The sequence below is a fragment of the Papio anubis genome, chromosome 5 (genome assembly GCF_008728515.1).
Source record: "Papio anubis isolate 15944 chromosome 5, Panubis1.0, whole genome shotgun sequence".
In the NCBI taxonomy this organism is placed as follows: Eukaryota; Metazoa; Chordata; class Mammalia; order Primates; family Cercopithecidae; genus Papio; species Papio anubis.
The window spans coordinates 133950579-134157428 of NC_044980.1; the positions used below are offsets into that span (position 1 = coordinate 133950579).

A 206850-nucleotide genomic window follows, 5' to 3' on the forward strand; every position below is an offset into this window, starting at 1 on the left:
CCGGGCGTGGTGGCGGGTGCCTGTAGTCCCAGCTACTTGGGAGGCTGAGGCAGGAGAATGGCATGAACCCGCAAGGTGGAGCTTGCAGTGAGCCAAGATCACGCCATTGCACTCCAGCCTGGGTGACAGAGTGAGACTCCATCTCAAAAAAAAAAAAAAAAAGAAAAAGAAAAATAGTACAAAACCAATGCTGATATTGAAAATATCTGCAGATGTTGAAAAACCAGATAGTGAAATTCTAGTTATAAGTGACAATCATGGGTATTCTTTTTTTTTTTTTGAGATGGAGTCTCGCTGTCACCCAGGTTGGAGCACAGTGGCGCGATCTTGGCTCACTGCAATATCCGCCTCCTGGGTTCAAGCAATTCTCCCGTCTCAGCCTCCTCAGTAGCTGGGACTACAGGTGCCTGCCACCACAGCTGGCTAATTTTTGTATTTTTAGTAGAGATGGGGTTTCACCTTGTTGGTCAGGCTGGTCTTGACGTCCTGACCTCAGGCAATCCACCTGCCTTGGCCTCCAAAGTGCTGGGATTACAGGCGTGACCTCCGTGCCCAGTTGGGTATTCTTTTACAAGTATAAAGACATCTATTAAAATGAGTATAAGGCTATTGCCTGACATGAGTTTTCAGTTAAGGGGTACCTGAAACTTCCACATGAGAATATGTTGTCTGCAAACTAGAATTTGAAAAGCAATGCTTATTTTTCCCTAGATATTAAAATTAGAACAAAAAGAGACACCACCATGTAGCTGATCTTACAGAACAATTTAGAAAAGGAAGAGCAAGTCTTTCATTATCTCACTGTGATCACCAGAGGTGAAACAGTGAGAGAAGCCCACATACCCATAACTAAAGATAAATGTAAATGACAGTGTCCCAGTATGCCTCAGTTCCATTAAACAAAGCTATTTGGAGGAAAATATTACATTGGAAACCATACTGCATAACACCAAGGCCAGGAATCAGTACAAGAACATTAATACCTTCAATGAATTGTCAGGCATAAAACCACAAATAACAGAGACAGATTCCCTGAGGTCAAGTTCTATGAAATACATTTGACTATACAGTTTGACTTGGAGAAAACAGAGCCAAGCATATACTGTAACACTGCCCAAGCTAATAGGCAATCTTAACCAATTAAAACCATTTCCCTGATTCCAACTAACCAAAATGATGCTGCTTCTATTTTAAGCACATATCCTCCAGAACACATATATTAGAAAATAGTGGCAAAGAACCTTCCAACTTTTTAATGAAGACCACTGCACTTGACATGGCACCTGACTTGATGAAATATATAAATCACACGCTTCTTAAGAATTAGATTGAATGGCCAGATAGAGTTACCAGAGAAAATAAGGGTTGAGCTGGGCCTTCAGTGACCAAAAGCTATCTATGAGAACATCTGGTGACTATTCCAAGAAAAGAGAACTGTAAGTGCTAAACTGTAGTAGGAAAGAGCTGAGTAAATCTGTTTATGCTGCAGATAAATTTGAAGCAAACTGTTTCTGCTGTAACCTAATTTATAAGCTTTCATTTAGAAATTTTTTTCCCATCTGAATTTGGTTGAAAATGATCTCCAAAATTTCTTAAATTTGAAATCAATTACATTTAGAATAGTTGTTTCCCTATAAACATTTTTTCTAACATTTCAGTCACTCTTTATTTAGTATCTGTTATGGTCCATACCCTAATGGGTTGTAATAATGGTAAATTTACTTCTGTGTTTACTTACTATGTTCCAGGCATTGTTCTAAATAAGTTATTTATATGATTCAGCAGCCAACAGCCAACAGCCCAATAACCCTATGAGGTAGGTAGTATTATTGCCTCCACTTTGGAGATGAGAAAATTGAGGTAAACAGATTGCTACCTATGCAAGGTCACACAACTAACAGGTAACTGAGCTAGTATACAAACCATGCATGACATGTGTTGATGTTAAACTTTTGATCTCTCTACTATTCTTTAGTAAGTTTACAGTCACTAATGAAGCAAAATATCTCAGTAAATTTAAAGCCAAGCAGGAGACATGAACAAAGGTAATTTACACTTTAGTTATAACAGATACTCATCCCAGTAGACCATGGAGTGCATGAGTTTATAGACACTAAATGCTTCGTTCATCACTGTATATCCAGTAGCTTGTAGTTTGGCACAGACACAGACACACACACACACACACACCCACAAAATGTTTGTCAAATACTTAAGAGAGGGAAGCACAAAGTACAAAGTCATAATAGGGTGCTTAACCTAGAGGGAGAAAGGGGTCAGGAAAGCCCTGCTGAAGTGACACTTAGGTTGAGACCTGAGGGTTAAGTAGGACTCAGACAAAGGGTAAACTCATCTAGGTGGAGTGAACAGCTTGTTACAATGATCTATGGCCCAGAAGTGGGAGAATGAGTAAGTTCCTTGAAAAAAATGTAGGTTCAGAGTGGATTGACCATATACTGAATGAATGTGGAGCTGAGGCTGAAAAGGTAAGTGGAGCACTCATAATCTTGTGCATCTTTTTGTGAAATATAAACCGAGCCCTGAGAGCAATAAGATGTCACTGAAGGGTTGTCAGCGTGGTAGTAACACAATCAAATATGTCTCAGAAAAATCACTTTGGTGGCAGTGAAAACTAAATTGGATGGTAAAGATATTGCCATTTGATAGATGATAATGGTTTGAAATAGGACAGTGGCTGTAAGGATGAAGCAGAGTGAGTGAAGAGCTTCTTAAGAAGTAAAATCAGAAGTAGCGAGGGAAAGGGAGAAATGTAAAGTTATGGCTCTCGTGTCCAGCTTCCACAGTTGGGATGTGTGGTGTGCCATTTATTTTTACTGAAACCCAAAAGGAAAAGCAAATTTTCAAGGAAGAGGAAGAGTTCCATTTTGAACCTGTATTTTTTTTGAGATGGAGTTTTGCTCTGTTGCCGAGGCAGGAGTACAGTAGCACGAGCTCAGCTCACTGCAACATCCACCTCCCAGTTTCAAACTATTCTCCTGCCTTACCCTCCCGAGTAGCTGGGATTACAGGTGCCCACAACCATGCCCAGCTAATTTTTTTTTTGTATTTTTAAGAGATGGGTTTCGCCATGTTGGCGAGGCTGGTCTTGAACTCCTGACCTCAGGTGATCTGCCCGCCTCAGCCTCCCAAGGTGTTGGGATTATAGGCATGAGCCACTGCACCCAGCCATTTTGAATATTTAGACTTGAGTTTCCTGAGATACTTTCAAGTATTTTTCTAGTACACATCTGGCTAAACTAAATCTGAAGCACAGAAGAATCAAAGTTGGAAATGTGGATTTTAGAATCCATTTAGAACTCATAACTGAAACAGGAATAGTGAGATCAATATACTATTTTGTTATTGTATCCAGAATCTTTCCTTTCTGTTATTGATGGAACTGCCACTATTGGTGAGATCTTGGTAAGAATAAACTACTTGATAAATGATCCACTGTAAAGCCAGATATGGTGGGAGCTTTTCAGGTGTCAATCTTCTAAGTGTAGCAAAATACCTAGATTACCAAAACAGGAAATTTTGTCACCTAGCATCCTAAACTGTTTTTTTGTTGTTGTTGTTTAATATATATTATTCGGAAACCTCAAGACATAATACAAAACCTAGATATTGAGGGAAATCTTGCTTAAGCTTACATATTCTGTGTTAAAATCTTAGTCACGGCCAGGCACGGTGGCTCATGCCTGTAATCCTAGCACTTGCAGAAGCTGAGGCGGGTGGATCACAAGGTCAAGAGATCAAGGCCATCCTGGCCAACATGCTGAAACCCCATTTCTACTAAAAATACAAAAATTAGCTGGGCGTGGTAGCGCATGCCTGTAGTCCCAGCTACTCGGGAGGCTGAGACAGGAGAATCGCTTGAACCTGGAAGGCAGAGGTTGCAGTGAGTCAAGATAATACCATTGTACTCCACAGCAAGAATCCATCTTAAAAAAAAAAAAAAAACAACAAACTTATAAAAACGTTTTCAGTTAAAAGATAAATTAGCTGACCAGGCGCGGTGGCTCATGCCTGTAATCCCACCACTCTGGGAGGCCGAGGCAGGCAGATCACGAGGTCAGGAGATCAAGACCATCCTGGCTAACGTAGTGAAAACCCCGTCTCTACTAAAAAACACAAAAAATTAGCTGGGCATAGTGGTGGGCGCCTGTAGTCCCAGCTACTCAGGAGGCTCAGGCAGGAGAGTGGTGTGAACCCAGGAGGCGGAGCTTGCAGTGAGCCAAGATTGCACCACTGCACTCCAGCCTGGGCAACAGACCGAGACTATCTCAAAAAAAAAAAAAAAAAAAAAAAAAAGATAAACTAGCCTTCTGAAGCCTGCAAATGTCAGCATATATAATTGTAGACCTGAGGACTAGGTAACTGATTTTTTTTAAAAAAACATTTTAATATAGTTTCCTGTCAGATACAAGTAAAAGGGACTTTAGGCTGGGTGTGGTGGCTCAGGCCTGTAATCCCACCAATTCGGGAGGCCAAAGCGGGCGGATCACCTGAGGTCATGAGTTCAAGACCAGCCTGACCAACATGGTGAAACCCTGAGTCTACTGAAAATATAAAACTAGCCAGGTGTGGTGGCGCATGCCTGTAATTCCAGCTACTCAAGAGGCTGAGGCAGGAAAATGGCTTGAACCCAGGAGGCAGAGGTTGCAGTGAGCCAAGATCACACCATTGCACTCTAGCCTGGGCAACAAGAGCAAAACTTTGTCCTTAAAAAAAAAAAAAAAAAGGCCGGGTGTGGTGGCTCACGCCTGTAATCCCAGCACTTTGAGAGGTCGAGGCAGGTGGATCATGAGTTCAGGAGAGTGAGATCATCCTGGCTAACACAGTGAAACCCCGTCTCTACTAAAAATACAAAAAAATTAGCTGGGCGTGGTGGCGGACGCCTGTAGTCCCTACTCAGGAGGCTGAGGCAGGAGAATGGTGTGAACCCAGGAAGCGGAGCTTGCAGTGAGCTGAGATCGTGCCACTGCACTCCAGCCTGGGCGACAGAGCCAGACTCCATCTCAAAAAAAAAAAAAAAAAAAAAAAAAGGACTTCATTTTCAAACCCAAGCTTCTCATAAACCAACCTGTCAGAAACAAATTGCATACAACTCTGCCTCTTTTATCAGTAACTGATTTTTTAAAAATAGCTCATGTTGTGAGGCATTAGATTATCTTTAAAGCATGAGAAATTTGGTACCGACTTACTTTATGAGCAATTTTGATGAAATGACATTGATAAATGACCTCAGTTCTCAGATTATTAATTATAAGAACTCAACTGAAGAAAAATAGAAATAAAATCTTAATCCAAACCAATGGAATGATTCATTGGACTGCACTTGATAACCACTGCTTTGTTTCCAACATTTTGTGCAGGTAGATTTAGTAAGCTTTTTAAAAAAGGCACGAAGGCCTTCATCTACAAAAATTCGGGTAGTTTAAGAAAGCTCTGTATCTAATGTTTCCCAGCTTTCAAGTAGATCAGATAGAACTGGAATCTTAGTATGATGCAAACATGACAATTCCCAATTTCTTTACCCCTGCTGTGTTGCTTTTTTTCATAAACCCAACTGCCTCTACCTGCAGAACTGGATCAAATTTCTTAGTCACTAAACTCCACCATGAAACCACCTCAAAAGGGACCTGACTCCCACCAACCATGAAAGAACAAGATACACTACAAAGTGAAAAACAGATGCTTTTATTTATTGTATTGGAAACAACTTAATAAAATTTGCATCTCTACATACGGGAAACTGCTTTGAGTAACTGGGAAAACAGCTATTGCATGGGAAAACATATGCAAACTAGCATCACTGTCTCTAGACTAGGTTCTTCTTATTGATCTCATGTCATCATAAGGCAGCAACAGCAGCTTCTAGAAAATGGAGAAACAGCAAAGTCCTGCAGTGGAGCTATAATTAAGGTTGAACCATACATTCCACTAATCCTGCAACTTTCCTACTATCATTTTTCTGCCTATACAATCCTGCTTCTTATAGGATGAACACCTAGAAAAACAATGTAAATCTGCTGAAAAACAAAACTACAAACAAATGAAAGAACTTAACAGAACACACAGCATTAGAGGGACTAGGAAGTGCAAGGTGTTAATATCCAGTACAAGTAATAAAGCCAAGAATTTTCTAATGCTGACCAGTCTGAACACTGAAATTAAGAATCAGTTCTTTTTACTTCTCTAGGAGTGATTCTAGCTCTTCTTGCAAAGAGCTGAGTTGCTCCTTTTCTCGGTCTTCCTTTTGTTTGAGCTCATCCAGTACAGCCTGAAATCTGTTCTTGAGAGCCAGATTTTCCACTTTCATGATGAGATCCTCTTGTCGTTTTGCCCTGTCCTGGGTCTCTTGGAGCTTGCCTTTCATGTTGTCAATCTGCTTCTGAATTCCCATAACCAGCTGATTGGTTCCCTCATTTTCCTGGTGCTGTTCATCTGATTCATTTAGCTTGTCCTGTAGTTGTCTCTCCAGATCTTCCTCAGTGTCAATGATGTTTATATCTTCTTCATCTTGATGCTGGGTCTCATCTTCATCCTCACTGCTGCTGCTGAGGTCATTGAATATCTCCCGAAGCTCATCATGTTCTAATGAGTCATGGCCCTGCCTGTGACCAGACATTCCTGGAGAAGAGATATCCAGGCCTTGATTTTCTGCCTCCTTTGTTTCATCTTCAGCAATTATTTCCCACCGAGTACTAACAGCTTCAGCATCTGTACTCAGCAATCGTTTCACTTCTTTTTCCACATCTGGAGATTCAATATATTTCTTCTTTGCTGTCTTCCGGAACCTTCTCTTCCTGACATTCTTCAGAGGCAGAGTAATTCCGTGGTTCCAGATAAACTTTTTCTCTTTGTCCTTATCCTTTTTCTTGCTTGCTTTAGGATCAGTGCTAGCAACTGGCTCCTCCACAGGTGGATAGAGATCACCATCAACTGTGGATACAAGCATCTGACAGATATCAGCTGTCTTGTAAAAGGTTTTCTTATCAATGGTTTTCAAGCTTTCCATAACACAGGGCAGGTCTACCAATTTTGAGGCCAATGGAACACGGTCCACTCTGACGATTCCATGACGCCCATCAGGATGTAACTCAATTGTCAGTCTGTCCTTGAGGTTGACATGACCAGACTGTACTGCCCTTCTCACAGTAGAGGCATATTCTGGAGGCAGACGTAAGATAAACTGGCTCTCCAGTTCGTGAGGAGCATCATCTTTGCTTTTACTCATTTTTATTTCTTTGTGACTCACTTCTCCAATAAATGATGGTTACCGTAAAAAGTTCCAGCTACTGCAATAGTTTAAAACACCAGTTCGCTATGAATTGAAATATTTTAATTACAAGAAGTTCTCTGTAGATCAGCAGCTTAGCGTCTATTTTGCCTTCGTTTTTATTTAAGCTCCAAGTCTTTTCTCTAAATATGCTGTGACCAAATACCAGTCGTTAACACAAAGGCTTATTCACAGACTTAAGTTCATTAAATCAGATGCAATGCCAAGTCCCAACCTCTAGGTGCCGCTGCCCGACAACGCGGAGACAGCTACCTAGCTAGGAAGCAGGAAAGCAAATGGCGGCTCCCGCGGAACGGTTTTCGGCCCAGAAAGGCCAGCAGAGATACTCTCAATTTACAAACTCTCCCGGAACAGACACTCAAAACATCAGGGCTCAGTGAGCTCTCTTCGCCTCGGGTACTTACAATCCAGTGACGATTATAAGTTCAGTTTCACCGGGCCGGAGCGAAGGGAAGAGGAGGCCGCAAGGAGCAAAGCGGGAGGCAGCCGAGCGTCTCCTTGTCGTTTCCTTAATTCTTCCTGCCGCTTGGCAGAGTGATCCACTATCGATTACTGATGAAAGCCCAGGATGGGCAACGCGAAATCTTGCCGAGAGGCGCAGCTCGGAGAACCAGACCCGGCACCTCGCCGGCCCTCCGTTCGACCGCTTGCCCAGAGAAAACGGAAGTGCTACGTCACGACGCGGGGCGGGAGGTGGATGTGAGTGACAGCCCCTCCGGCCGGAAGGGCGGAGCCCCGGCGCGCGCAGGCGCAATAGCGCAATTACGCTGCCCAGCGTGAAACTCATCTTTTCGCGAGAACTTGCTTTTCTGGGATGAAAATGATAGTGTTTTCGAAGAGCTGTTGGTTTCAAACTATTTAGAGCTTGGAAGTTACAAGAAAGACACGGATTCGTCCCCCGCTAAGCCAGCACTTTTAAGGGATCGCTGTGGGGCCGGATGGCTTCTAGACTTCCGGGTGATTCCGGGAGATGGGGGACGCCTGGCAGTAAGCGTCTTTGCTTCTGGAAACATCTCGGATGCTTCCTAGGGTCTAGCCAATCTGGTGCCAATACAAGAATGTGTAGCTACTATACAATGGATTTTAAAGAACCCAAATCAATGGAGTGAGGAGGACATGGAGCTCACTATATAATTCTAAACCTCTCTATGTTTGTTTGTTTGTTTGTTTGTTTTGGAAATGGAGTCTAGGCTGTCACCCAGGCTTGAGTGTAGTGGCACAATATTGGCTCACTGCAGTCTGCACCTCCAGGGTTCAAGCGATTCTCCTACCTCAGCCTCTTGAGTAGCTGGGATTACAGGCACCTTCCACTACCCCAGCTAAGTTTTGTATTTTTAGTAGAGAAGGGGTTTCACCATTTTGGCCAGGCTGGTCTCGAACTCCTGACCTGAGGTGATTTGCCTGTCTTGGCCTCCCAAAGTACTGGGATTATAGGTGTGAGCCACCGTGCCTGGCCCAAAGTCTATATTTTGTTTAATATAATTCCCTGTAGGGGAATTGTGCCTCTGGGTTTCCTTCTGTTCTGTAATACTCCTGAGGAAACAAGGGTGATTCCTTTTTATATGCTTGATTTAGATGTAAATGTAAACAGAGAAGAAAGTGTTCTTCAGCAAGCACAGGTTCATTTTGGACAGAATTGTCTGATAGACTGAGCATCTGGTTAAAGTAGACATAATTGAAGTATTGTTTCCTGCTTCTCAAGTACAAGTAATTTTAAATACTTTGACATTTTTTTTAACTCCACCTCTACTATTTTGCTGTTTTGTGCTTGTCTTTTCTTTGGAGGGTCAGGTATTCATCAACACATATTTTTAGTTTTTGACATAACTGGGTAACAGTTGGTACTTATTTCTATTTATTTCCATTTATTTTTAAAATATCTGGTAGAGCATCAAGGCCATTAACATTTAATTTCTATCCTCTAAAATATTACCAATTGCCCCTAAATTTAAGAGAATTCTCTTAAGATGTAATTAACATTTCCAAAATTCACTTTATTCCTGTATGATTGAAAGCTCCATGATAGTGATCTTTTTCTATCCTGGTCATTGTGTCCCAGTGCCTAGTACCAGAACATGGGAGATACACAAAAAATATTTGCTAATTGAATGAAAAAATTGATCTATCTAGAAAGATCATAGTCTTAAATCCTGTAGTGATTTGTGAGAGAAAATACATTCTTTGTCACTTTAAAATGAGGTAGAGCCACTTTACATACATTTCCTCTCTAGTCAAGGACAATGCTAATTGTTATGAGGTGGGGAGGTTTGCTAATAGTGTGTGTGAATGTGGTTTAGCTAGAATGAGATACTGTGGTGGGAGGAAATTAAAATGACCTGAGGTTAGTTTGGTTCTTAATGTTAATTTTAAAAGAGAAAGTATGCCCTTCCAGATAACTGTAAATTATTTCTCTTTGCTTATAATGTGTTGAAGAATGTTAGCTGACTTACCTATACCTCTTTTTCAAAGATAAAGCTTTTTCTACTACAGGCATGAGCCACCTCGCCTGGCCATGTTTTATTTAGCCATATAAAATGTGAAGTAATTATACTTGAAAATAATCCAAATATTACTCAGCATCTTCCCTATGAGTTTTATGATGCTCAAATATTCTTATCATAGAAGTTAACTTGAAATAAATTGTATCCAATTTTTCATTTTCCAAAATTACTATATATTTTAGTTTCTAAACCTTTTTTTACATGGAATATTGCCAGACATAGTTAAAAGGATTAACTAAGGTTTTCTTAATGTATCTAACTCCTTCAGTCCTAAAATATATTTTCTGCTTTTGAGTTTAACACATTTTCTATATGTTGTTTTTAGGAGAGGAAATTATATTGACCCTAAATATTTTTTAAAATTGGGTTTATCAGTAAACATTAAGATAATCTGCTGGGTGCAGTGGCTCATGCCTGTAATCCCAGCACTTTGGGAGGCCAAGGCAGGTGGATTGCCTGAGGTCAGGAATTCAAGACCAGCCTCTCCAACATGGTGAAACCCCATCTCTACTAAAAATATTTTTAAAAATTAGCCAGGCTTGGCAGCAGGCACCTGTAATCCCAGCTACTCGGGAGACTGAGGCAGGAGAATTGCTTGAACCCGGGAAGCAAAGGTTGTAGTGAGCCAAGATTGTGCCATTGCACCCCAGCCTGGGCAACACTGGAGCAAAACTCCATCTCAAAAAAAAAAAAAAAAAAAGATAATGTGATGTGGCAGACCTCTGCCTATCACTAAGGCCTAAGGCCTCTGCCACATCACATTATCTTAATGTCTACTGATAAATCCCCAGTTTTTTTTTTTTAAAAAAATTCCATTAGACATTCAGAAAAACTCTGAATTGATGAATTACACTCCTGTGGTTGTTCCATGGAATATCTGTGATAGTAGTGAACAAAAGATTTGGGGAGAGCAATAAATTCCCCGGTGTGGTAACAAGTCCTCCAAAGGCTTCCTGCCTGTCATTAAGGAGTGTGGCAATCAGGTTACTAATAATGTGTATGTTTGAAAATTCCATTTAATACACTTTCTAGTTCCTTAAAGGGCTCCAAAGTATAAGCAGCCTTTTAATACACTTTTTAGTTCTTTAAAGGGCTGCTTATACTTTGGAGGTTAAATTATGGGTGATGGGAGAAATCCTGCTTATATTTAGGAGGTAGAAAATTATAGGGGTGAGGAAATAGCAAATACCACAGAAAAGCCAACTTACATATTGCTATATCACCATATATTTTAAAGGTAAAAAGGCTAACTAAAAATATATAGCAGTTCCTGTATCTAGTAGGATGTTTTCTATAGGAAAAACATTAAAATCTAATTTACACTGGTTTAAACGGTAAGAAAATCTATGATCCCAAAAAACAGGTAGTCCAGCGCAGCTTTGTCCAATGGAAATATAATGTGGGCCACAGATGGTGAGCCATAGATGTGATTTTAGATTATCTGGTAGCCACATTCAAATAGCAAAAAGAAACAGGTGAAACTTCAATAATTTTAATCCAGTATATCTAAGATATAATTGCAACATATTTTTACAATAATGTAAATATATTAATAATACATTTTACATTCTTGTTTTGTACTAAATCTTCAACACCTAGTGTGTGTTTTGCACTTACAGCACATCTCAGTTTGGACTAGCTGCATTTCAAGTTCTCAGGGACCACATGTGGTTGGTTGTTACTCTAGTGGACAGGCAGGTCTAGAAGTTTCAGTGCCTCTAGGCCAGATACAATCATGGTATAGCACAAATTGTTTTTTCTTCCTAATTTTGAAGAATAAGCACTTATTTATACTTTTTCTATTATTGTTTCAGCTCTGCTTTCCTCTCCTTGTAGAATTCCAAAGGCTGCAGTCACAAGATACCAGCCAGCAGCAATAACTGGAGAACTTTCTTCCTTGTCCGTGACAAGAGAGTCACTCTCCCCAAGCAGTCTTTCAATCCAATTGGACCAACTTAGGCCATGTTCCTATTCTTGGCTCATTAATACTCACTAGGGAAATACCCTAAGCCTGTGTTTCTGAAAATGGGGAGAGGTGAAGAGACATTTGGTAATGTCTGGAGATATTTATGGTTGTCACAACTGTGGGGGGTGGGTCCTACTGGTATCTAGTACATAGAGGCCAGGGATACTGCTGAACATTCTACAAGGCACAGAACAGCTCCCCACCACAAAGAATTATATGGCTCAAAATAGTACCAAGGTTGAGAAACCCTGCTTATTATTTTAAGTCTGTATTCCTAACTAAGCACTGTCAAGAGGATGAGATTATCATTATTAGATTAAACTTATCAGAACCTACTACAGCTCTGAATAGGTTCTGCTTCCCTAGGTACATGAAGGGTGAAAACCTAAACTAAAAGGAAGTGTTACAAGAGGAAAAAGGGCATGAACAACCAATAGTATCCATAAATGAGCTGATTATTTTTGTAATTACAAAAGTATATATCTATTTTTAAAGTATGGATAAGCATCGAATGTAAATTCTTTATATCAGTAGTTACATAATGCAGTTACTCAATTTTACGTTTTTATCAGTATTTTCCACCTTTTATAGTGAAATTTTCTCCTTTAATATATTGAATTTACAGTGAATTTTTTATAATAATTTTTTACAGTGGATAATTTCTTGAGTAGCCATTTTCATGAAAAATAAGTTTCAATAGTGTGTCATCTTGAAAAGAAAACATCAAGAGGGAAAAATTTGTAAGAATTCTTAGTCGAATTTTAATGAATTTTAGTATGGGTGCGGTGGCTCACGCCTGTCATCCCAGCACTTTGGGAGGCCGAGGCGGACGAATTACCTGAGGTCAGGAGTTCGAGACCATCCTGGCCAACATGGCAAAACCCCGTTTCTACTAAAAATACAAAAATTAGTCGAGCATCGTGGCATGTAGCTGTAGTCCTAGCTACTCGGGAGCCTGAGGCAGGAGAATTGTTTGAACCCTTGAGGCGGAGGTTGCAGTGAGCCGTAATCACGCCACTGCACTCCAGCCTAGGTGACAAAGCAAGACTCTGTCTCAAAAAAAAAAAAAAATAAGAATTTTAATAAAACGTTTGCATTAAATTTTGTGAAATGATGATTTTGTTAATATTTTATCAAAAATAATGATTTGCACCCTTCTTAGTAAAGCAGCTGGTATTTTAAAATATGTCTTGAGAAAAAAGCCGATACAGTCTCTTGTGAGGACCTTGAAAACTAACCTGCTAGGGATATCATACTGGGCCTCTGGGTGCCGCTGTCCGCCAATCCGTGGCTGGAGGGAAACAAAGCAATCCACTGACGCAGCAGTCCCTGCAGGCTTTTTAGAAACACTATAGGAGAGGACTCTGCCTGCTGTCTCTCTCGCAGTCTGCTCCAGATATCTTGGTCAAGAATCTCACGATGTCTCGTGACCCAGAGTGAGGAGCTGCCTTTTATTCCTGAGCATCGCAGGGAGCAGGAAGCAGGGAGCAACAGTAGAGAGAGGTATTCGGATCTGAGTACCAGCAAGAAGAAGAAACAGAGGAAGAAGTCCCCCATAAGGAAGGTGTGAGGAGTGCAGGAATCGCTGTTTCCCTGCCTGAGGTCTTTATTCTACGTAGCTGATACGCTGTAAGATTCTGGAAGAGAAGGCTAGGGATTGAAAGGTTGGTAATCTCTCAGAAGATCTGTGTCTCGGTGATGGGAAAAACTACGGGTAAGTGCTGAGAAGCCTCTCTTTACATACAGCTGGAGAATGAGCCAGAGAGGAGCTTGAGAATGACAGGATAGATCTAGCAGTTATGCCCAAGGAAGACCCTCGGCCATTTGAATTTGAAGGTACTGAAAAATCATATAAATGTTTTTCATACAAACGTATGCATCTTGGATATAAATAAAATGGCTTTTAGCACACGTTTTGGAAATTCTGGAAAACATCTTAATAAGAGGAACTTTTACTCTTAAGCCTGCAGTAGATTTTGAACACTGGCAGTAACTCTGTACAAATATATCAGATTAATTTTAATAGCCATCTCCTCTTCCCCTAGAAGTAAAGGAGAGTACTACAGCAGTATGTACTCTGAATTGCTGCTATTGAAGAATCCCTGAGCCTGTGCAGTGGGGCACTCCTGTGGTCCCTGTTACTCAGGAGGCTGAGGCAGGAGGATTGCTTGATGCCAGCTAGAGGCTGCAGTGCGCTATGAGCACAACTGTGAATAGCCACTGCATTCCAGCCTCAGTAACATAGCCAGACCCCATCTCTTAGAAAAGAAAAGAAAAGAAAAGAGAAAAGAAAAGAAAAAAAAGAAACCCTGAACCAGAGGAGCAGAGCTGCCACCATTTAGTGATGGGGAGGGGGCAGAACAGCTCAGGGCAAGACACAGGCCTTGGATGCCAATGCCAGTCATCAGATATTGAGCAATGTGTAAGTGGGGTTAGCCTGCAGGAGAACATGCCCACCACCTCCTCCTCTTCATTCTTCAGGTGATCCCCAATGACCTAGACAATATCTTCAATATAGAGTTCTCCTGATCTTTCTACACAATTTTACAGGGCATACAGAATATATTTCCTGTCCAATAATGACAGAAATACTTGATTCTGAAGAGTAACAGTTACAGCATGGAATATAAGACTGGAGGCAGTTTGAGGGCCCACTTCAGAGTCCTGGTTGAAATGAATGCAGTCAGTGCAGGTGACTTTCAGTTCGGCGTCTAGTCCTATCAGAGGTAAGAACTGTGGTTGCCCTAACCAAAACAATAGGACTAAGAGACCTTAAATGAAAGATGAAAATTATTATAGAGAGAAATGATCATACTGGCAAACAATTCACCTCCAAGAATTATGATGTAATTCTTTGTCAGCTACTCATAGATGGAATTCTAAACTGGTAGCAGACCCTGAAGGACAATGTCACCATCAGAACCACCAACAAGGACAAACTGTCCCTCTCCTGCATCACCCTGCATATCATCGGCATCCACAAAAATGCTCATTCTTCAACAAGCCTCCTATTTCTTTTGGGTGACTGGGAACACTACCCAGAACCTCCATCACATACTTTAGCACTTCCCACCCTGACTTAGGGTCATATGCCTCCTGTTTCTTCTTGACCAGTGACCTGCCACTGTGGGCACTGTCATTCTGCATGTCAGTGAGTGCAAAGTGCTGTGGTGTTCATGCAGACTATCTTTGAGCTGACTCTGCGGGCCAGTGACCAGGGTTCAGCTTGCTCAGTGTCATCCTGAACTTGCATGTGATGGTGGATGACCATTGCGAAAATGCAAGGACACTACGCCAGGAGTTACAGCCAGGTGGGGCCCTCTTTGATGCTGCACCACTCACAATGCAACCGAGCTATCCCATCACCAAAGTGGACACCAGCTGGGGCACAAAGGCTGACTGTCCTATCGTGCTTCAGGTCAGCTAATGTGGCTCTTCAAACTAGGGATGTGCACGAGCTAGATGCGTGCTGTGTCACTGTGGGTAACAGAGATGCAACCTACCAAGGTTTGTTGGTCACCATGGTCAATGGTGAATCATCACGTTGTACCTGGTTGCTGCTCACAGTTTGCAGGAGTTGCTGCCAGACCTCAGCAATCACCCAGCACCCAACAGCAGGCAACAGACAGCACCCAACAGCTGTAGTTTAACCTGGGATGGCCTTTGCCTTGATCTCCATGCTATTTCTCCTCAGTGTGACTCTGGCCATCTTTCTGAACCTGCAATGACCTCTATAGCCCCATTGCCTGGGGCTGCTTTCAGCCAGATCTCTGGTGCAAGCCTGGATATGGAGTTGTCTCCAACTTAAAGGAAGGAAATTTGCCGTGTTCCTACAACGTATGTGTGGCCTTAGATATTTTTAAAATCTTAATGTCTTTAAATTAACTCAAGAAACAGCTTTCAACCAGATATTCTCTGCAGTGCCAGCTATGAAGCTTTGTTTTGTTTTGTTTTTGTTTTTGTAGAAACGGGGTTCACTATGTTGATCAAGCTGGTCTCAAACTCCTGGCCTCAAGTGATCTGCCCACCTTGGCCTCCTAAAGTGCTGGGATTGCAGGCATGAGCCACTGTGCCTGGCCAGCAATGAAGCTTTAAATGTTACATTTGATTCAAATGTATTTGTGTGATATTTTAACATTTTTATTTTATACTTATCATCCTTTTATAAATCACTCCTGCGTGTTTTTGGTTGCTGAGAGTAGGGAGCCCTACAGGTTTACTTGCTAGTTCTTATGTATATTTTAATTTGCCTCATTAGCTCACAGTTTCTTTGGGGAAAAGTTTGTGCCTATTAATGTGTATTCTGGAAAGTTACGTTCTCTGTTAAAGAGTTCCTTCCTTGCAGTATCAAAGGTGATTTATTGCATCTTTAAATTTCTACTCTTTGGCTCCATATACTTGTCTTTGAGAAGCTGAGAAACTGTAGATTTAGTTATATAAGAACTAAAATTCTCTTTCCAAAAACTATTCTTGAGACCTTTCGTTGTTTTCTTTCTTTCCTTATTTTTAACTTTTCTCAGTCATGGTGTCATTGGGTTGGTTTGCTCAATTTGTTCCTGAAGATATCAGACTCTGGAGTGCGGATAGCATGCTTCTCTAACTTTGGGGTAAAGATAAGTAAGTCACTCTAAGCCTGAGACATTTTAATTAGTAACCCTTTGCTAATACTGCAGTCATTAAAAGAAAGAAGGCCACATCCTCATCTTAACTGGTTAAAAAGTACTGTTAGGAGAAAACCAACCTTCTCTTGGAGAAAATATTAAGCACAATTACAGGGGAATACATATTATAAGAGACAATCTAAAAATAAAGATGAGACCATTTTTCTTTTCAGCTGTGAAGAATAATATCATAGACTTTGACTCTGAAATTTGAAATCTAAATTATACATTCATGTGACTTTTCAATGAAATTCCAAGAGCCCAGTTTTATTTTTTTTCCAAATGTATTACCTTTGGGTGAATCTTAAGAATTTTTTAAAACCTACATAATGCAAAGACACTTCAAAAAAAGAAGAGGAAAAATAAGGATATGGTTAAACCATGCCCTTCAAAATCCCAAGGTTTCTGATAAATATTCAAATCGTAATGGGAAGGAAATGGGATGGTACAATTTTTTAAAGTCTAGCTTATATTCTAAAAGATTATCTTTCCCTCCAAGACTTTTCATCCTCTAGTCAAAGGAGAGCTGCTCTATGTGGCCTGGGAAATTATCAAGTGGTCAAGCTTTACTACAGAAAAAGTGGAGAGATGATTTTGTCCTCATTGTGATGTTAGGTTTTTACTATCATTCCCTGAATAGCAAACAAGGAAAGCAGATAGCATGAAAATACTAAGATTCTCCTGTATATTTCAATTTGGTGACATTTAGGCACATTTAAGGAAGTGAACATATAGTTTCTCCTTTTCATACATATATTGTAGAAATGATTTCCTTGACAATAGACTAAAACTTAAGAAAATATTAAGTTAATGAGAAAGTTTTAAGTATTTTCTAGGAATGCAGTAACTGGTTAGGACTCTGGGTGCCGCTGTTCACTAATCTGGTAGATACAGGCAGTACACACACTTCAGGAGGAGGGGGGAAAAGAAAGCTCTTGTGCCTCTTAGAACCTCCATAACGGCCAGATTGAAAACAGACTGTCCAAGACTGCCTAAATCCTACTTCTGGATGACTCCCCACTCAGAATTCTCCTGAAAATTGGGTTAATTTCAGCTCAGAAAAGCAGAAACGATACCCTTGGTACTGGACTGGAAGAAAACTACGAAGTGAGAGAGCCATGAAGATTCAGAAAAAGCTGACCGGCTGCAGCAGGCTGATGCTTCTGTGTCTTTCTCTGGAGCTGCTGTTGGAAGCTGGGGCTGGGAATATTCACTACTCAGTGCCGGAAGAGACAGACAAAGGTTCCTTCGTGGGCAACATTGCCAAGGACCTAGGGCTACAACCCCAGGAGCTGGCAGATCGCGGAGTCCGCATCGTCTCCAGAGGTAGGATGCCGCTTTTCGCTCTGAATCCTAGAAGTGGCAGCTTGATCACCGCGGGCAGGATAGACCGGGAAGAGCTCTGCGCTCAGCGCATGCCATGTCTCGTGAGTTTTAATATCCTTGTTGAGGATAAAATGAAGCTTTTCCCTGTTGAAGTAGAAATAATTGATATTAATGACAACACTCCCCAATTCCAGTTAGAGGAACTGGAGTTTAAAATGAATGAAATAACCACTCCAGGTACCAGAATCTCATTGCCATTTGGACAAGACCTTGATGTGGGTGTGAACTCACTCCAGAGCTACCAACTCAGTTCTAACCCTCATTTCTCCCTGGATGTGCAACAGGGAGCCGATGGGCCCCAACATCCAGAGATGGTGCTGCGGAGTCCCCTAGACAGAGAAGAAGAAGCTGTCCACCACCTCATCCTCACAGCTTCTGATGGGGGTGACCCAGTCCGTTCAGGGACCCTCAGAATTTACATTCAGGTGGTGGATGCAAATGACAATCCTCCAGCATTTACTCAGGCACAATACCATATGAATGTCCCCGAAAACGTGCCACTGGGCACTCGACTGCTCATGGTAAATGCCACCGACCCTGATGAGGGATCTAATGGGAAAGTAATGTACTCCTTTCACAATGTAGACCACAGAGTGGCCCAAATATTTCATTTAGATTCTTACACAGGAGAAATATCAAATAAAGAACCACTAGATTTCGAAGAATACAAAATTTATTCAATGGAAGTTCAAGCCCAGGATGGTGCGGGGCTCATGACTAGAGCTAAGGTACTGATCAAAGTTTTGGATGTAAATGACAATGCCCCAGAAGTGACCATCACCTCTGTCACCACTGCAGTTCCAGAAAACTTTCCTCCTGGGACCATAATTGCTCTTATCAGTGTGCATGACCAGGACTCAGGAGACAATGGCTACACCACATGTTTCATTCCTGGAAATTTACCCTTTAAATTGGAAAAGTTAGTTGATAATTATTACCGTTTAGTGACTGAAAGAACACTGGACAGAGAACTTATCTCTGGGTACAACATCACAGTAACAGCAACAGACCAAGGAACTCCAGCTCTATCTACTGAAACTCACATTTCACTGCTAGTGACAGATATCAATGACAACTCCCCAGTCTTCCATCAGGACTCCTACTCTGCCTACATTCCCGAAAATAACCCCAGAGGAGCCTCCATCTTCTCTGTGAGGGCCCACGACTCGGACAGCAATGAGAATGCACAAATCGCTTACTCCCTAATAGAGGACACCATCCAGGGAGCACCCCTATCTGCCTACGTCTCCATCAACTCCGACACTGGGGTCCTGTAGAGGCCATGATCCTTCGGTCACGCAGCAGTTCCGACTTTGCAACTGAAAGTGATGGCGAGCCAGTGGGGACCCGGGCCAGCAGCAACGCACGCTGAAACTGCCTCGTGCTGGACCAGAACGACAACGCGCTCCGAGATCCTGTACCCCGCCATCCCCACAGATGGTTCCACAGGAGTGGAGCTAGCGCCCCGCTCCGCAGAGCCCGGCTACCTGGTGACCAAGGTGGTGGCAGTGGACAGAGACTCGGGCCAGAACGCTTGGCTATCCTACTGCCTGCTCAAGGCTAACCGACTCTTTCAAGGGCCACGGGCGAGGTGCACGGCGCGAGCCCTGCTGGACAGAGACGCCAAGCAGGAGCCTCGTGGTGGCCGGGCCCAGGACCACTGCCCAGCTCCCTTCTCCGCCACTGTCACGCTTTCACCGTGGGCTGTGGCAGACAGAATCCCGACATCCTGGTCGACGGCAGCCTGGAGCCTCCGCCAAACCCAACGATTCGACTTCACCCTGTGTACCTGGTGGTGGCGTGTGGCCGCGTCTCTCTCATAGCCTTCCTGGCCTTTGTCATCGCATGCCGCTTCAGGCTTCGGGCGCTGGCACAAAGTCACCAAGCTGCAGGCTTGGAGTATGCTTAGTGCCCGCTCGCGACTTTGTGGGCTGGACGGCCCGGGCTTTCCTGCAGACCTATTCCCACGAGGTTCTCACTGGCGGACTCTCATGAAGAGCCACCTGATTTTCCCCTCTCTCAGCCCAACTATGCGGATACCATATCAGCCAGGAGAGCTGTGAGAAAAAGGATTTTCTATCAGCACCCCAGTCTTTACTTGAAGACAAAAAGGAACCGTTTTCTCAGGTAAACTTTTGTGATGAATGTATAAGCTATCTAGAGAAAAATAATTCTTGATTTAACTTACTTGCATTCACTCTTTACTACAGATAGTTCTTCTAACCCATGTATCTTTATGGCTTTTTATTACAAGTCCTGGAAAATCACGATTAAGTGAGTCTACACGTTCATATGCAGGTATATTTATAATTGTTCTTGCATTGAAAAGGAGACTGTGATCATAATGTAGGTGGTTGGGTTGAAGGTATGTGTGAGATGCCATCTCTGTCTGGAAGGAGCACTGTATTAGAAACAGGGTGATTTAGCTTCTAACATTTTCTTACTTGCCTCTGGGTTAAAGGGTTTGATTAGAAAAGGCTCATCAATATTTAAATGTCTAATACTATTTTCAAATTTTCTTGTTATAAATACCTGCTAATTTACCCCGGAATTTAATGTAGACATCATCTGTCAGGACACTGTGATATTTTATTTGGGGACATTTGAAGAGGTGAAGATTGTCTAAAGTAGTATTTTTAATTGTGTTCATATAAGATTATAGGGATCTATATAAACCGCAATTTTAAATTATTGTTGAATATTTTAGCCCTTTATTCTATCTTTATTATCAGATTTTTTTTAGTTTTGAGACAGGGTCTTGCTGGAGTGCAGTGGCGTGATCATGGCTCACTGCAGCCACTACCTCCTGGGCTTAAGTGATCCTCCCACCTCAGCCTCCCAAAGTGCTGATATTACAGATGTGAGCAGTGGTGCCTGTACTGAAGAATACATCTATTTAAGTAATTTATGAAGTAACAAAGTGAACAACAGAAAATTTATCGTGCAACTTGAGAAATAGCTTTGAAGCCTCCTGACTTATACATTATACCTGTAATGAAATCAACTAACAAAAATCAAGTATACATCCTACTTTAATGTGTGTTAACTTTTCAGAAGAAAAAAAAAGCATAGTCGGGGAGTAAGTCCATGCTTTTTTATATTTACTCTGCTCCAATAAAATACAGAGATACATAAAATATAAGAGGAAAGCAAAAGCAAAGTGGTTAGCTGGTCTGAAGCCATGTGAGTTATAGTCTTGGACTTAAAAGAAGAAATTGAAGGTTAGGAAACTGCCTCCAGCAATGTAATAGGGACAGAAGTGCTTCAGACTAGATAAATGACCTGGACCAGGCTTACTGCCTGAATCCAAAACAAGCAATGAGGCCCTTCAGCTGATTAAAAAGGAAGAGAAAGATGCATGAACATGCTGCCTAGCTGGGCGCAGTGGCTCACGTCTGTATTTCCAACAATTTGAGAGGCTGAGGCGGAAAGATCCCTGGAGCCCTGGAGTTCAAGACCAGCCGGACACGGTGGCCTGCAACTGTAGTCCCAGCTACGCGGGGCGGGGCGAGGCGGGGCGAGGCGGGGCGAGGCGGGGCGAGGCGGGGCGAGGCGGGGCGGGGCGGGGCGAGGCGGGGCGGGGCGGGCCGGCGCAGGTGCTGACGTGGCGGGATCGCTTGAGCCCAGGAAGTCAAGGCTTCAGCGAACCGCGATGGCGCCACTGCACTCCAGCCTGGGCAACAGAGCCACACCATGTTAAATAAGTAAATAAATAAATGAATAAAAATAGAAGCTGCCGCCCAATTCCTGTGGTTATAGCTTTCTTGGTAAGCTGTGTAGACCAAGAGAAAGAGACAGACACGGATGCTGGATAGAGACAGCGAACACCAAGTATCTCTCATGTGAGCTGTGGTATCCAGAATATCACTGCTGGGTATCATTAAAGCGTCATTAAGAGACCCAGTTATGGCCTGGGACCTGAGGTCAGATAGAAATTATTTATTTCAAAACCATTATAAATGAGCACTGAACCCAGGAGGGAAGGAGACAGGGACATAGTGTAGAAAAGAAAAACAAACTAAAACTGAAAATAAACAGAGCTCTTCCACTAAAAATAAATATACAAACCAAAATTTCAAAACACACATGTCTCGTAGAATTTATTGTTGCTAGTAAGAAACTTTCAACAAACTATTATCTTTTAAGGTAATCTCTGTTTTTTCTCTGATAACCATTGAAGACTTTCTCTCATTCTTGCTGTGTGTCTGTTGCATTTTTATTTTTATTTTTTGCTTGGTACCAAGAGTATACTCTCAATTGATAGCTAAGTTATCTCAGTTCTGGACTTTCTCAGCTCTTATAGTCATAACTTTTTTCTGTGTATATACAAGTGAGCTACATTTACCTATTAAAGGACAAATATTACAAAATTAGTTGATTTTTAAAATCCATATTCTAATAATACATATACTTAAAAATACACTGAAACAGTAAAACTAAATATATATGTATGCACACACAAAAAGAAAGCAGTCATGTTAATATTAATATAACAACAAAGTTGTATTTAAGGTAACAAACACAAAATGTGATTTTAAAAAATGAACTGATTATAGTTGTAAAAAGAACAGATGATCAAAAGAATATAAAAATATGAGCTTCTATTACCAAAAAATGTAGCTTAGAAAATACCAGAATATTTTAACATAATTCCATAAGAAATAATAGACCCTACAGGGAGAAAGTTCGTTAATATACAGAAGATCTAAACAACATAATTTATAAGGTTGATCTATTAGGATTCTAATAGATCTGTTCTACACACAACAAATATGGAATAGTCATCCTTGAACAGATAGACAATCTACAAGTTTATTATCTAGTCATTACAAAAAAGGGTTCAGCGAATTCCAAAGTACCAATAATATACTTGCCTTACAACACATACTTAAATCACAAAGCAAACATTTAAAAATAGAAAAGGGGGAAAAAGTTTGGATATTTACATCCACACCCTTAAATAACTCTTGGATTTCAAAAATCACAATGACAATGACAACTACTCAGAAGAGAAGGATTTAAATATTATTTATTAAAAATTGTGAGATGCAGCTAAAACTAATTAGGAGTAAGTTTATAGACAAATGCAATAATTTTTTTAAAAAAACAAACAAAATTCCTTTTTTTTTTTTTTGTTGAGACGGAGTCTCGCTCTGTCGCCCAGGCTGGAGTGCAGTGGCCAGATCTCAGCTCACTGCAAGCTCCGCCTCCCAGGTTCACGCCATTCTCCTGCCTCAGCCTCCCAAGTAACTGGGACTACAGGCGCCTGCCACCTCACCCGGCTAGTTTTTTGTGTTTTTTTAGTAGAGACAGGGTTTCACTGTGTTAGCCAGGATGGTCTCAATCTCCTGACCTCGTGATTCGCCCGTCTCAGCCTCCCAAAGTGCTGGGATTACAGGCTTGAGCCACCCCGCCCGGCCAAAATTCTTTAAAATACATGAATTTAGCTTGCCATTTAAGAAGATAAAAAACATATAATGAGTATATACTAAAATAAAATGATGCAAAAAATAACAAAGAGATACATTTTTGAAATGCAACCATGGAAGAATTCTGAGGATGAAGTAACAGAAGCAGACAAAAAATGTTATAGTAAAACCAGTGGGGAGAAAATGAAAATTCTGTCAAGTCTAATGTTAGGACTCATTTAAGAGAGCCAGGCACAATGGCATATCTATAATCCCAGCTATTGAGTAGGCTGAGGCAGTAGGATTGCTTGAGCCCAGGAGTTTGAATCCAGCCTGGGCAGTATAACAAGACCCAACCTGTATAAAACAAAACAAACACAAACACAAAAATAAAAATTAAAAAACCAAAGCAAGATATACCATAGTAACTCTACAAGAAAACATGGTTGGTATCAATTATTTCCAATACATTTTTCTTCAGTCTTCTAAGAGGAATGGATGAAAGTAAAAATGAGAAAATTTCAACAAGGAAGGAGTCAAAAGGCAAACAGACTAAAGGGTCACCAGAAATGGGCAATTCCACTTATACCACTTACAAAAATTAATTCAAAATGGATCAAAGAAGCAATATTCAGAAGCAATAAAACCCTTTTAGCTATTACGTGTAAGAACTAAAACTATGCAACTCTCAGAAGAAAACAGGAGGAAACCTTCATAACATTGATTTTGGCAATGATTTCTTGGATATGACACCAAAAGCACAAGCAACAAAAGAAAAAAAAAGCTATACTGGACTTTATCACAATTAAAAACTATGTGCAGCAAAGAACAATATCAATAGAGTGAAAACGCAGCCCACAGAATGAGAGAAAATGTTTCCAAATCATATATCTAAGAATGGATATCCAGAATAAAGAACTCCCATAATTCAACAACAAAACCTCCCAAACAATTGGATGTTAAAATGAGCAAAGGACTTGAATAGACATTTCTCCAAAGATGATATACAAATGGCCAAAACCACATGAAAAGATGTTCAACATCACTAGTCATATGTTCAACATCACTAGTCATTAGGGAAATGCAAATCAAAACCGTAATGAGATACTACTTCACATTCGTTAGAATTGCTGTCATAAAAGAAAAGAAAATAAGTGTTAACAAGAATATGGAGAAATTGGAATTCTTGTGCATTGCTGGTGAATATAAAATGATACAACTGCTGTGGAAAATGGTATGGTGATTCCTCAAAAATTTAAACATAGGATTACCATATAATCCAGCAATTCCACTCTGGTTATTACCCAAAAGAATTGAAAGTAGGGACTTCAACAGATATTTGTACACCTATGTTTATGGCAGCATTAGTCACAATAGTTGAAAAGTGGAAGTAACCCAAGTGTCCATTGACAGATGAATGGGTAAACAAAAAGTGGTTCACAAATACAATGGACTATTATTCAGCCTTAAAAAGGAAGGGAATTCTGTTACATGCTACAATATGGACGAACTTCAAAGACATGTTGTCAAGTGAAATAAACCTGTCAAAAAATGACAAATATGGTACAATTCCTCATATATGAAGTTCCTAGATTAGTCAAACTCATAGAGCAAAAGGTAGAATGGTAGCTGCCAGGGACTGGGTGAAAGGCAATGGGGAGTTACTATTTAATAAGTACAGAGTTTCAGTTGGGGAGGATGAAAAAGCTCTGGAGGTGGATAGTGGTAATGATCACACCAGAATGTAATTTGAATGTACTTAATGTCACAGAATTGTATGCTTGACAATGGTCAAAATGATAAAGATAAAACAGGAGTAAGAAGACATCCACTGCATTGTATTTTACACCCTTGGAAAATGAATATCAGAAAAAGAACTTGACAACCTCAAACAATTTTGAGTGACTGATTCCAAAATCCCCTTCCAACTCTAGCTTTATCAAATAGATCTGCTTTCCATTTCTGTAATGTTCCATGCTGTCTCTCACCTTCAAGCATTTATTCTGAGGTTCTAGAACAATTCTTCAGCCTTTTTCTTGATTCAATCCTACTTTTTAGGATTCAGCTTCAATCATGCCCTCAAAAAGACTTTTCTGACTCCAAATCTAGACTGGATACCCTTCCCAGGTATTTCTCCATCACCCAGTGTTTCCTACCTCATATCATGGCAATTACACTCTCTTCACTTTATTCTATTACACTCTCATTACTCTATTACACTCTCTTTACTTTCTTATGTCCTCCTCCAACCTTCATGCTTGAGACCAGGGCCTGTGTTTATCATGTTCACCATTTCTATCTCCAGCCCCAGTCATGCAAAGTGGGAGGCACATGTACCCAACTAAGTGTCTGATGATTCAATAATTTAAAGGCAGATTTTGAAGGTAAATGCTAAGCCATCAACCACAAAAGTTCAAAATATATAACCTTAGAAGAAAATGTAGCTAACGTTTCTTAATTGATCTTACTGCTTCTGATTATACAATAAGAGATGGAAGATGTTTGTAGCAAGAGCAGTGGTGGCATTGATTAATGCCTTGAGCAGTCAATAATACTTTCCTAGCAACTATTATCAAGGTCATGTTCATTTATACCAGTCTTATTAATCCTGATAAAAAAGATTCCTGTTTTGAAAGATCTAATTCTACGGTATCTTAGAGCTGTAAGATTCTTTAAAGCACCTTGAAAGTCAACAAAGGCAAACAAACAAGAAGTAACTTAAGTTTTCCCGAGCAGGTGCAGAAATTATTTAGGCCTCTGAGCGTCGCTGTTGACCACCTAAGGAGTAAAAAGCAGCAAAGCCAACCAATCCAGCCACACGCCTCCCACAGCACAACAGGCTGGAGGTTTGGCCCTAAAGCTTCAGGGCACCAAAGAAATTCAGTCGAACAGCCCACCATTTGTCTCCATAGGGACCTGGGTCCTGTGAATGCTGGTCATCTCACAGCCTGAGGAATAAAGATTGGAATCCGCACTGAATGCTGGAAGTTGACTCGGAGAAAACTGCGACAGGAAGGAAATGGCGGCTCTGCAAAAGTTGCCACACTGCAGAAAACTGGTCCTGCTGTGCTTCCTTTTGGCGACCCTGTGGGAGGCCAGGGCTGGGCAGATTCGCTATTCTGTGCCAGAAGAGATCGACAGAGGCTCCTTCGTAGGCAACATCGCCAAGGACTTGGGTTTGGAGCCCCTGGCACTGGCAGAGCGGGGAGTCCGCATCGTCTCCAGAGGTAGGACCCAGCTCTTTGCTCTGAACCCGCGAAGCGGCAGCTTGGTCACTGCGAGCAGGATAGACCGGGAGGAGCTCTGCGCTCAGAGCGCACCGTGTCTGTTGAATTTTAACATCCTGCTGGAGGACAAATTGACTATTTATTCAGTAGAGGTGGAAATAACAGATATTAACGATAATGCCCCTCGCTTTGGAGTAGAGGAACTGGAGCTAAAAATCAGTGAAACCACTACGCCAGGATTCCGGATTCCTCTTAAGAATGCGCATGATGCGGACGTAGGTGAGAACGCCCTTCAGAAGTATGCACTCAACCTAAATGATCACTTCTCCCTGGACGTGCGAAGCGGAGTTGATGGGAACAAGTACCCAGAACTGGTGCTGGAGCGCGCTCTGGACCGCGAGGAAGAGGCTGTTCACCACCTCGTTCTCGTGGCTTCTGATGGGGGTGACCCAGTGCTATCTGGCACCTCCCGCATCTGCGTGAAGGTCCTGGATGTGAACGACAACGCGCCTGTTTTTACACAGCCCGAGTACCGCATAAGCGTTCCCGAGAATACGCCCGTGGACACCCGGATACTCACGGTGACCGCCACTGACGCAGATGAGGGCTACAACGCTCAAGTGGCATATTTTCTAGAGAAAAGCCCTGGAGAAACCTCAGAGGTATTTGAGCTTAAGTCAACATCTGGAGATCTGACAATCATAAAAGATCTAGATTATGAGGATGCTACATTCCATGAAATTGATATTGAAGCTCAGGATGGTCCGGGCCTTCTAACCAGAACGAAGGTTATCATTACGGTTCTGGACGTGAATGACAATGCCCCAGAATTTTACATAACATCTGCTACTAGCTCAGTTTCTGAAGACTCTCCTCCAGGAACCGTAATTGGGCTTTTTAATGTACATGATAGAGACTCTGGGCAGAATGCATTCATCACCTGTTCACTCCCTGAGAATCTTCCCTTTAAGTTAGAAAAGTCAGTGGACAATTACTACCGACTGGTTACAACCAGAGCCCTTGACAGGGAACAGTTTTCCTTTTACAACATCACTCTAACCGCTAAAGATGGAGGGAACCCCTCCCTGTCCACGGATGCTCACGTTTTGCTCCAGGTGGCAGACATCAACGACAACGCACCCGCCTTCTCCCGCACATCCTACTCCGCCTACATTCCTGAAAACAACCCCAGAGGAGCCTCTGTCTTCTCAGTGACGGCCCATGACCCCGACAGCAACGACAATGCTCATCTAACTTACTCTTTCGCGGAGGACACTGTTCAGGGGGCACCCTTATCCTCTTACATCTCTATCAACTCTGACACTGGAGTCCTCTATGCACTGCGCTCCTTTGATTACGAGCAGTTTCGAGACTTGCAACTGTGGGTGATGGCGCGGGACAGCGGGAACCCTCCACTCAGCAGCAACGTGTCGCTGAACCTGTTCGTGCTGGACCAGAACGACAACGCGCCCGAGATCCTGTACCCCGCCATCCCCACAGAGATGGTTCCACCGGCGGAGCTGGCTCTCAAGCCCAAGCAGAGCCCTCGCCACCTGGTGACCAAGGTGGTGGCGGTGGACAGAGACTCACAGAACGCCTGGCTGTCTTACCACCTGCTCAAGGCCAGCGAGCCAGGACTCTTCAAGGTGGGCTGCACACGGGCGGTGAGGGCGCATCAGCGCAGCCCCGCCGGACAGAGACGCCAGAGCTCCTCGCAGGCCGGGCCCAGACCACGCCAGCCCTCTCTCCGCCACTGTCACGCCACGCCGGGCAGACAGGATCCCCCGACATCCTGGCCGATCTGGGCAGCCTCGAGCCCTCCGCCAAACCCAACGATTCGGACCTCACTCTGTACCTGGTGGTGGCGGCTGGGCGGCTCCCTGCGCCCTGGCCTTTGTCATCGTGCTGCTGGAGCCAGGCTGCTGGCACAAGTCACGCCTGATGCAGGCTTCAGGAGGCAGCTTGAGGCATGCCCAGCTCGCGACTTTGTGGCGGAATGGGGTGCGGGCTTTCCTGGGTAGACCTATTCCCACGAGGTCTCTCACTGGCGGACTCATGGAAGAGTCACCTTGACCTTCCCCTGAGCCCAACTACGCTGACACGCTCATCAGCCAGGAGAGCTGTGAGAAAAAGGATTTTTTATCAGCACCTCAATCTCTACTCGAAGATGAAAGGGAAGAAACGTCTTCTCAGGTAATCTATCTTTTCACAACATCCGTACAAGCTAGTTTGCTGAAGTAATTCACTTACTTGTTTACTATATCTGTTTTGTTCCCCGTATTTCCTTGAGGGCAGAGTCAAGTTGTAGGAAGTGAGTCTTGGTGAATTATTTCTTGGTAGGTCTTAGTGTTCACAGGCTGTAAGAGGAAGAAGAGACACGAGAATCGTTGTGCAATGAATGTAAACCAGGAGTTAATAGATGATTATCCAAAGAGCACTGCATTGAGTAACTAGGGTATCTGGTCTCTTACACTTTCTTCTTCACCCCTGGGCAAATCATCTCATCCACCCGGATCAACAATTTTTTCTTTGTTAAAAATATAAAGATTGGAGTTTATGTTTGCTCAAGTCCTTTCTTCTTTTAAAATATGACTTTTACTTTATATTTGAATCTGTATATGAACAGGGAAACACCTTAGTCAGCTAATTCTTTCTCATTCAGTCTTAATATATTTCTCTCAGTTTGACAGCAAAATTGTTTTCCTTAACTTGCATGCCCTTCCCTGTTAAAAATATGGAAATTTAGAAATATACATTCCTTACAGTGTTTCCGGAAGTTATGTCATATTATTTTGGCTTAGTTTTAAAAATCACATTAGTCTCTAAGCTATGTGCTTCTTGAAGAAGTGACTGACTTATCATCTGCTCTGTAATAAAGTTGTAGGGTAGTAATAAACAGGTTTCTCCTTTTTTTATCTTTCTCATATGTGGGAACCATATTGCCTTTTAATCTTTAAAATAATATATATCCTCAATATAGTTTTGCTTAAAGAAAAGATACAAAAGATTCATATCATACAATTGTCCAGAACCATCTTTTGTATACATCTCTCTTCTCAAGGTTTCTACTCACAGTAGCTGCTGGAAATGTTCCCAATCCCTCACCCAATCCCAATGCCCCTCTGAACAATTTTCTTTTCCCATTCCTCTTCCTATGTTGGCTTTTAGTATGTTGGTTATGTATTTAATAACAGAGAACAATAAACACACTAATGTTCTATGTAAATGGCATAATTTTTAATTTTTATTTGGAAATTATCATGTACCAATTGAGCCTTTTATTGAATGACACCGTATCTCTCAAAGTGCTGTGATTCTTTATGTTGCATCTTTTCTGAGACAATGTGTTGTTTTGGTTACTATTACATAATTCTCTATGAGTAAAATTGGAACTCACTGTGGCATAATATGTCACAATATCTTTACTTGTAAGTGAATAATAAAGTATAAACAGGATAATTAAAGCAGTTATTTTTAGTGTGTGTAGTAACTCCACAAGAATAAATGCCTTATGCATAGATATGTCATGCATCATGATTGAAATGACAAATATATGTGTTTATATTTTTGTGCTTGGAAACTTATAGAGAAAGAGATTCTGGAACATAAAAGCTTATTTCTACTGGTTTTAGTAGTGGGTTTTGAAAAAACATCCTTATAGTCTAGATTTAAACAAAGCGAACTTCTTTCAGTACCCTGAGGGGCTGTGATTTCTCTCTCACATCTAGGCATTGTCATGCTGTTCTCTCCCACATCCAGGCCTTTTCACTGATCCACTCCTCTCATGTTTCCTGGGAAAGCCTTTGCTAACCTTAAAGGCCCAATTGAAGGCCCCCCTAACCCGCTTGGCTTTTCCCACTATGGTAATTATCTCAGTACGCTACAATTCCCTGTGTGCTTTTATATCCTTATAATCTCTGTGAAGGAAGTGACTGTGTCTATATTGTTCACCTTAAATCCCTAAACATATTGTCTGACACCTAATTATGTATTTGTTTAATGAATATTAAATAACAACAAATATTGAAACTAAGTTATCAGGTCACCAAGAACAAACTTAAAGAAATATAATGTATAAACATGGCTGATATTTCTGTGTGCTTCTTTTCTTCTTTTCCTTCTCTCAGCTCTTAGAGAGTTAAAAGTATAGACAGGGAAAGGTGAAAGATATCAAATAACCCTGATAAATGTAGTAAGTATAACAACAAACACATTATCAAGATTCAGTGGTTGAAGAACAAGTGGTGGTCATGTCTTTTAATAGTTGTGTTGGTCCTTAGGGCCAGTTCTTTATTACTGTGTGTTTCTTAAACTGAACAGTTCAAAACAGTTAACTCCACTATGTCTGAAGCAATATTGGTGGCATTAAGATTAGTGCATGGATTCCCAAGAAAGATAACTTGAGGCCACACTGTTTAACATATATCAATTCAATTATGTTCAATCAACACTAGTCCTCTTATCTCTGACAAGAAGGATTTCAGGTCTTGGATAACTCAAAAATAATCATGTTTGTCTGAGAGGATGCAGTAAACGGTTAGGCCTCTTAGTGTCGCTGTTGACCACTCAAGAAGGAGAACGCAGCTGGAGAACTAGTCCACCATTTCCTTGCTCCTGCAATGCAAAGAACCAGCAAATTAGACTCAGAAAATCCGAGGCGGCTGCCAACCTCACCTCTTAGTCAACGAGCGGTTTGACCTGTGAATTAGGCCCGTAAAATACTTCGTTTCTTGAGAAAATAAGATTGGAGTCCGTCGTGGGAAACTGGAACCGAATTCAGAGAAAGCTATTCCCCGAAAAGGAAATGACCAAATGCCTGAGTTTCCGAAATGGCAGAGGACTGGCCCTGCTGTGCGCGCTTCTGGGGACACTGTGTGAAACAGGATCCGGTCAGATCCGCTACTCGGTGTCTGAGGAGCAAGATAAAGGTTCCTTCGTGGGCAACATCGCTAAAGACCTGGGGTTAGAGCCCCGGGAGCTGGCTGAGCGCGGAGTCCGCATCGTCTCCAGAGGTAGGACGCAGCTTTTCTCTCTGAATCCGCGAAGCGGCAGCTTGGTCACCGCGGAGAGGATAGACCGGGAGGAGCTCTGCGCTCAGATCCCGCTGTGTCTGGTAAAATTTAACATCCTTGTTGAGGATAAATTGAAAATTTTTGAAGTAGAAATAGAAATTAAAGATATTAATGATAATGCTCCTAATTTCCCAACAGAGGAATTGGAAATAAAAATTGGTGAACTAACGGTTCCTGGAACCCGATTTCCACTTAAAACTGCTTTTGACCCAGATGTAGGCATGAACTCCCTGCAGAACTACAAGCTTAGCCCTAATGACTACTTCTCCCTGGCTGTGAATAGCGTCTCTGAGGGGGCCAAGTATCCAGAGCTGGTGCTGGAGCAGGCCCTGGACCGTGAGAAAAAAGAAATTCACCAGCTTGTCCTGGTTGCCTCTGATGGTGGCGACCCTGTCCACTCTGGCAACTTGCACATCCAAGTGATAGTCCTGGATGCAAATGACAACCCACCAATGTTTACTCAGTCTGAGTACCGTGTAAGTGTTTGGGAGAACGTGCCTGTGGGTACCCGACTGCTCACAGTGAATGCTACTGACCCTGATGAGGGATTCAACGCTCAAGTGTCTTATATTCTAGATAAAATGCCTGGGAAAATCGCTGAGATTTTCCATCTCAACTCAGTGAGTGGAGAAGTATCAATATTAAAAAATCTAGATTATGAGGATGCCATGTTCTATGAAATTAAAATTGAAGTACAGGATGGACCAGGTCTTCTTTCAAGAGCCAAGATTCTACTCACGGTTCTGGATGTGAATGACAATGCTCCAGAAATTACAATTACGTCTCTCACAGGCTCAGTCCCAGAAGAGGGCACCGTTGGAAGAGAAATTGCTCTTATCGATGTGCATGACCGAGATTCTGGGCAGAATGGGCAGGTTGCAGTTTTTGTCCTGGGAAATCTGCCATTTAAATTAGAAAAATCAATAGACCAATATTACCGCTTAGTGACGGCCACATCCCTAGACCGCGAACAAATGTCAGAATATAACATCAGTCTGAGAGCCTCAGATGGGGGAAGCCCGCCACTGTCCACAGAAACTCACATCATCTTGAATGTGATTGACATCAATGACAACCCACCCACCTTCCCTCACTTATCCTACTCCGCCTACATTCCAGAAAACAACCCCAGAGGAGCCTCCATCTTCTCAGTGACGGCCCAGGACCCAGATAGCAACGACAACGCCCACATCACTTATGCATTGACCGAGGACACCCTCCAGGGGGCGCCCCTGTCCTCCTACGTCTCCATCAACTCCAACACTGGCGTCCTATATGCGCTGCGATCCTTCGACTACGAGCAATTTAGAGACTTGAAACTACTGGTGACAGCCAGCGACAGCGGGAACCCTCCACTCAGCAGCAACGTGTCGCTGAACCTGTTCGTGCTGGACCAGAACGACAATGCGCCCGAGATCCTGTACCCCGCCATCCCCACAGATGGTTCCACCTGAGCTGGCCGCCCGCGCAGAGCCCGCTACCTGGTGACCAAGGTGGTGGCGGTGGATTGTGAGACCGGGCCAGAACGCTTGGCTGTCTTACCACCTGCTCAAGGCCAGCGAGCCAGGACTTTCATGTGGGGCTGCACGGCTTAGGTGAAGCAGCACGGGCGCGAGCCCTCACACAGAGGACGCCAGCAGAGCCCTTCGTGGTGGCTGTCCAGGACCACGGCCAGCTCTCTCCGCCACTGTCACGCTTCACCGTGGCCGCGGGCAGACAGGATCCCCCGACATCCTGGCCGGATCTGGCAGCTTCCTGAGCCCTCCGCCAAACCCAATCCATTCGACCTCACTCTGTACCTGAGGGTGGCGGTGGCTGCGGTCTCCTGCGCTCTTCCTGGCTCACACCGTGGCTGCTGGCTTCAGCTCGGGCGGCTGGCACAAGCTCACGCTCCGCTGCAGGCTTCGAGGGCGGCTTAGCGAGCCGCAAGTCTGCCTCGCGACTTTGTGGGCGTGGACGGGTTCGGGCTTCTGCAGACTCCATTCCCACGAGGTCTCACTCACTTGACTCGCCATGAAGAGCCACCTGATTTTCCCCCAGCCCAACTATGCGGACACGCTCATCAGCCAGGAGAGCTGTGAGAAAAGCGAGCCTCTTCTGGTAACTCAGGATTTACTTGAAACGAAAGGAGATTCCAACCTACTTCAGGTGAGTTTATTTATTTCTTTGAATATTATGAAGAACAATTATGAGAATGTGGTTATTATAAAGCTTTAACACATGTGTATTTGAGAAATAAAGCCATGAGGTTGTCATTAGTCCTTTGGCTAAATATTTGTCCCCCTTTCTTTCTGGGCCTATAGTAGGACTGCACTCCCTGGTCTGATTATGGTTGAGTGGGCTTAGGGAAACAATAATACATTGTGAGTGGAGGTAAAGTGTGTCACTTCCTAGAGGAATCTGCAATTGTGAGAATTTTCGATCTCTAAGTTACTATTTGAAATTGTGACTGCTCCTTCTACCTGGGTCCTTGAGTAACTATGATGAGAGAACCACAACACTGGTCTGTATACCTGTGATAAATAGGCCTTTTTCATTTTAAATTCCTGTGCTTTGGAGTTTGTCATTCCAGCCTATATAGCCTATCCTGATACATACAAGTAAAAATATATATGAATAAAATATATTTTATATGCCCATGAAATTAAATTATGTTTAACTCCTTCCAAGACAGATGAAAAAGTAGAGGCTGATCAAATGGTTTTACCTATAATGCCTGTTATGTATGCCTAAAGTATATGCTTATGTGTATATTCATATTTCAACATTTTGCCTGAGGGTGGAAAGTTCACCTACCTAAACTATTATGAGCCTTGGAGTGGTATTTCTTGCCCTTGAGAAGGATATTAAAAATAAGTAAGGGAATATGTCTCAGCCTCTGTGGCGGATTTCCAGACCGTCTCTTCCAACAATGGAATAGAAGTCCCTTCTTTTGTCATGTTCTACAACTTTCTTCATCCAGAAATTGTTGGCTTATTCTGCAATTTATGAAATTATTTTCACTCATGAAATCATGTAAGAGAGTCATCCAAAATTAGACCAAAATATATTTTATTAGAACCCAAACGAAAGAATAGATTCCTCCCTCAATATATTAGGAAAAGACACATTTAAATGTATGAGACAACAGGGCCAGAACACAAAAGCTGTAAGCAGAGTAAGGTGTATTCTCACTCAAACATGCAAATATATCACAGAATTTAAAAGGCCCATAGCCAGGGGAGGACTTCTGAGCCTAGGACTTCGAGACCTACTTGGGCAACATAGTATGATCCTGTCTCAAAAGAAAAAGGCGTGTAACTTTTAACGTATCATTTTTAGAAAAAAAAAAGTTTATAGTATCAGTATCACTTTCCCTGTAAGGAGAAAAAAAAGTTAATTAGCTAGTGTCAGGGGGGATTTGTATGCTCAAAGAGAATTTCTAAGAATTCTATATGAAATATAGCCTACATATGTGTCATGAAAATACACTGAGAATATGGAACCCACACAATTCCACCTACTTGTACAGGTGATGGAAGATCTCGGACATCCCATTTTCACTAAAAAGGGTTTATTTTTATTTTTTTGAAGAATGGGCAAGAATCCATTGCAACAGAAAGGGAGGAGAAGTTCATAATAAAAGGAACAGAAAGTATAAAGGCATGATGCAAGGAAACAAGTGAAAAGGTATCTTAAGAAAACAGATAATAGGCTGTTTCAACTGGAGTATGAGTATGGGTGAGCACTGCAAAATAGCAGAATAAATTGTTGAGTTGGATCTCATTTGGTAATGCATTTGAAATAAAGGGATTTGCTTTGAACCAAGACGAGTTCTAAGCCTGGAACTACAGAATAAGTTGCAGAATTGGGTGTCTAAGAACTCTGAATACATCTCCAATATTTACCAGTGGTCAAGTCAAACTCATTTTGCTCATTGATGGTTTAAGTTGGCTGGAGCTGAGAATTGGCATTATAAAGAATGTTTTTGAGACAGAGTCTTGCTCTGTCACCCAGGATGGACTTCAGTGGCATGATCTCAGCTCACTGCAAACTCTACCTCCTGGATTAAGCGATTCTCCTGCCTCAACCTCCCAAGTAGCTGGGGTTACAGTACCTGCCACCATGCCCAGCTAATTTTTATTTTTTTAGTAGAAACGGCTTGCACCATGTTGGCTAGGCTGGTCTTAAACTCCTGACCTCATGTGTTCTTCCCATGTTGGCCTCCCAAAGTGCTGGGATCACAGGTCGCTGCACACAGCCTAGAGTATTTCATATACATTCATTTAAAAAAGAAACACTGGTTTCATAAAACAAATATACATTATATGAAATTCCACTTCATAAAAGCATGTGTGTGTACCCCAATACTAAATTTGCCCTTTTAACAAAATATCAGACTTTGCCCTACTTAACTGGAAATATTATCTATATTTTATAAAGAAGAGAAATATATTAACATAATCGTAAGGCTGTGATTTCCTCTTTTTTGCAAAAACTATCTTTGAAAAGTATTACTGACTTGATAACATATATATGGAGAGATTTAAAATACTAGATAAGGAAACTTATTCCAATGAATTTACAGAAAGGTAGGTATTTTAGTCCCCTAAAAAATAAATAAAAATTATCAATTCACTTATATGGATACAGCAGTCATACCAGAGTTTATAAATATAGTGAAATCACTGAAGATTTTTTTTGCCCCCAAAACTGAAAAAAATGACTGTGTGCCTTGTGAATTTTTTAAATGAAAAAAGAATACAAAATGATGAAGACCCTTATGTGATGATGACAAACTAGAAAATTGAAATGTAAAGGGGGAAATATGAGTATTTGGTTCCTTCCAGCAAATTAAAGACAGAGTACATAGATTCAAGAGGTTGCGCTTTGAGGATAAACAGCTGGGCACTGTGCAGTTTTCCAAGACAGCCTCTGGGCGCCGCTGTCGACCAAAAGGAAGTGAAGGCGTCTCAATTCTGCAGGAGCGTCAGGCAGGGTGCCTTCCTGCCTTGTCCGGTGCACTGAGGACGGACGCTGCCCCTGTTCACCCTCGAGCGCCTAACTGATAAGTCTTACGCTCAAATTACAGAAGTCCAGGGTGCTGTCATTGCTTTTTAAAAAAACATCCCAGAGAAAAGAAGCTCCGCGGAGAGTTCCTGAAATGCAGAGAGTCAGAGAAGCCGAAACGATGAAAAGTCAGGTACTGTTTCCCTTTCTGCTGTCTTTGTTCTGCGGGGCCATCTCCCAGCAGATCCGATACACGATTCCAGAGGAGCTAGCCAACGGCTCACGGGTGGGGAACCTTGCTAAGGATCTGGGGCTCAGTGTCCAGGAGTTGCCAACTCGAAAACTGCGGGTTAGTGCAGAGGATTATTTCAACGTTAGTTTGGAGAGCGGGGATTTGTTAGTGAACGGTAGGATAGATCGAGAGAAGATTTGCGGAAGGAAACTTGAGTGTGCACTAGAATTCGAAACGGTCTCTGAAAACCCAATGAATGTTTTCCACGTGGTTGTTGTAATCCAAGATATTAATGACAATGCACCACGTTTCGTTGCAAAAGGCATTAACTTAGAAATTTGTGAGTCAGCCTTACCCGGGGTAAAATTCTCTCTGGATTCTGCGCAAGATGCAGATGTGGACGGCAATTCACTGAATATATATACCATCAACCCCAATCAATACTTCTCTCTGTCAACGAAGGAAAGTCCTGATGGAAGTAAATATCCGGAATTACTGCTGGAAAAACCTCTAGACAGGGAACATCAGAGCTCTCATCGCTTAATCCTGACTGCCATGGATGGCGGGGACCCGCCTCTAAGCGGCACCACTAACATCTGGATCCGAGTCACCGATGCCAATGATAATGCTCCCATGTTTAGCCAGGATGTATACAGGGTTAGCCTCCAAGAAAACGTGCCGTGGGGAACCTCCGTGCTGAGGGTGATGGCCACAGACCAGGATGAGGGCATTAATGCAGAGATCACCTATGCCTTCCTCAACTCCCCAATAAGTACCAGCCTCTTCAATCTCAATCCAAATACCGGCGACATCACAACCAATGGCACATTGGACTTTGAAGAAACAAGTAGATATGTGTTGGGTGTAGAAGCCAAGGATGGAGGAGTACACACAGCTCACTGCAATGTTCAAATAGAAATCGTTGATGAGAATGACAATGCCCCTGAGGTGACATTCATGTCCTTCTCTAACCAGATTCCAGAGGATTCAGACCTTGGAACTGTAATAGCCCTCATAAAAGTGCGAGACAAGGATTCTGGGCAAAATGGCATGGTGACATGCTATATTCAGGAAGAAGTTCCTTTCAAATTAGAATCCACCTCGAAGAATTTTTACAAGATGGTGATTGGTGGAGCCCTAAACCGGGAGCAGACAGCAGACTACAACGTCACAATTATAGCCACCGACAAGGGCAAACCATCCCTTTCCTCCAGGACAAGCATCACCCTGCACATCTCCGACATCAACGACAATGCACCTGTTTTCCATCAGGCCTCCTACGTGGTCCATGTGGCTGAGAACAACCCACCTGGAGCCTCTATTGCACAAGTGAGCGCCTCCGACCCGGATTTGGGACCCAACGGCAGCGTCTCCTACTCTATTCTGGCCAGTGACCTGGAGCCGCAGGAGCTGTTGTACTATGTGTCCGTGAGCGCGCAGAGCGGGGTGGTGTTCGCGCAGCGCGCCTTCGACCACGAGCAGTTGCGCGCCTTCGAGCTCACACTGCAGGCCTGCGACCAGGGCTCCCCCGCGCTCAGCGCCAACGTGAGCCTGCGAGTGTTGGTGGGCGACCTCAATGACAATGCGCCGCGGGTGCTGTACCCCGCGCTGGGGTCTGATGGCTCTGCACTTTTCGATATGGTGCCACGCGCCGCAGAGCCTGGCTACCTGGTGACCAAGGTGGTGGCGGTGGACGCAGACTCGGGACACAACGCTTGGCTGTCCTACCACGTGCTGCAGGCCAGCGAGCCCGGGCTCTTCAGCCTGGGGCTGCGCACGGGTGAGGTGCGCACAGCGCGTGCCTTGGGCGAGAGGGACGCGGCCCGCCAGCGCCTGCTGGTCGCTGTGCGTGATGGAGGACAGCCGCCACTCTCCGCCACCGCCACGCTGCACCTAATCTTCGCGGATAGCCTGCAAGAGGTATTGCCAGACCTTAGCGACCGCCCTGAGCCCTCTGACCCCCAGACGGAACTGCAGTTTTACCTGATGGTGGCCTTGGCCTTGATCTCAGTGCTCTTTCTCCTCGCGGTAATTCTGGCGATCGCCCTGCGCCTGCGACGTTCCTCCAGCCTCAACACTGAGGGCTATTTTCAAACGGGTCTCTGCTCCAAGTCTGGGCCAGGGGTTCCTCCCAACCACAGCGAGGGGACTTTGCCCTATTCCTACAATCTATGTGTTGCCTCTCATTCTGCAAAGACAGAGTTCAATTTTCTCAACCTGACACCTGAAATGACTCCCCCTCAGGATCTGCTGTGTGATGATCCTTCTATGATTGTATGTGCCAGTAATGAAGATCACAAAGTCGCTTATGACCCTTCTTTGTCTTCGCACGTGAGTTTCTGCAAATCTAGTTAAATTTTATATATTGCGGCCGGGAGCGGTGGCTCAAGCCTGTAATCCCAGCACTTAACCAGGCTGAGGCAGGTGGATCACTTGAGGTCAGGAGTTTGAGACCAGCATAGCCAAGATGGTAAAACCCCGTCTACTAGAAATACAAAAATTATTTGGGTGTGGTAGCACGTGCCTGTAGTCCCAGTTACTCCGGAAGCTGAGACAGGAGGATCGCTTGAACCCGGGGGGTGGAGATTGTAGTGAGCCAAGAGTGTGCCACTGCACTCCAGCCTGGGTGACAGGAGGGAAACCCTGTCTTAAAAAAATAATAATATATATATATATATATATATATATATATATATATATTACATTTTCTTCTCATTGGTGCATAAGTAATTTTGATTTTCTTTCATTGTTCTAGTGATAGTATCTACTGGGGGAGGGGGTATTGGATAGATGGAGATTGCTTTCTTGATTGCTCAGTAGTCTTGGCAATTTAATTTTCAATCTTTACTGTTGGCATTTCTGTATGGTTGGCAAATATTGCTAAAGAGACCTGTTTCCTAGATGTTAACACTCTTAATAATAGCAGTGCCTTTTCTTAATTGGTATGCGATACTTGATATTTTCAAGTCATCTTATTCTTAGCTCTTTATAAATATATTTAGAGTTCTTCCCACCAAAGTTAAAGTTTATGTTCATCTTCATCAATTACATTCTAGTTTGTCTTTTTGCAGCAGCATGTGTATTTAACACAGCCTTCCAATTATTAAGACTCTTAACACTTTATCTCATCACAAGTAGCAAATATTGTCCAATTTTACATTTGCATCACTAACTTTGGGTCAATATTATTCCCACTGTATAATTTCAGTCAATGATATTTCATAATTTTTAACCATTCCTAAATGATTTATTTTTATGCTCTTTCTATTTTGTCTCTATTAAAACAAGGAATGTGATGAACATTTGGGTTTATAAAGCATTTTCCATACTTCTTGTTTCTTTAGTATAGATTTCTGAGGAATTAGTTAAATCTATAAACATGTTGAGTTTTTTTAATGCATACTGTCAAATTTATTTCCAAACATCTTATTTCACTTCTCAATCATCCGGAGTTTGTGCAGTCTTTGAGGATTGTGAAAAACACCTTTAATCTACTCTCTCAAAGTCTGAGGTTTTAAAATTCTGTATAGCTAATGCACTTTTGTATGAGTCATTTCTATTGCTACTTGTTAAGTGAGGAATAAACTTAAGAACTGATGTACTGCTTTATCTCAAATTTTCTCAGATTAGTAAATTACTGTAAGTATTCATAAGCAAGAAAGCGATGGCACGTGCAATGATAATCCATGTTCAGCTACCAAAACATTTCATTTTACTGGCTATTTCTAAAGTGAAAGCTAAAGTAAAGTTAGAAATTGTAGTAAAATAATACTGAATGTGTCATGTGAAAAAATTACTAAACTATTATCTGCACTTTATAGTTCTTCAGTCTAACTTTTCTTTTTATTTCTTTTTTATTTTTAAGATCAGAGTTATTTATCCATTGTTTTAGGCTTTGCATTTGAACCGGTCATTCATGAAACATTGAAAGGCTTCATAAAAAAGTTACTACTCTATGAAAGGTATTGTTCTAAAGATTGAGAACACATTGTAAACAAGATAGTCATATGCATAGCTTGTGGCCAAGAATGTATTGTATACAAAATTAAGGAGCAAATTCTCTTCCCAAACCTATTATTGTATTTGTCACTCTCATTCGTACAGGGGTAAGGCTAACTCTTGAACAGTAGGTGGGTTTTTTGCAAATGAATTGAAGCATTGCCCCAGGTTCTAGAGGGTCAACTCAAGTAAGGAAACTTGTTACTGCATAAATTGGGACTAAAGCCGAACCTCCAAGTTCCTGTCCCACTGTCTTTTCACTTATCGTCTCCTCCATTTTTCAAGTCCACCTTTCTCTTTAGGAGAGATAAGTATGTCCCTCACACAGTACACAGTACTGAGAATGGGCTGTGGGGATGAACAAGATGAAAACTGAAAAGATGGAGAACACATTCTTAGAAAAAAAAGTCATATTTTCTCTAAGAAAATAAATAACTTTATAAAGTTTATTGTACAGGAAGATTTGGATCATTCTTGAATTTTCGTTGCAAATCAAAAACAGGAATTTGAGTTTTATTATCTTGGGAGAAATAGGAATAGAAACGTGTATAAAAAGTAAACTTTTTTTACCAAGAATAAATTGCAGTAACAGGTTTAGACTCTGGGTGTCGCTGTTCACCAATCGGGGGAAAAGACAAACCAGAAATTTAATCAGAATCACAAGATTGCTGCAGCACAAAGCACTGGCTCTGGAGCTTTATGAAAGCTTCAAGCGGAAGCCCTGAGAGCTCCGGCTGTGAATGCACTTTATTTTGGACCCAGAATATCCTGGGGCTCCTCAGGCCTCGACAGAGGGAAAACCAAAGCACAGGCGACTCCGCGGCGGGGTTGTAATGGCGGCGCCTCCTGCTAGCCCAGACCGCACCCGGCTGCTCCAAATCTGCCTTCTCCTGGGGGTTCTGGGGGAAATTAGGGCCGAACAGATCCGCTACTCGGTGTTTGAGGAGCAGGAAGAAGGCTCAGTGGTGGGCAACATCGCCAAGGACCTGGGGTTGGCGCCCCGGGAGCTGGTGGAGCGCGGAGTCCGCATCGTCTCCAGAGGTAGGACGCAGCTTTTCGCCCTGAACCCGCGCAGCGGCAGTTTGGTCACCGCGGGTAGGATAGACCGGGAGGAGCTCTGCGACAGATCTCCAAACTGTGTGACAATACTGGAGATTCTCCTAGAAGATACAGTGAAGATTTTGCGGGTAGAGGTGGAAATAATCGATGTTAATGATAACCCACCCAGTTTTGGGACAGAACAGAGGGAAATAAAAGTTGCTGAAAATGAAAATCCTGGGACAAGATTTCCTCTTCCTGAAGCTTTTGATCCGGATGTAGGGGTAAACTGCCTGCAGGGTTACCAGCTCAACTCAAACGGTTACTTTTCCCTGGACGTGCAAAGCGGGGCCGATGGGATTAAGTACCCAGAGCTGGTGCTGGAACGTGCTCTAGATCGCGAGGAAGAGGCGGTTCACCACCTCGTTCTCACCGCCTTCGACGGAGGTGACCCAGTTCGCTCTGGCACTGCCAGGATTCTCATAATACTTGTGGATACCAACGATAATGCTCCCCTGTTCACTCAGCCCAAGTACCACGTAAGTGTTCGTGAGAACGTTCCTGTAGGCACTCGGCTACTCACCGTAAAAGCCACTGATCCAGATGAAGGAGCCAATGGAGACGTGACGTATTCTTTCCGGAAAGTAAGAGACAAAATATCACAGCTATTTCAGTTAAATTCTCTGAGTGGGGATATAACAATATTGGGGGATCTAGATTATGAGGACTCTGGATTCTATGACATAGATGTAGAAGCCCATGATGGGCCTGGTCTCCGGGCTAGAAGCAAGGTACTGGTGACAGTTCTGGATGAAAATGACAACGCACCAGAAGTCACAGTTACATCTCTCACCAGCTCAGTCCAGGAAACTTCTTCCCCGGGTACAGTAATTGCACTTTTCAACGTGCATGACAGTGACTCAGGAGGAAATGGCCTAGTCACATGTTCTATTCCAGATAATCTGCCATTCACACTTGAAAAGACCTATGAAAATTATTATCGGTTGTTGACACACAGAACACTGGACAGGGAAGAAGTCTCAGAATATAACATCACTGTAACTGCAACTGACCAGGGAATTCCTCCACTGTCTACAGAAACTCATATTTCACTGCAGGTGATGGACATCAATGACAACCCACCCACTTTCCCTCATGCTTCCTACTCTGCCTACATTCCTGAAAACAACCCCAGAGGAGCCTCCATCTTATCTATGACTGCTCAAGACCCTGACAGTGGTGACAATGCCCTAATCACTTACTCCCTGGCCGAAGACACCTTCCAGGATGCACCCCTGTCCTCCTATGTCTCCATCAACTCCAATACTGGGATCCTATATGCACTTCGCTCCTTCGACTATGAGCAGCTTAGAGACCTGCAGCTACTGGTGACAGCCAGTGACAGTGGAGACCCTCCACTCAGCAGCAATGTGTCAGTGAGCCTCTTTGTGCTGGACCAGAACGACAATGTCCCTGAGATCCTGTACCCTACCTTCCCTACAGATGGCTCCACTGGTGTGGAGCTGGCACCCCGCTCCGCAGATTCCGGCTACCTGGTGACCAAAGTGGTGGCAGTGGACAGAGACTCAGGCCAGAATGCCTGGCTGTCCTACCGCCTACTCAAGGCCAGCGAGCCGGGACTATTTGCAGTGGGGCTGCACACAGGCGAGGTGCGCACTGCACGGGCCCTGCTGGACAGAGATGCGCTCAAGCAGAGCCTTGTAGTGGTCGTCCAGGACCATGGCCAGCCCCCTCTCTCGGCCACCGTCACACTCACTGTGGCTGTGGCCAACAGCATCCCAGATGTCCTGGCTGACTTGGGCAGCCTCAAGCCTTCAGCAGACCCAGACGACTCGGGCCTCACACTCTATCTCGTGGTGGCAGTGGCCGCTGTCTCCTGCGTCTTCCTGGCTTTTGTCACGGTGCTGCTAGCACTCAAGCTGAGACGCTGGCACAAGTCACGCCTGCTTCACGCTGAAGGCAGCAGGTTGGCAGGTGTGCCTGCCTCGCACTTTGTGGGCGTGGACGGGGTTCGGGCTTTCCTGCAGACCTACTCCCACGAGGTCTCCCTCACCGCGGACTCGAGGAAGAGTCATCTGATCTTCCCCCAGCCCAACTATGCAGACACGCTCATCAGCCAGGAGAGCTGTGAGAAAAGCGAGCCTCTTCTGATAACTCAGGATTTACTTGAAACAAAAGGAGACCTTAATCTTCAGGTGAGTCAATCTTATAATAGATCATACCACACTGAAATATATAGACAAAGAGTTGTGTAAATGTCTCCTATTACATATGTAATATATCAAATAAAGGTGCCTCTTTTAATATTTTATTGCTGTAAAGAGAACTGGTGGATGACCCTTCAGTAATGACCAACAGTCTTTACTACACAAAAATGTTTATTATCCTTTTTGGTCTTCATTCAGTTGTAGTTTCAGCCAGAATTTTCTAATTTTACAACTCTAAACCACCTCATTTCCTTAAATGTCCTTTTCTGTGCTGGGTGCGGTGGCTCACACCTGTAATCCTAGCACTTTGGGAGTGTGAGGAGGGTGGATTGCCTGAGCTCAGGAGTTTGACACCAGTCCAGGCAACATGGTGAAACCCAGTCTCTACTAAAATACAAAAAGTTAGCCAGGCGTGGTGGTGCACGCCTGTAGTCCCAGCTACCCTGGAGGCTGAGACATGAGAATTGCTGGAACCTGGGAGGCAGAGGTTGCAATGAGCTGAGATCATGCCACTGTACTCCAGCCTGGGTGACAGAGCAAGCCTCTGTCTCCAAGAAGTAAAATAAAATAAAGTAAAATAAAATAAAGAATAAATTTCCTTTTCCTTTAGGTGTTACTGCAAAGATACAAGAGACCTGTGAAATAGAAGGCAATTGTGTGAATTCACGTTTACAATATTCTTTCTCATGAAGTTATTATTGGATCTGGACTGAGGATTTTTTAATTTCCTATTTTTACACTGTACCATGCTTTACTTGAAGTTTACTTTTCCTTCCTTGAAAGGGTATTTTGCATTATAATAGGCAACATCAATTTAAGAATACTGGCAACTTATGAGTTTAACTTTTAGATATAACTTTAACAGGATATTTTCTCAATGAACTGTTACATTTCAAGTATTTTCTTGTTGCTGTTCTGAGATGCACCAGCGGTGACTATACGTGATTCCTTTGGTGCACTCCTGTGATTATGAGAAATATTTCAAAGTTAATTTCACTCATATTTAAGTAGATTCTAGAAGTAACTTTAATAATTTTTAAATTGCCTATCATGACATCACTATTGAGACTTTCTTGATTTCTTTTGTTGTTGTTGTTGTTGAAAAGAGATATATATATATATATATTTATTTTTATATATATATATTTAGAATTAGGCAGCTGGACTCAGTTTAGATGATCCCAATTTTGTTGGCAACATCCAAAGCATCATAATCAGGAGCCAGTCAAACATATGCCTTTTTCTCTCCATCAGGCCGAATCAGGGTGTTGACCTTGACCACATCAATGTCATAGAGCTTCTTCACAGCCTGTTTAATCTGGTGCTTGTTGGCTTTAACATCCACAATGAACACAAGTGTGTTGTTGTCTTCTATCTTCTTCATAGTAGACTCAGTGGTCAGCGGTAACTTGATGATAGCATAGTGGTCAAGCTTGTTTCTCCTCGGGGCGCTCTTCCGAGGATATTTGGGCTGTCTCTGGAGTCACAGTGTCTTGAGCCGCCGGAAGGTGGGTGACGTGCGGGTCTTCTTTTTTTTGTGGCTGTGGACACCTTTCAACACTGCCTTCTTGGCCTTTAAAGCCTTCGCTTTGGCTTCGGCTTTAGGAGGGACAGGAGCTTCCTTCTTTGCTTTTGGTGCCATCTTGTGAAAAGGCGAGACTTTCTTGATTTCTAAGGAAAAATATAAGTTTTTGGAGTCTTTTCTCTTTTCATCATGTGAGCCTCTTTCAAGGGTTGAGTTACTTGGGTTCTGGACTGATATGATTTATGCTGCTTAGTAAGTTGGCCTCATCCCTATTGCTACAAATTGCTATCAGATATTTCTGTCACCATGTGGCTCTGGGATTATTTTATATGTGGGAAAATATTTTGTGTGTAGGGGATATACAACACTTTTGTTCTTTGTGCTTTCATTTAGTTCTGTGAGTTAATTCAAAATTCATGAATGCATATGCTTACACAAATTAGTGTAATTTGATAACTGGAAGTTGTAGTGATAGACTGTGGAATATGCCTCAATTTGATTTACAAAGGAGAGTTTTAGTTTCTACATGGTTTTGTATTCATAGAAACATGTGGTGCAATATGTAGAGTAAGCTGGAATATGATATGCAGTTACCTGGGTTGGTAAGCAGAAAGCAGAAATAACAAATGAATGTTGAGAGACAACTCACATCTGAGGAGAGATTGTTTAAAGTAATTAAGCCATAAAATATAATTTGGAAATGCTCAATTGGCCTGAAACTGTGTCAAGCATATTCAGGTGTTGGCATTAGGAATATATTCCAGAATGAGAGTGCCATACGTTTTAAAGGCCTAGGAAAGCAGTAGATAATTTATAACCTAAAATCAAATTTTTTTAAAAATGTGTTTTTGTTAGAATGGGCAGTGAGTTTCTTTTAGTAAATAACAATGTTGATTAAACAAATTGTTGTATATTCATATTATGGACTACTAGATAACTATATTATGGGCCACTAGATAACTATAAAAATAAATGGGAAAGCTCTCTGTGTACTGATATGATCTTTAAGATATAACAAATATAAAAGCAATGTGAAGAACATGGTATGTTGTATGCTTACATTTGTGTAAAGAAGGAGACAGAATATTTATAAAAATCCGTTGCACTATGTAAAACATATCTCCAGAAGGATACCCAAGAAACGTTAACACTCATTTCCCCTGTGAAAGCAATTCTCCTCATCTAAAGCAGGGATGAATGCACCTTTTGAATTTGGAACTATATGAATATTTCGCATATTTAAAAACAAATGAAGACTTTATAAATTAAAAAAAAAGAAGAAGAAGAAAAGAAAAATGTTCTTAGCAAACATTTACAAGCCGTTGGTGCAGTTTCCTGAGAAAACCTCTGAGCGTCGCTGTCGGTCAAAAGAACGAAGAGAAGATCCAGAGAAGCTTTTGGGAGCCTCTTAGAAGGGAACTTCCTGCACAAACCAACCACGCAGAGGAGGCCAGTGTAGATTCGGAAACAGAAAACAAAAGCAGAAAAGTGACCTGAGCCCGGATTCTGCCATCCTCGGAAGGCTTATTCCTCCTATGGGCAAAGGAGCACAGGGAGCCCGAGGGAGACAGAAGATGAAGGCTAGCGCAGGGAGATACGGGCTGGTGTGGTGGCTGCAGGTACTGTTGCCCTTCCTGTTGTCTTTGTTCCCCGGGGCTCTCTCAGACCAGATCCGCTATTCAATTCCAGAGGAGCTGGCCAAAAACTCTGTCGTAGGAAACCTCGCCAAGGATCTGGGGCTCAGCGTCCGGGACTTGCCTGCCCGGAAGCTGCGGGTTAGCGCAGAGAGGGAATATTTCACAGTAAACCCAGAAAGCGGGGACTTACTTGTGGGTGACAAAATAGACCGAGAGCAGATATGCGGGAAGCAGCCTCTGTGTGTTCTGGATTTCGATACTGTCGCTGAAAACCCACTAAATATTTTCCACATAGCAGTAATTGTGCAGGATATAAATGATAATACCCCACTATTCAAACAGAGTAAGATTCATTTAAAAATTGGCGAATCCACTAAGCCAGGTACAACATTTCCACTTGACCCAGCCCTGGATTCAGATGTTGGTCCTAATTCACTACAAAGATACCACCTTAATGACAACGAGTACTTTGATCTCGCTGAGAAACAGACTCCAGATGGACGTAAATATCCTGAGCTGATTCTAAAACATTCTCTGGACAGAGAAGAGCATAGTTTCCATCAACTGGTCCTCACAGCTGTGGATGGCGGAGACCCACCTCAAAGCGGCACGACCCAAATCCGAATCCAAGTCACGGATGCCAATGATAACCCTCCGGTGTTCAGCCAGGATGTGTACAGGGTCACCCTGAGGGAGGACGTGCCCCCGGGCTTCTTTGTGCTTCAAGTGACGGCCACTGACCAGGATGAAGGCATAAACGCGGAGATCACCTACTCCTTTCATAATGTGGACGAACAAGTCAAACGCTTTTTCAACTTAAATGAAAAAACAGGAGAAATCACGACAAAGGATGATTTGGATTTTGAGATTGCAAGTAGTTACACTCTGAGTATTGAAGCAAAAGATCCTGGAGATCTAGCAGCCCACTGCAGTATCCAAGTTGAAATTCTTGATGAGAATGATTGTGCACCTGAAGTTATTGTGACTTCAGTATTTACTCCCCTACCAGAGGATTCGCCACCAGGAACGGTCATCGCCTTGATAAAAACGAGAGACAGAGACTCTGGAGAAAATGGAGAAGTTTACTGCCAAGTGTTGGGAAATGCCAAGTTTATTTTGAAATCTTCCTCAAAGAACTATTACAAACTAATAACAGACGGCGCCCTGGACCGGGAGGAGATCCCAGAATACAATCTCACCATCACAGCCACCGACGGGGGCAAGCCGCCTCTCTCCTCCAGCATAATTGTCACCCTGCACATCTCCGACGTCAACGATAATGCCCCACTTTTCCAACAGACTTGCTACATGGTTCACGTGGCAGAGAACAATCCTCCTGGCGCCTCTATCGCTCAAATCAGTGCCTCTGACCCTGACTTGGGCCCCAATGGCCAAGTTTCCTACTCCATCGTAGCGAGCGACCTGGAGCCGCGGGAGATTTTATCCTACGTGTCCGTGAGCGCGCAGAGCGGGGTGGTGTTCGCGCAGCGCGCCTTCGATCATGAGCAGCTGCGCGCCTTCGAACTCACACTGCAGGCCACCGACCAGGGCTCACCTGCGCTCAGCGCCAACGTGAGCCTCCGCGTGTTAGTGGGCGACCTCAATGACAATGTGCCACTGGTGTTGTACCCCGCGCTGGGGCCCGATGGCTCCGCCCTCTTCGATATGGTGCCACGCGCAGCAGAGCCCGGCTACCTGGTGACCAAGGTGGTGGCGGTGGACGCAGACTCGGGACACAACGCTTGGCTGTCCTACCACGTGCTGCAGGCCAGCGAGCCCGGGCTCTTCAGCCTGGGGCTGCGCACGGGTGAGGTGCGCACAGCGCGTGCCTTGGGCGAGAGGGACGCGGCCCGCCAGCGCCTGCTGGTCGCTGTGCGTGATGGAGGACAGCCGCCACTCTCCGCCACCGCCACGCTGCACCTAATCTTCGCGGATAGCCTGCAAGAGGTATTGCCAGACCTTAGCGACCGCCCTGAGCCCTCTGACCCCCAGACGGAACTGCAGTTTTACCTGGTGGTGGCCTTGGCCTTGATCTCAGTGCTCTTCCTCTTCGCGGTGATTCTGGCAATCTCCCTGCGCCTGCGACGCTCTTCCAGTTCAGACGCTTGGGGCTGCTTTCAGTCTAGTCAGTACTCCAAGCCTGGACCTGGGGTTCTCCCCAATTACAGTGAGGGAACATTGCCCTTTTCCTACAACCTGTGTGTTGCCTCACAATCAGCCAAGACAGAGTTTAATTTTCTGAACGTAACCCCGGAATTGGTTCCCTCACAAGATCTCCTCTGTGACAATGCCTCTTGGGAACAAAATACAAATCATGCAGACGCTGGGGTCCCTTTTGCCTCAGATACTATTTTAAAGGTGAGCTTTAATTAATTTATTTTCACTTCTGGTTTTATTGTTTCACCTAATTTGGGTAGGAAGTTCCATTGCAATTTCTTTGTCTGTGAGTTAGATTTGGTCAATGTTGTGCCTTAATTATCTTAATCTTATTTAACTTAATTTTAAGTGTTTTCTCTCTGAAGTGTGAGATTTATTTAGCAATAATTGCAAACCTTTATCACATGAGATACTGCACTGTATTTCTTTTTCTTCCTCGTCTTTGCTTCTCTCTGAAGATTTGTTACGATTGGGACTTTAGGCAATTACTTTCACCTTCAGGCTCTTTATTATTCAAATTTTTGTTTTACTTCCTCTTAGCATCATAGTACTTCAGAGTAAAGAGAGTCTTCATTTTAGTAGTTTTTGGAAATTGGGAACCAAAGATGAAAGACTTTTACATAATGGCATGGCTTGTTAATTGCAGGGCATGGGTAGGACATTGTCCCATTGACTTGAAGACCCACACTGGGTAAGCTAAGTGTCTTGGAATCACAAGCATATTTCTAAAGGATAGGCAATGTTTGAGGTCTGAGGTGTCTGCTATAAAGAGTGCATTTAACAAATGTGAGAAATCATTCTCTAACATGCATTTTAACAAATTGCTCTTGAGAAAAATTACACATTGAGAAAAATCTTACAACCTATGTTCACATCATTTTCTACCAAATATTACTCAAATCTTTGCTTTTGAATTTCCTAATTATATAGAATTTTTATTTTCTTAGTTTTCTATGAAAGTGTCATTAAACAAAATGACTTTCTGAAATGTTCATTTTTTTCAATCAAGAGGTTTTTCTATTTCTGTTGTCATATAAAGATGATAGCACTAAATAACTGTCTCAACATAGAAAGGCCACTCAGTACTGCTCAATAAGTATCTGGTCATGCTTTCCTGCATAGATGATGAAATAAAGCCCCACCCTCCACAGTTGCTATACTGATTGTCATTGGAACTACAAATATTTGAACATGATAATAGAAAAATGTAAAAATGCTTAGTTAACCCTACTCTAACACTGTCTGAGATAGTGGAGAAACTTTCTCAAAGTCCTCACAAGTAATAAAGATCTGTATTTCTTCTGCATATGACAGCTAATATAACTTACATAAATCAGTAGTCCTGTTTGGAAAGGTGCATTGAGAATTGGGTTTGTTTCCTTGGCATTCTTATGTGCAAATAAGCACGTTTTCCTAAATGCATCCTAATAAAGAGATGAAATCTTGAATTCTACAAAGGTAAGAATTTGAATGTCCTAATTTAAAGGACTAAACATAGGTAAGAAGTAAATAAAGGACATAGGCTCCCCCAGTGACACATTAAATAAAATTTTTGTAAGGTATTGGAATCTAATAATATTGATCTCAGTAATTGTGGAAGTCTTGCTATTTCAGAATTAAAGCTGAATTAACAGTCATAGACAATGTTACACAGTTAAACATTAAGGATATGGCAACATTATTAGAAATAAAATTACAACTAAACTTAGGAGAAATAAAAATGGAATTTGGTGCAGTCACTGGTTAGGACTCTGAGCGTCGCTGTTGACCAAAGTGGGAAAGGAGCTGCAGCAGAGGCGACCCGACTCTGCTCCCTCCATACTAAACACACAAACCAGACAAGCTCCTACGAAAAGCCAACGCTCCACGCCCATTTTCGTCGGGGAATATGTACCCATCGGCTTTAGATAAATAAGGAAACAGCAGGCTGAACCAGAACTAAGAGAAAATTGGGCAGAGAGAAGGCAATGGCGAGTCCACCGAGGCGCTGGGCCTGCGGAGAGCTGCTGCTGCCCTTCATGCTCCTGGGGACGCTGTGCCAACCGGGATCCGGGCAGATCAGCTACTCGATGCCGGAGGAGCTGGACAAAGGCTCCTTCGTCGGCAACATCGCCAAGGACCTTGGGCTGGAGCCCCGGGAGCTGGCGGAGCACGGAGTCCGCATCGTCTCCAGAGGTAGGACGCAGCTTTTCGCTCTGAACCCGCGAAGCGGCAGCTTGGTCACCGCGGGCAGGATAGACCGGGAGGAGCTCTGCGCTCAGAGCCCGCTGTGTGTGGTGAACTTTAACATCTTAGTTGAGAACAAAATGAAAATTATTGTAGTAGAAGTAGAAATAATCGATATTAATGATAACTTCCCGCGTTTCCGGGATGAGGAGTTAAAAGTCAAAGTTAATGAAAATGCGGCTGCAGGGACACGTTTAGTGCTTCCCTTCGCGCGGGATGCAGATGTGGGTGTGAACTCCCTCCGGAGTTATCAGCTCAGCTCCAATCTGCACTTCTCTCTGGATGTGGTAAGCGGAACTGATGGACAAAAGTATCCGGAGCTGGTGTTGGAACAGCCCCTAGACCGCGAGAAAGAGACTGTTCACGACCTCCTCCTCACAGCTTTAGATGGCGGAGACCCGGTACTCTCCGGCACCACGCACATCCGTATTACAGTACTCGACGCAAACGACAATGCACCCCTGTTCACGCCATCCGAGTACAGCGTGAGTGTTCCGGAGAACATACCTGTGGGCACTCGGCTGCTCACGCTAACCGCCACGGATCCAGATGAGGGAATAAACGGGAAATTGACCTACTCTTTTCGCAATGAAGAAGACAAAATTTCGGAGACTTTCCATCTTGATTCCAACCTGGGGGAAATCTCAACTCTACAACCGCTGGACTATGAAGAATCCAGATTCTACCTCATGGAAGTGGTAGCTCAGGATGGAGGCGCTCTTCTTGCCAGCGCTAAGGTGGTGGTCACAGTACAGGACGTGAATGACAATGCCCCCGAAGTGATCCTCACCTCTCTGACCAGTTCCCTCTCTGAAGACTGTCTTCCAGGAACTGTAATCGCGCTGTTTAGTGTACATGATGGTGATTCTGGAGAAAATGGTGAGATTGCATGCTCTATTCCTAGGAACTTGCCTTTTAAACTGGAGAAGTCAGTTGATAATTACTATCACCTATTAACAACTAGAAACCTGGACAGAGAAGAGACTTCAGATTATAATATCACTTTAACCGTCATTGACCATGGAACCCCGCCCCTCTCTGCAGAAAACCACATCCCCTTGAAAGTAGCAGACGTCAATGACAACCCACCCAATTTCCCTCAAGCCTCCTATTCCACCTCTCTCCCAGAAAACAACCCCAGAGGTGTCTCTATCTTCTCTGTGACAGCCCATGACCCCGACAGCGGCGACAATGCTCGAGTCACCTACTCCCTGGCTGAAGACACATTTCAGGGGGCGCCCTTGTCCTCCTATGTCTCCATTAACTCTGACACCGGTGTCCTGTATGCGCTGAGATCCTTCGATTATGAGCAGTTGAGAGACCTACAGTTGTGGGTGACAGCCAGCGACAATGGGAACCCTCCACTTAGCAGCAACGTGTCACTGAGCCTGTTTGTGCTGGACCAGAACGACAATGCGCCCGAGATCCTGTACCCCACCCTCCCCACAGACGGTTCCACGGGCGTGGAGCTGGCGCCCCGCTCCGCAGAACCTGGCTACCTGGTGACCAAGGTGGTAGCGGTGGACAAAGATTCAGGCCAGAATGCCTGGCTATCCTACCGTCTGCTTAAGGCCAGCGAGCCGGGACTCTTTGCGGTTGGGCTGCACACAGGCGAAGTGCGGACAGCGCGGACCCTGCTGGACAGAGACGCACTCAAGCAGAGCCTCATAGTGGCCGTGGAAGACCATGGCCAGCCCCCTCTGTCAGCCACCGTCACAGTCACGGTGGCCGTGGCAGACAGGATCCCTGACATCCTTGCTGACCTTGGCAGTATGAAGACCCCCATTGACCCTGAGGATTTGGATCTCACATTCTATCTTGTGGTGGCAGTGGCTGCAGTCTCCTGCGTCTTCTTGGCCTTTGTCATTGTGCTGCTGGCGCTCAGACTGAGGCGCTGGCACAAGTCACGCCTGCTTCAGGCTGAAGGCAGCAGGTTGGCGAGTGTGCCCGCCTCGCACTTTGTGGGCATGGATGGGGTTCCGGCTTTCCTGCAGACCTATTCCCACAAGGTCTCCCTCACCGCAGACTCGAGGAAGAGTCACCTGATCTTTCCCCAGCCCAACTATGCAGACACGCTCCTTAGTGAAGAGAGCTGTGAAAAAAGCGAGCCTCTTCTGATGTCTGATAAGGTAGATGCAAACAAAGAAGAACGGCGAGTTCAGGTTAGTTTTCTCTTTCGGTAAGGATGACCAGAACATTTTTGTTTGTTTCTTTTTTCATTTATCTGTCATATTCAAAATCAGCTAGTTATGCAAATAGTGGAATATTATTTGCTCTATTGGAGATTAATTTTTTTCAATTCACTCTTTCTCCATTTGTTTTCAAATTCTGTTTTGGGAAGTCTAGCTGATATCTGTAGACTTAAGTGAAACAAATACTTTAAAGGAAAGTGGTTAAATATAATCATTTTACCCAAATATTTTGCTATATTGGAACTGCAGTTCTATTAATAGCAGAGATGTTTTATTAATTCAAATTGTTATATGTATTGTTCTCTTTTGAGTGTCTGCGTAGACACCGTTAGTGTACGTGTTTTGGAAAGGATAATGTGTTGGATTGATATTTTAGTCTACCTGCAATTTGTTTAAGGAAATAATTTACAGTATTTACATAAATCAGTGGAAAGGTACAGAGAACTTCTGCATCATAAATATCAGAAAAGTAGATTAAATTTATAGTGATGATAACATGTAGCATTCTAAAGTCTGGAAAGTTTGTGTTAAGCCATGTAATTATTGGATATGTGGGCTTGTTGAGAGAAGAAATCAGGGTAAAGGAACCTTAAAGTTGGGCTTTGTTCTGTGATGTAAAGCCTCCAAAGAGTTACATACTGCTGCATTCAATAGATGTAAATATGTCACATACCTGGCATCTTCTGTTGTAGACAAACCCTTTACTTATTAAAATCAGCACCTACTGAAATGTTAGCTTTTCTTTAAGTGTAGGTGCAATTCTTCTTTATTACTTGAGTCTAAGGTTGTATTTGAAAAAAGAATTCAATTTAAGGATGGTTCAAAATTTTAAATTTCATATCTAAGGGATGTGTTCATCTTAAATTAATAGATGTGCCTTAATGAAATACTGGTCTAAGTGCCTCAAATTCCAGGAGGATGTGTTATGTAATGAAAGGACTACTAGATTTCCATTCTGCATCTGATTTGCTGAAGATGATTTTCAGATGCTTCTTATTAAAATATTCTTAATCCTTCAAATTTTGTACTTTTAACACCTTGAGCATCAGCTTCAAATAATGACTAAATAAGGGGAAAAGGTAATAAAATATTACAAATGGGATAGTAAGCTACATTACTCAACCACATGAAAGGTTAATTGACACATTAAAGAACCTAAGATCACTTGATTTTTATTTTTTAAACATTATTAAAGAGCAGTCAATTATACACACACACACACACACACACATATACACACATACACACACACAAACACACATACGTACACACACGGACATTCTGACCAAAATGTAAAATGTACAAACTCACTGAATAGTGAATGCATTCAAAGAGTAACAAGAGAATCTATAGAATAGGTGTGACATCATTCACTCCTATGTGAAAACTTGCTTTTCCATTTTTTTTTTAAAGAAAATGTTATATGCTTCTCAGAGTAGGGTGTTTGGAAAAAAAGTAAAGGTTATAGATTTGGGTACACTTCCTCTGAGTTAACTTTTTTGTGCAATGGAAAAATATCTTTAAACCCTCTATAAACTACTAGCAGACTTTATAAAGTGCTTGATCCATACATTCTGAATGTACGTACTATATATACCATATACTTTTAAATATCTGAGTATTTAGTTTTATATGTGTTCTGAAGAATAATTTTTCATACTAATTGAAGTGTTCATACAATGAACACTTGGCATTGTGTGGGAAGGCCCTTGCTTTGGAATGTTTTGGAGCAAAGTCTTGAGTCAGTTATGTTTTTGATGTTTGTATAAAGGTGACAATGGGTGGCTGTCCAGAATTCTGGATATCATGACTAGTTTAAGATGCTATAATGCTTTTCCACTATAAGGTAAATTCAGTGTGGAACTCATTGCTTATTGCTGCACTGGTTTTAGAATAACAATACATTATGTAGGCTAAAGATAATTTCTTTAAGAACATTTTCTGGTTTGGAAATGTAATTAAAACTATAAGACACCTGTGAGAAACATGGAAAATGGCATGTTATTGACCAGGGAAAAGTGTAAATAACAAAAGGTTGGTATGATCAGATGGTAAACTGGGGACCAAGGAAAAGTGGACAGGAAGATTACTTACATAATTAAATAATATAATTATAAGGACTCACAATTCACTCCCCAATCCTAATAAACACATCATTGTCAGGCTACTTGAGAAGAAGCAGTACGGTTCAGAACAATTGTGATGTAGTATGAAAAAACGTCTTCTGTGAAAGTTTTTCATCTGTGGTTCATGCCTTATAATCCCAGCACTTTGGGAGGCTGAGGTGGGAGGATTGCTTAAAGCCAGGTGTTGACGCCCAGCCTGGGCAACATAGTGAGACCCCACCTCTACAGAAAAAAGAAAAAATTTCAATCATACTTATTTAATTAAAAGTAGACACTTGGTAACAAAGGAAAAGAGACCCTCTTGCTTCTTGCTATACTTCTATTTTATAAGGTCAATCATTTCCTCATTACCTGTAACTTCTTTTGGGGCGAAATAATAAAGATAAAAGAGAAGAAAGTGAAACATAGGATGAAACTAAAAGCTATGAGATTATAACTTTTAGAAGTTAGAAGAAAAGGAAATAGAATGCAATAACAATACACGTGAAGCTGATATTTCAAGCATCTTTATACTGCGTCTTCTGCCATCACCAAAAATAGCTTTCATTCGTATGATTTTTCTATGTATCATTTTATTTGGTCCTCATTTCTACTAAAGTAAGCAGAGAAGATGTTATTATGACCATTTTATGAAAATAGAAACTAAAAAACATGACGGGATTGAGCAAGATTATCTCTGCCCTTTGACAAGTAAAAGGTACTTGATTTGGATGGATGAAGCTCAAATTAAAAGAAATAACAGACTAAAGATATAGTAAATATATTTAATGTTTTTTAAAAGTTCTTTTAAAATGAGAAGAAAGTATCACTATCAGTACACTGCCGATTTTTCTCCTAACTGGCTCCTTATTTGGAGAGGATTTAGTCACCACTGCTGCAGTTCTGCATCGGAGGCGCTGGGTGCCGGTCTTGGCTAGTGCTGTGCAAAGTATTGACTCCTCCCGCCGCAGCCAACTTGGAAGAAAAGTGTACTCTCTATCCGGCTTCCTGCAGCGGAGACACCCATCAGAGAACCGAAGCACCAAGACAAAACAAATAGTTGGTTCTGCTCAGAGAGGTCTTGGGATTATTTAAAGATCTCCTCTCCTCGGATTTAGAAAGGCAAAGGCGCGGAGAGGGGGATGGGAAATAGCTCCGGATGGAGCGGCCCAGCAGAGCGGAGGCGAATGCTGTTTCTCTTCCTGCTCTCTTTGTTAGGCCAGGGGCTCTCCCAACCGATCCGCTACGCTATTCCCGAGGAGCTGGACGGAATAGCGGAGGAGGCTCCCTGGTAGGGAACCTCGCCAAGGACCTGGGTTTTGGCGTAGGGGATTTACCTACTCGGAACCTGCGGGTTATTGCAGAGAAGAAATTCTTTACCGTGCGCCCCGAAAATGGGGACTTATTTGTGAGCGACCGTATAGACCAAGAGGAGATTTGTGGCAAGAAGTCAACGTGTGTTCTGGAATTTGAAATGGTTGCTGAAAAGCCTTTAAACTTTTTTCATGTAACCGTGCTGATCCAGGATATTAACGACAACCCACCGACCGTTAGCGAAAATATCACTGAGCTGGAAATCAGCGAACTGGCGATCACTGGAGCCACCTTTGCCTTGGAATCTGCTCAGGATCCTGATGTAGGTGTCAATTCGCTGCAGGAGTACTACCTCAGCCCTGATCCGCACTTCTTTTTAATTCAGAAGGAGAACCTGGATGGCAGTAGGTACCCAGAACTAGTACTGAAAGCACCCCTGGACAGGGAAGAGCAGCCGCATCACCACCTGGTCCTCGCAGCTGTGGATGGGGGCGAGCCCTCCAGAAGCTGTACCACCCAGATCAGGGTAATTGTCGCAGACGCAAATGATAACCCCCCAGTATTTACTCAGGACATGTACAGGGTCGGTGTTGCAGAGAACCTGCCCACTGGCTCCTTGGTATTAAAAGTGATGGCCACTGACTTGGATGAGGGCGTTAATGCTGAGATCATCTATGCCTTCATCAGTATTGGTAAGGCAGTGAGGCAATTGTTCAAGCTGGACAGTAAAACGGGGGAACTCACCACTGTTGGAGAACTGGACTTTCAAGAGAGTGATAGCTACACAATTGGGGTGGAAACAAAGGATGGTGGACATCACACTACATATTGTAAAGTACAGATAGATATTTCAGATGAAAATGACAATGCCCTGGAGATAACCCTGGCTTCTGAATCCCAACATATACAAGAAGATGCTGAGCTGGGGACTGCTATTGCCCTGATCAAAACACATGATCTAGATTCTGGATTTAATGGAGAAATCCTATGCCAACTAAAAGGAAAGTTTCCCTTTAAAATCGTTCAAGATACCAAAAACACATACAGGTTGGTGACAGATGGAGCCCTGGACCGGGAGCAGATCCCAGAATACAATGTGACGATCACAGCTACCGACAAAGGCAATCCACCGCTCTCCTCCAGCAAGACCATCACTCTGCACATCCTTAATGTCAACGACAACGTTCCAGTTTTCCACCAGGCCTCCTACACGGTGCATGTAGCTGAGAACAACCCGCCTGGAGCCTCCATTGCTCATGTTAGCGCCTCGGATCCCGACTTGGGACCTAACGGCCTTGTCTACTACTACATCGTGGCCAGTGACCTGGAGCCGCGGGAGCTGTCGTCCTACGTGTCCGTGAGCCCGCAGAGCGGGGTGGTGTTCGTGCAGCGAGCCTTCGACCACGAGCAGCTGCACGCCTTTGAGCTCACGCTGCAGGCCCGCGACCAGGGCTCGCCGGCGCTCAGCGCCAACGTGAGCCTGCGGGTGTTGGTGGGCGACCGCAACGACAATGCACCGCGGGTGCTGTACCCAGCTCTGGGGCCCGACCGCTCTGCGCTCTTCGATATGGTGCCGCACGCTGCAGAGCCTGGCTACCTGGTGACCAAGGTGGTGGCGGTGGACGCAGACTCGGGACCCAACGCCTGGCTGTCCTACCACATTCAGCAGCCTAGCGAGCCCGGGCTGCTCAGCCTGGGGCTGCGCACCGGTGAGGTGCGCACGGCGCGTACCTTGGGCGACAGGGAGGCCGCCCGCCAGCGCCTGCTGGTCACTGTTTGTGATGGAAGACAGCCGCCTCTTTCAGCCACCGTCACGCCGCACCTAATCTTCGCAGATAGCTTGCCAGAGATACAACCTGACCTTAGCGACCGTCCCACTCCCTCTGACCTTCAGGCAGTACTAGTTTCACCTAGTAGTGGCGTTGGCCTTGATCTCAGTGCTCTTCCTCCTCGCGGTGATTCTGGCCATCGCCCTGCGCCTGCGACGCTCTTCCAGACCCGCCACTGAGGGCTACTTTCAGCCTGGTCTCTACTCCAAGACTGTACCTGGAGTTCTCCCCAACTACAGTGAAAGGACTTTGCTTTATTCCTACAGTCTGTGTGCTGCCTCACATTCCTCAAACACCGAGTTTAAATTTCTCAATATAAAGGCTGAAGATGCTGCACCACAAGATCTGCTATGTGGTGAAGCGTCTTGGTTTGAAAGTAATGACAATCCAAAAATGCCTTCTAATTCAGGCAATTTGCAACAGGTGAGTTTCTTCAAACCTTTCCTTCCATAAATATAATTGGGTTTCAATTCATTGATTTAGAGATAAAATGTTTACAGATTAAATATTTCCTGATTACATTATTTTATTGATTTTCTGGGTGTGGAGTAGGGTGCCTAGGAAATTCTTTGTAGAATTTCCTGTAGAATATCTGTATGGCAGTTGTTCTTTCATAGAAAGCCTCCTTTTGATAGTCTTGAAATTTTTGTTAATCCTAATACACTATAATCTGAAACATTTTTAATACAGTATTGTCTCACACTGTCATTTTCAGACATATCTATCCAGAATTAGACACAAATCTGCACAATTAAGTGGTTTACTTAGTTTTAATGCAGTCAATCCTAAAATATATTAAACATAATGTATATCTTAAGACATTTTTAATGTAACCTATATATAATATTTTTACTTCTCTTTGCATGTTTTTTAAAGTATACACAGATGTTGCCTGTGTCAGGGCAGTTTTTAATTTCTATGCTAATCAAAAGAAATAATGGATCTCAAATGGCAACTCTTGTATTGGGTACTATAGTGAATTGGTTCAAAATGTGTTTGTGTAGCATATGCCTGTAGTCCCAGCTACTCGGGAGGCTGAGGTGGGAGGATCCCTTGACCCCAGAAGGTTGCGGCTGCAATGATCTATAATTGTGCCCCTGCACTCTAGCCTGGGAGACAGAGAGAGAGTTTGTCTCAAAAAAATGTGTTTGTGGTTGTTGGTACCCTTATTGAAAGTGAGACTAGTGTAAATGATGGTGAAATATGATAATTCAAAATTTACAGAAGATTGTAATATTATTTCTGTTCCCCAAGATCCTAAGAGATATTTTCATAAAAATGAATGGTAAACATCAGAGAACATTTAAAATTATTCAGAATAATCTCTTGCACTCTTCTAAATGCTTCATTGTCTTGGGAAGGGAAATATTATGAGTGTCATCTATGCAGATTTAGCAGAAATAAAAGCCTCTGTATGATAGTTTCACAAAACGATGCAGTATTAAGTTAGGACTCTGAGCGTCGCTGTTCACTAACCCGGGCAAGAAAATCAACGGAAACTTGAGTTACATCCTCCAACCACAAAGCAAATCAGACAGGAAAGCAGGAAAGCTGTGCGGAAATTCTGACCTGAAACGCTTCGCATCCGGTCTCTGCTTTTTGAAGGAACTTCACCGCTATTTCTGAGAAGAGCAAAAGTGATGAAAACCTGTTTTTCCTCTTCTTAATCCCAGAGAAGTCTCTAATAAGCCAGTAATGGCGCCTCTGCAGAGGCGTCCGCTGCGCAGCGAGCAGGTCCTGCTCCTCACGCTCCTGGGGACGCTGTGGGGGGCCGCGGCAGCGCAGATCCGCTACTCTATTCCCGAGGAGCTGGAGAAAGGCTCCTTCGTAGGCAACATCGCCAAAGACCTGGAACTGGAGCCCCGGGAGCTGGCGGAGCATGGAGTCCGCATCGTCTTCAGAGGTAGGACGCAGCTTTTCTCTCTGAACCCGCGAAGCGGCAGCTTGGTCACCGCGGGTAGGATAGACCGGGAGGAGCTCTGTGCTCAGAGCCCGCGGTGTCTGGTGAGTTTTAACATCCTTGTCGAGGATAAACTGAATCTTTATCCCGTGGAAGTGGAAATAGTGGACATTAATGACAATACACCCCAATTCTTAAAAGAAGAATTGGAAGTGAAAATTCTCGAAAATGCAGCTCCATCCTCTCGTTTTCCACTAACGGAGGTCTATGACCCTGATGTGGGAATAAACTCCCTTCAGGGCTTTAAGCTCAGTGGTAATAGTCACTTCTCAGTGGACGTGCAAAGCGAAGGCCATGGGCCCAAGTACCCGGAGCTGGTGCTGGAGGGCACCCTGGACCGGGAAGGAGAAGCCGTTTACCACCTGGTCCTTACTGCCATGGATGGCGGTGACCCTGTCCGCTCAAGCGTTGCCCGAATTCTGGTAACAGTTGTAGATGTAAATGACAACGCTCCAGTGTTTACTCAGCCTGTCTACCGTATAAGTGTTCCTGAAAACCTGCCAGTAGGCACACCAGTGTTGGCAGTAAATGCCACCGACCAGGATGAAGGAGTCCACGGGGAAGTAACTTATTACTTTGTGAAGATTACAGAAAAGATCTCACAAATTTTCTGTTTGAATGTTTTGACTGGAGAAATTTCAACTTCTGCAAATCTAGACTATGAGGAATCGAGATTTTATGAGCTGGGTGTTGAAGCCCGGGATCAGCCAGGTCTTCGAGACAGAGCGAAAGTCTTAATAACTATCTTGGATGTCAATGATAATGTACCAGAAGTGGTTGTTACATCTGGAAGCAGAACAATTGCTGAAAGTGCACCTCCAGGAACAGTCATCGCTCTTTTTCAAGTGTTCGATCGAGACTCTGGCCTGAATGGCCTGGTAACCTGTTCCATCCCGAGAAGTCTCCCATTTGAATTGGAAAAGTCAGTTAGCAATTATTATCGATTAGTGACAAATGCAGCTCTAGACCGGGAAGAGGTATCCTTATACAACATTACTGTGACAGCCACGGACAAAGGAACACCACCTCTGTCAACAGAAACAATCATCTCCCTAAATGTGGCAGACACCAACGACAACCCGCCCACCTTCCCCCACTCATCCTACTCAGTCTATGTCCTTGAAAACAACCCCAGGGGCGCCTCCATCTTCTCTGTGAATGCACTGGACCCTGATATGGACCAGAACGCCCGAGTCTCCTACTCACTGGCAGAAGACACCCTCCAGGGGGCGCCCCTGTCCTCCTACGTGTCCATCAACTCTGACACTGGGATTCTGTACACCCTGCGCTCCTTCGACTATGAGCAGTTGAGAGACCTACAGCTGTGGGTGACAGCCAGCGACAGCGGGGACCCGCCTCTTAGCAGCAACGTGTCACTGAGCCTGTTTGTGCTGGACCAGAATGACAATGCGCCCGAGATCCTGTATCCTGCCATCCCCACAGACGGTTCCACCGGCGTGGAGCTGGCGCCCCGCTCCGCAGAGCCTGGCTACCTGGTGACCAAGGTGGTGGCGGTGGACAGAGACTCGGGCCAGAACGCCTGGCTGTCCTACCGCCTGCTCAAGGCCAGCGAACCGGGACTCTTCGCGGTGGGGCTGCACACGGGCGAGGTGCGCACGGCTCGGGCCCTGCTGGACAGAGACGCGCTCAAGCAGAGCCTCGTGGTGGCCGTCCAGGACCACGGCCAGCCCCCTCTCTCCGCCACTGTCACGCTCACCGTGGCTGTGGCCGACAGCATCCCGGAAATCCTGGCCGACCTGGGCAGCCTGGAGCCCTCCGACGGTTCTCACAACTCTGACCTCACGCTGTACCTGGTGGTGGCGGTGGCCGTGGTCTCCTGCGTCTTCTTGGCCTTCGTCATCGTGCTGCTGGCGCTCAGGCTTCGGCGCTGGCACAAGTCACGCCGGCTGCAGGCTTTGGGAGGTGGCTTGGCAAGCATGCCCGGCTCACACTTTGTGGGCGTAGACGGGGTTCGGGCTTTCCTGCAGACCTATTCCCACGAGGTCTCACTCACTGCAGACTCGCGGAAGAGTCATCTGATCTTCCCCCAGCCCAACTATGCGGACACGCTCATCAGCCAGGAGAGCTGTGAGAAAAGCGAGTCTCTTCTCACAACTCAGGATTTACTTGAAACGAAAGGAGACTCCAGGCGACTTCAGGTGAGTTTCTTTCCAGGCGGAAGCGGAAGAGTAATCTGATCTTCCCGCCACCCAGCTATTTAGACACACTCATCAGCCAGGATGGCTGTAAGAGAAGTGAACCTCTTTTGGTACAGGAAGATTCGTGATTTTGTAAAGTGGAAGACTCCCTTGTTCAGGTGAGGGAATTGTTTTTATTGGTTGGCATGAAAATTAAAGATTATCTTTGATTAGTGCTTAATTTTCTTAGTCCTTTGCAGGGAATCACATAATTCTAATGTTTTTCTTTTATATCAAAAGAATGTTCTGAAGTCTTAATTTTGTGGGGGGAAAATAATGCATGTCCTAGTTTTTCTTTACCTTTCTCTTCTTGGCAAACTATTTGTGTCTTGGATTGAGTACATCTCGTTTCTTAGGTTTTTTCCTATTATGTGACATTTGTAAGTTTCTTTCTTTTTCTAATGTGGGGAAAAATAATCTTAATTTAGGTCAGTGTTATCAAGATCTTGGTTTTAGCTAGCATGGTGGCTCACACCTGTAATCCCACCTCTTCAGGAGGCTGAGACGGGAGGACCCCTTGAGGCCAGGAGTTTGAGACCAGCCTAGGCAACATAGCACCACTCTGTCTCTACCAAAAAGAAAAAAAAAATTAGCCAGATGTGTGGTGTACACCTGTAGTCCCAGCTACTCGAGAAGCTCTGATAGGAGGATTGCTTAAGTCCAGGGGTTTGAGGCTGCAGTGAGATATAATTGTGTCATTGCACCCTAGCCTGGGAGACAGAATGAGTCTCTCCCTCTCTCTCTTTCAAAAAAAAAAAAGATTTTGTTTTTTTCGGTGTTACTTAATAATTGTAAATGACGGAGGTTCATACAAGAGATCTTTCACCTTTACTACTTAGGAATCAAAAATTATTTTTAAAAAGATAAGAATCGTTGGTAACTGCAGCAGGGAGCACCTGATCTTTGGCGTTAAAAGACTTGAATAACATTCCTGTAACTATCTGTCATTTACTTGGGCCAGTTACAATCGCCATTATCTTCCAACTAAAATTAAGACTTAAAAGACTTCCCTTATTAGAGATGGGATGTCCCTCTGTTGCCCAGTCTAGAGTAAAAATCCACTTCTAACTGCTGCTCATAGAGTGTGTATCCAGGGCAACTTAAATCTATGTTCCTGGGATGCAATCCTAAAGCTTGGCCCAAATAAGCTCTACTTATATTATTTTTTAAAACAAGACTTTCCTTATCTATCTGACTCAAATTCTAAGAAAATAATTTTATAACTTTTTTTTAAACTATAAAGCAGCATAGTGAACAAGTATTTGTTGACATCACCGTTATTATAATTATTCGGTTGTTAAGAAATAACTAAGCACCCGATGCTGTGTGCCTACTACGATGTCTTTTGCATACTGTGTGCCTGATAGTATTTAAGAGTGAAAATGACTGGGTGCAGTGGCTCACACCTGTAATCCCAACACTTTAGGAGGCCGCGGTGGGGGGCTCACAAAGTCAGGAGTTCAAGACCAGCGTGACCAACATGGTGAAACCCTGTCTCTACTAAAAATACAAAAATTAGCCGGGTGGGGTGGCATGGGCCTGTAATCCCAGCTGCTCAGGGGGTGAGGCAGGAGAATCCCTTGAACCCTGGAGGTGGAGGTTGCAGTGAGTCAAGATCGCGCCACTGCACTCCAGTCTGGGTGACAGAGTGAGACTCTGTCTCAAAAAATACTACTAATAATAAATAAATAAAGAGTGAAAATGAATTTTAACACATGCTTGGTAGTGTCTGCTTACAGGACATGTCTCTAAAAATAATGACTGGTGAATGGGAGAACAAATGTTAATGAGGTTCAAATAAATAAAAATTTAAATATTTTAGCATTTTAACCCAGACAATAAGGCTTCCATCACATAGTAACTGTTTATTGAAATATTTCAAGAAAAAGGGGATTATCATTTAGAAGACTGATTGGTCTTATTTATTATGACTGAAATGTGCAAACAAAATCATTGTTTCATGAACAGAAAACAGCAAAGTTTTTGACTATCAATGATGTTCGAATAGAAAACGGATCACTAAGGAGATAGGAGATTCTGTTACCGGCAGTCTTCAAAAGCAAGTTGATGGCCCTGGAATTAATGGAGTACAGGGAATTTTATAATTTGATGACTGTTGAACTACATTATAGTCAAGATTTTTTTCCAGTCATGAGTTGGAAGATTCTACAATCTAGTGGCATTATAGAATGGATTGGCCACTTGTGCATCTGAATTTGTTATGAATGTGTAAGAAAAAAGTAATTGAGATGATACCTTGAAAATAAATGGAACCTCCTTTGTAACCTGACTTTGTCAGTCTTCATAAAGATAACATTGAGTTGATGTGTTTTTAAATAAGGTGCTAAGAGTAATATGTGTTTTTCTAAACCAATATTGTGGTATTTACATTTAAGGAATTATTATAGATTTATTTATCTCAAGTTTCCAAATGTGTATACCTAACCAAGAGATCTAATCATACACATCTTCAAAAGCTCATTTTTTTGTATCTTTGTGATATACTTTGATAAAATAACAATTTTAAACAACTTGAATCTTGGATATTAGTCTCGTGAGTTAGATGGGCTGTTATATGTATGATTACTTCATAAACTCTGAAAGTGTGAATGTCATTTTATTATACCACCAATTTGGGATGTTAAACTACATCTTGAGCTTTTGTTGTTATAGGGAAAGCTCACTAACTACTTTTCATGGAGACCACACTGGTTTATTTTATTCTCTTTTTACCTGTGACCATTTCATTTAAACAAATAAAACATTTCACTGATGGAAAAACTACCAACTTCTACTCTAGCAAAAGTCATTCATTCATGTGGACTGACCAACTGTTAAACATCCTGGCAATCATGGAATTTGCTAAGTTCTGACTAAATGAGGTTCTTTAATCCACCTGCAATACAGATCATTAATAATAAGATAGGCTATCTGAGGTTTTGACAGTTCATTATAGAATTTTGAAACATCAGGAAAAAAACTACCAAATTATTGTCTTATTTTATGGTCTGTGAAAGCCTTTTTTTTTAAAGACAGAATCTTGCTCTGTGTTCCAGGCTGGAATGCAGTGGTGTAATCTCAGCTCACTGCAACTTCCTCCTCCCTGATTCTCCTGCCTCAGCCTCCCAAGTAGCTGGGATTACAGGTGCATTCCACCATGCCTAGCTAATTTTCATACTTTTAGTAGACATGGGGTTTTACCATGATGGCCAGGCTGGTCTCAAACTCCTGACCTTAAGTGATCCACCCGCCTCAGCCTCCCAGAGCGCTAGGATTACAGGCGTGAGCCACTGAGCCTGGCCTGAAAGGCATTCATTTCTGATCAGGCTTCTGTTGAGGTAGTAATTGTCAAAGGGGAAGGAGTAAAATCTCAGAGGAGAAACATTGGAAAATACCTTTATCTTTGCTTGAGAATGAAAATCTAAATGGAACTTCAAAGAACTGTTTTGTTGTTTGTTAGTTTTTTAGTAAAAAAAAAAAAAAAAAAAAAAAAAAAGTCCCAAAAAGAAAAGAGAGAAGGTAATCAATTCAATGCCCAGGAAGCCAAATAGACTTTACATAGAATTCTTTTTAATGCAACCAAACAAATGGTTAGGATTCTTCCCAATATCTTAGTCAACAATAATATACACTCTTTAAACTATGAAATGATTTCAATTTGATATAATGAGCTTATGTCAGATTTTATTAAACATGTTTTGGTGGTCTAGTAAAGATCTTTAATATTTAATTGTATGATGTTCAATAACTTAGAAAATGTGAATGCTAGAGATGATGAAGCCATTTACTCCATAGAGTATGTATGCTTTGTGTTCAGAGTAGTCTATAATTTAATTTAACTAGATCTTATTTCTTTTTCTCCAAAGAAGGTACCAAGACACAATAAGTTAATTGAGACTTTTTTAAAACAGTAGAATAAGAAACAAATGTGAGATGAAACTATGAATTCTGAGGCATCAGGTAGAAATGGATCAAGACATTGAGAGCTATAACCTCCAAACATGGAAGTTTGTTTGAAAATGTCTACAACAAGCGCTTATGTTGTTTAATAATCATACACTTTGCTTGCCTCAACAAGAATTTCAAAAGTACTATTAAACAAATAGAATTTAACTCCAGTTTACAGAATTCATCTGTAATACCTCTATTAGTTCCTTTAAACAAAATTTGTCTACTTTGTGAATGCAAAGATAACTATGGATTATTTTGATAGATGGAAACATAATCTCCTGCAAAGTATTCCCTGTATTCTGGAGCAATGCCGCCAGAAAGCAGAAATAGGTTACTTAGGAGACTCCCACAAAACTAAGTTAAGCTTTCTTAGTGTTAGTTCTGGATTCTCCTGGTTCCACCAGCTACTCTCTAGGACCTAAAATAATTTACAAACCAAGACTGTTTCTTGCCAGGTCTTTATTCCAGAGCAGGTCATTCTCTTTTATTCTGCAACTGTGTGAAAGGAGCTTTCTTTTCTTTCTGCTAGCAGAGGGTAGCCTCGGATCCATCAATAATTTAGTTTTACTCTATCAACATCAGTGGAGAGACGAGTACCTCTAAGGATCCTCTGAGGACAGTCCTGCATTTTGCTCAAATGCTGTCTAGAGATCCCTGTTTTCTCAATTACACTAGAATAGAGTAGGTTGAAAATTTGAATTGCATACTAGGATGAAGAGTTGAAATGAATTGCATAATGAAAAGAATCAACCAATCCATTATCCACTTTCTTATGAATTCACAGCCCAGTAGGATCTCTGCAGATTTCTGCCTTCTGTAGAAAATGGGTTGCTTCTATAGCTGATTGTTGCAGCCAAGACAAACAATGATTTCTTTCTTTTTTTTCTCACAATATTGTGAGTGAGAATATTTGGATTCCGACATTGTTCTACTACCATATAATCCATAATCAGGAACAAGGCAATTCCTTTCTCTCTCTCTCTCTCTCTCTCTTTCTTTCTCTCTCTCTCTCTCTCTCTCTGGCGGAGTTTTGCTCTTGTTGCCCAGGCTGCAGTGCAATGGTGTGATCTCGGCTCACTGCAACCTCCGCCTCCCGGGTTCAAGCGATTTTCCTGTCTCAGCCTCCTGAGTAACTGGGATTACAGGCACGCGCCTCCACACCCGGATAATTTTGTATTTTTAGTAGAGATGGGGTTTCTCCATGTTGGTCAGGCTGGTCTCAAACTCCCGACCTCAGGTGATCTGCCTGCCTCGGCCTCACGAAGTGTGGGATTACAGGAGTAAGCAACCGCGTCTGGCCCCCTACCTCTCATTAAAATGAAGGTGTTAGACCATCTCTAAGGTTCTATACAATCAAAAATTTATTAAAATAGGTCTATATATTTTACAACAATTTTGACTTTCTGAATCCTGCATGATGGTGTCTAGAACATATGTGTTCAATTAATACTGAATTAATTAAAATTTATATACACTGATGTAAATATTTTCTACGTAAAATTTTTCATATGTATTTAAATAAAATTTACCTTTTTGCCTTCAATGACTGATTTTCCTATGTGCAATAACGTGTGAGTCAGTGCCCAAAAGAGTCACTTGAAAGTTGCAAAGCAAAGCAGTTTTTAAAAAAATTATCTAAGATTATCAAACACCCATCCATGAGTACTGTTGCATTAATTCAGTGTCTTAAAATGGATTTTTAAATTATCAGGGATATCTAGAGCAAAGAAATTTAACAGGGAAATTTTGAAAGATGAAACAATTTTCTATGAAATCAGTGTATTGTGTGCATCAATCTGGTGCAGTAACTTAGTAAGGACTCAGAGCGCCGCTGTTCACCAACCAGGGAAAAACTGTGCGAGAGATCCCACAGAAACCACCGAGCACAGAGAAACGACAGATTGCGATAAGCCCTCTTCTAGGCTGCACTAAACTCAAGCTTCTATCCTGCTGGATTCTGAGCTCCCCTTCCGAAGACAGAGGTGTCCACCCAGATACACCTGCATTCTGAAGCACTTCCCGAGACTGGCGCCTGAGCAGGAGAAGCAGGACTACTATGGCGGCTCAGCCAAGGGGCGGGGACTACAGAGGATTCCTCCTGCTCTCCATCCTCCTGGGGACCCTGTGGGAAGCCTGGGCAGGACGTATTCTCTACTCCGTGTCGGAGGAAACGGACAAAGGGTCCTTTGTGGGTGACATCGCCAAGGACCTGGGGCTGGAGCCCCAGGAGCTGGCGGAGCGCGGAGTCCGCATCGTCTCCAGAGGTAGGACGCAGCTTTTCGCCCTGAACCCGCGCAGCGGCAGCTTGGTCACTGCGGGCAGGATAGACCGGGAAGAGATCTGCGCTCAGAGCGCGCGGTGTCTGGTAAACTTTAACATCCTGATGGAAGATAAAATGAATCTTTACCCTATAGACGTGGAAATAATAGATATTAATGACAACGTTCCAAGATTCTTGACGGAAGAAATAAATGTAAAAATAATGGAGAATACAGCTCCCGGGGTTCGGTTTCCGTTAAGCGAGGCTGGGGATCCAGATGTAGGCACGAACTCCCTCCACAGTTACCAGCTCAGCACCAATCGCCACTTCTCCCTGGCTGTGCAAAGTGGAGACGATGGAACTAAGTACCCGGAGCTGGTGCTGGAGCGGGTGCTGGACCGGGAGGAAGAGCGGGTTCATCACCTGGTCCTCACAGCCTCTGACGGCGGCGACCCGCCCCGATCCAGCACCGCCCGCATCCAGGTAACAGTGGTGGATGTGAATGACCACGCGCCTGTCTTCTTTCTGCCTCAGTACCAAGTAACTGTCCCCGAGAATGTACCAGTGGGCACAAAACTGCTCACGGTACATGCTATCGACCTGGACGAGGGAGTCAATGGGGAAGTGACATACTCTTTTCGGAAAATAACTCCTAAACTTCTACAGATGTTTCATCTGAACTCGCTTACAGGAGAATTATCAACTTTAGAAGGATTAGATTATGAAGAAACTGGCTTCTATGAAATGGAAGTTCAGGCTCAAGATGTTCCTGGTAGTCTGACAAAGGCAAAAGTACTGATCACAGTTTTAGATGTAAATGATAATGCTCCAGAAGTGATTATGACGTCTTTAAGTAGCTCAATCCCTGAGGACACACCTCTTGGAACAGTAATTGCTCTTTTCTACCTACAAGACAGAGATTCTGGGAAGAATGGTGAGGTGACCTGCACCATTCCAGAAAATCTACCTTTTAAATTAGAAAAATCAATAGATAATTATTATAGATTGGTCACAACCAAAAACTTGGACCGGGAAACACTCTCTTTGTATAACATCACACTGAAAGCCACAGATGGCGGAATTCCTCCCTTGTCCAGGGAAACTCACATCTCCATGCAGGTGGCAGACACCAACGATAACCCACCCACCTTCCCCCACTCATCCTACTCAGTCTACATCCCTGAGAACAACCCCAGAGGGGCCTCCATTTTCTTAGTGACTGCACAGGACCACGACAGTGAGGAGAATGCCCAGGTCACTTATTCCTTGGCTGAAGACACCATCCAGGGGGGACCAGTGTCCTCCTATGTCTCTATAAACTCTGACACTGGAGTCCTGTATGCGCTGCAATCCTTTGACTATGAGCAGTTGAGAGAACTACAACTAACAGTGACCGCACGTGACAGCGGGGACCCACCTCTCAGTAGCAACATGTCACTGAGCCTGTTAGTGCTGGACCAGAATGACAACCCGCCCGAGATCCTGTACCCGGCCCTCCCCACAGACGGTTCTACTGGCCTGGAGCTGGCACCCCGCTCCGCAGAGCCCGGCTACCTGGTGACCAAAGTAGTGGCAGTGGACAAAGATTCAGGCCAGAACGCCTGGCTGTCATACCTCCTGCTTAAGGCCAGCGAGCCAGGACTCTTTGTGGTGGGGCTGCACACGGGTGAGGTGCGGACGGCGCGAGCCCTGCTGGACAGAGACGCGCTCAAGCAGAGCCTCCTGGTGGCCGTCCAGGACCACGGCCAGCCTCCTCTGTCAGCCACCGTCACACTCACCGTGGCTGTGGCCGACAGCATCCCCGAAGTCTTGGCCGACCTGGGCAGCCTTGAGCCCTCCAACGGTCCTTACAATTCTGACCTCATGCTGTACCTGGTGGTGGCAGTGGCCGCAGTCTCCTGCATCTTCCTAGCCTTCGTTCTCGTACTGCTGGCGCTCAGGCTGCGGCGCTGGCTCAAGTCACGCCGGCTGCAGGTTTCAGAAGGTGGCCTGGCGAGTGTGCCCACCTCACACTATGTGGGCATGGATGGGGTGCGGGCTTTCCTGCAGACCTATTCCCACGAGGTCTCCCTCACCTCGGACTCTCGGAAGAGTCACCTGATCTTCCCCCAGCCCAACTATGCGGACACACTTATCAGCCAGGAGAGCTGTGAGAAAAATGATTCTTTGCTAACATCCGTAGATTTTCATGAATGTAAAGACAAAGTGCCAACTATTCAGGTGAGCCCAGCCCTTCCTTTATTTCCATGAGTAATTTGTTTGCATGATATTTCTCTATTATTTTGCAAAACAAGTGTTTTGAAAATAGGGATTTTAAAAACTTTGTAGAGGTAAAACTGAGTTTACCAGTTTCCTTCAGTTGTGACACTTTAATATAGAACACATAGGATATAGCATTTCTTTAGTGAAAACCTGTGGACAAGATTATGAAAAAGTGGACTATCACATTTTATAATTTCCACCTACTTTCCAATCTATGTTCCAACCTACTTTCTTCACTCATATATTTTATAAATTAGAATGAATCGAGTCTTTCACATTGCACAAGGTTAGCAGGAATAAAACACACCTCAGCTGCCTTCTCAGGATTCTCTTTTGCACTTAAATATATAAAAGGTTCTGCAAGATTTCTTCCATGTGAAGATTTTTTCTGTGCCTGATTCTGCCTCCATGTACCTCAGCTTGGTGGTCCTAAAAAATCTTGATTGCTTCTTGACCTATTTACAGTATAATCACCTATTAATGGGGTGGTAGTAGAAGGTTAGAGTTATGCCTAAAGAATGAAATGTGTGTGTATCACACTTCACTAAGATCTATATCAAAGACAGATGCCACACTAAAGGCCATCAGACAAAACCAATAAAATATGTCAAATGAAATGTCATTTCAAGTGTTGTAATTGGCATTTGACATAGGCAATTACATGTTTTAACAGAGAATTCCAGTGTGCTGTTTTAGTGGTACAGCCAGGTGAAGTGTGTCTGTGGGCTATCAAAGTGGGAGATTGGGGATACTGGCTTTGTTTCAACTGTCTCATTTACTCAAACCCTCGACTATCTTATGTACACAGATCCTAGACCAGTAGTTGATTTTATTTATTAGGTCTACTGAAAAATTCAGTTGGAAATAACCCAATCTGGGATTAACTACTTCCGTATTCTTTTGTGTAACATTTTAGTAAAACTCAATATATCAAGTGATTGTCATCCAGAAGGGGTGGATGACAAGGTAATCTTGATTCCAGAGACCTTTGAGTATTAATTAAAAAGACACTTTTAGCCAGGCATGGTGTTGCAAGCTATAGTCCACCTGCATGGGAGGCTGAGGCAAGAGGACAGCTTGAACCCAGGAACTGGAGGCCCACCTAGATAATATAACAAGATTCTGTCTTTTCAAAAAAGACTTCTTTTTAGACTAGTGTTGTATTTGGTAGTATTTTGCACACGATAAACTGTACAATAATGTGGGGGATATATTTTACAAGTTCTGCAGTGTTCACATTTCAGATGTACAATCACTTGGGGTAGCAGACAATGTTGCTGACACTAACAATGTTACTGAGGGAAGGTCCTATGCCAGAAATATGGTTATAAGGTATTTTGTGAAAGAAAATCTCCTGACAAAAATTTATTAGATGCATAAAATTGCTTTTAAGCAACGGAGAGAAATAATCACTAAACTCAGTGAGCTATTGAAATCAAATTTTCCAGGGATTGTTTCCTTCAATTCAGAGGTCACCAAGGAATGTAAAATAACTGCAGAGGTAGGAAGCAGTGCTGCAGTGCAGCAGATCTCAGTGACTTTGTGTTTTGAGGCTATGTATTATGCCCCTGATAACTCTGAAGATGAATGTTGTATCTCATAACCAGGAAAATAATTGTGTAATGAGGAGAGGAGTAGGCTATTGCCTGTGATCATCGAAATGAGAATCACATAATATTCCTGTAATGAAATCACTGAAAATACTGGGAAGGGGATGTATTTGAAGATAAGTATAAATTGCACCTTCTAAAAGGCAATTTTGGCATTACTGATACTCTCCAGAAAAACTTGAAATAAATCAATTTGGAGGTACTTAGAAAAGTGGAAAAAATGTTGGGAATAATGAAAGAAAGATAAAATGTATCCAGTATATTTCTAATGAGTAAGTATGGAAAATTACTGTATTCTGAGATGGTTTAGGCCAAGTTGGTGTTATGGCTATCTTTAAATAGATAGTGCATGTTTGAAGATTGGGGAAAGCTTATGTCAATAGACAGATGTTTATGTACTTAATCTACATGATTTGCCTAAAAATCTTCAAAGTTGGGATGAAGGCATTCCTAAGAGTACATTTTTAGACGTCATTAAATATATAGACATATCCATGTAGTTTTTGTTCTTTCAGTTAGGCACACAATTATAATTACTGCACTGGTTAACTTGAAGCAGCAGAGGCTGTAGTTTCCTAGTGATCACTCTGGGTGCCGCTGTTGGCCAAAGTGGTGAGCTTGGCCCTCCAGATCTCCTCGCGCAGCCGCAACGCGCTTTCCAGGGCAGCCCCAGCTCAGACTCCCCAGCGCCAGCCTTTATACTGCTTCCTCCTTGGAAAAAGAAGAATTTTTTCCTGAACTGGAACTGGAACTAAAGTCCGTTCGGAGATCCGAAAAACAGCAATAAAGAGGTTATTTGTAACCCGGCGTCTCCAGGCTGGTGAGCAAGCTGAGGAGAGCAAGAGGGATGGGGAGCGGCGCTGGGGAGCTGGGCCGGGCTGAGAGGCTGCCAATGCTCTTTCTCTTCCTGCTGCTTTTGTTCTGCCCGGCGCTCTGTGAGCAGATCCGCTACAGGATTCCCGAGGAAATGCCCAAGGGCTCCGTAGTGGGGAACCTCGCCACGGACCTGGGGCTCAGCGTCCAGGAATTACCGACTCGAAAACTGCGCGTCAGTTCGGAGAAGCCTTACTTTACCGTGAGCGCAGAGAGAGGGGAGTTGCTTGTGAGCAGCAGGCTAGACAGGGAGGAGATATGCGGGAAGAATCCAGCTTGTGCTCTGGAATTTGAGGCTGTTGCTGAAAATCCACTGAACTTTTATCACGTGAATGTGGAGATCGAGGACATTAATGACCACACGCCAACATTCACGCAAAATTCCTTTGAGCTGCAAATAAGTGAATCTGCACAGCCTGGCACACGATTTATATTAGGATCTGCCCATGATGCGGATATTGGTAGCAACACACTGCAGAATTACCAACTCAATCCCAGTGATCATTTCTCACTGATAAATAAAGAGAAATCAGATGGCAGTAAATACCCTGAGATGGTATTGAAGACACCTTTGGACCGAGAAAAGCAGAAATCTTACCACTTGACTTTGACTGCCTTGGACTTTGGAGCTCCACCCCTAAGCAGCACTGCACAGATACACGTTCTAGTGACTGATGCCAATGATAATGCTCCAGTGTTCAGTCAAGACGTATACAGGGTGAGCCTTTCGGAAAACGTGTACCCGGGGACAACGGTGCTACAGGTGACTGCCACAGACCAGGATGAGGGTATCAATGCCGAGATTACTTTCTCTTTCAGTGAAGCTAGCCAGATCACCCAATTTGACCTGAACTCTAACACCGGGGAAATTACTGTTTTAAATACATTAGATTTTGAAGAAGTCAACGAATATTCCATAGTTTTGGAAGCAAGGGACGGTGGAGGAATGATTGCACAATGCACAGTGGAGGTAGAAGTCATAGATGAAAATGACAACGCCCCAGAAGTGATATTCCAGTCTCTACCCAACCTAATTATGGAGGACGCTGAGCTAGGAACACATATTGCTTTGCTCAAAGTCCGTGACAAGGATTCCAGACACAATGGTGAAGTTACTTGTAAATTGGAAGATGATGTTCCATTTAAGATATTAACTTCTTCAAGAAACACGTATAAATTAGTGACAGATGCTTTTCTAGACCGCGAGCAGAATCCAGAGTATAATATCACCATTACGGCCACAGATCGGGGCAAGCCTCCCCTCTCCTCCAGTTCCAGCATCACTCTGCACATTGGTGATGTAAACGACAACGCTCCAGTTTTCTCACAGTCTTCCTATATAGTCTACGTGGCCGAGAACAACCCGCCTGGAGCCTCTATTTCACAAGTCAGCGCTTCCGATCCTGACTTGGGGCCCAACGGCCAAGTCTCTTACTCCATCGTGGCCAGTGACCTGGAGCAGCGGGAGCTGTCATCCTACGTGTCCATAAGCACGGAGAGCGGGGTGGTGTTCGCGCAGCGCGCCTTCGACCACGAGCAGCTGCGCTCCTTCAAACTCACACTGCAGGCCCGCGACCAGGGCTCGCCTGCGCTCAGTGCAAACGTGAGCCTGCGCGTGTTGGTGGGCGACCGCAATGACAATGCGCCTAGGGTGCTGTACCCCGCGCTGGGTCCCGACGGCTCTGCGCTCTTCGATATGGTGCCGCGCGCTGCAGAGCCCGGCTACCTGGTGACCAAGGTGGTGGCGGTGGACGCAGACTCAGGACACAACGCCTGGCTGTCCTACCACGTGCTGCAGGCTAGCGAGCCCGGGCTCTTCAGCCTGGGGCTGCGCACGGGAGAGGTGCGCACGGAGCGTGCCTTGGGCGACAGGGACGCGGCCCGACAGCGCCTGCTGGTCGCCGTGCGTGATGGTGGACAGCCGCCACTCTCCGCCACCGTCACGCTGCACTTGGTCTTTGCCGACAGCTTGCAGGAGGTGCTGCCGGATATCACTGACCGCCCTGTACCCTCTGACCCCCAGGCTGAGCTGCAGTTTTACCTAGTGGTGGCCTTGGCCTTGATCTCAGTACTCTTCCTCCTGGCCGTGATTCTGGCCATTGCCTTGCGCCTCCGACGCTCCTCCAGCCCTGCTGCCTGGAGCTGCTTCCAGCCTGGTCACTGTGTTAAATCCGAATCCGTAGTTCCCCCCAACTACAGCGAGGGGACTTTGCCTTATTCCTACAACCTATGTGTTGCACATACAGGAAAGACGGAGTTTAATTTCCTAAAATGTAGTGAACAGTTGAGTTCAGGACAAGATATACTTTGCGGTGATTCATCTGCGGCCTTATTTCCATTTTGTAATTCCAGTGAATTGACTTCCCATCAGGTGAGTTTCCTTTAAGTATAACTTAATTCTCATTGCCTACCCATTTCTCCATATTCACAAGAAAATATACATATTTGCAGGAAAATATGTAATTTTTAGATCTCATGAATCATTTGAGGAAAGTTGTAGTCAGTTAAAAAGCTGTCATATCATTCTTCAAAAGAGGAGTGAAGTAGGAGCAATGGCCCAACATTTGTTTGTTTGCTTTTTAGCCAAGCTTAGATTTACAAAGCAATGAGGGTGTGGTTTTAACCACAAAGTGAAAATGTTAGACAATTATGGGCTCTCTCCTAAAAAGTGAATGAGATTTTTCCCATACATTTTCCTTCTTGTTGCCTAATATATGATGAATACTTTTTTCAGCTTGGATATACCATAAATATAAAAATAATAAAGCCAAAGAATTTAAGCTAAAAATCAACACTTTTCTTTTTTTTTTTTTTTTTTTTTGAGACGGAGTCTCGCTCTGCCGCCCAGGCTGGAGTGCAGTGGCCGGATCTCAGCTCACTGCAAGCTCCGCCTCCCGGGTTCACGCCATTCTCCTGCCTCAGCCTCCCGAGTAGTTGGGACTACAGGCGCCCGCCACCGCGCCCGGCTATTTTTTTGTATTTTTTAGTAGAGACGGGGTTTCACCGTGTTAGCCAGGATGGTCTCGATCTCCTGACCTCATGATCCGCCCGTCTCGGCCTCCCAAAGTGCTGGGATTACAGGCTTGAGCCACCGCGCCCGGCCAACACTTTTCTTAACTAATTTAACTGGTATGGTCTCCATAGTAGTCTACTGTTTCTTGTGTTAACTTCCCTTTTGTTTCAAGAGCTCTTAGAATAAGGGGTCAACTGGATTTTTATGTCCATGGACCCCTTGTGATTATATGCAGTGTACGCTGTGTGTGTGAGAGAGAGAGATCCTTTTACTTAGCAAAGGGTTTGCTATGCTCATGAGAAGATCAAAAGCAGAATCTCCTTACTTGCAACATAGGAGTTTCAGGATTAACCTGTATTCAAGCTCATTCCATATCCTCCATCAAAGAAAAGACAATGTTTTGTGTCTGTTGTCCCTCTCACACACAGCCCTAATATATAATGTGTAACTGCCTTATCTGCAGCCCTAAACTAATATAGCTATGGGTCTTCTAATCATCCTGCTACCTCTAGGAGAGAAATATAGTCTTGAAAACTGCCAATCTGGTGTGCATACAAAATATATACAAAATATGAAGGAACATTATATGAGCCTTTTGCTAGGTATCTCTAAGCAACTGCTTCAGTTAATGGCCACTTTACAAATTGCTGAAGGAAGGAAACTTCTTTTGATTCTTTTTCTTTTTTCTTTGTCTTTCTTTCTTTTCTTTCTTTCTTTCTTTCTTTCTTTCTTTCTTTCTTTCTTTCTTTCTTTCTTTCTTTCTTGAGACAGAGTTTCTCTGTGTCACTCAGGCTGTAGTACAGTGGCACAATGATACCTCACTGCAGCCTCAAACTCCTGGGCTCAAGTATTCCTTCCGCATCAGCCTCCTGACTAGCTGGAACTCAGGCTCATGACACCAGACCTGTCTAATTTCTCTGTTTTTAGTACAGACAGTATTTTCCTTCACTAATTTAACTAATATGGTTTCCATTGTCTACCCAGTTTTCCATATGCATAATATTTTCACAGGAAAATATAAAGGTTTCAGATTTCATGAATTGTTTTAAGAAAGTTTCAGTCAGTGAAAAAACTATCATACCATTATTCAAAGGAAGGGTGAAGTAGGCTGATCTGCTATGTTGCCCAGGCTGGTCTTGAAGGGAAACAGATTTTTTGTAGTCATACTTACTGTTTGGCTTCTTAGTAAGTATTATGTAGTCATTACTTTTTGCAGTTCATTAGATCAAAGTATTAATGTAGGTAAAGTTAACTACATTAACTTTAGAATATATGTCTACCTTAAAAAGTCAAGTCTGCTTTAAATTTAATCATCTCTGGTGAAAGGGATGGGATGGAGCTTTGCTTTTTATCATATATTCATCTGTACCTTTAAAGTATTCAAGTAGAAAAATATAAACAATGTAAATAAAATAGCAAAACAATATAATATCTCATAAAACTGCAATGGTAAAAGCATTTATCCTATTGAAATTCCACAATTTTTATTTGAAAACATTATCAACATGTAATTCAAGTGGCATTTAGAAGAATAATTTAAAAGCAACAACTCTCTGGAAAGCTTCTAAAATGATTAAGTAGTTTAAACCAAATAAAACAATTTCTGAGTCAGTCATCCCCAGTAGGTCTATTTTAGTCTCAAGATAAATTCATTTCTGGTAACAACTGAAGTTCTTAGTTATTTGTTAGTATATATTGGAGACATTTACAATAAAGCTTAGAGCACAATGGGAAATGAAAGTATCATGTTATTTTTTTTTTAAGACCAAATGTATTGCAGAAATGTAAGTAATTTAATCCAATGCTACAATCTGATCATTCTGATCTAATCTGATCATTTAATAACACTAAATAAAACCTTCATCTCACATTCTTTGGCTGTTTCTTTTAAAATATGGGTTTAGGGATAAATCAAATAAATTCAAAACAAAGTAATAAGCAGATGGTATTTTTTTCTCAGTAATCTAGTAGAGTATTACATTTAGAAGTCATCTGTATCTCAGTGCAGTAACTATTTAGGACTCTAAGCGCCGCTGTTCACCTACTGGGAGAGAAATGCGACCGAAAACACTCAGATCTCACACCTCGCAAAGACCCGCAGATGCCACAAACTAACTGCGGGACTGTAGCGAAACCCCACCCCTGTTTGGAGGCACTGTAGGTTTCCGGAGGATTATCATCTCCATAGCTGCGGCAAGAAACTAAATACCCACTTATGCACAGTGAAGATTCTGAGGGGATTCTGCAGCAAAATAACAATGGCCGCTCCACAGAGTCGCCCCAGACGCGGCGAGCTGATCCTGCTGTGCGCGCTGCTGGGGACGCTGTGGGAAACCGGGAGGGGACAGATTCGCTACTCGGTGCCAGAAGAGACGGACAAAGGCTCCTTCGTGGGTAATGTCTCCAAGGACCTGGGGCTGGACCCCCGGGAGCTGGCGAAGCACGGAGTCCGTATCGTCTCCAGAGGTAGGACGCAGCTCTTTGCTCTGAACCCGCGCAGCGGCAGCTTGGTCACCGCGGGCAGGATAGACCGGGAGGAGCTCTGCGCTCAGAGCCCGCGGTGTCTGATAAATATTAACATCCTGGTTGAGGATAAAGGAAAACTCTTTGGGATAGAAATAGAAATAATTGATATTAACGATAATAACCCGAAATTCCAGGTCGAAGATCTAGAAGTAAAAATTAACGAAATCGCGGTTCCTGGAGCACGTTATCCACTCCCAGAAGCTGTTGACCCGGATGTGGGCGTGAACTCCCTCCAGAGCTACCAGCTCAACCCCAATCACCACTTCTCCCTGGACGTGCAGACTGGAGACAATGGAGCCATAAACCCAGAGCTGGTGCTGCAGCGCGCCCTGGACAGGGAGGAAGAGGCTGCTCACCACCTGGTCCTCACGGCCTCAGATGGCGGCGAGCCGCGTCGCTCCAGCACAGTGCGCATTCATGTGACAGTGTTGGATACAAATGACAACGCCCCGGTTTTTGCTCAACCGATTTACAGAGTGAAAGTCCTTGAGAACGTGCCCCCAGGCACGCGGCTGCTTACTGTAACAGCCAGCGACCCGGATGAGGGAATCAACGGAAAAGTGGCATACAAATTCCGGAAAATTAATGAAAAACAAACTCCGTTATTCCAGCTTAATGAAAATACTGGGGAAATATCAATAGCAAAAAGTCTAGATTATGAAGAATGTTCGTTTTATGAAATGGAAATACAAGCCGAAGATGTGGGGGCACTTCTGGGGAGGACCAAATTGTTCATTTCGGTGGAAGATGTAAATGACAATAGACCAGAAGTGATCATTACGTCTTTGTTTAGCCCAGTGTTAGAAAATTCTCTTCCCGGGACAGTAATTGCGTTCTTGAGTGTGCATGACCAAGACTCTGGAAAGAATGGTCAAGTTGTCTGTTACACACGTGATAATTTACCTTTTAAATTAGAAGAGTCAATAGATAATTATTATAGATTAGTGACAAGGAAATATTTGGACCGAGAAAATGTCTCTATCTACAATATCACAGTGATGGCCTCAGATCTAGGAACACCGCCTCTGTCCACTGAAACTCACATCGCCCTGCACGTGGCAGACATTAACGACAACCCTCCTACATTCCCTCGTGCCTCCTACTCAGCTTATATCCTAGAGAACAACCTGAGAGGAGCCTCCATCTTCTCCTTGACTGCACACGACCCCGACAGCCAGGAGAATGCCCAGGTCACTTACTCTGTGACCGAGGACACGCTGCAAGGGGCGCCCCTATCCTCGTACATCTCCATCAACTCTGACACCGGTGTCCTGTATGCGCTGCAATCTTTCGACTATGAGCAGATCCGAGACCTGCAGCTACTGGTAACAGCCAGCGACAGCGGGGACCCGCCCCTCAGCAGCAACGTGTCACTGAACCTGTTCGTGCTGGACCAGAATGACAACGCGCCCGAGATCCTGTACCCCGCCCTCCCCACAGACGGTTCCACTGGCGTGGAGCTGGCGCCCCGCTCCGCAGAGCCTGGCTACCTGGTGACCAAGGTGGTGGCGGTGGACAGAGACTCGGGCCAGAACGCCTGGCTGTCCTACCGCCTGCTCAAGGCCAGCGAGCCGGGACTCTTCGCGGTGGGGCTGCACACGGGCGAGGTGCGCACGGCGCGAGCCCTGCTGGACAGAGACGCGCTCAAGCAGAGCCTCGTGGTGGCCGTCCAGGACCACGGCCAGCCCCCTCTCTCCGCCACTGTCACGCTCACCGTGGCCGTGGCTGACAGCATCCCCGAAGTCCTGACCGAGTTGGGCAGTCTGAAGCCTTCGGTCGACCCGAACGATTCGAGCCTTACACTCTATCTCGTGGTGGCGGTGGCTGCGGTCTCCTGTGTCTTCCTTGCCTTTGTCGTTGTGCTTCTGGGGCTCAGGCTGAGGCGCTGGCACAAGTCACGCCTGCTCCAGGGTTCCGGTGGCAGATTGGTGGGTGTGCCTGCCTCACATTTTGTAGGTGTTGAGGAGGTACAGGCTTTCCTGCAGACCTATTCCCACGAAGTCTCCCTCACCGCCGACTCGCGGAAGAGTCACTTGATCTTTCCCCAGCCCAACTACGAAGACACGCTCATCAGTCAGGAGAGCTGTGAGAAAAACGATTCTTTGTTAACATCCGTAGATTTTCATGAATGTAAGAATGAAGCTGATCGTGGTCAGGTGAGTTTAGTTCTTTGCTTGCTTTTAATTTCCAGATGAATTTTATTTGACATAAATTATGTTTTGAAAAACATTGTAAAGATAGTTGAAAATAATTTTTAAGGCATATCACAGAGTTTCAGGTTTATTTTGTTGGTGTTACTATAAAGTTAAGCTCTAATAGTCATAGGTTGTTGTTTCATTTGCTTTTAAACGACTTGGAAAAGATTGTTGAACCATTTTAAGCCTTCCAGTATTTTATTCCTATTATCACTCATTCACTTAAGAAGTACCTACCCATCCATGCCGGTAATTTTGCTATTGTTTGTGTGTACATGTGTGTGAGTGTGTGTGTGTGTGTGTTTCCTAAACTAGAACTTCAGAAAATTATCAAGAAGTCTAAAGCCTTGTATTAGCTTAGCAAAAGTAAAATATATCTCAGAATTTTTAGGGTTATGTTTAGCATTTGAACCTATAACTAGGCTCTTGTAGATTTTTTCACTTTAAACCTCTTTTCTGAGCCCTGTTTCTGTACCAGTGCCCTTCAAAACTTTAATACTTCTTACCATCTTTCAAAATATGAACAAACTTTAAAGATGGATCTTGGTGGGAGATGAGACTGGTTACTAAATATTAAGTATGTGTGTCAGTGGTCACCTGGGCTCCATGCCCATGGAGACATGAAATCTAAAGCCTAGAATGTCCATTGCTCCCCTAAACAAAAAACAAAAGCTAAAACATTAGATCTGGATTAAAATGTAATTTTAAACTATTGAAAGTGACTTTTGTAAAATACGAAATAACATATTTCAATACAATTCCAAAGAGCTGTTTTGGTTGTGCATTGACGTGAAATGGTGAGAATGTTGATTTTAAGAACCAACGTTTCAGGTACACAAGTTCTGAATAAGCTGATCAATTCAATTAAGTTATTCAGTCTTGGCTGGACACAGTGGCTCATGTCTGAAATCCCAGCACTTCGGGAGCCTGGAGCAGGGGAACAGCTTGAGCCCTGGGGTTTGAAACTGCAGTGAGCTATGATCATGACACTGCACTCCAGCCTAGGTGACAGAACTAGACCCTGTCTCTAAAAAAAAACTAATATTAGGCCGGGCACGGTGGCTCACGCCTGTAACCCCAGCACTTTGGGAGGCCGAGGTGGGTGGATCATGAGGTCAGGAGTTCAAGATCAGCCTGGCCAACATGGTGAAACCCTGTCTCTACTAAAAATTACAAAAATTATCTGGGCGTGGTGGCACATGCCTGTGGTCCCAGCTACTTGGGAGGCTGAGGCAAAAGAATCACTTGAACCCGGAAGGTGGAGGTTGCAGTGAGCCATGACTGTGTCACTGCACTCCAACCTGGACAACAGGGCGAGACTCCGTCTCCAAAAAAAAAAAAAAAACAGAATATTAATAGTAAAAAGTCAGTATAGGCTACCCATTATTATATTCCTGCATACCTTCTTGTAGCATTTGAATAAAGCTAATCCCTGAATTGATTGACGTAAGGTAGAAGTAGATGACCCAGTAAATGTTTGTTATTAATGAAAAGGACATTTCCTAAGGATTGTGTAGTGTTCTACTGTATGGTGCATATTCAGTGGAGTGGGAGTTAACTTCATAGTTTGTGTACCATTTGGATGCACATTTGAGAGAACAACATATTATTGGCACTTTGCAATTTAAAAAACTGTGATGAAAGTTGCCCTGGTAGGAAAGAAAATCCTTACTCTACCTAAAAATGTTGGCTAGTTGTTTTTATTAATCTGACAAATTGACTAAAGAAGGTTGACCAATGTCACTATATTCCATAAATTTATGTAAACAAACTTATGAGCTTCATTTATCCAATTCCAAAGTCACTTCTTCACTACAGTGATGGTACATAGATAGGACAATAATGCAATCCACTAGAATATCCATTTGTACCTTGTATTGCAGAATAGATAAGCATTTCCCCAGTAACTCTTAAGAATGAATTTATGTACTGTAAAAGATATGACATAAGACAAGTATTTTGAGATATGAAGAAGAGCAATGTAGAAGGGTATATCATTTCTTGGCTGCATCATATGGGCAGTATACTTGAAGTAATATTTTGTGAAGTAGAAGAGTAAAGAAAATTTATTTTTATAAAGAATGTTAATATTGTCAGGAAGAGGAGATGTTTGAGGATTGGTACAAAATTGCCACAACTTTAAAAAATAGTTTTAAATAGTATAGATTTCCCTAATATGTGTAATATAAAACAGTAGAAATATTGGGGGGTCGGAAATCGTATAAATGAACAGAAGAATGATAAAAGTGTTTCCACACGCCATAGCTAATAAAAATCAGTTTTTGAAATCAATATATTATGAAGCCTCTGAGAGCAAGAACTGTAACATGTTAATTATTATATTGCAGTGACAAGGGCAATACTTAGTTCTAGCTAAGAGTTCAAGGTATGTTTGCAGAATGGTGAAAGAATGGACTAATGGATGCAGGTTTGCATAAAAACCCAACGTGATATTTCTAACAATTTGAAAAACAGAGAAATATACTTTAAAGAGTGTGTTATAATTTGTTATTAAATATATGAACGTAAAAACTTGACTTGTTAAGTTAGGCCCTCAAATACAATTACTGCACTGGTTAAACTGAAGCAGCAGAGGCTGTAGTTTCCTAGTGCCGACTCTGGGCGCCGCTGTTGGCCAAAGTGGAGAGCTTGGCCTCCAGCTCTCCTCGCGCAGCCGCAACGCGCTTTCCAGGGCAGCCCCCGGTTCAGACTCCCCAGCGCCAGCCTTTGCACCGCTTCCTCCTCGGAAAAAGAAGAATCTTTTCCTGAACTGGAACTGGAACTAAAGTCCGTTCGGAGATCCGAAAATCTGCAATAAAGAGGTTATTTGTAACTCGGCGTCTCCAGGCTGGTGAGCAAGCTGAGGAGAGCAAGAGGGATGGGGAGCGGCGCTGGGGAGCTGGGCCGGGCTGAGAGGCTGCCAATGCTCTTTCTCTTCCTGCTGCTTTTGTTCTGCCCGGCGCTCTGTGAGCAGATCCGCTACAGGATTCCCGAGGAAATGCCCAAGGGCTCCGTAGTGGGGAACCTCGCCACCGACCTGGGGTTCAGCCTCCAGGAGTTACCGACTCGAAAACTGCGCGTCAGTTCGGAGAAGCCTTACTTCACTGTGAGCGCAGAGAGAGGGGAGTTGCTTGTGAGCAGCAGGCTAGACAGGGAGGAGATATGCGGGAAGAATCCAGCTTGTGCTCTGGAATTTGAGGCTGTTGCTGAAAATCCACTGAACTTTTATCACGTGAATGTGGAGATCGAGGACATTAATGACCACACGCCAACATTCACGCAAAATTCCTTTGAGCTGCAAATAAGTGAGTCTGCACAGCCTGGCACACGATTTATATTAGAAGTAGCAGAAGATGCAGATACTGGCTTAAACTCTCTACAGAAGTATAAACTCTCTCTTAACCCAAGTTTCTCATTAATAATTAAGGAGAAGCAAGATGGTAGCAAATACCCGGAACTGGCATTGGAGAAAACCTTAGACCGGGAACAACAGAGTTACCATCGTTTAGTCCTGACTGCCTTGGACGGTGGAGATCCACCCCTAAGCGGCACCACTGAGCTCCGTATCCAGGTAACTGACGCCAATGATAATCCCCCGGTATTCAACCGGGATGTGTACAGAGTCAGCCTTCGGGAAAACGTGCCACCAGGCACCACTGTGCTGCAAGTGTCAGCCACCGACCAAGACGAGGGCATCAACTCAGAAATTACTTATTCCTTCTACAGAACCGGGCAAATCTTTGGTCTGAATTCAAAGAGCGGGGAAATTACCACTCAAAAGAAACTGGATTTTGAAGAAACCAAGGAATATTCAATGATAGTAGAAGGGAGGGATGGTGGTGGACTGGTTGCACAATGTACAGTTGAAATTAATATTCAAGATGAAAATGACAATAGCCCAGAAGTTACATTCCATTCTCTACTTGAGATGATTCTGGAAAACGCGGTGCCTGGAACACTAATTGCTTTGATCAAAATACATGACCAAGATTCTGGGGAAAATGGGGAAGTTAATTGTCAATTACAAGGCGAAGTCCCTTTCAAGATTATCTCTTCGTCCAAAAATTCGTATAAGTTGGTAACAGATGGAACCCTAGACCGAGAGCAGACCCCGGAGTACAACGTCACCATCACAGCCACAGACAGGGGCAAGCCGCCCCTCTCCTCCAGCATAAGCGTCATCCTGCATATCAGCGACGTCAACGACAACGCTCCGGTTTTCCACCAGGCGTCCTACTTAGTCAGTGTAGCCGAAAACAACCCTCCTGGGGCCTCCATCGCGCAAGTCTGCGCCTCGGACCCGGACTTGGGGTTGAATGGCCAAGTCTCCTACTCCATCATGGCCAGCGACCTAGAGCCTCTGGCACTAGCCTCTTACGTGTCCGTGAGCGCGCAAAGTGGGGTGGTGTTCGCGCAGCGCGCCTTTGACTACGAGCAGCTGCGCGCCTTCGAACTCACACTGCAGGCCCGCGACCAGGGCTCGCCTGCGCTCAGTGCAAACGTGAACCTGCGCGTGTTGGTGGGCGACCGCAACGACAATGCGCCTAGGGTGCTGTACCCCGCGCTGGGTCCCGACGGCTCTGCGCTCTTCGATATGGTGCCGCGCGCTGCAGAGCCCGGCTACCTGGTGACCAAGGTGGTGGCGGTGGACGCAGACTCAGGACACAACGCCTGGCTGTCCTACCACGTGCTGCAGGCTAGCGAGCCCGGGCTCTTCAGCCTGGGGCTGCGCACGGGAGAGGTGCGCACGGAGCGTGCCTTGGGCGACAGGGACGCGGCCCGACAGCGCCTGCTGGTCGCCGTGCGTGATGGTGGACAGCCGCCACTCTCCGCCACCGTCACGCTGCACTTGGTCTTTGCCGACAGCTTGCAGGAGGTGCTGCCGGATATCACTGACCGCCCTGTACCCTCTGACCCCCAGGCTGAGCTGCAGTTTTACCTAGTGGTGGCCTTGGCCTTGATCTCAGTACTCTTCCTCCTGGCCATGATTCTGGCCATTGCCTTGCGCCTGCGACGCTCCTCCAGCCCCGCTGCCTGGAGCTGCTTCCAACCGGGTCTCTGTGTCAAGTCTGGACCTGTGGTTCCCCCCAACTACAGCGAGGGGACTTTGCCTTATTCCTACAACCTATGTGTTGCACATACAGGAAAGACGGAGTTTAATTTCCTAAAATGTAGTGACCAATTGAGTTCAGGACAAGACATACTTTGTGGTGATTCATCTGGGGCCTTATTTCCACTTTGTAATTCCAGTGAGTCGACTTCCCATCCTGAGTTGGTGAGTTTTATTTATGTCTATTCTTTTTCATTACCCACCCAATTTTCTGTATTTACATGAAAATACCGTACATTTTCAGGTCTAATGAGTTGTCTTAGGAAAGTTGTAGCTGCTCAGAAAAGCTGTCCAACCATTCTTTAAGAGGAGCAGTGAATTGTGAGTTGTTATTGTCACATAAAAGAAGTAGGCTTATAGGTTTACAAAGTAGTGAGAGTTTGCTTTTAGCTTCCTAGCTAGCAAAAACATTTGGTTTTTTTGTCCTCTTTCTCAAAGCTAATGAAATTAGCTTTTACCCATTGATTGTCTCATTCTTTAACATGTTTATATTTTATTATCTGTAGATAAATATTAAATTTAATGTATGTAATCATTTAATTCATCTTTCAAAGCAAAGAAACTGCTAGTAGTTGTCTTTCTTCACTGATTTCACTGGTAGTTTCCATCTCTTTCTCATGTTCCTCATATATACTTTCTTATTCCTACCTAATGGATTTATGATTTTTGAATCTCCTAAAATTTAATTTAAAATACTATATGTTGGCCGGGTGCAGTGGCTCATGCCTGTAATCCCAGCACTTTGGGAGGCTGAGGCCAAGGCGGGTGGATCACGGGGTCAGGAGTTCCAGACCAGCCTGGCCAACATGGTGAAACCCCGTTTCTACTAAAAATACAAAAATTAGCTGGGTGTGGTGGCAGGTGCCTGTAATCCCAGCTACTCAGGAGGCTAAGGCAGGAGAATTGCTTGAACCTGGGAGGCAGAGGTTGTGGTGAGCTGAGATCTCTCCAAGAGCGAAACTCCGTCTCAAAAAAAAGAAGCAGGAGGAGGAGGAGGAGGAGGAGGAGGAGGAGGAGGAGGAGGAGAAGCAGAAGCAGAAGCAGAAGCAGAAGAAGAAGGAGACTATATGTTACATGTATGCGAGAGAAAGAGAGAGACTGATTCACTGAACTTAGAAGGTCCAAATCATCCTAATCATTTCTAAGTTTATCCAGGTTTTCTTGGATGCAAAATCCTTCTCTACCTCTATATAATCGCTATTGCCTGAATTTCTCTTGCTCGGAATCCTGACATATATTCTTGAAGAAGGGGGAAAACACACCGGATTTGTCTTGTCGTTTGGAGCTCTAACTATAAATGGCTGGATGTTTTCTCAACATCCTTGTAGGAAAGAAGGAGAATGCAGAATTATTCCATTTTTAAGACAAAAACTACTAGTCTTGTGTACATACAAAGCTCCCATTACATGGTATAAGTATTTTGCTTGGTTTCCCTTAGTATGTGATTCAGTAAACGCTGAGATTTCAGCGTTACCAGTTATTTTTAACCTTTCAGTAGTTTTCTTTGTTGTATATTTTGTGTTCTTTTTCCCAAATTATTATATAAGTTTAAATGACCCTTAGAATAATGTTTAAAACCACTTTAAAATTGCATAATTTATTGATGGAGGATTAAAATAGAAACTTGCTTTTCAGTGTATGTGCATTTGAATCATTGAAACACAGTCTGTGCATGCATTACGTATTCACATTTAAAAATTAAGCATTTTTTGAAATAGCAGAAAAGTTTAAGCAATCACAAAAATGTAAAAATTTCCAAAAAACTTTAATCCTGTTCCTATTTAGCAATATTAGGTGAGAACATCTGTAACTATTGCTGAATTAACATTACTTTTATAACACAAAAATTTAAAAGAAACGTTTTTCCAGGAATTTTACCACCAAAATAAATTAACCCCAGAAAATAATTTCAAAGTGGATAATGTATCCTTATATATGTATTCAATACAATCATATATTTTACATTTACAAACATATAGGTATAAAAATTAAAAATGAATGTATTTCCAAACAAGATTGAACATAAAAATTACTTCAGAAAATTGTTGATGTACAGAAAAAATTGAAGCATCATAAAAAGGAAATTATAATAATTTACATATCTAGAAATAGAGTGCAAAATTCTACGAAGAATAAGAGTAAATTAATATTAAGCGATGGTTTGTGATTTAATTACACACAGAAATTTTATTGCACTTTATTTACAACTCAGATATCTAAAAAATGGATTGCTTTTGAAATACAAATGCAAGAAACAATTGGAGAAATCTAAAATCATAATTAGAAAAGAGTAGTGTTTTCTCTATCAGCCATCTGTTACACATCAGTGGGTGTAGTAACGACTTAGGACTCTGAGCGCCGCTGTTGATCAACTCTAAGCAAAAATCAGGACTCCAACCGGATTTCCAGTTATGTGACTACACAAAACCCGGCAGATCCCACAAACCTGCTCCCAGACTGCAGCAAAACTCAGCCTCTTAACTTAGGGCACTCTGGCTTTCTCCTAAGGAAAAGGATCACCATACTTCGCAGGAGGGAAGAAAGAACCTGATGAAGCAGCGCGCACAGAGAGTATTTTGAGAAAATTCCAAAGCAAGGCAGCAATGGCAGCTCCAACCAAATGCCAGCTCCGCGGAAGATTAGTCCTGCTATGCTCGCTCCTGGGGATGCTATGGGAGGCCAGGGCCAGTCAGATTCGCTACTCAGTGCCTGAAGAGACAGAAAAGGGCTATATTGTGGGCAACATCTCCAAGGACCTGGCTCTGGAGCCCCGGGAGCTGGCGGAGCGCGGAGTACGCATCATCTCCAGAGGTAGGACGCAGCTTTTCTCTCTGAACCCGCGCAGCGGCAGCTTGGTCACCGCGGGTAGGATAGACCGGGAGGAGCTGTGTGCCCAGAGCCCGCGGTGTCTGGTGAACTTTAAAGTCCTGGTTGAAGACAGAGTGAAATTGTACGGAATAGAAATAGAAGTAACTGATATTAACGACAGTGCCCCAAAATTCCAGGCGGAAAGTCTGGAAGTAAAAATTAACGAAGTCGCGGTTCCTGGAGCACGTTATCCACTCCCAGAAGCTGTTGACCCGGATGTGGGCGTGAACTCCCTCCAGAGCTACCAGCTCAGCCCCAATCACCACTTCTCCCTGAACGTGCAGACTGGAGACAATGGAGCCATAAACCCAGAGCTGGTGCTGGAGCGAGCCCTGGACAGGGAGGAGGCGGCTGCTCACCACCTGGTCCTCACGGCCTCAGATGGCGGCGAGCCGCGTCGTTCCAGCACCGTGCGCATCCATGTGACAGTACTGGATACAAATGATAATGCCCCGGTTTTTGCTCAACCGATTTACAGAGTGAAAGTCCTTGAAAACGTGCCCCCAGGCACCTGGCTGCTTACTGCAACAGCCAGCGACCTGGATGAGGGAACCAACGGAAAAGTGGCATACAAATTCTGGAAAATTAATGAAAAACAATCTCTGTTATTCCAGCTTAATGAAAATACTGGGGAAATATCAATAGCAAAAAGTCTAGATTATGAAGAATGTTCATTTTATGAAATGGAAATACAAGCTGAAGATGGTGGGGGATTGAAAGGGTGGACAAAAGTGCTCATTTCAGTGGAAGATGTAAACGACAATAGACCTGAAGTGACCATTACATCTCTGTTTAGCCCAGTGAGAGAAGATGCACCTCAGGGAACAGTAATTCTTCTTTTCAATGCTCATGACCGAGACTCGGGAAAGAATGGTCAAGTTGTCTGTTCTATCCAGGAGAATCTATCTTTTAAATTAGAAAATTCAGAAGAAGATTATTATAGATTGTTGACGGCCCAAATTCTTGACCGAGAAAAAGCCTCAGAATATAATATCACGGTGACTGCAACAGACAGAGGAACTCCGCCCCTGTCCACAGAAATTCACATCACTCTGCAAGTGACTGACATCAATGATAATCCACCTGCCTTCTCTCAAGCCTCCTACTCAGTCTACCTCCCGGAAAACAATGCCAGAGGTACTTCCATCTTCTCGGTGATTGCCTATGACCCTGATAGCAATGAGAATTCTAGAGTTATTTACTCCTTGGCAGAGGATATCATCCAAGGGTCTCCTCTCTCCACCTATGTCTCTATTAACTCAGAGACTGGCGTGCTGTATGCTCTGTGCTCCTTTGACTATGAGCAGTTTAGAGATTTGCAAATGCAGGTGAGGGCAAGTGACAGTGGAAACCCACCACTTAGCAGCAATGTGTCATTGAGACTATTTGTTTTGGACCTGAACGACAATGCCCCGGAAATCCTGTACCCCACCCTCCCCACTGACGGTTCTACTGGTGTGGAGCTGGCACCCCGCTCTGCAGAGCCCGGCTACCTGGTGACCAAGGTGGTGGCAGTGGACAGAGACTCAGGCCAGAATGCTTGGCTGTCCTACCGCTTATTCAAGGCCAGTGAGCCAGGGCTCTTCTCGGTGGGGCTGCACACAGGTGAAGTGCGCACAGCTCGGGCCCTGCTAGATAGAGATGTGCTCAAACAGAGCCTTGTGGTGGCTGTACAGGACCATGGCCAGCCCCCTCTCTCCGCCACTGTCACGCTCACAGTAGCCATAGCTGACAGCATCCCAGACATTCTGGCTGACCTGGGCAGTCTTCAGATCCCTGCAGACTTGGAGGCCTCAGACCTTACCCTCTACCTCGTTGTGGCTGTCACAGTGGTCTCCTGTGTCTTCCTCACCTTCGTTATCATGCTGCTGGCCCTCAGGCTGAGGCACTGGCACACCTCACATCTGCTGCGGGCTACAAGTGATGGGTTGGCTGGTGTGCCCACCTCACACTTTGTGGGTGTAGATGGGGTTAGAGCTTTCCTACAGACCTATTCTCAGGAGTTCTCCCTCACTGCTGACTCAAGGAAGAGCCACCTGATCTTCCCCCAACCCAACTATGCAGACACACTCATCAGCCAGCAGAGCTATGAGAAAAATGAGCCTTTGTGTGTCTCAGTTGATTCCAAGTTTCCTATAGAAGACACCCCTTTGGTTCCGGTGAGTTCAGTTTTTTTCTTTCTTTTCTTTTTTTTTTTTGGTTTGTTTGTTTTTTGTTTTGTTTTGTTTTTGAGACAGTCTTACTCTGTTGCCCAGGCTGGAGTGCAGTGGTGTGATCTCAGCTCACTGCAACCTCCGCCTCCTAAGTTCAAGCGATTCTCCTGCCTCAGCCTCCCAAGTAGAGTAGCTGGGACTAGAGTAGAATAACTGGGACTACAGGCCTCCCAAGTAGAATAACTGGGACTACAGGCACGTGCCACCATGCCCGGCTAATTTTTTGTGTGTTTTTAGTAGAGACAGGGTGTCACCATGTTGGCCAGGCTGGTTTTGAACTCCTGACCTCAAGTGATCCACCTACCTCAGCCTCCCAAAGTGCTGGGATTACAGGCGTAAGCCACTGCGCCTGGCCCCTTACTTTCTATTATAGTTAGCTTTCTCTTTAACTGTTTGTACTTAAGGTAGTATAAGTTGATATCAGTGTGTTTCTCATCACTTTTCACTGAGCCTAATTGTTGCTCCAACATCAAAAGGAGGCATTTATTCATTATATTTGCTGATATAATTTTCATGTTCTCATAATTAACCTTGCTGTCAACGTAAACCATTTTTCATGGGGCAGCTCTCAGTCTGCATTGATGTGGGCTTTTTGGGTAGGGTTGCTTGATTGGTTGCAGTGGACTCACGTCATAAAATTCTTACTCCTTTTTTTTTTTTTTAAGAGATGGGGGTGTCATTCTGTTGTCCAGGGTGGAATGCAGTGGTGTGCGTAAAGCTCACTGCAGTCTCAACCTCCTGGGCTTATGCTATCCTCCCACCTCAACCTTCACAGTAGCTAGGCCTGAGGTGGGAGGACTAGCAAGTTACGTTGCCCAGGGTAGTCTCAAATGATCTTCCTGCTTCAGTTTCCCAAAGCACTGCACGGTGAGGTGTAAACCACCTCACCCAGCAAATTCTTACTCCTAAGATCATTTATTCAGGTCATACTATGTTTGTAAGGGTTAACTGATAGAAAGGTAAATGTATTCTTCTTAGAGAAAAAGCTGAAAGCCCAGATTTATTGCTTCTATTCTTCCATTTCTATGATAAGAAAACACCCCTTTGAGGTTATATTTTTCAGATCACAAGTGTGTAAAGTCTGTTTGTATTTATAGATATTTTCTGATGAAGATTCAAACTTCAGTTATCCACTTCCAAATCCTAGTAAACCAATTTTTTTCCCTTTAATGGTGAAAGTTGTAACACTTTTTATTCTCATATCTTCAAAGGTCTTAATTTCCTAACACTTTAATGTTAAATTATGAAGAATAGTAGGACATTCTTCTTTTCTATAGTATATGCTTGCTCAAGAGAAATTTCTGAGACTGGACACTGTGAAATGACAAAACAAGGAAATAAAAATATTTCTTTCACTTATATGTTATTTCTGGCTCAATTCTCCAACTTTTGAGGCTAGAAATGAACTTGCATATCAGATATAATTTAAGAAAATAGTCTCAGGAACTGCTGGGAAGATTCTAAAACTCTTTTACTGTTTTTAGCTATAAGGAAGAGAATAATGTATGATTTAGTGTTATTTTAAACATAGTGTCATTTCAAGTAGTAAATAACATTTCACAAGACGTTTGAAAATAAGCTTTGAAGTTGAGTCAAAATTCTATGCTAAACATGTGATCCATAGATACATTGACGACTGCTGGCATTTCTGTGGAAATGAAGAATTATTTTATTTGTTTGCAATTACTTGGGTTTCTGTTGCTTTATTTTTAAGAAAAAAAAAGCTAAACTGTCTGGAAATCCTTTATGACATACAGACATTTTAATTATTTCAAACACGTCTTCCCCCTGAAGCGGGTAGCAAAAAATAAAGCATCCTTCAGGCTCATATTTTTAACCATATAACAAGAAAATTATTACAATTTCTGTTCTGAGGAGTAACCTTCATACTTAATATTTATAAATATTGAAATGTGTGTTAATTTGAGGAAAACATAACATACAATGAAGGCTTATATGTCATGGTAGGTAGTTACTATTCAATAGTACAAAAATGTCTCTTGCCCTTAAAACCAGAACACAAGGCTCACCAGACAGATAACTGAGCGGAGTATGGAAAATGTTTACTTCTTTTTTTCTTGAACTATGTAGGACTTAACTTATTGTGCATTGGTAACAGATTGTAGAACATAAGCTGAAAGATAAAATTCTTGACCTTAATGTCTCGTCTTAAAAAGAAGCATTGATTGACATTCTATATCTTGCATTACTTAAAAATAATGGGGGAGCGCAGTATATACTGACAAAGATTGGCTTTGTGGTGATCATTGTTGAAGGTGGGGTGGCTATGTGAAGGTTCACTACATATACTCCCTACTGTTGTATAAGTTTGAAATTGTGCATAATACATTTATTTGCAACACAAAGCATAGAAATATCTACTATAATACTATGGTGAGAGCAAAATTTGGGGGGAACGTACACCTGCACTTTCGAAGAATATATACATTTTGGAGACCGAATTCAAAATGAAAAACCGGGCTGCTGTCCCGCACGGAGCCTCTGGGCGCCGCTGTCGGCCAGTGCAGAGCAAGCGCTGACGCCGGGGATCCCTCAGCCTCCAGCCTAGGATTCCCTGCGCAGCCAACAACAGAAAGAAGAAAACCAGCACACACCCAGAAGCTTCCAGCTGGGCAGACCTCGCCCAGCACACCGAATACCCAGGTCCGAGACCCGGGACTCCTCCTGTCCTGGGCCGAATGCTCTTTTAGCGCGGTAGAGTGCACTTTCTCCAGCTGGAAAAGCGGGGACCCAGCGAGAACCCAAGCAAACGATGGGAGGGAGCTGCGCGCAGAGGCGCCGGGCCGGCCCGCGGCAGGTACTGTTTCCCTTGCTGCTGCCTTTGTTCTACCCCGCGCTGTGTGAGCCGATCCGCTACTCGATTCCGGAGGAGCTGGCCAAGGGCTCGGTGGTGGGGAACCTCGCTAAGGATCTAGGGCTCAGTGTCCTGGATGTGTCGGCTCGCAAGCTGCGAGTTAGCGCGGAGAAGCTGCACTTCAGCGTAGACGCGGAGAGCGGGGACTTACTTGTGAAGGACCGAATAGACCGTGAGCAAATATGCAAAGAGAGAAGAAAATGTGAGTTGCAATTGGAAGCTGTGGTGGAAAATCCTTTAAATATTTTTCATATCATTGTGGTGATTGAGGATGTTAATGACCACGCCCCTCAATTTGATAAAAAGGAAATACATTTAGAAATTTTCGAATCTGCATCCGCTGGTGCACGAATATCGCTTGACCCTGCCACGGATCCCGATATAAACATAAACTCAATTAAAGATTATAAGATAAACTCTAATCCTTATTTTTCATTAATGGTTAGAGTTAATTCCGACGGTGGCAAATACCCAGAGTTATCTCTGGAGAAACTCCTAGACCGGGAAGAACAGAGATCTCATAGCTTGATATTGACTGCCTTGGACGGAGGTGACCCACCAAGAAGTGCCACCGCTCACATACAAATTTCTGTCAAGGACACCAATGATAACCCCCCGGTTTTCAGTAGAGACGAATATAGAATTAGTGTTAGTGAAAATCTGCCCCCTGGGTCCCCTGTGTTGCAAGTGACAGCCACTGACCAGGATGAGGGGGTCAATGCCGAGATAAACTACTACTTCCGAAGCACTGCCCAGAGCACAAAACATATGTTCTTATTAGATGAGAAAACAGGTATGATTAAGAATAACCAGTCATTTGATTTTGAAGATGTAGAAAGGTACACCATGGAAGTGGAAGCGAAGGACGGAGGTGGTCTCTCTGCCCAGTGTAAAGTAATCATAGAAATCCTGGATGAAAACGACAACAACCCAGAAATAATCATAACTTCTCTCTCTGATCAGATTTTGGAGAATTCTCCTCCAGGAATGGTTGTTGCCCTCTTCAAAACACGGGACCTGGATTTCGGAGGAAATGGAGAAGTCAGGTGTAATATAGAAACAGACATTCCATTCAAGATTTATTCTTCTTCCAATAACTACTACAAGCTGGTGACAGATGGAGCCCTGGACCGAGAGCAGACACCAGAATACAATGTAACCATCTTAGCCACTGACAGGGGCAAGCCGCCCCTTTCTTCCAGTAGAAGCATCACCTTGTATGTCACTGACATCAACGACAACGCCCCAGTTTTCGACCAGACGTCCTACGTGGTTCATGTGGCCGAGAACAACCCGCCAGGAGCCTCCATTGCGCAAGTGAGCGCCTCTGACCCGGATTTGGGGCTCAACGGCCACATCTCCTACTCTATCGTGGCAAGTGACCTAGAACCCCTGGCGCTGTCGTCATATGTGTCCGTGAGCGCGCAGAGCGGGATGGTCTTCGCGCAGCGCGCCTTTGATCACGAGCAACTGCGCGCCTTCGAGCTCACGCTGCAGGCCCGCGACCATGGCTCGCCCGCGCTCAGCGCCAACGTGAGCCTGCGCGTGTTGGTGGGAGACCGCAATGACAACGCACCGCGCGTGCTGTACCCAGCTCTGGGTCCCGACGGCTCCGCGCTCTTCGACATGGTGCCTCGCTCTGCAGAGCCCGGCTACCTAGTGACTAAGGTGGTAGCGGTGGACGCCGACTCAGGACACAACGCCTGGCTATCCTACCACGTGCTGCAGGCCAGCGAGCCCGGGCTCTTCAGCCTGGGGCTGCGCACTGGTGAGGTGCGCATGGCTCGAGCCTTAGGCGACAGGGACGCAGCCCGCCAGCGCCTGCTGGTCACTGTGCGTGATGGTGGACAGCCGCCACTCTCTGCCACCGCCACCCTGCATCTGGTCTTCGCAGACAACTTGCAAGAGATACTGCCAGACCTCAGAGAGTACGATCGCCCTGTACTCTCTGACCCCCAGGCTGAGCTACAGTTTTACCTCGTGGTGGCCTTGGCCTTAATCTCAGTGCTCTTCCTCCTTGCGGTGATTCTGGCCATTGCCTTGCGCCTGCGACGCTCTCTCAGCCCTACTACTTGGGACTGCTTCCATCCTGGTATCTGTGTCAAGTCTGGACCTGTAGTTCCCCCCAACTACAGTGAGGGGACTTTGCCTTATTCTTATAATCTGTGCATTGCACATACGGATACAAAAGAGTTTAATTTCCTAAAATGTAGTGCACCCATACATTCCAATGAAGACATGGTTTGCAGTGTTTCTCCTGGAGCCTTAATTCCACCTCATGGTGGGGAGGATTTGACTTCACATTCTGAGACTCTAACTTCGGTGAGTTTCTCTTTTTTGTGTGTGATTTATCTAATAGTCTACTAGTTTCTCATATTTTAGGCATACTACTTTATTTTCATACCTAGAATTATATGTTTAAAACTCATAGCTTTTTATCATCTTTTCTCAATGTTTTGTCAATTGTAGAATGTCACCCGATTGAAGATATTTAGTCTTTGTCTTTTTTTTTTTTTTGAGATGGAGTCTCTCACTGTTGCCCAGGCTGGAGTGCAGTGGTGCGATCTCAGCTCACTGCAACCTCCGCCTTCTGGGTTCAAGCGATTCTCCTGCCTCAGCCTCCCAAGTAGCTGGGATTACTGGCGCCCCTCACCATGGCTAAATTTTTTGTATTTTTAGTAGAGATGGGGTTTGACTATGTCGACCAGGCTGGTCTCAAACCCCTGACCTCATGATCCTCCCAACTTGGCCTCTCAAAGTGCTGGGATTACAGGTGTGAGCCACCATATTTTGTCAAGTTCTGACTATCGAACAGAAGCAGTGGTCTTGGCAACTAAGAAAACAAACAAGTAACCTATCTATTCAAATTTGCCAAGACTTAGTGAATTTACCATATCTTATTTATATATTTTTAAAGCTTAAAAATATTCAGAAGGCAGGCCCAGTGGCTCACACCTATAATCACAGCACTTTTGGAGGCTGAAGCAGAAAGTATCACTTGAACCCAAGAATTGAGACCAGCCTGGGCAATATAGGGAGACCCCCCCATCTCTACTAAAACAAAAATAAAACAAAACCATTAGCAGAGTGTGGTAGCATTCCCCTGTGGTCCAAGCTACTTGGGAGGCTGAGCTGGGTGGATTGCTTGGTCCTAGGAGGTCAAGGTTGCAGTGAGCCCTGATCTTGCCACTGCACTCCAGCCTGGGTGACAGAGTGTGACCCTGTCTCTAAAGTAAATAAATAAATATGCAGGCAGGGCCAAGTGTGCTGTAATCCCAGCACTTTGGGAGGTGGAGGTGGAGAATCTCTTGAGCCCAGGAATTTGAGACCAGCCTGGGCAACATAGGGAGACCCCATTGCTTCCGAAAATTTAAAAATTAGCAGGGTGTGGTGGCACATTTCTGTGGTCTCAGCTACTCTGGAGGCTGCAGTGGGAGAATCGCTTGAGCCCAGGAAGTCTAGGCTGCAGTGAGCTATGATTGTGCCACTGCACTCCAGCCTGGGTGACAGAGCGGGACCCTGTCTCAAAAAAAAAAAAAAAAAAAGACATTTCTAAGAAATGAAATGAAATACTATTACTGTTGCACTCAGTCTCTGTCTCTGATTCGCTGATAGAAGATTTTTGAAGAAAAAAGATAAAATCTTTGAAGAGTTCTATACTTGGAAGGCATAGTGACATAAACACTTCTGAACATCCTGTTCTCTGTGTGAAAGAAGTAAACTTCTATACCCTTTGCGTTTGAGGGAATAATTGCTACTGGGTTGATGGGCACACACAGTTGAAGATATGTGAACCACTGGACTTTGGCCTCTCATACAAACTGCCTAAGAGAAGACATTATTTATACTGGTATTAATGCTCTGATGAAAACAGGTCATTTGACATAAACACTTACTTGTTGAAAACCTATATCACTACATCTAACTTTGTTTTCTAAAACTTTCAGTACTTCAAATTCTACATATTTCTTTTCTCATTACAATGCAAACATTTTAATTTGCAACTGTAATATATGTTCATTTTAGTTTGTGATTGCCTGCTTAATCATTTAAATAGGTCCACTTAACTTGTATCCCTATAAGATAAAGTACATTTTACACAAAAAGGTTCATTAAGGCTCAGTAAAACTATTCTAGAAGAGTACTTTAAAAACCTCTTACATAATCCTAAGCTAAATAAATTTAATGAATTAAGTAGTTAAAATTATAAAGCTTCAGAGTGAACTATGTCATGAAGAGTTTATTTAATATAGTCTTGTATGAATGTATGCTAAATAAAATTGGACTATTTAAATCACAATTTTAAATTATAACACTTTTCTGAATATACCTAGACACTCATATGACCTAAAATAAGTATTATTTACCTTTTATTACAGTATGTACATTTCTGTTGGGAAAACGTGTTGCAAATATATATTTAACCAAACATTATTGTGAAATATTTACAATATTTTCACTCCACTTTGTCACACCTCCAGTAAGAAACCTACATATAGTAAATTATTTAAAGATAGGAGTGGGGAAACCAAAGAATCTATGTAAAATATAATAATCCGACAGAATGGAGTTTACTTTCCAGTCCATGTATAACTTGGGTGCAGTAACTTCTTAGGGCTCTGAGCGCCGCTGTTCACCTACTAGGAGAGAAAACGCAGCCAGAGCTCAATCCGGATTCTCAGGGCTCCAACTACACAAAGCCCCACAAACCGGCTGCTGGGCTGCAGGGAAGCTCACTCCAGAATTTAAAGTGCTCAGGCTACAGAGACACCCTGAAGCCATAGAAAGACAAAGGAACCGGTTTAAACACACAACGTGTCCAGTGAGGACTTTGCAGAATTCTGTAACCAGACTACAATGGCTGCTCAAAGGAATCGCTCAAAGGAATCAAAGGATTGCAGTGAGCTGGTCTTGCTCTGCCTCTTCCTCGGGATTCCATGGGAGGCTGGAGCCCGGCAGATCTCCTACTCAATTCCTGAGGAATTAGAGAAAGGCTCTTTCGTGGGCAACATCTCCAAAGACTTGGGGCTGGCGCCCCGAGAGCTGGCGGAGCGCGGAGTCCGCATAGTCTCCAGAGGTAGGACGCAGCTTTTCTCTCTGGACCCACGCAGCGGCAGCTTGGTCACCGCGGGCAGGATAGACCGGGAGGAGCTCTGCGCTCAGAGCGCGCGGTGCCTGGTGAGTTTTAATATCCTTGTGGAAGAAAGGGTGAAACTTTTTGGGATAGAAATAGAAGTAACTGATATAAATGACAATGCTCCAAAATTCCAAGCAGAAAATCTAGACGTAAAAATTAATGAAAATGTCGCCACGGGAATGCGTTTTCCTCTCCCGGAAGCTATTGATCCGGATGTGGGCGTGAACTCCCTGCAGAGCTATCAGCTCAGCCCCAATAGGCACTTCTCCCTAAGAGTTCAGAGCCGTGCCAATGGCGTCAAGTACCCGGAGCTGGTACTGGAGCATGCCCTAGATCGCGAGGAAGAGGCCATTCACCACCTGGTCCTCACCGCCTCCGACGGGGGTGACCCTCTCCGATCTGGCACTGTCCTCGTCAGCGTGACTGTCTTCGATACAAATGACAACGCGCCGGTCTTCACCTTACCAGAATACCGAGTGAGTGTTCCTGAGAATTTGCCTGTGGGCACTCAGCTGCTGACAGTCACAGCCACCGACAGGGACGAAGGTGCCAATGGAGAAGTGACATATTCATTCCGAAAATTACCTGATATGCAATTGTTGAAGTTCCAACTAAACAAATATACTGGAGAAATAAAAATATCAGAAAATCTAGATTATGAAGAAACTGGTTTCTATGAAATAGAAATACAAGCAGAAGATGGAGGAGCGTATCTTGCAACTGCAAAAGTGTTGATTACAGTAGAAGATGTAAATGACAACAGTCCAGAGGTAGCCATCACGTCTCTATTTAGTCCAGTGACTGAAGATTCACCTCTGGGAACAGTCGTAGCCTTTTTAAACGTGCATGATTTAGACTCTGAGCAGAATGGACGGGTAACCTGTTCCATTTTGGCGTATCTACCATTTAAATTAGAAAAGTCCATTGATAGTTATTACAGATTGGTGATACACAGAGCCCTTGACAGGGAACAGGTATCCTCTTACAATATCACAGTAACAGCCACAGATGGGGGAAGTCCACCTCTATCAACGGAAATTCACTTTATGCTACAAGTGGCAGATATCAATGACAACCCACCTACCTTCTCTCATGTATCCTACTTTACCTATATCCCAGAGAACAACGCCAGGGGTGCCTCCATCTTCTCAGTGACAGCGCTGGACCCGGACAGCAAAGAGAATGCCCGGATTATTTACTCCCTGGCTGAAGACACCATCCAGGGGGCACCTCTGTCCTCATACATATCCATCAACTCAGACACTGGCGTCCTGTATGCACTCAGATCCTTTGACTATGAGCAATTCCATGAGCTACAGATGCAGGTGACAGCCAGCGACAGCGGGGATCCTCCACTCAGCAGCAATGTGTCGTTGAGCCTGTTTGTGCTGGACCAGAACGACAATGCGCCCGAGATCCTGTACCCCGCCCTCCCCACAGACGGTTCCACTGGCGTGGAGCTGGCGCCCCGCTCCGCAGAGCCCGGCTACCTGGTGACCAAGGTGGTGGCGGTGGACAGAGACTCGGGCCAGAACGCCTGGCTGTCCTACCGCCTGCTCAAGGCCAGCGAGCCAGGACTCTTCGCGGTGGGGCTGCACACCGGCGAGGTGCGCACGGCGCGGGCCCTGCTGGACAGAGACGCGCTCAAGCAAAGCCTCGTGGTGGCCGTCCAGGACCACGGCCAGCCCCCTCTCTCGGCCACCGTCACGCTCACCGTGGCCGTGGCCGACAGCATCCCCGAAGTCCTGGCGGACCTCAGCAGCCTCGAGTCTCTGGCTAACTCTGGAACCTCAGACCTCACTCTGTACCTGGTGGTAGCGGTGGCTGCGGTCTCCTGCGTCTTCCTGGCCTTCGTCATCGTGCTGCTGGCGCTCAGGCTGCGGCGCTGGCACAAGTCACGCCTGCTGCAGGCTTCAGGAGGCGGCTTGACAGGCGTACCCGGCTCGCACTTTGTGGGCGTGGACGGGGTGCGGGCTTTCCTGCAGACCTATTCCCACGAGGTCTCCCTCACCGCGGACTCGCGGAAGAGTCACCTGATCTTCCCCCAGCCCAACTACGCTGACACGCTCATCAGCCGGGAGAGCTGTGAGAAAAAGGATCCTTTGTCTTTGTTAAATGATTCGAAGTTTCCTTTAGAGGATACCCCATTGGTTCCAGTGAGTTTTACTTTTATTTTTACTCTTTTTCTGTTGTTAAAAAAGATTGGTTTTACTTTTAAGTTTGCAGCATGATAGTGGAACATGCAAATGCTAAAACACTGATGAGTAGAATTTGTTGTTTATTAAGGGTTTTTTTTTTTAACTTTCTGGTAAAATTCACCTAGTCTCAATCAAGGCCTGTATGTCATCAGGCTTTGTTATGATTAGCTTTGCAGAACCTTGTAGTTTATAGTGTTGTTGAGTACAATATTGACAATTCTTAAGACAGACTTCCATACAGAAGTGTCTGTCGATTTATATTTCCTCCTGGGTGGTCACACATTGAAACTCCAGCCCCTTAAGCATCCCTCTTGTTCTGAAGGCAGTCTGGTAAGAATAGGTAAGTATCAGAAAGAAATGGTCTCTGGAAACACAACCCAAATCCAAGATTACTCAACGCAGTTCTTCCCAAGGAGAAGAGCAATAGGCCTTTTCCAAACTACCTTTTATATGTTTTTAAATTTATACTTTGTGGCGATAGCTGCAGTTGAATATACTGTTTTTCATTAATATTGAATTAACTTATTTATAATCTATGTATACTTAGATTTTTCCTGCCCTATTTATACCTGATAACACTGAAGCATCCTTTTTGCATACAATTCTCTAATTTCCCACTACTATGTGGAAGATACAGCATTTTAATGTAACTTGTGTTGCTCAATAGGGATCCTGAAGAGGCTATAGAGGGTGAAATTAGAACATTTGGGGTTCTGCTTTTGTCTTTTTTGTTAAATGTTCTAATCACTAAGGCTGAAAGTAAATATGGATTGGGAAGACAGACAAATTTGTACATGTTCCCAAGAACAGGAGCAACAGATATATGACAAAGCTATTTCAGTGGCTGTTTAATGTATAGGGAGGCAAACACCTGAAACTCTGAAAATTCTGAAATTGAGAGGCAAAATAAACTTAGAGTCAAGAAAGAAATGCCATTTCTGCAGATCAGAATATAAGCACCAAAAATAAAAAAGAAAATAATATATGCAAATAAGTAAGGGAAATTACCTAAACAAAGGATCAGTGGAGGTACTGATGAGTTCATTTAGTTCAATGAAAATAGTGATGTATTAATCTCTTAATACATGTGTTGTATTGATCTCTTAATTTCATTACTAATATTCTACTAAATGTGGTAGCATAAGGTCAAAAAGCATTCCAAAGTTTCTCAAGACCCTTTGAAGACCATGACTTTTTTCAGGCCAGTCAACATTTGTTCAATGATAGGTCTGTGGAAGGAAAGCACACTCTTTAGGATCATAGTTATTAACTATTAAACCTTTGAAACTATTATTTCATATTTGTGTTCATAAGAGTCAAAATTATTGTGCATTCATCTCAAATGAAAAATACAGATTTTTTTTAAAAAACTACTCTTTTGACATTGTAGCTGTTGTAAGAAAATATTTTTAAATATGGTTATTTAAAAGCAATACAGGACACCCTGGATGATGGTAATGACTAGAGCAATGGTTACATTCCAGTACTTAAATATGAAATTAGGAATTATTACTTTCTAGGTGAATATAGGTTAGAATTGAAGACAAAAAAAAATGTTGCTTATCTTCAGTACTTCCAGCTTCATAGATAATTATTCGTAAAAGGAACAAGAATGACTGCCTCTGGATGGAGGAAGTGGAGAGCAATGGGCCATAGGATAGGAGACCTATAAACCTTCATGCTATATTCTTTTGTGCCTCTTTAAATTTTGAAGAAAAAATATTCATTTTTTCAAGATATATGTAAATTTTAGTACATAAAAAGATAAACTAGTTATGACCACGTGGAAATATATTTCCTGATGTAAAGGAATCACTGAGGAATAAGATTCAAATATTTTGGTTGTCAACTCAAAAAATTCCTTGAAAGAGATTAAAGTCAAGCTGCAGTCCCACACGGAGCCTCTGGGCGCCGCTGTCGGCCAGTGCAGAGCAAGCGCTGACGCCGGGGATCCCTCAGCCTCTAGCCTAGGATTCCCTGCGCAGCCAACAACAGAAAGAAGAAAACCAGCACACACGCAGAGGCTCCCGGCTGGGCAGACTTTGCCCAGCACACCAGATTCCCAGCTCCGAGACCCGGGACTCCTCCTGTCCTGGGCCGAATGCTCTTTTGGCGCGGTAGAGTGCACTTTCTCCAGCTGGAAAAGCGGGGACCCAGCGAGAACCCAAGCAAACGATGGGAGGGAGCTGCGCGCAGAGGCGCCGGGCCGGCCCGCGGCAGGTACTATTTCCCTTGCTGCTGCCTTTGTTCTACCCCGCGCTGTGTGAGCCGATCCGCTACTCGATTCCGGAGGAGCTGGCCAAGGGCTCGGTGGTGGGGAACCTCGCTAAGGATCTAGGGCTCAGTGTCCTGGATGTGTCGGCTCGCAAGCTGCGAGTTAGCGCGGAGAAGCTGCACTTCAGCGTAGACGCGGAGAGCGGGGACTTACTTGTGAAGGACCGAATAGACCGTGAGCAAATATGCAAAGAGAGAAGAAGATGTGAGTTGCAATTGGAAGCTGTGGTGGAAAATCCTTTAAATATTTTTCATATCATTGTGGTGATTGAGGATGTTAATGACCACGCCCCTCAATTCCAGAAAGATGAAATAAACTTAGAAATCAGTGAATCTGTCAGCCCGGGGATGGGAACAATTCTTGAGTCTGCAGAAGATCCTGATATTAGTATGAATTCGCTGAGCAAATACCAACTAAGTCCTAACGAGTATTTCTCATTGGTGGAGAAAGACAATCCTGATGGTGGCAAATATCCAGAATTAGTATTGCAGAAGACTCTGGACCGAGAAACGCAGAGCGCTCACCACTTGGTACTGACTGCCTTAGATGGTGGGGACCCTCCCCGAAGCGGTACTGCTCAGATAAGAATCCTGGTAATAGATGCCAATGACAACCCCCCAGTGTTCAGCCAGGACGTGTACAGGGTCAGCCTACGGGAAGACGTGCCTCCAGGGACCTCCATCCTGAGAGTGAAGGCCACTGACCAGGACGAGGGCATCAACTCGGAGATCACTTACTCCTTCCTTGGTGTGGCTGACAAAGCTCAGCACGTGTTCTCTCTGGATTACGCTACAGGAAACATTCTAACTCAGCAGCCTTTGGATTTTGAAGAAGTGGAAAGATATACGATGAACATAGAGGCAAAAGACCGAGGATCTCTCTCAACACGTTGTAAAGTAATTATAGAAGTTCTAGACGAAAATGACAACAGCCCAGAAATAATCATCACGTCACTCCCTGATCAGATTATGGAGGATTCCCCTCCAGGAGTGGTTGTTGCCCTCTTCAAAACACGGGACCGAGACTCAGGGGAAAATGGGGAAGTCAGGTGTAGTTTAAGTAGAGGTGTTCCATTTAAGATTCATTCTTCTTCTAATAATTACTACAAGCTAGTAACAGATGGGGCCCTGGATCGGGAGCAGACCCCAGAGTACAACGTCACCATCGCAGCCACCGACAGGGGCAAGCCTCCGCTCTCCTCCAGCAAAACCATAACCCTGCACATCACTGACGTCAACGACAACGCGCCCGTTTTCGGACAGTCCGCCTACCTGGTCCATGTGCCAGAAAACAACCAGCCAGGTGCCTCCATAGCGCAAGTCAGTGCCTCTGACCCAGACTTCGGGCCCAATGGCCGTGTCTCCTACTCTCTCGTTGCCAGCGACCTGGAGTCACGAACGCTGTCGTCCTACGTGTCCGTGAGCGCGCAGAACGGGGTGGTGTTCGCGCAGCGCGCCTTTGACCACGAGCAGCTGCGCGCCTTCGAGCTCACGCTGCAGGCCTGCGACCAGGGCTCGCCCGCGCTCAGCGCCAATGTGAGCCTGCGCGTGTTGGTGGGCGACCGTAACGACAACGCACCGCGGGTGCTGTACCCTGCGCTGGGTCCCGACGGCTCCGCGGTCTTCGACACAGTGCCGCGGGCCGCACAGCCAGGCTACCTGGTGACCAAGGTGGTGGCCGTGGACGCCGACTCGGGGCACAATGCCTGGCTGTCCTACCACGTGGTGCATGCCAGTGAGCCCGGGCTCTTCAGCCTGGGGCTGCGAACTGGCGAGGTGCGCATGGCGCGTGCTTTGGGTGACAAGGACTCGGTCCGCCAGCGCCTGCTAGTCGCTGTAAGAGATGGAGGACAGCCACCTCTTTCAGCCACTGCCATGCTGCACCTGGTGTTCGCAGATAGCTTGCAAGAGGTACTGCCGGATTTCAGCGACCGTCCCACACCCTCTGACTCCCAGGCTGAGATGCAGTTTTACCTGGTGGTGGCCTTGGCCTTGATTTCTGTGCTCTTTCTACTCGCGGTGATTCTAGCTATCGCTCTACGCCTAAGACAGTCTTTCAGCCCTACTGCAGGGGGCTGCTTTGAGTCAGTTCTCTGCTCCAAGTCCGGACCTGTGGGTTCCCCCAGCTACAGTGAGGGAACGTTGCCCTATGCCTATAATTTTTGTGTGCCTGGGGATCAAATGAATCCTGAATTTAATTTCGTCACATCTGTTGATCATTGTCCAGCCACACAAGATAACTTCAACAAAGATAGCTCTTCCATGCTACTGGCTAGCATTTTAACTCCTAGCTTGGAAGCAAATAAGATTCTTAAACAGGTAAGTATTTAAAAATGTGTTTAATCCTTTTTATATTACAATATGCCAATATATTCCAATATAGTGATATTATTTTAAGATTCTAGATAACCTCTTCATAGAGTTCCCAAAATATAGGTCAAATTTATGGCTATCATTGTTAAAACAAAAGTTTAAATTAAATGCCTCAATCTTCCTACTATTCAAAGACATTTTAAGGCCATCTACATGGGTAATCTCTGGTGACATTTTTTATGAAATAAAATACCTTTTGGTTAAAAATATAAAATACAGGTATATTTTCACGGCATGGTATTTTAATTGAAACCCTGATGCTACTCAATTTTTCTCAAGTGTTTCATTTACTCAATAAAGGAACACTTGTAAGAATTATAGTTAGGCATCCTACCTGATGATTTTATCGGGACCATGTTATTTCCACTTCCAGAAATGTCATTCTTTTCAGTCGGTTAAAATCAATTGGAACCAATTATAACCTACAAGTTTTCAGCTCCAGTAATGTTTTGAAAACTTTCTTAAAATTAAGCAAGTCCTTTTAATAATTACTCCTTTCGTGGGTGTTCTTGGTAAAGTTTTAACATCACATAATATAAGCATTGTGTATAATCGTTTTTAAGCTCTACAAATACGTGAGATTCATGAAGAGGTGAGCGTAATCATTTCTTCTGGAATTTCTTAGTCGTTGCAATAATAAGAATGGGCTCTAGGCGCCGCTGTTCACCAATCAGGGAATGGGAAGCTGCGCGCTATTGAGTCCCTCCCTCCCCCGCCTCTACCACACAAAGCAGAATGAGATGGATACTTACTGGAGACTTAGAAGTATTTTCCTGCGCTTTCTGATATATTTTGGATGCAGTCGGCCTAGGACTTCATAGATACATAAACCGATTCACAACCAACCAGCTCGAGAAATCGCGGAATATCGGCTTAGAGCCTGCCATGGCGAATCGGCTACAGCGCCTGGACCGCAGTGGGCTGGTGCTGCTGTGCATTTTCCTGGGGACGCTGCGGGGGTTCCGGGCCGGGCAGATCCGATATTCGGTGCCCGAAGAAACCGAAAAAGGCTACTTCGTGGGCAATATCTCCAAGGACCTGGGGCTGGAGCCCCGGGAGCTGGCGAAGCGCGGAGTCCGCATCGTCTCCAGAGGGAAGACGCAGCTTTTCGCTGTGAATCTGCGAAGCGGCAGCTTGATCACGGCAGGCAGGATAGACCGGGAGGAGCTCTGTGAGACGGTGTCCTCCTGTTTTTTAAATATGGAACTTCTCGTGGAAGATACCTTGAAGATTTACGGAGTGGAGGTGGAAATAATCGACATTAATGATAACGCCCCCAGCTTCCAGGAAGACGAAGTGGAGATAAAAGTCAGTGAGCACGCAATTCCTGGGGCGCGATTTGCTCTTCCTAATGCTAGGGATCCAGATGTGGGCGTGAACTCCCTCCAGAGCTACCAGCTCAGCCCTAATAGTTACTTTTCCTTGCAACTACGGGGCAGAATGGATGGGGCCAAGAATCCAGAGCTAGTACTGGAGGGAAGCCTGGACCGAGAGAAAGAGGCTGCTCACCTGCTCCTCCTCACAGCTTTAGATGGAGGCGATCCCATCCGAAAGGGCTCAGTTCCTATTCGTGTGGTGGTCCTCGATGTAAATGACCACATCCCAGTGTTTACACAGTCCGTATATCGCGTGAGCGTTCCAGAAAACATCAGCTCTGGAACTCGGGTGCTGGTGGTTAATGCAACGGATCCAGACGAGGGAATCAACGGGGAAGTAATGTATTCATTTCGGAACATGGAAAGCAAGGCTTCTGAAATATTCCAATTGGATTCACAAACTGGAGAAGTTCTAGTACGGGGGTCTCTGGATTTTGAAAAATATGGATTCTATGAGATGGAAATTCAAGGCCAAGATGGCGGAGGTCTCTTTACCACCGCGATGATGTTGATCACTGTTGTGGATGTGAATGATAACGCTCCAGAAATAACTATCACCTCTTCTATTAATTCAATTCTGGAAAACTCTCCTCCAGGTACAGTCATTGCTCTTCTAAATGTGCAAGATCAAGATTCTGGAGAAAATGGTCAAGTCTCCTGTTTTATTCCTAACCACTTGCCTTTTAAATTAGAAAAGACTTATGGAAATTATTACAAATTGATAACAAGCAGAGTGCTGGACAGGGAGTTGGTCCAGAGCTACAATATAACGTTGACAGCCACAGACCAGGGAAGCCCGCCTCTGTCTTCAGAAACTCATATCTGGCTGAATGTGGCAGATGACAACGATAACCCTCCTGTTTTTCCTCACTCCTCTTACTTTGCCTATATTCCCGAAAACAACCCCAGGGGTGCCTCCATCTTCTCAGTGACTGCCCTCGACCCGGACAGCAAACAGAATGCCTTGGTCACTTACTCTCTGACGGATGACACTGTCCAGGGGGTGCCTCTATCCTCTTATGTCTCTATTAACTCCAACACTGGTGTTCTCTATGCCCTACAATCTTTCGACTATGAGCAGTTTCGAGACTTACAACTGAGAGTGATAGCACGTGACAGCGGGGACCCGCCCCTCAGCAGCAATGTGTCGCTGAGCCTGTTCGTGCTGGATCAGAACGACAATGCGCCTGAGATCCTGTACCCCGCCCTCCCCACAGACGGTTCCACTGGCGTGGAGCTGGCGCCCCGCTCTGCAGAACCTGGCTACCTGGTGACCAAAGTGGTTGCGGTGGACAAAGATTCAGGCCAGAACGCCTGGCTGTCCTACCGCCTGCTCAAGGCCAGCGAGCCCGGACTTTTCGCGGTAGGGGAGCACACGGGCGAGGTGCGCACGGTGCGGGCCCTGCTGGACAGAGACGCGCTCAAGCAGAGCCTCGTGGTGGCCGTCCAGGACCACGGCCAGCCCCCTCTCTCGGCCACCGTCACGCTCACCGTGGCCGTGGCCGACAGCATCCCCGAAGTCCTGGCGGACCTCGTCAGCCTCGAGTCTCTGGCTAACTCTGAAACCTCAGACCTCACGCTGTACTTGGTGGTGGCGGTGGCCGCAGTCTCCTGCATCTTCCTGGTCTTTGTCGTCGTGCTGCTGGCACTCAGGCTGTGGCGCTGGCATAAGTCACGCCTGCTACAGGCTTTTGAAGGCGGGCTGGCAGGTATGCCCACCTCACACTTCGTAGGCGTGGACGGGGTGCAGGCTTTCCTGCAGACCTATTCCCACGAGGTCTCTCTCATTGCGGACTCGCAGAAGAGTCACGTGATTTTCCCCCAGCCCAACTATGGGGACACGCTCATCAGCCAGGAGAGCTGTGAGAAAAGCGAACCACTCTTGATAGCTGAAGACTCAGCTATCATTTTAGGCAAATGTGACCCGACAAGTAATCAGGTGAGATTTATTTCTCTGCCTCCTAATTGTTGGTGTCTTGGCACAAGTCTTTTAAGGAGATGTTTATTGAGCCTATTATGAAAACTGTTTGGGGGGGCGGCATATATTTAGTTCATTTATATTTAGAGCAATACATGTGAGTTTTACTTTGCCTTTCATGAGATTACCATAATCTTTCAGAACGTTTTTGTGAAAGTCATTTTTCAATCCTGGCATATTTTCTTTTGATTTCAAAGGGGCCATTCAACTATGCTGGCTTGGTTTGTAGTAAGTTGAATTTTAGTATTATTTTTCTATTATCAGTGTATGAGGCTATCAATTTACTATATATAGATACAAATTAATGATTCACAAACACTTTTTATTTCCATTTCAATTTTGCAGTGCCTTCACTGATTTGTAGTTATATTCCACCATTATTTGCTATTACTGCTAATGTTCAAATTTAGATCCTGTCAATTTAATAGCATGCTCCCTCTAGCTCTCTTTCTCATCTATCTATACACATACACACACACTTACACATGTAAGCTTTTCTCTGAGCAATTTTATTTTGATTCTTGTTGGCTGGTAATATGTTTAGATCCTGTTGACTATTTCAACTTTGTCTCATTTCTTCATCCTATCAACACAGACATATTTACTGGCTTTTAACTACTGGATTTCCTTGGGAGATAAAATTTAGATGACATTTTTTCTTAAGCTCTAGATATCTTTTCCATTACTATGGTGAAGTTGCATTGACTGGTCTGAGGAAATAATTGAATTATTGAACTGGTATTATTTCCTTTTATTCTTTTACTTTGGTGTCTGCGTTTGTATGTATGGAAGGCTTTTTAATGTAGCAAATCCATATATAGAAATGACTTGATTTTGATTCAGTGCTTCTCAAAAAGCTATTTTCAAATATGCTAAAGATGTCTATAGATTTATTCAAATAGAATAGTTTGTGAATATATAAATAGATTGAAGGTATTTGGACTTTAATGAAACTGATTTAGCTAGTATCCTTCTGGCTATTTTTTGTTCATTTTCAGTGTACTTGGGAGTCATAGATTCCTTCTTTCTTTCCTTTATAAGGTCTTTCTTATGGCAAATAGTACATTCAGTTCTTTTATTCAGACCAACTTGTTACTGAAGCTTGATAATTGCCTGACATACATGTTATCTGAAGCAATGTCTAGGAAAGTCAAATGAGGAATGGAGACTTATCTAGGGTTTTTGATCACAGGAATAATTTCCATCATCAATTCACTTAACACTCTCGCATCACTTCTAGGTATTTGCCCCAAATTACTTGCTTATTTATGTTCCCTTTCAAGTTTATTTTTCTCATTTAGAAATTTACCTTATGTCATTAGTTGTAAACTGACTATCTAGGGCTTGCACAAAAAATAATTTCAACTGTAGGAAAGGCAAGTCTTCCAACAGATGCCTACATTCGTCTTGAAGTCAAGAAAAATGTTGGGGTATTTTGAGCATCTAGAGATAGGATTTATACTTGTGGAATTCCAAACTGAGAAAATGGATGTAAGGCATTGTACTTTGACTGGAACTAAATAAAAAGGATATGAGGTATTTGGCTGGGAAAAGGAGATTGTTCCATATTATAAAACCTCATCTAAACTAACTGGAAGCTTGCACCCAAGACCTTGGAGAACAAAAAGTAAGGGTTGGCTTTGAAATGTGATATTAAGATGGTTATGTTGATTTGGAGGTAGTGATAAAGTTCTGTTAAGGTATAACATATAGTCCCATTAAATAGAGGATAAAAATAAAACACCCTCACATTTCATGTTATTAAATTCCTAAGGCTACCTACTAGGCTATACCTTTATATTCTCTTTATGATTAAAGTGTAAAACACTTAATAATCCTTTTCAGAAACCTCTTTTATAAGTGATAAGAAAGGTTTGGCTATCTTTATTCTGAATATGCCCTATATAGCTTTCAGTGCTCCTCCAGTTTTCTCTGATAAAACTAAGAGGAAAATTATCTGCACATCAGATTGAAAATAATACTGCATATCATTTCATAGTGGTCAAAATTTTCCCATACCACTTGGTGGGGATGTTTTCCCACATTGTTTTTGTTGTACATCAGGAGGGAAGACTTTGCCTAGTTCTTCCAATATGTGCATTGCTTCTGCTTAGAAAAAAAGAAACTTGGGCCGGCGCGGTGGTTCACGCCTGTAATCCCATCACTTTGGGAGGCTGAGGTGGGTGGATCACGAGGTCAGGAGATAGAGAGCATCCTGCCTAACATGGTGAAACCCTGTCTCTACTAAAAATACAAAAAATTAACCGGGCATGGTGGCGGGCGCCTGTAGTCCCAGCTACTGGGGAAACTGAGGCAGGAGAATGGCCTGAACCTGGGAGGCAGAGCTTGCAGTGAGCAGAGATCGTGTCACTGCACTCCAGCCTGGGCGAAAGAGTGAGACTCCATCTCAAAAAAAAAAAAAAAAAAAAAAGAAGAAAAGAAAAGAAAAAAAGAAAAAAGAAAAAAACGTTTCCCTTCTCTTTACTGGGTTAATGACTGTTCTATAGGATCCCATCTCTAAGGAATCTTCTTTGGTAGTAAACACTGGAAAATAGTCACTACCAAAACTCTTAAAGTGTCTAGTTTCCTATACATTAGTCCAACACATCAGTCTAAATTCTGAATCCTATTGAATTAGCAAAGTCTTCCCGGTGCAGTTTTCTAAATAGACTCAGAGCCCCGCTGTTGGCCAATGTGCTGCAAGAGCTGGAGCCTCGGATCTACCAGGACTATATTGTGCTCAGTCACAGAAGAAAGTCGGAAAGGAAAGTGGCCAAGACTTGGGCTTTCTGCTCCCTCAAATCTGATTCCTTACGGATTGGGGTGCCTTCAAACTGGGAGCATTGGGTTTTCTATGTGTGGAAGTAAATATTTTAAAAGCACTTTGTGAAACATTTTCTCTTAACGTCGGAGACTGCAGCAACGCACGGGAAGGATGGGAAACAGGGTGAAGCAGAGAAGCAGGACCCGGCGGCGGCAAATACTCTTCCCTTTCCTGCTGCCTTTGTTCTGCGGGATGCCCTCGGAGCAGATCCACTACTCTAATCCAGAAGAAACGGTCCGGGGCTCGGTGGTGGGGAACGTTGCTGAGGACATGGGGCTGCATGTTCAGGATTTATTGACCCCAAACCTTAGAGTTAGTACAGAGGAACAGTACTGTACCGTGAACACGGAGAATGGGAACATTCTTGTGAGTGACAGAATAGATCGAGAGTCACTCTGTCCTCAAAATCCTGTGTCATACCCTCAGAGATTGTACCAGAGAATCCTCTAAATGTTTTTCACATAAATGTGATGATAGAAGATATAAATGATAATCCACCTTATTTTCCCCAAAATAGCATTGTTTCACAAATCAATGAGCTAGCAATTCCAGGCACTCGGTTTGGCCTGGAATCTGCTATAGATGCAGATGTAGGGCTCACTATCTCCAGAGTTACCAGCTCAGCTCTAATGAACATTTCTCTCTGATGATGGACAAGACTGAAGGCAAGAATGCTCCAGAATTAGTACTGGAGAAGCCCCTGGACCAGGAAGGATAGAGCTCTCATCTCCTGGTCCTGAAAGCAGTAGATGGGGGTGACCCAGTCCTAACTGGCACTGCTGCAATTCAAATTAAGGTCACTGATGGCAACGATAATGCCCCAGTTTTTAGCCAGGATGTATACAAAGTCAGCCTTAGAGAGAATGTGCCCCCAGGCACCCGTGTACTGAAGGTGACAGCCACTGACCAGGATGAGGATGTCAATGCAGAGATCACCTAGTCTTTCAAATCCCTACCAGATGATATTGGAAATATGTTTGTGCTAGACCATCAAAATGGGGAAATTAAATCCAAAGACTTAATAGACTTCGAAATTTATAGCAGTTACACCATGAGCATAGAGGCGAAGGATGGTGGAGGCATGACCAGCGAATGTAAAATTATGCTAGAAATCCTAGATAAGAACCACAACGCCCCAGACGTGGTTTTTACTTCGGTGTCCAGTTCTGTAACTGAGGTTGCAGAACCCTGGACGGCGATCATTCTGTTCAAAACACATGATAAAGATTCGGGAGAAAATGGGGAGGTTACATGCCTCATAAACGAAAGAATTCCTTTTAGAATCGAATCTTCCGCCAATAATGACTATAAGCTTGTAACAGATGGGACCCTGGATTGGGACCCCGGAGTACAAGGTCACCATCACTGCCACTGACAGGGGCAAGCCTCCGCTCTCATCCAGCACAAGCGTCACCCTATGCATTGGTGACGTCAACGACAGTGCTCCGATTTTCCACCAGGTCTCCTACGGGGTCCACGTGGCCGAAAACAACCCTCTCGGAGCCTCCATCACACAAGTCAGCGCCTCTGACCTGGACCTAGGGCTGAATGGCCAAGTCTCCTGCTCCATTGTTAACAGTGACTTGGAGCTGCGGGCACCGTCGTCGTACGTGTCCGTGAGTGCACAGAGCGGGATGGTGTTCGCACAGCGAGCCTTCGAACACGAGCAACTGCACGCCTTCGAGCAGCTGCGCGCCTTGGAGTTCAAGCTGCAGGCCCACCAGGGCTCGCCTGCGCTCAGTGCCAACGTAAGCCTGCGCGTGTTGGTGGGCGACCTCAATGACAATGTGCGGCAGGTGCTGTACCCCGCGCTGGGGTCCCATGGCTCCGCACTCTTCGATATGGTGCCACTCGCCGCAGACTCTGGCTACCTGGTGACTAAGGTGGTGGCGTTGGACGCAGATTCGGGACACGAAGATTGGCTGTCCTACCACGTGCTGCAGGCCATCCAGCCCGGGCTCTTCAGCCTGGGGCTGCCCACGGGCGAGGTGCGCACTGCGCGTGCCTTGGGCTACAGTGACTCGGCCCGACAGCGCCTGCTGGTTGCTGTGCATGACGGAGGACAGCTGCCCCTCTCTGCCACCGCTACACTTCACCTAGTCTTCGCAGACAGCCTGCAGGAGGCACTGCCAGACTTCATTGACCGTCCTGTGGCCTCTAATTCCCAGGCAAAACTGCAGATTTACTTGGTCGTGGCCTTGGCCTTGATTTCTATGCTCTTCTTCCTCGCAGTGATTTTGGCGGTCGCCTTGTCCAGCCCCTCTGCCTGGGGTTGGTTTCACCCTGGCCTGTGTTCTGAGACTCGACCGAGGTTTCTCCCAACTACAATGAGGGAACTTTGCTTTATTCCTGCAATCTGTATGTTCCCTCGGATTCTAGAAAAAGAAGATTTAATTTTCTCACCGTGCCGGGTGCGGTGGCTCAAGTCTGTAATCCCAGCACTTTGGGAGGCCGAGACGGGCGGATCACGAGGTCAGGAGATCGAGACCATCCTGGCTAACACGGTGAAACCCCGTCTCTACTTAAAAAAATACAAAAAACTAGCCGGGGGACGTGGCAGGCGCCTGTAGTTCCGGGAGGCGGAGCTTGCAGTGAACCCAGATCACACCACTGCACTCCAGCCTGGGCGACAAAGCGAGACTCCGTCTCAAAAAACAATAATAATAATAATAATAATTTTCTCACCGTGACACCAGAAACAGTCCCCCCACAAGATCTTTCTAATGAAGTTTCTCTGGTAGCAAGCTTCACTGAAGAGAATAACAAGATAAGCTCTAACTCTGTTGCTCCTACTCACCTGAGTTCCAATGAATGTCTTTCTTTTACAAATGGGTGTGGTTTAATTTTCAAACCAATATTTTGGCAAGAAAATCTTAAACATATTATATCTACTATTGCTTCAGGTTTGTTTGCTCACTCTTAATATTTCCTACTCCTTTCTGTGTGGGCGAGTAACTTCATTATTAGCTTTCATGTATTTTGACCATTTTTACCTGATACTTTTTTTTTTCCGGACGCAGTCTCGCTCTGTGGTCCAGGCTGGAGTGTAGTGGCTCACTGCAAGCTCCGTCTCCCAGGTTTTGGCCATTCTCCTACCTCAGCCTCCTGAGTAGCTGGGACTACAGGCGCCCGCCACCACACCCCACTAATTTTTTGTATTTTTAGTAGAGACGTGGTTTCACCATGTTAGCCAGGATGGTCTCTATCTCCTGACCTCGTGATCCGCCCGCCTTGGCCTCCCAAAGTGCTGCTGGGATTACAGGTGTGAGCCACTGCGCCCCACCCAGAGACATTCTTTATACACACACACACACACACACACACACACGTGAGAAGTGGGTATTATGATACTGCTGTCATTGAGATATTTTAATTGAAGAATAAATTTTTTTCCTGTGGTGTTTCTTGGGACATCAATATCTTGAGTATATAAGGCTTTTTCTTTAATCCATTAACTATAAATTTTGAGGAAAATGCATGAGAAAATGCTTTTTATAAAAAAAAAAAAATTGAGATTAAAGTCTCACTATGTTGCCCAGGCTGGACTCAAACTCTTGGGTGGTGGCAATCCTCCCACCTCGATCTCCAGAGTAGCTGAGACTACAGTTGCCTGACACTGTGCCTGGCAGAGAAAAAAGCTTAAAAAAATAAGAATATGGTAATGATTTGATAATATTCAGTTACGTTTACTTGTGATTCTTGTAATTCAAGAAAACTCAATTTTGCGTTTGATCTTTTCTCACAGCTACCTATATATTTCTTCCCAATTTAAAATATATTATTTTATTTTATGCCTAGCAAACATCTTATCCTTACAGTATAAATATTTATGCTCATGAAAGTACAGTAGCCAGTTATTTCTTAGGCAGAATTTTTTCCCTATATTTTGATGGGCTTCCAAAAGTATTACCAGTAATTCTCAGTAATTACAATTAGGTCAGTTACCCAGGAAAAGGTAAGTGTAACATTCTTTGGACTACCAATTTTCTTTTACTAAGTTTCCTCAACACTTAATATTTTTGAAATATAATGTATTAATAGAATCCTGGAGTACTTCCGTTATTTCCAGTCAATGCAAGTTGGAATACTTCCACTTTATGCTAAAAATATTAATGTTTCTTTTTCACTTGGGTTCTTGTTAAGTGTGATTCTGATAATGTATACAATCACATATCTCATTTTTAGGTTTCCATATTTTCATGAAAATTTGATTTTTAAGCGTTAAATTTCAACAACCTGGTAAAGTAATCCTTCCATTCAGGTTTGTTCAAGGAATCTATTTAAAAACGTTTTCCCCAAATTATAGCTGAATCAGAAAGTTTAAATTATTCTATTATATGATATGTCAAAAAAGAGAAACTCCTCGAGAGACATCCCCCATGATAGGTGTATTGGGGGAACAGTAATCTCAAAGCAGATGCACTAAAATTATAAGATTAAAATAATTGTTTACAGAAACTTCTAATTCATTTAAAAGCTCATTGGGGGAAAAAAAAAAAAGCTCATTGGGTGGGAAAAAAAAAAAAAAGCTCACTGAAGTTTCTTCTAAAGCGAATACTGTAGATTTCCATCCCCTTTTGAAGAACAGTAGGTGGAGCTATTTAAGATATAAAAACGAAATATCCTTTCTGGAAGTTCAAGATTGTGCAGTAATTGGTTAGGACTCTGAGCGCCGCTGTTCACCAATCGGGGAGAGAAAAGCGGAGCTCCTGCTCGCCTTGCACGCGCCTGAAGCACAAAGCAGATAGCTAGGAATGAACCATCTCTGGGACTATGAGGAAACAACGGAGGAGCTCTGACTTCCAAACTGTCCCATTCTAGAGGCGAAAGAACTGCTCCTGACTTCAGTGATTAAGGGCAGAATTGAAAATAATTCTGGAGGAAGATGAGAATGATTCCTGAGCGACCGCACCGGGACTGCAAAGATCTGGTCCTGCTGGGAATCCTCCTCGGGATTCTGTGGGAGACCAGATGCACCCAGATACGCTATTCAGTTCCGGAAGAGCTGGAGAAAGGCTCTAGGGTGGGCGACATCTCCAAGCACCTGGGGCTGGAGCCCCGGGAGCTGGCGGAGCGCGGAGTCCGCATCGTCCCCAGAGATAGAACGCAGCTTTTCGCCCTGAACCCGCGCAGCGGCAGCTTGGTCACGGCGGGCAGGATAGACCGGGAGGAGCTCTGTATGGGGGCCATCAAGTGTCAATTAAATCTAGACATTCTGATTGAGGATAAAGTGAAAATATATGGAGTAGAAGTAGAAGTAAGGGACATTAACGACAATGCGCCTTATTTTCGTGAAAGTGAATTAGAAATAAAAATCAGTGAAAACGCAGCCACTGATATGCGGTTCCCTCTACCCCACGCCTGGGATCCGGATATTGGGAAGAACTCTCTCCAGAGCTACGAGCTCAGCCCGAATACTCACTTCTCCCTGATGGTGCAAAATGGAGCCGACGGTAGTAAGTACCCCGAATTGGTGCTGGAACGCGCCCTGGACCGCGAAGAAAAGGCTGCTCACCACCTGGTCCTTACGGCCTCGGATGGGGGCGATCCGGTGCGCACAGGCACCGCGCGCATCCGCGTGACGGTTCTGGATGCGAATGACAACGCGCCAGCGTTTGCCCAGCCCGAGTACCGCGCGAGCGTTCCGGAGAATCTGGCCGTGGGCACGCAGCTGCTTGTAGTCAACGCTACCGACCCTGACGAAGGAGTCAATGCGGAAGTGAGGTATTCCTTCCGGTATGTGGACGACAAGGCGGCCCAAGTTTTCAAACTAGATTGTAATTCAGGGACAATATCAACAATAGGGGAGTTGGATCACGAGGAGTCAGGATTCTACCAGATGGAAGTGCAAGCAATGGATAATGCAGGATATTCTGCGCGAGCCAAAGTCCTGATCACTGTTCTGGACGTGAACGACAACGCCCCAGAGGTGGTCCTCACCTCTCTCGCCAGCTCGGTTCCCGAAAACTCTCCCAGAGGGACATTAATTGCCCTTTTAAATGTAAATGACCAAGATTCTGAGGTAAACGGACAGGTGATCTGTTTCATCCAAGGAAATCTGCCCTTTAAATTAGAAAAATCTTACGGAAATTACTATAGTTTAGTCACAGACATAGTCTTGGATAGGGAACAGGTTCCTAGCTACAACATCACAGTGACCGCCACTGACCGGGGAACCCCGCCCCTATCTACGGAAATTCACATCTTGCTGAACGTGGCAGACACCAACGACAACCCGCCGGTCTTCCTTCAGGCCTCCTATTCCGCTTATATCCCAGAGAACAATCCCAGAGGAGCTTCCCTCGTCTCCGTGACCGCCCACGACCCCGACTGTGAGGAGAACGCCCAGATCACTTATTCCCTGGCTGAGGACACCGTCCAAGGGGCACCCCTATCGTCCTACGTGTCCATCAACTCCGACTCTGGGGTACTGTATGCGCTGAGCTCCTTCGACTACGAGCAGTTGAGAGACTTGCAAGTGAAAGTGATGGCGCGGGACAACGGGCACCCACCCCTCAGCAGCAACGTGTCGTTGAGTCTGTTTGTGCTGGACCAGAACGACAATGCGCCCGAGATCCTGTACCCCGCCCTCCCCACAGACGGTTCCACTGGCGTGGAGCTGGCGCCCCGCTCCGCAGAGCCCGGCTACCTGGTGACCAAGGTGGTGGCGGTGGACAGAGACTCGGGCCAGAACGCCTGGCTGTCCTACCGCCTGCTCAAGGCCAGCGAGCCAGGACTCTTCGCGGTGGGGCTGCACACCGGCGAGGTGCGCACGGCGCGGGCCCTGCTGGACAGAGACGCGCTCAAGCAGAGCCTCGTGGTGGCCGTCCAGGACCACGGCCAGCCCCCTCTCTCGGCCACCGTCACGCTCACGGTGGCTGTGGCCGACAGCATCCCCAAAGTCCTGGCGGACCTCGGCAGCCTCGAGTCTCCAGTTAATTCTGAAACCTCGGACCTTACGCTGTACCTAGTGGTGGCGGTGGCCGCGGTCTCCTGCGTCTTCCTGGCCTTCGTCATCGTGTTGCTGGCGCTCAGGCTGCGGCGCTGGCACAAGTCACGCCTGCTGCAGGCTTCAGAAGGCGGCTTCACAGGAGCCCCGGCGTCGCACTTTGTGGGCGTGGACGGGGTGCAGGCTTTTCTGCAGACCTATTCCCACAAGGTCTCCCTCACCTCGGACTCGCGCAAGAGTCACCCGATCTTGCCCCAGCCCAACTATGCAGACACGCTCGTCAGCCAGGAGAGCGGTGGAAAAAGCGAGTCCCTTTTGCTGTCAGGTGATTCCGTATTTTCTAAAGACAGTCGTGCGTTAATTCAGGTGAGTTTATATCAAATCTTTTCTTCTTCCTTCCTTCCTTCCTTCCTTCCTTCCTTCCTTCTTTCCTTTCTTTCTTTCTTTCTTTCTTTCTTTCTTTCTTTCTTTCTTTCTTTCTTTCTTTTCTTTCTTTCTTTCTTTCTTTCTCTTTCTTTCTTTCTTTCTTTCTTTCTTTCTTTCTTTCTTTCTTTCTTTCTTTCTTTCTCTCTCTCTCTCTCTCTCTTTCTTTCTTTCCTCTCTTTCCTCTCTTTTCTCTCTTTCCTTTCTTTTCTTGTTCTGTCGCCCACGCTGGAATGCAGCGGCACGATCATAGCTCACTGCAGCCTCAAACTCCTAGGCTCAAGCAATTCTCCCGCCTTCTCCGGTGTAACAGGGACTACAGTTGCAAGCCACAGCCCTGCTATCTATCTGTCTATCTATCTGCCTGTCTCTCTATCTATCTATCTATCTATCTATCTATCTATGTATCTATCTATTACTTTCTTGTAGAGACAGGAGTCTCACTATGTTGGCCAGGCTGATCTGGAACTTGGGCTCAGGTGAGCCTCCTGCTTCACCCTCCATAAGTGCTGGGATTAGGGGCATGAACCACAGTGCCCCGCCCTTATCAAATATTCTTTTCTGAGCCTGGAGAAATATATCCCTTAGCACATCTGGAATTTATAAAGCAGACATCAATAAATTTATACATATGTGACAGACACCAACAACAATCCAGCCACCTTCCCTCATACCTTATTTATGTACATATATTTTAAATGATAGATATAATTTATTAACAATTTATAACATTAATACTCTATATCATTTTCTAGCTTAATTTATCAATGGTAATGCTCTTTTCCCACTTTTAATTTTTTTCCCATTGACCATGCAGCAGTTTTGTGTAGAACATCTGATAACAACTGATCTGTTTATCTAGAGGGGAGAAATCTAATTCAATGGAAAATATAAATAAAATTTTAGTAAACTTTTATAAATAGAGTGGCTTTTAACTACACTTGAGATTGCTAGCAAATTCATAAAGTGAATTTAGTTTCTTTCAAAGTGCAGTAATTCTTTCTGGCCATTAGGGATATGTCCATTTATACTTTCTCAGTATCCCAAGTCATTTCATGGTTTTAAATCATTTATGAACTTCCAAATATAGTGAATTTATTTCTTCTGCATTTAAAATTTTATCACTTAAATATACAATATCCTGTATTGCCATGACAAAAAACAGTAAAGACTATTTTTCACTTCTGTTATGCATTTCATTAATACAATATCTGTGTGTGTTTCCAAGTTAGACATTTCTTTTGCCCATTTCCTACATTAATGATATTAATGATGACTTTGTGGAATATTCAGAATTAACAAAATGTGTTTTGAGTACTTTTTTAGTACTGGGGCAAATTTGCAGTAATTTCCCTTGCTTTCTACATTAAATTCCCCATAACTATTACAACTAAGGGAAAATTTCTGAAACGTGCACAGATTCTAAGTGTTTTCTGAGAACTTTATGCTTATTGTAGAGTGTTTACAGATACTGAATGCTAAAGTGTATTACTCTTTGAAAAGCATTGCCTGATTTCTTTTGGTGAATTCTGTAAAGGTGTAGGGAAACATAACATCCCAATTATTTTTTCTTTCTTCTTTGTTTGCTGCCTGTCTACTGTGAAACATACAAAACATACAATAATTAAAACTCAGAAAAGAGATTGGATACCACTTAGAGAATGAAAGACATCCAAAGGCTCTAAAATGAGGCAGTTGCTGCTTCTGAGACCAAAAAAGGGGACAAAATATAGAGTGTGTGGTTCTACTTGTGTGATTTTTTGAAAGAAAGTATTTGAATTTATCTAAACATTCTAAATTTGTGTTTACATTAGTTTTCAAATAAAATTTAATAAGTACAGTGTTCTATAGGTAATATTGAAAGAAATAGAGGACAATGAACCCTCCCTTCTCCATCGTCTTGTAGGAACTACCAAAATGTTTATCACATGGACAGTTCTCATATGTAGTCAAATAGAAAGAAAGACATAATAGGAAAACAAATGATTTGGAAAGCTAAGCTAACATGGTCTAATTATTCTGACCTCTGTTCACCTAACTTGATTTAGGAACAAATCATTGAGAGTTAGAGCATAATAGTCAAGACCTTTAGACGATATCTCAAATATCAGTGATTTCAATCAACTATGTTTCCAGTTTGAGCTGAATAGACTTTATTAAATATTTGTTGAATGAATGGATAAACAAATAATGTACTCTGGGGATTACCTGATACCAGGATTTTGAATTTTCAGATAAGTCGTAGAAGGACAGCAGCTTTGCAATTAGCTAACTTCTTAACTGTGTCACCTTTAGAAAGTTATTTAATCTCTTTGAGCTTCAGCAAAGTACAAATAATCATATCTAATTTGAAAGGTCCTGGTGATGGCTAGAGCTAACAAAAATCATCTGATTCACAGCATGCAATTAGTTAACAGTAGCCATTTTTAGTGGTTGACAAAAAAAAAAAAGGATTTATATTTTCAATGCCAGCACACTCGATGTCCTGTTGGGAAAAGTAATAATGATTTTTGTGCTTCTCCATGTGGTACAATGGAATGATTTGTGGATGGAAATAAAACTATTCTAAAATTTTTTGAAAGCTGGTTTAAAAATCTTAAGTGCCTAGGTACATTCTTGATTGAGAAGCCACAGTTTTAGGCCATAAAAGATGGGGAAAATATTTTTGTATGAGACAATTTTGTGAGTGTTACTTTTTCTTTGTCTGAACCATAGTGAAATCTAAACAAGGATCCTAGGAAACTTATTTTAAAGAAGCAGTTTACTTCAATGGGATCTTAGATAATTTCACCAGAAAATGGATCACCGAAACCTTAAGGCTGGTGATCATTATTTGGTTTAGGCCATATAAGAACTGAAACTAATGGCTTAGCTTTAGGATTTTTAGGACACTTGTTGATAATTTAGGATTGGTAATTAAGATATGTGTTGATTGTTTTCTGAGACTAACTGGGCAATGGGTTTGGATATGTTTACATTTCTTCTGATTCCAGTCATAAAATTATGTCAAGGACTTTTCTTGTCTTCTTATGTGTATGACAGGTGGATATGTATCCATTTCATCTAATAAGTTAAAGCGTTCAGCTATAATTTAAAATTTTTAGCTTCACTGTTTTATAGAACCTAAAATTGGAACGTAATCAGTCAGAAGACATTCTTCCACTGCTTTCTTTCCAGAAGTATTATGCTTTTTGAAGCAGCAATAGCATAGGAATGTTAAGGAAACTATACAACACTTTTATAGTGTATTTAATCTCATACATCACTTTTCAATAAATTATAAGGCTAATGACAAATGAGCGAAGTGTATCAGTTTTCTTTATGACATGTAACAGAGTATAGCTGTGATCATGAATTGAATAGTTCTGGTGCAAAATCTTCTTTATCCTCATATAAGATGTCAGGTTTAGAAAAGCAAACACATAGTTTCGAAGGGATGTTGATCAAACTGATGAGGCTAAATCTCAAGAAAGAGACACAGTTACTCTCTAATGCTACACTTTGAGTTTTCACTTTTTTTTTTTTTTTTTTTTTTTTTTTGAGACAGAGTCTCGATCTGTCACCAAGCTGGAGTGCAGTGGCACTATCTCAGCTCACTGCAACTTCTGCCTCCCGGGTTCAAGTGATTCTCCTGCCTCAGCCTCCCGAGTAGCTGGAACTACAGGCGCGCCACTACACCCAGCTAATTTTTGTATTTTTAGTAGAGATGGGGTTGGCCAGAATGGTCTCGATCTGTTGACCTTGTGATCCACTCGCCTCGGCCTCCCAAATAGCTGAGATTACAGGTGTGAGCCACCATGCCCGGCCACTTTGAGTTCACTTTTAAGAAACCATACTTAATGGAAAATTACCAATAACAGGGCATACTGTTTAGGATGCATTCCTAAAATATTGATGGCAAAAGATAGCCAGCCTTTGGCAAAGCTAATTGGAAAAAATATTTTATAAAGGCTGAGACTTCTGGATAGCATAAGGGAAGGGCTCTGGTTCAGGAAAATGTTTTTAAAAAACTGTCATTGAAGAGACCATAGAATCAAACAAAATAGTTTAATCTGTATGTAAAAGAAGTTAGTACCACCATAATTTTTCTTTTTTTTTTTTTTTTTTTTTGAGACGGAGTCTCACTGTGTCTCCCAGGCTGGAGTGCAGTGGCGCGATCTCGGCTCACTGCAAGCTCCGCCCCCCGGGTTCACGCCATTCTCCCGCCTCAGCCTCCCAAGTAGCTGGGACTACAGGCACCCGCTACCGCGCCCGGCTAGTTTTTTGTATTTTTAGTAGAGACGGGGTTTCACCATGTTAGCCAGGATAGTCTCGATCTCCTGACCTTGTGATCCACCCGCCTCGGCCTCCCAAAGTGCTGGGATTACAGGCTTGAGCCACCGCGCCCGGCCCATAATTTTTCTTAGACATGTCATATAAGGATCTACTCTGTGTACTGTCATTGAGGGCAGATATAATTTCTTAGTTCATCATTAGCTCTCTGAAGTATTTCACACAGTAGTTTGTACACCTTCTAAGTTCTCAATGCAATACTTGAGTTCAATTATTGGAAAGTGGTCTCAGAGAAAAAAAGAATCATAGTGCAAAACCAATTATTTTACACGGGCTTTTCCTCTATATCTAAACCCTAATAAGAGGCAGCTGTCTGACTTACCTTTTGTGGGGGGGGGGGGGGGGAGGACGGAGTCTCACTCTGTCGCCCAAGCTGGAGTGCAAGTGGTGCGATCTCAGCTCACTGCAACCTCTGCCAACCGGGTTCAACCTCTGCCTCCCGGGTTCAAGCGATTCTCCTGCCTCAGCCTCTCCAGTAGCTGGGATTACAGGCACCCACCACCATGCCCGACTAATTTTTAAAAATATTTTTAGTAGGCTGGGCACGGTGGTTCACGCCTGTAATTCCAGCATTTTGGGAGGCCGAGGCAGGCGGATCATGAGGTCAGGAGATCAAGACCATCCTGGCTAACACGGTGAAGCTCCGTCTCTACTAAAAATACAAAACGAAAATTAGCCGGGTGTGGTGGCGGGTGCCTGGGTGGCTGAGGCAGGAGAATGGCGTGAACCCGGGAGGTGGAGTTGCAGTGAGCGGAGATCGCACCACTGCACTCCAGCCTGGGCGACAGAGTGAGACTCGTCCCAAAAAAAAAAAATTTTTTTTAATAGAGACAGGGTTTCACCAAGTTGGCCAGGCTGCTCTTGAACTCTTGACCTCAGGTGATCCGCCTGCCTCGGCCTCCCAAAGTGCTGGGATTACAGGCATGAGCCACTGCATCCTGCCAACTGTCTGACTTATCTTAAAAGGCTAAGGACCTGGTTTGTTTGTCAAATTTTGAAAATAGACGCCTCAGTTCATAAGATTTCCATATTGTGTGGCAGGCACCTGTTATCCCAGCTACTCAGGAAGCTGAGGCAGGAGAATCACTTGCACCTGGGAGACAGAGGTTGCAGTGAGCTGAGATCATGCCACTGCACTCCAGCCTGGGCGACACAGTGAGACTCTGACCAAAAAAAAAAAAAAAAAAAAAAAAAAAAAAATCCATATTGTGAAACCTCTTAGAAGCTTCCTATGTAATTTCAGCTGAAGATTCAGCCAACAATTCATTCTGAGACTGTGTTCCATGGAAAAAGTAAAGCCCAGGCATGGAGGTGGGAATAGAAAGAAAGATTCTCAGCCTACAAATACTCAAACGTCAAGAAGAAATAAAAATAAGTCATCACTTTGACTTCATGTGCTGACATCACTGAGGTTATAAATTCCCAGGAATATTTTATTGCAGGAGCAAGACCGCACTACTGCCTTTCAGCTTGCAAGTTCCAGTGAGAAACGTCTTTCTATCTGCTCTCAACTAACTCTACAGAACGCTGTCCTCTCATTTCTTCAGGCTGCGGTTCTAGAGTAGGGACTCAGAGTGCCACTGTTGGCCAGTGTGGAAACAGAGATAAATGAGCCAATCCCCAAACATTCCCGCTTGGTGGCTTTTCTAATTTCATGGAATGCAAATCCAAGAGCAGACCCACAACATTCCTATTATGGCTCCTAGTTCTACAAATTATAAGCAGGAACGGAATGGATTTACAGGCAATGAGTTCAGCTCCTTCTTGGCTGGAGACTCTATAATCCAAGAATAGTTTGAAAAGGGGCTTATCTGGGCTGGAGCAGCAGCAACTCTAACTGTGGAAGAGATGAGTAATGGTGATGGACTAATAGGCTGGGTAGAACCAAGGCAACTAATGCTTCCTTTCCTGCTATTTCTGTCCTGCTAGGCATTCTTTATGCAGATCCATTATTCAGTCCCAGAGGAGCTGGCCAAGAGTTTGGTGATGGGAAACCTTGCCAAGGATCTGGGACTCAGTGTCCAGGACATGCCCGCTTGAAAGCTTTGGGTTAATGCTGAGAAATAATACTTCATTCTAAGTGGAGAAAGTGGAGACTTACTTGTGAGTGACTGAATGGATCAGGAGCAGATATGCCCCCCAATTATAGGTTGGACCGTAAAGCTCTGAAATAGTTGAAGGCCGGGTACAATGGCTCACACCTGTAATCCCAGCATTTTGGGAGGCTGAGGCAGGCATATCACGAGGTCAGGAGTTCAAGACCAGCCTGACCAACATGGTGAGACCCCGTCTCTACTAAAAATACAAAAATTACCAGACATGGTGGTGCATGCCTATAATCCCAGTTACTCGGGAGGCTGAGACGAGAGAATCGCTTGAACCTGAGAGGCGGAGGTTGCAATCAGTCAAGATCGCACCACTGCACTCCAGCCTGGGTGACAGAGCGAGACTCTGTCTCAAAAAAATGAATAAACAGTAGTTGAAAATTCTTTAAATGTTTTTCACATTAATATAGAGATTCAGGATGTGAAGGATCATGCACCATGGTTCAGCAGGAATGTTATTAAGTTACATATCTCTGGGTGACCCAGCTCAGAACAAGGTTTGCAACAGAACCTGCAGAAGATCCTGATGTTGAGAGAATTTCCTTACAAAATTATCACCTTAGCAGCAACTCTATATTTCTCTTTGAAGTAAAAGAGACCAACAGTGGAAAGACATATGTTGATCATATGTTAGAGAAGCCACTTGACTAGAAAAAGCAGAGCTCCCATTCCTTAGTGCTAGCAGCCTTAGACGGCCCCCCAGCAAAGTAGCATCACTCAGCTCCTGATCCTATTGGTTGAAGCCAATGACAACCCTGTGTTCAGCTAGGATGTATACAGCATCAGTCTTCAGGAAGATGTGCATCCGTGCATTTCTGTGCTGAGAGTGAGGGCCACCGACCAGGACTAGAGTGTCAAGGCAGAGATCACATATGGCTTCACAACCCAGAGTACCCATATCTAGTTTGGCCTTGATCAAATAGTGGAGAAATGAAAACTTTAAGTACATTGGACTTCTAAAGATTTTTAAATTTCCATGATTTTGGTAGCAGGTGACAGAGAGGGACTCATTGTCCAGTGTACAGTTGAGACCAAAATTCTAGAAGATAATGAAATATCCTAGAGGCGATTTTTACTTCTAATTCCACAATGATTCCCAAAGATTCTGCACCTTGGACAGTAATGACTGTCCAAGATTTAAATCAGAAGATCTTTAAATGACAAGATCTGAATTCAGGAGAAAATGAGGTCCCATGTCTGATACAAGAAAATGCACCTTGAGAAAAATCTTCCTCCAATAATTAACTACATGCATGTAACAAATGGGGCCGTGGGCCAGGAACAGACCCAAGGTATAACATCAGCATCACTGCCACTGACCGAGGCAAGCCAACCCTCTTCTCCAGAACAAGCGTCACCCTACTCACTGGCGATGTCAACGACAATGCTCTGGTTTTCTACAAGGCCTCCTACGTCGTCCACGTGGCCAAGACCAATTTTCCCAAAGCCTCCATAGTGTGCAAGTAGACACCTCCAACCTAGACTTAGGACCCAACAGCCAAGTCCCCTATTCGATCGTGGCCAGTGACCTGGAGCCACAGGCGCTGTGGTCCTAGGTGTCCATGAGCAGGCAGCGCGCCTTCGACCAAGAGCAGCTGCGAGCCTTCAAGCTCACGCTGCAGGCCCATGACCAGGACTAGCTAGCGCTCGGCGCCAACATGAGCCTGTGCGTGTTGGTGGACAACCTCAATGACAACACACCGCGGGTGCTGTACCCCAGCTCTGGAGCGCGATGGCTTCGCGCTCTTGGATATGGTACTGCGTGCCGCCGAGCGTGGCTACCTGATCACCAAGGTGGTGGCGGTAGACGCAGATGCGAGATGCGTGGCTGTCCTATCACGTGCTGCAGGCCAGCGAGCCAAGGCTCTTCAGCCTGGAATGCGCACCGACGAGGTGCGGACAGCTAGCGCGTTGGGCCACAGGTAAGCGACTCGCCAGCGCCTACTGGTCGCGGTGCACTGCGGTGGACAGCCGCTCCTCTCGCCACCGCCACGTCACCACCACCACTGCCCCTCTTCGCCAACAGCCTGCAGGAGGCTCTGCCAGACCTCAGCGATCACTCTGCAAAATTACGGTCTAAATCCAAAAGTAATTTCTATCAGGTGATTGCCTTAGCTTTAATTTCCTTTTTATTCTTCCTGATTGCATTGTTTGTGCTGGTTTCGAAGTGCCAAACACCCCAAAATGATCCTGTCTTTGAGTCTTTCCCACGGATGTCTATCCCGCGCTAAGCTCCAGGTTTCTGGGTAACTGTAGCTCTATGACGCCATGTTCTTACCAGGTGTGTGCTTCTTCTACGAATCCAGGGCTGAGTGAACTTCTTTTTTGAATCCCTACCCCTCAGGACTCAGTAGCACCTTCACTGCAGAAAGCACGTTGGGGAGGGGATGATTGTGGTTATTCTAACTGCTTGGGCAGAATCCACTCTCCAAGGTGAAAAGTTCTTGATGAAACTCAGTTCGGTCACAAGCAGGTTTTCTTCTAGCATTAGACATTTTCAGAGATCTCAGTAAAAAGCATTTCTAGCAGCAAGACCAAAGGCCTAAGATGAGAAATACTTGGCATGGTGAGCTTGAGGGACAGTAGTCAGGCCGACAAGAGTATCAGGCATGCCAGACCGTTTGGGGCCTGTAGGTAGGGAACATGTTTTGATTTTATATATTTATATGTGTTTGATTATATTTTATAATTTTACTTTTGATATTCAAATTGTACTGATCCAAAAATAAGGGAGGGACAAATCTTGGCCATTGTAGTATGAGAGATTTAAATTTACTACTCAGAATCCCTGTTTATCACTTCTCCTTCAGCACACAACTGTTTCATGTTCTATTTAAGAAACTTCCTCTCACTGCAAAAAGACATTCTGGCTGATAAAGTTAGCCTATAATTTCAGTAAATCTAAGAATATGACTAATGGAAGTTGCCAGACCTAAACTTTGAAAATTATTGTTCCACTGAAGAGCGTCTTATGACTGAGTGTTCCAGTCTCCTCAAGCTGAACCTTGCTCTTCAAACCAGATTAAGAACACTATCATAAGTTATACTGCATTTTGTTTTCCTACCCATGTCCACTGCATCATTCTCTATAGTACAAAGAGCTTGTCTCGCCAGATGCACCTGTAATCTCAGCACTTTCGGGGACGAAGGTGGGATCACTTGAGCCCAGGAGTTTGAGACCAGCCTGGACAGCATGGAAAAAACCCATCTCTACAAAAAAATACAAAAATCCACAAGGTATAGTGGTCCATGCCTGTGGTCTCAGCTACTTGGGAGGCTGAGGTGTGAGGATCACCTGAGTCTGGGGAGATTGAGGCTGCAGTGAGCTCTGATTGCGCTCCTGTACTCCAGTCTGGGTGACAGAATTAGACCCTGTCCCCAAACAAACAAATGAAGAGCTTCTCTCCTTATGACTTATTTAAAGCTTGAGAAATTGTTCCAATTCAAATGCTTTAAATGGATTTGAGCTAAAATAGAATGTTGTATATGTAATGTTCTTATAATCAGGTGATTGTACAAATTGATCCAGATAATGTTAGCATAGCATTTTACTGAACTAGTAGTTTACAAACACGTCAAAAATTATAGAGTAACATTTGCATATAAAATTCCTCATATATTTCCCTATCAGTGAATTGGAATCTTACAATATAAAATATTACCAAAAAGACAAAAAAAGTGAAAAGGAAACAGTTACCTTTGGAAAACATGATTAGGTAAAATAGGTAATATGGAAAGTCTGAAAACAGTGAAAAAATTACTGGTAAGTCAAGAGAAAAGGAATATTAGTAGGAAAATGCATAAAAGTGTGTCTGACTATTCACAGCAGGATTGCTATGGGTTCTGTGGTCCATCTAAGCTATGTTAATTTTATTTTAAATGCTACCTGGGTATTGGCCTCTAAAAGGAATTCAGTGAATCAGATGATTTGGCATCTTCAATCTAGATTCTGATGCTCACCTGAAAAGTCTGCTAAGGATTGGAAACCAAGAAAAGTGAAGCATCTCAACAGATATGTGTCACTTGTGCATACTGGATTTATATTGTGTAATACTTTGCTCTAGCAGTATAGTAGGTGAGACAGTGACTGTGTCTAGTGAGCAAAAGGGCACTTATTTGACACTTTTGACTCTTCCTTTTTACTTACCTTATGTAAAATTGATTTTTGCATGTGGCATGAGGCACTAATTCATTGAGGTAGGGGTTGAAATTCTTTATTTCCCATTTTTTCAATACCATTTATTAAGAAGATTTTCCTCTTTCTGTTGAATTGGCTTGGTGCCTTTGTTGAAAGTCATTTCACTGATATACGTAGTTCTATTTCTATATTCTTGATCATGTTTCATTTGTCTATTCTTTTACTAATAGCACACTGTCTCAATTACTGTAGCTTTATAGTAAGTCTTGCTACAAAGTCTTACTACAGGACAAAACCTGTACGGATTTTTGAATGGGATGGCATTGAATCTATAGCTTTATCGGGGAAAGAGGGAAGGAGGGAGGAGGCTCATCTTAACAATATTGACACTTCCAATCCATGAACATGGTATATATTTCCATTTAATTAGGTCTTCTTTAATTTCTCTCAGCTATGTTGTATAGTTTTCAGTGTAGAGAGGTCACATATATCTTTCATTAAATTGTCCCTACATATTTGATGTTTTTGAATGTTATTGTAAATAGTATTTTTAAAATTGTATTTTCTAATTGTTCATTTCTAGTTTACAGAAAAACTAAAAACTATTGTCTTTATGTACTCTATATGCTTTTGAAAATGAAGAGGTGCAAGATGCTCTATTCTTACACTATGTTGTGTGAGACTATAAGTTGAAACCACTCTGCATAAGTTCAGGCTTCCATTCTCTTCAGTTTGTAGGTTGAGAGAACTCATCCAGAAACAGTAAACATTGGTGTCTGCCCAAGTCTGGCCCTGGGTGGTTCATTCTTTCATTTACATAACAAATATTTATTAACTTTCTGCTATATGCAAGGCACTGACCTATGGACTAAGGATGCAGCAATGAACAAGGCATATATGATTCCTGAATTAATGGTCCCCGTTCTAATACATGGTATTTTACAGGTCTGATAAAAGCCAATAAGGAGAAATACAAGAGCACTAAGAGAAAACTTATAGTAGGGAAGCTTGGACTAATCTGAAGGTCAAGGAAGGCTTTCTTTTTTTCAGAAAGTGATATTTAGAGAGATGAATAGATGAGTAGGATAAGTAGAAGTTATCTAGGTAACAAGGAGAGTAAAAAAGAAATTGTCAGGCAGAGGAAACAGCATGTGTAAAGATCTTTTAAAAAAATAAAATAAAAGGTGTGACTCAAGCAATTGAAAAGAGCTAGGGAGGCTAGAAATAGAAAATAAATAGATGAGACTAATAAGGCAGGGAGAACCTTGTAAATCACACTTAAAATTCTGGATTTTGTTCTAAATACCCGTGTACTTAGGAGCTATTAAAACATTTTAAACAAGGCAGTGACAAGATATTTGAATTATTAAGCTTACTCTGGGTGCTATATGGACAATTGATTTATGAGGGTTATAAATAGAAATAGGAAGACAAGATAAGAGACTATGGCAATATTCCTGGTAAGAAATGGAAGAAAAGATGACTTGGATTAAAGGGGAGGCAGTGGATGTAGAAATAAATGGATGAATTATAGATATATTTAGGAAATGGGTTCAATAAGACTTAATAATGGAATAGGTGGAATATAAATTTCATGAGGGCAGGGGGTGTTTTGTTTATTATTATATTCCTGGGTGTCTGAAAAGATTGTTGTCTTGCCTGGCAAGTGGTAGATCTTCAGTTAAATATTATTAACTGAATAAATACAATGGATAAATGGGGAGCAGGGATTAAGAGTGATTTCTGGGTTTCCACATTAAGGAACTGGATGGACAAAGCTACCATTTGGTGAGAATGGAAGACTACAGAATGTTAGATTTAAGAGAAATCAAGAGTTGAGTTCCAGGCGTGTTCATTTGAAGGATCTGAGAAACACTGCAGATATTCAGTGTGTGGTTAGACATATGGTCATCATTATTTTATTTTATTATTTTATTTTATTTTATTTTTTTGAGATGGAGTCTCGCTGTGTCACCCAGGCTGGAGTGCAGTGGTGCTATTTCGGCTCACTGCAATCTCTGCCTCCCAGGTTCAAGCCATTCTTCTGCCTCAGCCTCCTGAGTAGCTGGGACTACAGGCGTGCGCCACCATGCCTGGCTAATTTTTGTGTTTTTAGTAAAGACAGCGTTTCACCATATTGGCCAGGCTGGTCTCGAACTCCTGACTTGTGATCTGCCCGCCTAGGCCTCCCAAAGTGCTGGGATTACAGGCGTGAACCACCGCACCCGGCTGGTTACCATTCTTTTACTCTGAGTTCCTCTGTTGTGATCATCTAGTCAGATGAGTAGATCCTTATAAGGCTGAGCATAATAACCTTCCTGATAGCTCTATGCTGGTATGTTTTGAGGTTCATGGCTGAGCTACTTTTGTGTTTTAATCTTCCTGATCTCTTTTTCACTGTAAGAAACATCCCACACTCAGGGAAATTTGCTGTCTAATTCATACTCCACTCTTCAGACTAGTCTTAGTGTTCAGTTTGTTTTTGTTTTTGTTTTTGTTTTCTGTGTCTGGAATTCTATTTGGATTAAAATGTGTCAGGCTGTCTTAATTTTTGTTATTTAATTTTCTTTCACACGATTTTATGTGCTCCATGGATTTGTTTTGTTGTGTTGTGTTGTGTTGTGTTGTGTTGTGTTTGTGTAGGCGGGGTTTTGCTCTTGTCGCCCAGGCTGGAGTGCAATGGCTTGATCTCGGCTGACTGCAACCTCCACCTCCGGGTTCAAGCGATTCTTCTGTCTCAGCCTCCCAAGTAGCTGGGATTACAGGCGCATGCCACCATGCCCGGCTAATTTTTGTATTTTTAGTAGAGACGGGTTTCATCATATTGGTCAGGCTGGTCTCAAACTCCTGACCTCTGGTGATCGGCCCACCTCGGCCTCCCAAAGTGTTGGGATTACAGGCATGAGCCACCATGCCCACAGAACTTTTTAACCTCAGTTTTTCTTCACCATCTGTAAAACTGCATAGAAGGAATGTTTAGGATAAAAGATGCATAACAATCATAACAAAGTTGTTGGGTTTTAATGTTATGAGTACGCTTGGAGGATTCTATGTCCACACATACCTTAAACATCCTATAGAGTCCTCAGCATTTTAAAGTTGAAACCAACAGTATTAATGATGGTAGAATTTTTTCCCCCCAGGAAGTTAGAACTGTTCCATATCTTGATAGAGGGATGGGTTATAAGGATGTACACATTTTCCAAAACTCATTGAACTTAAGAGACTTGCATGTGTCTGTATATAAATTATATTTCAATTGAAAATAAGTTTAAGAAAATAAATTTGGCTGGGCGTGGTGGCTCACACCTGTAATCCCAGTGTTTTGGGAGGCCGAGGCGGACAAATCATCTGAGGTCAGGAGTTCAAGACCAGCCTGGTCAACATGGTGAAACTCTGTCTCCACTAAAAATACAAAAATTAGCCAGGCGTGGTGGCGAGCACCTATAATCCCAGCTACTGGGGAGGCTGAGGCATGAGAATCACTTGAACCCAGGAGGTGGAGGTTACAGTGAGCTGAGATCACACTATTGCTCTCCAGCCTGGGCGACACGAATGAAATGCCATCTCAAAAGAAAAAAAAAGATTAAAAGAAAAGAAAATTAGCCTCCCCCACCCTCACTATGCCTCAGACTCACCCCTGAAAGATCACTACTATTAATACCTGGTTATATACACTTACAAGCATTTTCTATGTGTATGCAAATGTATGTGTGGGGTTTTCTTTGCACAACAGGGATCATTTTACAATATATATACTATTTTGCAACTTGCTCTTTCCACTTAATATCTCAAGGAACCTTTTCTTTGAATCTTTATAAGTCTGCCATTTACCTCAATCTTAGTAGTTTCCTTTATTTTATTTTTGAATAGGAGATACATTTACATGGTTTAAAAAATCAAAACAATATACTATGTACATATCGAGAAGTCTGACTTCCATCGCTATCCTACTCCTATTCTACCCTTGCTTCCTCCTCTCCCTGCAGGTAAACATTTTATAACTTTGTAAGTATGCTGTCAACATTTCTTTGTGCAAATATGTACATATATTTTTATTTCCCCACTTTTTTTTTTTACAAAAAGATAAAATACTATACACCACTCTGTATCTTCCCTTCTTCACATCATATCCTTTAAAAATATTAACATATTGACCAGGCCCAGTGGCTCACGCCTATTATCGCAGCGCTTTGGGAGGCCGAGGTGGGCGGATCACGAGGTCAGAAGATCGAGACTATCCTGGCTAACATGGTGAAACCCCATCTCTACTAAAAATACAAAAAAAATTAGCCGGGTGTGGTGGCGGGCACCTGTAGTCCCAGCTACTCGGGAGGAGTATGGCGTGAACCCAGGAGGCAGGAGAATGGCGTGAACCCAGGAGGCGGAGCTTGCAGTGAGTGGAGATTGCGCGCCACTGCACTCCAGAGCGAGACTCCATCTAAAAAAAAAAAAAAAAAAAAAAAAATCCATATTAATATATAGAAAGCTATTTTTTTTTTAAACAGCTGCTTAGTATTCCTTTGGATTATTAACCAGTGGCTTATAAATGAGCGCTATTGAATAGCCCTGTACCTACATCAGTTTTTACATATGCAGTATATCTTTGGGATGTATTCCCAGAAATGGAATTGAAATTGCTGGGTCAAAGAGTAAATAGGTGTAATTTTCATAGGTATTTTCACAAGAAGTGTTCATTTTAACTTTCTGTTTTGAAATGATTTCAACTTTTCAGAGGAGTTGCAAGAATTGTACAAAGAACTGTATCTCCTTCACCCGGATGCACCTATTGTTAATATTTGGTATTTTGCTGAATTTCCTTTATCACTCTGTGTATGTGTGTGTATATATATATAGGTGTATTATGTAAATGTATCTATAGGCCAGTGGCTCACTCCTGTAATCCCAGCACTTTGGGAGGCTGAGTCAGGTGGATTACTTGAGGCCAGGAGTTCAAGACCAGCCTGGCCAATATGATAAAACCCCATCTCTTCTAAAAATACAAAAAAATAACCAGGCCTGGTACCCCACACCTAAGGGTGAGGCATGAGAAATGCTTGAACCTGAGAGGCAGAGGTTGCAGTGAGCGAGATTGCACCACTGCACTCCAGCCTGGGCAACAGAGCAAGACTCTGTCTCAAAAAAATAAAAATAAAAAATGTAATAAAGTTTTTTAAAAAGATGTATCTATACACACACCCAAGTGTGTATGGATATATGTTGTGTATGGGTATATGTTTGTATGTATGTATACACACACATTATTTTCATATGATATGATTTTTTTAATGACCTGATTATTTTTATGACATTTGAGAGTAAGTTGTAGAAATCACGTTTCTTTATTCCTAAACACCTCATTATGTATTTCCTAACAAGGATATTCTTTTATATAATTAAATTTCAATAATAAAAATCAGAAAATTTAACGTCAATACAATATAATTACTTAGCCTATAGTCCATATTTAAATTTTACCATACCTTGTACTATATTTTACTATACCTTATAGTAATTTTTTTTTTAGTCCAAACTATCACACATTGCATTTAGTTGCCATATCTCTTTTTCTTTTCTTTTTTTTTTTTTTTTTTTGAGACAGGGTCTCACTCTTTTGCCCAGGCTGGAGTGCAGTGGTATGATCTTGGCTCACTGCAACCTCCGCCTCCCAGGTTCAAATGATTCTCCTGCCTTAGCTTCCTGAGTAGCTGGGACTACAGGCATGTGCCACCACACCCCCACCACACCCAGCTAATTTTTGTATTTTTAGTAGAGACAATGTTTCACTATGTTGGCCAGGCTAGTCTTGAACTCCTGACCTCAAGTGATCTGCCCACCTCAGCTAAGTGCTGGGATTACAGGCCACCATGCCTGGCCTAGTTGCCATGTCTCTTTAGTCTACTTTAATCTGAAACAGTTCTTCAGCCTTGTTTGTTTATATGAAACTAACATTTGTAAAGACTAGAAGCCATTTATTTTGTATAATGGCTTTAATTTATATTTGTTGTATGTTTCCTCATGATTTTATATATTGTTTGTTTGTTTGCTTGTTTTGAGATGGAGTCTCATTCTTGTCACCCAGGCTAGAATGCAGTGGCGCAATCTCGGCTCACTGCAACTTCCGCCTCCTCGGTTCAAGCAATTCTCCTGCCTCAGCCTCCCAAGTGGCTGGGATTACAGATGCCTGCCACCACGCCTGGCTAATTTTTGTACTTTTAGTAGAGACGGGGGGTTTTGCCATGTTGCCCATACTGGTCTCGAACTCCTGACCTCAGGTGATCCGCCCACTTTAGCCTCCCAAAGTGCCAGGATTACAGGCATGAGCCACCATGCCCGGACCTCATGACTGTATGTATTTTTATTGTTATTATTATTATTATCATCATCATCATCATTATTATTTTGAGATGGAGTCTCACTCTGTCACCCAGGCTGGTGTGCAGTGGCGTGACCTCAGCTCACTGCAACCTCTGCCTCCCGGATTCAAGCAATTCTCCTACCTCAGCCTCCCAAGTAGCTGGGACTACAGGCATGTGCCACCATGCCCGGCTAATTTTTTGTATTTTTTTTTTTTTTATTATACTTTAAGTTCTAGGGTACATGTGCACAACATGCAGGTTTGTTACATATATATACATGTGCCATGTTGGTGTGCTGCACCCATTAACTCATCATTTACATTAGGTGTATCTCCTAATGCTATCCCTCTCCCCTACCCCCTCCCCACAATAGGACCTGGTGTGTGATGCTCCCCTTCCTGAGTCCAAGTGATCTCATTGTTCAATTCCCACCTATGAGTGAGAACATGTGGTATTTGGTTTTCTGTTCTTGCGATAGTTTGCTGAGAATGATGGTTTCCAGCTGCATCTATGTCCCTACAAAGGACACGAACTCATCCTTTTTTATGGCTGCATAGTATTTCATGGTGTGTATGTGCCACATTTTCTTAATCCAATCTGTCACTGATGGACATTTGGGTTGATTCCAATTCTTTGCTATTGTGAATAGTGCCACAATAAACATACGTGTGCATGTGTCTTTATAGCATCATGACTTATAATCCTTTGGGTATATTCCCAGTAATGGGATGGCTGGGTTGAATGGTATTTCTAGTTCTAGATCTTTGAGGAATCGCCACACTGTTTTCCACAATGGTTGAACTAGTTTACAGTCCCACCAACAGTGTAAAAGTGTTCCTGTTTCTCCACATCCTCTCCAGCACCTGTTGTTTCCTGATTTTTTAATGATTGCCATTCTAACTGGTGTGAGATGGTATCTCATTGTGGTTTTGATTTGCATTTCTCTGATGGCGAGTGATGATGAGCATTTTTCATGTGTCTGTTGGCTGTATGAATGTCTTCTTTTGAGAAGTGTCTGTTCATATCCTTTGCCCACTTTTTGATGGGGTTGTTTTTCTCTTGTAAATTTGATTGAGTTCTTTATAGGTTCTGGATATTAGCCCTTTGTCAGATGAGTAGATTGCAAAAATTTTCTCCCATTTTGTAGGTTGCCTGTTCACTCTGATGGTAGTTTCTTTTGCTGTGCAGAAGCTCTTTAGTTTAGATTCCATTTGTCAATTTTGGCTTTTGTTGCTGTTGCTTTTGGTGTTTTAGACATGAAGTCCTTGCCCATGCCTATGTCCTGAATGGTATTACCTAGGTTTTCTTCTAGGGTTTTTATGGTTTTAGGTCTAACATTTAAGTCTCTAATCCATCTTGAATTAATTCTCATATAAGGAGTAAGGAAAGGATCCAGTTTCAGCTTTCTACTTATGGCTAGCCAATTTTCCCAGCACCATTTATTAAATAGGGAATCGTTTCCCCATTTCTTGTTTTTGTCAGGTTTGTCAAAGATCAGATGGCTGTAGATGTGTGGTATTATTTCTGAGGGCTCTGTTCCGTTCCATTGGTCTATATCTCTGTTTTGGTACCAGTACCATGCTATTTTGGTTACTGTAGCCTTGTAGTATAGTTTGAAGTCAGGTAGTGTGATGCCTCCAGTTTTGTTCTTTTGGCTTAGGATTGTCTTGGCAATGCGGGGTCTTTTTTGGTTCCATGTGAACTTTAAAGCAGTTTTTTCCAAGTCTGTGAAGAAAGTCATTGGTAGCTTAATGGGGATGGCATTGAATCTATAAATTACCTTGGGCAGTATGGCCATTTTCACAATATTCTTCCTATCCATGAGCATGATATGTTCTTCCATTTGTTTGTGTCCTCTTTTATTTCACTGAGCAGTGGTTTGTAGCTCTCCTTGAAGAGGTCCTTGACATCCCTTGTAAGTTGGATTCCTAGGTATTTTATTCTCTTTGAAGCTATTGTGAGTGGGAGTTCATTCATGATTTGGCTCTCTGTTTTTCTGTTACTGGTGTATAAGAATGCTTGTGATTTTTGCACATTGATTTTATATCCTGAGACCTTGCTGAAGTTGCTTATCAGCTTAAGGAGATTTTGGGCTGAAACAATAGGGTTTTCTAAATATACAATCATGGCATCTGCAAACAGGGACAATTTGACTTCTTCTTTTCCTAACTGAATACCCTTGATTTCTTTCTCTTGCCTGAGTGCTCTTGCCAGAACTTCCAACACTATGTTGAATAGGAGTGGTGAGAGAGGGCATCCCTGTCTTGTGCCAGTTTTCAAAGGGAATGCTTCCAGTTTTTGCCCATTCAGTATGATACTGGCTGTGGGTTTGTCATAAATAGCTCTTATTATTTTGAGATACATTCCATCAATACTGAATTTATTGAGAGTTTTTAGCATGAAGGGCTGTTGAATTTTGTCAAAGATCTTTTCTGCATCTATTGAGATAATCATGTGGTTTTTGTCTTTGATTCTGTTTATATGCTGAATTACATTTATTGATTTTCATATGTTGAACCAGCCTTGCATCCCAGGGATGAAGCCCACTTGATCATAGTGGATAAGCTTTTTGACATGCTGCTGGATTCGGTTTGCCAGTATTTTATTGAGGATTTTTGCATTGATGTTCATCAGGGATATTGGTCTAAAATTCTCTTTTTTTGTTGTATCTCTGTCAGACTTTCGTATCAGGATAATGTTGGCCTTGTAAAATGAGTTAGGGAGGATTCCCTCTTTTTCTATTGATTGGAATAGTTTCAGAAGGAATGGTACCAATTCCTCCTTGTACCTCTGGTAGAATTTGGCTGTGAATCCGTCTGGTCCTGGACTTTTTTTGGTCGGTAGGCTGTTAATTATTGCCTCAATTTCAGGGCCTGCTATTGGTCTATTCAGGGATTCAACTTCTTCCTGGTTTAGTCTTGGGAGAGTGTAAGTGTCCAGGAAATTCTCCATTTCTTCTAGATTTTCTAGTTTATTTGCATAGAGGTGTTTATAGTATTCTCTGACAGTAGTTTGTATTTCTGTGGGGTTGGTGGTGATATCCCCTTTATCATTTTTTATTGTGTCTATTTGATTCTTCTCTCTTTTCTTCTTTGTTTGTCTTGCTAGCAGTCTATCAATTTTGTTGATCTTTTCAAAAAACCAGCTCCTGGATTCATTCATTTTTTGGACGGTTTTTTGTGTCTCTATCTCCTTCAGTTCTGCTCTGATCTTAGTTATTTCTTGCCTTCTGCTAGCTTTTGAATGTGTTTGCTCTTGCTTCTCTAGTTCTTTTAACTGTGATGTTAGGATGTCAGTTTTAGATCTTTCCTGCTTTCTCTTGTAGGCATTTAGTGCTATAAATTTCCCTCTACACACTGCTTTAAATGTGTCCCAGAGATTCTGGTATGTTGTATCTTTGTTCTCATTGGTTTCAAAGAACATCTTTATTTCTGCCTTCATTTCGTTATGTACTCAGTAGTCATTCAGGAGCAGGTTGTTTGTTTTCCATGTAGTTGAGCAGTTTTGATTGAGTTTCTTAGTCCTGAGTTCTAGTTTAATTACACTGTGGTCTGAGAGACAGTTTGTTATAATTTATGTTCTTTTACATTTGCTGAGGAGTGCTTTACTTCCAACTATGTGGTCAATTTTGGAATAAGTGTGATGTGGTGCTGAGAAGAATGTATATTCTGTTGATTTGGGGTGGAGAGTTCTGTAGACGTCTATTAGGTCCACTTTGTGCAGAGTTGAGTTCAATTCCTGGATATCCTTGTTAACTTTCTGTCTCAATCTGTCTAATGTTGACAGTGGGGTGTTAAAGTCTCCCATTATTATTGTATGGGAGTCTAAGTCTCTTTGTAAGTCTCTAAAGGACTTGCTTTATGAATCTGGGTGCTCCTGTATTGTATGCATATATATTTAGGATAGTTAGCTCTTCCTAATGAATTGATCCCTTTACCATTATGTAATGGCCTTCTTTGTCTCTTTTGATCTTTGATGGTTTAAAGTCTGTTTTATAAGAGACTAGGATTGCAACCCCTGCTTTTTTTTTGTTTTCCATTTGCTTGGTAGATCTTCCTCCATCCCTTTATTTTGAGCCTATGTGTGTCTCTGCATGTGAGATGGGTCTCCTGAATACAGCAAACTGATGGGTCTTGACTCTTTATCCAATTTGCCAGTCTGTGTGTTTTAATTGGACCATTTAGTCCATTTACATTTAAGGTTAATATTGTTATGTGTGAACTTGATCCTGTCATTGTGATATTAGCTGGTTATTTTGCTCGCTAGTTGATGTAGTTTCTTCCTAGCATCAATGGACTTTACATTTTGACATGTTTTTGCAGTGGCTGGTACCTGTTGTTCCTTTCCATGTTTAGTGCTTCCTTCAGGATCTCTTGTAGGGCAGGCCTGGTGGTGACAAAATCTCTAAGCATTTGCTTATCTGTAAAGGATTTTATTTCTCCTTCACTTATGAAACTTAGTTTGGCTGGATATGAAATTCTGGGTTGAAAATTCTTTTCTTTAAGAATGTTGAATATTGGCCCCTACTGTCTTCTGGCTTGGAGAGTTTCTGCCGAGAGATCTGCTGTTAGTCTGATGGGCTTCCCTTTGTGTGTAACCCAACCTTTCTCTCTGGCTGCCCTTGACATTTTTTCCATCATTTCAACTTTGGTGAATCTGACAATTATGTATGTGTCTTGGAGTTGCTCTTCTCGAGGAGTATCGTTGTGGCGTTCTCTGTATTTCCTGAATTTGAATGTTGGCCTGCCTTACTAGGTTGGGGAAATTCTCCTGGATGATATCCTTCAGAGTGTTTTCCAACTTGGTTCCATTTTCCCTGTCACTTTCAGGCACACCAATCAGACGTAGATTCGGTCTTTTCACATACTCCCATACTTCTTGGAGGCTTTGTTCACTTCTTTTTACTCTTTTTTCTCCATGCTTCTCTTTTCACTTCATTTCATTCATTTGATCTTCAATCGCTGATACTCTTTCTTCCAGTTGATCTAGTTGGTTACTAAAGCTTGTGCATTTGTCATGTAGTTCTCGTGTTACGGTTTTCATCTCTATCAGTTCTTTTAAGGTCTTCTCTTATTGATTATTGAAGTTATCCATTAATTATTCTAGTTATCCATTCATCCATTCTTTTTTCAAGGTTTTTAGTTTCTTTGCACTGGTTCGTAGTTCCTCCTTTAGCTCTAAGAAGTTTGATCGACTGAAGCCTTCTTCTCTCAACTCGTCAAAGTCATTCTCCATCCAGCTTTGTTCCGTTGCTGGCGATGAGCTGCATTCCTTTGGAAGGGGAGATGCTCTCTGATGTTTTGAATTTCCAGCTTTTCTGCACTGCTTTTCCCCCATCTTTGTGGTTTTATCTGCCTTTGATCTTTGATGATGGTGATGTACTGATGGGGTTTTGGTGTGGGTGTCCTTTCTGTTTGTTAGTTTTCCTTCTAACAGTCAGGACCCTCAGCTGTAGGTCTGTTGGAATTTGCTTGAGGTCCACTCCAGACCCTGTTTGCCTGGGTATCAGCAGCGGAGGCTGCAGAAGATGGAATATTGCTGAACAGTGAGTCTTACTGACTGATTCTTGCTCTGGAAGCTTCATCTCAGGGGTGTACCCTGCCATGTGAGGTGTGAGGTGTAGGTCTGCACCTAGTGGGGGATGTCTCCCAGTTAGGCTACTCCAGGGTCAGGGACCCACTTGAGCAGGCAGTCAGTCTGTTCTCAGATCTCAACCTCCATGCTGGGAATCCACTGCTCTCTTCAAAGCTATCAGACAGGGGCATTTACCTCTGCTGAGGTTTCTGCTGCTTTTTGTTTAGCTATGCCCTGTCCCCAGAGGAGGAGTCTACAGAGGCAGGCAGGCCTCTTTGAGCTGTGGTGGGCTCCACCCAGTTCTAGCTTCCCTGCTGCTTTGTTTACCTACTTAAGCCTCAGCAATGGTGGGCACCCCTCCCCCAGCCTCGCTGCCACCTTGCAGTTAGATCTCCAACTGCTGTGCTAGCAATGAGGGAGGCTCTGTGGGCGTGGGACCCTCCGGGCCAGGTGTAGGATATAATCTCCTGGTGTGCTGTTTGCTAAGACCCTTGGTAAAGCACAGTATTAGGGTGGGAGTTACCCAATTTTCCAGGTGTTGTGAGTCTCAGTTTCCCTTGGCTAGGAAAAGGGATTCCCTTCCCCCTTGCGCTTCCCAGGTGAGGCGATACCTCGCCCTGCTTCAGCTCTCTCTGGTCGGGCTGCACCAGTTGACCAGAACCGATTGTCCAGCACTCCCCAGTGAGATGAACCCGGTACCTCAGTTGAAAATGCAGAAATCACCCATCTTCTGTGTCACTCACACTGGGAGCTGGAGGCTGGAGCTGTTCCTATTCGGCCGTCTTGGGTGTGCCGTCTTTTTGTATTTTTTTTAGTAGAGATGAGGTTTCACCATATTGGCCAGGCTGGTCTCGAACTCCTGACTTTGTGATCCACCCACCTCGACCTCCCAAAGTGTTGAGATTACAGTCATGAGCCACTGTGCCCAGCCTCATGATTGTATTTAAACTAGACATTCTTTTTGGTAGTATATTATTTAGCCATTGCTGTGTAACAAATTATCCCAAAACTTAGTGGCTTAAAAGAAGCATTTATTATCTCATAAATTTTGTGGATCAGGACTGGGTATAGCTTTGCTGGGTGCCTCTGCCTCAAAGTCTTACAAGGCAGCAATTAAAGCGTCACCTAAGGCTATTGTCTTATCTTAAGGGTCAACAGAGGATAGATTCACTTCTAATCTCTCTCACATAGTCAATGGCAAAATTAAGTTCCTTGTGGATTGTTAGAATAAGGGTTCCAGTTTCTTGCTGCTTGTTAGCTTGAGGTCTACCTCAGTTCCTTGCCATGTGGACCTCCATAGGGCAACCAGCTTCTGTTAGAGCAAGTAAAGGAGAGTGCCAGAGAGGGCAAAGGTGATGAAAGCCACGATCTTTTTATTAACCTAATTTTGAAAGTGACATACCAGGCTAGGCATGGTGGCTCAAACCTATAATTCCAGCAATTTGAGAGGCTGAGGCAGGTGGATTGCTTGAACCCAGGAGTTCAAGACCAGCCTGGGTAACATGACAAACCCTGCCTCTACTAAAAATACAAAAATTAACTGGTCTGGTGGTGCATGCCTATAGTCCCAGCTACTCAGGAGGCTGAGGCCAGAGAATTGCTTGAACCCAGGAGGTGGAGGTTACAGTGAGCTGAGATCACACCACTACACTCCAGCCTAGACCACAGAATGAAACCCTGTTAAGAAAGAAAGGAAGGAATGAGGAAGGAGGGGAAGGAGGGAGGGAGGGAAAGACTGAGAAAGTGACATACCATCGTTTTTGCTGTAGTTTGTTCATTAGAAGCAAAATCACTTGGTCCATCTCACACTCTGGGGAGGTGATTTTCTAACTCCATTTGTAATAATGTATTCTACTTTTTTTTTTTTTTTTTTTTTTAACTTTTTTTTTTTTGAGACAGAGTCTCGCTCTGCCGCCCAGGCTGGAGTGCAGTGGCCTGATCTTGGCTCACTGCAAGCTCCGCCTCCCGGGTTCATGCCATTCTCCTGCCTCAGCCTCCCGAGTAGCCGGGACTACAGGCGCCCGCCACCTCGCCCGGCTAGTTTTTTTGTATTTTTTAGTAGAGACGGGGTTTAACCGTGTTAGCCAGGATGGTCTCGATCTCCTGACCTCGTGATCCGCCCGTCTCGGCCTCCCAAAGTGCTGGGATTACAGGCTTGAGCCACCGCGCCCGGCCTGTATTCTACTTTTATTAGTTGGCATTATACAGTAAGAAAGAGCTGTTGAAGATTTGCTTGCAGTTGGTTGTCTTTAAACTGAGAGTATATTGTCAAAGTACTGTGTTGAAGTGTCACCTTCAACGTGATTGAAGGTGATTTATTAAAATATGTGATTCATTAAAATAAAGTTTGTTTCTATTACGTGCAGTTTTAGAGTTTTGCTCCACTCCAGTTGATTAATATATTTTCTCTTGCTTTTTTGCTTTGTTTTGTTTTGTTTTTGAGATAGGGTCTTGATATGTCACCCAGGCTGGTGTGCAGTGGTACAATCACAGCTCACTGCAGCCTCAATCTCCTGCACTTAAGCGATCCTCCCACCTCAGCCTCCCAAATAGCTGAGGCTGCAAGTGCACACCACCATGCTTGGCTAATTTTTTATTTTTTATTTTTTAGAGATGGGGTCTCACTATGTTGCCCCAGGCTAGCCTTGAACTCCTGGGCTCAAGTGATCCTCCTGCCTTAGCCTCCAAGTACTGGTATTATAGGCATAAGCCTACACCTAGCCTAGTATTCTTTTTTGAATATGTAAAACATTAACATAAAGTCAAAACCATTTTTTAAAAAAAAGTGTACTCAGAAAATTGTCACTCCTCCCCTACACCTTCTGCCTCATTCACACCATACTCTGTAGATAATCAATTTCATTAGTTTGTGGTTTATCCTCCCTGTGTTTCTTTTTGCAAAACACACACAAAAAAACATATTTATATGTTCTTATGTCCTCTTCTGTCTTACACAAAAGGTAACACACTATGCAGGTAGTCCTGGCTTCGAACAGTTTCACTATAAAAATATTGGTTACTACAGCTTAAATGACATGAGTCTTCTAAAAATAATTCAAATTTTGGTTACCATGATATATTAACTTTGAGTAGTTCCATAAAGGATAAACTTGCCAGGCATGGTGGCTCAACCTGTCATCCCAGCACTTTGGGAAGCAGAGGTGGATGGATCACGAGGTCAGGAGATCGAGACCATCCTGGCTAACACGGTGAAACCCCGTCTCTACTAAAAACACAAAAAATTAGCGGGGCGTGGTGGCGGGTGCCTGTAGTCCCAGCTACTGGGAAGGCTGAGGCAGGAGAATGGCGTGAACCTGGGAGGCTGAGCTTGCAGTAAGCCAAGATCGTGCCACTGCACTCCAGCCTGGGCAACAGAGCGAAACTCTGTCTCAAAAAAAAAAAAAAAAAAAGGATAAACTTGGCTGCTAGCCCTTCAGTCCACAGATCACTTTGAAAATAACAGATGAGGCCGGGCGCGGTGGCTCAAGCCTGTAATCCCAGCACTTTGGGAGGCCGAGACGGATGGATCACGAGGTCAGGAGATCGAGACCATCCTGGCTAACACGGTTAAACCCCGTCTCTACTAAAAAATACAAAAAACTAGCCGGGCGAGGTTGTGGGCACCTGTAGTCCCAGCTACTCGGGAGGCTGAGGCAGGAGAATGGCGTGAACCTGGGAGGCGGAGCTTGCAGTGAGCTGAGATCCGGCCACTGCACTCCAGCCCCGGCGACAGAGCCAGACTCCGTCTCAAAAAAAAGAAAAAAAGAAAAAAAGAAAATAACAGATGAGCAAAATAATGTGACCAATCACATGACTTCTTTCAAAGTATGTCAGTGATTAGTCACTGTGATAAACCCACGTAACATTTTACAAAACTGTATTAAGAATTGGCCAGCAAAGATAAAAGTGCAGCAAAGAAACAAAAGTGATAATGTTTTCAGTGAAATTTGAATTGAACATAAATGGAGTTATAGAAGAAATACCTGACCATGGGAATGTTCATACTGCTACTTTCAAGAATCTCTAGAAGGGCAGCCAAAGGAGCTTAGTGAAGGTGAATTTATTGACATGAATGAGAAAAGTAGTTGTGATGAAAAGGAAGAAGATGTCCCAGAGAAAGTAATGCCAGCAAAAACTTCTCATTAAAGGAACTCTCAGATAGTCCACAACATTGAAACCTCCAATAATAAATGTTGGAAGCTGATCCAGAATTAGAAAAGAATATGGCAACCTGTCAAGATGAAGAAAAGGTGCTATTCCTTTTTATTTATTTATTTAGAGATGGAGTTTTACTCTTGTTGCCCAGGCTGGAGTTCAGTGGCATGATCTCGACTCACCACAACCTCTGCCTCCCGAATTCAGGTGGTTCTCCTGCCTCAGCCTCCGGAGCAGCTAGGATTACAGGCATGTGCCACCACGCCCGGCTACTTTTGTGTTTTTGGTAGAGACAGGGTTTCTCCATGTTGGTCAGGCTGGTCTCGAACTCCCAACCTTAGGTGATCTGCCCACCTCGGCCTCCCAAAACGCTGGAATTACAGGCGTGAGCCACCGCGCCCCACCTGCTTATTCCATATTATATGTTATAGGATGAAAAGAGGCCAAACTCATCTTGATATATTTTTTACAAGGAAATCATTCTCCATGGTTCTAATGTTTGAAATTACACTGTATTAAATAAATATGTTTGTATTTTTAAAAATTTTTTATTTCCCTACAAATTTACAACCAATAATAGGAGTTTTTAATGCTTTGACAAAAAATGTTAAAGGTCATAGTACAATCACATTTTTTCCCATTGGTTATTAACATCACTTTACATAGTTTCATCTTGCATTAGCAATTTTGTGTGTGTGTGTGTGGTTTTAAGGAGCGGAGAGTTTAATAGGCAAGAAGGAAGGGAGAAGACAGAAGGAAGGAGCTTCCCCGTACAGAGACAGAGGGAGCGGGGCTCCAAAGCCGAAAGAGGAGGTCCCCACCTACCACGGCCAGCCAGGAATATATGCAGAGACTGGAAGAGGTGATGTCTGATTTGCATAGAGCTCAGAGGATTGGTTTGACCAGGCATGTCATTCAGGTAGCCCGAGAAAAATCTGGCCCTCCCGCCCTAGTCTTTTAATATGCAAATGCAGGGCGCCCTGGATGTTCTACACACGTGGAGATACGTGGGGGCAACCATGTGGCCAGGAACTTGTGGGGCAAGGGCAAGAAGGCTGTGGGAATCGCCATGTTGAATGGACCCAGCTTCTAATGGCCGGTATTTGCATATCAAAGGTTGCCGGCCTGGCTCTAAGAGCCCGGGCTTTAAAAGAAACTTTTCCGGAGATGGTTTAAAAAATGAAAACTTCCCAAGGACCTCTTTTCCTGTCTATCTGCATAAAATAATTTGTTTCTTTTTTTTTTTTTTTTTTTTTTTTGAGACGGAGTGTTGCGCTGTCGTCCAGGGTGGAGTGCAGTGGGGCGATCTCGGCTCACTGCAAGCTCCGCCTCCCGGGTTCACGCCATTCTCCTGCCTCAGCCTCCCGACTAGCTGGGACTACAGGCGCCCACCATCACGCCCAGCTAATTTTTTGTATTTTTAGTAGAGACGGGGTTTCACGTGTTAGCCAGGATGGTCTCGATCTCCTGACCTCATGATCCGCCCGCCTCAGCCTCCCGAAGTGCTGGGATTACAGAATAATTTCTTAATAACTCCAACCACATTCCTCCCTGTGGCGATGTCAAACTAACTGCTGTTAGGGGGTTTTGGGTGACCATTGTTTCTGGCTACTTCCTGCTGAAAAGGGGCCTCGAATGGGGAACAGCAGCTAGGGGTCCTCCTGCGGCTGATCTAAGGGACCTCGGAAGAATGGCGTCCATGTGTGGTTCAATTTACAGCACCATTTGGCGTTTGATTGCTTCTAGGCGAGAAGAAATAATTCAAGTTACAGTATTGAGTATACAGAGTCCAAATATCAATACAAGTCATATAAGCAAGAGAGTGCTTAATAAAGGGGTTAACCAATTCCATAAAGAAGACTGGAAGTAATTAAAGAGAGATTGTAGCCACTCGGGGCTGAAGCCCGCATTTTCCCTGAGCCTGTCAATAATTTTGATTTGATTTTTAAGTACCTGTAGATTTTTCTCTACTTTACTAGGGGTGTTAATCCCAAAGCAGAATGTTTCATTTAAAACTGCATTACTGGCCGGGCGTGGTGACTCACGCCTGTAATCCCAGCACTTTGGATGGCTGAGGCGGGAGCATCATGAGGTCAGGAGTTCAAGACCAGCCTAGCCAACATGGTGAAACCCCATCTCTACTGAAAATACAAAGAATTAGCCAGCATGGTGATGGGCACCTGTAATCCCAGCTACTTGGCAGGCTGAGGCAAGAGAATCACTTCAACCTGGGAGGCAGAGGTTGCAGTGAGCTGAGATCGCACCACTGCACTCCAGTCTGGGCAACAGAGCAAAACTCCGTCTCAAAACAAAACAAAACAAAAAAACAAAAACTACATTACTAAATCCAATTAAAAGTCCTAGTAGGGTCAGTGATAGCAAAACTTTCATGCTTCCTTTTTGCCAGTAACTATTATCCCTGCTATAAGGATACTAATTAAGCAAAATACAACAGCAATGGAAACTCTGTCCAATATTTCAGTTAGAAGGTGCTACCATGGATAACCCTATTGCAAATAGTAGAGCAAGGACAGCAGTTCCCACAAGTGTGATGTGGTAGGTAATTTCCATCTAAAATTTTACTTGCCAATATATAGAATTCCCCTCTGTGGGCCTACAAAGTTCCTTGGTTTTACTTTCCCAAAGAAACCTCCGGGTTATGGGCACCTTACTTTCATTACCTGGCACAATTTGCAAACTAATTGCCCAGAACTAGTGTATTGATTCACATTTTTACATTACCCATCCCCTTTTTTTTTTCCCCAAGCTGCAGAAGATCACCACTTGATTCACAGGAATAAGCAGGATTAGTCTAAAATGTAGGCAAAAAGCTTAAAAACAATTAATGAGACTAGGATTTAATGACAAATGTATGATAAGCTTTGGAGCAAAATTTTTCTCTCCAGGCCTCATTTTTGGTAAAAACTAATTGTGAATGAAATTTAGTCTTATACTTGGCCTGATTATTTGTATGAAGTGCAGCAAGAATGGTTATTTCTACATAGGACTTTTGGATTGGCTTTGATGAAACACTGTTCCACAAGGAATTTCAGATAAGACTTTTAAAGCTGAGCCCAGCCATGGGTTTGTATCCTCTAATACCTGCGAGTTGGGTGATCCTCTCCTCTTGAGATCCCAAGTTAAACTCGGAGCTTCCAGACCTGTTAGAAAGTGACATTCTTCACTGACCACAGGTTAGGAACCCTGTGTGGGGACTGTGTAGACGAGGTGTGAGGCCAGGTCTCCCCAAGGGGCTTTTATTGGCTCCGCATGTCAAGCTTGATTCCTTAAAGGGAAACATACCCTTTCAGTTAAAGCCTTGGTAGAATAATCAGTTTTTCCAATTGTGTTCTGTTGACAAAGAAAAATGCATTCTTACTGCACTGATGTGAACAACTATATTGCCATAAGTTAAGAGTACTTACAGATAGTCTCCAAATTTTAGAGGAACAAAGCAGAGAAAAATGAACATGCTCCAAATTTTGTTCACAGTAGGATACCTTACTTGATTATTAAAGGCCATAAATAGTTTAAAATAAGTTTCCTTGACTCCATCTGATTATTGAATTTCCTTTCCCAGTCCATACACCAAAATGATACGACTCTGATGAGTGGAAGAACAACAGGGTTCCTAGTCCTCATGCCGGTTTAGATAAAATGACACGGACTCACGTGGAGTGGTTTTAAGGAGTGGAGAGTTTAATAAGCAAGAAGGAAGGGAGAAGACAGAAGGAAGATGCTTCCCCTCACAGAGACAGAGGGAGGGGGTGTTCCAAAGCCAAAAGAGGTGGTCCCCTGCATTAGCAATTTTTAAGATACCAAACAACTGCAGAAGGCGAGGACCGCCTGCACATACTGTTTCACACTTTTGTTTTTTAAAAACTTATCAGCTTTATTTTGTTTGTTTGTTTTGGTTTGGGGTTTTGTTTGTGTGTTTGTTTTGGAGATGGAGTCTCACTCTGTCAGCCAGCCAGGCTGGAGTGCAGTGGCACGATCCCAGCTCACTGCAACCTCCACCTCTCAGGTTCAAGCAATTCCCCTGCCTCAGCCTCCTGAGTAGCTGGCATTACAGGCATTCGCCACCACACCCAGCTATTGGTTTTGGTTTCTGAGGCAGGGTCTTGCCGTGTCACCCAGGCTGGAGTGCAGTGGTGTGATCAGAGTTCACTGCAGCCTTGACCTCCCAGGCTCAAGTGATCCTCCACCTCAACCTTCCAAGTAGCTGGGACTACAGGCATGAACACCATGCGCGGCTAATTTTTTCTATGTTTTATGGAGATGGGGTCTACTATGTTGCTTAGGTTGGTCACAAACTCACGGCCTCAAGCAGTCCTCCTGCCTCACCCACCTAAAGTGCTGGTATTATAAGCATGAGCCACCACATCCAGCCTTACCAGCTGTACTGAAATATAATTTATATAACATTAAATTTACCTTTTAAAATTATACAGTACAATGAATTTTGACAATTGTTTACATCTGTGTAACCACCATGCAATCAAAATATAGAACATTTCTATAACCTTCAAAAGTTCCCTCATGCCCCTTTGCAATCAATTCACTACTTCTCCAGCTCCAGGCAACAACTGGTTTGCTTCCTGTCACTATAAATTAGTGTTGCCTCTTTCAGAATTTCATCTAAATGGAATCCTATAACATACACTCTTTTGTATTCGTCTTCTTTTGCTCAAAAGTTCTTGAAATTCATTCATGCTGCTGTGTGTATCAGCAGCGTGTTCCATTTGATTGTTGAGCAGTATTGCATTGTGTGGATGTATCACAATTTGTTCATTCATTCAACTGTTGGTGGACATTTGAGTTGTGTCCAGTTTAGTGCTATTCTGAATTAAAGTGATGTGAACAACCATGTACAAGCATTTTTGTAGGCTTTTTTTTTATTTCTCTTGGATAAATACCCAAAAACAGAATTACTTTGGGGGTCATATGAAATGGGAAGTATATGCTTAACTTTATAAGAAGCTGCCAAACTATTTTTCAAAGTGGTAATATGACTTTACATTTTCATGAACCATGCATAAAGAGTTCTGCTTGCTATATTTTCTCACCAATGCTTCCTGTTGTCAATTTTTTTAATTTTAGCAATTCTAGTGGGTGTGTAATACTATCTCATTGAAGTGTCAACTGTTTTTCCCCTGTTAACTAGAAATGCTGAGCATCTTTTCATGTGTTTATTGTCTATTTGTATATCTTCTTGAAGTATTTGTTCATATTTAACTGAGCTGAATGCCTTCTTAAAATTGAGCTATGGGCCGGGCGCGGTGGCTCAAGCCTGTAATCCCAGCACTTTGGGAGGCCGAGACGGGCGGATCACGAGGTCAGGAGATCGAGACCATCCTGGCTAACACGGTGAAACCCCGTCTCTACTAAAAATACAAAAAACTAGCCGGGCGAGGTGGCGGGCGCTTGTAGTCCCAGCTACTCGGGAGGCTGAGGCGGGAGAATGGCACAAACCCGGGAGGCGGAGCTTGCAGTGAGCTGAGATCCGGCCACTGCACTCCAGCCCGGGCTACAGAGCAAAGACTCCGTCTCAAAAAAAAAAAAAAAAAAAAAAAAAAAAAAATTGAGCTATGGCAGTTTAAAAATATATCCTTGTAGCTGGGCGTGATGGCAGGCGCCTGTAATCCCAGCTACTCAGGAGGCTGAGGCAGGAGAATCGCTTGAACCCAGGAGTTGGAGGTTGCAGTGAGCCGAGACTGCACCACTGCACTCCAGCCTGGGCAACAGAGTGAGACTTCTTCTAAAAAATAATAATTATGTATATAATTATATATTTTTATTATATATAATATATATATTCTTGATGTGAGCTCTTTGTCACACACATATTTTGTGGCTATTTTATCCCAGACTATGACTTGTCTTTTCATTTTCTTGGTTGTGTCTTTTGAAGAGCAGATGCTGTAATTTTGATAAAGCTCAATATATTTTTTTCTTTTATAGTTTGTATTTCTTATGTCCTATTCAAAAACTTTGCCTACTGAAAACTTATGATGATTTTCTCCTATATTTTCTTCTATAAGTTTTATAGTCTTACCATTTATAATTTGGTCTATGAATCCTTTTGAGTTGATGTTTATGTATGGTGTATGGTGTTAGGTAACAATGAAGATTCTTATTTTTTCCAAAGGAATGTCCAATTGTCTCTTTGGAAAAATATGCTGAGAAGGCTATCTTTTCACCACCAAATAATCTTGGCACCTTAATCAAAAATCATTTGGCCATGTATATATGTAGGTGTGGGTTTTTTCTGGGCTCTCTGTGTTAGATAGACAGACAGATATAGATATATAACTGTGTCTACACATATGTAACTGTAAACACAGTTATATATCTATATATCCAGCAACAGTTGAATGAATAAACTATTGTTGTAAGTATATATACACATTATATATGTATGTGTACTTATACATATTGCATATGTATGTATACATATGTACACACAAAGTATATATATGTATGTATACACATATACACACACTTAAAGTAATGGCCTCCAGTTCAATCTAAGTTGCTGCAAAGGACATTCTTTCTTTCCTTTTCATGGCTGAGTAGTATTCCATTTTTTATATATATATATATATATAAAATACATATACACACACACACATATCACATTTTCTTTAACCACTTATTAGTCTATAGGGACTTAGGTTGGCTTCACATTTTTGCAGTTGTGAATTGTGCTGCTATAAACATATGTGTCCAAGTGGTATCTTTTTCATATAATTACTTATTTTCCTTTAGGTAGATACCCAGTAGTGGGATTGCTAGATTGAATGGTAGATCTATTTTAGCTCTTTAAAGAATCTCCATACTGTTTCCTATAGAGGTTGTAGTAATTTATATTCCCACCAGCAGCGTATAAGTATTCTCTTTTCTCCACATCCACACCAACATCTGTTGTTTTTTGACTTTTTAATAATGGCCATCCTTGAAGGGGCAAGGTGGTATCTCATTGTGGTTTTAATTTGCATTTTCCTGATGATTAGTAATGTTGAGAATTTTTTCATACATTTGTGGGCCATTTGTATACCTTCTTTTGAGAAGTGGCTATTCATGTCCTTTGCCTACTTTTTAATGGGATTGTGCTTTATTTTTCTCGGTGATTTGTTAGTTCCTTTTAGATTCTAGATACTAGTCCTTTGACAGATGTGTAGTTTGCAAAGATAATATTTTAGATGTTATATTTCCATTATAATTTAGTTCAAAGTATTTTCTAATACACTTTGCAATTTCTTCTTTGACCCATGGATTATTTTAACGTTTGTTTGTTTGTTTGTTTTGAGACAGAATTTCGCTTTTTTTGGCCAGGCTGGAGTGCAGTGGCACAATCCTTGCTCCCGGATTCAAGTGATTCTCCTGCCTCAGACTCCTAAGTAGCTGGGATTACAGGTGCCCACCACCACACCTGGCTAATTTTTTTTTTTTTTTTTTTTTTTTGACAGAGTCTCACTCTTGTTGCCCAGGCTGGAGTGCAATGGCACGATCTCGGCTCACTGCAACCTCTGCCTCCTGGGTTCCGGCCATTCTCCTGCCTCAGCCTCATGAGTAGCTAGGATTACAGGCATACACCACCACACTAGGCTAATTTTGTATTTTTAACAGAGACAGGATTTCTCCGTGTTGGTCAGGCCGGTCTTGAACTACCAATCTCAGGTGATCTGCCCGCCTCGGCCTCCCAAAGTGATGGGATTACAGGCATGAGCCACCATGCCCGGCCTAAAGTGTATTGTTTAGTCACCAAATATGTAAGTATTACCCAAATATATTTCTCACTGATTTCTAATTTAATTGTATTGTGATCCAAAAATATACATTGTATGGCTTCTATTCTTTTAAATTCGTTAACATGTCTTTTATGGCACAGAATATGGTCTATCTTGGTGAGTGTTGCTTACGCACAACTGTGTGACTCTGAAAACTATATATTCTGCTACTTGTGGTTGTTGTATCCTATAATTGTCAACAAGATCAAGTTAGTAACAGTGTCATTCAGTGATCTTTTCTTCTTTAGTGTTTACTGTATTTGCTAATCCCATCCAGTGAAGTTTCCATTTCATATATTGTAGTTTTCACTTCTAGAAGTTCCATTTGACTCTTTCATTTCTCTCCTCATTATCTTCATATTTTTCTTTAAATTTTTGAGCACATTTATAATGGAGGTTTTAAAGCCCTTGTCTACTAATTTTGTCACCTCTGTAATTTCTAGTGATGATTTTCTTCCTGGCTTGGGGTCACAATTTGTTGCTTATTTCCATGTCTAATAATGTTTTTATTGGACAGCAGACATTGTAAATGTTATATTTTTGAGTGTTTGGATTTTATCTTTCTTTAAGAACTATTGCAGTTTGTTTCGGAAGGCTATAATGTGTTTTGCAGATCAGGTTGATCTTTTCAAGGCTTGTTTTTAAGCTTTGTTAGGACAGGTCTGTAGTAACTTTTGCCTTGGGCTAATGTAAGACCTACCACTTAATTCTGACTTTTTTGATTAATCTGAGTATTCAGCAGGGTCTCTTTATTATGCCTAAATGGAATTCAAACATTTTCTAGTCCTATGTGACCACCAAGAATTCAGCTAATAGCTCCCTGGCAGTTGTTCTTCACCCAGCTGCAGAGTAGTGTCAGTGCACTCTATGTATGCTCAGATTATTATTTAGCCAAAGACTTGGGGATCCATGTTAATATTCCTGGAGTTCTTTGTGTAGCTCCATTCTCTTTAGTACTCTGTCCCATAAATTCTGGCTGCCTCAGTCTCCCCAAACTCTAACATCTATTCCTCAACTCAGCAAAACCATGGTGTTATTCTTGGATTTCCCCTTTCCTGTCCCACAGTCTGAAAGTTGTCTCCAGGCAAAAAAAATGGAGATCCTAGTTTGCAGATCCTCATTTGCTTCTCTTCTTTTTTTTTTTTTTTTGAGACGGAGTCTCGCTCTGTCCCCCCGCTAGAGTGCAGTGGCACGATCTCGGCTCACTGCAAGCTCCGCCTCCCGGGTTCACGCCATTCTCCTGCCTCAGCCTCCTGAGTAGCTGGGACTACAGGCGCCCGCCACCGCGCCCGGCTAATTTTTGTATTTTTAGTAGAGACGGGATTTCACTGTGGTCTTGATCGATCTCCTGACCTTGTGATCCGTCCGCCTCGGCCTCCCAAAGTGCTGAGATTACAGGCGTGAGCCACCGCGCCCGCCCTTTTTTTTTTTTTTTTTTTTTTTTTGCGACGGAGTCTCGCTCTGTAACCCAGGCTGGTGTGCAGTGGTGCGATCTCGGCTCACTGCAAGCTCCGTCTCCCGGGTTCACGCCAGTCTCCTGCCTCAGCCTCTCGAGTAGCTCGGACTACAGGCGCCCGCCACCACGCCTGGCTAATATTTTGTATTTTGTTTAGTAGAGACGCGGTTTCACTGTGTTAGCCAAGATGGTCTCAATCTCCTGACCTCGTGATCCGCCCGCCTCAGCCTCCCAAAGTGCTGGGATTACAGGCGTGAGCCACTGCGCCCGGCCTGCTTCTCTTCTCTTATGGATTAGAATCCTGCACTGTCTTTTGGGCCAATGTCTAAAAGCTTTTATCAAACATTTTGATCCACTTCCTAGTTGTTAATAGTGATATATCTGGTTTCACATGGTTGAAAGGAAAAGTTTTCACTTTGCTTTTTGTACTAATAATATATCCTGGAAATCATTCTATATAAATGTATAGAAATCTTCATTTTTAAAATAGTTTCATAAAACTCCATTGTAAAACCCGGGTGTGGTGGCTCATCCTGTAATCCCAGCACTTTGGGATGCCGAGGCGAGTGGATCACCTGAGGTCAGGAGTTCAAGGCCAGCCTGGCCAACATGGTGAAACCCAGTCTCTACTAAAAATACAAAAATTAGCTGGGCGTGGTGGTGGGTGCCTGTAGTCCCAGCTACTTGGGAGGCTGAGGCAGGAGAATCGCTTGATTCCAGGAGGTGGAGATTGCAGTGAGCGGAGATCGCACCACTTCTCTGCAGCCTGAGCGACAGAGCGAGACTCGTTTAAAAAAAAAAACAAAAAAACCCTCCATTTTATGTGTACATGTCATAATCTGTTCAACCCATCTATGACTTGTCATTTAGGTAGTTTCCAATATTTTTGCAATTATAAAAAATGCTAATGAAGAACCTGAGATATATATACATATTTTTGTTGTTGTTGTTGTTATTTTTGAGGTGTGTATGCATAACAAATTCCTAGTAGTGTGATTGTTGGATCATAGGGTAAAGGCATATGTAGTTTTGTTAAATATAACTATTCCCCATCTTGCATTCCTACAAATAGATGAAAATGTCCATTGTCCCATAGTCTCCTTTGCAGAGTATATTGTCAAGATTTTTAATTGTTGCCAACCTGATGGGTAAAAAGATATCTCCAAATAATTTTAATTAAAATTTCTCTCATTATGAATGAGGTTAAATAGTTTTTCATATGTTTAAAAGCTAGTTTATATCTTTTTATTTATTTGGAGACCAGAATCTTGCTCTGTTGCTCAGGCCAAATTGCAGTGATGCAATCATAGCTCACTGTAGCCTTGCACTCCTGGGCTCAAGCAATCCTCCTACCTTAGCCTCCCAAGTAGCTAGGACTACAGATGGATGCCACCACGTCCAGCTAATTTTTTTTTTTTTTTGTAGAGATGTGGGATCTCACTGTGTTGCCCAGGCTAGTCTTGAACTACTGGTTTCAAGTGATCCTCCCACTTCAGCCTCCCAAAAGTGCTAAGATTACAGCCATGAACCACCACAAATGACCCTATGTATTTTTTTTGAATTGTCTGTTGATGTCTTATTTTCATTTTTCTAGTAGGTTTTTTTTTTTTAAAGTGTTTTAGCCTAAATTTGTAAAAAGTTTATGGAATATACGAAGGGACTCTAAATGCTTATGAAGAAATTGAATTAAAAGATAGAAATAAAAATATAAGCTTTATTTGTCAACATGAGCCCCATCAATTTCAAGACACTTTTGTAAGCAATGATACTAGCCATTTAGTTCATCCCTAAAGAACTGAGAGTCCTGGGAATTTAACTATGTCAATGCAGTCTTTTTTATGTTGGCTGCTGAAGAAAAAATGGGTGCCCTTTAGAGTTGTAAGATTAGGAAACAAAAACAAGTCAGAAGAAACCAAATCAGCACTGAAAGGTGGGTGCTTTATAATTACCCAAGAAAACCCTCACCAAATTGCCCTTGCTTGATGAGAGGAATGAGCAGGAGCATTGTTGTGGTCAAGTAGGATTCTGGGGAAGTTTTCTGAGGCATTTTTTCTACTAAAGCTTTGGTAACTTTCTCAAAACACTCTCATACTAAGCAGATCTTATCACTCTTTGGCTCTCCAGTAAGTCAACAAGCAAAATGCCTTGAACATCCCAAAAAAGCCATTGCCATGATATTTGCTCTTGACCAGTCTGCTTTTGCATTGACTAGACCACTTCGACCTCTTGTGCTTTGTCTTCAGGATCACACTGGTAAAGCCATGTTTCGTCTCCTGTTACAGTTTTTTGTTTTTTGTTTTTGTTTTTGTTTTTGTTTTGAAGAAACCCTTCAGGATCTTTATCACATTTGCTTAAAATTTCAACTGAGGCCGGGTGCGGTGGCTTACGCCTGTAATCCCAGCATTTTGGGAGGCCGAGGGGGGCGAATCACGAGGTCAGGTCAGGAGATCGAGACCATCCTGGCTAACATGGTGAAACCCCGTCTCTACCAAAAATACAAAAAATTAGCCGGGAGTGGTGGCAGGCACCTGTAGTCCCAGCTACTCGGAAGGCTGAGGCAGGGGAATGGCATGAACTCGGGAGGTAGAGCTTGCAGTGAGCCAAGATCACATGACTGCACTACAGCCTGGGCAACAGAGCGAGACTCCATCTAAAAAAAAAAAAAAAATCAAGTGAAAGTTCTGGTCTTACTGCAGCTGATCTATTTTATTCTAATTTTTTTTTAGACACAGCCTTGCTCTGTTACCCAGACTGGAGTACAGTGGCACCATCATGGCTCACTGCAGCCTTGGCCTCGTGGGCTCAAGCAGTCCTCCCACCTCAGGCTCCCAAGTAGCCAGAACTACAGGCACATGCTACCATGCCTGGCTAATTTTCTTGTCCCTAATCTAGATGTAATGGTTTTGGCACCCATCTAATGGAAAGTTTACTCAACTTTAACTTTTCAGTCAGAATTGTGTAAGCTGAACCGAGATGTCTATGGTGTTGGCTATTGTTTCTGCTGTTAATTGTAGGTCTTCTTTAATTAGAGCACATTTTTTTCCTCCCAAATTGATGTAGATGGTCTTTTGCTGTGGGCTTCATCTTCAACATTGCCTCATCCCTTCTTAAAACAAGTTAGCTACTTGCAAACTGCCAATTTCTTTGGAGCATTGTCTCCGTAAACTTTTCACAAAACATCAATGATTTCATCATTCTTCCACTCAAGCTTCATCATAAATCTGATGTCTGTTCTTGTTTCCATTTTAGCAGAATTCATGTTACTCTGATAGGGGCTCTTTTCAAACTGATATCTTACTATTCTTAGTGCCTCCAACTAGATCCTATTCAGACATGTTATAACATGTTAGTATGGGTTTATTTTGGTGCTAGAAATATTTTGCAATCCACGCATTTTTTTTCATAATACGCATTTTCCATGAAGTTTTTGAAAACTCCTTGTATTAGGGATATTAGTCATTTGTCCAACGAATAGACTGCAAATATTTTCTTACAGCTTGTCATTTACCTTTTGGCATTTTTTTGCAATGCAATTTTTTTCCCTTTGTTTTTGTTTTTTGTGTAATGAAATGAATCAATGTTTTCTTTTTTCTTTTTTTTCTTTTTTTTTTTTTTGAGACCAACTCTCAGTCTGTCACCCAGGCTGGAGTGCGGTGTTGCAATCTCGGCTCACTGCAATCTCTGTCTCCCAGGTTCAAGCGATTCTCATCTCTCAGTCTCCCAAGTAGCTGGGATTACAGGCACATGCCACCATGCCCGGCTAATTTTTGTATTTTTAGTAGAGACGGGGTTTCACCATTTTGGCCAGGCTGGTCTCAAACTCCTGACTTCAAGGTATCCACCCACCTCGGCCTCCCAAAGTGCTGGGATTACAGACGTGAGCCACTGCGCCCAGCCAAATCAATGTTTTCTTATATTGCATTTAGGTTTTAAGTCATAGTTAGAAAGCCTTTCCGCACACCTAGGTTATAGAAACATTCGTTACTTTTTTCTTCCAGTGCTAGTACTTGTATGGTTTTTGGTTTCCACATTTAGATCCCTGACCTAATTGGAGTTTATTCTTGTGTGTGCTGAGATATGGATCTGATTGTATCTTTTTTCCCAAATGGCTATCCAGTTGTCCTAATGCCATTTATTAAGCACTTCATCTTTGTCCCAGTGATTTGAGATAGCATCTTTATCATGTACTAAATTTCTATAGTGCCAGAAGATTTTAATTTTTTTTAGACAGGATCTGGCTCTGTTGCCCAGGCTGGAGTGTAGTGGCACAATCTCAGCTTGCTGCAACCTCCACCTCACAAGCTCAAGTGCCCCCACCTCATCCTCTCAAGTTGCTGGGACTACAGGCACATGCCACCACACCAGGCTGATTTTTATATTTTTTGTAGAATGAGATTTCACCATGTTGCCCAGGCTGGTCTCAAACTCCTGAGCTTAAGCAATTCACCAACGACAGCCTCCCAAAATGCTAGGATTACAAGCATGAGCCACCACACCCAGCTGCCAGAAAATTTTAATGATCAGAAAGCCACAATTCTTTCTTCCTCTCTTATATGTTGAAGTAAATTACTTCATTTAGAAAACTAGGCTCGGCACAGTGGCTCACACCTGTAATCCCAACACTTTGGGAGGTTGAGGCGAGCAGATCACCTGAGGTTAGGAGTTTGAGACCAGCCTGGCCAACATGGTGAAACCCTGTCTCTGCTAAAAATAGAAAAATTTGCCGGGCATGGTGGTGAGTACCTGTAATCCCAGCTACTTGGGAGGCTAAGGCAGGAGAATCGCTTTAACCTGGGAGGCAGAGGTTGTGGTGAGCCGAGACCACGCCGTTGCACCCCAGCCTGGGCAACAGGAGCAAAACTCCATCTCAAAAAAAAAAAAACAAAAAACAAAAAAAGAAAAAGAAAAAAGAAATAACTCAACCATACAAGGCTACCCATTTGGTGAGAACTAATAATAAGTTAGATAGCAATGTAATAGCAAAATGTGGGTACAAAATTGAAACAAATTATTTCTTAGGAGAGTGTAGGTCTCATGGAAGATTTTCATGTGGACAAATTTAGTAAATTTTTTGCAGGTAATTTCCTGACATATTTAACATTTGTAATATAGTAAACAATAAGAAGGTACTAATATGATCCAGACTAGAAGAGAATAGCACTAAAGTGGGAGATGGGGTAAACCTGTGTTTTTTTTTACTTTAGGCTTTTGACTAACAAATCAATGTTTGACTAACAAAACAGTCCAAAATTATTGTTTTTGCTGGGCGCGGTGGGTCACTCCTGTAATCCCAGCACTTTGGGAGGCCAAGGTGGGAGGATTGCTTGAGCGTAGGAGTTTGAGACCATTCTAGGCAACAAAGCAAGAACCTGTCTCTACAAAAATTTAAAAATTAGCCAGAAATGGTGGCACATGCCTGTAGTCCCAGCTACTCGCGAGGCTGAGGCAGGAGGATTGCTTGAGCCTTTTGAAGTTGAGGCTTCAGTGAGCCATGATCACCCCTCTGCACTCCAGCTTGGGCAACAGAACAAGACCCCATCTCAAAAAAATAAAACAAAATAGACTGGGCACGATGGGTCACTCCTGTAATCCCAGCACTTTGGGAGGCCGAGGCGAGTGTATCATGAGGTAAAGAGATCGAGACCATCCTGACCAACATGGTGAAACCCTGTCTCTACTAAAAATACAAAACTTAGCTGGGCGTGGTGGCGCATGCCTGTAGTCTCAGCTACTCGGGAAGCTGAGACAGGAGAATCGCTTGAACCTGGGAGGTGGAGGTTGCAGTGAGCCAAGATTGTGCCACTGCACTCCACCCTGGTGACAGACCGAGACTCTGCCTCTCAATAAATAAATAAATAAATAAAACAAAATAAGTAAAATAAAATAAATGTTTGTAGTCCCAAAACATTTCGATGGCATAATTTCTTCTTGTTCTAACAAAACTACATATGCATTTGTCCTATGACCTAGCAATCACACTATTAGGAATTTATCATAAATACGTACCTCAAAAATTACAAAAATACATATATACCAGGTTATTTATTACAGCATTATTTTTAATTGCAAAAACATTGTAGATAGAATGGAGGTCATATAAAATTTATTCTTAAGATTCAGACCAGGTGCAGTGGCTCATGCCTGTAATCCCAGCACTTTGGGAGGCCGAAGCAGGCAGATCACCTGAGGCCAGGAGTTTGAGACCAGCCTGGTCAGCATAGTGAAACCCTGTCTCTACCAAAAATACAAAAATTAGCTGGGCATGGTGGCACGCCTGTAATCCCAGCTACTCGGGATGCTGAGGCACGAGAACTGCTTGAACCCCGGAGGCAGAGACTGTAGTGATCCGAGATCATGCCACTACATTCCAGTCTGGGCAACAGAGCAAGACGTCGTCTCAAAAAAACAAAACAAAACAAAAAGATTCACAGATCATCTTATCAAATCAAAGTATGCAAAATATTCAGGTAAACTTCAGATAAATATGAAGGCTAAACCATTCAGCTTCTTCACCAAATCCTTGAATGTCCCACCTGTCTAAATTGAGATACGTGCTTGTTTGATTTATTGGTTAACTGTTTTTATTCCATTTTTCCTCAAATGATCCCATAATTTGACCTTAGGAAGCTGTTCAAATAGACACATTAGGTAGAATGGAAAGACTACTTGATGATATTTAGGATTTTAAGAGGATTTTATTTATTTTTACTTGTGTGCAGTAATTTAATAGCATCTTGAATAGGATTTTATGATATTACTAACCCTCTGGGAATAATATTAGGTAATTAGACAGTTAGCTAATATTAAAATATATATTAGGTAATATTTATTGAGAGTTTCCTCTGTGTCAAGCAGGGTCAGCTTCATGGGCAGGCAACCTGTGCAGGGACACAGGGATTCATGCTTAGATGGGCCCCCTTGCTTTGAAGGCCCCTACCCTTTGGTTAGGGCTCTGCTGTTATTATCTTGAAATTCTTAATAATTTTTATTTTATGTTTTTGAGTCAGGGTCTTGCTCTGTCACCCAGGCTGGAGTGTAGTGGACTCACTACAACTTTGAACTCCTGGGCTCAAGCAATCCTCCCACTTCAGCCTTCTGAGTAGTTAGGACGACAAACATGTGCCACCGTGCTCAGATAAGTTTTTTTTTTTTTTTTTTAGAGATGAGGCTGTCCCTGTGTTGCTCAGGCTGATTTCAAATTCCTGGCCTCAAGTGATCCTCCCGCCTTAGCCTTCCAAAGTGCTGGGACTACAGACATGAGCCACTGTGCCTGGTCAATCATTTTTAACAACAAGCCCAAGCCCCCTGTTTTATTTTGTTTTGTTTTGAGACAGAGTCTCCCTCTGTTGTCCAGGCTAGAGTGCAGTGGTGTGATCTTGCCTCACTGCAACCTCTGCCTCCTAGGTTCAAGTGATTCTCCTGGCTCAGCCTCCCTAGTAGCTGGGATTACAGGCACCTGCCACCACACCCGGCAAATTTTTTGTATTTTTAGTAGAGATGGAGTTTCACTATGTTGGCAAGGCTGGTCTCAAACTCCTGACCTCAAGTGATCCACCCATTTCAGCCTCCGAAAGTGCTGGGATTACAGATGTGACTCACCGCGCCCGGCCTCCGAGCCCCCTATTTTTATTTTGCACTGACCCTACAAGTTATGTAGCTAGGCCTAGTTATGTTTTTAGCAAGGAAGGTATATAATCTCATGTACATTTTTGAAAGATTACTCAGGTCTCTGCATGTGAAGTGGAATTTAGGGAATGCAAAAGAGGGAGTAAAAATAATAGCAAGGAAGCTATGATAGCATTTAAGTTTGCTTTGACTCAGGGCTCGCAGTAAATAGGATACGTAATTGATAGTTTCAAAATATGTTTTGGGAGTAGTAAGCATTGGTATGGATTAGTAATATACTGGATGTGGGGATGCAGAAAAACATATTAAAAATTACATCTGAAATTCTGGCTGGAATAGAAGTGCCACTTACCAGGTGAGGAAGGTTGGAGACATAACGTATTTGAGGGTGTGGTCAAAAGCTGAGTTTGACATTATGCTATATCATATAAAAGACATATAAAAGACTACCTATTTTATAATTCCTTTTTAATAAAATATCTGGAAAAGGCAAAACTGTGGTTGCCTGAGGCTGAAGGTAGGAAGATTGACTACAGACAGTCATGAGGGAAATTTTGGGGGTGATGAGAGTATTCTAAAACTGGATTGTGGGGTTGGTTGCATTACTATATAAATTTATTTAAAATCCCTGCATTTTATAGGGGCACTATGTATGTAGAAAGCTGTGAAAAGATTTTAAAAATGATTGACATGTCTGTGGTTATGTCAGTGAGTACTATTATTATTCCCATTTTATAGATAAAGAAAATAAAAGAGAAGTTAAACATAAAAGTTTCATGGTTACATAGCTACTAGGTTCTATGTATTGGAACCTAGTTCCAATACAATTCCAGTACTGGAATTTGAATCTTTTTGACACTAAGACCTTACTCTCGATCATATAATACATCCACTTCCTATTTTAAAGCTATATTGTAGCCGGGTGGTGGCTCACGCCTGTAATCCCAGGACTTTGGGGGGCCAAGGCAAGCAGATCACGAGATTGGGAGATTGAGACCATCCTGCCTAACACGGTGAAACCCCGTATCTACTAAAAATACAAAAAATTAGCCAGGGATGGTGGCACACACCTGTATCCCAGTTACTAGGGAGGCTGAGGCAGGAGAACTGCTTGAACCCAGGAGGCGGAGCTTGCAGTGAGAAGAGATCGTGCCAATGCACTCCAGCCTGGGTGACAAAGCGAGACACCATCTCAAAAAAAACCCCAAAAAAACATATATATATATATATATATATATATAGTAAATGCTGCATCTCATTGGTCAGAAGCTCTCTTGAAATTATAAAACAGAGAAGAAAAAAGATAAAGCCTGGGAAATTGTGTTGAATCAGTATATAAATCCTGTATACTGGTCCTTCCATTTCCCCTAGAAATAAGTGATACAGGCCAGGCACTGTGACTCACACCTGTAATCCCAGCACTTTGGGAGGCAGAGGCTGGCAGATCACCTGAGGTTGGGAGTTTGAGATCAGCCTGACCAACATGGAGAAACCCCATCTCTACTAAAAATACAAAATTAGCTGGGTGTGGTGGTGCATGCCTGTATTCCCAGCTACTCGGGAGGCTGAGGCAGGAAAATTGCTTGAACCTGAGAGGCGGAGGTTGCAGTGAGCCAAGATTAAGCCATTGCACTCCAGCCTGGGCAACAAGAGCAAAACAAGAGAGAGAGAGAGAGAGAGAGAGAGAGAAGGAGGGAGGGAGGGAGGAAAGGAAGGAAAAGAAGAGAAGGAAAGGAAGGAAACAACAAGTTATGGCATCTTTGTTTATTATCCACTGTGAGTTGTATTATCACACCTTACTTGGCTTTTTGGCAAACTATATTATATCTTCAGATCATTAGGGCTGGGAAATAGTCTCATTAGGTCCACTGGTAACTTGAAGGAGTAAATGTATCTTCCAAAAAATGCTTACTTCCAGGGAGATTGGATCCACACAAATGAATACATATATAGTCCTTAGTGTATGCTATTATTGTACTATGCCAGTAGCATAAAGATTCCTGTATTAATAAGCATTAAGTGCCTGCTGTGCTAGACAGTGAGGATACAAGTGGCCACGAAAACAGCATGGTCCCTGCCCTCCTGGAGCTTCTATTTTTCTTTTTCAGTGGGAGAAGCAGACATTTTGCTTAAGCAAAAATAATTATAAAATTTAAAGTTGTGCCAAGTTCAATGGAAAAAAATATAAAGTGTTCTGAGAGAGCATAACAAAGGATCCTGGTCTTAACTGGGGCCTAATGGAAGACCTCTATTAGAAAATAACATTTAAACTAAGACTGGAAAGATTTGTAGAAATTAGCAAAGCAAAGGGAGGGAGGAGAAAGCAGCTTTCCTGGCAAAGGAACAACTTGTGTGAGGGCCCTGAGACAGGAAAGGGCTGGGGATCTGACCACCCTCAAAGTGGTGCAATGGAGTATAGTTAGAGAGGGAGAAGACATGAGAACTTGAATACTATGCAAAGGACTTGGTATTTTAATTCAAGAGCAGTATGATGCTACTGAGGAGCAGCTGGAGAATTGTGTGATCCAACTAAAATTTTAGGAAGATCAACCTCGCTATTGTGGAGAATGGATATACAAGGGTTCTGTTGGTTCATGAAGAGGTCTTAAGAAAACTATGAGCTGGGTGCAGTAGCTCAGGCCTGTAGTCCCAGCTACTCAGAAGTCTGAGGAGGGAGGATCCCTTGAGCCCAAGGAGTTAGAGGTTACAGTGAGCTGTGATTATTCCACTGTACTCCAGCCGGGATGACAGAGTGAGATCCTGCCTCAGAAACAAAAACAAAAAAACAAACAACAACAACAACAACAACAAAAGTCTCAGAAAACTACAGGCCTTATTATCAAGAAAATGGCAGGCCTTATTATTGAGAAAATGACTTACATTTTTAAAAGCTGATTTTCAAAAACCAGACTGTGAATTAAGTGATGCTGAATAGCAGAAGAAAAGATTGATAAACCAGTGTATCTCTGAATAACCCACTAGATCAGTGCTTGTCAAACTTTAACGGGATTTCAAATCATCCTGATGTTTTGTTAAAATGTAAATCCTGTCTCAGTAGGTTTAGAGGAGGGCATTTCTGCATTTCTAACAAGCTCCCTGGTGGTGCCTAGACCATTGATCCTCACACTTTGAGTAGCAAGTGACTGGGCCATACTCTATATTCTAAATTCTAAATGTATTCTGTCTTCTAATGCCTATCAGCCCTCTTGCTGGCCTGGCTAATTATCAAACTTGAGCATTTAAAACTGTGGGTTTTCAGAGATGAGTTGAAGTGTTAAAGGCATGGAAATGTAGGTCACATATGGCTTTTCATCTCTTTGGGAAATATCCTATATATCCTTACTTCTTTTCTACCTACCTAACCTATGTGCCTACCCCTTCACCTATGTTCAAGGTTCTGTTATACTTCAAAAGGACTCTATGCAATCAAAGTGATGTCTAAGAAATAGTATGAGGCTCTAACACTTTACATCTAATGGTGTGGTTTGCATCATTTATTGAGGCTTACTCTGTGCCAGGCACTTTACCTGCCTTCTTCATTTAATAGGAGAGGACCAGGAACGCTTAGAGGTTCGTTTCTTGTTCAAGGATATACATCTCAACTCTGATATCACAGTGGACTCTTTTATTCACTATCATAATCATTATCATTTTGTTTGGTGACTACAATTCTAAGTGCAGAAAACTGAAGCCTCTTTATTCTGTGACTAAAGGCTTTGTATTTTCTAAAGATTTGTGGAGCTTTGCTGCCATTATTTCAATAATTTTATAAAGATCCTAGGTGTTAAATAGGCCTGGCTTTTTTTCTTTTTAAAATCTTCTCCGTCTTCTTCTTCATTAGCAGTGCAACTTCTTGTGGCATATGTGGCATAAGTGCAAGATCTTGGGAAAAGGATTGATCAAGTAAAGGGAAACTATAGAGAGAGTGTGCTCAACAATTGAGATCATGCTCCTTGTGAAAGGTGGGGTAGGGAAATTTCTTATTGCTCCCTGGTTCTTAAGAAATGAGAGCTAACAATGACATCCAGTTTTAAAAGAAATAAAATCTGAATTGTACTTTTAAATTTTATAAGCCAGAGTTAAACCAATAGATAGTAACTCCTGCTAATTTGATAGTAGCTCCAGATAGTGAGGAAGTGACAGGGAATGCTAATTTCATTTGGTAAGAGATAAAACTGAAATTATTAATGTCTCCACGGAAATGCTAAATGCCTCCTTACAAGTAGGGTCTGGCTAATTGTCTGTCTTCCAACAAACCAGATTTGTTGGTGTTTTCCCCGACAACGTTGTGTAGTTTTCGGTTTGGTTCGATCCCCTTTCTTGTGATCAAAGAAAGTGATTCAAGTGTTTAATGGGTCTTGATTTGGATTGGAGACTTGCAGAACGGTTAGCCTCACCGCCCCAAGGCTGGCTTTCCTTAAGGTAGGTTTCCTATGCACAGATACTGGCAAGGCGCTTTGACTGGAAACTCTGGAAGGAAGCCAAAGGAAAGTGAAGTTCCTGGCGCTAGCGCGTGTCCTGCTCAGAGAGCCCGGCGCTAGCTCATTCTTCGTGCAGTTATTGGCTGGGACTCTGTGTGCCGCTGTCGGCCAATGAAGACGCTGGAGATTGGGCCCCGGCCCGTCCCCTTTCTGCGCCCCGGGATGAGGCAGAGACTGAACAGCCGGCGAGCAAATCAACTGCATCCAGAAAGCCATGTCGGACTCGGCGCCCAGCGCCCTAGCGCTAACCCGCTGAAAGTTTCTCGACGAAATCGCAGGGACGATCTGGACCCCGCTGAGAGGATCTGCCTTTGAGTGAGATGGTCCCAGAGGCCTGGAGGAGCGGACTGGTAAGCACCGGGAGGGTAGTGGGAGTTTTGCTTCTGCTTGGCGCCTTGAACAAGGCTTCCACGGTCATTCACTATGAGATCCTGGAGGAAAGAGAGAAGGGTTTCGCTGTGGGCAACGTGGTCGCGAACCTTGGTTTGGATCTCGGTAGCCTGTCAGCCCGCCGGCTCCGGGTGGTGTCTGGAGCTAGCCGAAGATTCTTTGAGGTGAACCGGGAGACCGGAGAGATGTTTGTGAACGACCGTCTGGATCGAGAGGAGCTGTGTGGGACACTGCCGTCTTGTACTGTAACTCTGGAGTTGGTAGTGGAGAACCCGCTGGAACTGTTCAGCGTGGAAGTGGTGATCCAGGACATCAACGACAACAATCCTGCTTTCCCTACCCAGGAAATGAAATTGGAGATTAGCGAGGCTGTGGCTCCGGGGACGCGCTTTCCGCTTGAGAGCGCGCACGATCCCGATGTGGGAAGCAACTCTTTACAAACCTATGAGCTGAGCCGAAACGAATACTTTGCGCTTCGCGTGCAGACGCGGGAGGACAGCACCAAGTACGCGGAGCTGGTGCTGGAGCGCGCCCTGGACCGAGAACGCGAGCCTAGTCTCCAGCTAGTGCTGACGGCATTGGACGGAGGGACCCCAGCTCTCTCTGCCAGCCTGCCTATTCACATCACGGTGCTGGACGCGAATGACAATGCGCCTGTCTTCAACCAGTCCTTGTACCGGGCGCGCGTCCTGGAGGATGCACCCTCCGGGACGCGCGTGGTACAAGTCCTTGCAACGGATCTGGATGAAGGCCCCAACGGTGAAATTATTTACTCCTTCGGCAGCCACAACCGCGCCGGCGTGCGGGAACTATTCGCCTTAGACCTTGTAACCGGGATGCTGACAATCAAGGGTCGACTGGACTTCGAGGACACCAAACTCCATGAGATTTACATCCAGGCCAAAGACAAGGGCGCCAGTCCCGAAGGAGCACATTGCAAAGTGTTGGTGGAGGTTGTGGATGTGAATGACAATGCCCCGGAGATCACAGTCACCTCCGTGTACAGCCCAGTACCCGAGGATGCCCCTCTGGGGACTGTCATCGCTTTGCTCAGTGTAACTGACCTGGATGCTGGCGAGAACGGGCTGGTGACCTGCGAAGTTCCACCGGGTCTCCCTTTCAGCCTTACTTCTTCCCTCAAGAATTACTTCACTTTGAAAACCAGTGCAGACCTGGATCGGGAGACTGTGCCAGAATACAACCTCAGCATCACCGCCCGAGATGCGGGAACCCCTTCCCTCTCAGCCCTTACAATAGTGCGTGTTCAAGTGTCCGACATCAATGACAACCCTCCACAATCTTCTCAATCTTCCTACGACGTTTACATCGAAGAAAACAACCTCCCCGGGGCTCCAATACTAAACCTAAGTGTCTGGGACCCCGATGCCCCGCAGAATGCTCGGCTTTCTTTCTTTCTCTTGGAACAAGGAGCTGAAACCGGGCTAGTGGGTCGCTATTTCACAATAAATCGTGACAATGGCATAGTGTCATCCTTAGTGCCCCTAGACTATGAGGATCGGCGGGAATTTGAATTAACAGCTCATATCAGCGATGGGGGCACCCCGGTCCTGGCCACTAACATCAGCGTGAACATATTTGTCACTGATCGCAATGACAATGCCCCCCAGGTCCTATATCCTCGGCCGGGTGGGAGCTCGGTGGAGATGCTGCCTCGAGGTACCTCAGCAGGCCACCTAGTGTCACGGGTGGTAGGCTGGGACGCGGATGCAGGACACAATGCCTGGCTCTCCTACAGTCTCTTGGGAGCCCCTAACCAGAGCCTTTTTGCCATAGGGCTCCACACTGGTCAAATCAGTACTGCCCGTCCAGTCCAGGACACAGATTCACCCAGGCAGACTCTCACGGTCTTGATCAAAGACAACGGGGAGCCTTCGCTCTCCACCACTGCTACCCTCACTGTGTCAGTAACCGAGGACTCTCCTGAAGCCCGAGCCGAGTTCCCCTCTGGCTCTGCCCCCCGGGAGCAGAACAAAAATCTCACCTTTTATCTACTTCTTTCTCTAATCCTGGTTTCTGTGGGGTTCGTGGTCACAGTGTTCGGAGTAATAATATTCAAAGTTTACAAGTGGAAGCAGTCTAGAGACCTATACCGAGCCCCAGTGAGCTCACTGTACCGAACACCAGGGCCCTCCTTGCACGCGGACGCCGTGCGGGGAGGCCTGATGTCGCCGCACCTTTACCATCAGGTGTATCTCACCACGGACTCCCGCCGCAGCGACCCGCTGCTGAAGAAACCTGGTGCAGCCAGCCCACTGGCCAGCCGCCAGAACACGCTGCGGAGCTGCGATCCGGTGTTCTATAGGCAGGTGTTGGGCGCAGAGAGCGCCCCTCCCGGACAGGTAAGGTTTAGCAAGTCATGCTTGACCCTGTTAGTGCTTTTTGATTCCTACATCATATTGAGGAAGGAATGGAGCTGTTTTTTAGTGATGAAGATGTTTTCCTGATGATGCATTCAGACTTTCACCTGGCCCTTCCTAGATCAAAGTTAGTGCCTTTGTGAGATGGTGGCCTGCCAGAGTGTGGTTTGTGGTCCCATTTCAGGGGGAAGATACTTGACTCATCTATGGACCCAATTCACCTCCTCAGCACTCATTTGCTATCACAACTAACCAATCTTGCTAAGGGATGGTTAAGCCAAAAAACAAGATCTCAGCAATCAGAGTTTAGCCTGGTATCATTTACATTAGGAATAAGCTGCTGGATACCTCCAACCAGAGGCAGCTTCTAGGAATACAAAAACTACCTCATTCCTCCACCTTTCAAGTGATTGTGACATTTGTATTAAAACTAGCTTTTTGATAATTTTCCTTTGTTTACACAGATCGTGTACCTCATTCTCAGATAATTTTTTATGAATGAAATGAAATTCCAGGCATCCTTTAAATTTTATTTCAAGCACTCTACTGGAAATGATGTGCACCCTACTTACAAAATATTTTTACCTTGTAACAGTAATGCATGTTTGCTATAAAATTCGGAAAATGCAGAAAAGTATTTTAAAAATTAAAACTACAGGCAGGGAGCGATGGCTCAAGCCTGTAATCCCAGCACTTTGGGAGGCCAAGATGGGCGGATCACGAGGTCAGGAGATCGAGACCATCCTGGCTAACACGGTGAAACTCCATCTCTACTAAAAAATACAAAAAAACTAGCCGGGCGAGGTGGCGGGCGCCTGTAGTCCCAGCTACTCGGGAGGCTGAGGCAGGAGAATGGCGTAAACCCGGGAGGCGGAGCTTGCAGTGAGCTGAGATCCGGCCCCTGCACTCCAGCCTGGGTGATAGAGCGAGACTCCGTCTCAAAAAAAAAAAAAAAAAAATTAAAACTACAATCTCCAAACTCAAAGATACCCACTTTTAATTATAAAAGTAATAATTTATTTCAAAAATAAATCTAGACAACCCAAGAAAACATAAAGTAGCCAGACTCAGTGATGTGCACCTGTAGTTCTTGCTACTCAGTGTCTGAGGGGGGAGGAATGCTTGAGCCCAGGAGTTCTGGGCTGTGGTACACTATGCTGATCAATTGATCAATACACTGTCTGCACTAAGTTCAGCATGAATACAGTGACCTCGTGGGAAGGCAGGACCATCAAGTTGCCTAAGGAGGGGTGAACTGGCCCAGGTTGAAAATGCAGGTCAAAACTGATGTGCTATCCAGTAGTGGGATGACATCTGTGAATAGTCACTGCACTCCAGCCTAGGCAATATAGGGAAACCCTGTCTCTTTAACAATAACAACAACAACAAAAATCCCAGAAACTACAAAAGGAGAGTCTTTTTGGTGCCTCCAGTGTTAGTCCCTGTCCTTCCAGCCTTATTTTTTTTAAGTATATGCACAATGTGAAAGGTAGATAAATTCATATTCTTAGAAAGGTAAAGCATTCATTAATTCAGGGTGGTATGCAAGGATACTATCCAAGGCATGGGTATCCATGCAAGGTGACTGCAAGGCCTTTGCCCTGGAGAGAACACTATACATACTCGCAACTGTAGGAGAACCACTGTTATTTTGTTACTCAGTGCATCATTGCTATCAACTCTTGGATTTGGCAGTTAGACAAATGAGGTTCTACCACTTACCAACTATGAGTCTGTGGCCAAGTTACTCAATCTCCTTTCTAAGCCTCTTCATCATATGCAAAAGGGAATAATAAGTGTTTTATAAGATTCATGCATGATATAATGTATGCAAAGTGTTTAGCATAGTGCCTGGCATATCATAACTGTTAAAAATTATTAGCCAGCTTCTAGCATTTTGGGAGACTGAGGTGGGAGGGTTGCTTGAGGCCAGCAGTTCAAGACCAGCCTGAGCAATATAGTGAGATCCTGTTTCTACAAAAAAAAAAAAAAAAAAAAAAATTGTTTTCATTAGCTGGGCATGTTGGCATGCACCTTTGGTACCAGCTACTTGGGAGGCTTAAGTGGAAGAATTGCTTGAGCCTGTGAGATAGAAGCTACAGTTAGCTGTGATTGCACCACTACACTTCAACCATGGCAACAGAGTGAGACCCTGTCTCAAAAAAAAATTATCAGCTATTACTATTATTATTTTCATTAGTTCTTCACCCACCTAAAATCTTAAACACACCTTGGAAATACACATATGAAAACAACCAAAAATGACAAAATAGAAGCACATATGAAAAGGCTAAGAAAGCATGAAAACCAGCAAGAAATAGCTGCCACTCTTCTGGTCAGCCTGGAAAACAACTGGCATTTTCCCTAGAACAATGTCCTCAAATTTGTTGCACATTAAAATCACCTAGAGACCTTTTAAAAATTCTGAAACCCAGGCCACACCCCAACCAATTAAAGCACAATCTCTGGGGGTGGGACATAGACATCATTTTTTGAAGGTCCCCACTTGATCCTAATGTGCAGACAAATTTGAAAACCACTACTTTGGGAGGCTGAGGTGGGTGGATCATGAGATCAGGAGTTTGAGACCAGCCTGGCCAATATGGTGAAACCCCATCTCTACTAAAAATGCAAAAATTAGCTGGGTGTGGTGGCACACACCTGTAGTCCCAGCTACTCTGGAGGCTGAGGAGGGAGCATCAGTGAGGGAGAATCAGTGAACCCAGGACGCGGAAGTTTCAGTGAGCCCTGATCACACAACTGTACTCCAGCCTGGGCGACAGAGTGAGACTCCATCAGAAAAAACAAAAAAAAAACCAAAAAAAAAAAAAAAAAAAAAAGAAAGAAAGAAAGAAAGAAAGAAAGAAAAAAGAAAAACAGTACTCTAGAACCTGCCAATCCATCATTTAGCATATATGTGAAGCAAAGTGTTATTCTGGTATTCTCAGAACCAGGATCCAGCTTTATTGGGCTAGGCCCAATTTTAAAAAAAATATAGTAAGGTCTCCTAGCCTTAAAGTATTACATAGAATAGCTCTAAAAGATCACTGTAGGAAGACATAAAATGGTATTTCCGTCATCTAAGGGAAAAACCTTCCTAATCCACTAGCACCTGGGCAACTATTCTTTAAACATCTACAGCTGTTCAATAGATATTGGGTTGTATTTGGAGGGATGTGACAAAGTTGTTGTATAATTAGATTATGGTGATGACTGCATCAGTTTAGTATATGTAAATACACTGAAAACCATCGGATTGTACACTTTAAATATGTGATTTGTATGGTATATGAATTATATCTCAATAAAAATCTAGAGATGAGGCTGGGCTCAGTGGCTTACGCCTGTAATGGCTCCCAGTACTCAGGGAGGCCGAGGTCAGTGGATCACCTGAGGCCAGGAGTTCAAGACCAGCCTGGCCAACATGGTGAAACCCCATCTCTACTAATAATACAAAAATTAGGCCGGGCCTCGTGGCTCACACCTGAAATCCCAGCACTTTGGGAGGCGGAGGCGGGCAGATCACGAGGTCAGGAGTTCGAGACCAGCCTGGCCAACATGGTGAAACTCCATCTCTACTAAAAATACAAAAATTCACTGGGTGTGGTGGCTGAGGCAGGAGAATCGCTTGATGGTGGAGGTTGCAGTGGGCCGAGATCACGCCACTGCACTCCAGCCTGGGTGAAAGAACGAAACTCCGTCTCAAAAAAAAAAAAAAAAAAAAATCAGCCAGGTGTGGTAGCAGGTGCCTGTAATCCCAGCTACTTGGGAGGCTGAAGCAGGAGAATCGTTTTAACTCGGGAGGCAGAGGTTGCAGTGAGCCAAGGTCATGCTGTTGCATTCCAGCCTGGGCAACAAGAGCAAAACTCATTCCATCACAAAAAAAAAAAAAAAAAAAAATCTAGAGATGGGAGAATCATATGGCTGGCATAAAAAGGTCAAGTCAAAGATATGTAAGATTAAGGCTTTATGATGCTTTAGTTCTAGTAAAACAGATTGGGTACTTGTTTTGGTGTGAAATTGCCAATATAAGTATAGTACTGTACATATTAGTTGTTTAGCTTTAGATAAGTCTTTTAATCTCTTTAAACTCCAGTTTCCTCATCTATAAAATAAAGAGAATATCTACTTTGCAAACTTGTTGTGAGAGTGAAAAGTAATGCATATAAAGTCCCTGTACAGAGCAATAACTATTTTTTGAACTAAAAATGATAATACTGATATTCACCATTTATTAGCATCCCTATGTGCCAGATACTGTAAACAATTAAAAGATATCATTCTGGGCCAGGCGCGGTGGCTCAAGCCTGTAATCCCAGCACTTTGGGAGGCCGAGACGGGCGGATCACGAGGTCAGGAGATCGAGACCAGTCTGGCTAACACGGTGAAACCCCGTCTCTACCCAAAAAATACAAAAAACTAGCCAGGCGAGGTGGCGGGCGCCTGTAGTCCCAGCTACTCGGGAGGCTGAGGCAGGAGAATGGCGTAGACCCGGGAGGCGGAGCTTGCAGTGAGCTGAGATCCGGCCACTGCACTCCAGCCTGGGCGACAGAGCAAGACTCCGTCTCAAAAAAAAAAAAAAAAAAAAAAGATATCATTCTGGTTCCCAGAGTACAATATGAGACAGACAAGAAAAAAGAAAAAAAAAAATGGAGATCTGCATAATATAAGATGCAGTGGGACAAAATGGGAAGAAATACCTAAATCAGCCTGGGGAAACCAGGAAGAAATGATAGAGGTGGTGATGCTTGAGCTATGAACTAAAGGTTGAGTAGTAGTTTGTCAGATAGTAGAGGGGAAGGGACAGGGCAGGGAGGGGCCATTGCAAGAAATTCCATGCAGAGTGATTATGGTATTTCATTATCACTGAACTTTAAACTGTGTGTGTGGCCGGGTACGGTGGCTCATGCCTATAATCCTAGCACTTTGGGAGGCCAAGGTGAGCAGATCACTTGAGGTCAGGAGTTCGAAACCAGCCTGGCCAACATGGTGAAACCCCATCTCTATTAAAAATACAAAAAATTAGCCAGGTGTGGTTGCCGGTGTCTGTAATTCCAGCTACTTGGGAGGCTGAGGCAGGAGAATTGCTTGAACCCGGGAGGCGGAGGTTGCAGTGAGGTGGTATCAGGCTACTGCACTCCAGCCTGGGCGACAGAGAGAGACTCCATCTCAAAAGAAAAAAAAAGTGTGTGTAAAACAGACAGCCTTTGTAGGAGATGAGGTGAAGCAAGTAGGCAGGAGTTAGATCCTGAGTTACCTTAGGCCATGCCAAGGAGTTTTTATTTTATTCCATATAGATGAGAGTCATTGAAGAATTTTGAACTGATATACCTATGATATCATGAGTTTTTTGTTTGTTTGTTTGTTTGTTTTAGAAAGATTATTCTGTCAGTCATAAGTGAAGGGACTGGGGACATTGGGACTGGAGGCAAAGAGATCAGTTTGAAAGCTATTGCAATATTTGAAGAGATTGATAAATGCTTGAACCAGCACAGTGGCAGTACAGATGGAGGGAGATGACTACAGTAAAATCATCAGGACTTGTTGATTGACATGATATAGGAAGTGAGGGACAGGGATGAGTCAAGGTTGATCCCCCTAGATTCTGACTAAGGCAGCTGGGTGGATGACAGTGCCGTTCACAGAGACAGTGAATTCTGACATATACACCTAATAGATCAGGCTGGTTTACACCTCCATCATTCCCATGGGAGAAGGTATAAAGGGGTGTGTGTGTGTGTGTGTGTGTGTGTGTGTGTGTAAAAGAACACAGAAAGCCAGATTCCTCTCTTTGACACCAGAATATTGGTTCCCATCATAGTCAAAAGGATATTCCTGAAGATTGAGGCTTGGAAAAATATTGGGGAAGGATAAGAACTCCAGTTGTTGCTGCTTTTTTTGGCAGCCAGTGTAACCTAGGTAAGGACTTCATTGAATTAAGAAATTTCATGTCCAGATCGGATGGATTTTTCTCTTTCTCTGTGCTCTGGTGTGTTTCCCACTCAGATTGCAGGTTGCACGTACCTACAGTGTGAAGTGTGCTGTTTCTGTGCTTGTGCAAGGGAGTAGCTAGGTTGCTGGGAGGTCTGGATGAGGGTGGGGGTGGGGTGAGATCAAGTCTCCAGTTCCAAGAGGTCTGGGGCTAAGTGGAAAGCTTGCTCTTTTGAAATGGTCTTTGTTGGTAATTAACAACATATCCAGAATACCTTGGTGTCAAATAAAGGGAATTTGTAGGCACAATGCTGTTGGTAGCTGATGTCAATCATTCAAGGAAGCTATTAAATCTGTGAACATTAACATTCTGCCAGGTAAAGAGATCTGGTCCTTAGCACCTCCCAGACACATTGATTCTTTACTGTTTTGAAACATCTCCCTCTCCTGGCTTCCTCCACCCAGCTTCCATACTGTCCTTGAAATCAATGAATGGTAATTTAGTGTATCTAGTGTATCACTAGCAAATGTCTGAATAAGAGAGGTTTGGTTTCAGCTGTGCCTCCTGTTACAATGAAAACGTGTACTGCATAAATTTAATTGGCTACATTAATGTGTAAGCCTTTTCTGCAAAGAGATGGATCTGTTTCTGAATATTCTGCAGAAGGGCAGAGTTTTGAGTATATGGCAGTGGTTCTAATTAGCAGTTGCTCTAATACAATCAGACTGAGACGGAAGCTACTCATTTAGAATACTGGTTGATGACAACACTGGCTTGAACAAAGTGACCACTCTCCAATGGCTACTCTCCCTCTCACTGGGCCGCAGGTTGCTAGGGCTCAGGCTGTGGCTGTTTTCCCCGCCGAAAAGGGGCGGGGTCAGTTGATGTGTTAGGAAAAAAAGAAAAACCATATATGTTGTCTGCCTCCCCACAGAGGTAACAACCCGTGGAAAAACATGCCGTTGAGCGGGAGGAAGGCGAAAAGATAGGCTGGGTTTTTTGGGGGGTGGGGGAGCGAGGAGGATAGGGTGGGCTTTTTCCCCTTCAATGCTGCGACGCATTAACCCTGCTGCTGTTGGGACGTTCTCTGTTCAGCCTATTGGCTGAGCCCGGGAGCCGCTGTCTGCCAATCGGGTGGTGAAAGGCAGACAAATCTACCCCGCCACCAGCAAAAACGGCGCGTAACCCTTGCGGCGCCGGCCGAGCCGCGCCAGAGCTGGCGCGGGGAAAGCGAGATAGGTGTCTCCAGCTGCTGTGGCTGTTTGGGGCGGGTCGGCTTCATCCGCGTCTCAAGAGCAAGTAGAGAATTAGCGGGCGGCAGCAATGCTCCGCAAGGTGAGAAGCTGGACAGAAATCTGGCGGTGGGCTACCCTTTTGTTCCTCTTTTACCACCTGGGTTACGTTTGTGGGCAGATCCGCTACCCGGTCCCAGAGGAGTCACAGGAAGGGACTTTTGTAGGGAATGTCGCCCAAGATTTCCTGCTGGATACGGACAGTCTGTCAGCTCGCAGGCTGCAGGTCGCTGGAGAGGTGAACCAAAGACACTTCCGTGTGGATTTGGACAGCGGAGCCCTGCTCATCAAAAACCCAATCGACCGAGAGGCACTGTGTGGGCTCAGTGCCAGCTGCATCGTGCCCCTGGAGTTTGTCACCGAAGGTCCTTTGGAAATGTACCGAGCAGAGGTAGAGATCGTAGATGTGAATGATCACGCCCCCCGTTTTCCGCGGCAGCAGCTGGACTTGGAAATTGGGGAGGCAGCTCCTCCAGGACAGCGTTTCCCGTTGGAAAAGGCTCAGGATGCAGATGTGGGGAGCAATTCGATTAGCAGCTATAGGCTGAGCTCCAATGAACACTTTGCGCTGGATGTGAAGAAGCGCAGCGACGGCAGCCTGGTCCCAGAGCTGCTCCTGGAGAAGCCTTTGGATCGAGAGAAGCAATCGGACTACCGCCTGGTGCTGACTGCTGTAGATGGAGGGAACCCGCCGAGATCTGGCACCGCAGAGCTCCGGGTATCCGTGTTGGACGTAAACGACAACGCCCCAGCCTTCCAGCAATCCAGCTACAGGATTAGTGTGTTGGAGAGCGCACCAGCGGGCATGGTGCTCATCCAGCTCAATGCCTCCGACCCGGACCTGGGTCCCAGTGGTAACGTCACCTTTTATTTCAGTGGTCATACCCCTGATCGTGTAAGAAACCTCTTTAGCCTGCACCCCACTACTGGAAAGCTTACTCTTTTGGGGCCCCTAGACTTTGAGAGTGAGAATTACTATGAATTTGATGTGCGGGCTCGCGATGGGGGTTCTCCAGCCATGGAGCAACATTGCAGCCTTCGAGTGGATCTGCTGGATGTAAATGACAATGCCCCTTACATCACAGTGACCTCAGAGCTTGGAACCCTCCCTGAGAGTGCAGAACCTGGCACTGTGGTGGCACTTATCAGTGTGCAGGATCCAGACTCAGGGTCAAATGGAGATGTGAGCCTCCGCATTCCTGACCACTTGCCATTTGCCCTCAAGTCTGCCTTCAGGAACCAGTTCTCCCTGGTGACTGCTGGACCCTTAGATAGAGAGGCCAAATCTAGCTATGACATCATGGTCACTGCTTCTGATGCTGGGAACCCTCCTCTCAGTACCCACAGAACTATTTTTCTCAATATTTCAGATGTGAATGATAATCCACCCTCTTTCTTTCAGAGGTCACATGAGGTGTTTGTTCCTGAGAACAATCGCCCAGGGGACCTGCTTTGCTCCCTTGCAGCCTCTGACCCAGACTCTGGCTTGAATGCGCTTATCTCCTACTCACTCCTGGAGCCCAGGAATCGAGATGTGTCAGCTTCCTCCTTCATCTCTCTGAACCCCCAGACAGGAGCTGTTCATGCTACTCGATCCTTTGACTATGAGCAAACCCAGACACTGCAGTTTGAGGTGCAGGCCCGGGATCGGGGCAATCCACCCCTTAGCAGCACTGTGACAGTTCGTCTATTTGTGCTGGACCTCAATGACAATGCCCCAGCTGTGCTCCGTCCTCGGGCCCGGCCTGGTTCCTTATGTCCCCAAGCACTGCCTCCATCAGTTGGTGCTGGCCACCTAATCACAAAGGTGACTGCTGTGGACCTGGATTCAGGTTACAATGCTTGGGTTTCCTATCAGCTCCTGGAGGCCCCAGACCCCAGCCTGTTTGCAGTCTCTCGATATGCTGGGGAGGTGCGGACGGCTGTTCCCATCCCAGCTGACCTCCCACCACAGAAGCTGGTCATTGTGGTAAAGGATAGTGGTAGTCCACCACTCTCTACCTCTGTTACTCTCTTAGTGTCCTTAGAGGAAGACACACATCCAGTTGTCCCAGATCTTCGAGAATCTTCAGCTCCAAGGGAAGGAGAATCTCGTCTAACTCTCTACTTGGCTGTGTCCCTAGTGGCGATTTGCTTTGTCTCCTTTGGCTCATTCGTGGCACTACTCTCTAAGTGCCTTCGTGGGGCAGCCTGCGGAGTGACCTGCTTTCCTGCGGGCACCTGTGCTTGTCTCACCAGATCTCGAAGGAGGGAGGGGCTTCCCCCTTCCAATGGGATCCTCCGAATCCAGCTAGGGTCAGATGACCCTATCAAGTTTGTTGATGTGGGAGGCCACTCTCACGGCTGTACACCCTTGGCTTCTGCACCCACTCGGAGTGATAGCTTCATGATGGTGAAGTCACCCAGTGCACCTATGGCAGGGGAACCTGTTCGCCCAAGCTGCCCACCCTCTGATCTTCTCTATGGGCTAGAGGTGAGACCTTTGCAGGCTCAACCAATGCTTGAGAGTTATTCTGATCCAGGCATGTGGCTAGGCCATGTCCTAAAGAGTACTGGCCTCTCAGTAAGAGCCCATAGTGATGTCACCATTTTTGTGAGAGGTAACTATGTGGTAGACGCTGTGCTTTGTAACTGTTTTATGAATTAACTAGAGTTGTCACAATTTAGCACTGGGGGTGGGTCATGCCTATATCTGAGTCAGAAATGAAAGTAATTGGTGATCAAGAGCCAGGCTGTTGTGGGAGCATGCTGATGGAATGTGGGAGCACAGAAGGCTACAGGGCACAGGGTACAGTGCACCAGGCAGTCACTTGGACAAAGGTGGCTGTTTTCTCTACTCTTCCTGAAAGAGGGGATCAGATTCTGAAGTACCTTAACTCTAGGTTACCATTTCCCAAGGGATTGAGGGGAAATAAAATCTTTGTCTCACAGTATCTAGTACACTGTGAAGGGACCTCTCTATCTGAAACATAGCATACAGCAGAAAGAGGAGAGAACTAAAGGAATAGAGAGGCACACATCAGAGTGGTTGGTAGCACAGATCTTTTGGTCTGGATCTTAGGACTCGGATAAAGTCCCTACTGGGGATTTGAACTAGATGCAGTAAATTGGAAGGTTGGGGCGGGCTGGTCATCACCTTTGGAAAAAAGCAGTAAGTGAAATCACTTATGACAGAAAACTGGTTTATAGTTGGCTGATTCATAGAAACAGCCACCCTGTGTATCTTTAAGTTGAGTTCTCCTGAATTTGGTGAAACCATGAAACCTAGAGGCCATCCATGCTTGGCCTCTGACCACTGTCCTGGGTGACCTGATTCAGCCCCAGAAATGTTCCCCTACCCAAAAACTGTAACACTCATTCCACATTTGGGGTCTGGGGTGTCAGAAAAGCTAAGTCCCATGTCAGCTGACATTGAGATTTCCTCAAAGCATTGCTGGAGAGTCAGGGCAAGACTTTACAAGGTTCTTACTAATCTTTTCTCTCACCTTAGCAGCATTCAGCAGGATGGGGGAGGGAGGGAGAATACATGGGCTTTGCCTCTCCCAGAAGGACAAGATTTTGCTCGTTCAAGCAAAGTGGTGGAAGCTTCTGAAGTCATGCAGGAAGTTGCTGGGACAGAACGCTGAGGAGTTTTGTATCACTTTGTCTTCCCTGTTGAGCACCATCTGAGCTGTCAAACTTTGCTGCCAAGGGGGCTGAATCAACCTGCAGCACGAAATGAGTGGGGAGGTAGGAAGCTTCTGTGACACAGATTTGCAGCGTGTGTTCCCAAGGTTTCCAGGCTTGAGGAGACTTCATAATTGGTTGAGAACACATAGACTTTTTGGCCAATCAGACTCAGAGTTGAGGTGGGAGATCTGCTCTTCCAGCCCGCCTCTCCTCCTCCAGCTCCCCAGCTCCACTCAAATTCAGCTCCCCTCCCCACCGCCCACCCCCGCCACCCGGTGACTAAGAAGAACTGCTGCAGGCAGGCAAAGCTCTGAGCAGTTATTAAGAGGCTAGAAGGAGACATAAGAGACTTCAGCTGCTGCATTCCAAGCCCTGGGTCTACCTTGGAGACAGGACAGCACAGACTTACTCTCCACGAAGGGACTTCTGGGTCATGGGGCACAAGACACCCCCACAGCTCGCTGGGAAATGGCAAGTGCTGTGCATGTTGTCCTTGTGCTGCTGGGGCTGGGTGTCTGGGCAGCTTCGTTACTCAGTGGTGGAGGAATCTGAGCCGGGGACGCTGGTGGGGAATGTTGCTCAGGATCTGGGCTTAAAGATGACAGATCTGTTGAGCCGGCGGCTGCAGTTGGGCTCTGAGGAGAATGGGCGCTATTTTTCCCTGAGCTTGATGAGTGGTGCCCTGGCAGTGAATCAGAAGATTGACCGAGAAAGCCTATGTGGAGCCAGCACCAGCTGCCTGCTGCCAGTGCAGGTGGTGACTGAACACCCCCTGGAGCTAATCCGTGTAGAGGTAGAGATCCTGGATCTCAATGACAACTCTCCTAGCTTTGCTACCCATGAGCGAGAGATGCGCATCTCAGAATCAGCAGCACCTGGGGCACGATTCCCATTGGACAGTGCCCAGGATCCGGATGTGGGCACCAATACCGTGAGCTTTTACACTCTAAGCCCCAACAGCCACTTCTCTCTGAATGTGAAGACCCTAAAAGATGGGAAACCATTCCCAGAGCTGGTGCTAGAGCAGCAGCTGGATCGTGAAGCCCAGACAAGACATCAGCTGGTGCTTACTGCTGTGGATGGGGGGACCCCAGCCCGCTCAGGGACCACCCTTATCTCTGTCATCGTGCTGGACATCAATGATAACGCTCCAACCTTCCAATCCTCAGTTCTACGTGTGGGAATCCCAGAGAATGCACCCATTGGTACTCTGCTGCTCCGCCTCAATGCCACTGATCCAGACGAGGGCACCAACGGCCAACTAGACTATTCTTTTGGAGACCACACATCTGAGGCAGTGAGGAACCTCTTTGGCCTAGACCCTAGCAGTGGGGCAATCCATGTATTGGGTCCCATAGACTTTGAGGAGTCAAGTTTCTATGAAATTCATGCAAGAGCCCGTGACCAGGGACAGCCTGCCATGGAGGGCCACTGTGTGATTCAAGTGGATGTGGGGGATGTCAATGATAATGCTCCAGAAGTGCTATTGGCCTCTTTGGCCAACCCTGTCCTAGAGAGCACACCAGTAGGCACAGTAGTGGGGTTGTTTAATGTGCGAGACCGAGACTCAGGTAGAAATGGTGAAGTGAGCCTTGATATCTCTCCGGACCTGCCATTTCAGATTAAGCCTTCTGAGAACCACTACTCGCTACTAACCAGCCAGCCTTTGGACCGGGAGGCCACATCCCACTATACCATCGAGCTGCTGGCCAGCGATGCTGGTTCACCTCCCCTGCACAAACATCTCACCATCAGGCTCAACATTTCAGATGTTAATGACAATGCACCCCACTTCAACCAGCAGCTTTACACTGCTTACATCCTAGAAAACCGGCCTCCAGGCTCCCTTCTCTGCACTGTGGCTGCCTCAGATCCAGACACTGGGGATAATGCCCGCCTCACCTACTCCATTGTAGGAAATCAGATTCAGGGAGCCCCAGCCTCCTCTTTCGTGTATGTCAACCCAGAGGATGGACGGGTGTTTGCCCAGCGTACCTTTGACTATGAATTGCTACAGATGCTGCAGATTGTGGTGGGGGTTCGAGACTCCGGCTCTCCCCCATTGCATGCCAACACATCTCTGCATGTGTTCGTCCTGGATGAGAATGATAATGCCCCAGCTGTGCTGCACCCACGGCCAGGCTGGGAACACTCAGCCCCCCAGCGTCTCCCTCGCTCTGCTCCTCCTGGCTCCTTGGTCACCAAGGTGACAGCTGTGGATGCTGATGCAGGCCACAATGCGTGGCTCTCCTACTCACTGTTGCCACAGTCCACAGCCCCAGGACTCTTCCTCGTGTCTACACACACTGGTGAGGTGCGCACAGCCCGGGCCTTACTGGAGGATGACTCTGACACCCAGCAGGTGGTGGTCCTGGTGAGGGACAATGGTGACCCTTCACTCTCCTCCACAGCCACAGTGCTGCTGGTTCTGGAGGATGAGGACCCTGAGGAAATGCCCAAATCCAGTGACTTTCTCAAACACCCTCCTGAGCGTTCAGACCTTACGCTTTACCTCATTGTGGCTCTAGCGACCGTCAGTCTCTTATCCCTAGTCACCTTCACCTTTCTGTCAGCTAAGTGCCTTCAGGGGAACGCAGACAGGGACGGGGGTGGAGGGCAGTGCTGCAGGCGCCAGGACTCACCCTCCCGGGACTTCTATAAGCAGTCCAGCCCCAACCTGCAAGTGAGCTCGGACGGCACGCTCAAGTACATGGAGGTGACGCTGCGGCCCACAGACTCGCAGAGCCACTGCTACAGGACGTGCTTTTCACCGGCCTCGGACGGCAGTGACTTCACTTTTCTAAGACCCCTCAGCGTTCAGCAGCCCACAGCTCTGGCGCTGGAGCCTGACGCCATCCGGTCCCGCTCTAATACACTGCGGGAGCGGAGCCAGGTGAGGGGCTCGGCGCCGCCCCGGGCGACCCCTGGGGGCGGCACTAGAGAAGCCGCCCGTCCTCATAAGGGACTGAACTGGCATCCACTCCTCTCCGGGCGGCTTGGCCGCTGGCTGCGCTCCACCCGATTCTCGGGATCATTGGACCGTTTGCGCGGAACCAGAGGAGTGGCCGATTAAGGGATGGGGCTTCGAGCACCGGGGGTGGTGGCGACTGTGATCGAGGGGAGGTGGGACCGACCCCCACCCCACACTCAGAAAAGGCGGGGGCCCCCGTCGAGCTTCCGGTGAATTTCGGGCGATTTCTGCGGGTGTCGGGGGTCCCGGGAGGAGGCAGTCACAGATCCACCCATGCAGCCAGCCTCCTAGGCGCCGGCTCCCGCACGCTTCGCCGGTCTTGAGGTTTCCTCTTCGATTTCTCCCCAACCCCCAGCATCTGTGACTTCGCTGTTACCCTCCCTATTCCCGCATCACCCAACCGCATCCGTCTGCAGGACTTAGGTGTGCGCGCGGGGCTCATGCGTATCCTCCCTGCAGGCCACCCCCGCGGCCCACGCACGGTGCACGGGCTCGCCACGCCCCGCCAACACATGCGCGGACGCACGCACACACCCCTTACACTTGCGCTTACACGAATACCAGCTTTCACTGCCACTCGCTCGCGGCCAGGTTCACAGGCCTGTCCCGGCCCACTCGCAGTTCTCCCTCTGAGACCGTTCCCTCCGCCTGGCTCAGGGGTATTCGTAGCAGATTGTGCGCGCCTTAGTGAGGGTCCCAGATCGCGGCCGCCCAGGACCAGGCGAGGACTCCGGAGCCTCCTCTCACCTCTCCCACCTGGGCCCCGGGCTGGGCTGGGTCGTCTGGGGGCGGCCTGAGCTAGGCGCGGGGCCAGGAGTGCTGGAGCGACTCCGCGCTCAAAGTGTCAGGCGGGCGGGACTCTACGACCCTTGGGCCAGAGGTCCGGATGGTCCCGGGGCTCCGTCTCAAGGGTGGCGACCTCTCAACCCAGAAGCCTCCAGCGGGCGGACAGGCAGAGCTGCCCAGTGGCCCGAGGCGCAGGGCTCGGCCTTGGGCGAGTGAGTGAGCCTCTATAGGACAGCAGGCCTGGGACTCCAGTGGCAAGAGCGGCCCCGTCCTCCCGCAGGAAGTGGAAGCCTGGAGCGCCCTGGCTCTCAACGCCCAGAGATACAGGCTTTTGGCGCCGTCGTGATCACAATGTGTCCAGAGATCTAGGGTCAGAGATTTGGAGGTGACCAAGCTATCTGAGACTGTAACAAGTCCTCTCTCCTCTGGCAGATGGAAAGCTGTAGGCTCTGCCGGATGCCAGGGTGCCCTTATGTGTGAGGAAACTACAGTAGTAAAAAACACAAGTTTCCCCAACTCTAGGAGCTTTTATTCAAAATATATCTATGCCTAACTCTGCCCCTAGGGAATCAGAACTGTAGTTTGAAACACCCCCAGGTGATTTTGATAACTGATTGAGAGAAACTTACTATGTAACTCTTTTGAGCATCTCATCTCATTCTCTCTTCCCACCATTGCTGTTGGCTAGGTACTAACATGCCTCTGTTATAACAGCTTCAAAAAGGTCAACTGACTTGCTCAAGTTCACAGAGCAAGTAAGAGAGATTCTAACCCCTATCTAACTCCAGAATTTGTGTTTTTAATTTCTTGGCACTTGGAACTTTAAAAGCTTGAGGACAGGAGAGGGGAGTTGGCTCTGCTGGGATTTTGCTTCTGCTGGGATGGGGCAAGGGTGGGGTTCCTACCTTTTAGGACCTTACCTGTGGGGAAAGTCTTCTGCGGCTCCTTATTTCTGAGCAGTTCCCACAGCGCAAACTTGGCCAGTTATCCTTACGTAGGTTGAGTTTCCCCTAGCTCCCTTTCCTCCTACCACAATTCTTGCATTTCCATGTAGATTCTGCTGTGTCTAAGAATACAGTGGCTGAGGGCTGGCTATCCTTGTGCCCTTCTCCATGGCAGCCCTAGAATGGTGCTGGTGACTCCCGATGTACCTGGAATGCTAGGTTTCTGGGTTCTGCTCATATCACTGCTACCTGTGGGCCTTAGAGTGAGCCGCTGGCAGTTCTGGAGCTTCCTTCTCCCTGGAGTAATCTGAGATACTCACACTCTGCACTTCTGGGAGCAAGTATGAGTATTAATTACCAGCCCACCCCAGAACCAGTGAGGAGATGGCTCTAGGAGTGCTCCATGAGATTGTGTGATGGGATAACACATCCTCTGGAAAGACCAGAAGGGACTGAGGAATGAAGTGGCTGGCCAGAGCCCCACACCTTCAGCTATGTGAGAGATGGCTACAAATCAGCCCCTTGGGAGCCCTGGAGACTTAGTTGGCCCTGCTTGGAGGTTATGGGAACTGGATCCCTCCCCCCTGCATCCCTTCCATTTTTCTCCGTCTCAGACAGAGCAGCCTTGTTCTCTTCTCCTTAGTCACAGACCATTGTCTGGCACAGAGTTCCAGGGGTGAGAAGTGTCCCGGGACTTGGATGCTATGCAAATGCCCAATCTGGCATGACTCCCAAATTAATAATGTCTTTAGCTGTGGGAAGAGATCCTTGCGAGCCAAGGACCCGGAGAAGGTGTCCCTGTGAATGTGTCACTGCACAACCTGGCACCAAAAGGGTTACCAGGAGCAGCAGCCATCTTGCTGCAGAGGATGCTTTGTTCGCAGCTGAGGAGTTGAATAAACTCATTCTAGGGCTGCTGGAATTATCATTGAAAAGCCTCCTCTGCCACTTTAGGGGGATTTCTCTGCACCTCTTCCCCCAGTTCCACAGAAGATGCCTTCAGTCCTTGAATTTTGGCTCAGGAGTTCTGACTCTGGGGGCTGGGAGGAAGGGGCCATTTCTTTAGGAAAGGAGTCTGAGCTTGCTCACTGTGGATCAGATGAAATGTGATTTATCTCTTGGTTTCTGGTACCTCAGACCTCTGAGACCTGAGGTGTATTTTGTCTTTGGAGATGAGTCCACCCCTGCCCCCTCTTAGCCCGTTTTGTTCTCTGTGCCCGCTCCCCTCCTTCTCTCCTGGCCCATCCCTAGGGGCTCGGGTGACATTCTAATTTCTCACAGGTACTCAGCCCCTCTCCCTCTGTTTTCTCCACAGCAAGCCCCGCCCAACACGGACTGGCGTTTCTCTCAGGCCCAGAGACCCGGCACGAGCGGGTAGGTGACTGATTCTCCAGCCCACCCTCTTCTCTGCGGCATTTTCTCAGGGATGATATGGGAGGAGATGGGGGAGGGCTCAGCATTTGCTACAAATGGCTTCTCCCTCAGTTTGAGATCCCAGGGAGGTCTTGGTGTGTGGGGGGCTGGCACACAGACCCCAGAAGGAAGAGGCGACTGCCCTGACTGTTCAGGAAGCTCAATTCACATGCTTGCTCCTTCCCTCCTCCCCACGACCGGCACCTTTTCCTATCCCCTGAGGGCACTGTGGAACCAAAGGTGGTCTTAAGCTGGTCTCTGGGTGAAAGTGAGGCTTTCTATGCCCATGTACTGCCTAACTCCCTCCTCTGAGTTGAGCTGGGCTCCATTCTGACCTGGGGCTCAGGCAGAAAAACATTTGACCGGAGGAGGCCGTCTGCAGTCAGCACCTCCTCCAGAGCCTCCAGAGCCAAGGCTGATTGGAGCCTGGGGAGAGTGGAGGCAGCACAGCTGGAGGTGGGACTGAGGAAGGACTGGGTGGGGCATGGAGCAGGCCTCCCTCATTTGGCTGCTCCTCCCACTGTCCTCTGCCCCTACTTGTCCTGCCCTCTCTGTCTGTGGGGTCTCTGTGTCTCTGCCCCTTTTTCTTGAGTTTCTGTCTTTGCCACTTTCTCTTACCTCTGGGTCCTTCCCTCAGTCTCTATCTCGCTTTGCAATCTCTGCCTCTCCCTCTCTTCTCCCTGTCTGTCTTAGCTTCGGTCTTGATTTCTGCACCTCAGCTTCAGTCCCTTTCATTTGTCTACTTGCATTGATCTGTGCCGCCCACTGTGCCTGCCATGGCATAAGTGCTCAATTAATGTGGAGTGAGTGACTACACAGGACTCTTCGTCTCTTTCTCCTTCTCTATCTCTGCCTCCCTGTCCTTTTCCTGGACCTCTTTTCTGTTTCTCCTTTCACCATTTCTTAGCGCCTTGTGTTCTTCTATCCCCAGCCTCTATGTTTCTCTGTCTGTCACTATTTCTGCTTTCCTGTCTGTTCTCAGCCTCACTGCATCTCTTTCTTTGCCTCTGTCTCTGTATATCTCTCTGTGCCTGTTGTCTTTTTCTGCCTCTTTCTCTGTTACTCTTTATCTCTCTTTTTCTTTTATTTCATCTTTTTCTCTGAGCCTCTGTCTCTTCTCTCATTTTTTTGTGCTTGTGGGCAAGCCAGCACACACAACCCCCCACCCACCACGCACCACCCACCACCACCCCGCTCTCTTCCTTCCCTTCCCCTCACACACTGAGCCTTTGATCACAGCTCTCCACCATACCCCCTCCCATCCAAGCAGCCCCAGCTGCTTATTTCAATCTGGTATGAATTCCTGCTGAGACAGGAACCCCCTGCGGGCTGAAGGGGAGGGAAAATTCAGCAGAAAGACCTTCAGTTGGTCTGAGCAGAGTGGGATAGGCTGTGGGCCAGGCCTCCCAGTTAGAAGTCAGGAGCCTGGAGGAGTCTCAGAGCCCAGGGAGAGAAGCAGGAGCTTGGGCCACCTTACCCTATCTCCTCAATGGTTGAGTACTTGCTGTCCACATTTGCCAAGTTGCTACAGATGCTGAGCTTCCAAGAATCCCCTCTCCCCATCCTACAACCAACCATACTCTTGTTGCCACAAGGACCCAGGAGCCCTTGGTGTATGGCAGAGATTCCAGCTCCTGGGCATCCATAGTCCTGCCACCCGTTTTAGGAACACAAAGCGTTTCTTAGAAGCCCCTTAAAAAGCAGCAGATCAAAAGGCTTGGGCTTTTTGCCCTTGGGCTGCCCTTGCCCTTCCTTTGACCCCAGCCATTGTCCTTCTCCCAGCTGGCCTTGCCAACCTTCTCATAAGTTATCCATTAAGCCATTAATGTATTCATTCATTCATTTATTCAACAAATATTTATCGAGCATCTACTATGAGCAGGGCCCTGTGTTAAACATTGGGCTATAAGAGTAAACAAGTAGGCCGGGCGTGGTGGCTCATGCCTGTAATCCCAGCACTTTGGGAGGCCAAGGCGGGTGGATCACGAGGTCAGGAGATCGAGACCATTCTAGCTAACACGGTGAAACCCTGTCTCTACAAAAATTCAAAAAATTAGCCGGGCGTGGTGGCGGGTGCCTGTAGTCCCAGCTACTCAGGAGGCTGAGGCAGGAGAATGGCGTGAACCTGGGAGGTGGAGCTTGCAGTGAGCTTGAGTGAGATTGTACTACTGCACTCCAGCCTGGGGGACAGAGCGAGACTCAGTCTCAAAAAAAAAAAAAAAAAAAGAGTGAACAAGTAGATGTGATCCCGGAACTCACAGGCTTCCAGGCCAGCAGTGGAGACAGAAAATTTGCAACAAGTAACACTTAAAAAAAAAAAAAAAAGCCTGGGCACTGTGGCCCACGCCTGTAATCCCAGCACTTTGGGAGGCCAAGGTGGATGGATCACCCCCACAAGGTGGGGGTTTGAGACTAGCCTGGCAGCCAACATGGTGAAACCCCGTCTCTACTAAAAATACAAAAATTAGCCGAGCGTGGTGGCAGGCACCTGTAATCCCAGCAATTTGGGAGGCTGAGGCAGGAGGACTGCTTGAACCCGGGAGGCAGAGATTGCAGTGAGCTGAGATCATGAAAAAAAAAAAAAATCTAGCTACAAATCATAGTAAGTTCTGAGAGGCAGAGAACAATGTGAGTGTAATAGGGGGAAGATCAGGGAAGACTTCTAGGAGGAGGTGACATTGAGAAGTTCTAGGCCATTTATGTTCCCTCTACCTACCTCCACCCCAAGCCATACACTGACTTTGAAGCAGAATTCACTGTTGAACCTGGAAGCCCCACCAACTGCCTCTCATGTGTCCTCTGGGATGAGCACCTTACCTCTGCCTCAACTCCCTTTTCATCAGATGAGAGGCTTAGTGGCCTGGAATACATGTGGGAGCTCTTGGAAATATGGAGGAGAAGGTGCGGAGCCTCTCTCTCTCTCCTCTCTTTGCTTCCTTAGTTAACTTGTGGGGGACGCAACAAACAATTTTTTTTTTTTTAACGGAGTCTTGCTCTGTTGCCCAAGCTGGAGTGCAGTGGTGCAATCTTAGCTCACTGCAACTTCTGCCTGCCAGGTTCAAGTGATTCTCCTGCTTCAGCCTCCCAAGTAGCTGGGACAGCAGGTGTGCGCCACCACACTCAGCTCATTTTTGTATTTTTAGTAGAGATGGGTTTCGCCATGTCGGCCAGGCTGGTTTCAAACTCCCCGACCTCAACTGATCCACCTGCCTCAGCTTCCCAAAGTGCTAGAATTACAGGCATAAGCCATTGCCCCTAGCCACATTTTTGATTCAGTGGTCAATATGAAATAAGCACTAGGATCTAGTCCAGTAACTTCAACTTCTCTCCTTCATTCATTCAACAAATGGTCAGTGAGCACTTTCTGTTAGCTAGGCAGTGTTTTTGATGTGGGAGGCCCCTGCCCTTAAGGAGCTTACAGTGCATTGAAGGAGACAAATATTGACCAAATAATTACAGAAATAAATGTGAGACTGAAGCTGTCATAGTGCTAGGTAGAATTGTATCTGGTGGTGTGGGCGTATAATAGGGATTTGATTTAGGGAGCAGGAGGACATCCTGGAAATGAAGTTGTGCTGAGATCGAAAGACAAATACAAATTAACCAGCTGAAGAAAAGAAGGAAGAGCATTCCAGATGGCCAGGCACACCAGCTTCAAAGCAGGGCTAGTGTTGAGTTCTTCAGTAAACTTAGTTCAAGTTCAAGCCAGCTGTGGGTCACACTGCCTACACAGAAGGAAAAGCATTTCAAATGGGAAAGCCTATGCAAAAGCCCTGTGGTGAGGCCTCCTGGGATCAAGGGAATGGCACGGAGTTTTCTCTTTGCTGGCCTTGGGAGTGAGGGGATGAAGATGAGAGGTTCCTTTCATTCAGTCTAACCCTGGTTCCAGTCTTCTGTTGATGCCCTGCCTCACTCCCTCCCCACCATCTTGCCCACTGCCCTCCAGCCTGGTCTGGTCAGACACACCAGCTTCAAAGCAGGGCTAGCGTTGCATTCTTCAGTAAACTTGTTCAAGTTCAAGTCAGCACTGGGTCACACTGCCTAGACAGCAGGAAGAAGACCTGGCCAGGCGCCGTGGCTCACGCCTATAATCCCAGCACTTTGGGAGGCTGAGGTGGGCAGATCACCTGAGCTCAGAAGTTTGAGACCAAACTGGCCAACATGATGAAACCCCCTCTCTACTAAAAATACAAAATATTAGCCAGGAGTGGTGGTGCGCACCTGTAGTCCCAGCTACTCGGGAGGCTGAGGCAGGGGAATCGCTTGAACCCAGGAGGCGGAGCTTGCAGTGAGCCGAGATCACACCACTGCACTCCAGCCTGGATGACAAAGCGAGACTCCATCTCAAAAAAAAAAAAAAAAAAAGAAAGAAAGAAAGAAAAAGAAGAGGGAAAGGGAAAAGAATGAAGAAGACTTACATTCTTAAGTCCCTGCTTGGCACATGCTTCTCCTCTCCACCACTATCCCTTCTCAGGTCATCCTTTGGGTATCTGATCCCAATAGCTGTTGTCTCAAGCTCTGAGCCCAACAAACCATTTCCCCCTTCTTAGGCTGTAACCCAGGCCCTGCCCTGCAGCTGTCCCCAGTCTCTGCACAGAGTCTCCATTTGGTCCCCATCCTGTTCTCTGATGGCTCCACACTACCATCCCTCCTCCTCTGAGAGACAGTATCCCTGCTGTCTCTTAGTTTGGGCAGTCATTCAACAAACAAATAGCAACTTAATTTTTTTCTGCTTATAAAACAGTACATGCTCGTTATAGAAACATGAAAAATAGAAAAAAATTAAAAGGAAAACCACCCATCATTTTACAATCTACGGAGAACCACTACCAACTACAATTTAATATGGAACATTTCAAATATGTACAAAAGTAGAAAGAATGGTGTCATGAACCTGTATGAGACCACTATCTAGCTTCAACTAATGCCTTATCTTGTTTCACCTATATCCCTACCCTTATCCTCTCCTTGGATTTTTTTGAAGCAAATCTCAGACATCATGTAATTTCATCTTGGTCTCCACCATCTTTAACAGATGATTTTTTTTCTTGTTTTTCTTTCTTTCTTTCTTTTTTTTTCTTGGAGACAGAGTCTCACTCTCTCATCCAGGCTGTGGTGCAATCGGCTCACTGCAGCCTTCGCCTCCCAGGTTCAAGCAATTCTCATGCTTCAGCCTCCCGAGTAGCTAGGATTACAGGTGTGCACCACCACATCCAGCTAATATTTTGTATTTTCAGTAGAAACAGTGTTTCACCATGTTGGCCATGCTGGTCTTGAACTCCTGGCCTCAAGTGACCTACCCTCCTCGGCCTCCCAAAATGTTGGGATTACAGGTGTGAGCCACCTTGCCCTGCCAGATGATTCTTATATAAGGTCCACATTTTATATTTGACTGAGTGTCTCTTAAGTATCTTAAGCTCTTTTAATGTAAAAGACTTCCCCTCCATCTTCCATTTTTGCAGTTTATTTGTTGAATCCTTACCTTTTCATATGTATCTTTCTAAACTTTTCTTTGTGTAATGAAAGAACATGCACAAGCTTCATTTTAAAAAAATCTCATTTACCTAAATAAATTGTTCACAAACTTGTCACACTTTTATGTGACACTTTATTCACATATCAAGAACTGTTATTCCCAGTCATATGGTACATTTCCTACTAGTTTTTTAAAAATAGCAACTGAGGCCATACTGTCTGTCAGAATTATAGCTTTTTTCTTCTTTGCAGTGTATCATAAGAATTTCCCCATGTCTTTCAGAATTCTTCCCAAGTCATTTGCAGAGTAACTCCTCATATGAATATACATATTATTTTGCAGAATAAGTCCTCATATGAATATACATATTATTTTTCTAATGCTAATGGGCTTTTGCTACATTGGAAAACATACACATTCATTTACTTTTTTTTTTTTTTTTTTTTTTGAGATGGAGTCTCACTCTGTCTCCAGGCTGGAGTGCAGTGGTGCCATCTGGGCTAACTGCAAGCTCTGCCTCCCAGGTTCAAGCGATTCTCCTGCCTCAGCCTCCTGAGTAGCTGGGACTACAGGCACACGCCACCACACCCAGCTAATTTTTGTATTTTTAGTAGATACGGGGTTTCACCATGTTGGCCAGGATGGTCTCGATCTCGAGCTCGTAATCCGCCTGCCTCAGCCTTCCAAAGTGTTGGGATTACAGGCAGGAGCCACCGCACCCAGCCTCATTTACGTTTTAACACAATTAAATTCAGGCTGTTGTCAGGGTGACTTCCTAGATTTCTCAGTTTTTTGAGCATGATGTAGGGAGTATTTTATTATAGCCCAGTCTATGGGATATTCCCTTATACACACACACCCCCCCCAAACTCAATAGGACAAGAACCATATTCATCATCTCTTAAATTCTAGGTCCTGTCACAGGCCACTGCTTGGAAAATTGTTGACTAAATGTAGCCCATTTCTTCCATTTTTACTTTTCACTATTCCCCAAATCCTGGAAGAGTCCCTTATATCTGCTGCTGGGGCTCCAAGGCCTCCGTGCTGAAGCCCAGTACATTGTTGTGTATAAGATCATAGGCCCTGGAATCATATTAGGCTGGCTTTCAGGTTGCAACTCTACCAGTTCCACCTGTGTGACTCTGGTATAGTCTCTCAACCTCTCTGAGCCCTGTTTTCATCTGCTGAAAAATATAGATAATCATCACACTTACCTGCAGTGTGGTTCTGAGGATAAAACAGACAAACATATTACACAGTCAGCTTAGAATAGGAAGCTCTCAGTAAATGGTTAAAAAAGAGGTCTCTCTCCCTCTGCTCATCTCTTACCCAGCTTCACAGAGTTGGCAGCCCACCCACCTGTTTGGCCCTCAATCTTCAACCATTTCCCAGGACTCCTCCTTACACTCCTGACCATCATGGTTCAAGCCCCCACTCAGCTTTATTCCCTCAACACCACTGCCCCCCATGACAGGTCATCCTCCTAATCTCTGGCATCTGGTCCCGTTGTCTCCCTGACAACCCCCATGCTCTCCTCTCTACAACCCCTCCCTGCTTCCCTGCTCTCCCTACTTTATTCCCACTAACCCCCTTCACCTGGGGCTGAGACCACCTGGCCTTGACCCTGCACCCTCAGCCAGGCCCACAGAGAGCTCAGTCGGGCTGGAAGTAAGGACCCCAGATATTCAGTTGAGGAATTTAACATTAATACAATAATATAGAATCCACCAGCAGATTTTCATAAATGTTCTGTGTGTTCTTTTATCCTTTTTTTCTTTTTTTTAAATCCAGGATTTCATCAAGGAGCATAGATTGCATTTGGTCGTCATGTCTTTCCTCTCCTTTAATCTGGATCCAGCTCCCAGTCTTTTTATTTTTTTAATGACATGGATATTTTTAAAGAGTCCAGGCCAGTTGTCCTTTAAAATGTCCCCTAACCTGGATTTGCTGGCTATTCTCTGATGGTTAGATTCAGATTACACACCTTGGTAGGAATACTTCCCGCAGCATCACACTGGGACATCACACTGGGACTCATCTAACGTCGGCCTGTCCCAGTGTCAGTGATGCCGAGTTTGTTCGCGTGGTGAAAACGGTGTCCCAGATCTCTCCATTATAAAAATATATTTTTATAAAGACATTTTAAAATATTTGTGATTAATAAGTAATCTGTGAAATAGATTCACAGATTACTTATGCCGCCTTTGAGATAGGCGGCATCCCTTCATGCAATTTTAGTATTCACGGATAATCCTTGCCTGTATCTGTTTTTACAAAGCGGTGATTTTCTGTCATTCCTTCTACATGTATTTGCTGGTATTCTGAAAATTACCTGGATAATTTCTTCAGATTTAAATTCACTGTCTTTTCCTCTCGGGGAAGCCTGGACTGGCTGAGCTGCCTAACACTGCCTCTCTTTTTTTTTTTTTGAGAGGGAGTCTTGCTCTGTTGCCAGGCTGGAGTGCAGTGGCAACCTCCACCTCCTAGGTTCAAGTGATTCTCCTGCCTCAGCCTCTCAAGTAGCTGGGATTACAGGCGTGTGCCACCACACCCGGTTAGTTTTTTTTGTTTTGTTTTGTATTTTACTTGAGACAGGGTTTCACCATGTTGACCAGGATGATCTCGATCTCCTGACCTCGTGGTCTGCCCGCCCCTGCCTCTCTTCATACCCTCTGATAGCCCCTGACACAGCCCATGGCAAGTGTCACAACTGCAATTACTGTACTGTGTAATTATTTAAAATCAGCCTCTCCGTGCCCACCATGAACACCGTAAAGATGGACAATTTCTATCATATTCACAGCCATAACCGCAATACCTAGCTCTGTGTCTGGTACATAGTAATTCCTCAAGAAATAATTGTTGGAGGGGTGCAGTGACTCACACCTGTAATTCCAGCACTTTGGGAAGCGGAGGCGAGTGGATCACGAGGTCAGGAGTTCGAAAGCAGCCTGGCCAATATGGTGAAACCCCGTCTCTACTAAAAATACAAAAATTCGCTGGGCATGGTGGCGTGCATGCGCCTGTAGTCCCAGCTACTCAAGAGGCTGAGGCAGGAGACTCATTTGAACCTGGCAGGCACAGATTGCAGTGAGCCGAGATCGCGCCACCGTACTCCAGCCTGGGTGACAGAGCGAGACTCTAGTTGAAAAGAAAAGAAAAGAAAAGAGAAATAATCGTTGAATCACTGAAAACAAAATTACAACTCTTCCCACTTTTGGGAAGGAGAATTGAGATTCCTGCTTTCCCCTTCAACCCTAGCTTTATGTTTGTTGTGATGGTATAGAGGTCACACATGGCAGCCTGTGTCTGTTCTTAGGCTGAGTTCATCTACTTAGGGATGGGGAATCCCAGATTGGGTGAAACCAAAAGCAGGGACAGGCCTTGGAAAAATTGTAAAGCAGTTCTTGGTTGTGCTTACCCACCATGACAAAATATGCACACACACACACACACATTTTCATGCCTTCAAGGCCTACCCTACAGCCTTTCCCATGGTGCCAAACCCTTCTTATTACCTTACAGTCACTTAACTGTCTCTGCTGGCTTCTTCCCATTCATTCAGGCAACAAATATTGAAAAACTTCTCTGAGCCAGATGGTGTCAAACAGTTACCTAAAGGGCAGACTGTGTGTGTGCCAGGGTTGCTTCCCGCCAACACTCCCCTGCAAATTGAAATAATTTCATCCTTGGAAATTCAAAACAAATCATGGAAATTGTCACTATGGGAAAAATCCAAGTAGAGCTGAACCTTCTAAGAAGTAGAGTTCTTCTTATGGTTTAGTATTTTTTAAAATTATGAATCATTTCATGTTTTTTCAACACTTGGAGTTTCTAAAAGTCTCAATGAAGTCCAAGTGCTAGGCTTTGTGCTAGGTGCTTCGGTAGGAAGCAGGCGGAGTCCCCGCCTCACAGAAGTCAGCATGGTGGAGGAACAGACAGGCACAACAACAGTTGCAGTGTGACTAGTGCCATGTGGGGCAGCCGCTGGGATGGGAGTACAGTGGAGGCACTGCCCAGTCTGAGTGGATTCCCTCTGATACATTTTATTCGTGTCACCATGGTAAGTGTTGGGGGACTGGCATTCTAGGGAACACCATCTGCCCAGGATTCACAGCAAGAGGGAACTTGAGGGATAGGAAACTGCACCTTGGGAAAGGTTTGATGATAGAGTGTTTGAGAGTGGGATGGGGGGCGGGGGTTCTTGTAAAATAGGAGGGGCAGGTTCTTATATCGCCGTGGATTTTACTCTGAGGGCTTAAGAAGCCACTGAATTTTAGAAATTTCTTCTCCCTGCTCCAGGGTCTCTTGGGGCCTCCTACATCTCCCCCTAGGTACTTCCTAGGTCCCCACTTTTTCTTTAGCTCTGGAACATTCTCTTCCATTTCCCACCTTTACAGTTCCCTGGAGAGGGTTTGATCTTCTTCACTGTGACAGGAAGCCAGGCTCTGTCATGGTGGGTGGGGGAATGCACTATGTTAAATGCATCGGACCAGCCTGGCTAACATGGTGAAACCCTGTCTCTACTAAAAATACAAAAATTAGCCTGGCACAGTGGCAGGTGCCTGTCATCCCAGCTACTTGGGAGACTGAGGCAGGAGAATCTCTTGAATCCAGGAGGCGGAGGTTGCAATGAGCCAAGATCGCACCACTGTACTCCAGCCTGGATGACAGACCCTGTCTCAAAAAAAAAAAAAAAAAAAAAGCATCGGAGACAGCAAAGAGCCGGTTTGGGGGACTGACTTGTGGGATTCTGGCTTCTGAAGGACTGTAGAAGTGCCTCCTACCTGCTGAGAGAAGAAGGTCTTGGGCATGGGGTAGGGTTAGGGTACTAGGTTTGGGAGCCCAGGGAGAGGACAGGAGGGCTGTGTCGGCCTGGGAGTCTGTGCTCACCATCCTATTCTCTCTCCAGCTCCCAAAATGGCGATGACACCGGCACCTGGCCCAACAACCAGTTTGACACAGAGATGCTGCAAGCCATGATCTTGGCCTCCGCCAGTGGTGAGTGGTGCCAGTGCGTGTATGGAAGGGTCGGAGACCTGGGGTTCTGGGGTGCTTCTCACAGCCACCATGCCCACGGACTGGATATCAAACCTGTGTAGTTTCTCCAGATCTTTTAGCAGGTCTCAGAGGACCCATGATTCCAAACGTAAAGCCTGGAATTGTGGCTAAGGAACAGCAGAGGGATTGGGGGTCCTGGGATGCCCGGAGGAGAGCGAACAAGGAAAGACTCATGGAGGGAATAGTGGTTACAAGTCTAGCTCTGGAATGGGACAGCGTAGCTCAGGTCCTAGCTCTGCCACCTACTACTACTATCTTTGGGACTTGGATCAACTTGCTCAATCTCTCTAAACCTCAGTTTCTTCAGTCTAGAAAGTGGGGACAGGGACCCCAAAGGGTTGTTGTAGAGATTAAATGAGATGATACCGCAAAGCATAGAGTTCTGGGCCTGGCGCTTAGAAGCCCTCAAGCAGTGAAAGTGGGTGTGGAAATGCCCAGCAGAGAAAACACCTCCTCCTTATGCGAGGCTCTTCTTTTGCTGCCCCTAACTCAAGAGTAGGATTCTGGTTTTCCCATAAGGTTGACTAAGGGCTTCCTTTGTAATAGAGATTCGACCAATGGTGGTTGTCCCTGAAGAGTCACTAGGGCCCAGAGCAGGGGAAGAAGAATATCATTCGTCCTTAAGAGTACAGGCCTGGGCCGGGTGTGGTGGCTCACGCCTGTAATCCCAGCACTTTAGAATGCTGAGGTGGGCAGATCATGATGTCAGGAGTTTGAGACCAGCCTGGCCAACATAGTGAAACCCCGTCTCTATTAAAAATACAAAAAATTAGCCGGGCATGGTGGTACACGCCTATAGCCCCAGCTACTGGGGAGGCTGAAGCAGGAGAATCGCTTGAACCTGGGAGGCGGAGGTTGTGGTGAGCAGAAATTGCACCACTGCACTCCAGCCTGGGCAACAGAGCGAGACGCTGTCTCAAAAAAAAAAGAGCATGGGCTTTAGAGGCAGGCCAATCTGGATTCAAATCCTGGCACCACCATTTAGCAATGAGTCCTTGGGTAAGTTATTAAACCCCTCGGTTTCACTTACTGTTAATGGGCACAGTATTAACGGATCTCATTGTGGTGTTACCAGGGCCAAATGCAAGTCCCTCAGCATGGGATTGGCAGAGAGTAAGGGCACAATATATTATTATCTTTGCTGACCCAAACCCATTTTTACTGGGTAGAAAGCAGAATTAGAATAATGCCTGTTAATAAAGACTAGCTTCTGGAGCAGCAAATCCTGGGCTTATAAGGAGGCTGGCAGAGGATCAAGGCATTGCCCTATATCATGAACTGATAGCCCTGCCCTCCAGCACGTCTGGAGGACTGGTGGGTAGAGAACCAGATGAAATCACAAGAAGCACTGTCATCACACCTGCGCACACGCTAAACAAACTTTAGGGGCCTCCTGTCAATGAATCCTCTCAATAGCTCTGCAAGGCAGGCCTGATTTCTCACATTTGACAGATGAGAGAACCGCAAATGCACTTGCCCCAGGGTCCCCAGTTTTGAGCTGCTAAGCTGAGGTTCTAACCTGGCTCAACTCCCAAGTTTATGCTCTTTCTACTATAGGGAACATGGCTGCCTTTGGATCCAGCCTCGGCTTCTCTATTACCTGAGCAGGACTAGAAGCTAACCTCTTCCTCAAGCTCTGCTTTATTCTTCCACATCAGGGTTGCCAGATAAAATACAGGCTGGCCAGTTAAATTTGAATGTCAGATAAACAGCAAGTACTATTTTAGCATAAGTCAGTCTCAAATGTTGCATGAGACATAATGTACTAAAAAAAAAAAATGCTCATTGTTTACCTGAAATTCAAATTTAACTGGGAGCCCTGTGCTTTTATTTACTAAATCTGGCAACTCTAGCCCAGATGTCTTCGAGGTTAAGTGGGGCCAGGCCTGTGGTTGGTGGAAGGACAGAGAGGTGGCAGGGACTGCTGGCCTCCTGAGGCAGAGCTGTCCCAGGTCTGGTGGGGCTATGATTCCAGAGAGGCCAGAGACTGAGTGGCAGACGGCTGGGTCTGAGGAGATGCCAAGTTGGGCTCTTGAGGGAAATAAACAGGTATATTTAGCTGTTGTGGCCTTGCGCCCTGAGGCCAGGAAGCAGCTTTTTAGCCTAAATCCAGATGTTCAAAACAGAAATGAAATCAGTATTTATGGCCCCAAACCCTCCAAAGCAAGTCATGCAGCTCGTTCCCCTGTCAAGGCCTCCCTCCTTTGGCCCACACAGGGCCTGACCCTCATCTGAGCCTGCGCCCTGGGAACGGACCTTGGAGGGGAGGTAGTGGGTCAGGTCCTGCTCTCACTTTCACACCCGCTTCCTTGCCCTGAAACCAGAGAGGTTCCTGAAGTCCAGCCCAGCCAGGCCTGTGGGGCTGCTGAGGGGGGTTAAGTAAGAGGGAAAGTAAAAACCGACACTTGGGAGGAGGCTTTTAAAATAAACATCTGGGGGGAGGGATGCTCTCAAGGAGGCTGCGGTTTGCAGCTCAGCCAGCTGTGTTCCAGCTAATCAGGCCTCCCTGGGCTACTCTGGAGTTGCTGCCTCGGCCCTGGGATAGGGTGGGTTAAGAGGACACAGGGAGGTCAGGGAGCTGGGAGCTGAGTTTCCCTGAGTAGAGGCTGGCACAGGAGAGGAGGCATCACCCCCACCTTGTCCAGGCCAGAAGATGTCCAGCTTCTTGGGGCTCTCCTAAGTCTGCCTCTCCTTGGACCAAGAGAAAATCCCGCTCCTTGGTGGGCCTTGTGGGGAGTGGGATGTAGAGGGAGGCGCACTGGAGACCTGACTCTACAGAAGGTCAAAGCTGGCAATCTAACTTCTTCCCCTCAGACTTATAGATGGGGAAACAGGCTTGAGCCATGCAGAGGCCTTGACCAAGCTCACACAGTTCCTTAGTTGCAGAGCAGAGCAGATAATTCTCTATTACATTCTGGATGTCCATATCTTTTCTCCCTCCTGGTCTAGCCCAACCTCAGGGCACCCCCCCACGAGGTGGGCGGGGGATGGTTTTGTCACTTTCACCCACTGGGGTGCTACTCAGAGATCTTGGGTGCACGTAGGATGTGGGTGGGCCGAGCTTCTAGCTACTCAGTCAGGCCCTTCCTGTCATTCTGTTTCTGCCTCCCTTCTCCCTGCTTCTCCGTGTTCCTCCTCATTCTTTTCTGTGTGCAGGGAGACCACACCCCCCACCCCGCTCTTTCTCTGGCGCCTCCGAGGTCTCCCCTCTAGCCCCTAAATCACTCTGGAATCCTGGCTCTTTGAAGCCAGATCTGGGCCCCCCTCCCCTACCCCTTCCATCCCAGGCTGGGAAAGGCTGGAAGAGGCTGACGGCTGGAGGGGAGGGGGCGAGGCGGTGGCGGACCTGGCTCCCTTTTGGAGTTAATTAGGGAAAACAGAGAAATGTCAGCGGAATGAAAGAGCTGGGGGGTGGGGGCGAGCTGGGGTAGGAGAGGAGGAAGTGGGCAGCTGCTCCCTCCCATTCAACCCCTCTCTCCCGCCCCCAGAAAGCTCTCAGCTCCGGGGATTTGCGACATGAAATGGAGGCTGTAGAAGCCTGAGCGTTGGTGCGTGAAGAGGAAAACCGAGACGCATCCCGGCTCTCCCTTCCCGTGTGCCCTCCCCCTCTTATGCCGGCTTGAAAATATTTCCTGCCTCTCTATTTCTCAATCCCTGGTTGATGTCCCAGGATTACTCAGCCTCTCCGGCTTTAGTCACTCTCTCTACTCGCTCCCAGGGTCTAGGGTGGGAGCAGAGGGAGGCTGGGGGGGAAGTTCTACTGCCAGCTGGGCCTGGGCTGGCCTGGGCATCCCTGAGGTTTTAACTGTCTCCTAACCACAGCGGATCTCAGAGCCTTCAGCAGCCAGCCCCAAGGAGTCAAACTCCTGTTTCCTCCTCTCCCACCCCTGACCCAGTCAGGGTAGGTGAAGGGTAGAGGTGATGGCATGCTGGATGATGACGCTGTTGATGATGTATTGCACAGGATGAAGCACCATCTCATTTAGTCCTCACAGCAACCCTATGAGGTAGTAAAGTGCTTCTCAGCCTTCACAGTGCATACAAATCAGCTGGCAACTCCGAGAGGCTGCATTCTAAACAAGTTCTTGGGTGATGCTGAGCCAGGGCCAGAGTGTGGACTTCTCTGGGCCACAGTTTCTTCTTATGTACAGTGGGACATTGGGCCAGAGGTGCTCTCTGATGTTACCTGGCTGTGACACTCTGAGCCTGTGCGTAAAGTGTCCCTCAGATATCTAGTCCCCGAGATCATCATCTCCTCAGCTTCATAGAGCAAGGCTCTTCTCCATCTTCTTTCTACCTCCTGTTCACTCAGAGTAGGGATAAGGTCCAAGCTGCTGGTGGCGGTGGTGACTGACTGTCCCTTCCAGCATGTGCTTAGGTACACTTGGGCCTGAATTCCCCTCTAATAAATGCTGCCTGGTATGGCCTTGGTCCTTCTAAGCCTTGGTTCCCTCATCTGTAAAATGGGGGTCATACCACATACGTGGCTGGGCTGTTATGTAGAGGTTAAAAGTGATTGTGCATGTGAAGCATCCGGCAGAGTGCCTGGCACACAGTAGGTGCTCAAATGCTGTTTTGAAATACAAAAATTAGCTGGGCTAGTGGCGTGCACCTGTAATCCCAGCTACTCAGGAGGCTGAGGCAGGAGAATCACTTGAGCCCAGGAGGCAGAGGTTGCAGTGAGCCGAGATCGCGTCACTGCACTCCAGGCTGGGCGACAGAGCAGAACTCCATCTAAACAAAATAAAAATTAAAAAAAAATGCTGTTTTGAAATGGAGGCTTGGAAGAGCGCTTTCTTCACCCCCACCCCACACAATTACTAATAGAACTACTGAATCTCTACTCCATGCCAGGCCTTGCTTGGCAAAGGCTAGGGGCATGTACAAACCATGGCTGCTGCCCTCCAGGAGCCCATGGTCTCGCGTGGGAGTCAGAGGCTCCCTTGAGAAAGGCCAGGGCAAGGAGCTGAGAGCCTTGTGTCACAGCCCTGAGAGAAATACTAGCGAATGTGTTTTGAGCACTTAGATCTACCAGGCACTATTTTAGGTACTTTACATACATTTTCTTATTTAGCATTCACTAAAACCACAAGAGGTGGTTACCATTATCATCCCCATTTTGCAGATGAGAAAACTGAAGTGGCATAGGGAAGTTAGGTAGACTTGCCCCGGATCACAGTGAGTAAGGAAAGGAGCTAGGAATCAAACCTAGACTTTCTCACTCCAAAGCCTCTTAACCTCTACCCTCAACTCTTGTGAAGAGAGACTACCTTGTATTCCCAGTGTTCAGGGCCCAGGGTGCTGTGTAGGCATTCGTTAACTGCTGGGGGTATAAGAGAGTGACTGTTGAGGACCCTAAGTTTAGCTCCCACCTGATCTTCCTCTGTCTCTGCAGAAGCCGCTGATGGGAGCTCCACCCTGGGAGGCGGTGCCGGCACCATGGGCTTGAGCGCCCGCTACGGACCCCAGTTCACCCTGCAGCATGTGCCCGACTACCGCCAGAACGTCTACATCCCAGGCAGCAATGCCACACTGACCAATGCAGCTGGCAAGCGGGATGGCAAGGCCCCAGCAGGTGGCAATGGCAACAAGAAGAAGTCGGGCAAGAAGGAGAAGAAGTAACATGGAGGCCAGGCCAAGAGCCACAGGGCAGCCTCCCCCCAACCAGCCCAGCTTCTCCTTACCTGTACCCAGGCCTCAGAGTTTCAGGGCTCACCCCCAGAATACTGGTAGGGGCCAAGGCCATGCTCCCCTTGGGAAACAGAAACAAGTGCCCAGTCAACACCCATCCCCTTACCCCCCGGGGGTTGAATATGCAAAGGGAGTTCTGCTGGGAACCCCCATCCAATCAATTGCTGTACCCATGGGGGTAGTGGGGTTAGTGTAGACACCAAGAACCATTTGCCACACCCCATTTAGTTATAGCTGAACTCCTCCATCTTCCAAATCAATCAGGCCCATCCATCCCATGCCTCCCTCCTCCCCACCCAACTCCAACAGTTCCTCTCTCCTAAGTTGGTTGGGGTGTTGAAGTACCAGGTAACCTATAAGACTCCTAGTTCTGAAGAGTTGGAAGGGTATCATGACCTCTTGGCCTCTCCTTTGATTCTCAATCTTCCCCCAAAGCATGGTTTGGTGCCAGCCCCTTCACCTCCTTCCAGAGCCTGAGATCAATGCTCAAGTTTTGGAGGACATGGTCACCATCCCCATGGTACTGATGCTTGCTGGATTTAGGGAGGGCATTTTGCTACCAAGGCTCTTCCCAACGCCCTGGGGACCAGTCTTCTGTTTTGTTTTTCATTGTTCGACGTTCCCACTGCATGCTGTGACTTCCCCCGCCTCCTCCTCAAACAAGAGACTCCACTGCATGTTCCAAGACAGTATGGGGTGTAAGATAAAGAAGGGAAGTGTGTGGATGTGGATGGTGGGGGCATGGACAAAGCTTGACACATCAAGTCATCAAGGCCTTGGAGGAGGCTCTGTATGTCCTCAGGGGACTGACAACATCCTCCAAATTCCAGCCATAAACCAAGAACTAGGCTGGATCCTTCCCACTACATAATAGGGCTCAGCCCAGGCAGCCACCTTTGGGCTGAGCTACCAGGACCAATGGGTTAAACTGGCATTTCAGTCCAAGGAAGCTCAAAGCAGGTTTAGGACCAGGTCCCCTGGAGAGGTCAGAGGGGCCTCTGTGGGTGCTGGGTACTCCAGAGGTGCCACTGGTGGAAGGGTCAGTGGAGCCCCAGCAGGAAGGGCGGGCCAGCCAGGCCATTCTTGTCCCTGGGTTGGGGAGGCAAGGATCTAGGGCAGGGACCAAATGAACAGAAAGTCTCAGCCCAGGATGGGGCTTCTTCACAGGGCCCCTGCCCTCCTGAAGCCTCAGTCCTTCACCTTGCCAGGTGCCGTTTCTATTCCGTGAAGGCCACTGCCCAGGCCCCCGGTGCGCCCCCTAGTGGCCATAGCCTGGTTAAAGTTCCCCAGTGCCTCCTTGTGCATAGACCTTCCTCTCCCACCCCCTTCTGCCCCCCGGTCCCCGGCCATTCAGCGGGGCTGCCAGAGAACCCCAGACCCGCCCTTACAGTAGTGTAGAGCCCTCTCCCTCTTTCGGCTGGTGTAGAATAGCCAGTAGTGTAGTACGGTGTGCTTTTACGTGATGGCGGGTGGGCAGCGGGCGGCGGGCTCCGCGCAGCCGTCTGTCCTTGATCTGCCCGCGGCGGCCCGTGTTGTGTTTTGTGCTGTGTCCACGCGCTAAGGCGACCCCCTCCCCCATACTGACTCCTTCTATAAGCGCTTCTCTTCGCATAGTCACGTAGCTCCTACCCCACCCTCTTCCTGTGTCTCACGCAAGTTTTATACTCTAATATTTATATGGCTTTTTTTCTTCGACAAAAAAATAATAAAAAGGTTTCTTCTGAAAGGCTGAACGTTTGTGTATAAGCGATGGAAGCTCCTGGCATGTGTGCATGAAATGATGAGCTGAGGTGGGTGCTGGAAGAAGGACGGAATCGGGAGGCGACTTTGTGTCCTTGCGCATCTAGATGTTTCCGAATTGCGCTCGCGCGTGTGTGTGTGTGTGACTGTGCAATATGGCTGTGTATGCTTGCAATGCCGTTGTGCCTATGAGACAGTGCGATTGACTGTGTGCTTGTGGATCTGTGTACCGTGTGCCGCTGTGTGATCGGCTGGCGGGTCCGCTGTGGGGGTGGGGATCTGAGTGCGGCGTGTCAGTGTGCAATTGAATGTGCAGTCTACGCTTGCGGCTGTCTCCAGGCAGAAGAGGAGACCCCGGCGTGGGCGGGGGCGGGTTGGCGCCGGGCAAACGGGTTGGGGAGGGGACAGAGAACGTTTCCGTAGTTCCCGCCCCTTCCCGACTAAAATTACCTACTCGAAGCGCCCCGGAGGGTTTCGCGGGAGGAGGGTAGACTCTCCTTTGCCCCCGCACCCCCACCCCCACTGCCTAGGGGTTTTGGGAAAGCCGCGGGAGTGGAAGGGAATGCGGGAGGCGATTCTTCGAAAACCAAGTCTGCAGCTCGAGCCTCAGTTTCCCCACCTGGAATTCGCCTTCCCTCTGACATCTC

The 206850-nt window shown here is 44.5% G+C and overlaps 7 protein-coding genes and 2 pseudogenes across 30 annotated transcripts; 7 read left to right on the forward strand and 2 right to left on the reverse strand.

Annotated features, from left to right (window-relative positions):
- Nucleotides 1–5687: 5687 nt before the first annotated feature.
- Nucleotides 5688–8005, reverse strand: TAF7 (TATA-box binding protein associated factor 7). The gene has a single exon (XM_003900262.3). The coding sequence runs from the start codon at nucleotides 7241–7243 to the stop codon at nucleotides 6194–6196; it is 1050 nt and encodes a 349-aa protein (XP_003900311.1). The 5' UTR covers nucleotides 7244–8005; the 3' UTR covers nucleotides 5688–6193.
- A 4794-nt stretch (nucleotides 8006–12799) lies between these two features.
- On the forward strand, nucleotides 12800–26198 carry LOC116268544 (annotated as a pseudogene). Its single transcript, XR_004183835.1, has 2 exons — nucleotides 12800–19947; nucleotides 25965–26198. The product of XR_004183835.1 is annotated as a protocadherin gamma-A1-like (transcript).
- Nucleotides 26061–30538, forward strand: LOC116274963 (protocadherin gamma-A2-like). Its single transcript, XM_031666497.1, is given in 4 exon segments — nucleotides 26061–28107; nucleotides 28109–28237; nucleotides 28239–28323; nucleotides 28326–30538. Coding segments are annotated over 4 exon segments (2445 nt in total). The 5' UTR covers nucleotides 26061–26247; the 3' UTR covers nucleotides 28697–30538.
- Nucleotides 30539–30646: 108 nt separating this feature from the next.
- On the forward strand, nucleotides 30647–35562 carry LOC116274962 (protocadherin gamma-A3-like). Its single transcript, XM_031666496.1, is given in 5 exon segments — nucleotides 30647–33044; nucleotides 33046–33095; nucleotides 33097–33238; nucleotides 33240–33487; nucleotides 33489–35562. Coding segments are annotated over 5 exon segments (2481 nt in total). The 5' UTR covers nucleotides 30647–31259; the 3' UTR covers nucleotides 33745–35562.
- A 93-nt stretch (nucleotides 35563–35655) lies between these two features.
- Nucleotides 35656–39181, forward strand: LOC108586452 (protocadherin gamma-B1). The gene has a single exon (XM_021939800.2). It carries the CDS (start codon nucleotides 36671–36673, stop codon nucleotides 39101–39103), a length of 2433 nt encoding a protein of 810 aa, XP_021795492.2. The 5' UTR covers nucleotides 35656–36670; the 3' UTR covers nucleotides 39104–39181.
- Nucleotides 39182–39445: 264 nt separating this feature from the next.
- On the forward strand, nucleotides 39446–206189 carry LOC101006303 (protocadherin gamma-C4). Of its 23 annotated transcripts, none has more exons than XM_021939773.2 (5): nucleotides 83134–87121; nucleotides 95876–97234; nucleotides 188138–188196; nucleotides 198624–198712; nucleotides 204168–206189. In XM_021939773.2, the coding sequence occupies exons 1-5, from the start codon at nucleotides 84725–84727 to the stop codon at nucleotides 204392–204394; spliced, it is 4131 nt and encodes a 1376-aa protein (XP_021795465.2). In that variant the 5' UTR covers nucleotides 83134–84724; the 3' UTR covers nucleotides 204395–206189. The 23 variants fall into 23 exon arrangements, 22 of the variants coding, with proteins under 22 accessions (XP_031522353.1, XP_021795466.1, XP_021795468.2 ...); XM_021939792.2 differs by lacking the exons at nucleotides 83134–87121; nucleotides 95876–97234 and adding exons at nucleotides 165674–168810; nucleotides 171058–171210; XM_021939774.2 differs by lacking the exons at nucleotides 83134–87121; nucleotides 95876–97234 and adding an exon at nucleotides 39453–44001.
- Nucleotides 45147–45670, reverse strand: LOC108586453 (annotated as a pseudogene).
- PCDHGB3 (protocadherin gamma subfamily B, 3) lies at nucleotides 53762–59722 on the forward strand. Its single transcript, XM_021939801.2, is given in 3 exon segments — nucleotides 53762–57120; nucleotides 57123–59071; nucleotides 59073–59722. Coding segments are annotated over 3 exon segments (2451 nt in total). The 5' UTR covers nucleotides 53762–56997; the 3' UTR covers nucleotides 59452–59722.
- On the forward strand, nucleotides 68283–72559 carry LOC103885459 (protocadherin gamma-A7). Its single transcript, XM_009209252.4, has one exon. It carries the CDS (start codon nucleotides 69164–69166, stop codon nucleotides 71615–71617), a length of 2454 nt encoding a protein of 817 aa, XP_009207516.3. The 5' UTR covers nucleotides 68283–69163; the 3' UTR covers nucleotides 71618–72559.
- Nucleotides 206190–206850: the final 661 nt, after the last annotated feature.

What these genes read in the sequence shown, in the direction of transcription:
- TAF7 (XM_003900262.3), bottom strand. Translation starts at nt 7,243, where the DNA reads ATGAGTAAAAGCAAAGATGATGCTCCTCACGAACTGGAGAGCCAGTTT.
- LOC101006303 (XM_021939773.2), top strand. Translation starts at nt 84,725, where the DNA reads ATGGGGAGCGGCGCTGGGGAGCTGGGCCGGGCTGAGAGGCTGCCAATG. An exon ending in ATTCTGAGACTCTAACTTCG is followed by an intron (nt 97,235 to 188,137) that starts GTGAGTTTCTCT and finishes TTTTCTCCACAG; the next exon opens with CAAGCCCCGCCCAACACGGA. An exon ending in GATCTTGGCCTCCGCCAGTG is followed by an intron (nt 198,713 to 204,167) that starts GTGAGTGGTGCC and finishes CTGTCTCTGCAG; the next exon opens with AAGCCGCTGATGGGAGCTCC.
- LOC103885459 (XM_009209252.4), top strand. Translation starts at nt 69,164, where the DNA reads ATGGCGGCTCAGCCAAGGGGCGGGGACTACAGAGGATTCCTCCTGCTC.
- LOC108586452 (XM_021939800.2), top strand. Translation starts at nt 36,671, where the DNA reads ATGCAGAGAGTCAGAGAAGCCGAAACGATGAAAAGTCAGGTACTGTTT.